The sequence below is a fragment of the Mirounga angustirostris genome, unplaced genomic scaffold (genome assembly GCF_029215605.1).
Source record: "Mirounga angustirostris isolate CCGP_5_RB_7025 unplaced genomic scaffold, mMirAng1.0.hap1 SCAF_11, whole genome shotgun sequence".
In the NCBI taxonomy this organism is placed as follows: domain Eukaryota; kingdom Metazoa; phylum Chordata; class Mammalia; order Carnivora; family Phocidae; genus Mirounga; species Mirounga angustirostris.
Genome location: NW_026991719.1, coordinates 35,393,058 through 35,681,415, shown reverse-complemented (window position 1 = coordinate 35,681,415; position 288,358 = coordinate 35,393,058). Strand labels below are relative to the sequence as shown.

The 288,358-nt window shown below is 40.5% G+C and overlaps 3 protein-coding genes and 1 long non-coding RNA gene across 8 annotated transcripts; 2 read left to right on the top strand and 2 right to left on the bottom strand.

Moving 5' to 3' along the window:
- Positions 1 to 74,935: 74,935 nt before the first annotated feature.
- Positions 74,936 to 182,378, bottom strand: LOC123845697 (uncharacterized). 2 transcript variants are annotated; one of them, XR_010406085.1, is made up of 5 exons: positions 182,247 to 182,378; positions 180,035 to 180,138; positions 176,809 to 176,982; positions 134,178 to 134,311; positions 74,936 to 75,216 (listed from the first exon to the last, which is right to left on the bottom strand). It is a non-coding gene; the product is annotated as an uncharacterized LOC123845697 (long non-coding RNA). The 2 variants fall into 2 exon arrangements; XR_010406086.1 differs by lacking the exon at positions 74,936 to 75,216 and adding an exon at positions 109,531 to 110,149.
- A 132-nt stretch (positions 182,379 to 182,510) lies between these two features.
- On the top strand, positions 182,511 to 254,309 carry MED14 (mediator complex subunit 14). Of its 2 annotated transcripts, XM_045876370.3 has the most exons (31): positions 182,511 to 183,077; positions 187,807 to 187,833; positions 190,139 to 190,244; positions 196,072 to 196,245; positions 196,881 to 197,010; positions 197,449 to 197,577; positions 197,897 to 198,004; positions 198,555 to 198,687; positions 199,657 to 199,807; positions 200,312 to 200,423; positions 212,279 to 212,404; positions 214,530 to 214,608; positions 218,637 to 218,796; positions 222,540 to 222,734; positions 223,103 to 223,237; positions 225,907 to 225,983; positions 231,345 to 231,505; positions 231,596 to 231,742; positions 232,402 to 232,493; positions 233,443 to 233,595; positions 233,912 to 234,181; positions 237,526 to 237,666; positions 239,216 to 239,327; positions 241,879 to 242,010; positions 244,058 to 244,240; positions 245,179 to 245,414; positions 247,387 to 247,566; positions 248,080 to 248,187; positions 250,270 to 250,395; positions 250,937 to 251,129; positions 253,705 to 254,309. In XM_045876370.3, the coding sequence occupies exons 1-31, from the start codon at positions 182,863 to 182,865 to the stop codon at positions 253,776 to 253,778; spliced, it is 4,365 nt and encodes a 1,454-aa protein (XP_045732326.1). In that variant the 5' UTR covers positions 182,511 to 182,862; the 3' UTR covers positions 253,779 to 254,309. The 2 variants fall into 2 exon arrangements, with proteins under 2 accessions (XP_045732326.1, XP_045732332.1); XM_045876376.3 differs by lacking the exon at positions 241,879 to 242,010.
- A 3,675-nt stretch (positions 254,310 to 257,984) lies between these two features.
- CUNHXorf38 (chromosome unknown CXorf38 homolog) lies at positions 257,985 to 279,392 on the top strand. Of its 3 annotated transcripts, none has more exons than XM_045876385.3 (7): positions 257,986 to 258,268; positions 258,421 to 258,555; positions 264,809 to 264,928; positions 266,524 to 266,673; positions 266,967 to 267,146; positions 277,354 to 277,516; positions 279,067 to 279,392. In XM_045876385.3, exons 1-6 carry the CDS (start codon positions 258,053 to 258,055, stop codon positions 277,513 to 277,515), a joined length of 963 nt encoding a protein of 320 aa, XP_045732341.2. In that variant the 5' UTR covers positions 257,986 to 258,052; the 3' UTR covers position 277,516; positions 279,067 to 279,392. The 3 variants fall into 3 exon arrangements, with proteins under 3 accessions (XP_045732347.2, XP_045732341.2, XP_064430006.1); XM_064573936.1 differs by lacking the exon at positions 257,986 to 258,268 and adding an exon at positions 259,927 to 260,069 and having other exon boundaries at positions 258,426 to 258,555; XM_045876391.3 differs by lacking the exon at positions 264,809 to 264,928 and having other exon boundaries at positions 257,985 to 258,268.
- Positions 279,393 to 283,768: 4,376 nt separating this feature from the next.
- MPC1L (mitochondrial pyruvate carrier 1 like) lies at positions 283,769 to 284,391 on the bottom strand. Its single transcript, XM_045873273.2, has one exon. The coding sequence runs from the start codon at positions 284,389 to 284,391 to the stop codon at positions 283,954 to 283,956; it is 438 nt and encodes a 145-aa protein (XP_045729229.2). The 3' UTR covers positions 283,769 to 283,953.
- Between the last annotated feature and the right edge of the window lie 3,967 nt (positions 284,392 to 288,358).

Below are 288,358 nucleotides of genomic sequence, written 5' to 3'. Positions count from 1 at the left end.
TATACTAAGTAGTACAGTATATGAACCACCATGTTCCTATCACCTGGTTTCAACAATTAGGGACAGATGGCCAATCTTGTTTCATCTATATTCCCAGCTACTTCTGTCACCCCACCATGAGATTATCTCAAAGCAAATCCAAGACATTATATCTTTTCATCTGTAAATATTTAAGTATGTATCTCTAAAAGATAAAAACTCTTCTTTTTCAAATATAAACATCATCACCACTAAAATATTGACAATATTAAATATTGACAAAATAAAAATATTGATAACTTTTTAAAAAAAGATTTTATTTATTTATTTATTTGAGAGAGAGAGAGAAACAGCATGAGAAGGGAGAGGGCCAGAGGGAGAAGCAGGCTCCCTGCTGAGCCGGGAGCCCGATGTGGGACTCGATCCCAGGATTCCGGGATCATGACCTGAGCCAAAGGCAGTCGCTTAACCAACTGAGCCACCCAGGCACCCGATGATAACTTCTTAATATCATTTATATCCAGTGTTCAAGATCTTCCACATTATCTCATAGTTATTTTTTTTTTTTACAGTTGGTTTCTTCAAACTAGGAACCAGATAAGGTTCCTCATTACATGGAGTTAATAGGTCTCTTAAGTTGTTTTGATAGATAACCCCCGTCTTATATTCTTGCTATTTGTTTGCCCAAAAAAATGGACACATGTGTCCTGGAAAATTTCCCAGTCAGTATTTGGCTGATTGCATCCATCTCTCTAGTGTCATTTCATATATTCCTTTAAATCCTGTATTTCCTATAAGCTGGTAGTTAGATTTAGAGGCTTGATCAAATTCAGGTTTGATTTTATTGGCAAGAATACTTTGTAAGTGGTACTGTGTGCTTCCTATTGCACTACATCAGGAGGCCTGTAATGTCTGGCTGGCTCATTTTTAGTGATGCTAAGATTAATCGTTGGATTCAGATCTTGTTAGTCCCTGTTTTAAAGTTCCCGTCAAAGTTTCACTTAATGGAAAACATTGCCTTGATCCATTATTTCATTAGGGTTTGCAAATTGGTGAGATTCTAATTCTGTCCTTTCTTCTACCTTAATTAGCTGGGATTTTTCTATAATAAAGAACTTTCTCTTATCAACTATTTGGATACCCTGAGGTACAGTTCATATAGGAAGGGCAGAATAAGTGCTTAGTTCCTTACCTTTTTTTGCCAACATTGTCTACAGATGACCAAATAGCTTTTTAAAAACATCATTATAAGCCTGTGAATTTTAGCAGATTTGATGTATTTTAATCCATTACCTTCATTATTAATTTTTAAATTTCTCACTTTTAACAGTGTCATGGAGATATAATTTACATCCCATATAATTCACCCATTTAAAGTGCACAATAGAATGGCTTTCAGTATATTCACAGAGTTGTGCAACTGTTACCGTAATATAACTTTAGAACATTTTTATCATGCCAAAAAGAGATCCTAAACTCATTAGCAGTCACTCTCCATTCCCCCTAAGACTCCCACAACCCTAGATAGCCACTGGTCTACTTTCTGTCTCTACTGATTTGCTTATTCTGGACATTTCATATAAATGTACTTGCACAACATGTGGCCCTTGTCTGGCTTCTTTCCTTTAGTATAATGTTTTCAAGGTTCACCCAGGTTGCAGCATGTGTCAGTACTTTTTATCACCAAATAATATTCCATTGTATGGATAAACCATATTTTGTTCATCCATTCATCAGTTGATGGACCTTTGGGTTTGTAGTGGGTTGAATGGTGGCCTCCAAAAAGATACGTCCATCTCTTAACCCCTAAAACCTGTGAATGTGACCTTATTTGGAAAAAGGTTCTGTGCAGATGTAATTAAGTTAAGGATCTCAAGAGGAGATCATCCCGGTGGGCCCTAAATCCGGTGACAAGTGTCGTTATAAAGAAACACACAGAGGAGCGAAAAAGAGAATGACCTGTAAAGATTGAGGCAGAGATTGGAGCTTTGCAGCTACAACAAGCCAAGGAACAGAAGCCGGAAGAGGCAAGGAAGGATTCTGCCCTAGAAATTGCGGAGGGAGTATAGTCCTACCTGCACTTTGATTTCAGACTTCTGGCCTCCAAGAGTGTGAGAGAATACATTTCTGTTGTTGGTGGTTTTTTTTTTTTTTTAAGATTTTATTTATTTATTCACAAGAGACAGAGAGAGAGGCAGAGGGAGAAGCAGGCTCCCCGCTGAGCAGGGAGCCCGATGCGGGGCTCGATCCCAGGACCCTGGGATCATGACCTGAGCCGAAGGCAGACACTTAACCATCTGAGCCACTCAGGCGCCCTTTTTTTAAAGATTTTATTTATTTGAGAGAGAGAGAGAGAGTGAAAGAGAGAGAGAGAGCATGAACAGGGAGAGGGGCAGAGGGAGAAGCAGACTCCCCGCTGAGTGGGGAGCCCAATGTGGGGCTCAATGCTGGGACTCCAGGCTCACGACCTGAGCCAAAGGCAGAAGCTTAACCGACTGAGCCACCCAGGCACCCCTACATTTCTGTTGTTTTAAGCCACCCAGCTTATGGTAATTTGTTAGTGCAGGCCTAGGAAGCTAATACAGGGTTGTTTCCATTTTTTGGCTATTATGAATAATGTTGCAAAGAACATTCCTGTACAAGTTTTGTGTGGACATATGTTTGCATTTCTCTTGTGTATATACCTAGGGGTGGAATGGCTGGGTCATATGGTAACTACGTACTTAACATTTTGAGGAACTACTAAACAGTTTTCCAAATCAACTGCATAGGATTTCAATTTCTCCACATCCTCACCAATACTTATTATTATGTGTCTTTTTTATTATAGCCATCCTAGTGGGTGGAGAGTGTTTTTGATTTGCATTTTCCTAATGACTAATGATACTGTGCATCTTTTCACATTCTTCCCCCTTCCCCAGTTTTACTGAGATATCTTTTCACATTTTTATTGGCATGCGAACATCTTTTAAGAAATGTCTATTCAGATCCTTTGTCCATTTTTAAATTGACTTGTCTTTTATTATAGAGTGATGAGTGTGGGTGTGTGTATTCTGGATAGAAGTCCCTTTTTAAATATATAATTTTCAAGATTTTCTCCCATCCTTTAGTTGTCTTCTCACTTTCTTGATAGTATTGTTTGCAGCATGAAAGATTTTAATTTTGATGTAGTTAAATTTATTTATTTATTTTTCCTTTTGTTACTGTGCTTTTCGTGTTGTATCTAAAAATCCATTGCCTAACCCAAGGTCCTGAAGATTTACTTCTATAATTTCTTCTAAAAGTTTAGGATCCAAAATCCAAATCTTTAGATTCAACTTTCACATTTAGGTTTTTAATCCATTTTGAATTAATTCCTCGGTATGGTGTGAGGTAAGGCTCCAACTTCATTCTTTTGCACATGGATATCTAGCTCCAGCACCATTTGTTGAGAAGATTCTTCATTCCCCATTAAATAGTCTTGGCACCCTTGTTAAAAATCATTTGACTGTAAAGGAATGAGTTTATTTCTGGACTGTCAAGTCAATTGCATTGATCTATATGTCTATCTTTATGCCAGTACCACATGGTCTTGATTATGATAATTTTGTAGTAAGCTGTAAAATAAAGTGTGAGTCTTCCAACTTTGTTCTTCTTTTTTAAGATTGTTTTGGCTATTGTGGGTCTCTTGCATTTCCATATTAATTCTAGGATTAGCTTGTCAATTATTGCAAAAAAGCAAGCTGGGATTTTGATATTGCATTGGATTTATAGATGACTTTGTGGGGTATTACTATCTGACCCATAAACATGTGATAAGTTTCTATTTATTTATTTATTTATTTTAAAGCTTTTATTTATTTATTTGACAGAGAGAGACACAGTGAGAGAGGGAGCACAGCAGTGGGAGTGAGAGAGGGAGAAGCAGGCTTCCTGCGGAGCGTGGCGCCCAATGTGGGGCTCGATCCCAGGACCCTGGGATCATGACCTGAGCCGAAGGCAGACGCTTAACGACTGAGCCACCTAGGCGCCCCTAAGTTTCCATTTATTTAGTTCTTTAATTTTTTTCCACAATGTTTTGTGATTTTCAGTGTATAAGTTTTACACTTCTTTTGTTAAATTTATCCCTAAGTATTTTATTTTTTGATGTTACTGTAAATGTAATTATTTTTTATTTTAATTTCAGAGTGTTTATTGCTAGTGTATAGAACCAATTGATTTTTGTGTATTGATCTTGTGTGTCCTGCAATCTTGCTGAACTTGTTTATTGGTTCTAATAGTTTTTTAGTGGATTTTGAGGATTTTCTATTTACAAGATCATGTCATCTGCAAATAGAGATAATTTTACTTTTTCCTTTCCCATATGAATGACTCTTTTACTTCTTTTTCTTTCCTAATTGTTCTGGCTAGAACCTCCAGTACAATTCTGAATAGAAGTAGTGAGTGCAGACATCTTTGTCTTATTCTTGATCTTAGGATCATTATTCATTTGTATGGTAAGACTATGTTTAGCTTTGTACGAAAATCCCAAATGGTCTTCCAAAGTGGCTGTATCATTTTTGGATTCTCACCAGCAATGAATGAGAATTTCTGTTGTTTCACATCCTTACCAGCAATTTGAATTGTCAGATTTGAGGATTTTAGGATTCTAATGGGTGTTTGTCGGTATCACATTGTTAATCCAATATTTGGTAGAACATACTGTTTTTCTTGCTCTGACATTTTATGCTGCCTTCCCCTTGGGAACTTACATTTGGGCTTTCTGGTATCATCTATGTAATAATAAGCTCCTTACCTTCTCCTGATTTCTTTCTTCCTTTTAAAAAATTTTAATTAATTGATTAGTTTTTATTATTTTATTTTAATTTTATTTTTAAAATATATTTATTTGTGTGTTTATTTGCCTTCTCCAGATTTCTTGGTGGAAAAGAGCTAGCTGCAGCCTTAAATACAGCTTTAAGTGCATTGCTGATAAGGATGCTACAGTGGCAGGGTGGGGTGGGGGAAGAAAGGATGGTACAGCATTTCTCTCTAATAAAATGGGGCCTCTCAAGCTGATACTTCCTCACTCACAGCCCTCAAACAGCACAGTCTTGAAGGTGCACTTCTAAGTTCTTGCTGGCAATTGGCTGGTCTGAGCTATGATGCCCAGAGAACTAAACTGCTCAAGGAACTGAAATATGGTTTGCTCAAAACAACTCATGAACACTTTTCTATCCATTTCTGCCAGGAATCCAAAATGCTGTCTTGGCGCAATCTCATAGTACGATTCAGTTGCCACCCACCCACATGTAGCTGGGCAAATTCTTGGCCTTGAGGGGGCCTCTGAAGGCTCACCAGTTCTCTCCTCATCTTTCTCTCTGATCAGCTGGCCACATCCACATGGCAGTCCTGGGTGACATACTACTACAGTTCACTCTGGATACCCCACTTAAATATATATTTATTACAAAATAAAACACAGAAAAGCACACAAACATGTAGAATAGTGACTTATTATAAGGTCACATCTTCATAACTACCGTCCAGGTGAAGAAGTAGTATTTTGCCAGCTGCTCCAGAAGTCCCTCCATGTCTACAATCCTGATCTTATTAATAATCATTTCCTCATACTTCTTTATGGCTTCATTATGCAAGTGTGCACCCTCAGACACTCCAGTTGAGGCTTGCTCTTTAAAAATTATTGGTTCATCTTTTAAATCTCTTTTAATTTACAGGTTCCCTCTACATCCTTCACTCTTTTCCTTATAATTTGCCTGTTGAAGAACATGGACAATTTGACCTACAGCTTGAATTTTGCTGATGGCACACTCATGGTACATTTCAACATGTATTCTGTTCTCAGCTTTTCTTGAAAATAGCTAGATCCAGAGGTCTGACCAGACTTAGGCCAGATTTCTTTTGCAAGATTATAAGCAGTGCTGAGTTCTTTCATCAGCAGAGACATAGTGTCTGGTTGTGTCTCTTTTTGCAATATTAGCAGCTGTTGGTTCTTACTGCCTAAATCAATTAATTCATTGAGCCTTGCAAATGGTGATAATCTAATTCCATCATTTTATTTCCATTTATTAGTTGCAGTAATTTGATAAAGAGATGCTTCCCTGGTGTACTATTTGGTTATTTGGTGGTACAGTTTCTACAGGAAAAGAAGGATGTATGTTTGATTCTTTCCCTTTATTTACCAGTTTTCAGATGATGACTTGGTTCCTGACATCTTTCAAGGTGGCTAGTTTTTAAATGCCCAAAGAATTTAAGAACGTCAACACACTTTATGGGTTTTAATCCATTACATTTTTTTTATTGTGGTAACATATACATAAAATTTACCATTTCAACCATTTTGAAGTGCACAGTTCTGTGGCATTAAGTATCCCTTGTATTTTATACTTATTGAAGTTCAAATAGTCTCATGTGTTCCACTAAAAAAAACAACACAAAACAGGGCGCCTGGGTGGCTCAGACGGTTAAACGTCTGCCTTTGGCTCAGGTCATGATCTCGAGGTCCTGGGATCGAGCCCTGCATCGGGCTCCCTGCTGAGCAGGGGGCCTGCTTCTCCCTCTCCCTCTGCCTGCTGCTCCCCCTGCTTGTGCGCTCTCTCTCTCTCTCTCTCTCTGTGTTAAATAAATAAATAAAATCTTAAAAACACACACACACACACACACAAAACAAACCTTTGAATATTTCTTAGTCCAGAGCCTTTTGAATGAAATTAGGAGAACCATATTCTCACATTTGCCTTCCTCTTACATCCCTACTTTCCAATCACCATAAGGCAAACATGAGCCAAAGTGAGAAGTGAAACACCCCACCTCACGGATGCTGTCTGTGCAATGTCACAAGTTATGACTCACGTTTAGCCCAGAGAAAGTCACCAGAGTCAGTGGAAGGAGACAGGCTCTATGAAGTGTGCTGTGGCTGAAGTTTTAAAATCAATATAGTTTAAACATGGATGATGTTGAGATCTGAGCTGAATTTCTTCTACTCTGCATGTAGCTTTATTAAGATTCATCACTGGATTTTTTAATGTATGGAAATATTTGAGTTTCAAATATTTGAACATTTTTTTTACATTGAAAAATATGTGCATGTAGAGATTTCCCTTTTGAACTTTAACCCAGACTTCAGCAGCTGAGCAGACAGCTGCAGAAACCTTGCATAATAACAGTTGAATGGACAAGTTGTCCTAACCTTTATCCATTTCTCTTGTTTTGAGCCAGTTGATTCCCTATTTTTATTTTGCCCATCTTCTTTTTGGGCTTACCCACTCAGTTGGACAAATAGTTGGGAATCTAGCCAGTAAGTGTATAGGGAAACGTGAGAAGTTTTTTTCTAAAGTCTATAGGTAAAATTTTCATGAAGAAATCAAAGTTCATGTATAAATGAATTTCAGAAAGGTGGAAACGATATCCCTAAGAGTCCATGGATAACTGTGTTGGACATAAACCTTGCATCGGCCACCATCTCAAAATACTTTAAAAATTACTATACCCCCTTCCCCAATGTTGTGGTACCACTGTCTTAACAAATACTGGAGGGAAAAAGTTTACTTGGAGTAACAATGACAGAAGATTGATGACCATGTCAAGTATAATAGTATTTTCAAGTCTATTTATTAAAAATAAAGAGTAAATAAAAATGATTAATTTATTCATTTGACAAATATTTCTGAAGTGCCAATTAAGTAGAAGCCCTGTGCCTAGCACTGGGAACACAGCTATGAAAGGTCCTCACGTATCCAATGGTTAAGAGGGAGAAGCGACTGGGGCACCTGGGTGGCTCAGTCAGTTAGGCATCCGGCTCTTGATTTTGGCTCAGGTCATGATCTCAGGGTTGTAAGATCAAGCCCCCCGTTGGGCTCCTTGCTGGGTGTGGAGCCTGCTTGGGATTCTCCCTCTACCTCTGCCCCGCCCCACCTCTCCCTCCCCTTCTCTAAAAAAAAATAATAATAAAAGAAAGAGGGAGAAGTGACTGCTGTCAAGAACTGTGAAGAGTCTGAGATGGGTAAAGCAAATGTGGTATATATACAACAGAATGCTAGCTGGCAATAAAAAAGAAGGAAATCCTGCCATTTGTGATAACATGAATGGACCCTGAAGGCATTATGCTAAGTGAACTAAGTCAGTAGAGAAAGATAAATATTGTATGATCTCATTTATATGTAGAATCTAAAACAACAACAGGAACAAAAAATCAAACTCATAGAAAATGAGATCAGATTTGTGGTTACCAGAGGTGGAGGGTTGAGGGTGGGGGAATTGGATGATGGTGGTCAAAAGGTACAAACTTTCAGTTATAAAAGGAATAAATACTGGGGATATAATATACAATATGATGCTTATCATTAATGCTACTCTATGGTATATTGGAAAGTTGCTAAGAAAGTAGATCCTAAAAGTTCTCATGACAAGGAAAAAAAAATTTTTTTTTTTGTAACCATATGACTAACTAAACTTATTGTGGTAATCATTTTGCAATATATGTATGTCAAGTCATTATGCAATACACTTTAAACTTATACAGTGCTATATGTCAATTATATCTCAATAAAATTGAAAAAAATTGAAAAAAGAGAACTGAAGAGTTTGAGATTTTACCTTGTTAACTTGCCACAGTTTCCTGGATGCTGGCAAGAGACATGTGACTTCTGGGTCAAAGACAAAGGATTTTGTTATTCATGGCACAGCAAGCCACATTAGCATGAGTGTATTTGCACTGGTTCCCTTTGCCCCCTCTGAGTCTGATGAGGGTGATGTGGATAAACTCAGGTGGATGCCTGCACGTACAGTGGATGGCATTACAGGACAAAAACTCTAGGTTAGGGAACTTGAATCTCTTATAAGAGATGGTAAGCATTCTTGCCCTTTGCTCTGGCGGGAATACCATCTCTATCTTCTAAGCCTGCTAGCTATACAAACATCTATGAAAACATCTATGGGACAAGCCAAGGCCAGTCTAGATCAGCCAATAGGCAACCACTCCCAGGCGTGTGAATGAGCCTTGCCAAGACTAGCAGGATTGCATAGCTGGCCTCCAGCTGACTGGAGCAATAAGCACTGTTATATATCACTGACGTTCTGTGGTTCTTTGTTACACAGTATTATTGTAGCAATAAACAGCTGATACCATCACCAGTGTCTTCTTAACCCCCAAATCTAATTTATCTTTCCCACTGTAACCAGAGCTCTCCTGAAATACAGATCTTATCAGGGCATACTCCTGCTGAAAAGCCTTCAACAGACTGCAACCTAGACATGGAATCCAAAGTTTTTGCTGGTCTGGTTCCCATTTTCATTTTTTACTTCACCCTTCACCTCTCTTCCCTCCCATCCTCTTTCTTGCTTCTGGCATTCCACTCACATAGACCACACAAATTTCTCTGCACTTAAAGAAATAAAAACATTCTTCAGAATATTTTTTAAGATTATAAGAGTTACTCATTTTAGTAAATCTGGGAAGGACAGAAAAGTACAAAGAGCATCACTCAGGGCAACCTTTCCCCTGGGTCTTTCTGCATATATGGTATATGCTAATATCAGACCTTTTTTTTTTAAAAAAAGATTTTATTTATTTATTTGACAGAGAGAGAGAGAAAGAGCACAAGCAGGGGGAGTGGCAGGCAGAGGGAGAAGCAGGCTTCCCACAAAGCAAGGAGCCCGATGCAGGACTCGATCCCAGGACCCCGGGATCATGACCTGACCTGGAGGCAGACACTTAACCGACTGAGCCACCCAGACGCCCCATATCAGACCCTTTTAAAATTATTATTATCACTAGGTGTGAAGGTATTTCCTATTTAGAAAATCTGGAGAAATAAAAAACCATCACCACCAGTAATAGTATTAAAAGACAAATGAGGGCGCCTGGGTGGCTCAGTTGGTTAAGCGACTGCCTTCGGCTCAGGTCATGATCCTGGAGTCCCTGGATCGAGTCCCGCATCGGGCTCCCTGCTCGGCAGGGAGTCTGCTTCTCCCTCTGACCCTCCTCCCTCTCATGCTCTCTGTCTCTCATTCTCTCTGTCTCAAATAAATAAATAAAAAATCTTAAAAAAAAAAAAAAGACAAATGAGCACTTAAGAAAAGTAATCACAGTATTTATGATAGACAATGGGTTAATATCTTTATCACATAAAGAGTTCATACAAATCAACTAAAAAGTGTATATGCATTAATAAGAAAGGCAAAAACGAGAAGTGGCCAAAACCCAAACCAGACCAAATCAAAAACATGTTCAACTTTAAAAGGTGCAAGTGTGGTGCCTGGATGGCTCAGTCGGCTAAGTGTCTGCCTTTGGCTCAGGTCATGATCCCAGGATCCTGAGACCCAGCCCTGTGTCGGGCTCCCTGCTCAGCAGGGAGTCTGCTTCTCCCTCCCTAATTGCCTCTTCCCCCGCTGCTCATGCTCATGCTCTGTCTCTGTTTCTCTCTCTCTCAAATAAATAAATAAAATATTAAAAAAATTAAAAGGTGCAAGTTAAAAGAACAATGACCCACAATTTTTGGCTTGTAAGATTAGCCAAGTTCAAAAAATAATAAATCTGAGTGTTAGCAACTATATGACTCTTGTATTTTGCTGGTGTACATGTAAATTTTTATAATCTTTCTAGAGGGCAACATAGCACTGTTTGTCAAAAGACCTATAAAATTCTGACTCTGATCCTACAATTCTACTTCTAGGAATTTATCTTAAAGAAATAATCAGACATGTATGTGTAGAATTATGTTCACTGCAAGGCAGTGTAATAGAAAGCAAGTAGAAATAATATGGCACTGGCATAAAAACAGACACATAGACCAATGGGATAAAGTCAAGAGTCCAGAAATAAACCATAGCATATACAGACAACTAACTTTTGAGAAGGGTACCAAGAATACACAATGGGGGAAAGATTAGTCTCTTCAAAAACGGTGTGAGGAAAACTGGATATCCACATGAAAAAGAATGAAATTGGAGGGGGGCACCTGAGTGGCTCAGTTGGTTAAAGGTCTGCCTTCGGCTCAGGTCATGATCCCAGGGTCCTGGGATCCAGCCCCATATTGGGCTCCCTGCTCAGTGGGGAGCCTGCTTCTCCCTCTCCTGCTCCCCCTGCTTGTGCTCTCTCTCTCTCCCTGTCAAATAGATAAATAAAATCTTTTTTTTTAAAAAAAGAATGTAATTGGACTCTATCTTACACCGTACACAATAATCAATTCAAAATGGATTAAAAACTTAAACATAAGACTTGAACCTTAAAACTTCTAGAAGAAAATATAGAAAAAATAGCTCTTTGATATTGGCCTTGGCAATAACTTTTTGGGTATGACATCAAAAGTTCAGACAACAAAAGCAAAAATCTACAAGTGGGACAACATCAAACTGAAAAGCTTCTTCACAGAAAAGGAAACATTCAACAAAATGAAAAGGCAACCTACAGATGGGGAGAAAATATTTGTAAACCATATATCTGATGATGGGTTGATATCCAAAAAAATATAAGGGACTCATACAACTCAACAGCAAAAAAACTCCAACAACCTGATTAAAATGGGCAAAGGACCTATATAGACATTTCCCCAAAGAAGACATACATGGCCAATGTACATGAAAAGGTGCTCACCATTACTAATTATCAGAGAAATGCAAATCAAGAACACACTGAGCTATAACATCACACCTATTAGAATGGCAATTATCAAAAAGACAAGAGATTACAAGTGTTGGTGTGGATGTGGAGAGAAAGGAACCCTCGTGCACTGTTGGTGGGAATGTAAGTTGGTAGAGCCACTATGTAAAACAGTATGGAAGTTCCTCAAAAAATTAAAAATAGAGCTGTCATATGATCCAGTGATCCCACTATTGGGTATATATATCTAAAGGAAATGAAATCAGCGTCTCATAGAGATATCTGTACTCCCATGTTCAATGCAGCATTATTGCGAATAGCCAAGATATGGAAACAGCCTAAGTGTCCATTGATGGATGTAGAGGATAAAGAAGAGTAGTATGTATGTACACACACACACACACGCATGCACACACAATGGAATATCATTCAGCCTTTCAAAAGGAGATCTTGCTACTTGTGACAACAAGGAGAAACCTGGAAAACATGCTAAGTGAAATAAGCCAGACACAGAAAGAAAAATACTGCATGATCTCACTTACGTGTGGAATCTCAAAAAGTTGAATTCATGGAAGCAGAGAGTAGAATGGTAATTACCAGGGGTGGGACTTGAGGGAAATGAGGAGATGTTGGCCAGGGTACAAAGTTGCAGTTATGTAGGGTCTAATGTACAGCATGATGACTATAATACTGTATTATATACTGGAAATTTGTTAAGAGAGTAGATTTCAGGTGCTCTCACCACACTTGCACACGCATACCCCCCCATGGAAATTATCTGAGGAGATGGATATGTTCATTAACTTGGCTGCAGTAATCATTTCACTATGTATATATATAAAAACTTGTACATTTTTTTTTTTTAAGATTTTATTTATTTGACAGAGAGAGACACAGCGAGAGAGGGAACACAAGCAGGGGCAGAGGGAGAGGGAGAAGAAGGCTTCCAGCGGAGCAGGGAGCCTGATGCGGGGCTCGATCCCAGGACCCTGGGATCATGACCTGAGTCAAAGGCAGGCGCTTAACGACTGAGCCACCCAGGCGCCCCGTTGCACATCTTAAATAGCAGTGGGAGGGATGTCAATGTCACACTGAAAGAAGAACATGTGGATGGGATACATATATTAATGCAGCCTTACCGGGAAAATATAATCTGTCGCACTTCCCAAATTTCTACAGGAACTCTCTTGGATCTATATTTGTAAAAGATCAAATTCTCAGAGGACTTCCTTCTTTTTCTTTTTACCCTCCACCATCACCTCCCTCACTCCCCCCCTCCCTCTTGTCCTTCCTTTCAGTTATAAACAGCACAACTATCAGTGAGTTATTATTTCATGGTGTGAAATCTTGCCCAGCAGGATCATTTTGGTGGTCTGCCTGGTGGTCCCTAAATAATTTTATTTTTGCTATATTTACACTTTATTTTCCACATTGCTGCAAGAAGGCTGGCTTTTCAGTTTTTCGTTATGTCTTATCCAATTATTTTCCCAAAAGATTTTATACCATTAAAAACATTAGAATCAGGACCATGTTTTTATTGAACAGGTACTTTAACATGCTCACTATGTACCAGGCACTGTTTCAAGCAGGACCTTTACAAATAGTAACTTGCTTAACCTTCATAACATTATTCTCAATCTGTCGAGAGGAAACTGAAACACAGAGAAGTAACTCGCCCAAGGTCACGAAGCTATCACATGGCAGAGCCAGGTATCAATCCAGGGCATCTGCCGCTGGAGCCTATATTCTTAACTACCATGTTATGCTGCCTCTCTATCATTGCTCTCCTCCACTGACCCTTTATTTACTTGAGCAATAAGGGATATATAGCCTCCGGTAAAAACAGGAACTCTCAGATGTACAAAATATTGCGAAGCTAGGGAAACAGGCCTGGATGTCTGGGCTGGGCCTGGGTGGGAGGGGTTGGTACGAGCCCCAATCCTGCCCCTGCCCCTCTCAGAGCAGGCTCACAGGGAGCTGTACCTCCCACCCCTCCCCATACCGCCCTCCCGCTAGCCTTACCACTGCTAAACAGCTCTCTGCCCCAGAGTGACTGACTGGGAGGAGGAACAGTCCTTTGCTACATCTACTGTGGTGAAATATACAAGAAGTTCAAAGCATTTTGTTGGTATTTTGTAATGTCTTTCTCACAGAACTTTTGTAATGGGGTATTGTTGCCTCCTTATTGCAGCTGGAGGGAGACAAGGAGATTTCAAGTGACTTCCCCACATCACATGGTCAAAGGACTTCTGAAAAGTGAACAAACTTCTGCAGACATCAGGCCTCTGACTTTTACCGCTGCGGAGTAATCTCCTCTGAACAGCCTCTCCCTACGATATCGGGTTTCCTCAGCTGAGTACATAGGCCGCTGCTGGCAAGTCTAATCACCTGGGATATCTTAATAACCGAAGTTACATTTGATGGAAAAACTCATAAAGAAGCTGTGGGTGATGGAGGGCAGCTTGTCAGAAGCCTGGCTCCAAATATGCGTGATGCCACATATTTGGAATTCTGCAATGAGAATGCAGAAATATTTCAATAAAAGTATCAGAGGTTTAGCTGATTCTTTTAATATAGTGTTTTCAAAGGAGAAACCAGTGTTTTCAAAGAAGAAACAAGTTCTCCATCAGCTGAGAAGCACCGTGTATTCAAAACAGTAAATGAAGTAGTTGTTATTGGTATAAACAAAGGCATAAAATGGATCCTCAGGCATACTTTCAGGAAGCCAGGGGCAAAGTGGAGAAAGGAGAGAACTAGGAGAGAGAAGGTTTAGAAAAGGATGCCGTTTTGTCTTGGACATTTGCCAGGGAAAGTTGGGTAATGAAGGATTAAAAACAGAACAAAACAAAAAGGAAACAAGCATAAGGAAAATCCTGCAAGGAATGAACTGTTGGCTCTTCGATCAATAGAACTGAACTGATCCAAATCTTGTTGTGGGTGGAAGTGGGGGAGTTGGGGGTATGGGGACAGCAGGCTGGGGTCAAACAAAGGGTACAAAACAACAGCAAATAAATGAGGGCAGAGGAAAAGATGAATAAGGAGCAAGAATAGAAAGAGGAAAGGAAGCACATTTAACCGGAAATCAACCAAAATAGACATGTACAGTGTCATTTGAAGGGAAAGGGAGAGAAGGGGCCATTAACACTATTCGAGCAGCGGAATTTGAGGAGATGATTTTAAATACGAAACAACAGAGGCCTTTCAAATGACCTGCAAATTCTATCTCTGTGAGTTGTAGAGGACAGACGCTCTGGATGTTGTCATAGGAACGATTGGCTTCTATGATTTTCCATCCCAGAAGTTAGCCGCCTTTCAAGGCCAGTGAGCAGGATCCTGATTGCCATTTTTTAAGTGCTCCAAAGGCTTAGGGTGGTGGTCAGTGGGGCAGGGAGTAGAAGAGATGTGCAAGACCATGAAGAAGGTGTTGGGATGGATGGGTGGGTTGGTTGGCAAGAACACCTGACCACCTGGCTGCAAATGTTTGCCTTGCTGGGTCTCAAAGAACTTCATCCCCTACTGCTAGGGCTGCTTGATGTCCATCTGTTGGTGCAGCCTTCCCCAAACTCGGGGACAAATCCTGGCCTTAGGCTGGACTGTCTCAGGAACCTTACTTAGCCCCACATGTGGGGACTCAGAAGGCGAGGGCAAGGGCAAAGGCAAAGGCATCCTGGCTATTTGTCATCTTGACCTTGGGCTTTTTGTCTCCCTAACTGGAAGCTATAGTTCTGTTGACCCTCTCCTGGTCTTGGATTTGTCCTCTGTATTTAAGGCCCCACCTTGGACACCTTGTTGGTTCCTAAAACCCTCTAAGGCTGGGGACCCTGACTTAGTCTTGGTAGGCCCCCTCACAGAATCCAGAGTTGTGCCCGAGCCCCTTCTCAGTGATTGGCACCAACTACTGGAGACAGATGATTGTCCTCTTGGCTCTCTAAGAATCACCTATGCCTAGATTCCCATCACATGTTCTGAGCACCTTTAGGGACATTTTGTTCCCCCAAGTGTGTCCTTTGTAATGCTGTGCAGATCACATGGTCAGCTGTGCTTTGCCGTAGCTGTCAGATGCCATGGCTGTCTGCTACATTGGATTGCTCTTATCCTAGAAGCTGGGTCTATACCCCAAGTCCCTATAGCTGAGTCTGTCCCACGAGCATCTGTGCCATTCCAGGGAGTGAGGGGACAGTTTGAGCTATCAGGCTGGGGCCTGCCCCGTCTCAATGCAGCCAACCTGGACATTCCCAGGCTTCTTGGACCTTTAAAAAAAATACTATATTTAATCTATTTATATAGCTTGTTTCAGTATCCTTAAAAATATTTTACTAATAGGGTTGTCTACTTAGCTACACTAGAGCCAAAAAGAGACTAGGAAAAACACATTTAGAATTCAGAGACGTGGCAAACACCGTCAGTGCTCCACTCACAGCCCCTTGGCACTCACTTCCGAGCCAACAGTAAGGCTTCCTACAGCAAGCACCTGTGACTCAGCCTGTGTACTTTCTCTCAGCTGTGGGCAGGGCAAGCAGGAAATGCCAGCAAGTCAATGCCCCTGAGAGCAGCTCTCAGCCAAAGATGGGTTAGAGTTTAGGATAAACACCCCAGCGTCCTTTTTTTATTGTGAGGCGGTAACTTGACAACCTCAAAGTGTGTTCTGTGCTGTCTCCCAGAGTTCCCCAGTGGGATGGAGCCTCAGTTGTCCATAACTGTAACCTGGTCAAGAGCTCACATTTTTTGGCTTCCTTCTCTTCCCCATTTCACTTTCCTACTCTACTACAGATGCTTCCCAAGATCACCTTTCCCTTGCCCCCACATTTGTGCTCAAATCCTTGTCTTGGGGTCTGCTTCTGGGGGAGTCCAAATTAAGACAAGAGGTCTCATATTCAAGGCTAAGGATTTAATTGTATTCCTGAGAGGGCACACGTGTTTTGAACCCTAATGTAATATTATACTTCCTATAATACATTATGAGAGGCCCCTATGAACAGCACTTCCTAACAAGGTCACATGGGCTCTGCTGACCTTTGAGACGTTAATAGGTGTTATAAGATTTGGGGGTCAAATATGCTTAGGTTGAACAAAATTAAGCACGTTTCTTCACTTCAGTACTCCTATAATTTTTAGGAAATTAATGGGCCTTTATAAGTTTCCAGAAGTGTAGGCTACAGGCTTCCCAAATTCAGTTGATCTTAGAATTCCTTTTCCTCAAGAAGTTCTTTTAACACCTTGCAGGAGGCTGGCATCTCAGAAAACACAGTTTAGGAAAGGTCTTTTTGCCCAAGCTATAGAATTGAAACATAATATTGAGAAGTACATGAGGCAAGTTTTCTGGTGGTGAGAATGCTGCATTTTAGGGTACTTGGATTTTCTTTCATGTCTCAGCCAACTAGAGGGACAGCCATCTATGGGCTGAGCTCAGATGTTAATATTTCTTCTACACAGAAAACCAGCTATTTACTTTGTATGATCTGAACATTCAATGAGAAGAGAGGCAGAGAAAGTTATTCCTCAAACTGTGGTCCTCTTTCCCCTCCTAGCCAGGATGGTATCAGTGGAGGCCTACTGGGGAGTCTCAACTCCCATCCCTACTACAAGTAACAAAGGGCTCCTCCTCACCACTTCCCCAGCATCAACATTAACTGAGTGGAGAATGTGGATGTCTAGGCCTACCTGGCAGTAATGAGGTGACATACTCCATTCTCTGACCAGAGTGGTGCCAGAGGAGGCCTGTTAAAACACACAGTTTAAATAAAATCCCAAGTCTCATAAAATAGGTTTCGGGGCACCTGGGTGGCTCAGCTGTTAAGCGTCTGCCTTCGGCCAAGGTCATGATCCCAGGATCCTGGGATCGAGCCCCGCATTGGGCTCGCTGCTCTGCGGGAAGCCTGCTTCTCCCTCTCCCACTCCCCCTGCTTGGGTTCCTGCTCTCGCTAACTCTCTCCCTGTCAAATAAATAAATAAAATCTTTAAAAAAATAAAAATAAAATAAAATAGGTTTCAATAGGGGCACCCGGGTGGCTCAGTCGGTTAAGTGTCATGATCCCAAGGTCCTGGGATGGAGTTCCCATTGGGCTCCCTACTCAGTGGAGAGCCTGCTTCTCCCTCTCCTTCTGCTGCTTCCCCTGCTTGTGCTCTCTCTCTCTCTTTCTGTGTCAAATAAATAAATTAAAAAAAAATTAAAAAATAGATTTCAATAGAAAGTCACTCATCATACCAAGAACCATGAAGATCTCAACTTGAAAAAGACAACAGATGCCACCGAAATGACAAAGATATTAGAATTACCTGGCATGAATTTTAAAGCAGCCATGATAAAAATGCTTCAATTAGTAATTATTAACATGCTTGAAACAAATGAAAGAGTAGAGTCTCATTGAAGAAATGGAAAGTCTTAGCAAAGAATTAAAGATATAAAGAATAACCAAATGGAATTTTTAGAGCCAAAAAATTACAAACTGAAGTAAAAACTACATTGAGTGGGCTCACAGCAGAATGGAGAGGGCAAAGGAAAAAATCATGACCTTGAAGATATAAAATAGAAATTACACAGTTGAACAAGAGAGGGAAAGAAAGTGAACAAAAAAGAATAGAGCCTCAGGGATACACAGGAGTATAACAAAATATCTAACTCTTGTCATCAGAGTCCCAAAAGGAGGGGGGGAAAGTATTCAGCGAAAGAATGGTGAAAATTTTCTCAAATTAGGTGGAAGACCTATAGATTCAAAAGCTGAATGAATCTCAAACAGGATAAATCTCAAGAAATCCACACCAAGACATGCCATAGTCAAACTTCTGAAAACTAAAGACAAAGAAAAATTCTTGAAAGCAGCTAGAGAGAAATGACACATTATCTATAGGGGAAAAACTAAACTATGGATTTTTTATCAGAAACCATGGAGGCTTGGGGTGCCTGGGTGGCTCAGTCAGTTGGGCATCTGCCTTCAGCTTGGGTCATGATCTCAGGGTTCTGGGATCAAGCCCCACATCGGGGTCTCTGCTTAGTGGGGAGCCTGCTTCTCCCTCTCTCTCTGCTGCTCCCCCTGCTTGTGCTCTCTCACTCACGTTCTCTCCCTCTCAAATAAATGAATAAAATCTTTTAAAAAAAAGGGAAGAAATTAAAACAAAAAAACCATGGAGGCCAGAAAATAGCAGAACAGCATTTTTAAATACTGAAGGAAAAGAACTGTCACCCCTGAATTCTATATGCACTGAAAATATACTTCAGGAATTAAGGGGAAAAACAAGACATTCTCAGGTGAAGGAAAACCAAGAGAATTTGTTGCCAGCAGACCTACCCTAAAGAATGGCTAAAGGAATTTCCCTAAACACAAAGTGAGTGATAAAGAAGGAATTTTGGAACATCAGGAAGAAAGAAAGAACAAAGGAAAGAGCAAAAATATGAGTAAACACAACAGACTTTCCTTCTCCTTTTGAGTTTCATACATTATGTTTGATAGTTGAAGCAAGAATTATACCATTGTCTTAAATGGTTCTAAATGTATGTAAAGGAGGGTCTGCCTGGGTGGCTCAGTCGGTTAAGCATCCAACTTTGGCTCAGGTCATCATCTCAGGGTCCTGGGATAGAGCCCTGCATTGGGCTCCCTGCTCAGTGGGGAGTCTGCTTGTCCCTCCCCTGCTGCCCCCTGCCCCTGCTCATGCTCTCTCTCTCTCAAATAAATAAATAAAATATTTTTAAAAATGTATGTAAAGGAAATATTTAAGACAATTATAAATTGGGGAGGGTAAAGAGACACAAAAGGTAAGGTTTCTATACTTCACTGAAATGGGTAAAATGATGACACTGGTGGACTGTGATAATATATATATGTTTACATATATATTAGTATTACCTAGAAGAACCAATAAGAAAATTATACAAGGAAATATATTCAAAAACACTACTGAGAAATCAAAATAAAATTCTAAAAATATTCTAGTAACCCAGAGGAAGGCAGGACAAAGAAAACAGAGAAATGAAAAGCAGAAAATAAACAGAAAACAAAAAAATAAAATAAAAAGACAGATTTAAGCTTTTTCATATCAATAGTTTAAATGGCCTAAATATACCACTTATAAGACAGAGAGTGGCAGAATGGATAAAAAAGACAAAACTCAATTATATGTCATCTATAAAAAATACACTTCAAATATGATATGGGTAGGTTGGAAGTAAAAGAAAAAAATGCAAAAGCTATATAATTCAAATATAAATCAAAAGAAAGCAGGAATAGCTATATTGATATCAGATAAAGTAGACTGTAGAGCAAAGAAAGTTACCAGGTAAAAGGGTCAATACACCAAGAAGACATAGCATTCCTAAAGGTGTATGTGCAGATGTATTTGATGTGAATCAAAAATTGATAGAACTAAAAGGAGAAATAGACAAGTCCACAATTATAGTTGGAGATTTCAACACTCTTTTCTCAACAATTAATGAGCAACCAGACAGAAGATCAGCAAGGATACAGAAAAATGTAATACTACCATAAATAACAGGATCTAATCATCATTTATAGAACACACCCTCATAAAATAAGAATACACATGAGCAAATGGAACATATACCAAGATAGAACATGTCCTGGGCCATAAAATGAACCTCAACAAATTTAAAAGAATTGACATCCTATAGTGTGTTCTCTGATCACAGTGTAATCAAACTAGAAATCAATACTTGAAACATAACAGGAAATTCTTCAAATATTCAGACACAAAACAAAACACTTCCAAATAATCCATGTGTCAAAGAGGAGGCCTCAAGTGAAATTTTATTTTATTTAAAAAAGATTTTATTGGGGCGCCTGGGTGGCTCGGTCGTTAGGCGTCTGCCTTCGGCTCAGTTCATGATCCCGGGGTCCTGGGATCAAGCCCTGCGTAGGGCTCCCTGCTCAGCGGGAAGCCTGCTTCTCCCTCTCCCACTCTCCCTGCTTGTGTTCCCTCTCTCACTATGTCTCTCTCTGTCAAATAAATAAATAAAATCTTAAAAAAATAATAAAAAAGACTTTATTTATTTTAGAGAGAGATACAGAGAGAGAGAGAGAGAACGGGGGTGGGGCAGAGGGAGAAGGAGAGAGAGAGAGAGAGAGAATCTCCAGCAGACTCCCTGCTGAGCGTGGAGCCTGACACGGGGCTCGATCCCACAACCTGTGAGATCAGGACCTGAGCCGAAACTAAGAGTTGGACGCTTAACTGACTGAGCCACCCAGGTGCCCCTCAAGTGAAATTTTAAAAAACACCTTGAACTAAATGAAAACAGAAACAAAAATATACTGTCAAAATCTGTGGGACATGTGATGTGATGAGCACTGGGTGTTATGTGCAGCTAATGAATCACTGAACACTACATCAAAAACTAATAATGTACTATACAGTGGCTAACTGAACATAATAAAAAAAAAATCTGTGGGACACAACTAAACCGGCACCGAGAGGGAAATCTCAAAGGTAGAGGTGCTATATGCATACATTAGAAAAGAGGAAAAGTCTTAAATCAATAATCTAAGCTCCCAGCTGAAGAAACTGGAAAAAAAGAGCAAAGTACACCCAGAGCAAATAGAACAAAGGAAATAATAAAGATAAGGACAAAAATTAAAGAAGCTGAAAACAGAAAGAAGAAAGAGAGAAAATCAGTGAACCAAAAAGCTCATTCTTTGAAAAGACCAATAAAACCCGTGGTGATGGTTACACAAATCTACGCATGTAACAACATGACAAAACTACAAAAGCACACTGTACCAATGTCAATTTCCTGAGTTTTGGTATTGTGCTACAATTATGACAGATGTAATCATCGGGGAAAACTGGGTAAAGGGCTCATGGGACCTCTCTGTTCTATCTTTACAACTTCCTGTGAATCTATAATTATCTTAAAATAAAAAGTTAAAGAAATTGGAAAACATCTGTACAACTAAAAAATTATTTATTTTATAGTCTTATATAAATTCCTCACTGGAAAACTACAGGGTGCTAAGATAGCTTATAACAAATGGAGCATATTCCTTCCTCTTTTCTTTTTTTTTTTTTAAAGATTTTATTTATTTATTTAATTGACAGGGAGAGAGAGAGAGACAGCATGAGAGGGAACACAAGCAGGGGGAGTGGGAGAGGGAGAAGCAGGCTTCCCGCCAAGCAGGGAGCCCGATGCAGGGCTTGATCCCAGGACCCTGGGATCATGACTTGAGCTGAAGGCAGACACTTAACGACTGAGCCACCCAGGCGCCCCTCCTTCCTCTTTTCTTAATATTATACAGTTCTTTGCCTCCCAAAGCCTGGTCACCTTCCTCTTAATGTTGTCTAATTCGTCAGCCTCCTTCTTAAATACTCATGTCCGGAAGGTAACACCTGCTTCAGATGGGATATCACCTCCCGTGTTCTAAACACACTTTCATTAGTGTGGCCATGGTCTTTTCTGGTTTTGTAAGTAGCAATAGCACACATTCTTGTATCATTTTTGGTCTGGTAGTCATGCAAAACTTTCAGAGTCTTGCACATGAATGGAAAAATATTTTCATCATTAGCATTTATGTAATGCATTTATATAAATGGAAGATTTTTCGTTGATCCTTGTAGGATTTCATCTTATTGGATTCAATCCACCAATGTCCCAGCCATCAAAATAGTTTTCAAATGCTATTTCATTGCCTATCATTAGGGCTCTCTTCACACTGTGAGTCAGCTGCAGAAGTCAGTTATCTGTGTACCACTCTATGGCTTCATCTCGGTCACTGCTACTGAAAATGTTGAGTAGGACAAGGTGCAATGGCCAGGGAGGTATGCCATGCTGATATTCAAGAAGGAACTTCTCATTTACCGCATGGAATGCAGTTAACTGGTAGCCTTCACTGTTCACGCCTTCAGGCTCTGCTTCAGCCTTCCTTTTTTGTGTGTGGTAAAAAAATTAAAATGTAACAGATTTACCCTCTTAACAAATATTTAAGTATAAAGTACAGCATTGTTAACTGTAAGTACATGTTGTACAGCAGATATCTAGAACTTTTTCATCTTACGTGACTGAAACTTTATACCCACTGAACAGCAACCCCCCACTTATACCTCCCCTCAGCCCTTGGCAACCACTATTCTACTTCCTGCTACAATGAACTTGACCACTTTAGATATCTCATGTAAGTAGAATCATGCAGTATTTGTCCTTCTGTGACTGCCTTATTTCCGTAGCATAACATCCTCAAGGTTCATCCATGCTGTAGCATGTGACAGTATTTCCTTCATTTTTGTGGTTGAATAATATTCCATTGTGTGTACATACCATTTTTTCTTTATCCATTCATCTGTTGAAGGGCTTTTAGGTTGTTTCCACCTCTTGGCTATTGTGAATAATGCTACAATGAACATGGGAGTGCAGATATTTCTTTGAGATCCTGATTTCAATTTTTATTTATTTATTTATTTTAAAGATTTTATTTATTTATTTGATAGAGAGAGACACAGCAAGAGAGGGAACACAAGAGGGGGGTGGGAGAGGGAGAAGCAGGCTCCCCATGGAGCAGGGAGCCCGACGTGGGGCTTGATCCCAGGACCCTGGGATCATGACCTGAGCCGAAGGCAGACTCTTAACCGATTGAGCCACCCAGGTGCCCCCTGATTTCAATTTTTTAAAATAAATACCGGGCACCTGGGTGGCTCAGATGGTTAAGCGTCTGCCTTTGGCTCAGGTCATGATCCCGGAGTCCTGGGATCGAGTCCCGCATCGGGCTCCCCGCTCTGCGGGAAGTCTGCTTCTCCCTCTGCCTCTCTCTCTCTCATGAATGAATAAATAAAATCTTTAAAAAAAAATAAAAAATAAATAAAATAAATACCAAGAAGTGGAATTGCTGGATCATATATGTAATTCTACTTTTAATTTTTTCAGGAACCGCCATACTGCTTTCCATAGTGGCTACTCCGTTTTAAATTCCCACCAACAGTGTGCACAAGGGTTCCAATTACTCCACATCCTCACCAACTCATTATTATTATTATTATTATTATTATTTTATAATGGCCATACTGATAGGTGTGAGGTGATATCTCACTGTGGTTTTGATTTACATTTCTCTAATGATTAGTGGTGTTGAACATCTTGTCATATATGTGTTAGCCATTTGTTAGTCTTCTCTAGAGAAATGTCTATTTGAGACCTCCACCTATTTTAAATTCGGATTATTTGGTTTCTTGCTATTGAGTCATATGATTCACTTATATATTTTAGATATTAACTCCTTATCAGAGATATGGTTTGCAAATACTTCTTCTCATTCTGTAGGCTGACTTTTCATTCTGTTCATTGTTTCCTTTGCTGTGCAGAGATTCTTAGTTTGAATACGTCCCACTTGTCTATTTTTGCTTTTGTGGCCTGTACTTTTTTTTCTTAAAGATTTTATTTATTTATTTGACAGAGAGAGAGCAAAAGCAGGCGAAGTGACAGGCAGAGGGAGAGGGAGAAGCAGGCTCCCCGAGGAGCAGGGAGCCCAATGTGGGGCTTGACCCCAGGACCCTGGGATCATGACCCGAGCTGAAGGCAGCCGCTCAACAAACTGAGCCACTCAGGTGCTTCTGTACTTTTTTTAAAAAAAGATTTTATTTATTTATTAGAGAGAGAGAGAGCATGAGCAGGGGGAGGGGCGATGGGAGAGGGAGAAGCAGACTCCGCACTGAGCACAGAGCCAGATGTGGGGCTCAATCCCATAATCCTGAGATCATGACCTCAGCCAAAGGCAGACGCTTAACCAACTGGGCCACTCAGGTGCCCCGTGCCTGTACTTTTGATATCATTTCCAAGAAATCATTTCTAAGATCAATGTCATGAAGATTTCCCCTTATGTTTTCTTCTAGGCATTGCAGTTTCAGGTCTTATGTTCAAGTCTTTAATTCATTTTGAGTTGATTATTATACATGATGTAAGGTAAGGGTCCAGTTTCATTCTTTGCATGTGGATATCCAGTTTTCCTAGCACCCTTTATTGAAGAGACTATCATTTCCTCATTGTATATTCTTTGCTCCCTTATCAAATATAAGTTGACCATATATGAGAAAATTTATTTCTGGGCTCTTGCTTATGTTCCATTGATCTATGTGTCTGTTTTAAATGACAGTATCATACAGTTTTATTTACTGTATGTAAATACAGTAATATATTTTGTATATATTTCTTTGTAATATATTTTGAAATTAGGAAGTGTGAGGCCTCCAGATTGATTCTTACTTCTTGAGATTGCTTTGGCTATTTGGGGTCCTTTGTGGTTCCATATGAATTTTAGGTATGTTTTACTAGTGTTTCTGTAAAAATGCCATTGGAATTTTGATAGGAATTGCACTGGCTCTGTAAGTGGGTTTGGATAGTATGGCCATTTTTTTTTTTTTTAAAGATTTTATTTATTTATTTGACAGAGAGAGACACAGTGAGAGAGGGAACACAAGCAGGGGGAGTGGGAGAGGGAGAAGCAGGCTCCCCGCAGAGCAGGGAGCCCGATGCGGGACTCGATCCCAGGACCCTGGGATCATGACCTGAGCTGAAGGCAGTCGCTTAACCAACTGAGCCACCCAGGCGCCCAGTATGGCCATTTTAACAATACTAATTCTTCCAATCTATTAACTCACAATATCTTTTTTTTTAAAGATTTTATTTATTTATTTGACAGAGACACAGCGAGAGAGGGAACACAAGCAGGGGGAGTGGGAGAGGGAGAAGCAGGCTTCCTCCGGAGCAGGGAGCCCGATGTGGGGCTCGATCCCAGGACCCTGGGACCACGACCCGAGCTGAAGGCAGATGCTCAATGACTGAGCCACCCAGGCGCCCCTCTTTTTTTTATTAACTCAAAATATCTTTCCATTTTTATGTGTCTTCTTCAATTTCTTTCATCAATGTTTTGTAGTTTTCAGTTTTGTCATCTTTCATCTTGGTTAAATCTATTCCCATGTAGTTTATTCTTTTTGATGCTGTTGTAAATGGGATATTTTTCTTAATATCTTCTGCAGATAGTTTGTTCTAACTGTATAGACATGCAACTGATTTTTTTCTGTTTATTTTGTATCCTGCAACTTCAACAAACTCATTTATTAGTTCTAAGAGGTGTGTGTGTGTGTGTGTAATCTTTAGGGTTTTCTACATATGAAATTGCGTCATCTGTGAACAGAAGTAATTTTACTCTGGTGAAGACTCCCAGTATTCTATTGAATAGAGGTGGTGAGAGTGGGCATCCTTGCTTTGTTCTCAATCTTAGAGGAAAAACTTTCCATTTTCCATATTGAGTATGATGTTAGTTGTGTGCCTGTCATACATGGCCTTTATTATATTGAGGTACATCACTTCTCTACCTAATTAGTTGAGTTTTATCAAGAAAGGATGTTGAATTTTGTTAAATGCTTTTTTCTGCTTCTATTGAGATGATCACATGATTTTTATCCTTCATCATGTTAATGTGGTAGATCTTATTAATTGATTTTTGCATGCTGAATCATCCTTGCATCCCAGGGATAAATCCCACTTGATCATGGTGTATGGTCTTTTAAATGTACTGTTAAATTTTGTTTGCTAGCATTTTGTTGAGGATTTTTGCATGTATGTTCATGAGGGATATTGGCCTTAATTTTCTTATATTGTACTGTTCTTATTTGGCTTTGGTATAGGGTAATGCTGGCCTCATAAAGTAAGTTTGGAAGTGTTCCCTCTAGAATTTTTTGGAAGAGTTTGAGAAGGATTGGCATTAATTATTTAAATATTTGGTAGAATTTGCCAGTGATGCCATGTGGTCCTGGGCTTTTCTTTGTTAGGAGGTTTTTGTTTATTGATTCAGTCTTCTTATTCATTATTGGTCTGTTCAGATTTTCTTTCTTCATGACCCAGTGTTGTTAGGTTGTATGTTCCAGGAATTTATCCATGTTTTCTAGGTTATCCACTTTGTTGGAACATAATTATTTATAGAAGTCTCTTGCAATCCTTTTTATTTCTGTAACATCAGTTGTAATGTCTTTTTAAAAAAGATTTATTTAGGGGCACCTGGGTGGCTCAGCTGGTTAAGTGACTGCCTTCGGCTCAGGTCATGATCCCAGGGTCCTGGGATAGAGCCCCGCATTGGGCTCCCTGCTCAGCGGGAAGCCTGCTTCTCCCTCTCCCACTCCCCCTGCTTGTGTTACCTCTCTTGCTGTCTCTCTCTGTCAATTAAATAAATAAAATAAAATAAAAGTTTTATTTATTTGAGAAAGAGATGGGGAGAGAGAGAGAGAGCATGAGTAGAGCGAGGGGCAGAGGGAGAGAGAATCTTCAAGCAGACTCCTGCTGAGCACGGAGCCAGACACTGGACTCCATCTCACCATCCTGAGATCACCACCTGAGCCAAAACCAAGAGTTGGATGCTTAACCGACTGAGCCACCCAGGCACCCCATAATCCATTTACATTTAAAGTGATTATTGATAGGGAAGGACTTACTACTGCCATTTTTATCATTGTTTACTATTTTTCTTATAGTTCTTTTGTCCTTTTGTTTTCTTGCTGTCTTTCCTTGTGTTTCATAGATTTTTTGGGGGGGTTGTGACATGCTTTGATTCCTTTCTTATTTTCTTTTGTATCTTCTATAGGTATTTTCTTTCTGGTTACCAAGGGACTTACATAAAACACCTTATAGTGACGGCCATCTATTTTAAGCTGGTAAGTTCAATCACATAAAAACTCTACACTTCAGGGGTGCCTGGGGGGGCTCAGTTGGTTAAGCGTCTGCCTTTGGCTCAGGTCATGATCCCAGGGTCCTGGGATGGAGCCCCACGTCGGGCTCCCTGCTCAGCGGGAGCCTGCTTCTCTCTCTCCCTCTGTTGCTCCCCCTGTTTGTGCTCTCTGTCAAATAAATAAATAAAAAACAAAACAAAACTCTACACTTCTACTTCTCCCCCCTCCACTTAATGTTATTGATGTCTGAAATTACATCTTTTATATTGTGTATCCAATGACATTTTTATGATTATAGTTATTATACTTTTGTCTTTTAAGTTTTATACCAGAATTAAAATGATTTATGTACCATAGTTACAGTATTTTAGTATTCTGTACTTGTTTATATATTTATACTCTTATACTAGTGAGCTTTATACTTTTATGTATTTTTGTGTGCTGTTTAGTGTGTTTTCATTTCAACCTGAAAGACTCTCTTTAGCATTTCTTTTAAGGCTGGTCTAGTACTGATGACCTCCCACAGCTTTAGTTTACCTGCGAAAGTCTTTCTCTCTCCATTTTTGATGGACAATTTTGATGGATATAGTATTCATGGCTGGCAGTTTTTTGTAGCACTTCAAATATATCCCTTCTGGCCTGCAAGGTTCCTGCTGAAAAAAATCTGCTTATGGTCTTATGAGGGTTTCCTTGGATATGATGAGTTCACTTTTATTTTGCTGCTTTCCAAATTCTCTCTTTGACTTTTGACAATTTGATTATAACATGCCCATTAGGGTTCTTGAATGTGGATGCCATTTCCTTCCCCAAATTTGGGAAGTTTTCAGCCATCATTTCTTTAAATAAACTTTCTGTTCCTTTCTCTCTCTTCTTCCCTTCAGTTATTGCATTCTTCATCTCCAAAATTCTGTTTGGTTCTTTTTTATATTTTCTATCTCTTTGTTGTACTCATTTTGTTCAGGCATAATTTTCCTGAGTTCATTGTGCATCTTTATGATGATTATTTTGCATTCTTTGTCAGGTAATTCATGTACCCCCATTTCTTTAGTGCTGATTTATGGAGATTTATTTTGTCCCTTTGATTGAGCCATTTCCCCCTGTTTATTGATGTCCTTGTAACTTTGTGTTGATATCTGTTGATATTTGAAAAAACAGCCACCTCTCCCAGTTTTTACAGACTGGCTTTGTACAGGGAAAGACCTTCACCAATCAGCCTGGCTAGAGATCCTGGGGCCTGTCAAACATTTTCTGTGGATGTGTCTTCTCTAGACTTGTGCATGTAGATTTCTTAAAAAAAAAAAATAAATTATTTAATTATTTATCTGAGAAATAGAGAAAGAGAGAGCATGCACACACAAGCAGGGGGAGGAGCAGAGCGAAAGGGACAAGCAGACTCCCCGTTGAGCAGGGAGCCTGAGACAGGGCTCGATCCCAGGACCCCAAGATCATGACCTGAGCCGAAGTCAGATGCTTAACCAACTGAGCCACACAGGTGCTCCATGCATGTAGATCTCTAATTAAAGGGATTTACTTGTTTCTTTCATTCAAAATCTCATAATCTCTTGCTTACTCTGGTGTCTGCTGTACTGTGAGTCCTCTGAAACAGCAGCATGCTGCCTAGCTTTTTATTTTCCAGGGGCCCTCCAGGCATCTAGAGTTATGTCAGGTCCTGTCAGTGCCCCAAGTTGTGCTAGACAGAAATCAATCCTTTGGGCAGCTCCCCAATAAGCCAGAATGTTGGATGCATACTCCACCCTTCTCTTTCTCTCCCGAGGAAGAAGGTGCCAACTTGTATCAGTGTCTTTCTCCTGTACCATGGGTCCTCTGGGGCAACAGCAGGCTGCACTGATCTTTTTTGTTCTCAGCAGTTCTCAGGCATCTAGAGTATGCTAGGTCCCATCCGTGCTCCGAGACAGAAACCAGTCCCTTGGACACCCCCCTGAAAAACTGGAATGTTGGACACATGCTCCACTATTCACTTTTCCCTTGAGGGAGAGGCCACCAAGCTGTATCAGCCTCTGTCTGTTGTACTGCAGGTTCCCAGGAGTAGCAGCATGTTGCCCAGCTCTTTTTTGTTCTCAGCGGGCCCCCAGGTATTTCAAGTATGCTAGGTCTTGTCAGCGCTCAGAGGCAGGCAAGACAGAAGCCAGTCCCTCAGGTAGTCCCCTTGAAAAGTCAGAACATTGAATGTATAATTTAGCCTTCTCTTTCGCTACCCAGGGAGATACCAGGAGCTGGGAGTTTTCTCACAATCATGTGGCACTGTGCTAGGGGAGGGACTAAGGGAAGAGGGTCACAGAATTTCCTAGGACCTTTGATGTAGCTGATTTCATGCTTGCCTGGGGGTTACAGGAGCCTTTTAAGTGGTTTCTGGATTTCTCATAAAGGGAATTCATTCCTGTATTGTTTTTGGTGTCTCTGTGGGAGGAAGAATTGTCTGGGCATCCTATTCTGCCATTTTGCTTACATCACTCTGCCTCAGCTTTCCAACCGAGGCCATTGTCTTTCTGGGTAGCTCCCAGAGAACTGAGTATGGTCGTGTTACTAGGCTCTGATCATGACTGTGCCACGTGGAACTCCTGTAATGGGCAATCTTTGCTTTGGAGCTCCCTGTTGTATTGGGTAAGACTGTCAGATCTGTACTGCAGTCTGAAGCTGGCCCTGCCCAACCTGCATTCTCCCCCTTTTATCTTTCACAGGCATTACCTACTAGTAGACCTCTTCACTCCTAACTCTGTCCAAGTATCTGCTTCCCGCAAGACTCAACTAATAAACAGGTCTGATCTCAAAGTCCTGTGGTTCTGCCTCACAGTCTTCATTCTTGGCTGATATTGATCACTTAATGAACACCCTCTGGGGAAAGTTGTTCAAGTGGTCTCTTCAATTTGTCCTCCACCAACACCGATTTGCTTGTGGCAAAGACTGGCTGGCTGTTCACCAAACCCCTTAATTTGTTCTCCTGGGAACATTACTAGACTACATTTCCCAGCCTCCCTTGCAGTTAGGTGGATATCAAAGAAAATACATTTCTTTTCCTCTCTTGATACTTGCAGCGATCAAGTATATTGGAAAGAGCATAGGATGGGCTTTGAGATGTATGATCAGTGTTTTCTTTCTCTTGGTTCTCTCATCTAGAAGGGATTACATTTCAACTAATTTTTTAAAATGGACTCTGAGAGACTAAGTAGAAAAATAGGCCCTTGGATTGCAAAGAAAGACAATATCATGTTAGAACTCCTGAACTGGATGAAGAGGGATTAGAGTTATTGTTCATCACCATCCGGAAGTAATATTAGAGTGTTCATTACCACAGGGCTCCATTAACAGAAGTACCTGAGCTTGTAAGGCCCATGATAGGCTCACCCCAGAGAAACTCAAGTCCCCGTAGTACCTGCCCACGAGTACTGCACCAGTTATTGTTCTGCAGTGACATTTTAGGCATTGGTTGTGAAAATTGAAAATACTATTTACCCTCTCCAGAAATGACTTGTGTCAAGTTTTAAATGGCTTAATTAGTAATGCTATTCCAGAGGCACTGATACTGTAGAAGAACACTATTTATGGCATGTCTAATGATCTTCCATCTGCCCCCAGATGCATGACATTTACCATGTAACCACTATAGCATCTCCTTGTGCTAGCATAAGCAATATTTTATAGTATCATCTCTATAGTAATGGCTGACAACATGACAGAGTTTAATAAACAATCTAAACTTTACCTGGAATGGCACCAGCATTCTTGTCTTTGTTTTGCTATTATCACTGCTGTTAGCTCAATTTAAAATTTCATTTTCTTCATGAGCCACTTTAAAAGAAGCTACCCATTGGCAAATGTTTCGCCACTTTGAATTTTTTTTATTATTTTCCTTTTTAAATTGTTATACAGTAAAATAAACATTTTTCTTTGGTATACTCTTCTATGAATTTTAAATCATATATAGACTTGTGTAACTACCACAACAATCAGGATATTGAATAGTTCCATCAAACTCAAAACTCCCTCATGCTGTCCCATTATAGTCACCCTCTCAGCCCAAACACCATTGATTTGTTTTTGTCTCTATAATTTTATATTTTTGAGAATGTCATATAAATGAAATCATACCGTATGTACTTTTGGGGACTGACTTCTTTCACTCAGCATAATGCCTTTGAGATTCTAAGTTGTTCTATGTAATAATAGTTCATTCCTTTTTATTGCTAAGTAGAATTTCATTATTATGGATATATCACATAGAGTTTGTTAATCCATTCACCAATGGAAGGATATTTTGATTGCTTCCAGTTTGGGGCAAAAGGAATAGAGGAAATTATAAAAGTTAATGTCTAAGTTTTTCTGTGAGCTTAAGTTTTCATTTCTCTAGGGCAGAGTTTGGCAAACATTTTCTGTAAAGTGCCAGATAGTAAATATCTCAGGTTTTGTGGGTCACGTATAGTCTTTGTAACATATTCTTAAAGAAAAAAAAACAAAACAAAAAAACTGACAAACAACTCTTTAAAATGATAAAAAGCATTCTTAGCCTGCAGCCATACAAAATCAGATCCTTGGCCTGATTTGACCTGCTTGCTTTAGTTTGGTGACCCCTGCTCTAGGGCAAATACTTAGAACTGGGATTGTCGGGATATATGGTAAATGTATGTTTAACTTTATAAGAAACTGCTGCACTGTTTTCCAGAGTGGCTGTAGTATTTTGCATTCCTACTCTGTGTATAAAAGTTCCAATTGTTCTACGTCTTGGCAGCACCTGGTCCTGTCTGTATTTGTTTTGTTTTGTCTTTTACTATTCTAATATATGTTGGTAGTATCTCACTGGGACTCTGCTTTGCATTTCTCCAATAGCTAATAATGTTGAGTACCTTTTCATGTGGTTACTTGACATCTATATATCTTCTCTGGTGAAAGTCTGTTTATGCCTTTTGCCTGTTTTCTAACTGATTGTTTTGCTACTGTTAAGTTTTGAGAGTTCTTTATATATTCTAAATACAAATCCTTTGTCAGATTTGTGGTTTGCAAATACTTCCTCCCAGGCTATAGCTTGTCTTTTCATCCTCTTACCAGGGTCTTTCTCAGAGAAAAAGTTTTAATTTTGATGAGGTCCAATTTATCAATTTTTTTTTTCTTTTATTGATCGTGCTTTTGGTGTCAAGACAACGAATTCTCTGCCTAGCCCTACGTCCCAAAGATTTTCTCCTACTTTTTCCTTAATGTTTTATAGTTATGTTTTGCATTTAAGTCCTTGTTCCATTTTGAGTTAGTTTTTGTGTAAGATGTGAGGTTTAGATTGAGATTCTCTTTTTCTCCTGGAGGATGTACAATTGCTTCAGCACCATGTTGAAAAGGTAACTTTCCCTCTATTGGATTGCTTTTGCATCTTTGTTGGAAATCAGCATACATATTTCTGTGAATTATATTTCTGGATTCTCTATTTTGTTCCACTGATTTATGTGCTTATTAATCTATGTGTCTATCCCCCTGCAAAATACCACATGGCTTTGATTACTGTAGCTATATAGTAAGTCTTAAAATCAGGTAGTGTGGTTCCTCCAATTTATTCTTTTTCTTTTAAGACTTTATTTATTTATTTATTTTTAAAGATTTTATTTATTCACTTGAGACATACAGAGAGAGCGAGAGAGAGAGAGAGAGAGAGCATGAGCAGGGAGAGGGGCAGAGGGAGAGGGAGAAGCAGGCTCCCTGCTGAGCAGGGAGCCTGATGTGGGGCTCGATCCCAGAACCCTGGGATCATGACCTGAGCCGAAGGCAGACGCCCAACCATCTGAGCCACCTAGGCACCCCTATTTATTTATTTTAGAGAGGGAGTATGCGAACAGGGGGAGGAGCAGAGGGAGAGGGACAAACAGACTCTGTGCTGAGTGCAGAGCCTGACATAGGACTCAATCTCACAACCCTCAGATCATGACCTGAGCTGGAATCAAGAGTTGGGACACTTAACTGACTGAGCCACCCAGGCACCCCTATTCTTCTTTTTCAAAACTGTCTTAGCTATTCTAGTTTATTTTTCCATATGTGTTATTTTTTTTTTTTTAAGATTTTATTTATTTATTTGAGAGAGAGAAAGCAAGCAAGCACAAGCAAGTGGAGGGGCAGAAGGAGAGGGAGAAGCGGACTCCCTGCAGGGAGTCTGATGTGGGGCTAGATCCCAGGACCCTGGGATCATGACCTGAGCCGAAGGCAGAGGCTTAACCGACTGAGCCACCCAGGTGCCCCTCCATATAATTTTTAGAATCAGCTTTTTTATATCTAAAAACTGGAATTTTGATTGAAATTATGTTGTATTTATAGGTCAATTTGGGGGAATTGGCATCCTTTCTAAATTTCAGCATGTCTCTCCCATTGTTTATGTCTTTGATTTCTTCCATCAACTTTTTGTAGTTTTTAGTATGCAGCTTCTGTATGTGATTTGTTAGATTTATACCTAGATATTTCATTTTTTGGAGTTATGTAAATGGTATTTAAAAGACATCTTGGTTTCCAAATCACTGGTATATAGAAACAGTATTGGCAAATTGTTAATATGCCAAAATATTGTGTGTTGACCTTGTATTCTACAATCTTGCTAAACTCTTAGTAGTTTCAGAAAAAAATTTTGTGGATTCTTTGGGATTTTGTCTATATACAACCATGTTGCTTGTGAAAAAGCACAGTTTTATTTCTTCCTTTTCAGTATGTATACCTTTCATTTCTTTTTTCTACCTTATTGTACTGGCTAGGATTTCCAGTATGAGATTGAATAGGAGTGATGAGAGTGTATTTCCTTGCCTTCTTCCCTGTCTTAGAAAGAAAGTGTTCAATCTTTCATTACCAATGATATTTGCTCTAGGTTTTTTTGTTGTTGTTGTTGTTGCCTTTTATTAGGTTAAGAAAGTTTCTTTTTATTCTTAGTTTTCTGAGAGCTCTTCCTTTTTTTCATGAATGGATCTTGACTTGTCAAATACTTTTTTGCATCATTTGATATGATCATGTGGTTTTTCTTCAATAGCCTGTTGATATGGATTACACGGATTTGTGCATACTGAATGAGCCTTGCATTCCTGGGATAAACTTCCCTTGGCTACAGGTTATTAATTTTATATATTCCTAGATTTGATTTCTTAATGTTTTCTTGATGGCCATAGGGATATTAATATGTTTTCTTTTCTTGTAACATTCTGATCTGGTGATGGTATCACAGTAATGCTGCCTTCATAAAATATATTTGTAAGTGTTCTATTTTCTGAAAGAGATTGTATAGAAGTGGTGTTATTTATTGTTTAAATGTTTGGTATGATTTGCCAGTAAAACTATCTGGACCTGGAGCTTTCCTTCTGGAAAGGTATTTAACCATGCATTTGATTTAAGTTATTGGACTATTCAGATCATCTGTTTTATCTTGAGTGATTTTTGGCAGTTTTTGTTTTTTTGAGGAATTGGTCTATTTAATTAAAGTTGTGAAATTTTTGTCCATAAAACTATTCATAATATTCCTTTTTTATCCTTTTAATGTCTACAAGTTTTGTAGTGATCATCTCTCTTTCATTCTTGATATTGATAATTTGTTTCTTCTATTTCCTTGTCAGTCTTGGCAGATCAATTTTATTGATCTATTCAAAGGACCAGCTTTTTCTTTCATTGATTTCGTTCTGTTGTTTTTTTGCTTTCAATTTCATTGATTTCTGCTCTTATCTTTATTATTTCCTTCCTTCTGCTTGCTTTGTGTTTGTTTTACTCTTTTTTTCTGTTTTTTGTTTTGTTTTCTTTTAGGGTGGAAGATTAGATTATTGATTTCAGTTCTTTCTTTTCTAATATCAACATCTGATACTACAAATATCCATCTAAGTATTCTTCAGTTGTATCTCACTAATTTTGAAATGTTATAGTTCCATTTTTGTTCAGTTCAAAATAATGTCTAATTTCATTTGAGATCCATGAATTATTTAGGAATGTGTTATTTAATTTCCAACTGGAGACACAGAACATACTTTATGATTTTAAGTCTTTCCAGTGTATTGAGGTTTGTTTTAACCCTGGATGTGGTCTATCTGGATGAATGTTCCATGTGCACTTGAACATATTCTGCTCTTGTTTGGGAGGGGATTGTTACATAAATATCAATTAGATATAGTTGATTGATAGTGTTGTTCAATGTTGTATCTTCACTGATTTTCTAGTAGTTCTATTGATTTCTGAGAGCAGAGTGTTGAAATCTCCAAATATAATTGTGAAATTTTCCCTTTTTTGTTCTCTCAGCTTTTGCTTAATGTATTTTCAAACTTTGTCTTTTTATTGGTGTGTGTAGACCATTCACAATTAGCATAGTTATTAATATGCTTGAATTTACATTTACTATTTTATTATTTATTATCCATTTGTTCATTCTGCTTTTTGTTATTCTGTTTCTATTTCCTGTCTTCTTTTGCATTATTTGAACATTTTTCATTTCATTTTAATTTAAATTTATCTATTATGTTTTTTAACTCTTTGTATAGTTTTGCTTGTCTTTTTTTGTTAAGTGGTTGCTCTTGGAATTACAATAGACATACTTAACTCCTTGCCCTCTACTTTGAATTAATACTTTACCACTTCATGGTGCCTGGGTGGCTCATTTGGTTAAGCATCTGCCTTCAGCTCAGGTCATGATCCCAGGGTCCTGGAATCAAGCCCCAGCATTGGACTCCCTGCTCAGTTGGGAGCCTGGTGCTCCCTCTCCCTTTGCCTCTCCCCCTCACTCATGTGCTCTCTCTCAAATAAATAAATAAAATCTTAAAAAAAAGTATTTTACCACTTCAAGTAGAATGTAGAAATCTTACCATCACATAGGTCCCTTTACCCTCCTCCTTTTATGTTATACTTGTCTTATATACTACAGCTACATACATTGAAAACCCCATTAAACAATTGTATAGTTCTTGCTTTGAATCATTAAACATATTTTAAAGACTTTGAGAGAAGAAGATTGGTCTATTTTATTTACCTAGATATTTACCATTTCTATTGCTCTTCCTTCAGTCCTGATGGTCCACATTTCCTTCTGTTATTATTCCCCCTCTATCTGAAGAACTTCCTTTAGCAATTGCTTTAGAACAGTTATGCTGGCAATGACTTCTGTTAGTTTGCCTGAGCATGTCATTGTTTCAGCTTGATTCCTGAGGGATATTTTCACTGGATATAGAATTCTTTTTATTTTTTAAGTTTTATTTATTTAAGTAATCTCTACACCCCACGTGGGGCTCCAACTCACAACCCCAAGATCAAGAGTCACATGCTCCTCTGACTGAGCCAGCCAGGTGCCCCTGGATATAAAATTTTGGGTTGACTTTTTTTTTTAAGGGTTTTATTTATTTATTTGAGAGAGCGAGAGAGAGCACACAAGCAGGGGGGTGGGGAAGGGTACAGGGGAAGGGAGAACCAGACTCCCCACTGAGCAGGGAGCCTGACACAGGACTCAATCCCAGGACCCTGAGATCATGACCTGAGCCAAAGGCAGACACTTAACCGACTGAGCCACCCAGGTGGCCCTGTGTTGACTTTTTTTTTTTAAACAAAAGCTTCATGCCACTTTCTTCTTATCTCCATGGTTTCTGATAAGAAATCTGCAGTCATTCAAATAGTTGTAATATACTGTTTCACTCTGTCTGCTTTCAAGATTTTTTGTTTTTAGTTTTCAGCCATTTGATTATGATGTATGTTGGTATGGGTTTTTTGTTTGCTTGTTTGATTGCTTATTTATCTTGCTTCAGATTCATCAAGCCTTTTGAATCTGGAGGTTTAGGTATTTCACCAAATTGGAGAAGTCTTCAGTCACTATTTCTTCTATTATTGTTTTTCAGTACCACACTTTTTCTCCTTTCCTTTTGGAGCTCAGATGACATGAATGCTAGCCCTTTTATTATTGTTCCACATTTCTTGAGGCTCTGTTCATTTTTTTCAATTTTTGTTTTCTTGGTTGTTCAGATTGAGCACATTTGATATACATTTAAATTTAATTTGATATACATTTAAGTTTAATAACATTTTCCTGTCATCATTGTTTTACTATTGAACTCATGCTGTGAGGTGTTTTTTTTTTTTTTTTTTTTAACCTAGGTTATCTTCTACCTTGAGGGGCTCTACACTCTGAAACAAGATAATGTTTTGTTGTTCAACCTTGTGTTTTCTGCCTCCCACAACATGGCAGTCTAGGAAAATCAATCAATCATCACTGAAATATTAGTAATAATAAAAAGGAACCAGTATAGGAACTGTACAAAAATATCCTCAAGAATAAAGGAGCAAGACCAAGAGAAGGCCAAATGGCAAACATCAGAAATAATTTGCCAAGGAAAAAAATGAAAATCATGACCAAATATTTATATAGGAATACAAAAAACTTAATAAAAGCACAATATGTGAATAAGGAATTTAAACACAGATAAAATAGCTCAAGAAAAAATAAGATAAAAGAAATAAGAAATGGCTAGCAGAGTTCAGAAAAGAAATGGAGAAGACATATAAAGGAGAAATGAAGGTCATGTTATAAACATCAAAAAAAAAAAAGAGAGAGATTTCTTAAAAAAAAAAAAAAGCCATGGGCATGAAAGGAAGGCTTGAGAAAAGTGAACCAAATGAATGAGAATATAACAAGTAGTTTTCAGAAGTTTAAAAGGATTAGGGGGGCACCTGGGTGGCTCAGTTGATTAAGAGTCCCAACTCTTGATTTTGGCTCAGGTCATGATCTTACCGTCGTGAGATCAAGCCATGCATCCAGCTCCACACTGAGGGTGGAGCCTGCTTAAGATTCTTTCTCTCCCTCTGTTCCTCCCCCTTGCTTGTGAGTGTTCTCTCTCTCTCTCTGAAAAAAGAAAAAAAAATGTTTAAAAAGGATTAAAGAGAAAATGACATATATAAAGAACAAAGATCTACCACATGTATGATTGGTATTTCTGAATAAGAGAATAGATTAAATGGAATAGCAACGTCAACAAAAATGTTCAAATATATGATTCAAGAGTGCTTTCAGAAATAAGACTTGAATTTTAGTTTGAAAAACAAACCTATCCCAGGTAAAATTGATATAGAATAACTACCTTCAACACATATCCCAATGAAGCTAATGGATTTCAGAAATAAAGAAGGAATCCCATGAGAATCCTTGCAAATAAAACAAGTTAGTTGTGAATGGGAAAAAAATCATTTGGCTTCCAGCCTCTCTATAATAGTATCCAACACTAGAAGATGGAAGGGTAATGCCTACTAAGTCTTCAAAGAAGTGTGGTGAGCAGACTGTCATCCAAGTATAATGGCACAAACAGATGGCTTTATAGTTCTCAAGAGCCTTTCTTGAAGATAGAATTGTCTGATAAATTTCTACCAACAGATATAATAACACAAATGACTAGGAGTGATCAATGGGTCCATTAAAGGCTAAAGCGACTAGAGAAAGAGAATAGCATATAAATGTTATATATACTGTGATGATATAAATAGAAGTCATAATATAGCCAACCAAATTCTGGATATCCTAGAAGTGAAAAAACATGGAGGTAGTATAAGTATGCTAATTTCCTCATCTTTTGAGAATTATTTAAAGCCAATAATACAGACATAAATATTTTTCTTTGATGTTATTAGTTCACTTTAAGAAACTTATGTGTAGAGATCAATAACATTTATTTATTTTTAACATTTAGTTTTTAAATAATTTTAGATTTCCAGAAGACTTGCAGAGATAGTACAGAATATTCCTGTATACTCTTCACCCAGTTTCTCTAATGTTAACATCTTATATAACCATTGCTATGGTACAAATGTTTGTGTCCCCTCAAAATTCATATGTTGAGATCCTAATCCCCAAAGGTGGTGGTATTTGGAGGTGGGGCCTTTGGGAGGTGCTTTAGTCATGACGGTGGAGCTCTCATGAATGGGATTAATGTCATATAAAAGAGGTTTCAGAGAGATCCCTAGCCCCCTCTGCCATGAGGACACAATGAGAAGACACCAGCTATGGTTGGAAGAGGGCCCTCACTTGACCATGCTGGCACCTTGATCTTGGATTTCCAGCTTCCAGAACGGCGAGAGATAAATTTCTGTTGCTTATAAGCTACTCAGGCTGTGGTATTTTGTTAGAGGAGCCTGAATAGGCTAAGATGACTTCAGGACATTTATCAAAAGTAAGAAATGAACATTGGTACAATACTTTTTTTAAAGACTTATTTATTGGGGGGGGCAGATGGAGAGAATCCTCAAGCAGACTCCCCACTGAGCATGGAGCCCTACATAGGGTTCGATCCCATGACCCTGAGATCATGACTTGAGCTAAAACCAAGAGTTGGACGCTCAACTGATGGAGCCACCCAGGCACCCCCAGTATAATACTTTCAACTAAACACCAAACATTATTTGGAGTTCCCTTTTTCTCTTTTAAGATCTGATTCAGGATACCACATTGCATTTAGTCATGTCTCGTTAGTCTGCCATCTGTGACATTTTCTTGGTTTTTCTTTGTCCTTAAGGAACATTTACTTTTAAAAGCATTTTACTTTTTTAAAGTAATCTTTACGTTTCTGTGTCCTTTTGACACAACCCCAGTAGTCATTGATAGTTTCTTTGCTTATTTTGTACACTTCCTACCTCTAAGTGGAATCAGCCATTTCTCTAAAAAGCCCTGCTTCCTTTAGGTGAAAATGGTATTTAAAGGCCACCACGTTGGTACTAGTGTGTGAATGCTACTGAGTCACCATTGTAGCTAAGCCTTTGTCAGTATACAAAGCTAAGATATTCAATTTTTTTTGAAAAAACCCTAAATCATGGGTTTATATTGATATTTCCAATTTGAATTTATGATTAAAGTTTATTTGATTTCATACTAGCATCTCTTTTATCTTTTGTGGAAAATCTTTATTTCTAACAACATAAACATAATTGTTAATTAGGCTTATACTGTGTGTGTATGAAAGTAGCAATACTAATATCACTAAGACTACTGAAAGCAGTTTAAGATTTTTTTTTAAAAGATTTTATTTATTTATTTGTCAGAGAGAGAGAGTGCACAAGCAGGGGGAGAGTCAGAGGGAGAGGGAGAAGCAGACTCTCCACTGAGCAGGGAGCCCAACTTGGGGCTCGATCCCAGGACCCTGAGATCATGACCTGAGCCGAAGGCGGACTCTTAACCGACTGAGCCACCCAGGCATCCCAGTTTAAGATTTTTTTTAAGAGTGCTTTGTCCTAAGGGTATATTCCACTAGGTCTGTATCACCAAAACACTGTATTTTAAAGCAATTTGAAGAAATTATTTTTCACCGTGAGAGAATGCCACCATCTGATGCATCAGTGCTTCTAACTGGTATAACCCAAATCACATCCAAAACCCTGGCTGCAAAGGAACCTTTTATCTTTCTAGACTGTACACACTGAAATGTGTGTTGAACAAGTCAGTCTGACACATCTACCTTTATAAGATTATAAGTAGGGGTTCAAAGTTGTCTGCTAAAAGGTTAGTGGGGTAGAGGATCAGGAAGTGTAGTGATAATTCAGAATTCCTGCTTGGGGGAGGTGAGGGCAAATGGTCTCAAAGACAAATAGATTTCTGATCAGTGCTCAGGACCCATCTGAAGAAAGAGTCTGAATTCCTAATGGCATTGTCTGCACCATTGCATCTGGCAGCCTAGGTAAGAGGAGAGAAGAGTGGGCTTTGCAATGGTGGGAGTATAAAAGCATGCGGGACCTACAGTGCTGGCTACAGAGGAATTGATGTGATATACCACAAAGCTGTAGTCAAGGAAAGAGAGAAAGTTAACACAGACAGAAAAATAATGATAAGCATATGCAATAAGCCAGACACTGTCCTACGCACTTCACATATGTTAACTTAATCCTTATAACATGTTAAGGCAGGTATTATTATCATCCCCATTTTACAGATAAGGAAACTGAGATCCTGAGACGTTACTTTGACCAAGGTACACATACAGTAAGTGGCTGAATCAGAATTTAAACCCCGAAGTCTGGCTCCAGAGAAGGAAGCAATGAGACATTATTTATACCCATAATCTGGCAAAAATTACAAAAGCTGTAATACCTATAGCTGGAGGGGATATAGATTAAAAAGTACTCTTGCACATTGCTGGTGGACATTGAAGTATTACAGCGATTCCAGAAAGTAATCTGGTAACAACTGTTAATATTAACAAATTTCATTTCCCCAGCAACTCTGCTCCTGGGAATCTGTTCAGTAGGAATGAAAGTATTAGTAAGTAAGAATATGTGTAAAAGGATGTTTTATTGCAGCATTGCTCATAGTTGCAAAAAAAAAAAACTGGATGCCAAGTAAAAGCCTGCCAATAGGAGAATGGTTGAATAAATGATAGTTATGTCCACGCCACAAAAGTTATGCAGCCATTAAAAAGGATGCATTAGGGCTATACCAGGGGGTATGGTGAGTTCCATGAAGTATTATGAATCGAAAACAAAACAAAACAAAAACAAAAACCAAGGTGCAAAATTGCTAACACAAGAACAGGAATAAATGTGAATATCATCATTTTGTAATCTCTAATAAATTAGTGGATGTAAGCATCAATCATCATGGCTACTACCATCAAAAGAATTGTCAATGAGACTTTTTGTGTTTCCCGAAGGAAGAATACATCATCATCTGTCTATGAAGTAGTAATAAAAATTGGACCTGAATCTGATTAAGCCTCTAGAGCCAACTATAAGCTTATAGGAAATACAGAGGAGAGGGCATGTTAAATTAGACTCTGGGAAAACAAACACCAAAATCCCAGCTGTGGGATATGCTACAGGACAAATGTGTTGTGTTCTTCAGTAAATAAATTGCAAGAAAAAGAAAAATGACGGAGGGGGAAGCTATGGATTTAAAAGAGACTCAAAAGACATCACCCAGTTGCAAAGATTAGCCCTTATTTAGATCTTGATTCAAGCAAACAAATTGTTTTTTAAAAAGCCATGTATGATATTTATTGGACAACTGGAAGTCTGACACTGATTGGATATTAAGGAATTATTTATTATTTTTGCTAATGGTTTTGTAATTTAAGAGAATCCTTATCTCTTAGAGATGCATATGAATTATTGACAGATGAAATGATATGATGTCTGGCATTTGCTGAAAAATAATAAGAGGGCAGAGTGAGTGGGAATACAGATAAAATGAGATTGGCTCTATGTTGATAATTGTTGAAATTGGGTGATGGGTACATGGTGTTCATTATACTATTATTCTCTCTACTTTTTTTTATGTTTAAATTTTTTCCATGATGATTTTTCTAAAATCTTATGGTAGGGGTGCTAGACATATTCCATTTGTCCCTCCAGATCCCCTCTCTGCCTTCCCCCCCATGCTCTGTCTGGGAAGCTGACCTCTATGGATAGAATCAATGGGTTCCCATGCCCTCTGCTGGGTTTGTAAAATGGGATACCTGTAGGAGATGGAAGGAGGGAAGGAGACTGAAGTTGGTTTTTTAATTTCCCAGGGTCCCTCCCTGATGAGTCACAGTGAGCTGACCACCTCCTTTAATCAACCACAAGTCTCAGCTCCTGCCAGAGTGCTCTCCACCCATCCCTCTTTGCTGCTGATCCCTCTTCTTGCCCCCGGGTATTGCCCTATCCCTAGGTTTCTCTAGACCCTGCCCATGCTTTTATAAATAATCTCTTATTAAAATCTTCTCAAATTACCCAATTTGAGCATGCCATCTGTTTCTTGATGGGCTCCTGTCTGATACCAGAAGATAATCAGCAGCAACAGGTAGAATCAGGGTAAGAAGCCCAGAGTAGTGGGGAGGAGGCAGTAAAGGGGACTGAAGTGAGAGGAGAAGTAGCTGAGGACAGAAGTGATAGCCAAACTACACAACAACCTGTAAACCACAGATCTGTAGGACAGGACTGGTTGGGTTATTTGAACTCAAGTTTTCCCAGATGGTTAGGACCTGGCGGTTAGCAGGACCCTCAGATTCTCTTGTCCCAGGGGAATCTCAGCTGCCAGCAGGGACCCTGGTGCAGCTGGAAAGCCTTAGTGGCCTCTGGGAAAACAGCCCTTAAATTTTCCCCAGAGAGCTGGGGCAGGAAAGATAAGTGGTGGCTCCAGTAAAGGATAGTGCTCAGGCTACAAAATCTAAACCTGGGTGTGTCCCATACTGACAGCCTGGTCCCACACAGCAAAGAAAACTGAGCCAGTGGGAAGTGGGTTGGGTAATGCTCCAAAATCATGTGGTTCCCTAACTCTATTGAGCCGAAGCCTCTCTTAAAATGTTTTAATTTTAAAATACATGCATTTAACATTATATATAGCTGATAGTTCAAAATGGCTCAGAAATAAAAGCTATAACCAGATACATAATGAAAGGTCTCCCTCTAATGCCTGCCCCAGCTGCCCAGTCCCCTTCTTCCCCAATTAAACAGCCACTGTAACCTGCCAGAGATTTTTTTTTTAAAAGATTTTATTTATTTATTTGAGAGAGAGAGAATGAGAGACAGAGAGCATGAGAGGGAGGAGGGTCAGAGGGAGAAGCAGACTCCCTGCCGAGCAGGGAGCCCGATGCGGGACTCGATCTAGGGACTCCAGGATCATGACTTGAGCCGAAGGCTGTCGCTTAACCAACTGAGCCACCCAGGCGCCCCAGAGATTTTTTTTTTAATGTATGTGAATATACACTCTCACTCTTCTTTTAACATGATGTATGCTCTCTTCTGCTTTTTCTCTTAAAAACATCTTAGAGGGGCGCGTGCGTGGCTTAGTCGGTTGGGCGTCCAACTCCTGATTTTGGCTCAGGTCATGATCTCAGGGTCATGAGATTGAGCCCTGAGTTGGGCTCAGCGGGGAGTCTTTTTGAGATTCTCTCTCTCCCTCTGACCCTCCTCCCCCAAGTCCCCCAACATCTTAGAGATCTTTCCATACTGATACATACAGAGCTTCCTGATTCTTTTGTTCCAGCTATGTGGTATTCCACTGTACAGTAATGTACTTCATTATCCCTAGTGATAGAAATTTAGGTAGTTTCCCATCTTTTGTTATTACTAACAATACACATGTTGTATGAATGAATGAGTGAATAGGTGAATGTCTAAATGGACAACTTTGTACATGGATCATTTCCCATATCTGCTAATGTTTGTGAGGTAAATTCCTAGAAGTGAAATTACTGGGTCAAAGATCATATGCCCTTGTAGTATTTTTAAAGATTTTTATTTATTTATTTGAGAGAGAGTGAGTGAGAGAGAGAGAGAGAGAGAGAGAGAGAGAAGATGAGCAGGGGGGAGTAACAGAGGGAGAAGCATACTTCCTGCTGAGCAGGAAGCCTGACACAGGGCTGGATTCCAGGACTCCATGATAATGACCTGAGCTGAAGGTAGACGCTTAACCGACTGAGCCACAGAGGCGCCCCTGCTCTTGTAATTTTGATAAACACCGCCAAATTGACTTTCAGGAAGGTTGTACCAATTTACACAGGAAAGTTGTGCCAAGGCCCCTTGAAGACAGCTGTGGCAGGGGTGGGATGTCCTCTATGGTTGCCTCAATTGAAGTTAGTGCCCTGTGGGATCCCTCTACCCAGCTGGGCACTGTCACCAAACCTCTTTGATCCTGACATTCCTAAATCCAGGCCAGACCTTCTATATTAGTTTTCTATGGCTGCATAGCAAATTACCACAAACTTAGTGAATTAAAACAACATGAATTTATTATTCACAGTTTTGTGGGTGAGGAATCCTGGCACAGGTTAACTGGGTCCTCTGCTCAGGGTCTCACTGGGCTGAAATCAAGGTGTCAGCCAGATGGGGCTATGAACTAATGTGAGGCTCAGAGTCTCTTCCAAACTCATTTAGGTTGCTAGCTAGCTATCATTTTAAGTAATCTCTACACCGGGGTGCCTGGGTGGCTCAGTTGGTTAAGCGACTGCCTTCGGCTCAGGTCATGATCCTGGAGTCCCTGGATCGAGTCCCGCATCGGGCTCCCTGCTCAGCGGGGGGTCTGCTTCTCCCTCTGACCCTCTTCCCTCTTGTGCTGTCTCTTATTCTCTCTCTCAAATAAATAAATAAAATCTTAAAAAAAAAAAAAAGTAATCTCTACACCGAACATGGGCCTCGAACTCATGATCCAGAGATCAAGAGTCACATGCTCCACTGACTAAGCCAGCCAGGCATATCCAGAATTGATTTTCTTAAAGTTGTGGATGAAGAACCCCATTTTCTTGCTGGCTGTTGGTAGAGCGATCTCTCTCAACATTGACAGACTGCTCTCAGGGCTTAGCCATGTGGCTTTCTCATAATATGGCAGCTACATCTGCAAAGTCAGCAGGAGAGTCTCCCTCTAGTCTGCTATGGCAGGATCTGGTATGATATAACTTAATCAATGGAATGATTATCCCACCATATTCACAGATCTTGCCCACATTCAAGGGGAGGGGATTAATCAAAGTGTGTATACTAGGGAGTGAGAATCTTAGGGGCCATCTTAGAATTTTGCTACCACACCTGCATTTGTGCTCAGCGGTTGGCATCAACCTGAATTCTGGCTCCTGCGGACCTGGCTGCTGTCCCCAGTTCAGGGCTCCATGTAACCCCCTCTCCATCCTTGTGTCCATCAGGGCCTGGCCCCCTGCTTAGTTCATGCCTCAGTTTCCTGGTTGCTGGCTGCATATCCATATTCTTCTAAAAACAAAATTGTCCTACCAGGTGGTTCTCAGCTACTTACCTCCAGCACTAGTTGTCCCTGCCTCAGCCAACCCATGAAGGCTGGTTAGCTCTTCCAGGGTAGGATTCAGAACCCACAGACAACACAGGCCAATCACTAAGCCAATGACCACCAAACATGCCAGTCACCTCCTCACCTCTCTTCCCTCTCTTCTTCCTCTAAATATTCAATCTTGAAGGGGGTCCACACTGATCCATTCATGCCACTATCTTCATGGTCATTTATTTAAAGTGTATTTCTCCTGGATCTTTTAGTTCTCACACAGTCGTCTTTAGAATCTGAATGATTAAATTATTAGTACAATTCCTTCTTGTCTTAAGACATTATTTCCTAAATTTCTTAGATGTACCAAAAAGAGATATTAGTTCCACAAGTCTCTCTTCAAGAGTCTCTCCTGTCCATCCTCACTTCTCCAGCTCCTACTTTTCTACCAACCTTCCCATTGGAGCACCATAACAGGAGTTACATAGCATGACCAGAAAAAAAACCCTTTGATTTGACATAATTTGTTTTTTAGTTTCTGCAACCCTATTTGTAGTGCTAGAGGTACTTTTCCCCCCAAAGAAATATTTTATGAGTCATCAGGAGACCATTATCCTGTAACCACATCTGAGACCTGGGTATTTTCTCTCTAAGAAAATTTAGATATTTTGAAAATTTACCGATATAGAGCTGAGATGTTTTCAGCTGCAAATTCCTCTATGGTGCAGATTAAAACTTTATCTTTTTACATGAAAATCACTATAGTTAAATTACATAAACACACGGAGTACCAACTAAGAGATTTAAGTCCTTTCTGTCTGGGGCTAAGAATAACAGATAGACACAGATTCTTATCTTGCCTTTATTGATGACTGCAAATTTTACAAAGAGTAATTTATAAGTTACCTTCTTCATAATTTCATAATATATGAAGAATTATCCTTCAATCATCCATATGTAACTACAGACATACTCTGTTTTATTGTGCTTCACAAATACTGAGGTTTTGTGGGTTTTGTTGTTGTTGTTGTTGGTTTTGTTTGTTTGTTTGTTTGTTTTACAAATTGAAGGTCTGTGGCAACCCTGGATCAAGAAAATCTGTTGGCATAATTTTTCCAATGGCATTTGTTCACTTTGTGTCTCTGGGTCACATTTTGTCAATTCTCAAAATATTTCAAACTTTTTCATTATTATAACATTTGTTATGGTGATCTGTGGTCAGTGATCTTTGATGTTACTATTGTAATTGTTTTAGGGCACCATAAACCACAACCATATAGGTTGGCGAACTTAATTGATAAATGTGTGTGTTCTGACTACTCCACTGACTGGCCATTCTCCCACCTCTCTAACTCTCTTAGGGCCTCCTTATTTCCTAAGATACAACAATAATAAAATTAGGGTCTCTACAAGGGTCTCTAAGTATTCAAGTAAGAGACCTACATCTCTCACTTTATTTTTTTTTTAAGATTTTATTTATTTATTTGACAGAGAGAGGGGGAGAGAGCACAAGCAGGGGGAGAAGAAGCAGACTCCCCGCTGAGCAGGGAGCCTGATGCGGGGCTCGATCCCAGGACCCCGGGATCATTACCTGAGCCAAAGGCAGATGCTCAACTGACTGAGCCACCCAGGCGCCCCTACACATCTCTCACTTTAAATCAAAGGCTAGGGGTGCCTGGCTAGCTCAGTCAGTAGAGCATGCAACTCTTGATCTCAGAATCAAGAGTTCAAGCCCCACGTTGTGCATAGAGCTTACTTAGAAAAGAAATATTTTAAAAAATCATTAAAAAGAATAAATCAATCAGGGGCACCTGGGTGGCTCAGCCGGTTAAGTATCTGCCTTCAGCTCAGGTCATGATCCCAGGGTCCTGGGATCGAACCCCGCATTGGGATCCCTGCTCAGTGGGGAGCCTGCTTCTCCCTCTCCTCCCAGCTCCTGCTCTCTCTCGATATCTCTGTCTCTCTCTCTCAAATAAAGAAATAAAATCTTAAAAAAAAAAAGAATAAATCAATCAAAGGCTAGAAATGGTTAAGCTTAGGGAGGAAGGTATGTCGAAAGGTGAGAGAGGCCAAAAGCTAGGTCTCTTGTGGCAAAGAAGATAGCCATGTTGTGAGTGCAAAGCAGAAGTTCTTGAACCAAATTGTAAGTGCTCTTCCAGTGAACATACGAATGATAAAGCAAAACAACTTCATTGCTGATAAGGAGTAAGTTTTAGTGGTCTGGAAAGAAGATCAAACCAACCACAACATTCCCTTAAGCCGAAGCCTAATCCAGAGCAAGGCCCCAAGTCTCTGCAATTCTCTCAAGGCTGAGAGAGGTGAGGAAACTGCAGAAGAAAAGTTTGAGGGTAGGAGAGGTTGGTTCATGAGGCTTAGGGAAAGAAGCCAACTTCTTTACATCAAAGTGCAAGGTGAAGCAGCAAGTGCTGATGTGCAGCTGGTGACTTTAAGTTGAAGCCAATGCTCATGTACCATTCTGAAAATCGTAGGGTCATTAAGATTTATGCTACATCTACTCTGCCTATGCTCTATAAATGGAACAACAAAGCCTGGATGACAGCACATCTGTTTACACCATGGTTTATAAATATTCCAAACCCACTGTTGAGACCACTGCTCAGAAAAAAAGATTCTTTTCAAAATATTACTGCTTGTTGACAATGCATCTGGTCACCCAAAAGTCAGATGGAGACAGACAACAAAATTAATGTTGTTTTCATGTCTGCTAACACAGCATCCATATGGCAACCCATGGATCAAGGAGTCATTTCAACTTTCAAGTCTTATCATTTATGAAATGCATTTCATAAGACCATAGCTGTCAGTGATAGTGATTCCTCTGATGAGTCTGGGAAAAGTAATTGCAAAACTTCTGGAAAGGATTCACCATTCTAGATGCCATTAACAACATTTGTGATTCATGGGAAGAGGTCAAATATCAACACTAACAGGGGTCTGGAAGAAGTTGATTCCAACCCCCATGGATGATTTTGAGGGGTTCATGACTTCCAGTGGAGAAAGTAACTGCAGATGTGGTGGAAACAGCAAGAGAACCAGAATGAGAAGTGGGGCCTGAAGATGGGGTTGCATTTTTGCAATTCACAATAAAACTTTAATGAATGAGGTGTTGCTTCTTATGGATGAGCAAAAAAAGTCGTTTGTTGAAATGGAATCTACTCCTGGTGAAGATGCTGTGAAGATAGTTGAAATGACAACAAAGGGTTTAGGATAGTACATAAACTTAGTTGATAAAGCAGTGGCAGGGTTTGAGAGGACTGACTCCAATTTTGAAAGAAGCTCTACTGTGGGTAAAATACTATCAAACAACATCACAGGTTACAGAGAAATCGTTCATAAAAGGAAGAGTCGATTGATGAGGCACACTTCACTGTTCTCTTATTTTGAGAAATTGTCACAGCGCCCCAACCTTCAGCAACCACCACCCTGCTCAGTCAGCAGCCATCACCATTGAAGCAAGACCCTCCACCAGCAAAAAGATCATGACTGGCTGAAGGCTCAGATGATGGTATAGCATTTTTTAGCCATAAAGTATTTTTTAATTGACATATGTACATTGTTTTTTTAGACAATGCTATTATTGCATACTTAATAGACTACAGTATAGTGTAAGCAAAACTTTTATATGCACTGGGAAACCAAAAACTTCATTTGACTCACTTTATTGTGATATTGTGAATTATCGCAGTGGTCTGAAACCAAACCCGCAATATCTCCGAGGTATGTCTGTATTAATACATCTCTATATTAGGTGCCAGGATTGACTTTAACAAAGGTGGCAAAAGGTGCATCTATCTCCCTCTTCTACTGACTTGCCACCATGCCTGAAATCATACTATTAGATGTTTTTTCTCTTAGTCCTAAAGGCTTTCTGCTCTTTAGGGGTCCCTTTGCCTCATTTAAAAAAATAAAACATTTTATTTTGAGATATAAATGTAATCATGCAGTATGTAGCCTTTTGAGATTAGCTTTATTCACTCACACCATCCTCTGGCGATCCATCCAAGCTGTTGTGTGTATCGACAGCATATTCCTTTTTATTGCTGAGTAATATTTCATGGTATGGATATACTACAGTTTAACCATTCACCTTCTGAAGGACATCTGGATTGTTACAGTTTGGGGCTGTTATGAATAAAGCTGCTATAAAAATTAACATACAGGTTTTTGTATGAACATAAGTTTTCATTTCTTTCATATAAATGCCCAGAAGTACAAGTGTTAGGTCATATGGTAGGTGTATATTTAGTTTTTTAGGAAACTGCCAAATTGTTTTCTACGGTGGCTATATCATTTTACACACCCTCCCCCAAGCAAGATATGAGTGATCTAGTTTCTCTGCATCTTCACCAGCATTTGATGTCACTATTTTTAAATTTCATCTATTCTGATGAGTTTGCACTTCCCTAAAGGTTAACATCTTTTTGTGTGCATATTTGCCATCTGTATATCCTCATCAGTAAAATGTCTCTTCATGTTTGTGATCCATTTCCTAAGTGGATTATTGCTTTGTTTTGTTTCTTAAGTATTAAGTTTTGAGAGTTCTTTACATATCCCTGAGGTTCTGTTTGTTTGTTTATTCAGTCTACTTTCTGTTGTTCAGATTGGGTTAATTTCTATTGCTCTACCTTCCAGTTCACGGATTCTTTCTTCTGTCTCTTCTAGTCTGCAGGTGAGCCCATCCATTGAGTTTTTAAATTTTCATTATTTTACTTTTCAGTCTGAAATTTCCATTTGGTTTTTCTTTATGTCTTCTATTTCTTTATGGAGAACTTTTAATTTTTTCATTTGTGTAAAGTATATTTGTAATTGCTCATTATTTTTATGATGGCTACTTTAAAATCTTTGTCAGATAATTTTAACATGTGTTTCACCTCAGTGTTGGCATCTTTTCTCATTTAACTTGAGATCTTCCTCATTCCTAGTATCACAAGTGATTTTTTAAAAAATTTTTTTGATTTTTGATTTTTAAAAGATTTTATTTATTTATTTGAGAGAGAGAGAGAGAGCGAGAGAGGGAACACAAGCAGGGGGAGTGGGAGAGGGAGAAGCAGGCCTCACGCCGAGCAGGGAGCCCGATGTGGGGCTCGATCCCAGGACCCTGGGACCATGACCTGAGCCGAAGGCAGACACTTAATGACTGAGCCACCCAGGTGCCCCCACAAGTGATTTTTTATTGAAACCTGGGCATTTTGGGTATTATGTTATGACTCTGTATCTTATTTAAACCTTCTGTTTTAGCTGTTTTTTTTTAAATACAACTCCAACAGAAGAAGAGGGGATTTCTCCCCTTCCCTAATCACTACCAGGTCAGCAAAGAAGTCCACTCAGTCTCTGTTGGACTGGGAGGGGAGGGGGAGGAAAGGGGACTCCTAATTACTGCTGGGTGGGGTGGGAGTTTAGGTTCCCCACTAAGTCTCCACTGGCACCCCAGGGAGATGGTGGCCTCAGTATCATTGAGCAATGGTGAAAGTCCTGACTCTCCACTAGGCTTCTTCTGATACTACTTCAGCAGAACAGTCACAGGGTGGAAGTAGAGGTTCTTCATATGGCTTCCTCATTACCACCCAGCAAGGAAGAAAGAACTGGCTCCACATGTAGCTTTCTCTGATGCCATCCTAATGGGTAGGCTGAGGTACTTCATTATAGCCTGGCAAGGGTGGAATTCTGGGTTCCCCACTTAGCCTTTGCTAGTATGAGTGGGAGTGGGACCCCAGCTTTTTCTGTGGGTTTAGCTGAAGTAGAGCAGTTACTGTTGAAAGGTTTTCTCTTCCTATGCTGCTCTTTCCTGATCTTTTGGCTTAGAAAGAGCAGGTTTTGTTGGCTTTTTTTTTTTTTTTCTGCACTAGTTTGCATTTCTGGGTGTCACCTTCTATAGCTACAAATCTAGGATATATGAGTTGAAAAGAAAATCCAGAGAATTCACTACCATGTCGTTCCTTGAGTACTGAGGTCCTTAGGTCTTCCTTCTCTCCACTTTGAGTCTTACGTTTGATTCATACATAATGTCCAGGGTTTTTAGTTGTACTTATGGGGGAATTAAAGAAAAGTATGTCTATTCCATCTTCTTGGAAATAGAAGTCCTCAAGTTTTTATAACTTGTTATTAAAGTATAACATATATACAGAAAAGAGTACATATCTTAAGCATACGTGCCAATGAATTTTCACTAACAATACTCCCCTGTAAACAGAACTCAGGTCAAGAAACAGAACACAACCAACACCCCTTAGAAGCCTCTTCAGTGCCCCCTGTGATCACTAGCCTCACTGGCAAAGTTAACCACTATCCTAACTTCTGACAGTATAGATTGCTACAGCTTGTTTTTGTACTTTATATAATGGGTTCCTTTAAAAAAAAATGGAAACACCCCTGAGAGATTTAATGCCTTCTGACTGACCAACATCTTATAATGGATTAGTTTGTCATATAATTTTCCTTATGTTTAAGAATAATAAATTTATTGAAAATAATATTACAATATACTTTAAAGTTTATAATAGCCTTTCTCATACTTTATATCATTTGTTCCTTACATGTTCTTATAAGGGAGATTATATTATCATCCTCATTTAATGTGAGAAAATTGAAGCTCAGAGAAGTGAAATCATTTGTCAAATGTCACCCACACAATGGGCAGGAAGATTTAATAGCTTCAGGAGAAAGAGACCTTTGCTGCCCAATCCATGTATCAATATTAGAGAAGGTTCTGATTGGCTCTGCTTTTGGCCATGTGACCACCAAATGCCTGTCAAGGGGGAAGCAGGGCACTATGATTGACCTGCCCACCAGGGTCATGTGGAATCAAGGATAAGATCTTCAAAGTGACGCAAAGGAAGAAATGGGAAACCATGCTGGACAGACAGAATTTCAGTTACCATAGTCCCAGTGGGGACAAGACCAATTCTACCTATTTCTTGATTTTTATGGAAATGATAAAATAATCAAAATCTCTCTCTGTATCCATATTTTTATGACTCATTTTAACAGTTCAGAATCACATTCTGTAAAACTGGGAATGGACTATAGAAAACAGTTTATCTCATTATATAGATGAGGAAAAGGAGACTAAAAAGAAAATACCTTGTCCAATTTTGCTTTGTGTTTTTTCCTCCATTTTATTTTAAGAATAATTTTATAAGCTTAACAATTTTGTGATGAACAAATTATGCAAAATGCAAGATGAATAAGTTCTACAAATCTACTGTACAACATAGTACCTACAATTAAATTTGTTAAGAGGATAGACCTCATGTTAAGTGTTCTTAACAACAACAACAACAAAAAAACCCCAAGAACCCAAAAACACCACAAAAAACACAAGGAACTTTTTTTTTTTTTTTTTTTTTTGAGAGAGAGAGAGTGCATGAGCGGCGGTGGGGGTGCAGATGGAGAGGGAGAGAGAGAATTTCAAGCAGGCTCCACCCTGGGCCAATGTGGGACCTGATCTCACAAGCCTGAGATCATGACCTAAGCCAAAATCAAGAGTCAGAGGCAACCTCTTCGGGTCCCCACCCTCCTTGGGAGGTTTGTACTATCACTTAGCTATCACTCAATAAACCTGGCTTTGCTGCCCACCAAACCAAACCAAACCAAACAAAAAAAATTCAAGAGTCAGATGCTTAATCAACTGAGCCTCCCAGGCACCCCAGAACGTAGGGAAATTTTTGAAGGTGATGGATATGTTTAGTATTTTGATTGTGGTGATGGTATCGTAGGTGTATGCATATGTCCAAACCCATCAAGATGTATACATTAAATGTATGAAATTTTTGCATATCAATTATAACTCAATAAAGCTAAAAAAGGGAAAATTATTCTATAACCCTAATACAATAAATATTTTCATGTATATTCCGGTCTTTATCAAGACAGACATATAGGGGCACCTGGGTGGCTCAGTTGGTTAAGCAACTGCCTTCGGCTCAGGTCATGATCCTGGAGTCCCGGGATCGAGTCCCACATCGGGCTCCCTGCTCAGCGTGGGGTCTGCTTCTCCCTCTGACCCTCTTCCCTCTCGTGCTCTCTGTCTCTCATTCTCTCTCTCAAATAAATAAATAAAATCTTTAAAAAAAAAAAAGACAGACATATAGAGAGGGACGGCTGGGTGGCTCAGTCAGTTAAGCGTCTGCCTTTGGTTCAGGTCATGATCCCAGGGTCCTGGGATGGAGTCCCCATCGGGCTCCTTGCTTGGGGGGGAGCCTGCTTCTTCCTCTGCCTGGAGCTCTCCCTGCTTGTGCTCCTTTTCTCTCTCTCTCTCTGACAAATAAATAAATAAAATCTTTTTAAAAATTAAAAAAAAAGAGAGACACAGAGAGAGAGAGTTGTGATCATGGTGTACATTGGCTTTCAAAAAATGATAAAAGGCTGCATATACATAATCTTCTAACAACTGTTAGAATATTTCTGTGCTGCAAAGTGTGTAGGTACCTGGCCTAAACCTGCCACCTGGTAAGAGATGGAAAGCCCCCTACATAGTGGTGGGAGCTCTTGTTTATCCTCTGCTTCTCTTAAGCTGGATCAGCACCTCTTCCTGGCCCAGAATTTTGGCCTTGAGCAAAGTTGTGGAATGGGAGAGGAGGTCTCTGGAGCCCTCCGTTTCTCCCTATGAGGGCATATTCTTCCTCCAGTGCTGTTCCAGATCCTCATCCACTCAGCCCCTTCCTGGTCTGAGTGTTGGCATCTAATTTCTGCTCAAGAATTCACTGATTGTTTTGATCTTAAATCAGAAAATCATTCAAAGTGCAACCTCTTAGGGACATCATCATTAGAGAAGGGGAGGCTTCTAAGACAGAAAAGTATCCCTGAACTGAAGAAAGAGAAGAAACCTGTTTTGAGAGATCCCCCTACTAAAAGACAGGCCCTGCCCAAAATACTGGGGCTGAAAAGACAAGAAGACACAGTCATTGTCTCTGAAGTGTTCAACTTCCTGGCTTCATTCCAGGTGTCTGTTAAGTAACCTCTAGTGATCTGCAGCCTGCCCCACCTATGCTTGGAACAATAAGGAGTCCTTGGACTCTCCCTCAATAGGCCCTGTCAGACAAGCCATCTGTATCATTCCAGGTCCTGGCAGGAAACAGATGGCACCCTCAGATTGGGTAAATTGAGACGAGTTTAATAGACTATTTACAAAGGCATATCAGGGTGTAGGGAAACCACAGGACAGAAGGAGCAGAAGGAGGGAGCAGTTACTGGAACCTCACGGGAGAATTCTGTGAAGAGGGCCTCTTGACAGGAGTGATGGCTTTTGGCTCAGGGATGAAACCAGCCAGCCCTCAGGGACCCAGAAAGAAGGCATTTGAGGTAAACAAATACCCTGATCTCTCTCCTCCCAGCCTCCCATCTCTTAGTGGTGGCCAAAGGCAACTGGAAGACAGAGGACATAGGAGCCCATTGATGGGGTCCATTGAGGTCTGCTTGCAGGGGCACAGTGGGTGGAAAAGGGTTGAGTGGATCTGGAAGGGCAAAAGGAAGCCATCTGACACACCGAATTTGGAAATACTCTGCTGCAGTTTTGCCCAGGGTGGTTTCCACCAGCACTCCTGACGGTAGGGGTGAAAGTTAGGGGATTGTGGTGGTCTCCTTCCCTGAGTAGTTCTAGCAGGAGTGGGGGTCAGCCTAAATGGTCCTCTTCTGCCTGGGACTCTTGAGTTTTCTCTCTGTTTATCCTCCAGCGTCCACACAAGGCCCAGTAAGGTGGTAACCTCCAGGCCCCAGCCTCTAGGCAGGGGACTGGCTTCCTGCACCCATCCTGCCAGCCCTGTTTCTTGTCCCCTGCCATGCCCAGAACAACTAGCTGCCTTTACAAGTGGGCTGCCAGACACCCCCCCCCAATGGCCAGTTTGCGGGGTCACATCCCCACCTGGTTCCTTCAGGTTCCCCTTGGCTGCCAGAAGTCAGAATGCACTTCCTTCGTGTCTGTGAGGATTTCATTTAGCCTGTCAGCCTCCCTGATGTCCCCACTTGAGCTCCCTCCACACCCCATACCCGTCTGGCCTCAGCTCTCTTTCCTCTAGCCAGCTCAATTCTTCTTTATTTGTAGCCTGCAATATGGGATCTGTGGAGGCAGAATGCTTTTCCTCTCTATGAAATTTAACGAATTTGCAATTTAATAAGCCAGGGCATTAATTTATAATGAGAAATCTAAGAAGACTGGATTCTTGGTTCATTTACAGGAAGTTTCCACACAAGTAACAAATGAGAAGAGTTAAGGGGAGATTGGGGGGCTGGGGTGTGTGAGAATGAGAGACTTTCTATATCCATTTTCTTTCTATATATCCATTTTTATGCTCTGTGTCCATTTTTACTGTTTGAAGGGGGTTTTAAGATTTTTATTTATTGATTTATTTGAGAGAGAGAGGGGTGGAGAGGTGCAGAGGGAGGGTGACAAGCAGACTCCATGCTGACCGTGGAACTGGCATGGGGCTTGATCCCAGGACCCTGAAATCACGACCTGAGCCGAAACCAAGAGTCAGATGCTCAACCGACTGAGCCACCCAGGGGCCCCTTGAAGGGGTTTTTAAAAAACCAAGTTCATGGATTACTTTTACAATTTTATAACGCTATTTCAAAAAGAATTGAGGCTAATTATCACCAGTGACTTTGAGTGATAGGGATAATAGAAGCACAGTACACATTGCAGACACAGAACACAGAAATGACAACCAGAGCTAGGGCAAGGCCATCCAAGAGGGACTTTTAGATTTCCACTCAAGGTAGGCCTCACTCCAGGGGGAGTGGAACCATGTACATTTCCTTAGTTACGTCAGGAATTTGTGCAGAGACCTGAGTTAGCCAGCATGGTGTGTTTGATTTATCTCCATGATGGCCCTGCATCCTGCAGACATAGGTGCTTGGGGACGTTGTCGAGTGGGCGTGCACCTAACTGGCTTGCAGGGTGCCTTTACCACTTGCTGAGATCCCACTGACACACTGGAGCTTCCACAGGTTTTATTTAATAAGCGATGTTGTGGACTGACAGGAAGAGGACATGTTATTTAAATTTTGGGGTCATTTAAATATTTGTTAAGAACCAGCCCATTCCTAATTAGGACTCTGAAGCAGGGAGTTTGTTTCTGCTGCTCTTCACTGTCCTTTATTACCCCTCTACCTGGGAGATCCATCCTGAGGACAGCGGGGGACAATTATGAGCAACCGGTAGGTCTATGCTGAGGGCCTCTGGGGAGACTTGCTTCTTCCTCCCCTCCTCCGCTCCATCCTCCTAATCATTTGCTGAAGCATTGGGTACTGGCCTCCCAAGGGGAACCTGAACACAACTAGCTTTGTGAGCTGAGGGAGATGTTAAGATGTGTAAGTGATTTAACTGTTAATGAGGGGTATCTGTAAGATTTGTGTGAAGAACAATAGCTCAACAACTCTGTGATCACTGCTAATAATAATAAAACTTCGAAAAACGAGACCAGTAATACCCCACTGGTGTCTTGCCCTAATGGATATTAAAACTCAGTATAAAGAAAATCTTTAAAAAATATATATAACTCAGTATAAAGCTAGTTTAATCAAAAGAGTAGGGAATTGGTACAAGAATAGACAAATAGATCAGTGGAATGGAATAGAGAAGAAAGAAATAGATTTTAGGGGAACTCAATGCAGGGTACAATAAAGGTGGCATTTCAATTCAGTGATGACTTATTTAATAAGTGGTAGTACAATTAATTGTTTATTACATGGAAAATATGAAGTTAGACCCCTATTTCTTTAGTTACAGATGGATTAAAGATGCAAAGGTAAAATAAATAAACATTCTAGAAGTAAATTTAGGAGAATATTTATATGATATTCAGGTAGAGAGACCTTCTTAAATAATACAAGAAACTCAGAAGGCATAAAGGAAATGAAACAAATTTGATAATAGAGACAATTAAAATTTTCCAGGGATAGAAGACACCATAAAAAGTCAGAGGATAAAGGCTGTGAGAAAATCATTGCAACAAAATTGCAGATAAAGGATTAATATCCATAATATTCAGTTAAACTAGATGAAATTGCTGATAATCAACTGTTTATGGCCAAAAAAAATGACAATTTCAGATTTCAACCCAACACATAGGGCTTCTAGAATATATACATTTTAGGGCTTCTATATGCTGATGAGAAAAAGACAAGTAACCCAACAGAAAAAAAAGTGAAGATTATAAATTATAAAGAGGAAATTCATAGAAAAGAAAATGTAAATAGCAAATATATAAATATCTAAGTAAATATATATGTTTATATATGAAAGTGAAAATTAAAATAGGCAAGGAAAGTGGCTACTACCAAAGAAATAGAAAAGAACAGGTGTTGGGGCACCTGGAAGGCTCAGTTGGTTAAGCATCCAACTCTTGATTTTGGCTCAGGGTTGTGGGATCCAGTCCTACATCGGGCTCTGCACTCAGTGCAGATTCTGCTTGTCCCTCCCCCTCCCCCTGCTTCTCCCCCTGTGCGTGCACGCTCTCTCTCATAAGTAAATAAGATATTAAAAAAGAGAGAGAGAAAAGAACAGGTGTTGGCAAGGATATGGAGAAACTGGAACCCTCATGCACTGTTGGTGGGAATGTAAATTGGCGCAGTCCCTCTAGAGGACAGTATGGTGGTTCCTCAAAAAATTAAAGATAGAATTACATATGATCAGCAATTCCACTTGTGGGGATTTACCCCAAATAATTGAAAGCAGGGTCTCAAAGAGATATTTGCACACCTATGTTCATAGCATCATTATTCAAAATAGCTGAAAGATGGAAACAACCTAAGTGCCCGTTGACAGATGAACAGATAAAATGTGGTAGATACATGCAATGTAATATTATTTAGCCTTAAAAAGGAGGGAAATTCTGACTCATTCTATAATATGGGTGAATCTTGAAGACATTATGCCAAGTGAAATAAGCCGGTCAGCCCCAAAAAAGTCAAATACTACATGATTCCACCTACCTAATGTATCTAGAGTAGTCAAATTCATAGAGCCAGAAAATAGAATGGTTGCCAGGGGCTGGTGAGAGGGAGTAATGGTGAGTAAATGTTTAATGGGTACAGAGTTTCAGTTTTGCAGGTGAAAATAGTTCTGGAGTTCGACTGCACAATAATGTACTGAACACTGCTAAACTATATAATTAAAAATGCTTCAGATGGGGGGTTCCTGGGTGGTTCAGATGGTTAAGCATCTGCCTTCAGCTCAGGTCATGATCTCTGGGTCCTGGGATCGAGCCCCACGTCAGGCTCCCTGCTCAGCGGGGAGTCTGCTTCTGCCTCTCCCCCAGCTCATGCTTGCTTGCTTTCTTTCTCTCTCTCAAGTGAGTAAATAAAATCTTCAAAAATATGCTTCAGATGGTAAATTTTATGTTATATATATTATTGTCACATGTTATATATATGTTGTTACAATATGTGTATTTTATCACAGTTAGAAATTTTAAACACACACAATAACAGGATGCCATTTTTCACGAATCAGGCGGAATGTAGAACTAATTTTGACAATGACGTATGGAAATGTGTACTTGGTTTAATTCCTGGCTAGAGGGAGAATTGCTATAGCATATTTAAAAAGTAATTTAGTAGGATCTATTAAAATCAAAGATGCACATACTCTATGACACAGCTACCCGACTTGTGGGACTATAGCCTCCAGAAATAAATGTACCAATATGTAAGTATAGATGAATAAAGATGTTTTTTGCATTGGTCATAACTGGAAACAATCCCCTCAGAGGACAAATGGTTGGGTATTATGCAACTTTTTAAAACAATAAGATTGGGGTTCCTGGGTGGCTCAGTCGGTTAATTGTAAGACTCTTGATTTTGGCTCAGGTCATGATCTCAGGGTCATGAGCACAGAGTCACATCAGGCTCTGTGCTCAGCATGGAGTCTGCTTGTCTTTCTCCCTCTGCTCCTCCCCCCACTCACTCTCTATCTCTAACATAAATAAATAAAATCTTAAAAATAAAATAATAAGATCTACAAGGATTGACTTGAGATAAATATGAGATTTTTAAAATTAATAATATTGTGGTATATTGTTGTAAGATAATAAGCAAGTTGCACAGAAGAGCATATTGTATGATTCCACTTGGCTGAAAAGCAAATTAAAAAATCCCTATAATCTGTTTATATGCTATGATGGTTAATTTTATGGGTCAATTTGGCTGGGCTATGGTACCCTGCTGTTCAGTCAAACTTGTCTAGATCTTACTGTGAAGATATTTTTTAGATGTGATTAATACTTAAATCAGTAGACACTGAGTAGATTATCCTCCATAATGTGGGTGGGTCTCATTCAATCAGTTGAAGGCCTTAAGAGAAAAGACTGACATCCTCTGAAGAAGGAGGAATTCTCCTCAAAACTGCAACATAGAAACCCTGCCTGAGTTTCCCCATTGCCTGGCCTCCCTGTGGAATTGGGACTCAAGACTGCAACATCAACTCTTACCTGAATTTCTTTTTTTTTTTTTTTAAGATTTTATTTATTTGACAGAGAGAGACACAGAGAGAGAGGGAACACAAGCAGGGGGAGTGGGAGAGGGAGAAGCAGGCTTCCCGAGGAGCAGGGAGCCCGATGCGGGGCTCGATCCCAGGACCCTGGGACCATGACCTGGGCTGAAGGCAGACCCTTAATGACCGAGCCACCCAGGCGCCCAACTCTTACCTGAATTTCTATCCCAGCAGCAGATTTCAAACTTGCCAGCCCCCACAATTGGGTGAGCCAATTTCTTAAAATAAACCACCTCTGTGTGTGTGTATAAATATCTGATATATATGCATTCATGCAGATATAGATATATCCTATTGGTTCTATTTCTCTCAAGAACCCTAATACCTATGCATTTGTGTACTTTTGTACGAGCATAAAGAATGGTGTGGAAGAATATAAACCAAACTTAACACTGGTGACCTCAGGGTGTGGGATTAGAGTGGGGAAGGAAGGATTTTTCGTAAATGTCCTTTGCTTTGTTTAACTGGTTACAAGGTGCTTGGAGCATCTTTGCAAATAAACCAAAGCAAAAGAGAGAGGAAAAATCCTCACAAGCCATGCTGATTATGTTGCTACATCATGGAAGGCAATATTATATTGGGTTAGGGGTCCGAAATTCTCATTTACTGGTAAAAAAAAATGTATTTAAGCACCTACTGTGTGTCAAGGACTGAACAAGACTGGAAATACAAATGTCAACAAACCATGACCTCCTTGGAGAGCTCTGGAATTTGCAAGAACTGGTACAATCAAAATGTCTGCATTTGTGGCCCCTTTTCTGTGATTAAGTGAATTAAATCTTCTTCTAACTGGTCTCTGAAACCGTAATCTGGCATCGTGGGTGGTCCTGAGAGGCCAGCTGGGAACTGTGCCAATGTACATACAGAAATGACTAGAACCATAGTGGTAGAAACTATGTTTTGAAGGAAGTTAGTTGAGTTTCTCCTAGTTAAGTGAGCACAGTTTTATCACTCAGATAGAGGGACTGAGGTTGGGGCGTCAGATGAGTTTTCTATTTAAGGATCTCTTTTGAATTCATTTCCTAATGTGGACACTGCAGAGGGAGATTAGAAAAGTGTCCAAAGCCAGCCATCAAGTGAATCCCAAGTGTGGGACTAGACTAGAATGCAGCCCCGTGATGCCCGGCTGTAAAGGTTTGTTGGTGCATGTTAGGTCTGGGTTAGTAAGATCAGCCCTTGGGAGGCTGTGATTATTTCCTGCTGCATGGTTATACTTTAGAATCATTGGAGGCCTTTTAAAAAGAAAATTCCCAGTCCCCTTCCCTGGAGATTCTGACTGAGTATGTCCTTTCTCCCTACCTCCCTCTTGAGAATTCACCTCTCAGCTCTCTGACTGCGGAAGTATAACTGACCATGGGCCCTGGCTGCAGCCTCTGAAATCCGTCAGCAGATTGGTGCTGAGGCCACGCTTCTCGCAGGCTGCCCCCCACCAGTGACTGAAAGTAGCAGGGGACACTAAGGCAGGCCTGTTCCTGGGCAACGTGGGAACTCCTTTGACAGGAACTTTGGCTCAGGGACTCCCCTTTGGCCTTGTTAAACCTTCCTTAGACTGAAGTGCAGTCTAAGATGCTTCTACCTGAACTTCCTTCCCTCTTCTCCTTCCTCCCTCCCAGGTCAGGCCTGCTAGGCTTCCCAGTCTTTTCTCTCTCCTGCTTGAATTTTCTTTTTTTTTTTCCTTCCAAATTTTTATTTAAATTCTAGTTAGCGAACATACAGTACAATATTGGCTTCAGGAGTAGAATTCAGTGGTTCTGCCTGCATTTTCTCTTGCAGGTGTTTTCTTTAATAAATTTCTTGTATGTTTTAGCCCATCTTTGTGCCTGTTTCTCTGTAGGTCGAAACTATGACAGGCCTTCTCTTTCTTCCTCCCTCCCTCTCTTGCTTCCTTCTTTCTGTACTCTGGGCCAGCCACACTGGAGGTGCATAGGTTAATACTCTATGGTCCCAAGTCTCAAGGTTCACACAGTCTATTAAAAGAGACAGGCCCAAATAAATAATTATGACATGGTTGAGATAAAGGCAATGATAGGGGACATGCATAAGGCATTAGCAGGGTCCAAAGAAGTGGTATCTAACCCAACATGGAGCTAAAATGGAGAAAACCATTGCATAAGAGTTGGCAGGAGAAAGGAGCAGAACAGAGGGATGGGTTGTTGTGCTGCAGGGGTGGATGTTTTTAGGCAAAGAGTGTCAGGAGAAGAGGCCAAAGAAGTGAGCAGGGGCTGGATGCTGGAGGACTTTGGATGCTACCCTGAGGTCTGACCCTTATCCTGGGGCCAGTGTTTCCTGAATGTTAGTCTGGTTGAGGCTACATGAGAATCACCTGGCACCTGATAAAGATACCACCCAGGTAGAGTGCCCAGCCAGAGAAGAATATGTCTTTTTTCCTTTCCTTTTGCATCCGAAGTTGTCCCTTCAAACTCTAGAGAGGGCTAGAAAATCCCCTAGAGGAGGGTTTTTTTTTTGCCTATTTTCGGAAGAATTCTTCAACTAGTCTCCCTTCAATACTGTATAGTGCTACTAGGCCCCACTGCTCTGGGAAAAGTTTTTGTTGTCATTTGTTTTGTTTTGTTTTTTGATGGTTACAGAGGTTTTTATTTTTCAGGCCAGGCAAAACAAGAAAGGCCCTGTTCACAGACTTTCCTGGGACAACTGAGCTGTGGGCCTTCCATTGTGCCTCTAAGGCGGCTGGAACACTTGGGACCATCTTCTTTTCAAATGATTGCAACAAAAGGGCTCATATAAGCATCCAGGGTGGCAGAAGAGTTAGAGGGCTCAGTCCCCCCCACTTCCCTACCTCGCATGTAGACATTTTAAGGAAAGAGCTTCTCTCTAATGTGCCTGGCCTTCCAGATCCTCCTCACTCCAGAACCCAGATCTCTGCTATCCTGATCTTGTGATGCCTGACCCTAGAACAGGTCCCATCCTACCACACTGGGGGTGCGAATGGGACTAAGCACCTGGTGGGATGGGCTGGACAAGGACCATGACAGAGCTTTGACTCAAGGGCCCTGGCCTAAGATGAAGAATGGGGAGTCTCCGGTGGTAAAGCCACCCACAGAAGTGGTGGGGAGCTGTATCAGCAGGGGATGGAGTTCGGATGAGCCAGAGGGAGCCTGAGGATCTGTGTGATTGTGGAAGAGCTCTCAGGTAGGCAGTTGGGTGGAGGAGTCTAGGACCCAGAGGAGTGGCCTGGTCTGGATATGTGCATTAGGGAGAAAAGTGACCACTGAGTGATATAGTAAAAGATGGCCCAGGAAAAGGATGTGGAGTAAGAAGAGAGGGGGAACACCAGCATTTAAAGTGCAGGCAGAGAGGGGCGCCTGGGTGGCTCAGTCGTTAAGTGTCTGCCTTCGGCTCAGGTCATGATCCTGGGGTCCTGGGATCCAGTCCTGCGTTGGGCTCCTTGCTCAGTGGGGAGCCTGCTTCTCCTTCTGCCTGCCGATCCCCCTGCTTGTGTGCTCTCTCTTTCTAACAAATAAATAAAATCTTCAAAAAAAATTTTTAAAAAGTGCAGGCAGAGATACAGAGACTTGTTTCACACCTAAAAACACATAGAGACTGAAAGTGAAGGGACAGAAAAAGATAAAATGGAAGCAAGAAGAAGCTCAGGTAGCAATACTTCATCAGACAAAATAGATTTTAAACCAAAGACGGCAATAAGAGACAAATAAGGGTATTACATAATGAAAAAGGGATCATCCAACAGGAGGATATAACAATTGTAAGTACCTATGCACCCAACATAGAAGCACCTAAGTATATAAAGCAAATATTAACAGACACAAAGGGAAAAACTGACAGTAATACAACAGTAGTAGAGGACTTTAAACCCCACCTACACCAGTGGATAGGTCATCCAGACAGAAAATCAATAAGGAAACAGTGGCTTTCAATGACACTTTAGACCAGATGGACATATAACAAGCCCTTGTTTTGTGGATTGACCATGCTGCCCTCCCAATACCTTGCACTACACAGAGAAGTGGAAACCAGTTGTCCCAGGGGCTAAGGAACGGCAACAGGAGCAAAGAGAGAAGAGTGTTGCCCTTCTGCTTCAGGTCTGGTTCCCAGAATCAGACCCTGAGACACTGATTTTCGTATAAGAATTTATTAAGGAAGTGCTCCCAGGAGAAACTGGTAAAGGAGTGGGAGATGCCAAAGAGATAAAGGGAAGAAGCCAGCCTCAGCCTAAACATACAGGGGAGTCTGGAATGTACAGTGGGTTCTCATTCTCTCTATGAAGTCTGAGTTAGTAATACTGCTGAATCCTTGCTCCTAGGGGAAATACATGTTTTAGGGTTCCTGTGAGTCTCTGGTCACATTCTGGCAACTGATCAATGCACAACCTTGTTTTTATGTGTTTAAAGACCTTATTTAATGTATGCCATCAATTCACTAACACTGAACTCAGAGCACTGTAGTTCATGCCTGAACAAATCTTCTCTAACACACGTATTTTCTCCATGAGGCACATCACAGCCTACTTGTGCTTGGGAACAGTAGACAGCGTTTCAGCACTATGTTTAGGGGTCATTTTAAACAGTGAAATCACCAATAAAAGCACAAAAGTGAGAAAAATATGGCACTAAATAGACTGTGAAAAGGACACTTGTTTACACCATGAGAGTTGAAACAAGAGGCAGGGTGTTGCCTCATTCTGTGTGTATCCACCAATGACTGTGAAACCACCACACACATGCATTTTGGGGTTACAAATAAATTTCAGTGCATAGGAAAATTTGTAAATAATGAAGATCGACTAAATACTGCTCCGAGTTTAAACCCCTGACCATCATTCATCTAGCACTGGCGAGGCCTATGGGGGAGTGGGTGGAGTAGGCAGGAGGAAAGCCCCAGGCCCTTCTGGTTCTCTGCACCCGCACCTGGGCAAAGTGGCTCCAGTAGCAAAGACTGCAGATGGGCTCACAGATAGGCTAAGAGGTCCAAGGGCATCTGGAAGAGCAGACAGTCTCCACAGCATGCTCTGTGGTTCAATTCACAGGAACATCACGGATGGGCAGAGGAAGAGGACATCTGTGCGGCTGAGGGCTCTACACCAGGTCTGGGATAGCAAGTGACCCTGCTAGTGCCATGACTAGCACATTGCTTGTTTCCTTGGCTATAACCTCTGTTATGACAGAAGGGACCCTGTTTTGTTCCCGTTGGCCTTGCCAGGGCATTGCCAGTACCTGATACTCAATGAAATATTTGAGGAAGGAAAAAAGAGAGCAAATGTCACCAATCATTGGACCATCCAAATGGCGATGTATTCATCCTTGTGGCTGACCTTTGGACGTGGGTAGGGCTAGAAGCCCTGCCCGCAAACTTCACCTGGCCTAAGGTAAAGGGATCATTTCAAGGGTTGTAAAGAGGCTAATGACTCTGTAAGGAACCCCATTTCTTATGCACTGGTCACCCCTCTTGTGATCAGGGGACTCTGAACAAAAAATTGTTCTTCTTTTAAACATGGATTTACAACTTTGTCTTTTAAGAGTGATTGTTTGTATATGAATGACTTGATCCAGTAGTGTTATACATTGAATTGTGTCCCCCCTCAAATTCATATGTTGAAGTCCTAACCCTTAGTATCTCAAAATGAACCTTATTTGGAAATAGTCTTTAAAGAAGTAATTACATTAAAATGAGTTCATTAAGATGGGCTCAAATCCAATATGACTGGTGTCTTTATAAAAAATAAAAGGAAATTTAGACATAGACATAGATATGTACAGAAGGAAGATGACGGGAAGAGACACAGGACAAGATGGCCATGTACAAGTCAAGGAGAGAGGCCAGAAAGACATCCTTCTGTCTTGGTCCTCAGAAGGAACCAATTCTGCCAACACCTTGATCTCAAACTTATAGCCTCTGAGAACTATGAGAAAATAAATTTCTGTTGTTTAAGCCAAAATAAAAATAAAGTGCAGGCAGAGAAAGAGAAGTCCTTGGGCAACAAGAAAGAATGGTTTGTGACATATTAAAAGAAAAAAAAAAAGAAAGTAAATGTTACCAAAACACCTGAACTAACATTGAATCCTTACTCTGTGGCAGGCATTATTCTAAATTCTTTTTTTTTTTTTTTTTTAAAGATTTTATTTATCTATTCATGAGAGACAGAGAGAGAGAGAGAGGCAGAGGGAGAAGCAGGCTCCCAAGGAGCAGAGAGCCTGATGCGGGGCTCGATCCCAGGACCCTGGGATCATGACCTGAGCCGAAGGCAGACGCTTAGCCATCTGAGCCACCCAGGCGCCCTATTCTAAATTCTTTATATGCAACAATTCATTTACCATGGACATCCTCTGTGGTAACCTGTACCGATGCTCTCGGTGCTCAACCCCTACGCACTCAGGCCCTCCCAGTTCAGTGTGTTCCAATTGCCTGCATCGGCCAAGGGTTTGGCCCACAGTAGAGCAGCCTGGAAGTGCCAAGGATTTTGACAGTCCCATGAGCAGCCCTCAACCAAAGACTATGGCATGTTCGTGCGTAAACACCCCAGCTCCCCCACTCCCAATGTAGGAAGTCTCTGAGGGTCATACTCTACACCTTTACCCAGAGTTCCACAGTGGGATTAGGTCCCAATGGTCCACAGTTGTCTCTTGCTGGAAAAAACAACCCCTCCAAATGCCTACCCAAAATTATGAGCTTGAAAAGAGCTCAACTTTGCTTTTTCTAAATCCTCTGTACTTAAAATTAGATACATCTGTTACCTGATTTTAGAGGGATCCTAACTCCTTCTATTCACAAATCTGAGCTCACTAGAAAATAAGATTTTATAAATCATGTTTTAAGAGACTATAATAAGTACAAAAATATATTAAAACGGCCTCTCCACACACAGTCTCTCAACTTACTAAGTTGCTTTTCTAAACACTGGAGAGTAGAAATCCTACCAATATGTTCTATGTTTTGTGTTGATTATGCTAATCAAAGTTTAATGAAATCTTTGTTATGTTGCAATTTTTTAAATGTGTCAGAAATACCACAAATCAACAAAAACAATGTTAAATAAAAGGTCTTATACTGAATTTTTAAAACTATGACACTATAGTAGGATAAGAATAGGGGAGGAAATAAATGAAATGACTAGTTGAACATTTGTTGGTAGTCCCTGATAATTTCCATCAGTGGCCATTAATTTGTTTAAAAGAGCTTTTGTGACTCACAGTTACGATAAAATTTCATAAGTCTTCCATTTTGTACAAAGGAGCCTGGTTCAGTCAATGTTTTCAATTACCAGCCACACTGTGGGCTCTATTAAACAAATACTCTTGAGAATATATAAACAAAAACATAAGTTAAATATTTGCTTGGGGACTCCACTTGCTGGGTGGCTTAGTCAGTTAACTGTCTGAGTCTTGACCTAACCTCAGGTCTTGATCTCAGTGTTGTGAGTTCAAGTCCCGCATTGGGCTCCATGCTGGGTGTGGAGCCTACTTTAAAAACATGTACAGTCCGGGCGCCTGGGTGGCTCAGTTGGTTAAGCGACTGCCTTTGGCTCAGGTCATGGTCCTGGAGTCCCGGGATCGAGTCCCGCATCGGGCTCCCTGCTCGGCGGGGAGTCTGCTTCTCCCTCTGACCCTCCTCCCTCTCATGCTCTCTGTCTCTCACTCTCTCTCTCTCTCAAATAAATAAATAAAATCTTTAAAAAACAAACAAACAAACAAAAAAACATGTACAGTCCAAGATATTTGGGACAACTTACTATTTAACTGATAAATGTTGCTAATAAAGCTGCTCCTACTATCCTGTATGAAAATGCATATGCTTAAAAATTTATGAAAGAAGCTATATTTACCCCAGAAGATGGACTCTACATATTGAGGTCTATAAAAGCCTTTCTCATGGAGAAAAGTTCTTGCCATTGTGTTTGAATCATTCTTATGACATACAAACAACAACATCACTTAATTTATTTGAGGCCTGTTTGATACTATAACTTTGGGCTTTTATTTTCCTTTCATTCAGTTAAACACACTTTAATGTTTAAATTTCTACTTTTGGGGGCACATGGGTGGTTCAGTCATTAAGCATCTGCCTTCAGCTCAGGTCATGGTCCCAGGGTCCTGGGATCGAGCCCCGCATCGGGCTCCCTGCTCCGCGGGAGGCCTGCTTCTCCCTCTCCCACTCCCCCTGCTTGTGTTCCCTCTCTCGCTGTGTCTCTCTCTGTCAAATAAATAAATAAAATCTTAAAACAAAAAAAATTCTACTTTTGTAGATAGTCCCTGGTAAACTCATTTCATATGGTTTTAAAGGCCCTTTTATTTATTTATTATTATTTTTTATAACTTAGAGATTTATCTATTTATTTTGTAGAGAGAGAGAGCATGAATGTGAGCACAATGGGAAGGGGCAGAGGAAGAGGGAGAGAGAATTTCAAGCCAGAGGAGGAGCCAGATGCAGGGGTTGATCTCATGACCCTGAGATCATGACCTGAGCCAAAAATCAAGAGTCAGATGCTCAACCTACTGAGCCACCCAGGCACCCCTTAAAGGCCCCTTTTATATGATTTGGCTTATAGATACCATATTTTCATAAAAATGATTAGGTAATATAGCACAGAAACTATAATAACCACAATTACAAAAGCAACAACAAAGGCTAACATTGTTCGATGCTTACTGTGTGCCAGATATTCTTTATACATGCTATCTCATTTTTGCCTTGTAACAACTTCATGAGGTAAGTATTATTGTTATCCCTATTTTAGAGAACAGAAAATAGACAGAGCTGAAGAACTTGCCCAAGGTCAAACCACTGGGAGTGCTAGCTTGTCGTCAGTCACAGCTGAGCCAGCACAAATCAGCTGCCTGAAGTTACTACTGAACAAATATGTGAGATCAAACCTAGGTTTGTGTCTATACTTGTCAAGAGATGTTCTTAACAACCTTTGTTTTACTTTCCAAATGGTCTTACTTGTGCTGCCTTTGAAGCCAACTTCATGTCAAAGGGATTAATCACACTAAGAACTAAGTCTAGAGGCAGGGGTCATTTAGTGTTGCCAAATTCTGAGGATGCTAGAGGTTGGCTGAGGGGATTTGGGGAAGGATCTGACTACATAATAATTTTTCAGCTTCTTTTAAAAAAATTTTAACTGAAGTATAGTTGGCATACAATATTATATTAGTTTCAGGTGTACAACATGGCAGTTTGACAATTATATACATTACAATAAGTTTACTTATCATCTGTTACCATACAAAGTTGTTACAATATTATTGATTATATTCCCTATGCTGTACTTTTCATGTCCATGATTTATTTTATAACTAGAAGTTTGTACCTTTTAGTCCCCTGCACCTATTTTACCACCCCCCCATCTCCTTCCCCCCTGACAACCACCTGTTTGTTCTCTGTATTTGAGTCTGTTTCTGGGTTTTTTGTTTGTTTGTTTGTGTGCCTGTTTGTTTTGTTTTTTAGATTCCTGTATAAGTGAAATCATATGGTATTTGTCTTTCTCTGTCTGACTTACTTCGTTAGCATATTATGGACCCTCTAGGTCCATCCATGTTGTTGCAAATGGCAAGATCTCATCCTTTTTCATGGCTGAGTAATATTTGTGTGTGTGTGCCACATCTTCTTAATCCATTCATCTATCGATGGACACTTAGGTTGCTTCCATATCTTGGCTATTGCAAATAGTGCTGCAATAAACATATAAGCATGTATCTTTTCAAATTATTGTTTTCATTTTCTTTGGATAAATACCCAGAAGTGGAATTGCTGGATCATAAGGCAGCTCTATTTTAAATTTTATTTTTTTTAAAGATTTTATTTATTTATTTGACAGAGAGAGACACAGCAAGAGAGGGAACACAGCAGGGGGAGTGGGAGAGGGAGAAGCAGGCTTTCCGTGGAGCAGGGAGCCTGACGCGGGGCTCGATCCCAGGACCCTGGGATCATGACCTGAGCCGAAGGCAGAGGCTTAATGACTAAGCCACCCAGGCGCCCCTATTTTTAATTTTTTGAGGAACCTCTATATGGTTTTCCACAGTGGCTGCACTAATTTACATCCCCACCAACAGTGCACATAATAATTTACTGACTACAGTCTTGCCTGATTCTTCTAGTCCTATCTTCTCCTACAGCCCTGAACTACCTCTGTAATAAGCTGAATAATGTTCCCCAAAGATATCAGGTCCTAATCCCTGGAACTTGTGAATGTTACCTTATTTTGAAAAAGGGTCTTTACAGATGTGATTAAGTTAAGGATCTTGAGATAAAGGGATTATCCTAAATTATCCAGGTGGGCCCTAAATGCAATCACATGTATCCTTATAAAAAGGAGGGCAGAGGACGATTATACACACACAGAAGGTAACGTGAAGACAGAGGCAGAAATTGCAGTGATGTGGCCACAAGCCAAGGAAGGAATGCCAGCAGCCACAGATGCTGGAAGAGACAAGGAATGGGTTTTCCCCTAGGACCTCTGGAGGGAGCATGGCCCTGCCCACATCTTGATTTTGGCCCAGTGATACCGATTTCAGACTTCTGGTCTCCAAAACTGTGAGAGAATAAATGTGTGTTGTTTTAAGCCATCAAGTTTGTGGTCATTTTTTTAAAAAAGATTTTATTTATTTATTTGAGAGAGAGCAAGAGTGAGAGCACAAGCAGGGGGAGAAGCAGAGGGAGAGGGAGAAGCAGGCTCCCCACTGAGCAGGGAGCCCAATGCGGGGCTCGATCCCAGAACCCCAGGATCATGATCCAAGCTGGAGGTAGATGCCCAACCCACTGAGCCACCCAGGCGCCCCCGTGGTCTTTTTTTAAAAGATTTATCTGAGACAGAGAGAGAGAGAGAGTGAGTGAGTGGGGTGAGGAGCAGAGGGAGAGGGACAAGCAGACTCTGTGCTGAGCACGGAGCCTGACTCAGGACTCATTCTCACAACCCTGGATCATGACCTGAGCTGAAATCAAGAGTCGGACACTCAAGCGACTGAGTCACCCAGGCGCCCCAGTTTGTGGTCATTTGTTACAACAGCCCCAAGAAACTAATATAACCAATAATCCTCACTGAGACCTTATGTTCCAGCTTTGAAGAAGACACTGAAGTCCTGTTTTAGTGTGTGGTTTTATCAGGCAAATGAGCATCTGAACTGCGATCCCGGATTTTCCTCGGTGACCGACATCAGCACGGAGCATCACTGGCATTGTGTGTGTCAAAAGGCACTTGGGGGCGCCTGGGTGGCTCAGTTGGTTAAGCGACTGCCTTCGGCTCAGGTCATGATCCTGGAGTCTCCGGATCGTGTCCCGCATCGGATCGAGTCCCGCATCGGATCGAGTCCCGCATCGGGCTCCCTGCTCGGCAGGGAGTCTGCTTCTCCCTCTGACCCTCCCCCGTCTCATATGCTCTCTCTCTCTTTCTCTCTCTCATAAATAAATAAAATCTTTTTTAAAAAATAAAAATAAATAAATATTAAAAAAAAAAGAGGCACTTGGTAAGTAAGCCACGTGTTCCTTTTTAGCTCTTGCCTGCCGCTGTTGCTGCTGCCTTGGGCTACCCCACCTGCACAACCATCCCATGACCTTGGAAAATCAAGAAAAGAGTCACTGTGCCCTACTGGATGAGAAATGCCTTATTTCAAATGTCATGGAGGCAGTGTGTAGAGGTCAACAATGTGGAACTGGAACCCTGTGTATGTTCTGTCTTAGGCTCATTGAACAAATGAACATTTTTTCCATGCCTTTTGGCTGCCTGGCACCTCTGCACAGCCTCGCTATGTTAGGATGATTTTGCACATTTTGTCTCCCAAGGCAGAAGGCAAAAACTTGCTTTCTTGCAGCTACGGTGTGGGTCTGCAATGATGCTCCTGGGAGAGAGTCTGCCTTGGAAGAGAGTGAAAGCAGAGGGATGGCACAGAATCCATTCTAGTGAGGGTGGCAGAGCCTGGAGAAGAGACTTCCACCCTTCAGCATAGCAGAGGCAGAGATCCTAGTGGCAGCATCCTATGCCCGGCATCGGTCATGTAAGTGGCAGTGCTCATGCCCAGCAGTGGGAACAGTCCAATAGCCCGGTTCAGGCATACAAACCTGATTCTCTCACCATCCTATAGATTCCGTGAGCCCTGTTACTATCCCTCAATAGATTCCTTTTTGTTTAACCAATCAGGACGGATGTTGTTGGCGACAAAGAGCCTGCCTGATGCGTCTGCCTCGTGGTTGGGTATTACCATCTTGCTGTGCGGTTGCTTCGGGCAGAGGACAGGCCTGTGAGACTGTGGGACTTGGTTTTCCCGATACCTACTTCTTGCAACCCAGCCTTCTGTAGTGTTATCAGGAGATAAGTGGTAGCTTCAGGCAGACGGGCATTTGGGATTTTGAGATACTGAGCAGATCAGCTCTTAAGGTTTGTGGGTTTCAGCAACGAGCAAAAAAGGGCAAGTCAGCCCTTGTGTTCATTTGCTGTGGCCCATCAGAATGCACTGTGGAAAATGAGAGCCTCACCCTATTCCACAGCCCCCTCAAAGGTGGCAGGACTTCTCCCAACATGTTATAGAAGGGCACCAGGGACACGGATCTCTTCAGCTGAACTGATTTCTCAGTATACACCATTTATGTCCTTCTTAGATGCTGCCTGAAGTCATGCTCTAGTTGTTTCATGGGTACCTAATAAGACTGAAAACTCCTCAAGAGTGGAACCCGATTTCTTCCTTCTTCTGGCTCTTTGTGGTGCCTGGCTCAGAGGCGAACACACGGGCCTCACGTGGAAGGTGCCACTGGCCCTAAGCAAGGTGGAGAAGCAGCCTTGACTTCACTCCTCTCAGTTCATTAGCACCCGCTGAAGAAAGAGGAAGTGATGGCGTTGGTGAGCGCAAGTTTCCTGCTGCTTTTGTATTCTCCGGTGGAGTGGTGAGGCTTTCCTGAGACCAGAGCTCTGGGGGGCAATCCCCCAGACTCTCTTTCACCCTCACACTGCCACAGAGAGCTGACTGTACCATTGGCTTCAAAATCTGTTGTGCAAGGGGCCAACTTTTTAACTGATGATCCATTCGCAACTAGTTGTTACAATCAAAAATATACTTAAAGCATTTACCAGGGTTTGTTCTCATGATCAACAATTTTGCACTTTTCATTTGTGTTTAGAATTCTGAAGAGCTCAAACAGATGGATTCATGGGAATTACTGGGTTTTCAGGGCCACCTGTTAGTCGCCAGTTCCTCACCTTCCTCTCACGACAGAGAGTCATTTCATTCCGTCATTTATAGAATAAATATAGTTGGAATTCCATAATTATATAGAGCTTCAACTATGTATGATACAATGGTATCTTCGTGCAGATTTGAAAATAGTACACTGTTTCAATTTATTTCACCCAGCTGGACCTCATTTTCCACCTCTCTAACAAAAGGAAAGTTAAATGCTTATTCCTATGAGAAGGTATTTTTGGTTTTACATTCTAGGAATCGTGTTAGCTTAAGCCCTGAATCGCCTGGCTTGTAGTGTAAGTGTCAGTTCGTTGCAAAGAGGTCTGGGTGTCCATCCCATTTCCTCCTGTATTGGAAGTAATTTTTATTCTTCTTGCTAGCCCTATTGTGGTGTTCTACCCCCCACCCCCCGCCCCATCCTGAACAATTCTATTTCTTTGTAGGGAGTGGCTTCCATGATAAAGCAATATATCATCCCACCAGAGAGGGTCTGGATTTATTTCTTTATTAGCTGGTGAGCCAAGAACATTATAATGCACAGGGTGAATATAATAAGAGCTGCGTGTGGGACTGTTAACCTGGCAGGGCCTCACACAAATGCAGTGAATTATTATTCCCGTCAGCCATGTGAAATGTAACTGCATCTACAGATAGTAACATGACCCTTTAACTCCATTTGGTTAAGATATTTACTTCTCTGCCCTGTCTTTAGCCGCCATTCGATCTTTCAGAATAGTGACTTTCAAGCTTTTTTGAGCTCAATCCACAACAATACATTTTATATCACACAGAAATATAAAACTGAACCATTTAACAAAATCATATTTACTCTCCCTACTTGTGATAAATGCTGATAATTTCTACTCTGTTCTAACTAATAAAAGAATTGACTGATATTCACTAAATTGATCAAGACTCTAGTGAGTCTCAAACCATGGTCTTTAAAAAACAGTTTTAGAATCTATCCCTCAGATAGCCAAATAACAAGTTAGGAGGATCTTCATTTCCTCAACTCCATTTTGCTATTTCTTCTGGGATTTACTTCCATATTTCTAAACAACATGAATATATTCCTATTTCATTTTTTCTTTTGCTTTTACGTATCATCTATTTTCTTCTCATGGAAAATGAGGACTTAGCTCCGTTTCAATGCACCTTCTTCAAATATTCACAAATTTCCTCTCCTCACCTCCCAATATATCATGAGTTTTTGATTAAGTCAACATTCATTGTTCATATTATCATGATTGTATATATGGGCCAGGGTCCCAGCAAGAAATAGATGGCACACTCAAATTGGGTAGTTTGAGAAGAATTTAATAAGGGACCATCTGTAAAAAGCAGGGACAGGGTATAGGAAAACCACTGGAGATAGGGCTGCTAGAACTGTGGGGGCTCTATTACCACTCCTAGGCTCCAAAGAACCTGGAGACCTAAAAGTGTATAGTGAGAGCCACCTGACAGTAGCTGCACCATTGTCAGGGCATGAGGCCAGCCTGAGATGACCATGATAGGAAGACAGAGAGAGAACCACATACCTTCAACTCAATCTCCTTCCTCCCTTTGATCTCCTGCTGAAGCTTCCCAGGGGAAGAACTCACCTGGAAGCCAGAGGGCATAGGAGCCTGTTGATGGAGTCCATAGAAGTGTGCCTCCTAGGCACAGAGCAGGTGAAGGGTGGATGAATCTGGAAGGCAAATTATATAACTAGTATTCACAGCCGAGCACATTTATTTATTTTAAAGATTTATTTATTTATTTGAGAGAGACAGAGAGAGAGAGAGCATGCGCAGGGGGAAGGGCAGAGGGAGAGGAAGAGGGAAAGAAGCAGACTCCCCGCAGAGCGCAGAGCCCAAGGGGGGGCTCGATCTCACCACCCCGAGATCATGACTTGAGCTGAAATCAAGAATCTGACACTTAACTGACTACAACACCTAGGCGTCCCTCAGCAGAGCACATTTAGTGTCCTCTATTTCCTTGAATAACTTATATTTTCTTGGAGTTAATAATTGGCTTTTTTTCTTAAAATTTTTTTTTTGGGTGTTTCTTATTTTTTTTGTTTTCTGAGAGAGAGAGCGCGTGCATGTGCACATGCATGCGTGTGCATGCGTCATCGGGTCAGGGGAGGCACAGAGGGAGAGAGAGAGAGAAAATCTTAAGCAGGCTCCATGCCCAGTGTGGAGCCCGAAAGGGGGCTCCATCTCACAACCCTGAGATCAGGACCTGAGCCGAAATCAAGAGTCAGACACTTAGCTAACTGAGCCACCCAGGCACCCTTCTCATGTTTTAAACCTATTTTTAATTTTTATCAAACTTATCCAAACTCCTAGATAGTCAATCAGTTCTACAGAGCTAATAAGGAAAAAAAAAAAAAAAGTCTTCTGCACCCCATCACCTCCATTTTCCACTCCCCAAAGGCAACCATTTGCTTCCCTCTTAGCTGTTTCTCTTGGTATTTCCTTTCACATCATTAAATAACATGTTCATAGTGATTACATTTGCTTTGTGCAGTGTAGGCATTGTCTACTGATGTCTCAGCTTGAAAAATGAAGATCTGTTGCTCTTACACTGATTTCCCCTCCTTGGTTACCACATATAACCACACTTTCCATTCCCCAAGCCTCCCAATAGAGATGTATCATAATTTGGCTAAACCAATATTCATTCTTTATATTATTATGATTATGTAAATGCAATTCCTGGCTAAGCTATGTAGTACTCCATGATTACTTTTCTTTGCTTGCTCAACTTTTTCATTTTCCTGGAATTACTAGCTGTCTGCTTTTCTCACTTGTGTCATTTCCTAGCCACTTACAATGAATTCATCCCCCAAATCTTCCCTCATTATCTAAATCTCCTGTCAGTATGTTCAAATTCATCAAGTATTTCATCAATTTTGTCTTCCTGAAGAACTCTTTCCTGGATATATCTGATCCGCTCCACTCTATATTGGTCGCTTTCTACTCCTGGAGCTCAGCTGCTGTCTTGTAGTATCCTTGATCCTCCTGTCACCTCTCTCTTGTTACATCCTGTTTCCTGGTTCCCATAGGTTTCTCTTTCTTGGTTCTACCCATTGTTTTCATGGAGGAGTTCCAGGAGCTTCTGAGAACGAGGTGCATGGGAGGTAAATTTTTTGAGATTTTGCAGGGCACTTCGGTGGCTCAGTCAGTTAAGTGTCTGCCTTTGGCTCAGGTCATGATCCTGGGGTCCTGGGATCAAGCCCTGTGTCAGGCTCCCTGCTTAGTGGGGAATCTGCTTCTCCCTCTCCATCTGCCCCCCACTCGTGCTCTCTCCCTCAAATAAATAAAAATCTAAAAAAAATTTTTTTGAGACTTTGCATATCTGGAAATGCCTTTAATCTATCCTCACATTAATTGATTGTTTTGCAGGTACAGAATTTTAGGTCAGAATTCATTTTCTTTGGCATTTTGAAGGCATTGCTCACTTCATTGTCTTCTAGGTTCCAAGTGTTGCTGTTGAGAAGTTCAGACCCATTCTGACACGTGATCCTATGTAACGAATTATTTTTCCCCTGAAATAATAAGGAAAATTTATTATCTCACATAACAAGAAGTCCAAAAGGAGAGAAGTTTCCAGATTGGTTAGCTCATCAATGGCCTAGGGTCTTTCCAGCTTTATGTTCTTCCAATCTCAGCTTGTAGGCCTTCCTAGGCCGTCTCCTCTCATGGTCATAAGATGGCTACCATAGGTCCAGGCATCACATCCAAACACTACAATATGCAGTAGCAGAGGGGAGCCAACTCTTTTTTTTGTGTCCTTTTTAAAGTGAAAAAATGTTTCCCCGAAATTCCTCACTGACTTCCCTTCTCATATCTTTGGCTAGAGCTGGCTTGGAAGACTGCCTTTAATTCAATCACTGACAAAGGGGAATAAGATCATCTTGATTGGCTTGGACCATCATGCTGGAGATATGATCCCTTTTCATGAGGAATAGATAATCTGAACAAAGTTAGGATTCTGTTAGCAGGTGGATGGCTGCTGGCTAGGCAACCAAGTTATAGCATGGAGTCTGGCACATAATACGCATTTAACATATGTTAAGCTATTGTTGTTATTAACTCTCTCTTTTTTTTTTAGAGAGGGAGAGAGAGGAGGGGAGAGAGAGAGGGAGAGAGAGAATCTTAAGCAGGCTCTACACCCAGCATGGAGCCAATGCGGGGCTTGATCTCACAACCCTGAGATCATGATCTGAGCTGAAATCAAGAGTTGGATGCTTAACCAACTAAGCCACCCAAATGCCCTGTTATTAACTCTTAATAGCTGTGTAAACTTATCCAAGTCACATACCTCCTAGACCTCCAATTTCCCCATCTATAAAATGGGGATAGGATTATGTGATTTGTTGGATGTTTATAAAATTAAGAGAGATTACATGTGTTAAGTCTTTGTGTTTAATAAATGATAGCTATTTATTTTAGTTGGATATGATTCCTGCCAGAGTACTTGGGCAGCACAATGAGGTATCCAACAAAGATTCCAGAGGTTGGCCCCAACCTGGTGTAACAAATTTTTTTTTTCTTGCAGCTTATAGGACCTTATCTTTGTCCCTTGTGTTCTAAAACCTCATGGCTATGTGCCTTGTTATAGCTGTGTTTTTTGCTCAGCCTTTGTGTTGGACACACAGTGAACCCTTTTGGTCTGGAAACTGATACCCTTCAAGTCAGAGAAACTTTCTTGAATTATTTCTTTGATGATTTCTGCCCTTCCATTTTCCATGTGTTCTTACTCTGGAACTCATTCATATGTTGACCTTCTTGAGACGCAGTGCTTTTATTATCTTTTAGCTCCTATTTTCCATCTCTTTGTCTTTTTGCTCCACATGCTAGGAGATTTCCTCAACTTTAGCTTCTAGTCCTCCTAATGAGTTTTTCATTTCTGCTATCTTATTTTTAATTTCCAAGGATTTTTTCCTATTCTCTAAATGTTTCCTTTTCATTGACTTCCTTTTTATTTGGTTGCAATATCTTATTTTTCAGAAAATATTAAATATCAAAGATGATATCTCTCAGCATAGTCTCTATTTTTCCAGGTTCTTTTTTTCCTCAATCTTTGGCCTCTGTCTTGTGCCTTAGAGAGTTTCTTGAGATGTCTGGAAGTCCCAGGCTATCCTGCTCACATTTAAGATTATAACCTAAAAGCCTGGTTGGAAGAGAGGGTTACTGATTATAAATTTCACTATAATCTAGCTAGGCCCTTATATTGATACCAGGATATTTAGTTCTTTTGTCTTGGGCTGTCATATTCTCAGAGAAGCTTCCAATCCCATCTGGAAAATATATATCTAACTTTCAGTGAAGGTCATTTGGGAGAAGAGGGCTGAGGTCCTGGTGTTCAGTGAGTAAGCCTTTGCTTAATCCCTATTTTCAATACAGGATCCCACCGTCAACAGTGCTTAATGTCCCCCAGACCGGAGACCCTCTACCCTCCAGAGAATACACCTCAGTATTCAGCTAGAGTAGCGGGAAGCAGCAGTTGTCCTGCTGAGGATGGAGATCTGGGTTTAAACTTCCTTCTACTACCAACACTGCCTGTTACTATGTCATTGTCTCTCAGCTCTAAACCCAACCTTTCTGCGCTGAGCTTTGCAACACTGATGTTGAGATTCTTCAAACCACAGTGATTCTGCCAGCTATTCCTTGTTAGACTCTGCCCACTTTAGTCAATAGAGGGAACCCGGAAGGCTGGGGAAAGAAGGATCAAGCTACTTCCTATTGTCTTCCTACTGCTGTGAGCAGCCCCCCAGCAACGCTTCTTTGCTCCAGCAAGGGTTCCTTCCTGCAGCAACAGTTTAAGTCAGTTTGCAGTTTTTCTGACACTCACAGAACCAGCCTCATCATGGCCCCCCACTCCCTGGCCCCCGCACCAGAGACACCAGCACTGGCTGAGCAGCAATCGCTCCTCGGGGATTTGGGTCCCAGCCTCATGGGCTCCTCCTTCAAGCTTGTAGGTTCTAATAATTCCATCCACCCCCTGCCCGACCCCCCAGCAGCCTGCTTCCTATAGTTACTGCCTCCGTGATACCTTAGAGTTCAACTTTATGCCTAGTTAACAATTCTTTATATTAAATTCTATCTGTTCAAATAACGGGTGGGGTTTTTCTGTCTCCTGACCAGATCCTGACTGTTACACATACTTGCAATGAAACCTCTTGTTTCCCAGCCCCACTTATACCCCACTTTCAGAGGTATGGGTCACCTCCAAATCCTGAGCCATTCTGGAGTTTCACATCAGAAATTATCTTGCTTCTTGGTCTCCCTAACCCCCTTGAGAAATTTAGGAGTCAGCCTCTTCTGGTCTGCTGGATCAGTAATGACTTGTCCATCTGCTTTCTTGCTTCTGAGATTTTGTTGTTTTCTCTCCCAATCTCTTTGTCCCTGTAGGGTTTTGCTTTCTTGAATATTTTGTTTATTGTTATAATGGAATTTGGGAAAGGAAACTCATTATTTTTTAAAAAAAATAAGAACAAGAGGCTAATTTTTAAAAGGATGACAACAAACTGAGAAAAAATGTTGCCACAGGTCAGGATGGTCGTCTCTACTGCGGGGGACGAGAGTGGAGCGGGATCCAGGAGGAGGTAGATTTGATCATATTCAAATCCTATATATGAATTTCAACCATTTTGTGCATGATAAATTTCACAAATTCTGAAAAAAGGCCAACTTTGGTGTACAACTATATCAGTTAGCATGTATTCAACTGCATAGAATAGAAACTTGACCACAAAAGTTTAACTAAACAGGAGTATATTTTTCTTCCACAATGAAGAAGTTTAGGGGAAGGCAGTCCAGGATTAGTATCATGATTCCATAGTGTCATGGCCAACCAGGCTCCTCCTAGCTTTGGGCACAATCATGCTTGGCTTTTGTCTTTATGCTTCTTAGATGGCTTCTTTACCTCTGATTATCACATCCATATTCCAGGAAGAATGGCAAAGGACAAAGGGCAAAAAGCCAAAGAGACAAGTGAGCTGAGTTGGCCCCCCTTTTAAAAAGTTTTCCTTGTGCACCTGAAACTAACATAATGTTATACGTCAATTTTTAAAAATAAAGTTTTTTAAAAAGTGGAACCAGAATATGTTTAAATCATGATTAAAATCTATTTATGGTAAAATTAGAAGTAAGAACTAGGGGCGCCTGGCTGGCTCCATCGGTAGAGCATGCGACTCTTGATCTTGGGGTTGTGAGTTCAAGCCCCCCGTTGTGTGTAGAGATTACTTAAAAATAAAATCTTCAGGGACACCTGGCTGGTTTAGTCGGTAGAGCATGTGACTCTTAATCTTGGGGTCATGAGTTCAAGCCCCACGTTGGGTGTAGAGAATACTTAAAAATAAAATCTTAAACAAGCAACTAAAATCAAGGGAAAAGTATATGAAAAAAATGAGACTATGTTGTGCTTAATTAAATAAGTTCACATTTATGGATACCTAAAATGGCATACCAGTCCCTTGGCACTATTTCCAAAATGTTCTTGCTCTCAGGTTATTTACTGTGAAGTGTCCACATTATAAAATGAAATGTGTGTAATTGTTTCACAAAGTATGCTGGGCCCCATGTGCCTTGGCTCTGTGCTGTAAATACAGAGCAAAGGCACTGTGTTCACCAATATTAAGTCACCTGTGGGGAAAATGTGATCTTACCTATTTATTGTCAGATTTAAAAGTTATGTCATAAACACTTGCAAAATTTACATATATGTCTGCGTTCATGTATGCCCATGAAAACTGGGTAACTGAGTTCCAAACAGTCCAATTTTCTTATAAACCCAGATCTCTGTAGTGCATACTCTCTCTATGAGCGTTACTGGGAAGCAAATATAAGATACATATATATTTTGGTGCTCTTTTGAAGTGTTAAAAAAAAAAAAATTCCTGAACAATCCAAGCAGCAACCCAAGCTACTTCTCATTGTCTCAGACTTTGTCACAGGATTCCCCAAAGAAGTCTGGAAAGGTGATGTTTTTACCTGGGGACATCATCCCCTTGAACAAAACCAGAGCTGCGTGAGGAAGGAGGATTTGTGAAGGGAATTCTTTGTAGGCTACTGCCAAGCTGAGTAGCTCCTCCTCTGCCCAGGGGGAGGGAAAATGGATACTTCACAGGCAACTGACAGTATCTGCCACAGTTGCCATAAAGATTAAAATAGACAATACTGGGCGCCTGGGTGGCTCAGATGGTTAAGCGTCTGCCTTCAGCTCAGGTCATGGTCCCAGGGTCCTGGGATCGAGCCCCACATCGGGCTTCTGGCTCAGCGAGGAGCCTGCTTCTCCCTCTCCCTCTGCCTCTCTCCCTGCTCGTGCTTTCTCTCTCTCTCTCTGTATCTCTGTGTCTCAAATGAATAAATAAAATCCTAGCTCCTAGCACAATGTCTGGTACATTGGGATCATCCAATAAGTCTCAACCTCTTAAGAAACTATCTCCAGTTATCTAGCCCATTAAAGAGACAAAAATGGAAAGAACCAAATAATGTCAGTAATGCTAAACATAAAAAACATTGTTGCTTGTTCTTTAATACTTAGGGTTTGTTTTTTTTTTTTCTTTTCCTAGTTTAAGGCTGCACATTGGAAAAGTGTAACTTCTCCTGTAGGGGAAGTCTAATCCATAAACTGTATAGTCAACTTGGTATGAGGGGAAACGTATTGTGCGTAGCCTAGCTTTGCTGTAGTCTACTTATGGTTTTCTTTTAGCTCGATCTCCAATCTGGCGAAATGAATTCTCTCCACTCTTTCATCCTTTTTTTTTTTTTGGCCACCTATTTACTCTATTTCTAGTACTTCATTTGTCTCTTCCTGCGCTAGAACCCTGTGTTCTCTCCCCTATGATTGGTATCTGTTTCACTACGTCATCTAATAAGTCAGTATTAATAATGTTATAAAGAACAACATGGTACTAAAATGTTACTGGTTTGGGTTAGAATGCTTTTGGTTGCAAGGAGAGAATGCCTGGCTAAAAGTGGCTTTAAAATAATGGCCTTTATTGGGGCGCCTGGGTGGCTCACTTGGTTGCCTTCAGCTCTGGTTGTGATCCCAGGGTCCTGAGATCTAGCCCCACATCAGGCTCCCTGCTCAGTGGGGAGCCTGCTTCTCCTTCTCCTGCTCCCCCTGCATGTGCTCTCTCTCTCTCTCTGTCAAATAAATACATAAAATCTTAAAAAAAATAAAATAATTACATTTATTAATTCATATAGTATGTCTGGGGATAGGTGGTTCCAGAGTTGTCTAATTTACTGGCAGAACATTATCAAGGATTTGGTATTTTGTTTTGTTTTGTTTTTTTCTTACTGTTTCCTGTGTTTAGGATGCTGGGGTTTTTTAAAAAAGCTTTTATTTTAATTCCAGTTAACATACAGTGTTATATTAGTTTCAGGTGTGCAATATAAAGATTTAACACTTCCATACATCACCCGGTACTCATCACAGCAAGTGCCCTCCTTAATCCCCATTGCCTATTTCACCCTTTCCCACCCACCTCCCCTCTGGTAACCATCAGTTTGTTCTCTATAGTTAAGAGTCTGTTTCCTGGCTTCATTCTCTCTCTTTTTTTTCCTTTGCTCATTTGTTTTGTTTCTTAAATTCCACATATGAGTGAAATCATATGGTATTTGTCTTTCTCTGACGGACTTATTTTGCTTAGCACAATACTCTCTAGTTCCATCCATGTTGTTGCAAAATCAAGATTTCATTTTTTTTTATGGCTGAATAGTATCCCATTGTATATATATACACCACATTGTCTTTATGGGATGCCGGGTTTTACTTTCATGTTTGTGCCTCATGATCATAAGGTGGCTGCAGCAGCTTCAGGTATCATATCCTCACAAAATAGCACTGGGAGGGGGAACAAAAAAAGGCGACTGGGGGAGGGGAATGTTTCCTGTCTTGTGTTCCTTTCCAAGAGTGAGCAAAACCTTCCCGAATTCCCCCCAGCAGATATCCCCTCAGATTTCACTGGCCAAATTTGGATCAGATGTTCATGCCTAAGCCCATCACAAGACAAAAGGAATGAAGTCACCCTACCTGTCTGGGAGTGGGAGGGAATACTTTCCCTGAGCACATGGTCATGAAGGAGATTCTAGAAGGAAAAATGGGTTTGGGTAGGTAACCAACAGTGTCAGCTATATTTGGTAATTCTGAACTATTGCAGAATAAATCTGGAATCAGAGCACCTGGCCTGGGGTTCCAGTGTCCTCTTGTAGTACCTGTGTAACTTCAGGCAGGGCAGGTCACCTCACCAAATTAAGGAAACAGATCTGAATTCTCTTTATAAACTCCAAGCACTATGTGAATGTGGTAAGTCATTGTTATGGATGGATTTCTTACATAACAAGATATTAAAATGGGATCATCCTGATGCTATTTTGTACCAACAGAAGAGATATAATGCTCCAAAATCAGTGTGGACAGGTGCACAGAGGCAGACTTTACAAGAAACTCTAAGACTCTCAAATGCCCTCAACAATTTTGATTATAAAGGCATCAAGAGAGGGGAGAGGGAAGGAGGATTTGTGAAGAGGATTTGTTGGAGAAGTCTCTTGTCATTCTATGAGTATCCTCCCCCCTGCCCCTGGGATGGGGGGAAGGGGAGAGATGCCCTCTAACCTCCAGCCTCATGAGAGAGGGCATTAAGGGGACCCCTAACAAGAGGTTGCTGTATGTTCCCTGTAGTTGGGGAAGCAGAACTGGAGCATGAGTTAAGACAGCCTGTGGCAGCGGGAGAGAGGGGTTATGCTGGAATTAGCCAGCACTCCCACGTGTGGGAGCCAGGGGCGGGGGGTGGGGAGGAGAGGCTGTCTGGAGCCTTTTTTTGTTAACCTTTTTTGAAATATATGATAATGTATTAAAATGTGCCAAAATAGCAGGTTTACAGATTGATGAATTTTCATTAACTGAACATCCCCATGAAACCAGAACATTAATTACCAGCATCTTATAATGTCCCTGTGTGCCCTTTCAGTCACCACTACCTCCCAGAGATAACTGCTATCTTAACCTCTGATAGCATAGATTAGTTTTGCCTCTTTTTGTTCTTTTTTTTTTTTTTTTTCAGAGAGGGGGTAGGGGTAGAGGGAGAGAGAGAATCTTAAGCAGGCTCCATGCCCAGCACAGAGCCCGACATAGGGCTCGATCCCACCACCCTGAGATCATGACCTGAGCCAAAACCAAGAATCGGATGCTTAACCAACTGAGCCACCCAGGTGCCCCCTCTTTTTGTTCTTTATATGAATGGAATCATACAGTATGGACACTTTAGTGTCTGGTTTCATTTGCTCAAGATCATATTTATGAGATTCATCATATTGTTGTATTGTTGTATGTAGTTGTAGTTTATTCTCACTGTTGTATAGCATCCCATTGTGTAAATATTCCACACTTTACTTATCCATTCTACAGCTGATAAGCATTTTAGTAGTTTCCAATTTGGAGCTATTATGAATAGCTACGGACACTCCAGCACACGTCCTTTAGTAAACATATGTACCCATTTCTCTTGTGGATATACCTAGGAGTGGAGTTTCAGGGTCAAAGGGGTGGTATTTGCCAAATCTGGAGCAGTTTGAAGTCTTGCCCAAGAAGATTTCTTGGATAGAGTGTGGATTCAACAATGAGGGTCTGCATAGAGCACCCCTGCCCCCAGCTTCTCACCTCAGTCCCAGAACCAGGGGCTAAAAGGGGATGCCAGTTGGAAAAACAGTGTATGGTGCCCATCATAAGGGCTGCAGTCAGAGGGACCCAGAAAAGGAGCCTCCCATGAGCCCCATGGAGGAAGCTGTGTGCCCCAAAACACAGCCCAGCCTCCAGAAACTTTCAAATCTAGCACAGCATTGGTCCTGTCTCAACATGGGTGTTGTAAAGGGCTGGTGTAGAAGAGGCTAGCATTGGGCTCCAGTTTCTGGACACCCGGTTTTCATCTGAACAATTCCATTATGTAGCTCTGTAACCTCAGGAAGGTCATTTTCCCTCTCCAGGCCTCACTTTTCTCATCTTTCTGATGTGTGGCTCCATTCTGCTCTGAATTTTCAATAATTGCTTATGTTCTAAGCACCTTGAGAACAGGGACCACATCTCTTTCTTCCGTATTCCTAGACAGCATCCAAGGCTAGAGCTCTACACACTTAGGTCATTGGACAACAAATGTATTGCAATTTCATTTTCTAATGAAAAAATCTGCTTTTATGAGTCCAGTGATGCATATAACAAGGATTAAATTGGTGCATTAAAATTAACAACATGGTGTGTGTACCTGTCCAAATACAGATGTTACATTGCGTACTGACTTTATGGAAAAATCTATTTCCATTCTTTTCACACAACCAATCTTCTCTAAAAGAACAGAGCAAAGACTGTCTATGCATTGTAAATTTATTGACTATTTTATCCAAGGACATTGGGTAATTAGTAGATTCCAGCACAGACCCAACGAATTCTTCTCTTCATCTGGGAACATGTTTTATCACTTGCTACTGTCTTATTTCTAATGCTTAGCATTTAAAGGTTATATTAAAAAAAAAAAAAAAGCCTCCAGACATTATGTAGTCACTGTCTGGAACAGCATTATATTTCAACAGGATATTATCACTCAGGCAAGGAGGAATCATTTTTCCATTGTGCAGTATTATTCAAGCAATTAGAATTCACATTGTGTGGCAAACTGTCAGGTCTCCTCACTGGAGTCTGTTAACATACTGTTCATATTTAACAGACAGAAAAAGGCTTTTTCAGTAGAAGCATGGGCAGTCGGCAGCTGGGCAGGTGAGCCATGATGTAATTTTGTTTCCCAGGAAATTCTTTTGGAGTTCTCCTGAAGATCCCTGTCTTACTTCACCAATCAGCAACCTTCCTTCCTTGGATTTATCCCCTTTAGCCACGGAAAACTTAGCTTTGCCCCTTAGGGCTTTAGAGGGAACTGACAACTTAAAAATTGGTGTCGTTCCAAAAGTTTGTTGGAAAATCTGTTGTTGAATTCAGAACAGATTTTCCTCAGTTCGTTAGGAATGACTTTGGTTCCCAAGCAGGCCCCTCGGGGCCATGTCACCCCTAACAAAGTGGGACTCTGGTATCAATGATGATCAGGAAGCCAGTTGTTGGGTAGAGTGTTATTTCCCAGTGAAAATGCACTCTAATTTCCAACTTGGGAGAACAGGAACACAGCTTGCCTTCTCTACTCCCTACTCCACTCTGCAGTCAGAAGTGGGGGTTCCTACAGCTTGGGGGATTGGAGTGCACCAGGCAGGAAAAGGAGTTGGAATATGGCCAGAAGGCTGTGAGCAGAGGCAGAGGCTTCCCAGCAGTGACAGAAAGAAGAAGGGAAAAGGAGCGGGGGTGGGCCCGGCAGTGATGCAGCAGCGGAGATGGGAGTATTTATAGTTTCAGCAGCAATTGACAGGGAGGTCCCTGGACACAAGGGTGAATTTGCTCATGGGATACTGGTAACTTGGGTGGTCATAACTGAGAGATGGTCCCAATCAATGCACAAGTCTGTGGTTTGACTTTATACTCAAGCCTCCTAAAACCTAATCTTTCTTTCTGCCTTTAAAAAATCATCATGGAATATCTCAGAAACACAAAAGGTATACAGGCGAATCTAACAAACACCCAGCTTAATGTATAAAACATTTCAGATATAGTTGGAGCCCTCTTGTGTACCCCTTCTCACTTTCATTCTCTCCACCCTTGAGACAACCACAAATTGGATGTTATCATTTCTGTGTGTATTTTTATATTTTTATTACATATATATCACACATATACATACATATCATAAATCCTATGTAAGTTATATCCTATTATAAATCATTAGGGATATATATTTAAACTAAATGATTTATAATTTTTTAAAAAGATTTTATTTATTTATTCTCTTTGAGAGAGAGAAAGTGGGAGAAGGGGCAGAGAGAGAGAGAATCTCAGGCAGACTCCATGTTGAGTGTGGAGCCTGACACGGGGCTCAACCTCATGACCCTGAGATCATGACCTGAGCAGAAATCAAAAGTCCAACGCAACCAACTGAGCCACCCAGGCATCCCTGATTTATAATATTTTCGCATATTTTAACATTTTATAAATAGTAGCAGACCTCTATGTATCCTTCTGCAATTTGCTATTTCTTTCCAACATTATGGTTTTTTTTAAAGATTTTATTTATTTGAGAGAGAGAACGAGTCGGGGGGGAGGAGCAGAGGGAGAGGGAGAAGCAGTCTCCCCACTGAGCAGGGAGCCTGACAAAGGGCTCTATCCCAGGACTCTGGGATCATGACCTGAGCCAAAGGCAGACGCTAAACTGATTGAGCCACCCAGGCGCCCCATCCTTCCAACATTATGTTTTAAAAATGAGTCCATGTTGATAGTGTGGCTCTGGGTCATCTAATTTAACTCTTGCATAGTATTCCATTTTATGAACAGACACACCTTTTCTACCAGCCAAATGCAGAACCCAGGAATGCACTCATTCCTCTTTCCTGCCTCACATACCATATCAGAATCTTAGTTCACAACCAAAGCAACACCCCTTTCTAAAGGCCAAATCGTCCAGGTCCCTCATCCAAGTCTTCCTTCCCTGGCCTCGGGGGAAGCTTTGTTGGAAATGGCAGGCTGCCTGGTGAGTATGGATTCAGAACATCTTCTGACCTTGAGAGAAGGAGTTTGCCTTTGCCATGGGATAAGTACTTGAAGAACTGCCTCTACTTCTGGTGGCAGAATGACTCATGTACTTGGAATTCCCTACCTCTTTCCCCTGGATGAAATCCAAGCCATGCTGTCAAAATATAATTAGTTCACTCTTTAAAAGGGAAAAGGAATCCTCAGAATTAAAAATAACAGAATCATACAATGCAAGAACTAGAAGAGTAACTTATCCCTCCCTCCTTCTCCAAGACCTCAGTATGGGTCAAGAGATATTTAGGCATTAGCCAAGCCAACCATCTAAGGAGGTTTCAAGACAGCAGTTATTTGAGGCCTTTCTAAATGGGGCAGGGTGGGTGAACACTTCACAAGAAGAAGCAGAGAGCCAGAATGGATGAGCATCACTCTTGGTCATTAATCAGTGGCATTTAGAGTCATCTCCCAGCTCAGCTCAAGTCAGGGAACCTCCTGGCAAAAGGCTCTAATCCAGGATTTTTGGCACTTGTGTTAAGCATTCCTTGAGAATGGTCTGGCCAGTCAAGTGCTGGCATAGCCACATTGTTCTTAGCAGTATCTCTGAAGTAGGAAAAGGGCTTCTTCAAATTCTTTTTTTTTTTTTTTTTAAGGTTAATCCTTTTATTTATTTATTTTTAAATCAGAGAGAGAGTGAGTACAAGCAGGGGGAGTGGCAGGCAGAGGGAGAAGCAGGCTCCCCGCTGAGCAAGGAGTCTGATGTGGGGCTCGATCCCAGGACCTTAGGATCATGACCTGAGCTGAAGGCAGCCACTTAACTGGCTGAGCCACCCAGGCATCCCACTTCCTCAAATTCTAACCAATGGCTTTGACTGTGTGGAGGCTGCTAATTCACCCCAGCTGGCTGCTTTCCCTATCACTCCTCTATCCTACTGGCAGAACCTGGAAAGGAAGCCCAGAAGGTTAAAGCTGACATGAACACTAGAGATGTTCCAGCTCAACACCTGATTTACCAAGTTACTAATTTAATAAATAGGTGCCAAGTGTCTAGGGTGTGCCAGACTCTGTGGTGATGCAGTGATGATCAAAACCAGATGTAGATTCTGCCCTCTTGGTCACATTATAGGGGGTAGGGGCAGCGGGGGTGACCAATATTAATCAAGCAATCAATGAATGTAAAATACGCCGTGCTGTGAGCCAGGCTTAGGGAGCTGAGAGGGCTTCCTTAAAGAGGTGATGCTTGGGGGCGCCTGGGTGGCTCAGTCGTTAAGCGTCTGCCTTCGGCTCAGGTCATGATCCCAGGGTCCTGGGATCGAGTCCCACATTGGGCTCCCTGCTCGGCGGGAAGCCTGCTTCTTCCTCTCCCACTCTCCCTGCTTGTGTTCCTGGTCTCGCTCTCTCTCTCTCTGTCAAATAAATAAATAAAATCTTAAAAAAAAAAAAAAAGAGGTGATGCTTGGGCTGAGATGTGAAGCATGAGTAAGTGTTAATAAGGCAAAGACAGGAGAAAGAGCTTTGCAGGGAGAGGGTAGCAGCAAGGGGTAAGATGGTGCATAGCAAATAAAGAAGGCCATATGGCCTTTTATAGCAAGTAAAGAGAGCAGAGAAGGGGAGATAAAGCAGGGAAGCAGGGGCCACACCACATGGCACCTTGAGGCCCATGTTAAATTTTCTGGCATTTATCCTAAAAGCAATGGGAAGCCACTGGGGGGCTCAAATGGGGCACAGACATAATTGAAATAGAATTTTCAAAAAGATCATTTTGACTGCTATATGGAAAACCAACTGGAGAGGGGCCAATTGGGAAATTATTTTAGGTTAGAAATATTGGTGGCTTGGGCTAGGGTAGTGCTGGTAAAGGGAAGGGGACAGATTGGAGAGATATTTAGGAAGTTAAATCAACATGATGTGGTGATGATTTAAATACAGGGATGACAGGGAGGTGGGTGTCAAGGAGAGTTCACTGGTTTCTTCAGTGGGTGGTGCTGCTGAATGAGAGGGAGACCACTGAAAGAGGACCAGAGTTGTGATAGACGAATGAGTGTTGACCTTCAGGTGCCTTTGTGATATCCAAGAAGAGCTATCCAGCAGACCACTGACTATATATGGGTCCAGGACTGAGAGGAGATGTATGAACTGGAGATTTATATATCCTTGAGTCATCTGCAAAAAGGCAGTGATTCAGTCAGGGCTCCAAACGGAAACAGATGGCACAATCAAATCAGGAGAATTCAGTGAGAATTAATAACAGGACTGTGTTAGGTTTCTGCTGTATAACAAACAGCACCATAACCTCAGTGGCTTAATAGAGCAAACGTTTTATTTCTAGCTCACAGGTCTGTGGACTGATTATAGTTCAGCCAATTCAGGCTAGGCTCAGCTGGGCCAGGCTGACTCCAGACTTCAAGTCCTATTCATGTCTGCTCCACAAGCCTGGACTCCTCAGGGAATGGTGCCATATCAAAGACTCAGAGCTGGCCTCTGCTGTTGGTTGGTCAGGCATCCAGTAGTGGACTTGGTGAGAGAAGTTTGTCATGGATGCTATGACTCTGAGTTCACAGGATCACTGAGGGAGCACCAGGGTAGCTGGAGGAAGAGGCTGACTGACAACCAGGGAGAGGTTGTCTGGTCCACCTAATTACTGAGAACCTCCTCTGCAATAGATGCCCCCTGGTGGGCATTTACATGGGCACAATAACTTTCATATTTTGGGCTTAGTTCCAGAGGTCCACCCACATGGACGCCCTCAAGATGTCCTGTCACCAATTTTTCAATCTTGTTCTTTCCAAATCCCTGATCAGTTGGATAACCCAACTGTCATTGCCCATGAGGCAGTGTGAATCCAGTCCTCTGGCTGTCTCGGTCCCCAAAAAAGTAAACAACCAAATGTTCTGCCTCTTGAAAGGATTTTTCCTTCAGCAACATTTTCAGGGCTACTTCTGAATGGGGCTATAGTGCAATAGTCATCCACTTTTGGCTGGTGCCTGCATACCATGTAAACCCATTAGGGAAGCAGGTCCAAGCTTTTTCCTTCTCTGATAACGGGTCATTGGGAATGGAGGCCATGAGGCCACAGGTATAACTGAATGTGAGGCAGAGTAGCAGTAAGAATAGGTACCCTAAGAGTCTGAGCCACCTAGTTGGGTAGTTTTCTCTTGCTTTCCTGACATGCTTGGGCCTGGTTTCATATATTTAAATTCTGTTTTATAAGGGAAAATCGCCATGCATGTCCAAGTTTATGGTTTGGTAGATCAGGTAACACTCAGATCATAATGGGCATTTTAAAAAAAACATTAAGTGTACATGTAAAGTTTTATTGACTGCTATTACATGACCTACAAAAATAGACATGCAGCTTTTTTTGCTCTGTTAATATCATATATCAAAGTAACAAATTCCTGCACACTGAACCACCCTTGCATTCTCAGTATAAACCCCATTTGGTGGCAGTAATTTATTCTTTTAATAGGATGCTGAATTTTGCTTGCCAATATTTTATTTCAAATTTTTACATTGATATTCATGGATGAGATTGGTCTACAGTTGTGTTTTCTGTGTTATTTTTCCTAGGTTTGATTTCAATGTTATCTTGGCTTAAGAGAATTGTATTTCCTTCTTTGTCTATGGTTTGGAACTCTAAAAGCATTAGAATGATCTGTTCCTTAGAGATTTGCTAGCATTCACTTCTGAAACCATCTGGACCTGCTGTTTTGTGAAACTTTACCATCACTACCAGTTCTGCCGAGTCTCTTTGAGTCAGCCCATCCGACTGGTCAGGAAAGTTTTCTTTAACAGACCAAACTACTGGCAGACAGGCCCTTTAGTTCAGTGATTCTCAATGTGTGGCCTAGAATCACCTGGGACACCAGTTAAAAGGCCTTTGACCTTTTGAATTAGAATTTCCCCGGGGAGGGCCTGAGTCTGCATTTTGAATGAGCTCTCTGGGTAATTCTGTATGTTCCACTTTGAATTCCCCACATTAGCAGGAAGCTTCCAGTTTCTCCATGTTAAGCTAAAGACCCTTCTGTCTCCAGGGCTCCCTGCCCCCCTTTCTGGATAGGTGCCTGTGAGCCAGGCACACCAGAGCACTTGTTTTCCTTCCCTTGCCCTCCATCTATTGCTGGCCTTAGCAATTCCCTTTCCTTTTCCAGGAGCATCTTCTGAGGTCTCGTTCACCCCTGATTTATTAATGGTGTCTATTTGGTCGGAAAAGCTTCCTAACTGTGGCCAGAACTTCACTGGCTTGCGGGTCAGGGTTGGGTAGAGTGACTAACCATCTTGATTTGCCCACGACTTTCTTGTTTTAGCACTGAATAGCCCATGGCCCCGGATGTCCCTGAGACCCAGGCAAATGAGGTCAGTGGGTCACCCTATATCCTGCGTCAGAACTGGCATTATGATAGAGCCGGCAACCTTTCATCACATGTAGCTGTCCACAGATTATTTCTGGGAACTCTGGCTGGATGAGTTAGAAAGAACAGCCTTCCCACCATCACCACCACCACCCTGAACTACACTAACTCCTGAAATTCTGGACCCCACTTTAGACTTAAATAAGATTCAGGTGCGCCTAGGTGGCTCAGTCGGTTAAGTGTCTGCCTTCGGCTCAGGTCATGATTCCTGAGTCCTAGGATCGAGTCCTGAGTTGGGCTCCCTGCTCAGTGGAGAGCCTGCTTCTCCCTCTGCCCCTCACCCCGCTTGTGCTCTCTCTCTAATAAATAAATAAAATCTTTAAAAAAAAAATGACATTCAAAGACACATTAAAGTTTGAGAAGCACCACTCCAGAGCACTTGTTCTTAAATCTGGCTGCACCGGGGAATCACCTGGGGGAGTTTTTTTAAAAACTGCCCCCCGCCACCCCAGTGATTCTGATTTACTTGGTCTGGGTGTGGCCTGGGTGTCTGGATTTTTTTCCAGCTTTATTGAAATTTGATAATAACATTGTATAAGTTTAAGGTGTACAATGTTATGATTTGATGTGTATATATTGTGAAATGATTACCATGTTAAGGTTAGTTAACATATCTATCACCTCATAAGGTTTAAGATCTACTACTCTCTTAGCAAATTTCAAGTACACAATTCAGTATTGTTAACTATAGTCACCACGCTGTACCCCAGTACTTATTCATTTATAACTAAAAATGTGTACCCTTTGACCAACATCTCCCCATTTCCCCCACACCCAAGTCCCTGGTTACCACAAATCTACTCTGTTTCTATGAGTATGACTTCTTTAGATTCCACATATAAGTGAGATCATGTAGAATTTATCTTTTTCCTATCTGGCTTATTTCACTTAGCATAATACCCTCAAGTTTCATCCATGTCATTGCAAATAGCAGGATTCCTTTCTTATTTTTAGGGCTGAATAATATTCCCTTGAATGTATGGTATCTGGATTTTTTTTTTTTAATAATTTTTTTTTAAGCCAGTTTTTTTTTTTTTAAGATTTTATTTATTTGAGAGAGAGAATGAGTGAGAGAGAGCGCACACATGAGAGAGGGGAGGGTCCGAGGGAGAAGCAGACTCCCTGCTCAGCAGGGAGCCCGATGCGGGACTCGATCCCAGGACTCCAGGATCATGACCTGAGCCGAAGGCAGTCGCTTAACCAACTGAGCCACCCAGGTGTCCCGGTATCTGGATTTTTTAAAGCTCCCCAACTGATTCTAATATGCGGCCAAGGTTGAGAACCACTGCTCTAGATAAGCTAATAGAGTATGTTCAGCCCAGACACTAGGGTAGGCTTAGATGACTGTCTGAATTTAACAGTCTTACATCATATTGATTTTCTCTCCCTCCATTGGCCCTCTTAACATTCTAAGATGATAAAGGCTAACACTGCACTTGGCCCACCCTTCTTCCCTTCTTATCTAATATTCCTGATTTTATACTATACTATACTATATTATTACTATACTACACTACTACAGTTTATCAGCCACAGACAGCCCCTTCTTGATGTTTCTTTATAATTACAACAGTGATCATGGCCTGTCCAACTCCCATTAACTCCATTAATCTCTCCCCAGCCTGCTCTTCTGTCCTTCTACTGCATCTATAATCAGTACCATGTAGTTCAACCCTTTATATATGTGGCTTTTATTGTTCTCTAATTATTTGGTCTTTATTTTATTAATCAATGCTCTTTGGGGACAACTGACAGAAATCTAACTCAGTCTGGCTTAAATGAAAAGCCAGTACATTGGCTCATGTAAGAGACAAGTGCAGGCATACTGACTTCATTCAGGTATGGATGGATGCAGGTACTCAGATGATGTCATCAGAAAGATACCTTCTCTCCTTCCCTTAACTCTGATTTCTTCTCTTTAGGCTTCATTTTCAGGCAGGGTCTCTTCATATGGGAGTTAAAATGGCCATTCTAAGGGGCAGTATGTTGAGGGCTTTTAATTCTCATAACACTTGGAAATCCCCATCAGATCATTTTGTTTCACATTACGCCTGGGACTCTTGTCAGCCTACTCAGACACATTTTACAGAAATTCAGCCCCATGAAGAGCAAATACATACCACAGAACACAAACAGGCCCTGGGAACAAAAAAGATACAACTAAAGACCTCACTCTGATCTTTTATTAATTCCAGATACCAGGCCAAGATAGACTGTTGTAAGTCCAAAAGCATTTCACTCACTTATTAGACATTTATTCACCACCTATATATCAAGTACAGTGCTGGGAACGTGGATAAATAAGACTTGATTCTTGTATTGATGGTCTCAGAGGGTAGCAGACAAGACAGACACACTACCAACCATAATGCAAAATGGCAAAAGCTACTCTGCAGGTGTGAGCTGGGTGGGTATTTGTGGAACACAGAAAACTCTGGAAGCATGTGGTGCCAATTTCTCTGGGGTCCAGGTTCCTCAGGTACAATATTAAAGAAGGATTGTGTTGAATGTTTTCTAAATTCGCTCTCAGCTTGAATTTCCTGCTCTTTATTCTCTCTCTCTGAAGTCCTCATTCCATTATAACATGAGCATTTAGCTTAGTGGGGATGTGGGTGGACTCCAGCTAAATACATTTGCAAACCACCTTAGGGGTTCTTTTCCTAATGGTAAATGTAGTTTCCAGGGCCACTATTGAAAATTATTTATGTATACTCCAGAGGAAAATCACTTAGAACGACAGAAGCAAAGGGTCGTGACTTGAAGGGAGAATGGAGAGTGGGTGTGTTCAATGAAGATGCCAAAAGATCTACAGACATTGGTCAACCTAAGGGAAAAGGACAAAGAACTAATGGACCAGAATATCTTTTGAATAGCCCAAATAAAAAATTTAGGGTGCAAATAGATGCTAAGACAAAGAAAGGGCAATTGTCTTTTTTGGCCTTCAGGTGGAAACCCAAATGTGGACTAGAAGTTTTGTGCCAAGCCTCAGCTATTGTTAGACATCAAAATTCGAAGTACTTCTTTTTCTTAATTCTTTGTATGTTATCTTTTCTGTTTTTCCTATTAGCTGCTAGAAAACTGTCAGCCCTTTAGAGAGGATGTCTGTGCATAATAATGGCTACCAATTATGGAGTGCTTAACATACGCTATTGTGATTTTCATCCTTCTTACATTTTTCATAATTCAGTCATTTAATCCTCATCCTATGAGTGGTAGGTGGGTACTGTCATTATCCCCATTCTACAGGCGTGACATGAAGATCTCAGAGAAGTGGAGATAACTTGCCCAAGGTCACAGAGCTAATAAGAGAGCGGCACAGAGGCAAGACTCAAATACAGAGATTTCTGACTCCAGAGCTCATCTGATGACAGATAGATAGATAGATAGATAGATAATATTGACACAGAAGAAAGTCCCTACTTTTAGCTCAGGGTGTTAAATAGAATCACAGACTTATTTAGGATGGATTTAGGGAGGTGATCAAGTTGGTTGCAAATTGAAATCTGGAATTCTCACGTGGCTGCCCTGGCTCCCAGGACACAGAGTCACCATGGAGAAGCCCAGGAGTTAGCCTTTCAGCCCCCACTTCTCAGAGGAATTTCTAGGTCTCCTAAGGCAACCAACAGTACATGAATCACTCATTCAAAAGGGGCAATTTTAAAAATTGAGTTACATGTTGAAATGATAATGTTTTAGATATACTGGATCAAATCAAATATGTTATTAGAATTTCTTTCACCTGTTTCTTTTCTCTCTCTTTTTTTTAAGATTTTGTTTATTTGACAGAGAGAGACACAGTGAGAGAGGGAACACAAGCAGGGGGAGTGGGAGAGGGAGAAGCAGGTCTCCTGCTAAGCAGGGAGCCCGATGCGGGGCTCAATCCCAGGACCCTGGGATCATGGCCTGAGCTGAAGGCAGACGTTTAACTGACTGAGCCACCCAGGCACCCCTCACCTGTTTCTTAAAAAAATGTGGCTGCTAGAAAATGAAAAATTAGATACGTGGCTTGCATTACATTTTATGGACAGAGCTGACCTAGACAGTCAGTTCTGAAGGGACTAAAAGTAGAGAGAAGAGATTGGGCAGGAGCTCCGTGTGAGTGCTTTCTCCTCCCTCTCCTTCCCTGCCCCCTTCAATTTCCTCAAAGAGAAAAAGGCAGTTTGGTTTTGGGTGTTTCATAGTACCCAATGATAGGATACAGTGGTTGGTGCTAGAATGTTCTCTGTCCCTTGTTTCTGCCTCTTGCTTTTTCTTTGCATCTGCTCCATTTTCTTTCTCATAGCAAACCCACCATCCCTGTTTCCCAGTACACATGGCAGAAAAGGGCCAACATCACGGGTCCCCAAGCTTAGATTTCTTTGGTTAAATAGAGCAGCCAAAGTGAGTTTAAGTCTTGAGGTCAAAATTCCCAGAAAAAGATTGTGATGCGCCCAGCTTGCAACTAGTTCCTTTCCTGGACTAATTCACTATGCCCAAGGTGCCATGGGCATATTGTACTAAGTCAGCAGTTCTGAGGGTAAGAACCTCAGTACCAGAGCGGGAGAGACAGGGATGATTCCCAGAAAATCAGGGAAGGGGGGAATAGGAGCACACGAACTAGTTGGCATTCACTCAACAGAACTTCTGAAACCAGGCAGTGCTGGCACCTATGCCCACATATAAATGCTGGCCATGACAGCCAACACAGGTGGTCCAAAAAACCCAGAACAAGTAGTCCAACACAGGAGGCAGGCATTGTGTTTGTTAAAGAATGAATTGTGTCATTCCCCCTAATAGTTCATATGTTGATGCCCTAACTCATAATTTGGCTGTATTTGGAGATAGGGCCTTTAGGGAGATAATTAAGTTTAAATGAGGTCATAAGGATAGGAACCTAATCCAATAGGACTGGTGTCCTTATGAGAAGGGGAAGTGACATCAGAGAGCTCTTTCTCCCCGCTCTCACAGATGAAAGGCCATGTGAAAATACAGCCAAGAAGGAGGTCAACTACCAGGCAGAAAGAAAGGTCTCACCAGAAGCCAACCCTGGCAGCACGTTGATCCTGAACTTCTAGACTCCAGAACTGTGAACTTCTAGACTCCAGAACTGTGAGATAATTAATTTCTGTTGTCTAAGCCACCTAGTCGGTGGTATTTTGTTATGGCAGCCCGAGCACACTAATATAGTGCTCTTACTAAATTCTAACCTACTGCTTGTCTTCCACTAAGCTCCAGTGTGATTTCTCTGAAATTAGTAAAAGGCTTTTGTGAAGTGCACTTTTAGAAAAGAACACAGGAAAAGATCTTTGGGATCTAGGGCTAGGCAAAGGATTCTTAAGACTTGACATTAAAAGCATGAACTGTAAAAGGGAATACTGATTAATTGAAGCGCATCAAAATTAAAAACTTTTGCTTTGTGAGAATCTACGTGACAAAGATGAAAACACAAGCCACAGCCTGGGAGAATATATTTGCAAACCTTTTATTTGATAAAAGACTACCATCTAGAATGTATCTAAAAAACAAACAACAACAACAACAACAACAACAAAAACCCTCTCAAAACCTAACAGGAGGAAAACAAACAATCCAAATAATTCACTTCACTGAAGAGGATATACAGATGGTAGTTAGGTACATGAAAAGATGTTGAACATTAAAAAAAAAAAACACCTTAAAAAAGAGACAAATAAAAATAAAAAAAGATGTTGAACATCATTAGCCATTAGGGAAATACAAATTGAGACCACAGTGAGCTATTATTCCACACATACCTACAATACATATCTTTAATTTGGCTACAAATTAAAAACTGACACCACCAAATGCTGAAGAGGATGCAGAGAAACTAGATCACTCATATATTGCTGGTGGGAGTGTAAAATTGTATAGGCACTCTGGAAAATAGTTTATCTGTTTCTTCTCTTTCTTTCTTTTTATTTTTAGAGGTGGGGAGGGGCAGAGGGAGAAGGGAGAGAGAATCTTAAGCAGGTTCCCCACCCGCAGCGCGGAGCCCAACGTGGGCTTGATCTCATGAACCTGAGATCGTGACCTGAGCCGATGCTTAATCGAGTCAGACGCTTAACCGACTGAGCCACCCAGGTGCCCCACATTATCAGTTTCTTAAAAAATTAAACATGCAACTACCATGAAACTCAGCCAATTATACTCCTGGGCATTTATCCCAGGGAAATGAAAATGTATGTCCACACAAAACCTGTACATGAACGTTCATAGCAGCTTTATTTGTAATAGCCTAAAACTAGAATCATCCTGGTTGTTCTTTGACAGACGAATGGTTAAACAGACTGTGGTCTTCCATGGTATGGAATTACATACCATGTAATATTTCCCCAAAGGAATGAACTATTGATAAATGCAACAATCTGGATGAATTTCCAGGGAATTACTGCTGAATGAAAAAAGCCAATCCCAAAAGGTTTTATACTGTATGATTCCATTTATATAACATTTTTTAAATGACAGAGTTTTAGAAATGTAGAACACATTAATGGTGGCAAGGGGTCAGGAACAGATGTGGGGGGAGGTGAATGTGATTATAAAAGGACATTGGAGGGATCCTTGTGGTGATGGGACTATTCAGTATTTTGACTATGGTGGTGGATAGGTGAACCTACACAGGTGATAATATGGTAGAGAACTTAACACACACACATACACAAGTGCAAGTAAAACTAGGAAATCAGAACAGTATCAGTGGATTGTATCAATATCAATACCTTAATGGTGATTTTATAATCCAGTTTTCCAAAATATTACCATTGGTGGAAACTGGGCAAAGTGTACATGGTATCTCTGTGTGTTATTTTTTACAACTGCATCCACAATTATCTCAATCAAAACTTCAAGTAAAGGGGCGCCTGGGTGGCTCAGCTGGTTAAGCGACTGCCTTTGGCTCAGGTCATGATCCTGGAGTCCCAGGATCGAGTCCCGCATCGGGCTCCCTCCTCAGCAGGGAGTCTGCTTCTCCCTCTGATCCTTCCCCCTCTCATGCTCTCTCTCTCTGTCTCATTCTCTCTCTCAAATAAATAAATAAAATCTTTAAAAAAAAAAAACCTTCAAGTAAAAATATGTATTATTGGGATGCCTGGGTGGCTCAGTTGACTGAGCGTCTGACTCTTGATTTCCGCTCCGGTCATGATTTTAGGGTCATAAGATTGAGCCCCGTGTTGGGCTCCCTGCTCAGCGCAGAGTCTGCTTGAGATTTTCTCTCTCCCTCTCTCTTTGCCTCTCCCCCTATTAGCACACACACACTCTCCCTCTCTAAATAAATAAAATCTTTAAAAAATATATGTATTACTTACAATGGGATAAGGCAAAGGGTTTGAAAACTACTACAGTGCTCTGTAAGGAACTTAAAGTTTCATTCTCCAGACAAAATTTTCATTATTTCTTCCTCTGAGCTTCCAATATAGTGCTTACCACATTGTTTTATAATTATCTATAGACAGTCTCCCCGACCACACTGAGCTAAAGTAGGGGCCATGATTTATTCTTTGTAACCTTACTGCCAGCTTCATTTAAGCTTCAATGTGCTTTGGATGAATTAAATTATTCAGCTCTATATATACCATGGAGATTTGCATTTAATAAATCTTTAATAAATTTTGTTGACTTGAACTAAGTTATAGTGTACTGCATGAGATTTTTTTTTTCTTTGTTTCTTAGCAGGGATGGGGAGGGCTCCTGATCCAAGGAGCATTCTTCTCACCAGGACAAAGGTAATGACAGGGAGGGCATTTCCATGGCATGTTTTTCCTCCATTCTAAGATACCATAAGTCACTAGTTGACCATCAATTTAATAAGAGACTTTCAGGGTCGGGGGAAGAATTAGGTAGTATGTTTAATTTCAGAAATCTTAAAACCTGAGTCACTATGCCCTTTTGACTCAAAGAATGATTATAACAAAAGAGAAGTGCCCTTATAGTCTGAAAAGCTGCCTTTTTGTCCTGGGAGATGCTGGTTGGCATCCTGAATTGCATACTGTACAGAAAGAAAGAAAGAAAGAAAGAAAGAAAGAAAGAAAGAAAGAAAGAAAGAAAGAAAGAAAAGGGAAGGAAGGGGGAAAGAAAGAAAAAGAAAGAAAGAAAGAAAGGAGACAGAGAGAGAGAAAGAAAGGAAGGGAGGGGGAGAAAGAGAGAGAGAAAGAAAGGGAAAGAAAAGAAAAAAAAAGAAATTTTCCCAAGTGTAGGAGGTAACTATTGGATAAATGGCCATGTCTGAAATGAGTGAGTTATACCATATGAACATGAAAAATCTGGAGTGTTTTCTTAGTTAATATTACCCACTAAAACCAAAGGGTGGAAGATTATGCGTTCCTGCTGGCTGATGCTGCTGACAGCATGCTGTCTGGACAGAATCCGAGGAACTGCTGGCAGAAGCATATTTTCTCTTTAACTCTTTAACTGCTAGTGTTTTCACCCAACTTGTCTTTCCAAATTCAAGCCTCTTCAGGGACTTTCGTTCAAGACTTCAGGATCATTCTTGTTGCTAGTTATGACCAAAATAAAATCACTTCCTTCTATGGATGATTTGGTAGTTTCTTCCCCAAATAGTTTCTAACCCCTTCAAAAAAAGTTCACCCCATTGGCTAGCCACAGATGCTTGGAATTCCTCTTTGGCGAAAGGAATTTTCCTCTTCAGCCTTCACTTTTAAATGCAAATAATCTCAGAGTGGGAATACAATTTGCTGTAATGCAAACCAGTTTGTCAGAGATTACCAATGAATTCCTGCTCACACAAATATAATACAAAATGAAAAATGTATGAATAAAGGACTGGATTAGGGACCATGGGCTCTAGAGCCTAGTGACAAAGAATAATTTCCTTTGGATGCTCATTTTCTGACATTTGTTGAGCAAAGGTAAAGTGCAAAAAATTTTAACTTCAATAATTTAAAGTTCAATTCAGCACCTACTGTGTTTCAGATACTGAACTCTGATAAAAAGAAATAGTTCCTACCCTTGAAGACATCAGGATAAAGTGCAGGGAACTAAATATGTGAAGGGCAATTATAATATAAATGCTAAGTGCTGAAGGGTAGCAGAATATGCCACTCTGAAATATTCCACTGTGGCATAAGGATCATTTTGAGTTGAAGGCAATTGAGAAGAAACAGATACAAGAAAAGCCCAACTGCTATTTGCCTACAAGCAGGATATAAATTTGTAAAGCTGTTCCCTCTTCCCTCTCTACCAAGAAGAATAAAAGTTAATCACTAGAAACAAGTCTAGACCCCTATCAGCCCAGAGAAAGGGCCAAAGGAATCCATACACCAAACTTTACTAACTAGCTATTATCTTCCATTAGTTCCCCCCATTTAATTGCCTTCCTACAATCTGCCCCCCTAGAAACCCAAAGTCTTTTTCCTTTGTCTTATTTCTCTAAAAATTCATTGTTCTTGTGTGAAGATGCTATATAAGCCCAAGTTCTAACCACCCCTTTGAGTTATTCATCTCTGTCTGAGTGCTCCCATGTTTATGTGTGATGCACATGCTAATAAACTTCTGCTTGTTTTTCCCTTGTTAATCTGTTTTTTGTGAGTCTCACTTATAGGACTCAGCCAATGAACCCAAGATGGGTAGAGGGAAAAAAGACAAGTGGAACAAGGTGAACCTTGACCTCTAGCTGATATCATACACAAAAATTAACTTGAGATGGCTCAAAGACTTTAACATAAGAGCTAAAACTATAAAACTTCTAGAAAAAGAATTGGAGAAAATCTTCTCAGTTTTAAGATAATTAAAGATTTCTTAAATAGGAAATAAAAAAACACCAACCATAACAGAAAAACATTTGGTAAAATGGACTTTATCAACATGTCTGCTCTTCAAAGGATGGTGTTAAGAAAATAAAAAGCCAAGCCACAGACTGAGAGAAAATATTCACAATACAACTATCTAACAAAGGACTTGAATGTTGAATATATGTAAAAAATTCATACAACCCAACAGTAAAACTAACAATCCAAGTAATAAATCAGCAAAAGATTCGAAAAGACTTCACCTAAAAAGAGATACAAAATAGATCTAAAACTAGTAAGAAGATTAAATCAGTAATCAAAAATCTCCTAACAAAGAAAAGTCCTGGACCTGATGGTTTTGCTGGTGAATTCTACCAAACATTTAGAGAAGAACTCTAAAGTTGAAGAGGAGAGAACACTTCCTAACTCATTCTATGAGGCCAGCATTACTCTGATACCAAAGTCAGACAAAGCACTACAAGAAAACTAAAGACCAACATCCCTTATGAACACTGATACAAAAATCCTCAACAAAATACTAGCAAACCCAATTCAGCAGTATATATCGCTTCTTGGCCTTTTGGCTAAGATCAAGTCTAATTCAGCAGTATATTAAGAAGATTATACACCACGACCAAATGGCATTTATTCCTGGAATACAAAGATGGTTCAACATATAAAGATTGATCAATATAATATACCACATTAACACAATGAAGAGAAGCCCACATGATCATCTCAATTGATGCAGAAAAAGCATTTGACAAAATCAACAACCTTTCATGATAAAAACACTCAGCAAAGAAGGAATAGAAGGCAACTACCTCAACAGAATAAGAGCCATAGATGAAAACACCCATAGCAAACATCAAACTTAATGGTGAAAGAGTGAAAGCTTTTCCTCAAAGACCAGGAACAAGGCAAGGATGTCTGCTTTCACCACTTCTAGTCACCATAGTACTGGGAGTTCTAGCCACAGCAATTAGGCAAAAAAGAAAAGAAATAAAAGGCATCCATATAAAAAGGAAGAAGAAAATTGTTTGCTTCCAGATGATATGATCATATGTAGAAAACCCCAAATATTCCACAAAAAGACTGTCAGAACTAATAAGTGAATTCAGTAAAGTAGCAGGATACAGAGTTAACATGCAAAAATCAGTTGCATTTCTATACACTAACAAGTACCAAAGAGGAAATTATAAAACAATTGTAAAACAACATCCATGATGATAGCATCAAAAAGGTTAAAATACTTGGGAATTAACTTAACCAAGGAGGTGAAAGACTTGTACAATGAAAACTATAAAACATTGCTGAAAGAAATTAAGTAACAAATAAATGGAAACACATTCCATGTTCATGGATTGGGAGACTTAAAATCATTAAGATGTTACCACTACTCAAACCAATCTACAGATTCGATGCAATCCCTATCCAAATACCAATGATAAGCCGGCGTTGGTGGTATAGTGGTGAGCATAGCTGCCTTCCAAATACCAATGATATTTTTTTCAGAAATAGGAAAACTCATCCTAAAATTTATATGGAATCTCAAGGGACCCCAAGTAGCCAAAACAATCTTAGAAAAGAAGAACAAAGCTGGAGGCATCACACTTCTTGATTTCAAAATATATTAGAAAGCTACAGTAATCAAAATAGTACCTTTCACGATAAAAACTCTCAACAAAGTAGGTATAGAAGGAATATACCTCAACATAATGAAGGCTATATAGGACAAGCTGACAGCTAACATCATACTCAATAATGAAAAGTTCAAGGCTTTTTTTCTTAAGACCAGGAACTAAAAATCTAAACTAAGAATCTTCTGCACAGCAAAAGAAATAATCAACTAAATAGAAAGGAAACCTATGGAATGGGAGAAAATATGTGCAAAACCACACATCTGATAAGTTAATATCCAAAATACATAAGGAACTCCTAAAACTCAATAGCAAAAACCAAATAACCCAATTTGAAAACAGACAAAGGACATAAAGAGATATTTTTCTAAAGAAAACTTACAAATGGCCAACAGGTACATGAAAAGGTGCTCAACATCATTAATCATTATGGAAATGCAAATCAAAACCACACTGAGCTATCATCTCACACCTGTTAGGATGGTGTTGAGATAAAAAGTGTTGATAATGGTGTGGAGAAAAGGGAACATTGTATATTGCTAGTAGGAATATAAACTGGTACAGCCACTATGGAAAACAGTATGGATTTTCCTTAAAAAATTAAAAATAGAATTACCATATGATCTAGCAATCCCACTGTGGGTATATATCCAAAGGAAATGAAATCAGTATCTTGAAAAGATATCTGCATTCCCATGTTCATTGCAGAATTATTCACAATAGCCAAGACACGGAAACAAATTAAGTGTTCACTGACAGATGAATGGATACAGAAAATATGATGCACACACACACACACTCAAATATAATTCAGCCATAAAATGGAAGGAATTCTTGCCATTTGTTACAACATGGATGAACCTGGAGGACATTATGTTAAGTGAATTAAGCTAGACACAGAAAGACAAATGCTGTATGATCTTACTTAGATGTGGAATCTAAGAAAGTCAGTCTTACAGAAACAGAGTAGGATAGTGCTTGCCAGGGGCCTAGGGTTGAAAAAATGGGGAGATGTGGGTCAAAGGGTGCAAACTTTCAGTTACAGGATGAATAAATTCTGAGGATCTAATATAGAGTATGGTGATTATAGCTAATAATACTGTTTTGCATACTTGAAATTTGTTAAGTAGATCTTAAAAGCATTCTCATACAGGCCTCCAGTTATGGAATGAATAAGTCACGAGAATAAAAAGCAAAGCGTAAGGAATACAGTTAATGATATTGTAATAGTGATGTAATGGGACAGATGGTTGCTATACTTTTGAACATAGCATAATGTACAAACTCATCAAATCATTAAATTGTACATCTGAAACTAATGTAACTAAAAAAAAATGTGTTCTCACCACACATAAAAAAGGTAACAATGTGAGGTGATGCATGTTTATTAGTTTGATTACAGTAATCAATTCACAATATATGTATATATATATATCATCACATTATACACCTTAAATATATATAATTTTTATTTGTCAATTATACCTCAATAAAGCTGGGGAAAAATATACAAATGGCCAATAAACACATGAAAAGATGTTCATTATTAGTCACTAGGGAAATGCAAATCAAAACCACAATGCAATATCTGAATACAACAGCCCTCTAAGGCAGTAAAAAAAGACTAAAAGGAGTTGAAAGCTTATAGCAGATTATTGCCAACTGATTTCAATTGCTGCTCCCATAGCCCTGGCTGTTCCAGACATTGTGACTGCAACTGAATCCATCACACAGGCTGATGACACTTGGTACGTTATCGTAGACATTACCAATACCCTTTGTGCCATCTTACTGACACTTGAGGAACAAGATCAGCTTGCATTCATGTAGCAAGGCCTCCCATATATTTTTATAGTATTCCCCTAGGAATACCTAAGCTCCCCTGCCATTTGCCACCAGTTGGTGAGTCAGGATTTGGCATGAGTTCCTCTACCTCAATGACCTTGACGGTGATGCTATTACACCATGCGGGTAGCCAGGAAGAGGATCTGATAAACCCAGACAAAATTTAGGGGCCTGTTCAACAAGCAAAATCTCTTGGAACTATGTGGGTGCATTAATAACATTCAATCCCTCTGGTGGTCATGGGAAAACTGCTGGCTCTTTGGCCTTACAAACCAAACAGAAAGCCCAGCACCTTATTGGACTCTTCGGGTATAGGAGTATGTGGTTCACCTAGGCATGCTACTTGGTCTTTTATATTAGCTAACCTGCTCATCAGCATCCTTTGAGTGGGGCTTATACAAACAGATCACGTTTGAAGCTGCCCTGCAAGCTATGGCATGCTCTCTGTCTTTAGGGTCCCATCAACTTAATGATCATGATTTTGCTGATTGAAGTCTGGCAAAGAGAGGCAGCCTCCACCCAGAAATGCCCTTCGGGGTTTTGGACTAGTCGCCTCCCTGACATGGCTACTAGAAACAGCCCTTTTGAAAAGCAGCTATTAGCTTGCTACTGGGCTCTTGTCAAAACTAAACATCTGACCCATAGAAGCCTTGCGACTCTCCAGCCCAATATCCCCATTTTGGGGTGGGCTGACTCAAACCTGATGACTAACAAGGTGAAATGAGCCCATTAAGCTTCAGTTGTCAAAAGGAAATGGTATATTCAAGAAAGCAGCTGGCCTGGCACAAGCAGCATCTCAACTTTACATGAAAAAGTGACAGTTATCATTTGGGGGATAATTTATCCCCTACTCCGTTGCCTGAAGCCGAGTCACTGGCTCAATGGGACCCTTGATTCACAGAAATTCCTCTAATGCCTAGGCCTGGTTCACTGGTGGCTCAAACTAAACCCAATGGTGTCACTGGGTTGCTGCAGCTAATCAACCTCATCACCAGCTATGCAGAACCAAAAATGAACGTGGCTCCACTTAGTGGGCAGAACTCCAGGCCATTCTCATAGCTCTGACCGATGCTCCCTTTGATTAACCTTGTCAGATTTTTACTGACTTATTGGCTACTGCCAATAGCCTAGTTGCCTGGTCTGCCACTTGGAAAACTATAGATTAAGGACACCCCTCTTGGGGCCCAGGTACAGTAGAAACAAATCATGACTTCTGATCAAACCAGCTGGGTTATTCACGTGGATGCCAACGGAAAGGCCAATTCTCTGATGAGACCAATGTAAATCAAGCTGCTAATCAAGCCTGCACTGCCCAGATTATCATCATTGCTGCTTAGGTCAGACATGGCAAAACATCCACTCTCACAGACTGGGCACAAAATAAAGGAGCTTATGTTTCTGATCTGCAGAGGCTACCATTGCATACCAGACTTGTGACAACTGCCAAAAGCTGACCCCTTTGTCTCACTATGAGGGACCCCATATTACATGGGATGCTAACTCCACCTGCTCCTGAATGATTAACTGCACTGGGCCTTTGACCCTTTCTCGGGCCTATCAGTGGGGCTTCACTGCCGTTGATACTTTTTCAGGCTACTCCTCTGCTGTTCCAGTCTGATCAGCTGAATTCAAACCAATTACTGTGGCCCTTGAAGCTAATCTAGGTTATGTGATCAGCTTCCCAGACCATTTGCAGGCTGACAATAATGCCCCTTTTGTGGCAAAAGCCACACACAATGGGCTGATTGTCAAGGTATTCAATGGTTCTTCCATGTGCCCTACCATCCACATGCATCGGTATTGTGGGGTTTGCCCAGCTTCCTCAAAAATTGACTTGAAAAGATTTCTATTTCCCTCACCTCCTCCCGGTCTATATATCTTAGTAAGGCAGTTTGGTCATTGAATACAGTTGTTCCCAAAAAGGGATCTTCCCTTCTCAGCTACTTCCTGGGTAATGATCAAAACAAAAGTGGTGGGGCTCATAGAGACCTATTTTGAAAATTCAGGATTCCATCCTGCCCAATTCTCGGCATGATGCTTTTTTCTTTTCCTAATGGCAACCCCAAGCCAGCCTGGTTGGTACACTCTCTAGGTGGCAGGCCCAGGGGATTAAAACTTAATTCTGGTTCGGCCATCTGGATTCTCTTGTTAGACTTCCATGGTCTAGATCGTTAAGGTAATGACCACTTGGTTGAGTACATTGCTCACGGAATCTCCCCATCATGACCCATATGGGCTAAAGTGGGGGATATAACGGGGTCTCTGTAAGTTTTCTAAAAACATCCTTGTCCTTCTTGCACCTGACTCTTATGGACAAAAGGTATGGGTATGAATAATAGATGATTGGAAAAAAGTGAAGTTACAGCTGCTGGAATGGGCCAAAACAATTTTGTGGGGGTGGAGGGGAGCAACATCACCAGCAGAAGAGGGAGGGACGTTAATGACCTTTTCTCTTTTAGAACCGCCCCTGGAGCCTTGGGTGTATGAGGGAAAATGCCCCACTGTAGCTTTCCACAACTGTTTTACTTGTGTACTTTATAATTTAACTGACTGTTGGGTCTGCTGTCCTTGCCAGATAGCTCTGATGACAATTTGATCACCATTGTCCTTAATCTTACTGAGAAGTCTATCAGCAACAATGGGGGAGGACCCAAGCTGCTAAACTTTCGTACCAAACACCTGTCAGCACCTCCAGATGTTTTCCCCAAGCTCATTCCCATAGCCTTGACTCATTCTACAGGGTGGACAAATGTCATTTGGCTGGTGGTGTGGACAAATAGAACAGACTGGATAACTGCCCTCAGATTGGCTTTCCAAAACTGAGGACTAAACTCAATTATTCAAACAGAATTGGGAACTTAAGGTGTACCAGCTGTCTGGGAGGCCACATTGGAGACACTGTTAATCTGCGTTCCCCAACTGATTCAGGTACCACTTGGGGGCTCCAACAATTGTCAAGCTTAGATTGACAAGTATCCTCGTGATGTCCCTTTGTTGGCGGATAGAATAATGGCCCATCCTTTCACTGAGGGAGCTCTTTATCTCTCATCCCCACCATGCTTCTTGTTTGCTGAGAACAATAAAAGCTTCCATCAGCACAAAACATCAGCACACGCTTACCACTTTGGTTTTGTCTTTCTCTTTGCTCCTCCCTTCCCTCCCAGATTTACCTACTTTACCTCAACTATGCATTTTAGGGGATATTTGTTACATTTTACCCAGAATTCCCATGTGTTTGTAGTTTTTAAAATAACTAGGATAACTGGCATGCCATACATGAGACAGAAATGCCCTCTCTGGTTTACTTTATTCCTCTATTCTATATAGCTCTTTTCTACCTCTTAGCTTTTGCCAATTCACAGTTTCTGCTTCTTTGCGACCTGAGTTTGATCTGTCCTGAATGGTCCCAGCACTAATTCATGGCCTTTCTTTACACATATGCTCAATTTCAGCTTCCTTTGCCATCTACTTCACATCTTCTAAAAAAGAGGTAATATGATAGAGCCAGTTTGGCTTTTTGAGTCAGGCTACAGCAGAGTTTCCCGACCTGTCTATGGACTGGCTGCTCACTGGACAGGTGCCCATCCTGGCCCAGTCAGCTGTGACCATGAGCAATGGTAGAGAAGAGGGGTGCACTGGGTCACATGGAACAAATATGGGGCAGCTCTCTCAATAGGAACTGAAGATAGGGTAAGTTCCCTTAGAAGGAACTATGGGTGGGGAAGGCATTTGATATATCTAGAGGTTTTAGAGTGATTAACACATCAACCTGTTTGGAATCCGTATACTCTCTTTTTAGAGAGGAAGGGAACAAGAATATAATAGGTCGCTGAGTGACTAGAAGGTGAAGAAGCAGAAATCAAGTAGGAACTACCCCAGGAGTCTTTAAACTTTGTTGCTTGTGAATCCCTTAAAAGAAAAGAAAGCAAAACAAAACAAAAACTACTTACCTTTTCACACAGTTGGAAGTTATTTAATATTTTTCATAATAAATTTAAACAGTTGTAAGTTACACGTATTAGCTATGGTTAAAGGCTACAGTGCTGTAACAAACAGATAGTCAATATTTAGTAGCTTAAAGAACAGAGGAGTTTATTTCTTTCTTTTATTCTGGTTCCAGGATTCAGGCTGAGTAGGATGTTCTGCTATCTTTGACACATGGCTTCTAAAGTAATTCTAGTTACTATTCCAGCCAACAAAGAGAAAGAGCAGGATCCTAGGTGCAAGGATTTCTTTTAAGCAAGAGAAGCTGAAGTTATATCAGTTCTGCTCATATTCCATTGGTGAAATCTTTGTTACATGGCCATCACTTTGCTGCAGAGAAGACTGGGATATGTGGTCCCAGGCCAGGCAGCCATATCACAGCAAAGGCTCTATTGTTATGGAAGAAGAGAGAAAGGAATTTAATGAGTGTGGTTCCTCAGGTCTATAGATCTAGAAACAAAAAGACAAGTTATCTGCTCCCTCCCTACCCAAAATCCAGTGGTAATGTGGGAACAGAATAACCATAGTGAAACTCCTATTTGGAAAAAGGAAGAATTAGAAACACTAATAGTCATCAATCCATAGTGACTATAAAGCCCACAACAGGAAAATAATGAAAGAAAAATGAAAGAAAATAAAGACTTATAAAGCAGAGACTCCCACCTCTGACAGTAGATTAAATTTCTTGACTAACCTATCTATCTGCCCTAATTCTGATGATGGGGAGAATTCCTATGACCACTATCCTCTAGAGGACCTGGCTTTGCTCCCTGGGAGTTTCTTCTTTGTCCATTATACCCCATGATCACATGTGAAGAAGAAGTTGGGGAAATACTCTTCTTGGGAGTTGTATAATTTTCACAACCTCATTCTTGCTATTCCAAGTTTCTCCAAACATTGGTACCCTCTGTGTCACCTAGAGGGTTGGTAATGATACATTATTTAACACTCCACTATTGTCTCTCAGATTTCCCAAACCATTGGCACCCATTTTGCAAATGTTGATGCTGGCACTTCTTGATCCTACCAGAAGAATTTGAACCTTTATTAATACCAATTTATGCTATGCTGTCCTGTGTCTTTTGCAAATACAACAATTTTTCATTTCAATGGCAAATAATGGCATAATATTTTTGAAAACATTTAAAATGGCAACTGAATTTAACATGTAGTATCAACAGTGTGATAACTCAACTGAAGTGATGGCAATGTGAATTACTGTGGCCAAATTCCTGCATATTTTGAGAATTACAAATACATAAGGACAGATGCTTGACAAACAGGGATGGTAAGTCACTCCTAATTTCTAGAATGTTAAAATGTAAAAAAAGCATGTCTTAGAATTGATGAATCAAAGAGATATCTGTACCCCCATGTTCATAGCAGCATCATTTACAATAGCCATGAGATGGAAACCACCTACGTAAGTGTCCATCAATAGATGAATGGATAAAGAAGATTTGGCATACACACATATACACACATGATGGAATACTATTCAGCCATAAAAAGGGAAATCCTGTCATTCTGACAACATGGATGGATCTTGAGGGCATTATGCTAATAGGTCATAGAAAGATAAATACTGCATGATTTCACTTATATGTGGAATCTAAGAAACAAAACAAGACAAAAACAAAAAATCAAACTCATAGAAAAAGAGATCAGATTTGTGGTTACCAGGGCAGGGGGTAGGGGGTGGCAGAATTGAAGATAGTCAAAAGGTACAAACTTCTAGTTACAAGATAAATAAGTAGTTGGGATGTAATGTACGGCATGATGGCTATAGTTACCACTGCCGTACGGTATATTTGAAAATTGCTTAGAGAAGAAATCCTAAAAGTTCCCATCATAAGGAAAAACCTTCCTTTTTCTTTTTTTTTTTTTAATCTATATGAGATGATGGATGTTAACTAAACTTACTGTGGTAATAATTTCACAACATGTATATCAAGTCATTATGCTGTACACCTTAAACTTATGTGGTGCAATATGTCACTTATATATCAAAAAAATGAAAGAAAATAAAAGAATTGATGAAATATGAAAGTGGCTGTCTATTTAGTTTGCTTCCAATCACTTTAATGTGCCAGTATCTACAACCAAAGTAATTTCCTGGACATAATTCTTAGGCCTGCTTTACTCTGATTGTCTTCATGTTCTCATCTCTTAATGTCAGCTAACTTGTTGCCATCAGAAACAATAAATTTGATGCGAAGATGGGTGATTACCATAATCTGATTCTTCCTTCCATAATGGATCCATTGTTTGTCTTAATGTTTGACATAAAGGTTTTAATGAGTCTTTAAGTAAACTTTGAGAAAGAGACTTATTTCTTGGGTCCAGAAGCAGTGGGATTTTCCAACCTTGTGAGGCTTTTAAGGCTTTTAATATAAAGATTCTCTCCATTCTCTTCCACCTCTGCTTGCAAACTGGCTATTTCTTATCTGAACTCATCTTTTCCTAAGGTGGTAAGAAGAAACCATTACACATTAGCATTCTGGCTCTTGCCCTAGATCTACTGGCTTGGTAGGCATGTGGTCTGCCTTCCAAGTTAACATAGGTAACAAATGTACCAGTTGTCTAGGGGACCCTAGCCTTCTAACTAGCACTATTTATTTCTTCATCATTTGCTATCTAGGCATTAGGCAAATGCTGAAAAATTCAGGTTTTTGTCATAGTAGTGCTCCACTTTCATAGTACCGATTCCTGTATTAGTTAAGGAAGTCCTAGCTGCTGTAACAAAGAAGTCCCTTAAAATTCAGAGGCTTAAAAAACAAAGAAGTTTATTTCTTTCATGTCACATTCTGAGTTGAGGGTTTTAAGGTCTCTGTATAATCAGACAGGGGCCCAGGCTGATGACAGATCTGCCATCTTCTATATGAGACTTCCAAGGTCACTGTAAGTCATTTCCATTCCTGCCAGTGGGACAGAAGAAGGAAGGGTCATTCAGGGCCAGGAATTATCTTTTAAGCAATAGACTTATACTCATTACTTCTGCTCAAATTCCACTGATGAGAGCTCAGTCCTATCTTGTCACATCTAGTTTCAAGGTAGATTAGGAAATTTAGTCCCTTGTTGGGTATCCATATCTCAGAAGCAATTTCCACCACAGGATATAATTTCCAATATATTATTAAAATTGACATTTAAAAATAATATGTACATCACTTTTTCAATGTATCCAATGGACTCTAAATTCTTTAGTTCTTTAATATCCAGTATTGCACATCTTTTAAAAAACTTGAACAAGTTCTTTAACAGCTGGATATATTGCAGTTTCTTTCTCTCCTAGAAGTCATAATTCCATTTCACTCCCCCCCAACAAAAATTATGCAAATGTAATGTACTTTTAAGTTTGAAAAATCTTTTATTAATCATCCTATCATACTTCCCTGAAACCAAAATATATGTGTATACATATACTTCAATAAAACTAGAATAACATAAACTAGAATATATAAATAATAATAATATATAATAATATAATATATATAATATTATATATAACATAATATAATATATATAATATTATATATAACATATATAATATTATATAATACATAGAATGTTTTTATTTTCTATGAAAAAATATAAAATTTTATTAGGAGATATTATCTCAATCTCAAGGAACATTAAAGAAAATAGAATGTTTTGATTTTCTATGGAAAAAATTATAAAATTTTATTAGGAGATATAAAGATCTGAATGAATTGAGAAATACACTGTGCTCAATGGATTAGAAGACTAATATTATAAAGATGTCATTTCTCACCTGAATGATCTATAGATTTGATGCAAACCCAATCAAAACCTCAAGATATATTTTTGTGGAACCTGAGAATCTGATCCCAAAATTTATGAAAATGCAAATAGACAAGAATATCTAAATTACTCCTGAATAACAAGGCAATGGGTATTGCCTTACCAGATAAAAAGTCAATATAAAGATACAGTAATTAAGGCAGGATGGTATTATACCACAAAGAGACTAGTGGAACAGCGTAGAAAGCCTACAAATAGGTCTACACAATCATGCACACGATATACAGCAGAGATGGTATTCCAGATTCGTAAGAAAGGGTGCACTTTTCAATAAATGGTCTGAGACAATTGGATACCTGCATATAAAAAGAAAAATAAATGGAACTCCTATCTTACACCACACACAAAAATTAATATCAGATAGACTAAAGACACTGCCAAACAAATTCATGCATCCTTTTTCTCTCCTGACAAGCCAGAATGGGACATTTCTGGTTGCGAGATGGGGCGGCAGAAGGGACAGAAAGGGAAATCCACCTCTGCTTGCAATGCCAGGGTAACCATACCCGGTTGTTTTCCCTGCCCCAGCCTTAGCAAGAAAGAATTGGTTCCACAAAGCCATGTTCATACATGCAGTGTCAAGGGAAGCACTAGCCAGTATCTGAAGATAGCTAGATGGGGTAATTCTGGTCAATAAATCTGTGTAGGATCAGATCTGGCTTTTCCACAGCTCAAATTCACTCAATAAATGCCAACCTTCTCAGTTTCATAGATGGTAGAAAGGGAGCAAAGTAGACAACCACTATGGTTCCTAAGTGGTCTGAACTCTCAATAGGTTGGGGTTGCTGTATCTGCTTGGTTCCCATCTGTCATTTTTCTTTCTGCCTCTTAATTGAAGTGATGAACTTCTGAGGAAAGAGATAATGACTCACCACAGAGTTGTAGGCTCTCATGTAAGGGAGGCACCACTGACTGTTGTTTGGATGAGGATGAGGGAATTCTGCCCCTGAACATGGCTCTGCTATTCCAAGGGAGTCACAGGGCTGACAACTGCCAGACACTTCCTTTCTCAGACCCAAAGGTGGGACCGCTGCAAAGTTCTGGTCCGGGACTTCACTTCTCTCTTGCAGACTTCTCCCACTGCAGAGGGTGCACTGAAATCAGCACTAGCCCAATCATCTATCCCAGATGTTGTCTGTTGAACTTCAGCTCCACACTCACCTTCCCTGTTACCACTGGGGCTAACAGCGTACAAACCACATTTCCCAGATTCCTTTGCCGGTGCGTTCTAGTTAGGTTCTAACAACAGGAGCCAGTCAAGTCAGATTAGAAGGCAGTAAGAAGGTAGGAGAAATTCTGTTCATGGAGTAGCTGTGGCAGCAGTGGTTCAGGTAATGTCAATAGTAAGTATGGGCTTATGAGTTCCAGTCCTCAGGTGGTAGGAGCTTCCTGATTCTGGCCAATGCCCTCTCTCCCTAGAATAGTAGCAGTTTCCTTGTCTCTGAATCACACCAACCCTTTTAACTCCTTTAACACTTCTAACCCCTTTGTAACCCATCCCCTGCATTAAAGCCCTTTCTGCTGGAAATATCTACAGTACTTTATATGTTCCTGACCAGAAACTAAGTAATACACTAGCCTTGGGACACTCTTTTAACCTCTCTAAAACCTCATTTGAAAAATGTGAATTTGGGGTGTCTGGGTGGCTCAGTCGGTTAAGCATCCAACTCTTGATTTCAGCTCGGGTCATGATCTCAGGGTTGTGAGGTGGAGCCCCATGTTGGGCTCTGTGCTGTGCATGAAGCCTGCTTAAGATTCTCTTTCTCTCTCCCTCTGCCCCTCCCCCACCTCTCTCTCTCTGAAAGAAAGAAGAAAGAAAGAAAGAAAGAAAGAAAGAAAGAAAGAAAGAAAGAAAGAAAGAAAGAAAGAAAGAAAGAAAGAAAAAAATGTGAATTCAACTAAATGAATGTTAATTGAGCACTTATTAAGTTTAGAGCAGAGTACTGCCTGGGATATAAAGATGCATAAGATTTGACCTCTGACAGTCTAGAAGACATGATTAGAAATGTCCACAGATAACTAATGCAAGTCAGAGAAAGATAAATGTCAAAAGAGGAGGACATATTTTTTAAGATTTTATTTATTTATTTTAGAGATAGTGAGAGAGCGAGAGAGTGAGAGAGAGAGAGAGCGCTAGGAGATGAGCAGAGGGAGAGGGATAAGCAGACTCCATGCTGAGTGCAGAGCCCAACAAAGGGCTCGATTTCACGACCCTGAGATCATGACCTGAGCCAAAATCCAGACTTGACCACTTAACCGACTAAGCCACCCAGGTGCCCCAGATAAAGACATATTTTTGAAACCATCAGGTTTTTTCTGAACAATTACAGGATACATTAACAATAGTAATGATAGCAAGGTGCTAAGTGCCCTAAATAATTATCTCATAGATATGAAAAGGCATTGGAAAATGGAATATATATGTGTGTGTGTGTGTATATATATATATTCATTCATTCATTCATTCATTCATTTTGCCCAGAGGGAGCCTGGAGAAAAGGACAGTGGAGTGAATGACATTCTGATAGAGCTCAGCAAGGTTGGAAAGACACTGAGCTCAGGAGTGTGTACCACAGTGCTCATTTTAGACACATGGAATAAAGCCCCGGGGGGATCTTTTCACTTCTTAGGAACCTGAGGTCCCTCCTACCCCATGTTGCTCCCTGGCCTTGAGGGTAGTGCTAACCGATCACAGCTCTATAACCTACATTGAACTGTCTATTCTCTGAAGTAGCTGGCTAGGAACTGTCGGAAATGGGGGCAGGCCTCTCATTAGAATGTTCTGGGATAAAGGAAGAATGGAGTCTCTGTTCTTTGTTCATGCTGTGACTCATCTATCTGAAACAAGTGAATTTCGTTTTCATTTAGGGAGAGGAGGAAGAGGAAAATGGATAAAATGTAAATGTAGGAAGATTATTGGTCCCTTGTGGATGTTACCAAAAAAATCAAAGTGACTTAGTATAGAGCTGCATCAGAGGAAATGGTAAGAGGCTCCTGGGATGTTAATAAGCTCTTCTTCCCAAGACCTGGGGGGCTGCACTCAGAGCAGGATGCTGACCTTCCCACGCAACCTGGGGATCATCCAGGAAATCTCAGTCTTAATGAAGTGGGCATTTTCCCTCCATCCCATAGCTTCCTCCATTTACCATCTGATATCTGAAGTCTCCCCAGATAGGGTGTTTATATCTTTAGTTTTAGGACATCCATCCCAGTTCCAATGTTAACATGACTGCTCCCAGCCATTTCCTCCCTAATATGAATGGAGAGTTTACAAAAGCAGACTGCATTGGAAATAAAAGAAGAGATCAAGACACATGAAAATGTGGACCCATCTTCTGCTGGGGAAGATGGAGACAGAACCACCTTGGGGAATGACTGGAGAAGAGGAGGTTGCCAACTAAAGCCAACTCTACATTCTGGTCAGGACTGGCTCTGGCAACTGGGTGTGGTGGAACAATCAATGGGCCAGAAATGCCACCAAGAGGGGAGCAGCCCCAGTCCGGAAGAGATGCTGCATGTACGATATCTACCTGGGTCATTCTCCACCATCCTGTGAGTCATAGGGGCTGCCTGCTGGGCCACGAATGACACATCCCTTTCCCTCTAACCCAGGAATCTCCAACTGTTAGCTTACAAATAGGGTAAAACCTCAGAACCTTCACAGTTCTTGACATTTATATCATATAATATGGGGTGCCTGGCTGGCTCAGTCGGTAGAGCATGCGGCTCTTGATCTCAGGGTTGTTGAGTTTGAGCCTCACATTGGGTGTAGAGATTACTTAAACAAATAAAAACTTATATCATATTATATATGTAATAATCTCTATACATATATATCTTTTCTGGAATTTCTCCAATAAGTATTTATTATTTTTAATATGTTAAATGAACAAATGGCTCTTTACAGTTCTCAACAATGACACACCCTTTATTGGCTTCCTTTCCCTTCCTGCCTCATTTCCCCATTACCCCACTGGTGTTTACTAGGTTCACTTCCCAGATAAACAACTGGCACTCAAATTCTTGATTTGGAAGTATTCTTAGACAACGCAACCTAAGACAATCAATATGTCCCATTGATATTTGTTCAGGCACTCTCCACTCTCCCCACGCTAGTCTGGAAGACAGACTGATGCAAGTTTCTACTACATTTACTAGAGGAAAGGGGTGCAGAAAGGGGAGGTAGAGGAAGGGAAAGTCTGAGGCTTTTATGTGTTTCCTTGCAGGGAAAGGAGTCCTCCGCATAAGCCTCACCACTGCCCACCTTACCACTTTTGGCTGCCCTTTCCCTTTCTTCCCACTGATTTAATTCCCAAATAACATATTCATTTAATGACTGTGAAATGGTTTAGACCCCATGGATAATGGAGTGTAATGATTGATGTGGGATATGGTACATTTTTCTGAACAATGAATTACAGTAATAAACATTCATCAAATGCTGAATAGCAAACACTGCAAAATATTTAATTTAGAAAAGCATTCTGGTAATAGGTGCAAATAAATAAAAGGCAGGGTCAAATTAAAATGCAAAACAGCAACTAGACCAAAAAAAAACTATAAAGGATGGAAAAACCAGTGGAGGCCTCAAAGACAGAGACCATGGGATTTGATTCAAAATGTTTTTCTCTCATATGCATAATAAAAGATGTTATTCATATTCAAGTATTCTGCAAAATGTAATGAGGAAAGCAGATCAAATTTTAAATAACGATGCTTTTAAAAGGCAGTTGGCCAAAAAAGGCAGTTGGACCTCTTTAAAAATACAAATTAAAATCAACTTCTATTTTGGCATGACCTTTTAGATTTTAAAGATCTTTTCCCTCCTACCTGGCAAGTCTCTTTCTTCCTCTACCCTCTGTCTCTTCAAACCCTACACAGCTTTCAAAAAACCAGCTTAAGTACACCCTCCTCCAGAGACCCCTCAGCATCTATTATCTTTACTACTTATTTTGGCACCCAATGATAAAAGCTACTATTTAGTGAACATTTATTATGTGCCAAGTCCTGAACTAAATCTTCTGGGGCAATTACCTCACTAAACACAACAATCCTTAATGTAGCTACTGCCATTATACCCACTTACATAAAAGGGAATGGAGGTACTGAAAAGCTGAGTAAGTTGTCCAAGATCGCAAAGTGAGTTGCAGAGTTAAGAGTGAAACCTGGGTCTTTTCATTCAAAGACCCACTATACCATATTGTCCCTGCCCCACATCTTAGAGCCTTTGAATGAGTCTGTGATTGGCTCATTCGGTGCCCCTCTCCTTGGATTATAAACTTCTCAGGACAGATATTCTTGAATGCTTGCCTGTGATGCCACTATGATTATGTGTCACATTCCACATTCACAGATTCTGTATTTTAGATAAATAATGTGACTTATTTTTTTCTCTACTTATCAATTTACGAGTCAACATACGAGGTATGTTAGGAATGATCAATAAAATAGGACTTGATGGATATTTCTTGATTTTTAAAATTTTTAAAAAAGATTTTATTTATTTATTTATTTGACAGAGAGAGAGAGACAGCAAGAGAGGGAACACAAGCAGGGGGGAAGCTGGAGAGGGAGAAGCAGGCTCCTCGCTGAATAGGGAACCCGACTTGGGGCTCGATCCCAGGACCCTGGAATCCATGACCTGAGCCAAAGGCAAATGTTTAATGACTGAGCCACTCAGGCTCCTGGGATATTTCTTTATGATGATAAAATATATATACATAATCCCAAAGGCCAGCATCTTACTGAATAAGGAAATAATAGAGGCTTTCATGTTAAAGTGAGGAGTAAGACAAAGAGGCCCACTCTCTCCCCTACTTTCAAACATTGTTTTGGAGGTATTAGCCAATTCACAGTTGGACAGGAAAAATCAAGTAGAGGCATAATAATGGGAAAGGAAGAGGAAAACTTATCTTTTTTTGCAGCTGATATTTTTATCTATCTGAAAAACCTGAAAGTGTCAGTGAAAAAACTACCACAAACAAGAAGAAAATGCATTTAAATAGCAGGATATTAAATTAACATGCAGAAACCAAAAGCCTTCATATATACATATGATCAATAACCAGCTAGAAGAAAAAATGGAAGAGAAGACACCATTTACAAGAGCAAAATAAAAGAAAATAAAGTGCCTAGGCATATGCATAATGAGAAAAGTGAAAAATATTTATGAAGAAACTATGAAACATTCCTAATAGATCTGAGTAAGTAGAAAGACATTCCATGTTCTTTCATAAGAAAATTTAACAGGATAAAGATATTCTTTGTAAGCTAATCTATAAACTTAACACAATCTCAATAGAATTTCATCAGTCTTTTTTCCTGGAGCCAGAAATGTTGATTATAAAGTTTGCTTCAAAGAATAAATAAGCCAGAATAGATATCCCTTAAAAGATAAAAGCAACAGGGAGAGCTAGCTCTAACAAATATGAAAACCTATCATAAAGCTTTCATAATTAAAACAGTATGATATCAGGGCGCCTGGGTGGCTCAGCCAGTTAAGCCTCCGACTCTTGATCTTGGCTCAGGTCATGATCTCAGGGTGGAGATCTCTCTTTCCCTCTCCTTCTGTCCCTCCCCCTGCTTGTGCACAGCGCTCTCTCTCTCTTTCTCAAAAAAAAAAAAAAAAAAAAAAAAAGACTTTAAAATAGTATGATATCAGCACATGAATTGGCCAAAAGAACAGAATACAAAAAAGCCAGAAATAGACCCACATGCACATGAAGATAGAGTATATGATAAAGGCTATCTCAATCATGGGAAAAGAAATACTTTTTAATAAATGGCATTGGAACAACTGGATAGCCATATGGTAAAAGATAAAATTCAATTTATTCCTTACACTGAGTAAATTCCAGATAGATCAGAATTCTCAATGTAAAAAAATGAAACTACAAGCAATAAGAGAAAATATGGGTGAAGTCCCTTAAAGCCTGGGAGTGGTAAAACTTTCCTATCACTTCAAATTACAGAAGCAATAAAAAAAAAAGATAAATTTGGTCAAATAAAAATTAAAAAGTTTTGCATGGTAGAAAACATCATAAGAAAAGTGAAAAGACAAGCAAAAAACTGGAAAAAATATTTGCAACTTATAATCACGGGGTAAACATCTTTAATATATAATGAGCTTCTTAAAATTGAGAAGAAAAGAGCAACAATTCAACAGAAAAAATGGTAAGAGAGATACACAGATAACTTGGAGAAAAAGAAATTAAAAAGGCCCTCAAAGATATGAAAAGATGTTCAACCTCACTCATAGTAAGAGAAATGTAAATTAAAACTATACAGAGAGGGCGCCTGGGTGGCTCAGTCGTTAAGCATCTGCCTTCGGCTCGGGTCATGATCCCAGGGTCCTGGGATCGAGTCCCACATCGGGCTCCCTGCTCGGCGGGAAGCCTGCTTCTCCCTCTCCCACTCCCCCTGCTTGTGTTCCTACTCTCGCTCTCTCTCTGTCAAATAAATAAATAAAATCTTAAAAAAAAAAAACAAAACTATACAGAGATAGCACTTCTCACCTACAAGACTGGCAAAAATCCTGAAGTTTGACAACATGCTGTTGGCTGGCTGATCTCCCTAAGCAATGGTCCTTTTCAAGGGCTTGGCATTGCTCTTTGCTGGTGGAAGGTTGGGCATTCAGCAGTGGCAGCAGCTAGATCAGCCATGGTGAAAGGGAATCCATGTTGTTGGGCCCAAGTAGAGCCTCCATTGCTGCCACCATGACCACGCAGTTCATGGGTGCTAGAATGGATGAGGAAGCTGGTGACATCCACGGGACAGATTATCTTAGGCACCTGTAGTGGATGCTGTGTGGTGGGCATTCATGTGAGACACAAAAATCCACACACTCTGTGCCCTCTCCCATAGGTTAACCCAAATACCTCTCACCCAAACCAATGTGTTTATCCTTACTAACCTGCTGTTTATAATTCTCTCATTCCGGGTTCTCAGTTATAGACAACAGTTTCATTCTAGCTAGTTTACCCAGAAAGCAGTCAACTACAACTCAGCCAGAAATAATGCAGTCAGGACAATGTAGCCAATAAAATATACAATCATCCCATGGAAAAATTCTGCCTGAGACACCACAACATTGGAATTGGTGTTAAGTGAGCCAACTTACAGTATCTGCCTGACCAATACAACCACTATTTCTTTTTCAGTCTCTTTAAAGAACATAATTAACTATATAAAATCTCCCTAAAGTTTCTAAATTCAAGTATCATAATTATCAACTACCCATAAAACATCTTAATACCTTCAAAACCATATCCAGTGTCTTTAATGTGATATCCTGGCACTTGACAAGCACTTAATAAATACTTGTTGAATGACTGAATACAAGGCTTTCAAGGAAAAAAAAAATTTTTTTTTTCCTGAAAACCTGCCTAGAAATTTCTTCACTGAAACATAGATGATAGGTGACCCAGGTAGGACTAATTCCTAGTGAGCGCCTATAACTCCACACCTAGTTTCTGGGGGAGAGAATGGCACTATTCACAGGGTAAACTTAAATTTACACTACCTTTTAAAGAACTTTTAAACAAAATCATTCCCAAATTTCAGTATTTTTGACATACTTCCAGGTCTTGATGTCTCAGGGTAAGGGAGAAACCCTGGTCTAGGCAGAATCTGTGAGTTCTCGCCTTCAGAGATCTAAGTCTCTGCTACATTGTAGACAATCAAGTTTCCTTGTGGTTGCCTTCATTTGGATTCCTCCCAAAATGGGGCCTGAGACCAAGATTTGAAGACAAGTAGTTGAGACATGAGCCCAGGAAGCAATGTGAGAGACTGAGGACGTGACACAAGGAGAGGAGGAAAGCCGATAAAGGGTGTATTGGTGAGCAGGTATCACTTTGGGCATCTGGGGCTCAATCCAGCTGGAGCCCCCGAGACACTGAGTACAGCTTACCTCAGAACTGCCCTGCTGAGGGGCCAGAAAGCCAGAGTATGTATTTATTCTCATCCCCCATTAGCTGAAGACCCAAGGACTGCTCCTAGGGTTGTTAATTTGCAGACATTTTCAGCATGCTTCCTCCTCCAGAAAGCACAGAGATGCAGGAAGCCATTAGCAAGCATACGGAATGTCCACAGGGACCTCCAGGGTGGAAAAAGGGGATAAGTGTAGAGCTTGCTAACATCTGCTATAGTAGTCAAGCTAAAAGGTTAACCAGATGGTGGGAGGTGGGGAAACTAAGAAAAGTACATTGGAAAAGCACCTCTTTGGGCTTGAGCTATACTCTGGGACACAAGGCCCTGGGATTTTCTTTCTTGTCTGACTTCAACCCTTGTGGCAAAAGGAAGCATCTGTCAAGAGGCAGGGAGTTTCAAGGCTCCTGCCCTCTCAGGGATTAGCTACTCATCCAAGAAGAAACCACCATTTGGGACAGAGGAAGGGGAGGTAAGTAGCCCAAGACAGCTTTTTTTTTTTTTTTTGATGTAGTGTTCCATGATTCATTATTTGCATATAACACCCAGTGCTCCATGCAGAATGTGCCCTCTTTAATACCCATCACCAGGCTAACCCTTCCTCCCACCCCCCCTCCCCTCTAGAACCCTCAGTTTGTTTTTCAGAGTCCATTGTCTCTCATGGTTCATCCAAGACAGCTTTTACTTTGAACAAAATGTTGAAGACAAACTTGTAGAAAGGATTTTTGACTCCACTTAGGGATTTGGAGTTAGTTAATAAGGGTAAAGCTTGACACTGGTGACAAAATTGCCAATATGCAACCTAGATGTTTAATCTTTCAACATCTTACTTTATTTAGAAAAAACCTTGAAGCATAAGAATCAACTGCTAATAGCCATCATGGCTAGGGCATGGGGTGTATACTGTATGTATTTAACACATTTAGTAGATGTATATATAATAGGCCTATTTGATCTATTTTATAATTCATATATAATATAGTATTCTACATTATACATAATACATATTTTAGGGGATGTATATGTATTTAATACACATCTACTTAAGTAGTTTAGCATAAATGTTATTTATAGTGAATATAAAGTGTATTAGGATAGGCTGGTTATAAGGAGTGAAGTAAAAAACAACCCCCAATCCAATATCCTAATACAACAAAAGTCTGTTTCTCATAGTCTCCCAGGAATCTAAGTAGTCAGAGCTTCCACATCTTGTATCCATATTGTCTGCAACATGCATCCTCCCCAACACCCCTAGTAGAAGAAGAGAGACAGGAGAATCATACTGGACTTCTCACCACCTCAGCCCAGGGGTTACTCCTCCCCTCACAGCTCATTGGCCAGAACTAGTCACCTGACTGCCTCTCTGCAAGGGGGCTGAGAATGTAGGGAGAAAGTGGCATATTTGGTGAACATTAATAGTTGACAAAGCCTGCTTTTTTATTACCTAGCTAGATGGTTGGCTGGATGGACAGACATACGAAAATTCAGTGCAGCATTCAGTGCCATTATACCTAATCTGCCAAACTAATTTCCTCAGAGGTGATTAATAATTGGAGACTGAATCTACAAAACGAGAGGGGCAACAGTAATATCACTTAGAGCAGGGCTCCATGCAGAGTGAATATGAAGCTAGCATATAACTAGAATCTACCTAAGTAGGCAAAGCATTGTTTTGCCAGTTGAGTTCCTTAGGAAGCAAGTTCTGAGATTTATTGTGTAGGCTATTTATTAAGAAGTGCCCTTGGGACTAACACCTGTAGAAGCAAGCAGACACAGGCAGGGAGAAGATGAGCTGTAACAGGCTGCTGATGGCCTCACTGAACCCAAGGAAAGCTCCACAGCTAAAATAGTCCTTCAGAAATGTCTCCCTATGAACTGAGATGGCTAGGTCTTCATATCTCTGCATCTATTAGTCATTGGATGTGGGCTGCCCTGGGAAGGGTGTGACCTTAGTAGATATATTTAAAATGCAGACACATATACACGCTCTCCTGGCAGCTGGGGCAACATGTCCTTCACTGAAGAGGGATCTCAACAGCACATCAAAGTGACCTGCACACATTACACAATCTATCTGGTTATTACTTCTCTCTCAATAAGCCTAAGCATTATGTGACTTCTAGACTGTTTACTATTACTTGAATTGCTTTTCTTAAGCTGATAATTAAGAGTGTCCTACAACCCAATGTTTAAGGGCTAACACCATTTTTTTAATGTGTTAAAAAGATGAAGTTTAAAATATTTTGCCAAATAAAAATCCATGTATAACAGCTCTTGCAGTCGCATGTTCTAAGAGAGCCTAACCAGAGACTGGGCGTTGAGAGGCCCCCATCCCGGCACTGATTTCCATCAGCTGATTTACTGAGTCAACGCAGAGCCATGGGAAAAGACTGTGAATGATGTCAGTGATTAGGTTCAGACACAGACCCAGACATCTGAGGGAAAAGTGCCAGAAATAAACATGAAGAAGTGACTGTGTGTTCCCTTTGAAGGTTTCTACCCTAAAGGAAGAAAAAGGTTGGCATACCTAGAGAGGGTAGTTGCTAGAGGTATAGTGTGACGGCTGTCACTGTGGGGCCTCCACACCCAGGAACACTGGCTGCTTTATTGTGGGGGAAAAGGCTGTTCAGATATAAAGCTAAAAGTGCTGGCCACCTCAGGGGCCGAGGGATCTCGGGTATCGGCTTCCTCGAAAAGCCCCTAACACAGAGATCACTGTACGTTCCTTTCAGTAATGCCATATCTTTGCAAAGCTGTAGTTTCGGTTCTGTGAACTGAGAAAATTTGGAAAGGTCAAGCAGTCCTTGGCCCCCAGCTGGTGTTGCTAATTCATGCAAGGAAGCGGACAAATGGTGGAGGTCAGAGGAGAGTATGTGAGGTCCACAACTGACCTTTTTCAGGGAATTTCTGGGACAGTCTTTCTAGGATCCAGTGAGACAGAGGGGGTAACTATGTGAGGTGGCTTGATAATTATAGCTTGATTATAGCAGTTATTTCACAATGTCTACATATATCAAAACATCAAGACACATCAGTGTACAAAACCCACAAAACGACCTGAAGACTGGCAGAACAGACTCTCCACAGTTAAATGTAGACAAGAAGCCATACTGAGGAGGGTGGCAAGAGTGAAGACATGTTGGGGAGCTAAAAAGACCCATGGAACTATCCACTGCAGGGAGGGAGGCCACAGTTGCAGGAGGGACAAGAAACAGACTCACACACCAGGGAGCCTTCACGGGCAAGATGAATCCCCACAACACTCGGCTTTGAAAACTAGAGGGGCCGAATTTTGCAAGTTCTTACAATCAGCAGGGCTTAAAATCTGGAACTTTAAAAATCAGCTGGCTTGTTGAAGAAACAGAAGGGTGAGAGAAAACTGAGTCGGTACCTTTAAAGAGACAGTACTACAAACAGCCCCATGGAGATACAGCATAGAAGCAGCAGTTTGAAAAATGCCTGGGGTGTACATGGGGAGAGACTGGTTTACTCAGCTCAAAGTGAGTGCTGGAGGGGCAGGGATTGTTGGGAGACTTCTCCAGGAACAAAGGAGCTGGTAGATGGCATTTCCGTCCCCTGCCCCCAAGCCTAGATATGAAGACACCTACTGGAACCAATGCTACATAACTTGCCACCTAACTCGATAACACCGCTGTCCTGCCTGCTGTGTTCTCCTGTGGACATGTCCCCACCAGCCAGGCCTCAGCTCCAGGTCCCCTCCCATAGCAGACCTATGCAAACCTTGCTAACACCATGCATTCCGCCCCTGCTTGCTTCTGTGAATCTGCCCCCTCCAACCCAGCCTGCCTGGGTCCCCAGCAGCTGCAGGTTCCCTTCCACCCATGTGGACCTTACTGGCACTGTGCACCCCACCCCTGCATTCTCCTGCAGTTCAGGGCTACCGTATCTCTGGCAAATGCCTGGTCTGACTCAACTTAAGCCCAAGGGGGCCCCAGACTGGCCCACTAACAGCACAGGGACCAAACCCTGCCCAGAACAAGCAGAGAGAGACATTGCCGATGACTAGACTGAAGGCAAAAGCAGCTCAGCCACAAAAGCAGGGCATATGCAACACACATAAGAAACACCCCCAGAGTGGCAGGTTCTGGTGAACAGGGGACATTGCACTGCAGGGTACTACAGGACCTCTTCTTCATAAGGCCAGGAGGTGTAGCTGACTTTCCTAACACAAAGAAACAGACACAGAGAGTTAGACAAAGCAAGGAGACAGAAGAATATGTCTCAAATGAAAGAATAGGACAAAATCACAGCAAGAGAGCCAACCAAAATGGAGATAAGTAATATGCCTGACAGAATATTTAAAGTATTGGTCATAAAGATACTCACTGGACTTGAGAAAAGACTGCAGGACCTCAGTGAGACCCTCAACAAAGAGACAGAAAACATAAAAAAGAACCTATCGGAGAGGGAAAAAATAGTAGACTAGAGGAAGCAGAAGAATGGATCAGCGAACTGAAGGAAAGAATACTGGATAGCAATCAAGTTGAACAGGGGAAAGAAAAAAGATACAAAATGAAAATAGACTTAGGGAACTCAATGACACCATCAAGTGTAATAATATTCACATTATAGGGGATCCCAGAAGGAGAAGAGAGAGAAAAGGGGGCAGAAAATTTATTGGAAGAAATAATAGCTGAAAACTTTCCAAAGTTGGCGAAGGAAACAGAAATCAGGCCAAGGAGGCACAGAGAGCCCCCAACAAAATCAACCCAAAGAGGGTGCACACCAAGACACATAGTAATTAAGATGGCACAAAGTAGTGATAAAGAAAGAATTTTAAAAGCATCAAAACAGCTACGTACAAGGAAAACTCTATAAGGCTATCAGCAGATTTTTCAGCAGAAACTCTGCAAGCCAAAAGAGAGTGGCATGATATATTCAAAGTGCTGAAAGAAAAAAACCTGCAGCCAAGATTACTCTATTCAGCAAGGTTATCATTCAGAATAGACGGAGAGATAAAGAGTTTCCTAGACAAACAAAAGTTAAAGGAATTCATGACCAATAAACCAGCCTTACAAGAAATGTTAAAGAGGGGGGCGTCTGGGTGGCTCAGTCGTTAAGCATCTGCCTTTGGCTCAGGTCATGATCCCAGGGTCCTGGGATTGAGCCCCACATCGGGCTCCCTGCTCTGCGAGAAGCCTGCATCTCCCTCTCCCATTCTCCCTGCTTGTGTTCCTGCTCTCCCTCTCTCTGTCTGTCAAATAAATAAATAAAATCTTTATTAAAATAAAAAAAGAAATGTTAAAGAGGACTCTGAGTGGAAAGGAAAGACTGTAAGTGGGACTAAGAAAAGTAGGAAACACAAAAGCAGTAAAATTAAGTATATCTATAAAAACCAGTCAAGGGATTCACAAAAAAAAAAAAAAAAAAAAAGACATGAAGTATGACATCATGTATCTAAAATGTGGGGGGAAGTGGAGTAAAGAATGGGATCAAAGTTAAGCGACCATCAACTTAATACAGACTGCTATATGTATAAGATGCTATATACAAACCTAATGGTAACCATAAATCAAAAACCAGTAATAGACATGCACAAAATAAAGAGAAACGAATCCAAATATATCACTAAAGAAAATCAGAAAACCATGAGAGAAGCAAACTACAGAAGAAAGGAACAGAGAAGAACTATAAAAAAAAACATAAAACAAGTAACAGAATGGCAATGTGTACATACCTATCAATAATTACTTTGAATGTAAATGGACTAAAGCCCGAATCAAAAGATATAGGGTGACAGAATAGATAAAAAAGCAAGACCCATCTATATGCTGCCTATAAGAGACTCATTTCACACCTAAAGACACATGCAGATTGAAAGTGAAGGGATGGAAAAGCATTTATCATGGAAATGGAAGCGAAAAGAAAGCTGGGGTAACAAAACTTATATCAGAGAAAATAGACTTTAAAACAAAGACTGTTTTACAGAAAGCAACAAAGAAAGACACTATATTATCATAAAGGGAACAATCCAACAAGAAGATACAATTGTAAATATTTATGCATCCAACATGGAAGCACCCAAATACATAAAGCAGCTAAACACAAGCATAAAGGAAGTAATCCATAGTAATACAATAATGGTAGGGGACCTTAGCACCCCACTAAAAATTAATGGATAGATCATCCAAACAGAAAATCAACAAGAAAAGAGTGGCTTTGAATAACACATCGGACCAGTACAGTCTAACAGATATATTCAGAATATTCCATCCAAAAACAGAATACACATTCTTTTCAAGTGCACATGGAACATTCTCCAGATTAGATCACATATTAGGCCACAAAACACGTCTCAACAAATTCAAAAAGATCAAAATCCTACCATGCATCTCCTCTGACCACAATGTTATGAAACTAAAAATCAACCACAAGAAAAAAATCTGGAAAGAACACAAATACATGGAGGTTAAATAACATGCTACTAAACGATGAATGGGTCCACCAAGAAATCAAAGAGGAAATTAAAAAATACATGGAGACCAATGAAAATGAAAACACAATGGTCCAAAATCCTCGGGATGTAGCAAAAGCTGTTCTAAGATGGAAGTTTATAACAATACAGGCCTACCTCAAGAAGCAAGAAAAATCTCAAATAAACAACCTAAAGGAGCTAGAAGAAGAACAAACAAAACCCCAAACCAGTAGAGGGAAGGAAATAATAAACATCAGAGCAGAAATAAATGAAATAGAAACTAAAAAAACAATAGAACAGATCAATGAAACCAGAAGGTGGTTCTTTGAGAAGATCAATAAAATTGACAAACCTTTAGCCAGACTCATCAAAAGAGAGAGAGAGAGAGAGAAAGAGTACTGAAATAAACAAAATTGGAAATGAAAGAGGAGAAATAACAACCGACAGCACAGAAATACAAAGGATTGTAAGAGAATATTATGAAAAATTATATGCCAACAAATTGGACAACCTAGAAGTGGATAAATTCCTAGAAACATATAACTTCCCAAAACCAAATCAATAAGAAATAGAAAATTTGAACAGACCAATTACCAGCAATGAAATTGAATCAGTAATCAAAAAACTCCCGACAAACAAAAGTCCAGGACCAGATGGCTTCATAGGGGAACTCTACCAAACATTTAAAGAGTTAGTACCCATTCTTCTCAAACTTTTCCAAAAAATTTAAGAGGAAGGAAAGCTTCCAAATTCATACTATGAGGCCAGCAATACCCTGATACCAAAATCAGATAAAGACACCACAAAAAAAAGAGAACTATAGGCCAATATCTCTAATGAACATAAGTGCAAAAATCCTCAAGAAAATATAAGCAAACAGAATCCAACAGTACATCAGAAAAATCATTCACCACAATCAAGTGGGATTTATTCCTGGGATGCAAGAGTAGTTCAATATTCATAAATCAATCAACGTGATAAATCACATCTACAAAGAAAGGATAAAGACCATATTATCGGGTGCCTGGGTGGCTCAGTCGGTTAAGCGTCTGCCTTCAGCTCAGGTCATGATCCCAGAGTCCTAGGATAGAGTCCCACATTGGGCTCTCTGCTCAGTGGGGAGTCTGCTTCTCCCTCTCCCTGTGCCCCTCCCCTCTGATCATGCTCTCTCTCTCACACACGCTCTCTCTCTCAAAATAAATAAATAAAATATTTTTTAAAAAGACCATATTATCATTTCAGTAGATGCAGAAAAAGCATTTGACAAAGTACAACATTCATTCATCATAAAAACCCTCAACAAAGTAGGGTTTAGAAGGAACATACCTCAACATGATAAAGGGCATATATGAAAAACCCATAGCTAACATCATACTCAATGGTGAAACACTGAGAGCTTTCCCCCTAAGATCAGGAAAAAGACAAGGATGTTCACTCTCCCTCCTCTTATTCAACATACTACTGGAAGCCCTAGCCACAGCAATCAGATGAGAAAAAGAAATAAAAGGCATCCAAATTGGTAAGGAAGAAGTAAAACTTTCACTATTTGCAGATGACATGATACTATATATGTCGAAACCCCTAAAGATTCTATCAAAAAACAATTGGAACTAATAAATGAATTCAGTAAGGTTGCAGGATACAAAATCAATGTATAGAAATCTGTTGTATTTCTATACACTAATAATGAAGCAGCAGAAAGAGAAGTTAAGAAAACAATCCCATTTGCAATTTCACCAAAAACAATAAAATACCTAGGATTAAACTTAACCAAGGAAGTGAAAGACCTATACTCTGAAAACTATAAAATATTGATGAAAGAAATTGAAGATGACACAAACAAACAAATGGAAAGATATTCCATTCTCATGGATTGGAAGAATATTATAAAAATGTCCAAAGCAATCTAGAGATTAAATGTAACCCCTATCAAAATATCAACAGCATTTTTCACAGAACTAGAAGGAATAATCCTAAAATTTGTATGGAACCACAAAAGACCCAGAATAGCCAAAGCAATGTTGAAAAAGAACAAAACTGGAGGTATTACAATCCCAGATTTCAAAATATACTAAAAAGCTGTAGTAAACAAAACAGTATGGTACTGGCACAAAAATAGACACAGAGCAATAGAACACAATAGACAGCCGAGAAATAAACCCATGATTATATGGTCAATTAATCTTTGACAAAGGAGGTAAGAATATGCAATGGGAAAAAGTCCCTTCAACAAATGGTGCTGGGAAAACTGGACAGCTACATGTAAAAAAATGAAACTAGAGTACTTTCTTACATCACACACAAAAATAAACTTAAAATGGATTAAGGACCTAAATGTGAGACCTAAAACCATAAAAATCCTAGAAGAGAGCACAGATAGTAATTTCTCTGACAAATACATAGAGGTTAAATAACATGCTACTAAACAATGAATGGGCCATTGCAACATTTCTTTAGGTATGTCTCCTGAGGCAAGGGAAATGAAAACAAAAATAAACTATTGGGACTATATAAAAATAAAAAGTTTCTGCACAGCAAAGGAAACAATCAACAAAACAAAAAGACAACCTGCTGAATTGGAGAAGATATTTGCAAATGATATATCTGATAAAGGGTTAGTATCCAAAATATATGAAGAACTTACATAACTCAACACCAGAATAACAAATAATCCAATTTAAAAATGGGTAGAAGATATGAACAGACATTTCTCCAAAGAAGACACAGCTATGACCAACAGACACATGAAAAGATGCTCAACATCACTAATCATTAGGGAAATGCAAATCAAAACCACAATGAGATAACACCTCATACCTGTCAGTTGGCTAAAATCCCAAACACCAGAAACGACAAGTGTTTTGGTGAGGATGTGGAGAAAAAGGAACCCTCATGTACTGTTTATGGGAATGCAAACTAGGGCAATCACTGTGGAAAACAGTATGGGGGTTCCTCAAAAAATTAAAAATAGAACTACCCTATGATCCAGTAATTCCACTCCTGGGTATTTTCCCAAAGAATATGAAAACACCAATTCAAAATGATATATGCACCCCTATGTGTACAGCAGCATTATTTACAATAGCCAAATTATGGAAGCAATCCAAGTGTTTATTGATAGATGAATGGATAAAGAAGTGTGTGTGTGTGTGTGTGTAATGGAATATTACTTAGCCATAAAAAAGAATGAAATCTTGCCATTTGCAACAACATGGATGGATCTAGAGAGTATAATGGTAAGTGAAATAAGTCAGTCAGAGAAAGACAAATACCATACAATTTCACTCAGAAGTGAAATTTAAAAACAAAATGAAGAAAAAGAAGAGAAAAACCAAAAAACAGACTCTTAACTATACAGAACAAACTGATAGTTACCAGAGGGGAGGTGGGTGGGGGGATGGGTAAAATAGGTGATGGGGATTAAGAGTACACTTGTCATGATGAGCACCAAGTAATGTATAGAATTGTTGAATCACTATATTGTACACCTGAAACTAATATAACACTCCATGTTAACTATACCGGAATTAAAAAAAAAAATCAAGTCATACACCTTAAATATACACAATTTTTATTCATCAATTTTATCTCAATAAAGATGGAAAAAAGTTTTCCTGTATAATATGAATAGAACCCCTCCTTTGGAATTTTACAAATTATTTTATTAAAAAATCAAATTGTTTTTGAAATTGTTTCTGGAATGTTCAACTGACATTTCTTTGAAAAGAGCACTATATTAAGACTGGGCCATGGTACAGCTCAGCTTTATGTATGTTATACATACAACCATTATTTATTTAAAAATAATTGATAAAATCCCCTCCTTTGCTCAGTTCTAGGGGAAGTGGGAAGTACCATATAGTTGTTAATAGTCTGTATACACAGATACCATAAGAATTAAGGAATCCTTTTATAGCTTTATGTCAGGACTCATCCAGATGATAGATTTAACTACCAGAAATCCAGTGATTTCCTCTAATAAAGTACTCTGTGGTTCCTTCCTCTTTCTTAATTCATCTTTTTCCTCTTCTTCTCAAATAAAATCTAAAAATAGTTTTAAGTGCAAATGAAGTTGAGATCCTAGGCAGAAAATTATATTATAAATATAAACTTGGGGTTTAAAATTTATGTTAAACGATGCCAATCACATTCTAGATTAGATGTGGAAAGTATATATTAGTGTGCTGATGAAAGCATATTCAATATGCCTTTTTGGTATTTCTGTGAGTGTCAATTGTGACATTACCAGATGTCATGCACTTAGATCATCTTATACAAATGAAAACCATTACTGGAATTATTACCTACCTGCTAAAATTCTTGTATTTTTCACATTCTTGTCTAATTCATCTTTACACAGTTGTCTGAAATGACTGTTTTCAATGGTATTTCTTTTCTGTTTAAAATATCTGTGGATAACACCTCAATCACAATGAGCATATCTAGTGCCTGGATTATACCCCACTAAGAAGAACCAGAGCTCCTTGAAAAAGTGGATGATTTTAGTCTGGAGTAGAGAAAGTATAAGGTGGTCTTGAAATATCTTGTGCCAGAAAATACAGAAGTGCTCAAAAACTGATGGGGTCATGTAAAAGGAAGGCAGAAGCCAGCTTGAAAGGGCTCCCACTTGATAAATATGGAACAATTTGAGTATCAAAATGAATAAGGAACTGGAATTGATTATAACACCTTGAACAACAAAAAAAATTCAAACTGACACTATTCAGTAAAAAAACAATTAAGGGCACGGTGCCTGGGTGGCTCAGTCAGTTAAGTGTCTGCCTTTGGCTCAGGTCATGATCTCGGGGTCCTGGGATTGACCTGGGTCAGGCTCCCTGCTCAGTGGGGAGTCTGCTTCTCCCTCTCCTTCTGCCCCTCCCCCTGCTCATGCCCTCTCTCTTTCTCTGTCGCACTCTCTCTCACATAAATAAATAAATAAATAAATAAATAAATAAATAAAATCTTTTTAAAAAATTAAGGGTGAGGAAGAAATGATGGAAAAGGTGTTTACAGAATAATGTCAATTCATAAATGTGGGATTGTTGCAATTAGAAAACCAATATTTTGCAATCACCATTGTAATACCTGATTCAGGCAACAATCATCAAGAGATGTAAAATCAGTAAGTGAAAGGTTGGTAGGGAAGAATATATCATCCAGTCTCAAAGGACCCATAGTTATAATTACAACGAGAAAAGGAAAAAAAGAGAATAAATGAGAAAAAAAGGTACCTTTATAAATGTAGAAGTCTGGTGGAAATCACTTGAATCAAATGTTCAAACTTAATGTCACCAAAATGGAAAAAATGACATCGTGTTTTCTATGATGTAACACACTGAGGACACAAATCACCCATGAAGTATTCCTGTAAAAAAAAAAAAGGATTCTGATCATAAGGTAGTAATTGTGCAAACTAAATTCAGGAACATTATGCAAAATAGTTGACCTGGACACTTCAAAAAATGTCAATGTAATAAAAGAAAAGTGCAGAAATTATCTTTAAAGAAAGTAAAGGGACATGACAACTAAATGCAATGTGCAAACTTTAATTGGATCTTGGATTTTTTTTTAAAAAAAGTATAAAAGACAATGTGGTTATTAGTCCAACTGAAGAAATATTAGTATGGAATGCATATTAGATAACAGTAACATATCAACGTTCAATTTCCTGAGTGTGGTAATTTTCTTGAGTGTGACAAATGTATTATAGTTATTTTTCGTAAGAAAAATATGCTTTAAGTATGTATGGGGAAAATGTCAAGAAGTTTGAAACTTACATTTAAATCTCTTGGATCTTTCACAAAAAAGTGTGTGTGTACACACATGTGGGCATAAGTGCTTACACAGAAACACATTTAAATAGAAAACAAATTTGCAAAATGTTAATAACTAGTGAATCTAGGTAAAGGGTATGTGGGTGTCCATTATACTAGTTTTATAACTTTTCTGTAGCATTAACAGTTTTCAAAATAAAAAAAGTTAGGAAATGAAAATAACATGGAAAAAAAATTAAATTAAAAAAATACGTTGAGCCAAAGATAAAATGCAAGAGACAAAGTTGGGATGAGCAAAGTTAGAAGTAGAGTAAGGATAAAAAGTTTAAATCTATGACCTCTCATGGCTCTATTCTTATGAGTCCACCCTGCTGCCTCAGAATATTCTATCATATGCTACATATCCTTCACATTAGGAACCAAACACCTATGGAATAATGTTAGAATCATAAGCTCTTGACCTTGTGTCAGAAGAAAAAGGTGTATGAGAAATTCAAACATTCTATAGCTTCAATGCTTCATGTCATCTTTCCTACAGACAGGGTTGCCAGGCCCTTCTTGTTTGAAGGACTGACTAAATTTTATTCTCCTTGGCTGTAGGTTTATCATAGTGATAAGACCATTAGTTCCCAGAGGCTGGAAGAAGAGCTAGATGCTAGAAATTCCAGTCACTTGTATTTTTTTAAGACTTTATTTATTTATTTGGGAGTGAGCACGAGCAGGGGGAGAGCAGAGGGAGAGGGAGGAGACTCCCTGCTGAGCAGGGAGCCTGACGTGGGGCTCCATCCCAAGACCCTGGGATCATGACCTGAGCAGAAGGGAGACCCTTAACTGACTGAGCCACCCAGGCGCCCGCCAGCAATTCCAGTCACTTTGAAATGCATTTTTAAAAGTAAGAGAAAAATGTTTATCTAGTTTGTAAGGCTTCTGCCCTATAATATTTATGTGAACCTTTTCTGGTCATATTCTCTGACTCCTCTCTCTTCCCTCATGGTTTTCCCGTCCTAGTGACCTCACTGAAAGCTACTGTTGATTCTTTATGTGTGTTGCCTATGAAAATGCGTGCGTATTCACTCCTTCCTCATTCTTTTACTCATTATTTATTCATCCATCACAATTACTTATTTATGTAGGTCACTTTATCTTATATATTTTTTAATTTATTTTTAGCTCACTTTATTTTAAATGATAGTTTTACAAATGTTTAAGCAGATGAGCATTTATACTCTAAAGGGCAGGAGAGATGAACAAGAGACACAAAATGTACCAGAGACAGCTGGATTGGAAAAGAAAGATTAACACAGGCCTGGACTCTCTTCTTGTATCTCCATCATCATCTACCTTTTTTTTTCATTTTAGGAACTGTCCTGATTTCCTGTTTTCAATGGCCCTTTACTATTTTAAATACCCTTGTGATTGTTTTGGACTCTACTACCTAGAAAACGAAGCAAGGTTTGTTTGCTGTTTCCAAGCAGTAACCACAACGGCTATAAAACATGGTTAGCCTGACCAAATTGGAGACAGGGGTCTAAGAATAATAGATCCAGACTAAGCCAGGCCTCTGAATGGCCATCCAGTTTTTACTGAGCATCTACTATTTATCAGGCACTATTTTTGGAAGTGGAGGCAAAGACTGACTGAGACACAATCCTAACTTAGTGGTTCAAAGTATTCCATGTCAGGTTCACTCTAGTCTCATCTGAAGGATACTGGGCAGAAGATGGTGCCCACCACATGGATATGAGTGCATCATTTCTGAATTTTATTCAGATGCTAATAACAAACATTCAATAAAGGGTGGTTTAAATAGATTGGGAGGTTATTTGTCTTTTTTGCAGGCAGGGGTAAGTAATTGAGTGGTGGCTTGACAAGTCCATGAACTCATCCAAGTCCCAAGATTCTTCTATCTTGCTGCTTTGCCCTTTTTAGCACACAACTTCTACCCTAAAGTTTGCCTCATGGTTGCAAGGTAGCCACTGCAAGTTTGGCCATTGTGTCTGCATTCCAGGCTGTGGTAAAGAGGAAGACAGAAAAGGGGCTGAAGGCTACTTTCCAGGTGAGTCAAACCCCTTTTAAAAGAGCTTTCTCAAAATCTCACCCAAAACTTTTGCCTCTACCTCATTAGCCAAAACTTAGTCATTTGGCCACCCATATCTATAAAGAAAGATCTCAACAACAAATAATCAAGAGTACTGTCAGTACTTACTCATTTGTAAGTACAAGTGTAGATACTTATTATATTGGCTTGTCTTTTCAATTGGGCCCTGGTACTTTCTAAGTTAATTTTTCTTGTTTTTTTTCATCACCCAATTATCTAAAACGACCATCCTTCACTTAAAATACATAGTTGTTAAAATTCTGACTAAGGAAGAGGGATAGTCAAATGATGTCCTGAATAAAAGAGTTGAATTAATGGTAGGGCAAAGGAAGGGGACTCTCACATAAGAGGCCCCTAATTCTGTCCCTGCTCACTTCTGCTGCCACCACTCAAGGGTATAAAGATATCTTCTCTTTATGCTGTTAGGAACACAACCTTTTGTAGGCTTAACCTTTAGCACTTGCTTGAAGTACTGAATAATGATAATAGGAGTTGGAAAGCCTTAAAAGCAGGGCTGAGGCTTCCCTGAGACAAATAAGAAATTCCACCTGTGGACAACAGCTTGACCTGTGCCCATGGAGTTCCACCCTGTTTGTGATCTTACCTTCCTAACTGAATGCCCTAGGGCACAAAGATATTACAGCATATTTATCATCAGAAACAATGCAAGGAAGACAACAATGGAACGTCTTTAAAGTAGTAAAAGAGGGGCACCTGAGTGGCTCAGTCGTTAAGCATCTGCCTTCGGCTCAGGTCATGATCCCAGGGTCCTGGGATCGAGCCCCGCATTGGGCTCCTGCTCAGCAGGAAGCCTGCTTCTCCCTCTCCCACTCCCCCTGCTTGTGTTCCCTCTCTGGCTGTGTCTCTCTCTGTCAAATAAATAAATAAAAATCTTTAAAAAAAAATGAAAATAAAGTACTGAAAGAAAAAGTCAACATAAGATTCTATACATAGGAAAAAAAGGATTTCAAAAACAAAGATAAAACAAGACTTTTTCAGACTTAACAAAAGGCGAAAGAATTCATCGCCAGCAGACCATCATTATAAGAAATATTAAAGGGAATTCTTTAGGCCAAAGGAAAATGCTACTAAAAGGAAATATGGATCTATGCAAAGGAAGGAAGAGCACTGGAAATAGTAACTACATGGGTAAATGTCTAATATTTTTCTTATTCTTTAAATATATTGAAAAGACATTTGACTATATAAACAGAAATAATTAACAATGTAGTATAGGGTTTATAATATATGTAAAAGCAAAATGCAGGACAACAATAACACGAAGTCCAGGAGGGGAGAAATGTAAATATACTATTGTAGGTGTCTTAAACTATGCATGAGGTAGTATAACAGTACTAGAAAGTTGACTGTGTCAAATTAAAAATGTATACCTAAACCCAAAAGCAACCACCAAAACAACACAACAAAGAGTTATAACAATACGGGGAAAAGGAGATAAAATTAAATAATAAAAAACACTCAATTTGTTCCCACTTTGGTCAGTGGTAGCTCTTTCAGGTTGGTTGTCACTTTGACATGCCCTCATCTTTTTGGGTTTTTTTGAGCACTTTCTTATTTTCTGATACTACAAGATGCTCTCCTCCTTGGTCCTAAAATCAGCTGTTCCTCTAACAATCCCTGGTTCCTTTTATTGGCGACTGTATTTAGAAACCAAAATCTGGGTCCTGACTGTGCTTGTTGCTTTTGGGTGTCATTGTTTCTAGGCCCTCTCAATGGATAGAGCTAAGTAATATATGTATGGATACTAACCCACATGTACACACATATCTATAATTCTTTTTTTCTATCTATCTATATTAAGCTAAATGTAAGTTCATACTTTATGTCTCTGACTCTAATCCGGTATCACAGGGTTTATCCTTGCTTTCTTTTCTTGTTTACCTGTAACTTTCCTCTCACAGTGAGCACCTTGAACATACCATCCACCATCCATTTACTTGTTTAACACCACTGTAATGTAAAGTGATGTGAAAAATTATATCCATACGAAATCCTGTACACAAATGTTTATAGCAGCTTTATACATTTTGGCTAACAACTGGAAGCAAGGAAGATGTCTTTTATCAGGGGAAAGAATAAACAAACTCTGGTGCATCCATATAATGAAATCCTATGCAGCAGTAAAAAGAAATGAGCTGCTGATTCATTCATCAACATGGATGAATCTTAAGTGCATTCTACTTAGTGAAAGAAGGCAGAAAACAAAAGCTACATATTGGATACATTGTATGATTCCATTCATATGACACCTGGAAAGGGCAAAACTATAGGAACAAAACAATTAGTGGTTGCCAGGGGTTAAGAAGACCCACGTGGTTGACTATAAAGGGGATGCACAAGAGAACTTTTAGGGTGAATAAATTGTTTTGTATGGTGTTGGAGTGATGGATATATTACTACCTGTGAACTGTATAGAATCCATAGAACTATATATTATAAAGAGTGGATTCTAATGTATGCAATTTTTTTAAAAAGCTGACCTATCTAACTTGGGAAAATGATATTTTGACTGAAAACTATAAGGCTATAGACAAAAGGAACTGTACATAGTCATTGTATTTCTAGGTGGTAAATTTGTTTCTCATAAGGGTATGAGTTTAATAGTGTACTTCAAATAGGGGCACCTGGGTGGCTCAGTCAGTTAAGCATCTGACTCTTGATTTTGGCTCAGGTCATGATCTCAGGGTCATGAGATTGAGCCCCACATCGGGCTCTATGGTGGGCATGGAGACTGCTTAAGATTTTCTCTCCCTCTGCCCCTCCCCATGGCCCCACCCCACTGTCTCTCTCTCTCTAAAGATAATAATAAATAAAATAAAAATGTACTTTAAATATAAAGACACAACTAATTAAAAGGATGGAAAAAGATTATCAAGCTAACACTAGGCAAAAAAAAAAAAAAGCTTGAGCAGCTATATTAATATCAAAGTAGATTTCAGAGCACAAAATTTTGTATTACTAGGAATATGAAAGATCATCTTAAACTGATAAAGAAGTCAATTCAACAGGAGGACATAATCCAAAATGCTTATAGATCTAATCACAGAGCTTCAAAATATATGAGGCAAAATCTGAAAGAACTGTAGGAAGAAATAGACAAATCCACAATTAGAGTTGATTTCAATACCCCTCTCTAAATAACTGAAGAGCAAGCAGAAAGAAAATCAGTACAGCTATAGAAGACTTGAACAACACAGCCAACCAATTGATCTAAGTGACATTTATAGAACACGCCATGCAACAACAGCAGAATACACATTCTTCTCAATTGAGTATGGAACATTTACCAAGAGCGACCATATTATGAGCCACAAAATGAGTCTCAATAAGTTTAAAAGGATATATGTCATATAGAAACTGTTCTCTAGACTGTACTAAGAAAAATACATGTTTTTTTAATTTATAAAATGTACTTATAAATTTTGGATCTAAAGAATTCTAGTGTAACAGACAGTTCACAATTGGTTACTACTTAGTAGTTTTCACTGGAGACTAAGGTTTCAAAGAGTTGAAATTCTAACCATAATTAAGACTGAAAAAAAAAGGCTTAGGTCAAAATCTGAATATTAAAAGGTTATAGAAGGTTTATGAAGGGAAGTCTTTGGAAAGGAATTTTATGTGTGGTCAGGACTAAGGTTAAAATGCATGGATTCTAAAAGTATACTGGTATAATATTAAAATTTGATTTTCTCTCTGTTAAAAAGACAAAGTTTTTTTGGATTGTTGGTCTGCTCTTGATAAGGAAATGTAAACAAGTTTTTTTTTTTCTCTTTTGTCTGCCCAGAAAACCAAAACTTATATTTTGTCTTTATCAGGTCTTTGATTATTTAAAGTTAAAACTTTTCAATATTAACAGAGCTAAATTTTACTAACAACTATACAACCCTACATATTTGCCTTTAGAATCTCTTATTGGCACCTTAGTTAAGTTTTATAAGGATCCATAATCCTATTTAGGCATGTGTTTTACAACTTTCTGAGGGTTTTTAACAAACTTCCCCAAGATTTGAATTATAAATAAAGTATTTTGACCAATAAAAAAAAAGAAACTTTTCTAAGGACAATGGAATTAAACTAAAAATCAACAACAGGCTCAGTTGGTTAAGCGACTGCCTTCGGCTCAGGTCATGATCCTGGAGTCCCGGGATCGAGTCCCGCATCGGGCTCCCTGCTCGGCGGGGGGTCTGCTTCTCCCTCTGCCCTCTTCCCTCTCGTGCTCTCTGTCTCTCATTCTCTCTCTCTCTCAAATAAATAAATAAAATCTTTAATAAAAAAAAAGAAAGTGTTACTATCTAAAAAAAAAAAATCCATAAATATTTGAAAACTAACACATATAAATAACAAAATCAAAAGAATAAAATGAAAGACAAAAAGGAAATCAAAGAAAAAAGCAAAAGGGAAATTAGAAAGTATTTTGAATGGAATGAATATGAAAACAGAACATATCAAAATTGTGGGATGTCACTAAAGCAGTATGTAGGAGAAATTCTTTTTTTTTTTTTTGAAGATTTTATTTATTTATTTGAGAGAGAGAGAGTGAGAGACAGAGAGCATGAGAGGGAGGGGGGTCAGAGGGAGAAGCAGACTCCCCGCCGAGCAGGGAGCCCGATGCGGGACTCGATCCCGGGACTCCAGGATCATGACCTGAGCCGAAGGCAGTCGCTTAACCAACTGAGCCACCCAGACGCCCTGTAGGAGAAATTCTATAGCACTAAACACTTACATTGGAAAAGAACACCTCAAATCAATTACCTCAGCTTCCACTTTAAGAAACTAGAAAAGGAAGAGCAAATTAAGTTCACACTAAGCAGAAGAAAGGAAATAATAAAGATTAGAGCAGAAATCAGTGAAATAGATAACAGAAAAATGACAGAGAAAATAAAACCCAAAGCTGCTACTTTGAGAACAATAAAATTGATTAACCTTTAACTAAACTGATCCAGAAAACAAAAAACAAAAAACCACAAATGACCAATATCAAAATAGAAAACTTGAGTTGTCCTACATTAAATAAATGGAATCTTTAGTTAAAAGCTTTCCTACAAAGAAAATACCTGACCTACATGTCTTCACTGGTGAATTCTATGAAATATTTAAGGAAGAAATAACACCAATATTCTTTGTAACTCTGAAAAGGAGGGAATAATTCCCAAGTTATTCTTTTTAAAAAGATTTTATTTATTTATTTGAGATAGAGCGTGCACACGAGAGAGAACGTGAGCAGGGGGAGGGGCAGAGGGAGAGGGAGAAGCAGGCTTCCCGCTGAGCAGGGAGCGGTTGGGGGCTCGATCCCAGGACCCTGAGATCATGACCTGAGCCAAAGGCAGATGCTTAACCAACTGAGCCACCCAGGTGCCCCCAACTTATTCTTTAAGGCTGCCATTGCCTTGATACTAAAACCTGGCAAGGACATTACAAGAAAAAATTTAAAGGTCAGTATTCCTCATGAACATCAATGCAAAATCTAAACAAACTTTTACCAAGCTGAATCCAACAATATATTAAAAAATATTAAAAACTTATCATTACATGTTAACAACAAAAGATGTGAAAACTCTGTATACTAAAAACTACAAACTACTGCTAAAAGAAATTAAACAAGACTGAAATCAATGGACAGACATACTATATTCATGGGTCATAAGACTTAATATGTCAATTCTCACCAAATTGATCTATATAGATATATGCAATCACCAATACCAGCAGGCTTTTGGTAGAAACTGACAAGATGATTCTAAATTTCATACAGAAGTGCAAAGGACCTAGAATAGTCAAAATCACTTTGAAAAAGAGGAATAATTTAGAAGATTAAAACTAACTTCAAAAACTTAGTATAAAGCTATAGTAATCAAGACAGTGTGGGATTGATGTCATGATAGATAATTAGAGCAATGGAATGAATTAAATCTATATATATATGAACAACTGATTTTTGACAAAGGTGCAAAGACAATTCAGTGGAGTAAGCATAGTCTTTTCAACAAATTGTGCTGGAATAACTGGCTATCTATATGCAAAAGAAAATGTATTTGGGATCATACCTTACACCATAAACAAAGATGGATTCAAAATAGATCAATGACCTAAATGTAAAAATTATATAACTTCTAGAACAAAGCACAAGAGAAAAACTGTGGCCTTGAGTTACAAAAAGATTTCCTTGAAACAGCACCAAAAGCCTTATCCATGAAAAAAAAATGATAAATGGAATTTATCAAAATTTAAAACCTCTCCTTTTCAAAAGATAATGTTAAGAGAATGAAAAAAATAAGCCATATATAGAGAAAAATATATCTGATATACATGTATCATATATCTGATAAAGGGCTTGTACTGAGATTAGATAAAGAACTCTCAAAGCTCAATAAGATAATAACAAAGACCCCAATAAAGTGAACAAAAGATTTTTATAGATACTTTACCAAAGAAGATATACAGATGGAAAATAAACACATGAAAAAATGGTCAAAATCACTAGTTATCTGGGAAATGCAAATTAAAACCACAAAGGAAATACCACCTCCCACTTTTTTAAATGGCTAAAATTAAGAAGACTCACCATACCAGAAGTTGGTAAGAATGTGAAGGAACTGTAACTTGCATGACTGCTGATTGGAATGTAAAATGCACAATCACTTTGGAAAACAACTTAGAAGTTCAAAGTTGAACACACATACATCTACCATATGACCCAGCTATTCCACTTTTTTTTTTTTTTTTAAGATTTTATTTATTTGACAGAGAGAGATAGCGAGAGCAGGAACACAAGCGGGAAGAGTGGGAGAGGGAGAAGCAGGCTTCCCGGCGAGCAGGGAGCCCAATGCGGGGCTCGATCCCAGGACCTTGGGATCATGACCTGAGCCGAAGGCAGACGCTCAACAACTGAGGCACCCAGGGGCCCCACCTATTCCACTTCTAGGTATTTATCCAGGAGAAATAAGAGCATATGTCCATACATTGACTTGTACATGAATTTCCATAACAGCTTTATGTAATAGCCCAAAACTAGAAACCCACTCAAATATCCTTCAATAGGTGAATGAATAAGTTAATTTTGATACATCTATACAATGGAATACTACTCACCATTAAAATGGAATAAACTGTTGATATACACAACACTATGGATGAATCTAAAAATAATTATTCTGAGTGAAATAACAGAGACAAAAAGAATATACAGTAGTATAATTTCCTTTATATGTAATTTTTAAAAATAAAAACTAATCTATAGTGACAGAAAACAGATCAATGGTTGCCTGGTGGGTGATGGTGGTTGGTGAGGAACAAGAGGAAGGGGGATGAGAAGACTTCTGGGTATGATGAATATGTTCATTATGTTGATTGTGGTGATAGTTTAATAGGTATATATACATCAAAAGCTATTAAATTGTATACTGAAGACATATGCAGTTTCTCATATATCAATTATACCTCAATAAAGGTGTTAGATACAGGATTTTTCAATGACTGTTCAATATTCATTGCATAGTTATACTCAGCTATGTTCTCTTTGATTATCTCCAAACTTTTGTTATTATCTTTGTTCACAAATCTTTGAATGCATTTTAAGTTACTTTCTTAGGATAATAAATTCCTCAAAGTGGAATTACTGGGTAAAAGATTCTCAGGGGTTTTTTAAAAAACTTTTTTTTAAAAAGATCTATTTATTTATTTGAGAGAGAGAGAGAAAGCGAGAGAGAGAGCGCAAGCTGGGGAAGAGGGTGAGGGAGAGAGTGAGAGAATCTCAAGCCGACTCTCCACTGAGCATGGAGCCTGACTTGGGGCTCGATCCCACAACCCTGAGATCATGACCTGAGCTGAAATCAAGAGTTGGATGCTCAACTATCTGAGCCGCCCAGGTGCCCCCAAAATTTTTGATAAACATTGACAAATTGCTTTCCATAAAGGGTATATCAATTTATACTCTTACCATCACTGTATGAATTACAGAATTGGGTCATTTTAAAGAAATTTATGTTCAAAACTCATTGAACACTTCATAAATGTCCTCTTGATTTCTGAGCAACCTTTACTAATACTATTGTCCTGCTCTAAAATTATCTGAAACTACTTACCACTTTCTCAATTATCCTTAATTTTTGCTTGTTGCTATACTGTCATTGCTTCATTTCACATTGTTCCTTCTTTAAAAAATGTTTATGACAGGTTTATTAAAATATAATTCACATGCCATGCAATTCATTCATTTGAAGGATACAATTCAATGATTTTTAGTAAAATTAACAAAGTTCTGCAACTGTCACCAGAATCAATTTTAGAACATCTTTATTACCTCAAAAAGAAACCCTGTGCTCATTAACAGTCACTCATTTCCTTTTGAACCCACTAGCCCTAGGTGACCACTAATGTATTTTCTGTCTCTATGAATTTGCCTATTCTGGACATTCCATATAAATGGAATGAATATAGTATGTGGTCTTCTGTGACTGGCTTCTTTCACTTAGTATAATGTTTTCAGGGTTCATTCATATTGTAGCTTGTATCAGTATTTCATTTCTTTTTTTATTGCCAATTAACATTCATTGTACAATATACCACATTTGGCAATTCATTGGACAAAGAAGAGACTATTCAACAAATGGTATTAAAACAATTGAACATCTATTTGCAAAAAAAAAAAAAAAAAAAAGAACCTGGATCTATGCCTCATACCTTATCCACAAATTAATTCAAAATGGATCCCATATCTAAATGTAAAACATAGGAGCACCTGGGTGGCTCAGTTGGTTATACATCTGTCTTCAACTCAGGTTATGACCCCAGGGTCCTGGGATCAAGCCCCGCGTCAGGCTCCCTGCTCAGCTGGGGAGTCTGCTTCTCTCTCTTCCTCTGCCCCTGCTCCTGTGCTCTCTCTCTCAAATAAATAAATAAATAAAATCTTAAAAAAAAAAATGTAAAACATAAAACTAAACCGTATAGAAAGAAAAATAGGAGAAAATCATCACTGTCAGTGGTTAGGCAAAGACTTTTTAAAAAAGATTTTATTTATTTATTTGAGAGAGAGAGTGAACACAAGTGGGAGGAGGAGCAGAGGGAGAGGGAGAAGCAGACTCCCCACTGAGCAGGGAGCCCAACACAGGGCTGGATCTCAGGACCCTGAGATCATGACCTGAGCCAAAGGCAGATGCTTAACCAACTGAGCCACCCAGGTGCCCCTAGGCAAAGACTTCTTAGACATGACAGCAAAAATATGATCCATTAAAAAAAAGAAAGGACTTGTACCCAGTATATATACAGAACTCTTAGAACTACATAATAAGAAAATCAACAGCCAGCAAAAACCTTAAAATACAACCCAGCAATCATACTCCTGGGCATTTATCCCAGAGATATGAACATTTATGTCCACACAAATGATCATAGCAACGTTATTTGCAATAGCCAAAAACTTGAAACAACCAAAGCGTCCCTCAATAGTTGAACAGTTACACATACTGTGCTACATTTATACCACAGAGTAATTACTCAGCAATAAAAATCAATACATTATTGATGTATGCAACAACGTGGATAGATCTGAAAGGTAGGCTGAGAGAAAAAAGCCCATCTCAAACTGTTACATACCATGTGATTCCACCTATACAGCATTCTCAATGTGCCAAAAGTATAGAGATGGAAAACAAATTGTTGGTCACCAGGGGTTAGAGTTGGCTGCAGGGAGGTGCATGGCCATGAGGATAAAGGGAGCGCAAGGGAGGTATTTGTGTCAATGGAACAGTTCTGCGTCTTGCCAACTGTGGTGGTTACACAAATCTACACACACGACAATATGGCATAGAACTATACACACACATTATACCAATGTCAATTCCTGGTTTGGCATCATACTATAGTTATGCTAGATGTAATCATTGAGGAAAGCCAGTGAAGGGGACACATGACATCTCTATAGTATCTTTGCAACTTCCTGTGAACGTAAAGTTATTTCACAATAAAAGAGGTTTTTTAATGGCAAAAGACCTGAACAAACATTTCACCAAAGAAAATAAACAGATGGCAAATAAACATGTGAAAAGATGTTCAACATCATTAGCCATTAGGGAAATGCACATTAAAATCACAAGGAGGGGCACCTGGGTGGCTCATTCCGTTAAGCGCCGACTCTTGATTTTGGCTCAGGTCATGATCTCAGGGTCATGGGATCGAGCCCTGTGTTGGGCTCCACACTGGGCATGGAGCCTGCTTAAGATTCTTTCTCTCTCCCTCTGTCCCTTCCCTTGCTCATGCTCTCTCTCTCTCTCTGAGAAAAAAAATTTTTTTTAAAGATTTTATTTATTTGAGAGCGAGAAAGAGAGCACTAGTGGGGTGGGGGGGTAGGAGTAGAGGGAGAGAGAGAGAGAGAGAAGCAGACTCCCTGCTAAGCAGAAAGCCCAATGTGGGGCTCAATCCCAGGACCCTGAGATCATGACCTGAGTTGAAGGCAGATGCTTAACCGACTGAGCCACCCAGGTGCCCCAAGAAAAAAAAATTTTGCAATAAAACCACAAGGAAACATCACTACATATCCATTAGAATGGCAACAACAAAAAATACTGACAAAAATCAAGTGCTGGCAAGGATGCAGAGCAACTAGAACTCTTGAGAATACACTATTGGTTGGAATGCAAACTGATACAGCCACTGTGAAAAACTCTTTGGCAGGTTACTTTTTATGAAGTTAAACATATGTTTGCCATATGACCCAGCAATCTTACTATCAGGTATTTACCCTAAAGAAATGAAAATTTACATTCACCCAAAAATCTGTACATGAATGTTCATAGCACCTCTATTTATAAATGCCAAAAAACTAGAAACAACAGAAATGTCCCTCAATAGGTGATTGAATAAACAAGTCGTGGTATGTCCATACAATGGAATTCCACTCAGCAATAAAATGGAAAGAACTATTGCTAAATGCAACAATATGGATGAATTTCAAAGGCATTGTACTCCAAAGTCTCAAAAGGCTGCATACTGTATGATGCCATTTGTATGACATTTTCCAAAAGACAAACTATAGTGACAAGAAAGATAAGTAGTTTCCAAGGGGTAGGGGTGGGGCATGGATGTGGCTGTAGAGCAGAAGGTCAGCAACTATTTTCTTCCTTTTTTTAAAAACATTTTTTTAAAGATTTTATTCATTTATTTGACAGAGAGAGAGAGACAGCTAGAGGGGGAACATAAGCAAGGGCAGAGGGAGAGGGAGGAGGAGGCTCCCCATTGAGCAGGGAGCCCGACACGGGGCTCCATCCCAGGACCATGGGATCATGACCCGAGCCAAAGGCAGACCCATAACAACTGAGCCACCCAGGTGCCCCTCAGCAAATATTTTCTGCAGAGAGTCAGATGGTAAATATTTTAGGCTTTGTGGCCTGCATATGGTCTGTGTTGCATATTCTTCTTTGTTTGTTGCTTCTGTTCTTTTTATAACACTTGAAAATATAAAAACTATTCTTAGCTTCTGGGTCCTAAGAAAACAGGGCATGGGACAGATTTGACTCGGGCGCAGTTTGCTGACCCCTACTACAATGAGATAGCACAAGGGAGTCCACGATGTGGTGTGTGATGTAATTGATCTGCATCCTAACTGTAGTGGTGGTTACACAAATCTATAGATGTGTTAGAACTCATAGAAGTGTATGCACATAAAAATGTCAGTAATATCGTACGCTAATTAAGAAAAAAAGACCCCAGTACCCAATCAGGTCTGCTCATCTGTCACGAGAGATCAAAGATGGCCTTTTCTCTAAGATACAGAGATCAAGAAATCTTTTTAAAGATGGTTTCTACTTACTCTATTTATAAAATTGTTTACTGTAGTAATTCCCTCAGTTAAAATGGCACCCTTGTTTGAATATGATACTGAATTCAATTGTAATTTATTAGGTTATGATGATGACAACTGTTTCTTTGAGGACAGGAAAGGCACGTGTTGATTATTCTCTACTACAGAGAAATAAATGTATTTAGCACTTATAACAATGTCCAGTTTATTAGCTGAGCCATGAACATTGAAGCTCAAAGCAGTATGTGAGTTTTAGCCTGCAAACAGCAATTCAAGCTGAATTGTTCTCTAATAAGTTGCCTTTGTAAGCGCCAGAAATGGTAACTTGTGTTATGGAGAATATGCCCTTTCTTAACTTTTCTAAACTGGAGACGAGAATCTGAGATTTACTTGGATGCTCCAGAAAAGAGGGTCACTGTACCATAGCAGCACTTTTCCACAGGCCTTGCTTACTGCCAGAAAGAAGACTCAGCATATTGTATTTAAAAAAATCCAGAGAACTGACTTCTGCGGTCTGGCCAAATGAATAAATTTTTAATGCTTCCCTAAAAATAGTCCTTAAGAAAATAAAAATATTTCATCTTTAGTAGTGATTCTCTTGGTGGTAGGTTATGTACCTCAGGGTCAGTGATATTTTTGGAAATTATACGACCTAATCCAACAATTGCTGGCCTGGTGATCCCTTTGAAAAATAGTATAAAATCTTTCATCTAGGCAGTCCTTCAAAGTATATTTATCAAGTATATACTCTGGAAAACAGTATGAGGTTTCCTCAAAAAGTTAAGAATAGGGTGCCTGGGTGGCTCAGTCAGTTAAGCGGCTGACTTCAGCTCAGGTCATGATCCCAGGGTCCTGGGATTGAGTCCCACATCAGGCTCCCTGCTCAGCAGGAAGCCTGCTTCTCCCTCTCCCTCTCCCTCTGCCTCTCCCCCTGCTCATGCTCTCTCTCTCTCTCTGTATCTGTGTCTCAAATGAATTAAAAAAAAAAAAAAGTTAAAAATAGAACTACCCTATGACCCAGCAATGGCACTACTAGGTATTTATTCAAAGGATACAAACACAGTGATCCGAAGGTGCACATGCACCCTCATGTTTACAGCAGCAATGTCCACAATAGCCAAACTATGGAAAGAGCCCAGACGTCCATTAATAGATGAATGGTAAAGAAGATGTGATATATATATGAAATGGAATATTACTCAGCCATCAGAAAGAATGAAATCTTGCCACTTGCAATGACATGGATGGAACTAGAGGGTATTATGCTAAGTGAAATAAGTCAGTCAGAGAAAGACAAATACCATATGATTTCACTCATATGTGGAACTTAAGAAACAAAACAGATGAACATAGGGGAAGGGAAGGAAAAATAAAATGAGATGAAAACAGAGAGGGAGGCAAACCATAAGAGACTCTTAACTCTAAGAAACAAACAGGGTTGCTGGAGGGGAGGTGGGTAGGGGGATGGGGTAACTGGGTGATGGGTGTTAAGGAGGGCACTTGTGATGAGCACTGGGTATTATATTCAACTGATGAATCACTGAATTGTACCCCTGAAATTAATAATATACTATATGTTAACTAAATTGAATTTAAATAAAAAATTAAAAAAAATTGCTACCCCTTAATAGTCACATCCCCTTCTTCCCCTCTCATGCCACAAACTCTAACCTCTGGCAACCACTAACTTGTTCTCCATCTCTATAATTTTGTCACCAGAGAATGTTATATGAGGGGTGTCTGGGAGGCTCAGTCAGCTCAGGTCATGATCCCAGTGTACTGGGATTGAGCCCCGCATCGGGCTCCCTGCTCAGTGGGGAGCCTGCTTCTCCCTCTCTCACTCCCCCTGCTTGTGTGCTCTCTCTCAAATAAATAAATAAACAAACAAATAAATAAATAAATAAATAAAATCTTTTAAAAAAAGAAAAAAGAGAATGTTATGTGAATAGAATCATACAATATGTGACCTCTTAAAAATGGCTTTTGTAAAAAAAAAAGGGGGGGGTTTTGTTCACTCAGTGTAGTGCCCTTGGAATTCATCCAAGCTGTTGCAAGCACCAATAGTTACTTCTTTTTATTGCTGAGTTGTATTCCGTGGCACAGATGTACCAGTTGTTTAACCATTCACCTGTGAAAGACATCTGGGCTGTTTCCAATTTTAGGTTACTATAAATAAACTGCTAGAACAATCATGTATAGGTTTTGATGTGGACATAATTTTTATTCCTCTGGGATGAATGTCTTAGAGTGTGACTGCTGGGCCATATGGTAAGTGTATGTTTAGTTTTTAAAGGAAATGCCAAATTGTTTTCCGGAGTAGCTATACCATTTGACATTCCATCAGCAATGTATAAGAGATTCAGTTTCTCCACATCTGCGCCAGCACTTGGTGTTGTCATTATTTTTTCCCAGTTTGAGATATAATTGACATGCAACAGTATATAAGTTTAAAGTGTGCAACAGAATGATCTGATATATGTATGTACAGGTTTCCTCTGCTATCCAAAAGTAGGGTGTTCCTATGAAGCTTCATAAGCTGAAAGGGCATAAAGCAAAGCAATTGCCATTAATTTTTCTGGAAAAAGTTTTGAGTGTTCTCAGCTCCACCAAAATCACCCCTCTTAGGCTTGTCTGATACCTTAGGACACATCTTGCTAATGAGATGCACAAAATACATCAAGATAAAGCACAAATGCTCATAGATGCTGTTGAAAGTTCTGGTGGCTAGATGCTGAGATGCCCAATGTAGTTCTGAGGGAAGAAGCTTGGCGGGGCTGCTCTCACTGCTCTTGGGGTACACGCTGCCTCTTTTTTTTTTTAAAGATTTATTTTATTTTATTGAGAGAGAGAGAAAGAGAGAGCATGAGCGGGAAGGGCAGAGGGGGAGGGAGAGAGAAACTCAAGCTGACTCTGCTCTGAGTGTGGAGCCCAACATGGGGCTCGATCCCATGACCCTGACTGAGATCAGGACCCGAGAGGAATCCAAGAGTCAGAAGCTCAACCGACTCTGCCACCCAGGTGCCCCAAGGTGCCCACCACCTCTTTAATGGCTCTCTGCAAAACAAACACCAAATGCTATTTTCGCTTTTCACCTTTTGTCGTAAAAGCAAAAATCTTCAGGTATCTTTTGACTAGCAAAAATAGGTAATGATGTAGGTTTTTTGTAGAAGTGAAGTGGTATAATGTGAATGTTTGAAATGCGTGGGATACCAGTGTTGCTGAATAATTACCACAATAAGTTTAGTTAACATGCATCACTTATTCATTTGGTCATACCACGGAAGTCAGTTCTGTGTATACTGTATGATCTGTCTTACGTGTAGAGCCTAAAAAAGCAAACTCATGGAAACAGAGGTCAGATTTGTGGTTGCCAGAAGCGGGGATTAGGTGATGAGAGAATTGGGTGATGGTGGTCAAAAGGTACAAACTTACCATTTATGAGATAAATAAGCTCTGGGGATATAATATACAACATGGTGACTATCGTTAATAATACGGTATTGCATATTTGAAAATTGCTAAGACAGTATGGGGTGCCTGGGTGGCACGGTTGAGTACAACTCTTGGTTTTGGCTCAGGTCCTGATCTCAGGATTGTGAGATCGACCCTGCTGGGGACTCTCTCTTCCTCTGTCCCTCCCCACCCCCCCCACCCCCGTGCTTGTGCGCGCGTGCTCTCTCTCCCTCTCATGAATGAATGGATGAATGAATGAATGAATAAATAAATAAGAAAGTTGCTAAGAGAGTAGATCCTAAAAGTTCTCATAAGGTAAAGAAAATTTTTGTAACTATATGAGGTGACCTCAACTCATTTTTCTCTGCTCCAGCCACATTGGCCTTCTTATAATTCACTCAACACATCAGACAAGCTCCCATCTCAAAGTTTTGGCATTTCTTCTTCCCTCTACCTAGAATGCTCTTTCCCCAGATAGTCTCACTTCCTTTGGATATTACTTAATGTCACCTTCTTATTCATCTCCACACCACCACCACCATCACTCTTGCCCAAGACATCCTATCCCCCTTCCTGGCTTTATTTTCTTCTCCATAGCACTTAGCACTATTGATACAGTTCTTTTTATATCTATATTCTATAAGTTTACTTATTTACCCTGTCTTTATCTGTTTTTCCCACCACAATATAATCTTATGAAGGTATGATTTTTTATCTGTTTTGTTTTCTCTTCAGTGTCAGTGTCTAGAACCAACTCTGGCACACCGTAGGTGCTCAACAAGTATTTTAAGTGAATTATGTTGTCGCCTCTAATTGAGGGTGTTTCAACAAAGAACTGTTGGTTGACTATTATGCTTTAAGGAGTATAGTGCTGGTTGCTGGGCAAATATTTTCTACAACGTATTTCTTCCATATCCTTCAATCATATTTTCACTGTATCAATAGGTATAACTCTAAATAATAAAAGATAATTTTGTCTGTCAGATCCCCATTCAATGCATATATAGGAACTGTGAATATAGGCTCCTCCTTCTTCTTCAGACTGCAGATCTTAATGAGCCAGGATTTTGTTCGTTTTTTTCTTAGGTATGTATTATTCTCTCTTCTAGCAATTTCTTTGTGATCTCTTTCCCTTCTTATGTCATTCATCTTCTTCCCCCACTCCTTGCCCTAAAAAATTTAGGAGACTGGTTGATATCCAGGAAAACCTTTCGTCTTTTACCTTGATCTTTTTTTCAGTATTATCTCAATTTCGAACAGGCTTAATTAAAAAAAAAAAAACATTTCTTAGATACATGTATTATTAGACATACAGTTTTATCATCAAGCTGTGCTTACTATAAAGCTCTCTCCATTGACAACGTGTACAAATTGCATTGGTAGGATGAAGAAGGAAGCAGGAGAGGCTTCTGGAACTAGCATCTGTGTTCTTCAAATATCAGAATTACTTGATGATGTTTAATGAGGCACTTGCCCATTAATTTTAACTTGGCTTTTCAAATTCTTTGGACATCATCACTCTGCAATGTATTTTTAATTTTCCAGAGTAAAACCTTTAATTATTCTTCTCATAATTTTAAAGTATAACCAATCATTATGGCATTTAATGGGAATATACTAGGTAGTCAGAAAAATATTTGAAACTAGATTGATTTAAAAATAGAGACTTGCTTTCAAATGTATGCACGTTAAAAATATTTTGAAAGTATGTGTTTTCTGCTATGGCTCCTAAATAAAATATAATGACTAGAGAGGTACATCCCCTACTTTTTACTATGAAGGCTCGATATTCAAGATAAATGCCTTTTGTTAATCTTTCCTTTTTTGATTATTTGTAATTCTTTTTTTTTTTTTTTAAAGATTTTATTTATTTGGCAGAGAGAGACACAGCGAGAGAGGGAACACAAGCAGGGGTTGTGGGAGAGGGAGAAGCAGGCTTCCCACGGAGCAGGGAGCCCTATGTGGGGCTCCATCCCAGGACCCCGGGATCATGACCTGAGCCGAAGGCAGACGCTTAACGACTGAGCCACCCAGGTGCCCCTGATTATTTGTAATTCTTAAGAAGTTACTCTCAGCTAATGAACTGGAATTACATTTCCACACTTGGGCATACTAGGAATTGTTTAAGGTTTAAAATGCATGATTTTAAGCATCTGGATAATTTAAAAGTATAAAGTTATTTGTGGAGAAATTTAAAATGTTACACAATGGCTGAAATAAAATTCTTGGGATAAGAATAGTGTGTGTGGAGGTGGGTTTGAAAAATCCAAAGTCCAACATTTTACTTTTTAAAAATGGCAATTCCCTGTTTTAGTAACTGAGAATTCTAATCACAGAGCATGCCAGATTTAAAAATATTTATTTTAAAACTTGAATCTATATTTGTCTCTTTATAAAATACCTTATGGTGCAAAGGCACAGTTATTTGGTTTAAAAGTATTTACCTAGATAGAGCCTCTAGATTACTTTTCCTGCTTTCAAATTTGTTGGACTTCAACCTACTGAGTAATCACTTGTACTTAGGTCATGAGTATTTGTTTATTTTACTTGTCTACTGATGGCACATGGGAGTAAAATCCATTTTCAAGGTCTCCCTCCTTGAACAGAGAAAATACTATAATAATAAGCCTCATTATCCCACCATGATAAAAAAAAAAAACAACCTCTAAAGTCTTTGTTTGAAGGATTCAAATAACATCTGTTGCAATACCAAAGCACCAGTTCATTAACCACCTTTCTTCTCTACTCATTTTACCTGCATAAAATATAACTCCAGGCTCCCTAAGGTAACTTAATTTTCATTGAATTTTTTTTTTAAAGAAATTAGTAAGTTGAAGCAGTAGAGGTGAAGGCTGTCATTTTTTAAAATTGTTTACTTCTTGTCCATTCCCAATTATTTCTGCCACCTGGTGCACAGAAGATGTGGTCCAACAAAAGGGATTATCTCACACACACACACACACACACACACATCTGTCATAGTCCTGGTCCCAGGAGTTCACATATTTCACTTTCGTTCTTTGGTTTGCCATTTTCATGTTCAAGTTATTTAGTTGCTAGCTTTCTTTTTAAATAGGAATTATTTGTGCAACAAAACAAGATGATAAATTATCCCACCCAGAAAACAAAATATGAGCAAGTGGGGACAAACTAGTGACAACTACAATACCTACAGTATTATCTTATATGCAGAAGGAAGCACAGGGAAGCAACAGGGCCTCTCACTGACTTGAAAACAAAAAAAAATAATGAACAGGTACTCACTGAATGCTCATAGAGCCAACATGAGGACAGGAGCTAAAACTGTAAAGGGTTTAATATTCCAATGGCAGGTGAGTACCATGGGTCTGCAGTAAGGTCTAAGAGGGCTAAAACAGTCTGGCTAACACATATGGACTCTTAGAACTAATCAGCTAAAACATCCTTTAAGGATAAATATCCACACTGAGGAGATCTGCTGGTGAATCTAAATTGAACAGGATAGCGAGAATAGAGACAAAGGAAAGAACAGGTCAGGAAAAAAAAAATAATAGGGGAACAGAGTCTAGAAATCCCAGAAATTAAGCCACCATAGTTTTTGACACTTCACAAAAACAACAGGAGAGAGCCCTAGTCATAAATTTACAAAATCCCTATCTCCCTTCTAAAAGTTCAGGAAAATTAATCCACTTGAAAATGAACAGCAAGGGCACCTGGGTGGCTTAGTCAGTTAAGCGTCTGCCTTCGGCTCAGGTCATGATCCCAGGGTCCTTGGGATCGAGTCCCTCATCGGGCTCCCTGCTCAGTGGGGGGTCTGCTTCTCCCTCTCCCTCTGCCTGCCGCTCTGCCTACTTGTGCTCTCTCCATCTCTCTGTCAAATAAATAAATAAAATCTTAAAAAAAAAAAGAAAATGAACAGCAAAATAAAATAAAGAACAGAAGCCCCCTAATCATCTTGATAGATACAGAAGAAAGCATTTGACATTCAGAATACAAACTTTCAAGAAACCTAGAATAGAGGGGGAAATCCTCAACCTGATAAAGACATGTACAAAAACCCTGCAATTAACATGATACTTACTGATAAAAGACTGGATGTTACCTCTTAAGATTGGAAACAAAGCAAGGATGCCCACTCTTGGCACTTCACTGTTGCCACTTCAACACTGTACTGAAGGTTCTGGCCAGTGCAATCAGGCAAGAAAAATAAAAGCCATCCAGATTGTAAAGGAAGAAGAACAACTGTCTTTATTGCAAATGACATGATCCTGTATGTGTCAGAGACACAGATGGTGTATTACAGCATCCAGAGGAAGGAGTTGTAAGGAATTTACAAACAAAAAACTATCAGATCTAATAAATAAGTTCAGAAAAATCCCAGGATGCAAAATAAGTTTATGAAAATCAATTATATTACTATTTACAAGCAATAAACAATTCAAAATGAAATTAAGAAAATAATTCCATTCATGATACCATTAAAAAGAATAAAAATACTTAGGAATAAATTTAACAAAATAAGTACAAGTATACTGAAAATTTAAAAACACTGATGAGGGAAATTAAAGATTTAAATAAATGGAGAGACATCCTGTAACATCCCCAAATTGGTCTATAGACAAACACAATCCCTACCAAATTTCAACAATTTTTTTGTGTGTTTGTGGAAATTGATAAACTGGCTGTTGGGAGACAATTCTCCATGGATATTCCACAGTTCTGCAGAGTGTAGGTCTTCTGAGCAAAGAACATGTTTGAACAGCAAAGACCTTGGAAGCCAGAGATTGAGAGATATATCTCCCTAAAGACATTTGCTTACATTCCAAGATAATAAATCCAGAGACCTTTCCCTCCCCTCCCCAGAGAAGATTTCCTTACATTCCAGAGTAAAGATGAGGTTATTCTCTCTCCCAAAAGAGAGGAATGGGTAGATGTGTCAGCAAACCTTATGTGAGCTTAGAGTCTCATAATTTTGGGGGTCCATTCCTGTAGCGAAACCCACTGCATATGCAGGTAAACATCTGAGCCTCATTTGTATTGCCCTGTGGAGAGCTGCTGCACGGAGAACTGACGCAAGATGCTACTCTGGATGCTGTAATATACCATCTGTGTCCCTGACACACGGATCTGATGTCTTCTGTCAGCATATGCATGTGAAACTGTGACAAACTTAGTTGGAAAGTAGGGCAAAATCTCAGACCCTTCACAGTTTTTGACTTAACACTGATCCTAAAATTAAATGGACCTAGAATACACCCCCCTCCAAATTTTAAAAATGAAAAACAAAGTTGGAGGACTTTCACTTCCCAATTTCAAAACTTATTATAAACTGTAGTTATCAATATAGTATGATGCTGGCACAAAGACAGACCTATAGATCAAAGGAAAAGATCTGAGAATCTAGAAATAAACTTTTACATTTATGGTCAATTGATTTTTGACAAAGGTGCCAAGGAAAGGATAGCCTTTTCTATAAATGGTGCTGGGAAAATTGGATTTCCATGTGCACACTACACTCCTACATTAACTCAAAATGAATCAGAGAACAAAGTGTAAAAGCTAACATTATAAAACCTATAATAGAAAACAGGTGAAAGTCTTAAGCACCTTAGTTAGGAAAAGATTTCTTAGATATGACCCCAAAAGTATGACTCATAAAAGAACAAATTAATAAATCCAGTGTCACCAAGATTCAAAACTTTTGTACTTCTAAGTTCAAAACAACACTAAGAAACACCAGTAAACACCCTAAGAAAATGCGAAGAAAAGCCATAGACTGGGAGAAGATATTTGCAAATCACATATCCACATCACATTGCAAGTCACATAAAGGACTTGTATATCCAGAATATACAAAGAACTTACAACTCATTGATAAGAAAACAAACCAATTTTATAAATGGATGAAAAACTGGACTTGTTCTCTACGCCTAACTAGTACAGCCTGCTTATAATGATTAAGTGGGATCCAGAGTTTCACAATATAATACCCAAAATATCCATGATACAGTCAAAGATGACTCATTATATGAAAACCCAGGACAATTGCATCAGATGCCAACACAGATGACTCAGATATTGGAATTATCTGACAAGGATTTTAAGGCATCAATCCTAAAAATGCTTCAATGAGCAATTATGAACACTCTTGACACAAATGAAATAGAAATTCTCAGCAAAAAAAAAGTTTAAAAAGAACCAAAAAAATTATAGAACTGGAAAGTCTAATTACTGAAATAAAAAAAATTCATTGGATAGGTTCAACAGTATACTGGAGAAGACAGAGGAAAGAATCAGAGAACTCAAAGACAAATCAATAGAAATTACACAATCTGAAAAATAGGGAGCTCTTACATTTAGGTCTTACTTTTTTTCTGGTACTGTTTAAGGAATTTTTATTAAAGTAACAATTTTATGATCCAATTTACGTTTCCTTTCTCAGTTATCAATTCTGTTATTTAAAACAGAAGAGACATTCTGAGCTATTCCACAGTAAAGAATTACAAATTTAAAGAAAGGAATGCTTTAAATTTTTGTACTTTGCTGAACCACTGGTGAGAAGGCAGTCTTTGATATATTTTGAATTAATTTCTGTATATGGATTGAGGTATCAATCCAAATTCATTCTTTTGCATGTGCATATCCAGTTTTCCCAGCATCATTTGTTGAAATGGCCAGTTGATTTTTGACAAAGGTCCAAAAGTAATTCAATGAAGGTAGGACAGCTTTTTCAACAAATTGTGCGGGAACAACTAGGCATCCATACATAGGGAAAAAGAAGAAAAAGTAAGCCTTGACCTAAACATCATACCATAGAAAAGTTATACTCTTTTAATACAAAAGTTAATTCTAAGTGAATTATGAATTTAAATGTAAAATGTAGAACTGTCAAACTTTTAGTAGAAAACAGGAGAACATCTTCGGGACTCAGAATTAGGTGAAGAGTTCTTTAAAATGACACTAAAAATACTATTCGTAAAAGAAACCATAATAGATTAGACTTCAGAATTAAAAACTTTTATGCTATGAAATACTTTACTAAGAGGATGAAAAGACAAGCTACAGTGTGGTCAAAATATTTGCAAAGCACATTTTCAGCAAAAGCTTTCTTTGTAGAATAAGTAAAGAACTCTCACAACTTAACAGAAAAGAATCCAGTTGTAAAATGAGCAAAAGACAAACAAACATTTCACCCAGGAAGAGATGTGGATGGTGAATAAGTACCTGAAAAGATGTTTAACTTCATTTGTCATTAGAGAAATACAAATCTAAACCACAAGGAGCGATCACTACAAACTTATTAGAACAGCAAAAAGAAAATATATTGATGATACCAAATACCGGTGAGGATGCAGAGAAGCTGGATCTCTCATGCACTAGTGGTGAGAATGTAACCTGGTGTGGCCATTCTAGAAAATATTTTGGCAGTGTATCAGTTTCCTAGAGTTGCCATAACAAATTACCACACACTTGTCAGCTTAAACAACAGAAATTTATTCTCTCATGGGTTTGAAGGCCAGAACTCCAAATCAAGGTGTTGGCAGAGCCATGCTCTCTCTGAAGACCATAGAGAAAGAAGAATCCTTCCTTGCCTCTCCCTAGCTTCTGGAGGCTCCCCGCGATTCTTAATGTTCCTTGGCTTATAGATGCATGACTTCAATCTCTGCCTCCATTGTCACGTGATCTTCTTCCTTCTGTGTATCTCTCTCTATAAATCTCCCCCTCCTTTCTCTCTTTTTTTTTTTTTTTGGAAAGATTTTATTTATTTATTTTAGAGGGAGAGGAAAAGAGATTGCGTGTGTGAGCAAGTGGGAGGGGCAGAGGGAGAGGGAGAGAGAATCTCAAGCAGACGCCACAGTGAGCAGGGAGGGTGATGTGGGCACAGTCGGTTAAGTGTCCGACTCTTGGTTTCCGCTCAGGTCATGATCTCCGGGTCGTGAGATGGAACTCCACATCAGGCTCTGTGCTCAGCGCGGGGTCTGCTTGAATTTCTCTCTCTCCCTCTCCCTTTGCCCCACACCCAAATCTCTCTCTCTCAAATAAGTAAATAAATCTTTTAAAAACCCCTAAGAATTATTAATGAGTTAGAGGTGATTACTAAAAGGATAAAAGAGAACTCTGAAGAACACAGGAATAGCATTGCAGAGAGCAGCCATTATCTCTAGAGTTGAGGGAGTAGATCCGAGGACTTGAAAGAACACTGCCCCTTCCACCACCCTCAGGGTGGGACTCAGACCTTGGCACAGAGGGTGGGTTGCAGCCCACTGGATGGTGGAGAAGTCCTCTGAGGTATAGCAGGTCAAAGCTGGCCCACACCTGGCAGGCCCAGACTGGCAAACAGGGAGCTGCTCACCGGTGCTGGAGACCTGGGGCTAGTAAGCTAGGGCTGGCAAGCAGGGAGTTGCCTGTTGGGGTGCCGGGGAAATCCACTGGGCAGGGGGGTGCCATGGGTCTCCTGTACACTGCTAGCAAGGGTGCCGCCTGCTTGGATTCTGGTGTAAATTACCGAGTGGTAGGCACCGCTTGGTCTCTTGCACACCACGGGCAGTTGCATGATAGATTCAGGAAAAGAAAACGCCCCAGACCAGAAAGATAAGCTCCTGCCTCTGCTATGCTCTACACTGTTCCTCCAGCACCCTCACCCGACAAAGCCTAACATTATACTATCCAGCTGAGGAAAATGTTTACAAGGTCCGGTATCACAAAACAGGGCAAAGAAGGGTAGATTTAAAGCTTAAGAGCAATAAACTGATAATTGGTACATCAAGTTCTTCAGGAGGTATCACTGGACTGGGACTAATTTTTTACATTAGTTGTATAGTTTGGGATTACCAAACCATGTGGGTAGTATAAATTTGGACTTCAAACCCAGAAGAGGTACATTCTTGGAATTTTGATTTTTCAGGGAGACTCCCTCCCTTCAAAACTTCCCATATAGCATTGCCTACTCGTAAAGGAGGCCTTAATCCTATGTGGCAGGGAATTATATAGCCATAATAATATTTATGCAAAGATACTTATATGTTTTAGTACTGAAAGTATTATGTTACAGATTAATTCAGATATCTGAAACCTATCTAGAACCCCTCACTGCTAACAATGCCAAATTCATTACATGGAACAAAAATCCATGGACAGAATACTAGAACATCTGAAAGAAATACAAGCACAAAACCAAGAACAACCATGAAAGAAAGCCAACTTCCCAAATGGAAGAAATAGCTAACATAGCAAACTAAAGAAGACTTTAAAATTAAGTATAATATCCCAGAGATATTTTAGACAAAAGTACATGAGAGAAAAGATATAACTAGAGCTTTTAGAAATGAAATAAATAACCATTGAAATAAAAAATTCAAGGGAGGGGCTAAAAAGAATAACAAACACACCTAGGAATGATATTAAAAATATTTACTGACTAGTATGACACAATTATCAAAAAATCAGAATATCCGCCTTAGAATAGTATGCCCTAACAATGTAAACCAGCTTAATTTCAGCCTTAAACACAGATGAAGATTGAGCCAGACAATTTTTTCAGAATACAATGCACAGGGGCAAAAAAATGAAAAGACATATCAAGAGACATGGAAAATAGATTCAGAAGTTTAAATACTCAGGGTGCCTGGGTGGCTCAGTCAGTTGGGTGTCTGCCTTCAGCTCTGGTCGTAATCCCAGCATCCTGGGATCGAGCCCTGCCATCAGGCTCTCTGCTCAGTGGGGATCCTGCTTCTCCCTCTCCCTCTGACTACTTGTGCTCTTTCTCCCTGTCAAATAAATAAATAAAATCTTTTAAAAAAAGTTTAAATATTCACATGATTGTGATTCATGGTAAAACAGAGATAGTGAGGGGCACTTGGGTGGCTCAGTCAGTTAAGCATCTGACTCCTGATCTCAGCTCAGGTCTTGATCTCAGGGTTGTCGAGTTCAAGTCTCATGTTGGGCTCCATGCTTGGTGTGGAGCCTACTTAAAAAAACAAACAAATAAAACCCCCCAAAACCCACAGAGATAGTGAAAGGAAAGGAATACAGAAATAATGAACAAGATATTATCAGAGTTCAAGATGTCAGTCTTTTGGCCACTAAATACACAAACACACATATGGATTTTTTATAAAATCCCCCACCTATATACATTATGGTGAAAACTGAGGTCTTATAATTTAAAGAAAATCCTAAAAGCATTCAGAGAAAAATTAACTGGTTACCTATACAGAAACCTATACAGAAATGAGAATAAAATTGGCAACCATGGATGCTATAAGACAGTATCTTGAAAGTTCTGAGGGAAAACATTTTGATCCTAGAATTTTATACCAAGCCTCAGTAGCATTCAACCTTGAGAGCTAAATGAAACATTTCTGTTTAGCGCCTCTAAATTGTTTTTTCAGACCCTGACAATAGCAAAATTCCTCAGTGTCTAGACATGCAAACTATTTTTGAAAGAATTATTTGAAAATGTACTTTGTCAACATAAAAATGAGTCAAAAATTAAGAAAAAAGAAAACAAATCTATGTCAATATTGCTGAATACTGCAAAAAAAAAAAAAAATCAACAGTCCAACTAAATTCCCAGGTGATTTCTATGTGTGAGGAGCACAGGTAGCACAGGAAACTGCATGTTAGGGTTCTTGTTTTGTTGGGGTAGGGTTAGAGAAAAAGGTATAGGTATTTATTGATGGTTCATGTTTATAAAAAATACATTTAAATAATGTAACAGGAATGAAACAAACAGAACTACTCAGTGAGTTATTTGTAGCACTACATTTACATTATGTTCTCTTAGGTAGGTCCATCTGAAAACGGTCCCTCTATTCTTAGCATCTTTAATCTCAATTTGATAATGGGCTATTGGAAAATTAAGTAATAGCTAATATATATTGGGCAATTACTTTGTGCCAACACTGTTTTAAGTACTTTATATGTATTATCACATTTAAGCCTAATAAAAATAACTCTCTAAGATGGAGAAAGGGTCATTATTACTATTTTATTGGTAAGAAAATTGTGGTACAAGGTAGATATATAACTTGCTCAAATAAGCCAAGATTTGAACCCGGGCCATCTGGTTTCGAATCTCCTTATGTACTACTTTGCTGCCATACTGGCAGAGTCTTCAGCTTTACTTATTTATTTAATAACTTTGTAAGCACCTCTGAATTCCAAGGCAGTGAATGAGTAAAGGAGGGGAGCCTAGTTAGAGGTGAATAAGACTCTGTTCTTACTTTAATTTACCCTCTTGCAGTTAGTGGGTAAATAGAGAAAGCAGTATGGCATGGTTTTAAAAGAATGGATTTGGAACTGGGGTTGAATCTTCACACTAGCACTTACAACGATGAGATTACTTCATTTTCCTAAGCTCCAGTTTCAACAACCATGGAATGAGAATAACAATAGTACCTACCTCACTGAGTGGTGGTGAAGATTGAGAAGATGGTCTATGTAAAGAACTCAAGCCATTGTTATTTTAGGCAATAAGAACGTGTCTTTGGAGCCCACAAATTTCGAGCTGGGGAGATTAGGAAACACTTCATGGGAGAAATAATATTTGAGCTAGGTTTTGAAGAACAAGTAAGATGTTTAATATGTAGAAATGGGAAGAGGTCTATTCAGGCTGAGCTAACATTGCGAGCAAATGCATGGAAGCAGGAAGTTAAATTGGGTCAGATCATACAGTACACTAAAGGAAATATTAGTAAATAAAGCTTGAACAGTGGCTTTGATTTGTATTTTGGGAAAATAAATGAAATGAGATTATGAACTCCAGGCAGACAGAACTTCTTTGATTTCCTCCTTAATTTTGCTACCCCGTGTCCCATGGAATAGAACTGAAGAGCATAGAAGTTACATGTGTATCACATGTGTTGATGGGGTAACCCCATGTCTGTATCCATCTGCTTTTGCCCCCTCCTTGTGTCCATTCTAGAGGCTACAAAAAGCCTTGGTTTCCCAGTCTCCCTTGCAGCCAAGAGTGGCCATGCTTCACAGCCTGACTAATGAACGACAAGCAGAAATCTATTGGAGGGCTCCTGGGAGAGTCTGGCTTTATTTATTTATTTATTTTTAAGATTTATTTATTTATTTGACAGGGAGAAAGAGCACGCAGGGGGAGAAGCAGAGAGAGAATCCCCAAGCAGACTCCCCGATGAGTGCAGAGCCCAAGGTGGGGCTTGATCCCAGGACCCTGAGATCATGACCTGAGCTGAAATCAAGAATGGGCCACATAACTGACTGAGCCACCCACGCACCCCCAGAGTTTTGCTTTATAATGAAAAGGAGGACAAATATCCTGGGACCATCTCTTTTTCTCTACTTCATGCCATGTCTGGAGTTGCAGCAACCATCTTCTGATCATGAACTTATGGAGCAGAGAATCCTGATATAGTTAAGACATTAAACCAGTTCCTGGGGCACCTGAGTGGCTCAGCTGGTTAAGCATCCAACTCTTGGTTTCAGCTCAGGTCATGATCTCATGATCTCAGGGTTGTGGGATCAGGCCCCATGTCCAGCTCTGCACTCAATGTGGAGTCTGCTTATCCCTCTCCCTCTGCTCCCTCCCCCACACTCTGTCTCTCTAAAATAATAAATAAATAAAATCTTAAAAAAAATTCCCCAGCAGCTGCAAATCTCCAGACACCTTGTTATGTGAGAAAAATGAACTCCCATCCATTGCTGGCCACATTGTTCTTGCACCCAGAATCATTCCTAGCTGATACAATGGAAGATATTCTGGCTTTAAGAATTTTAAAAACAAAGTAGAACTAGTTTTTACTCAGGCAGAGTTTTATTTATTCTGTTTTTCTCCGGTCAATGCCCACAGTCCTAATGATTTTGAAACCTAATCTAGTATTTGGCTGAGGTCAGACCAGATCTGGGAAAGTCTGTAAATGGGCTGTGACAACTACATACCAGAGACAGATGGGTTTACTGTTCAGTGGCATTATTCATCAATACAGGTTTCTGCATGGGCCCTTAAATCTATTTATTATTTGTTCTATCTGCAAAAGTGTCCTGTTGTCAAAGAGAAAATACTCTGGCATTAAATAATGACCTACAGTATCAGAATAATTGAACACAACATACATAAAGTGGAAATAATTGACCAGTATGGAAATTCAGCATGACAGAACTGTTACTTTGCTGCAATGTAGTCTAACTTTTCTGCAGTGAAGAAATTGTCATGCAATGATTCCAGGGGATGATAAAAGCTTAACCCAGTATCAGATTTCAAGGTATAGATTTATCCACATATATTTTCATATCTTGGTGGCCTTCAAAATCAGATCGCTTGGGTTCAATATCGTCTATACATACAAAATATATACTAAATATACAACACATACATTTCTGGTTGTTTGAGTCAGCAAAAAGATAAACCTGAAAAATTAAGAAAACACATATAAATGAAATTACTGAAGAATCAACAATCTCATAATATTTGGCAATCTTATTTTGTGCCTTTGGTTTAGTGAATGTTGCTATACCACTACCTATCTCTCGATAGTAACTAATTCAACAATCTTTTGATAACATTAGAGGAACTAATTTTGGCATCCTTTGTAAGTATCAAATAAAAACCAAAGTTATAATTCACATTTTCTTGAGGAGCATCATTTTCTCTCTAAACTTTGCTTTTAGCTTAGAGTTTCCTTCCCTTTTGGCTCATTCTCTCTTGTTCAAAAATCTCTAAAAATAATGGGCTACAGTTTTTTGAAGTAAAAATGAATCCTTTTATGAAAAAGATTTATGTATTTGAGAGAGAGAGAGAGAGAGAGAGAGAGAGAGCGTGCAAGTGGGGGTGAGGGGCAGGGGGAGAGAGAGAAAGAATCCTCAAGCAGACTCCCCAGCGAGTGCAAAGCCTGAGGTGGGACTCGATTCCAGGACCCTGAGATCATGACCTGAGCTGAAATCAAGAGTCAGACACTTAACCACCTGAGCCACCCAGGTGCCTAGTGAAAGTGAATTCTATACAAATATTTCCATTGGTTTATGGGAGAGGTAGTCACCACCGGTCTCAAGCATCCTTATATTGCCTTGCTAAGTGTTCCACACTAAGGCCTTACCATCCCGATACTGACTAGTTTCTATAGTCACATATACAGTAAGGTTAGTCAGGGTGACCAAAAGATGACTACGATGTGATGGTTTGCTCCCTGGAATGGGGAACAGACTTGTTTGATGCTTGCTACAAAACATGCCGAGTTCTCGATGAGTTCCTCAGCCGTGGCACAATCCACTATGCATGTAGCCTCTCATGTCACATCAGGAGACTTGGGGACACAGGAACTCACTGCTATGCTGATGCTCCTACTGTTTGCTGTGCTGGAATAAAATGTCTCATTGTGATTTACTGAATCTTGTTGCCTACTTTTTTGACATCTGTGGAAGTAGGAGTTTTACTCTGTTAGCCCCCATCAGACTACCAAAAACAAACCTATAGTGTAACAAAATCAGGTTAATCAACCCACTGCAATGAGGGAGATCACATCAGAGGAACCATGAGACATTTTATCAAATGAAGGATAAGATAGAGGCATTATAGGATTGGGGGGGGTGGAGTTTAGGTGAAATTTAAATGAAGCCATAGGCTCAAAGCAAGGCTATGTGTAAAGGGACCAAAATCAGCTCTAAGCTGCAATGTAAACCCCTGGATTCCTTGGAATCTACCAAGTTAGGATATATGTACAATGTTGAATCCAGAACCCCTCCCTGAAGCTTTGCACCTACGGTAATAATTGCAGCTGTTTCTCTAGATCAAAGTGACTTAAATTCTCCAGGCAAGAACGGGATGTTGTATTTTTAAAGATATATTTTGAAAAAGCCAAGTTTCTGATAGTCTATGATTTTAGAGAATAAAGTTTCTCAGTGAGTATGGCAGCAGTAGTCACCCAAAGAAGGTGGTTATTATGACATTTTATACCTATAGCATGTCCTTGGGAGAAATATTACTTCCTGTTAACTGTGCAATCATAATTTTTAAATGGAAAATTCAGTTATATATATTTTTAAACCACAGTAATAATTAACAGTGGCTGTTTTTAGGAATTTAAACTTAAAAAAATAAAAAACTTTTTTCAAAATTATTTAAGAGTTTGATATAAGTACAAAAAGTAAAAAGAATATTTTGAGTTTAACAAAATATGTTCTACGATTTTTAAATAAGTCATAACAGAAACCCTCTGTTATCTCAGCAGAGAATTAGTTGGTGGTTTTACCAAAAAAAAAAAAAAAAAAACTAATTTTTTCTATTCTTGGTCAATGGACATTTGGGTTGTTTTCATCTTTCAGCTATTGGGAATAGTGCTGCTGTGAACATCTGTGTACAAGTAATTATATACCCACTTTCAATTCTTTTTGGATATTTACCTAAGAGTGGAATTGCTGGGTCATATGGCAATAGTTAGCTTAGCTTTTTTGAAGACCAACCAAACTGTTTTCCACAGGAGCTGTGCCAATTTACATTGCCACCATCGACGCCCTGTGGGGCCCCAATACTCCACATCCTCACCAACACTTGCTATTTTCTGTTTTGTTTTGCTTTTTAAAGATTTTATTTATTTGACAGAGAGAGACACAGCGAGAGAGGGAACACAAGCAGGGGGAGTGGGAGAGGGAGAAGCAGACTTCCCGCTGAGCAGAGAGCCGGATGAGGGACTCGATCCCAGGACCCTGGGATCATGACCTGAGCTGAAGGCAGATGCTTAACGACTGAGCCACCCAGGCGCCCCTAAAAATTTATTTTTTTTAGAGATAGAGTGCAAGCTTGAGTGGGGGAGGGGCAGAGGGCGAGGGCAAGAGAGACTCTTAAGCAAGCTCCATGCTCAGCACAGAGCCTGACATGGGGCTCAATCTCACAATCCCGAGATTATGACCTGAGCTGAATCAAGAGTCAGACGCTTAAAAAAAAAAAAAAAGAGTCAGACGCTTAACTGACTGAGCCACCCAGGTAGGTGCCCCTGTATTTTCACTTTCCTGATAATGTCTTTTGATGTGGGAAAGTTTCTAATTCTGATGCAGTCCACTGTATCTCCTTTTTCTTTCATTGTTTATGCTTTTGGTATCATAATTTAAGAGTCCGTTGCCAAATCTAGGGTAATGAAATTTTTATCCCTATGTTTTCTTCTAAGGGTTTTATAGTTTTAGCTTTTACATTTAGGTCTTTGATCCATTTTTGAGTTAATTTCTATACACAGTATAAGGTAAGGCTCCAATTGCATTCTTTTGCATGTGGATATCCAGTTGTCTGGCACCATTTGTCGAAGAGACAATTCCTTCCTCATTGAACGGCCTTGGCACTCTTGTCAAAAACCAGTCAGCCACAGATACACAGGTTTATTTCTGAATTCTCAGCTCTAATCCATTGATCTACACTGTTGCTTGCTTGTTCAGTGACTTTTCTAAACTATTTTTGTAAAGTCTGTATTCTTTGTCACATGTGGCTACCTAAGCCTCTGTTCTGTTAGCTTTGTGATCAGTTAGTGTTTTGACAGTTTCCTTAAATACCAAAAGAGAAGAAAGAGGAAGAAAAGGGAAGGAGGAAGAAGAGAAGGAGAACAAGGAAAAGGGGAAGAAGGAAGGAAAAAGAAAAAAATAAACTACTCTCCCAGTTTTCATGGATTGGCTCAATATGGGAGCACTTCTCCAATGCTTAGCCAGGCTCATTTGCAACCCTGCCTTAGCCTTCACATCCTGCTTTCGTGGAGACTGTAGTCCAGCTGGAGGCAAAAGCTTAGGGTCTTTGAGGTTCTTCTGAGCTTGTATCAGGTCCTGGGCATACATGTGGCCTTCTTGATTCCCAAGTATATGTGGGAGCTTCTAGAAGTCTGTATTTCCCCATGTATCTTCTTTCCTGATCTCTTCCTTACTAGGCTTTATGGTCTATTTGTCATCCTGACTGTTGTTCCTTGCCCCCAGGCTGCTACAGCCAATCCGTAGGCCTCTAAATGCTTTGGGCAAAAGCTGTTCAGGAAGCTGCCAGTGGTCCAGGAATGCTCCAAGTTGCCAGAAACAAAGATAAACGTTGTGCAGGTCCTTTAGAGAGCCACCAGACAAGTCTAAACCCACAACCACAATTATTTGAGAATAAGGTCCATATTCCTCTCTTAGGCACTAGCAACCTGCACCCAGAGTATGAGCTGCTGTCCTCATGGGTGCTGCCAATCTAGGGCATGGGAGACCATAAGTGGGCAATTTAAAATGCACTGTGCTCTCTTTCCATAACTCAGCAGCTGTTGTCTTCACCAAGCCTTCCTCTGGTTGTTTTAATTGTTTGACTAGATTCTAGAGTTTTGCAAAAGTTGATTCTGATAGTTTTTGTCAGCTCATTAGTTGCTTCTGCGGAAGGATGCAGCCCTGGAGTTCTCTAATTCTGCAATGTTCAGTGACATCACTCCTTAATATACCTTCATATGAATGTGTTTGAATGTAAATATATAGCAATGTAAATAGACAATAAAATTAAAGGCTTTAATTTTAAGAAATAGTGTTAACGTATTAAAATGTATTTTTTTAAGATTTTATTTATTTAATTATTTATTTAGAGCAAGTGGGAGGAGGGGCAGAGGGAGAGGGAGAGAGAATTTCAAGCAGACTCCGAGCTGAGCACGGAGCCCAACACGGGGCGCAATCTCACGTCCCTGAGATCATGACCTGAGCTGAAATCAAGAGTTGGACACTTAACCAACTGAGCCACCCAGGTGCCCCTTAAAATATGTATTACATTGAAATCACTATTTTAATAAACTAGCAATTTCCTTAAGTAACAAACAAATCATATCTATTTTCCTGCATGCATATTCATATTTTATGTAATTATTATATTGTATATAGTATAATTATTTTTATTATCTCCTTTAATCTACACAGTCAACTTTTGTTTTCTCCAGACCCAGAGAAAACTAATAGACAGGAAATCAAGAACCTCTAGCTAATTTTCCCTGCATACACTTTTTAGATTATATTAATAAATTTTAATGGAGAAAAATAAGGACATGATCTAAAGCACTGGAATGTTCCATTAACTCACAACAGTTTTATAACTTACAAGAATGAGAGTAAATTGAAACTACATTTAGTGACCAAAGTTTTATATATTTTGTACTTAGAAATTGTCCAAGTATCCAATGATTATTTGTCAATGAATTCAATCTAACGTTTAAAACCTAACCAGATATTAACTAAAGATATGGATAAAAGATGTCTGTTAAACTGTAATCTGGTGAAACACCATTTTTTATTTTGTAATCCTTAATATTTTGTGCAATGAAAATGTATTTGTTCCATAAGACCAATATAGGAAATTTAGGAAGTTTAAATAATGAGAAGTTTGGCCTTAGTTGCATAAACTAGAACACTGACTTGCATTAATTTTACAGACTAAAACCAAGAGAAGACATTCTTCTTACCTGTAATTATAGTAAAAAAGGCCACGATTTACTTTTCGTGTTTTTTAAAGTGAAAGAAACACAGTTTATTTTCTTTTTTTTCCTTCCTCATAGACATTTATAACTATCTGTATTAGATATTCCTAGAATATGCACCTAATGACAAAATAATTTTTATTATTATCTTTAAAATTTCCCAAGTGAGGCAGAGAAAAACTGTAAAAGGAAAGGAGGAGCCAGTTTCAGAATGAAGTTAGCACTGTAAAAGCTAAACACCCATTTTGACATACGGTTATATACACCTTCCCACAAGAGTCATTAGAGGTGTTTTAACCAGTAACTTGGGGCCTTGATAATTTTATCAAGTCATACCGCTGAATAGTCAGTACTTGCTAATACACAGTGTATGGAAAAATAACGTGATTTCTCTTTTTCAGACAGGATAGTCTCCTCGTGAGTTTTTTTCCTTTTGTTCTAAAGCACCTCTCAGATGAACAATCTTATTTATGTCAAAGTTACCTAAGGTGGGCACTACAATTCCAAATTATCCTCAGGGAAGTTATGCCAGAAGTTAGTATGTTTATTAGCAAACAACTCCCTGAGAAATTACCTGACGCTCAGTTAAACATAAAAATATCACTCACAAATGACTTGGGCCCTTAACTCTAATAATGTTAAGTCACCTCAACTGCTCACTGGAAAAATCAGCAGCTTCCTGGAGGGCAGAATATTTACAAAGATCTCTCCCAAGGCCAATTTCTCACAAGTTCTCAGACAACATACAAGATGATAGACAGGAAGAACACAGAGGATAGTATTAAAAGACATATTTCAGGGGTGCCTGGGTGGTTCAGCTGGTTAAGCATTCTGCCTTTGGCTCGGGTTGTGATCCCAGGGTCCTGGGATCAAGCCCCACGTGGGGCTCCCTGCTCATCGGGGAGTCTGCTTCTTCCTCTCCTTCTGCCTCTCCCCCAACCCCCTGCTTGTGCTCTCTCTCTCTCAAATAAATAAATCTTTAAAAAAAAAAAAAAAAGACATATTTCATCAGAGGACACCAAAGTCTGATCGGAACTCTAAAATCCCAGGATGGGATAACAAATCTGATACCAAAGGGCCAAAGAGATCATCAGAGTCCAGATTCAGTGCAAAACCCATACTATCGCGATAGAAATGCCTCAAGTAGGGGAGATACAAGGGGCTGCAGACGTGCACATTTTACCGAGTGAAGGGCCCTGGTCCAGAGCAGTGAGGGTCCTGACCCTACCTTGGTAGAAACCCCAAATTATCCTAGCCTACTCAGCCTAAGATCACCCAGGGACAAACCTGTAGTCCAACAAAAATCAGTTTTTGTTGAGCCATTGTGGTGAGGACACCTGGGACCACTTTGGCTAATGAGTGGAGAGCTGTTGAAGACCTGGCCGGTATGTCTGAGCCTGAGTGCTGTCGGTGCTCCAGACTGACTACAAAATGGACAGAATGAAAGCCCCCATGATGAGCCCTTCACTTCAGAGAATGGCTGAAAGGATGTGGTCTGCCCCACCCCCACGTTGGGTGGAAGACCCCACTATCTTTGCTTTTAGTACTTGGAGGCCCTCAGTGGTAGGCGGTGATGACACTGAGCCAAAAAATGCCTGGGATAAAGATGGGCAGCCCAAACAAGGCAAAGACTCTGCAGTGCAAGACAAAACTAGGAAGGGAATATCAAACTCCCTTCAAAGGGACCCATAAGGCAATGTGGATATGGCTGTTCAAGCAGGGGCTACCCACAGAGGAGATCGATAGGGTGAGGACCAAAGAAATTTGGTCCGGATATTGAGCCATGGGAGGAGGGGCAGCAGACAGTGAGCTGTCCACCCAGCTGGAATGGGGAGTGCCTCTATGAAACCAGACTCCTCCACAGAAATCATTCTCTCTACTGGAAGAACTAAGAAGCCAAGTGGCTGCCTTACAACAAATTCCTCCTTCGGCACTTTTACTGCTTGACTGTCAACTCTGTATTCTGATTTAACTGCCTTTAAGGAGAAAGGGGACTGAGGATGGGGGTTGAGGTTTCTCCACTCCCAGGGCAGACCAGAGGCCTTAATCTCTAATGAGGGCACAGTGAGGTGAAGGGAGGGCAAGGAAGCAGGATAAAAATTTTTATGACTCACTCAATTACCAGTGCTCGTTCACAGCCATGCATTCACCTGGCCAAAATTGGAAATGAATATGAGGAAGGGAATTAACTGTAACCATCTGAGTCTAGGTTTTTGGACCCTTGTTGTACACCTTTGGCAAAGGGAGCCTGCTTCTGCTCGGAGGCATCCCAGGGGGTTCTGGACTTGCTGCCACCCTGACACCTACCCACGACATTCCATTTGCAAAACAGCTACTGGTCTGCTATTGGGCAGGCACTTGGAGAGACTGAGCATCTCACCCAGTACCTCCGGGTTACACTGCACCTAGATATTCTCATCTTAGGTTGGCTCTACTCAATGCTAACAGAGTCAGAAAGGCACAGTAGTCTTTTCTTATTTAATGAAAATGGCACGCCTAGTCCCATAGGTGTGTCCTCCTCACCTGAAGATATTGTGGCCACAACTTTAGGGGCCATGGTAGCCCCCCACTCCTAGATCACTCATAGGGGCAGCCTCCAGCTACGTAGCCACTAGCAGAGTGTCCTTGAGGATGCTTGGGCTTGGCTTACTGATGGCTCAGCCAAACTAAAAGCTGACGGTGTGTCCTGGGCGGCAGCAGCTGTCCAGCCCCAAACATGTGGTAAGGACTGGTTCAGTACAATGGGCCAAACTGAAAGCCATCACTCTTGCCCTAGGCAGTACTGCTGAGGACCACCCACGTTATATTTTTCCTGACTCTTGGGCTGTGGCTTAATGCCCTAGCTCTCAGGTCAGGCACCCGGATGACGACTGACTGGTACAGCAAAGACAACCCTCTGTGGGGCTGTGAACTTGAAAAAGCCATTGCTACAGCCCAACAGGACATCTATGTAGCCCATGTGGACACTTGTAGAAAGGGTCCACACCCAGGAGAGACTGAATGCAGCCATATGGCTTATCAGGCTTCCAAGGGAACATCCTTTGGAACAGCTGAGTAGAGAAGGTCAGTACTGAAAGGGTGGGAGCAACGGGAGACTGGGTACTCCATATTTATGATTCCACCCGGACAATCTCTAGTCCCTCCTCTTTTTTCTCCTCTGGTCCTAGTGCCTGGGAAGCCTGGCTGGTTTCATCTTAAGGTGGCAGTCAGACCACAGGGGGAAGGTGACTACAGTCTTTGCTTCTGCTACAACTTGGTTTCAGTTGTTGGGGGTGGAAGAGCACTGACCATGAGGAGAACAATCAGTTGGTGACATTCATGAGCCCTAGAGTGTCCCTCCAGTGGCCTGCTTGATGACAGGGGACATCACGGTCCCACCAAGTTCTACCATGGTGCCCATCTGAAATGGAAGAAGGTCTGGGTGGAGGTGGGAGTTAGCTGAGTGAAGAGAGACGTAGTGGCTACTGACTTAGACCAAATGAACTAGGTGGCCATGGAAAGGGAACAATAACCCTGATACCTGATGATGGGATACCTTCATCCCTACAAGGTGTGTGTGTGTGTGTGTTCGGGGGGAAGGAGTGGGAACATGGAATGCTTTCTCTGTCCCCTTCACCCAGCACTGCAGCATCACAAAACAGTCACATGGTTCATGTGAGTCAAGCAGCAGCTGTAAGTGACACTATGACCCTGCTGCTGGGTTTGTCATCTCATCCCTGCGCTATGAACTCATCTGGGCTTGGCCACATTGGAACTATTCTGCTGTGCGGGACACCCTCAGGATGGCAGGGCTATTCAGCTCTGCCTGGTACCCTAACAAAAAAGCAGGACTGCTCAGCTGGGCCTGACATCTCAGCTCTCTCCTCACGCATTCACCAGTGCAATCTTGTTTCATTCTGACTGCTAAGAGTTAAGGCACTGAAGTGGGCCCCAGGGTTTCTCAGTTATGATGCAGCTCACTGAGCACAGGGTCTCCATCTGGGCCCATCACATCATGCCACAGGACTTGGGGGCATAAGAACCAGAGCTATCATGGTGGTGCCCCTGCTGTCTGCTGCACTGAGGCTCACTCTGATCATATGGTCTACTTTTAGCACCAATGGATGGCAGGTTTACTCCTAACAATCCAGAGGGCGGGGTTCTTCCCTAACAAAGATAGAAGAAGGCAAGATAAGATTTTTATCTCTCTCTTTTTAAAAAAGATTTTATTTATTTATTTGACAGAGAGAGACACAGCAAGAGAGGGAACACAAGCAGAGGCAGAGGGAGAAGGAGAAGCAGGCTTCCTGTGGAGCAGAGAGCCCGATGCGGGGCTCGATCTCAGGACCCTGGGATCATGACCTGAGCCAAAGGTAGACGCTTAACGACTGAGCCACCCAGGCGCCCCAGATTTTTATCTCTTAATGAAGAATATAACTATATTCTAAATGGGTTCCTTCTTCCTTCTATTTCTTTTTCCTTTGTTCACCCATTAGAAATCAGTTATTTAAAAGATAATGAATTTTACGAAGAGGTATCTGTACCCCCATGTTCACTGTGGCATTATTCACAATAGCCAAGACATGGAAACAACCTAAGTGTCTACTGATGAATGAATGGATTAAAAAAATGTGGTATCTATTTATCTATCTAAACACACACACGCACATACACACACACAGGAATATTATTCAGCCATAAAAAAGAAGGAAACCCTGCCATTTGGATAAAACTTTGATGGCAATAGGCTAAGTAAAGTAAGTCAGACATAGAAAGACAAAGATCATACTGTATGGTCACACTTACACGTGGGAATCCAAAAAAGCCAAACTCATAGAAACAAAGAGTAGATTGGTGGTTGCCAGGGGCTGGGGTGGGGGACATGGGGAGATGTTAGTCAAATGTTATAAACCTCCAGTTATAAAATGAGTAAGTTCTGGGGATCTAGTATACAGCATGGTGACCATAGTTAACATGTGTTGTATATTTGAAAGTTGCTAAGAGAGTAGATCTTAAATGTTCTCACCACAAAATTTTTTTAAAAAGTAACTGTAAGGTGAAAAAAAAGACATTGAATTTTAGCACAGCTAGAAATTTTTAAGATTATACATTTGGATAAGTTTTTGTTTGTTTGTTTGTTTTTAGAGCTCCTTGCAAACATTCTTATTTCAAGGCCTGAAACCAAAGTTGTTAAAATATTTGACACTTTCATGTCTTTTATAAGCAGGTATAATTTTAGGTTTCCTGGTAGTTTTTTTAATGTTAAACACTCTATAAATTACACAAATGTTTTAAAAATCTGAAAGATGGGGTGCCTGGGTAGTTCAGTCAGTTAAGCGTCTGACTTAGGATGAGGTCATGGTCTCAGGGTCCAGGGATCAAGCCCCATATCTGGCTCCCCGCTCAGCAGGGAGTCTGCTTGTCTCTCTCCCTCTGCTCCTCCTCCCGCTTACGCTCTCTCTGTCTCTCTCTCAAATAAATAAAGTTTTTTAAAAATCCAAAAGATTAAATATATACTCAATTTATCACATATATTACATATTATATTTATTACATATATATTAAATATACATATATATTTTTAAAGATCTTATTTATTTGAGAGAGAGAGAGAGAGAGAGAGAGAGAGAGGGAGCACAAGCAGGGGGAGCTGCAGAGGGAGAAGGAGAAGCAGACTGCCTGCTGAGCAGGGAGCCTGATGAGGGACTCAATCCCAGGACCCCAGGATCATGACATGAGCCGAAGGCAGAACTTAACCGACTGAGCCACCCAGGTGCCCCTTAAATATATATTTAATTTATCATATATTATATATATATATTTTTTAAAAGCTGTTGATTAGGAAAGAAAAAAATCTGGACCTTTAGTTGACTACCCATTTTCAATTATTCAAAACTTTTTACTATGCATATTCTCACACCTACAGAAGAGAAGGAATAGAGGATAAGGAACTTCCATGTATCCATCATCAACTTTAATAATTCTCAACATGTTGCCAATCGTATTTCATCTACCTCTGCCCACTTTTTTCCCCAGAGTGTTTTCATAGAAATCCTAGACACTTCATTTCACATGTAAATATATGTAAATCAATCTTAATACCAAATAAAGGAATGCAATATAAATAGAACTACAATGTACAGATGAAGGAATATACCTGTGCCATTCATTCATGAAAGCCAGATAGCTAGGCACACTATGCTAGGTGCTGGGGCTATCAGAGAGAGCTACATGAGTATAGGAAAAGACAGTAAGTTCAGAGGTTATTAGGTGAAAAAACAAATGCAAGAATTATTACTCCTAAGTGATGATGATGGTAATAGTTAATATTTATAGATCACTTACTGTTTGCAAATGTTAACTCATTAATTCTTCACAATCATCCTCTGAGATAAATACTATTATTACAGATGAGGAAATTGAGACCCAAGAATTGAAATAACTTGCTGGAGAGCATTCAGATGGTAAGTGGTCAAGCTAGGATTTTAACCTAAGTGGTCTGATTTCAGAGGCTGTGTTCTAAGGAAAAAAAAAAAAAGAGAGACACAGAGAGAAGACTACTTTAATCTTCTGGTAAAAACAATGCTATTTATTCACCAAACCATTTCATTTTCTACCTAGGCACACAAGAAGACTGTATTTCCCAGCTCCCTAGCCTTTATTTTAAAAAGAATTTATTGGGGTGCCTGGGTGGCTCAGTCGTTAAGCGTCTGCCTTCGGCTCAGGTCAGGATCCCAGGGTCCTGGGATCGAGCCCCATGTTGGACTCCCTGCTCAGCAGGAAGCCTGCTTCTCCCTCTCCCACTCCCCCTGCTTGTGTTCCCTTTCTCGCTGTGTCTCTGTCAAATAAATAAATAAAATCTTATAATAAATAAAAAATAAAAAGAATTTATTATTGGGGTGCCTGGGTGGCTCAGTTGGTTGAGTGTTTGACTGTTGGTTTCAGTTCAGGTCATGGTCTCGGGGTCCTGAGATCAAGCCCTGCATCTGTCTCTGCACTCAGTGCAGAGTCTGCTTGTCCCTCTCCCTCTGCTCGTCTCCCCACTCTCTAAAATAAATAATAAAATCTTAAAAAAAAGAATTTATTATTGAAGTATAGTTGATATACCATGTTATATTAATTTCAGGGGCACAACATAGTGATTTAACAATTTTATACATTAAGCTGTGCTCCCGGGCGCCTGGGTGGCTCAGTTGGTTAAGCCACTGCCTTCAGCTCAGGTCATGATCCTGGAGTCCCGGGATCGAGTCCCGCATCGGGCTCCCTGCTCGGCAAGGAGCCTGCTTCTCCCTCTAACCCTCCCCCCTCTCATGTACTCTCTCTCTCTCATTCTCACTCTCTCAAATAAATAAATAAATCAAAAAAAAAAAAAAAAAATAAGCTGTGCTCCCCACGGTAAGTGTAGTCAACATCTGTCTCCATATAACATTATTATATTATTATTGACTACATTCCCTATGCTGTACTTTTCATCTCTGCAATTTATAACTGGAAATTTGTACCTCTTAATCCCCTTCACCTATTTCACCCATCCCTCACTCCCTGGCCCTCACTGCAGCATTATTTATAATAACCAAGTTATGGAAGTAACCTAAGTGTTCATTGATAGATGAATGGATAAATAAGATGTGGTATATATACAATGGAATATCACCTAGGCATAAAAAAGAATAAGGTTTTGCCATTTAAAACAACATGGATGGATCCAGCTCCTAGCCTTTAAAAGGGCCATGTGACTAATTCTGGCTAATGGAATTTGGGTGGACATAAAAAAATCTCCCGGTTAGAGTGATGGCTTCCCAAGGTAGGAGCCTGAATCTCTGGGTTATTACTTAGAGCTTAGGGTAGTATGGGCCTCTCCATCAGGTACATCTTTCCTGAACTTTGTGAGCATGAGAAATAAACTCTTACTGTGTTAAGTCACTGAGATTTGGGGGTTTGTTATGGCAACCTGTGTAAATTATACTAATAGAAACACTTTAATTTAAACTGTAACAAATTATGAAATCTTTAAACATACTGAAAAGTACAGAATATATTAACAATCATCTCTCCCTACCCAGATTTAATAGATATTAATATTGTCACATTACCTTCAGGTATTTCTTCCGTAAACCCATTAAATATAACAAATAGCTAATAACCAATAATGCACCACTCATCCCTCATCCCTGCCTGTAACTACCATCCTGAAAGTGCTGTCCTCCTCATTTACATTTTTTACTTTGACTACAATATATGAAATTATAGAGTGTTACTTTGTGTGCTTCAAAAATGGACAGAAGAAACAAAACAAATGAGCGAAGGAAGAAAAGAGAGAAAGAGAGAGACAAAGCAAGAAACAGACTCTCAAGTATAGAGAACAAACTGATGGTCACCAGAGGAGAGGTGGTTGGGGGGGAGGGATGGATAAAATAAGTGACGGGGAGGAAGGAGTGCACTTGTCACAATGAGCTCATATAAAATGTATAAAATTGTTGAATCACTATACTGTACGCCTGAAAATAATATAATAGTGTATGTTAACTATACTGGAATTTAAATTAAATTTAAAAAAATTAAAAAACAGGGGCGCCCGGGTGGCTCAGTCGTTAAGCATCTGCCTTCGGCTCAGGTCAGGATCCCACGGTCGTGGGATCAAGTCCCGCATCGGGCTCCCTGCTCGGCCGGAAGCCTGCTTCTCCCTCTCCCACTCCCCCTGCTTGTGTTCCTGCTCTTGCTGTCTGTCTCTCTCAAATAAATGAATAAAATCTTAAAAAAAAAAACCCTAAAATTAAAAAATAAAAATGGACAGAAATGGTATCAAAAAAGATTGGTGTTTTCATTCAGTTTTGTTTTTGAGATGTATCCACACTGGTACATGTAGGTCTAATTCCTTCATTTGAACAGCTACATAGAAATACAGTAATTTGGGGCACCTGGGTGGCTCAGCAGGTTAAGCGGCCAACTCCTGATTTCAGATCTCAGGGTCCTGGCACTGAGTTCCGCGTTGGCTCCACACACAGCGGGGAGTCTGCTTGAGGATTCTCTCTCTTCCTCTTCCTCTGCCCCTTCCCCTGCTCAAGGGCGTGCTCATGAGTGCACGTGCTCTCCCTCTCTAAAATCAACAAATCTTAAAAAAAAAAAAAGAAATACAGTAATTTACTTAGCCATTCTTCTACTGAGACAGTTAAGATCATTCACATGGTTTGGCTTCTACAATAGAGCAATGAAATTCCTTGTACATTCCTAATATCATATATTCAGGGGAGGCCTCCCTGAGGATTTTCTCATTTATGCTGATACTAGAAGGATGAGAAGCTAGCCATGTGAAGAGCTGGGAAACAAGTGCTTCCCATATTTGGAACAGTGGACAAGCCCTAACACCGTAGAAAACAGCACATATTAGACCCAGTGAGGTTACAGGTATAGTAAGTGAAGGAAAGAGTGGCAGGAGATAGTGGTGGAGAAGCAGGCAAGGGTTACTCTGTTAATGGCTTTAGAGACCACAGTAAGAAGTTTGGGTTTTCTTTTACAGGCAAAACAATTAAAGTTTTCTCATTTTTTTCTAGGGTGGTCAGACCATACTCACAGTATTGTGAGTTCCTTTCCTCAACTTTACCATGAACGGAGCATCTCTTGAATGAATGCAGTTACTGCTTTTGCTCTCTGTTTTGGAGGAACTGGCTGCAGTATCTCATAAAAAGAAAGAAAAAATTACTTTTTAATTTCTTTCCCATTCATTTGTGTCTGAGGGGCAGCTGTATGCTTCAAAATGAAACTATATTTATCACAATTTCATTTTTCCATCAAGAGGGCTTAAAAGGAAATGTTCTCTTATTTCTCCATATTTTGCAATCAATTTCTTTTATTAAAATCAGATTGACTTCATGAAAGATGTCAAGTGTTTGGGTCAATTGAAGAGCCGAGGAAATATCATGCTGCTAGTTCTGAAACTATGTGAAGTGCGACAGAATCTGGTGATGACCAAATAGGGGAACAATTGAAAAATGTGAAAGAATTATGTATATACACTACAGTGCCAAACATTGTACTGTAGGCTTTAAAATTATACATTACACGATTCCCAAAAGTGATTCAGATGAGTCATTCCTTTAGTAACTCAGTCAAACATGCTAATATTTTTTCTCCTTCCCCGTTCATTTCTTCACTAGCACTTCCTGTATTTGTCTAGCGGCTACACTATCAGGTTGGGAGGTGGGCTATCACCTCTTTGAGGAGCTTCCATTTATATTACCTCCCTTATTGCCAACAATTCAAGCATAGCACCTCTCACAGTTCTATTCCTTGATCGTTGCCCTGTTTTCCTTTGGAATATCTTTTTAACAAGTACTTTTCAATTTTTAAAGGTATCTATTGAAACAGAGAAATTTCAATAGAATCTAATTTGATGGATGTGGGTGAAGTCTTCTCTATTCTAAAACCACCCCATCCAATTAATTTTTCTCTTTTATTTGCAAGTTGGTTGTACTGTCTCTAGGTAGAACCTTATTGCCAAATAGAATGTATACCAAAATACATGCTGTGTAACTGTTTAATATATGCAATAAGGCAGAGTTAAAATCCTATCAACATCACACAGAATCAGAATCTGAGTTAGAAAAGACCTTAAAGACCATCTTGTAGGACCACCTATCTTTCCTGTGTATGTGACCACCGGCTTTTTTTTAACTCAAGTCAATAGTTTTCAGAAAGGTGTGTGTGGGGGGGAACTTCAATAAAACAAATCAAAACAACTGCAAAAGAAATGGTACCATTCTAGCTAACATAAAAATGTTTGTTCCCTGAGGTAACTTGCATAGGGAGGAATAAGTCTGTGCCCTCCAGCAACTGCACCTGTAAGGGGTGTAAGTAGTCCTAAGGCATTTTGATGAGTACCATGATGATACTGCGTGTAAATATGCTTGAAGGCCACAAAAGAGGGAGCAAGCGACTATACTCCAAAGGTTACAGGTGAATGGCCTTCAAGAATGACTGAGAATCACACAAGTGGACAATAAGAGTATTTTAACCTTAAAGAACAAGGGCATCTCCTACACCTAAGAGTTACAGATATGAAATCTGCAAAAGGATGTTTCATAAAAGGGTCGCAGCAATTGACGCTTTTTAACAGTGGATTTCTACCTTAGCTGCACATAAGGAAGATTTTAAAAACCTCGAACCCAGACCTCACATCAGACCACTTAAAGCCGAATCTATGAGCGTGGCATAAGTATTTTTTAAAGCCCCGCCCCCCGACGCCCCGCGATTCCAACGCGCAGACTGGGTTGAGAATCACCAATTTAAAGCAGGAAGCAAAATACTAGACGTGGATTTTGAAGGGGAAAACTGGAGGTAGGACATAGAAAAAGAACTGAAAACCCTGGGAGGGCAGGGCGTCTACAACAAGAGCAGGGACAAGAACCGAGTGAGAGCCAGCGGTAGAGGATTTAAGGGCTGTTTCTGTGGTAGAACTCCCGGGATTTGGGGGTCGGTAACGAGAGCGGCATATGTCCAACTCCATTAAAGTGAAGTTATTCTGCCAGCAGCCTTGCTCCTACCCCCCATCGTATTTTCTCACATCTTTTCCCACAGTTAAGAAAAAAAAAAAAAACAATGACGGAAACGTCTATCCCACGAAAGGCGCATGAGCAGACTGTGGGAGGAGCAAAGATCTGAGAAGCCACAAGAGCGGCCACAGCCGCTACAATTTCTTCGCGATTCCAGAACCACAACTCACGAACATCTTGGGAGGGAGCCTCCCCAGCAGCGTTTGAGCCCCACTGGGGAGCGCTGATAAATACCTCAGTGTAAATTGGAGCCTTTTAAGCACCGGAGGGCGGCGACGGCAAGGGCGGGGCAACTACTGACGTTCGCGGTGACGTAGCCGGCTCCGCCCCCACACCCGCTTCCGGCGACGCGCGGCCCCCGCTTCCGCTTTCCAGGCCCGCGCGCCGGCCCCGCCTCACTCCCACGCGCCCCCAAGCGTCACGGCGCCGGACTGCCGGAGAAAAAGCACAGGTTGCTGTCGGAAGTCCCCCTGCAGGTTCCCCTTCCGTTCTGCCTAACGACTTCCGCTTTGGGCCGTCAACATGGACGCTGCGGCTGCTTGCCGAAGCGGACTCTGATCGGTGGCGGAGGCGCAGCTTCTCTGCGGAGGCCGCCCCGCTTCCCCGCCCTCCCCGCCTCCCCCCCTCCCCCCGCCTCCCCCCCGCCCCTCGCTCCAGTCGCTGGGGCCGGCGGGCTCGTCGCTACATGGGGGCGGGCCTCCGCGGCCGGCGCACGGCTTCCTGTTCGGAGGCGGCCTGGCGGTAGGCGGCGGCGACTCTGCCCGCGCCCACTTAGGCGCGGTGACCGAGCGCCTGGGAGGCTCGAGGGCTTCATCTTGTGCCGCTGCGCCAAGCCCGGCCCTGCGCCGCCATGGCCCCAGTGCAGCTGGAGAACCACCAGCTGGTCCCGCCTGGAGGCGGTGGCGGGGCCCCCGGTGGTCCCGCGTCAGCCCCGGCGCCGCCTCCTCCCGGAGCCGCCGTGGCGGCGGCCGCTGCAGCCGCCGCCAGTCCGGGCTACCGGCTGAGTACCCTCATCGAATTTCTTCTGCACCGGGCCTACTCCGAGCTCATGGTGTTGACGGACCTGTAAGTGCCGCGAAACCCATGCCTGCTCCCGAGCACCCCCCCCCCCCCCCGCATCGCTTCCCGCCCAACCGGCTTAGAGAGGCTCGCACCTCCCCACGGGGCTGCTGTTTTTTCCTTTCCTCTGGGCTACTTAGTCTAGAATTTCTGAACTCTTGGGGCTCAGTGGAGGTGGAGGAAAAGCTTTGCATTTGGGGTCTTTCTGGAGAGGAGCAACGGAGACTTGTTAATTATGTATGTTAGACTCACTGAAAATCCCATTTTTGGGGTTTTTGCTCGAGTTGCCAGTAGAACCCTATTGATTCCTTGGTTGGAAGCTTTTTAGCCGAAAGCCCCAGGTTAGGGTTTAGGAATACATAATATTCGAATTCCCAAAGACAGGAAATCTGTTTTACAGCGTCTTGAGGGTACATTTTAAATTTAGGTTTTAATTGCTTCTGACAGTTGGAACTCAGGAGATCTATTGTGTATAAAATAATCCAAAATTTTGGATTCCAAGGTTTGTTTGTTTGTTTTTTCCTGAAATGTTTGAGAGTGTTTGAAGTCTTAACGCATTTAGTGTAAGTAAAAGATTTATTGTAACTGGTCTTCTGTTATTGTCTCTTGGAGTATGTAAGGAGTTTATAAATCAAGTTACCAATGAAATGCTTTGGGACATGATTAGGTTGTTAATCCCTTCAAAATAGGATCAGAATACACTAATTCTCAGTGTGTGAAGAAAAGACACTATAAAATTTGGGGGTATGGGGCGCCTGGGTGGCTCAGTTGGTTAAGCGACTGCCTTCGGCTCAGGTCATGATCCTGGAGTCCCGGGATCGAGTCCCGCATCGGGCTCCCTGCTCGGCGGGGAGTTTGCTTCTCCCTCTGACCCTCCCCCCTCTCATGTACTCACTCTCATTCTCTCTCTCTCAAATAAATAAAGTCTTTAAAAAAAAAATTGGGTATATATACCTTAATTACTGTTATACATTTTAAATCCAGGTTCAGAAAAAGTAAGAATTTTAAGTCTTTACTTAATTTAGTTTTTATCTTTTATGTTGTTACACTGCAGATCAGTGTTTTCATTTGTATGCATTAATATGTAGATATTAGGCTGTAAAGTGGCATAGTAATTTGTTACCAGAGACTTAAAATATTTGTTTGCAGATGACTGAGTTAGAATAGGTTCCACTTATTCCTGTAAAACATCATTCTCACTCAATTTTGACATATGGTACTTTATTGAATGGAACAGAAAAAAGTCTTCCCTGTCTAATGAGAAACTTAAATAGCTGTCATGATTAGGTGTTATTAAAGTAATATACTTCTCTGAACCAATTATTTTTGGATTTCATGAAAATTTAAGAGTGTCTATGAAAAAATTTCATATATATGTGAAGATCACCTACCCAGTGTATAGCTATGGAAAAATGCTGAAAACTGCTATCAGTGATTGTATAATTTGTTCTTTCATAGAGGATTTCTAGAAATTTTTTGAATTATATTGTGTTCTTCCTATTTTACAACTTAGTTACAAAGAAATGTCTATTTTATTGCAGTAGAATAAGTGTATAGTTTTAATCCTGCACCCTTTTTATGATGATGATTCCCATACTTCTGTCTCCAGCAGAGACCCCTCCACTGAACTCCAGACTCTATATCCAGATGCCTACATTTAAATACCTAATGGGCATTTCAGTCAATTCCACTTGATATATTCCCCCCCCCCCAAACCTCTTCTGTCTCACTAAAGAGTATCTCCATTCTTCCTGTTGTGGCTTAGGCCAAAAATTTGGAGTAATTCCTCTTTCTTCCAACCCCATACCCAGTACATCAGCAAGTCTTGTCATCTCTGACTTCAGAGTCTGACCAGTTTTCAACATTTCCATCAAGTGTGAATCCTTCTCCCATGTTGACTGCAGTAGTCTGCCAGTTGATATCTCTAACTGCTACCCTTGCCCCTTTACAGTTTTTGTCATCCATAAAATAGCCAGGACGATCCTTTTAAAACTTCTCTGCCCACAACTCTGCTGCGGTTCTCCATCTCACTTATGGTTAAAAGGTTTTATAGTCACCTGTATTTGGAATGACCGTAAAACTTATGGTCCAGATCAGGACACTTTTGAGCATGAAAGGTGGTGTTCTTAATAATAATGCTGGGCGCACCTGGGTGGCACAGTAAGTTAAGCATCTGACTGTTGGTTTTAACTCAGGTCGTGATCTCAGGGTCATGAGATCGAGCTCCATCCTCAGTGAGGAGTCTGCTTGAGATTCTTTCTCTCCCTCTGCCCCTCCTGCCCGTGCTCTCTCTCTTTCTAAAATAAATAAATCTTAAAAAAATAATGTCGGAGCAACAGGCACGAACCAGGACTATCTTGGGCAAACCAGGACATGTGTGCGGTCTGTGCCTTCTCCCCCTTCCCTCTTTATCCTCATTTCCTAATACTCTCCTCTTTGCTTATTCTGTTTCAGCCACACTACCCTTCTTGATGTTTTTTGATAGTGCCAGGCACACTCCCACCTTAGGGCCTTTGCTTTCCCCCCAGAAATCTGTGTGGTTTGCTTTCCTATTTCCTTTAGGTCTTTGTTCAGATAGAACTTACCAGAAAGACTTTCTCTGACCACGCATGAAAAGCACTCTGCCCCTGCTGTCTATTTTTTACTCACTGCTTTGTTTTTTTCTTATCGCTACTGGGTACCATTAATTTATTGTCTACTTCCTCCCCACTGGAAGCTCCCTGAGGATGGGAATTTTTGTTTGCTATGCTCCCTGGGCTAGTTAGGCACATAGTTGGGGATTAACTAAGTATTATATTGACTTAGTACATTAACAAATGAATTTTTAGAATTGCCATTGTAGACCATGGAGTATTTAATGGGAAAATACATTCCTGCTCTTGATACTTGGGTATATAAAATAACTCTTTTCTCTTTTGATTTGTGCTAGCCAAATTAGTTTAGGAACTTACCTTGGAGTTCCTAAATCATATATTTTTCCTTGTTCCAGGTGGGAACTGTCAGAATCAATTTATTGATGTAAAACTAGTGTTCTAGGTTTACTTTATAAGAGTCTTATTTCTGCCATATTTGATGTTCGCTTGTGAACTATTGAAAGTAAAAAGGACCGCCTTGGCAATTTCAGTGGTTTGTTTTTGGCCACAGATTTCTGTGTTTTTTTTCCCCCCCTTCTGCTTGTCTACCCCCACCTCCTCCCCAACATGCATGCTCTCATCTAAGAGTTTATACTCTGCCTTGACTTAGGGAATTAGGTTCTACCCTTTTTTTTTTTTTAAACCTGTTTTAATTAAAATAAGAAAATGCTAGGGTCTCAGTCATGTAAACTTGTCTTACTACACTTCAGTGTAAATAAGTGTCTGCTACTTCCAAAAATTTGCATTTTAGGACTTTTGCCCCAAATGGTGAATTTGTTATCCATAAAGGAATTTTAAATAGATTAGGAGGAATTGGGAGGAAAGGGATGTAGACAACAAAGCCTAATCTTTGTCCCGGAAATGATACCGTCTCTGACATGAGATGATCCTTTCAGGATCTCTGGGGCACGTGGGAAGAGCTGGAACAATGTTTCCTGTTCTCTCAACCCCCAGAGGCTCTCCTCTTTTGTTTCTCTCTGGCTCTTATGCACACACCTGCATTCAAGGTTCTCATTCTCTCCCTCCCTTGAGGACGAGGGTTGTGGCTTCTCAAAGGGAGTGTTCTCGGGAGCTTTCACATGTAGAGGAACTTGCCAGTAGTTGTTTTTCCTTGCAGTCTTCTAAGGCCTTAATTTCTGCTTGTACCTAGTTTCCTTTATCACCTGGATCATAACTTCAACTTCTGTCACACTGTCTACTCTCAGAATTATTGTTAACTACAGGCCAGAACTCATTTTGATAGTTTCCCCTCTTTGTACCTCGAACTCTGGTTTTATTTTTTCTGCACCTGTGGCCTGTGGGTGGGAGAAGAGAATCTAAGCAGCTCAGTGTGTGTTCTTCAAGAAGGAATTAGATGTAGAGGAGGCTTTAGAGTTGCTCAGGCCTTTGAATCTTGAGCCATGGGACAGAGATTTCCAGAATGTGGTGATTCAGGAGGCAGATCAGGACCTTTGTAAGCATCAGTGAATGTGAGAGTGTTAAATGGTATAATTTAACAGGGAAAATAGTGACATTGGTTGCTGGCTGTTGTACTGGAGTACTAGCAAAAAAGAAATCAAAATCTTACTGGAGCTTAAAAGTAATCATTTACATCTAACCACCATGCAACATCATAATTACCATAAAACCCTTGGCTGACACTGGTCCTTTTGTGTGCTTAGCTTCCAGTTTTGCCCATTCTGACAAAACATGGAGAGATTATTTCTTGGAAGCAAGGTTCCATTGGATAGAAGGAGGCTAGCAGCTAGTATTCTGCATCCGTGTCTATTTTGGTTTTAAAAGAATATCTTTTCTAACTCTGTGATATAGTAGTGTGTTTAATGTAAGACTTGAACTTTTTAAATGTTTGAGGTTCATGCAATACCTTTTGGACCATCTTGAATGGGGGAGGAATGTTCCTTTGTTAGTTTTTTCCCTTATAGCCATATTGCTAGAAACTTGTAAAAAGGAGTAGGTAGCTACATACGCCTGTAGTGGCTATTTATCTAGTTTTTCTGAAACACTAAGGTGTGTAATAGAATTGAAATAAAGACTGTTATCATAGTTTGATGAAGGTATGTGTATATTTAGTCAATTTCTTTTGTTTTTCTTTTTTCTCTTAGACTGCCAAGGAAATCTGATGTGGAAAGGTGAGTATGAAAAAAAACTTAAATCTATGTCTGTGTTGGTATATCTATGAGAGTGTATGTGAGAAAGAGTGTGAGTGTGTGTGGATGTGTATGAAGGGTAGGGCTGTGGATTGGAAACCTAGGTCCAGAGAACCTAGGGTGATGTTTTACACCATTTGTTTAGGGAACCCTGGGAAATGTGATTTCCTCATCCTTGACAGTTCTTGGTGTAGACCAGCTCTGGACCTTGTGTTCTAGAAACCTTTGTTGTTAAGTCCCTGAGGGGGAGAGGAAGATGTAGAAGGTATAGAACTTAATAGAAGCTGAGGAACAGACTGACTTAAGTTGGCTGCTGATTTACTGTTTGCTATGAAGATGCTATTAGATGTCTTTAGAGAACTGACATTTGCATACTGCTATTGCTGTTTCACAGTTGAATTTTGATTGAGTTGGAGTTTGGGGCTTAAGACATAACTAAACACCACTGTGCCCATAGGCCAAAGGAACAAGATAAATTAAGGTTTCAAAGTAATCCTGTAATGGAGGTTTAAGTTGTGGCCACAGTATGTAGGCTACTTGACTGTGTCTCTGGCACTCTTATGCTCCTTGGTTAATTTTTTTTTCCCTAAATACCAAGTCACTAGGGAAGATTTATTAGTGACTCTACTCCCCACCCCCACCCACCACCAGCTATCTTTCTGAGGGAATTGGATCAAAAAGGTAGAGATGGGGGAGACCGTTGAAGCATACTTTTGTTATGGTTTGGCTGGTCAGTTTTAAAGGAAGGAAATGTAAATCCGGATTTCTTCTGTCCACTCTGGGGTGGGAAGGGAAACTGGGCCTTGAAAAACTGACTCATGCTGCTGATCACTTGAGATTGCATGGTGTCAAAAAAGTCATGTTACAATAGTTTACAAAGGTGGGTGTTTGCTTTCCAGTACAGGAGATCATTTGGGGAACCAAGTTAATAATAGACAGATATGTTTGCTCTAGGAGAAGAGCAGAGGGCTCACGTGCTCTGTAAGTCATTGCTGAGTTGGAGTTTGAGTACTGGGGCTCCCAGCACTGAGATGGTGCCAGGTCTTAATGTACATTTCCTATTTCTGCTGTGCTCCAGTCTTGCCTGTGATGCTCTGCTTGTTATCTCTCTTAAGATCCTTAACAGACACTGGCAAGGAGTCTTAATTTTATCTGTGCCCTTGCTTCTTCTCTTTGTATTACCAATAATCATATTGCTGGCTGAATCTTAAGGAAGCCTTTTCAGGTTTTTTTGTGGGCTACACACACATGCTCTCGCTAGGAGTTAGACTCTGTAGTCCTCAGTCAGGATTATACTTCAACAAAAGCTTTTATTTTGGTGCATTGCCTCATGGTGTTGCTATTGGTGAGATACAGAGATGTGGGTTGGATCTGTAGTCCATTGAACAGCTGTACTGAGATTAATATAGGTCAGAGTCCACTTGGAGGGAGGTTGATGTCCTGCTGGGTCCTGTCATCAGTCCCAGCCTGTCGAATATATTTTTCAGTATCTTAAAGTAAACTACGAAAGTGATTTTCAATTTTATAGCTGTCAGGAAATTGAGAGGTCTAGCTAACATACTGACAAAGCTTTTAAGGCTTTATGAGATGATAAAAATACTGATGAGTATTGAGAGAATAAGCATCGTAGTGGATATAGCATAAAAATAGATACAGACAGACCATCTAGCTTTTATTTTTAGTGCTCAGTTTAACTTTGTTTAGATGATTTAATATCTAAGTTTGTCACTGAAATTAGTTTGGTAAAGTGTTGCATAGTTCTTTGATTATTCAGGTGTTTAAATCACGCTCTTGCAAGATGGGAAATGGGCCCTTGCTTTTGTAGAAGTGAGACACTTTCAAGCTTTGGTAAAGATCTGTTTCAGTTCCTTTCTCGTAACAAAAAGGTTGCAAATTCATAACTCATAGTCTTAATTATGAAATTCCTGACTCTTAATTTGTTCCTCTCTGTGACCTAGTTAACTTTTACGTTGTACTTTTATGTCTGTGAATTGGGTATAGTTCAGTAAACAACTTTTATTGTCACACAAAATTAATTTTTAAAATGTGATGGTGGTTTATTGCTAAAACATTTTTTTTGGATTTATTACTCGGAAGTAGAAAATAAAAAAATGCATGCAGTATACAAAACGTGACAATAATTCATATTTAGGTAAGTACCTTAGGCGGTTCATTTTATTGTAATGGTTATAAACAAAGATTGATTCATATTTTAGCCCAGATGAAATAAATTGTGAAATACTCTTTTCAAATATGTTCGTTCATTAATAATTGTTTTATCTTATAGGAAAATAGAAATAGTGCAGTTTGCTAGCCGGACACGTCAACTCTTTGTTCGACTATTAGCTTTAGTAAAATGGGCTAATAATGCTGGCAAGGTGGAAAAATGTGCGGTGAGTTAAACTTTTGATTTTATTTTATATAAAATAACTTTTTGGAATGTCAATTTATAATAGACATAGCTTCTAATTTTAGCTTTAATTTATATCTGTTGATTTGTTTTGAGAGACAGTACTTAAGTGAGTAATCCTATTTCTGTACGAAAATGTGTAAGGGCATCTGGCTGGCTCAGTTGGTTAAGCATCTGCCTTTGGCTCAGGTCATGATCCTGGGGTCCTGGAATCAAGCCCCACATCGGGGCTCCCTGCTCAGCGGGGAGCCTGCTTCTCCTTCTGCCTCCCCCCCGCCCCCCGCTGGTGCTTTTTCTCGCTGTCTTTCTCTCTCGAATAAATAAGTGAAATCTTAAAGAAAATGTGTAATATATTTCTGTAGAAACTTAGTATTTGATCACCCAAGCAGGAAAAGAGACTAGGTCGTATCTGGAGACATCGTTACTCTAGAAGACATTAAATATGAGACTTAAACTACAGGGGGGAAATAGCTTTACATTTGTACACTTCCTTAGAGTGTGCAAAGTACTTCCTTGAATTTTGCCTATTGATTATTGAAAACCCTCTTGAGTATGGCAGAGTTGGTATTTTCTTCTTGTTTTACAGATGAGGGAATAAGGTTCTTAGGAGCTAAATGGCTTCTTCAAGGCCACAGAGCTGATAACAGCATTTATCTGTTTGTTATGCATCTACTGATTCTCCAAACCCTTTAGTGAGCACAGGGCATAGGATATGGCAGATGAGATTTAAGAAAGGCACAGCCCCTGCCCTCAAGAAGCTCATAGGCTTTGTCTGTTAAATCACTCTTGAATTCAGAGGAGTGACATGTAGTGAAGTGTACCACAGATGCTAAAATCAGCCTCCCCTGCCCCCCAACCAAAAGAAAAGAAACCCAAGTTATGAGCCCATAACTTGGGGAGGATGGTGCCGTGTTAACAGACGAGGCACATGATTACTCCCTTCTGTTTTACTTCGGTCACTTCCTGTGAGGAGAAAGGAAAGAGAGTAGACTACCCTTTCATATTGGAAAGGGTAGAGTAATCATTCATAAAGTGAATAAAGTCCTAAAACAATGAGAGCATTTATTCACTTTGAGGTCAGCTCTACAAAGCCAAGTAACCTTCTAGCCACTGTCAGTTATATTTGGAAAGTAGGTAGATTCTCTAAGCTTAACACTGATGCTCATATTTTTTTTTCATTCAGTTATGTAATAACATTAAAAATTTTTTATCAGTTTTTATCAGCAAAGGCAGAAAAACAGCATTACATTGGTTCAGTTTTATTTGAGTCCTTTTCAAATTCTCTTAAAGTTTACAAATTAAAATGAGCAGCCACCTGGTCATTATAGAGGTATGTAATAAATTTCTTTTTAGCACCCTGACAAGCTAAGTTGAAACTATTTTTATAGTACTTTTATATTTGCAAGTCTATCAGGGTTTGCCTCTTCCATAAAATCCCACATCAGAAAGGAATCTAGGACACAGTTGTGTTTCTGCACGTGATTTCCTGACCTCTCCCCTCCATTGTAGCCACTGCATTCACTGTCCTCGGTTCTACTAGGTTCCTCATCATTAGGCACAGAGCCTAGGTGAAAGTTGCTAAAGTGAAAGGAGAAAAGGGGTTGTGAAGAAGTTGAGAATTGTAAATGCTAGAATAATAATTTTTTTTAAGTTAAAAATAAAACCCAATTTTCACTGAAGTCGATACTCAATTCCAGCTCTACCAACTAAGCTAGTGACAATGCTGGAAGAATTCTACCAAGATAAATTCCAGCCACATATCTTTTGTCCACAGGAGTAAGCTGTCATCCTTCTGAAATACAGCCTCGATCACAGATTTATTTAGAGGGAGAATATTTTGTACCCCATATATTGTTTTTCTCATGGGGGAAAATGTTCTTTGATTCATCTGTTGTCTGTTGGTATGATAGGGAAATTAAAGTTTGTATTCAGAAGGTCTTTTTTTTGTCCACTGAAAAGCATCATTTGAAGGATAGTTGTGATTATAAATATTAATAAACAGACTTATACCAAGCTTATTTATCAGAAAGTTTTATAATTCATTTTTCTGGAAATTTGGGAACACCAAATGTAGTAAATCTATTTTGGTTGAAATGAAGAAGCATGGTATAATATTTTTGAAAAGCCTAGGGTATTTTCTTAATAATTACTTAACTTGGGGTAATCTTTTCTTAAAAATGTTCAAACTTGCAATGAAAAGTTAGGTGTCACTGAAGTATATCAAATCCCAAGTGTTCAGTCTTTCAAACCTGGTGTTAAATCCCTAATCATATCATGGGTATTTCAGTTATCTGTTTAATACTACTGAGTTGTGCTTCAGTAACATAATGTCAAGGAAAATCCAAAACTCTTGGTTTTGAAATTGAGCCGTATTGTAATTCATCTTTCATTAATTCATAGTTCAGCATTCTTTTATTAGTTTTTTGAATTGGCTGTTCAAATAAATCACATTCTAAATAAAGTCTCATACTGAACTTAATGTAAAGTTTTGGTATTTTTGTTTTGTGAATGTAGATACCACAGATGTGTTTATGTCAGGTATTAAGTCCATCAACTGGAGAATTAGAAGATTATTCATGTTTTGATTCTTCTGTTCTCAACCTAGTGATTATTTACCTAGTCTCATTTGAGATTCTTAATAGATAATGATCTTTAGCCATACCAGACATATTAAGTGTGTAACAGTGTATAATATATAAATACAGTTTATAACTCTAATGGTAAAACAGTCTCGATCAGGTTTTATTTAAGAAAAAGAAAATCTCTCTCATTCCTGGAGCTTTTTAAAAAACAGCTTTATTGAGATATAATTCATATACCATACAATTCACCCATTTAAAGTATACATTTCAGTGGTTTTTAGTATATTCAGATATGTGCAACCATCAGTCAATTTTAGAACATTGTCATCATCTCAAAAAGAAAATTTGTAGCCTTCTGCTGTCACCTCCAAGTGGCCCCCCGCCAGCCCTAAGGAAGCATTAATCTGTTGTCAATAGATTTGCCTACTCTGAACATTTCATATAAATGGAATTATAATATGGGGTCTTTTGTAACTGGCTTATTTCACTTAGCATAACGTTTTCAAGGTTCATTCATGTTGTAGCATGTAGTAGTTAGTACTTCGTTTCTTTTTATAGTTGAATTGTATGGATCTACTATATTTTGTTTATCATCAGTTTGTGGACATTTAGGTTGCTTCTAGTTTTTGGCTGTTATGAATGTCGCTGTAAATATTCATGTGCAAGTTTCTGTATGGACATTTCTCTTGCATATGTGCCTAGGAATTGAATGGTTGGGTCATATGGTGACTATGTTTAATCACTTGAGGAACTGCCAGACTGTCTCCCAAAATGGCTGTACCATTTTACATTCCCACCATCAATATTTGAGGGTTCCAGTTTTTCCATGCCGATACTTGTTATTGTCTGACATTTTGATTCTAGCCATCGTATTAGGTGTGAAGCTGGTATCTCGTTGTGGTTTTGATTTGCATTTCTCTGTGGACCAGTGATGTCGAATATGTTTTCATGTGCTTTTGGCCATTTATGTATTTTTCTTAGAGAAATGTCTATGAAGTGCTCAGTTAAATTTGAAAGGAGAATATTAACCATATTAACAGCTGGCATGTGAGTGCTTAAAAAAAAAAAAGGAATGCGATGATCATTAGGGACCTGTATAGTTTTACTAAAAACTAAGTTACTCAAAACTAAAATTTGATGTTTATTCATTAGATTTCTAAGTCAAAGGAGTATAACTGAAGCTAGTGTATTTTGAATTGAGCCAGAGTAGTGTCAAGAATGTTTCATTAATTACCCACGTTTAAGGTGGAGCAATGTGGGCCGGATGAACTGTAGTACCCCACTAGGGTTGATGCAGGTCTTCCCAGGAGGTCTTTGGTATTCTTTGGCCTTGGCTTTGGTCTGATAAGCATTTTTACAGTGACCTGGATTGGAGACTTCGGATGATCTAAATCTGAGTAAAAACCAGCTCAGAAGTAAGGGCACAGTTGGTTGAGCATCTGACTCTTGGTTTTGGCTCCGGTAGTGATCTTGGGGTCATAGGATGGAGCCTGCATCAGGCTCCACGCTCGGTGCAGGGTCTGCTTGAGATTCTCTCTCTCTCTCTCTTTCCCTCTGTCCCTCCTGCTCGTGCTCTCTCTTTCTCTCTCTCTCTCTCTCTCTCAAATATTTTAAGATTTATTTAAATCTTAAAAAAAAAGGTTAAGAGAAGTAGGATCCAAGTGGTTTTAATGTGTTAGAATCAGACAGATTACAGTTCTGCTTTAGTTTCAGGATGGAGAAAGGACCTTGCTTGATAGAGATTCACGTACAAAATATCAAGGCCTTTTAGTGGACTCCCAGCTTGCTGTGTGTTAGCACTGTCATTGCTGCTAATAAGTTAATGTTGTTGTCATTGATAGAAATCCATTTTAGTAGTCATGCAAGGTAGCACTTCTGGGCAGTCTAAGAGAAGAAACATTTTTTGGTTCCAGTTTCTCTGATTGTTGGCTTTCTTTGGGCAGGTGTCTTAACCTAAGTCTCAATTTTCTCATATCTAAGGTGATAGTCATTATCTGGTTTTGTCTATTTCCTAGAGTTGTGAAGATCAGATAATAAAAATGAGTATGGAAATACTGAGAAAATGTAGGACATTGTGTACCGGTATTAATTGTGGGTGTGATGTGGTATTAATTCTGGATACCATGTTTTAAGTTGACCACTGATAAATTGGAGTATTTCCAAAGCAGCAGAACGAGGGTGGTGAGTCAGAAATTTGGAGATACAGACTAAATGAAGTGACTTGGGATGTTTAGCTTGGAGATAGGATGGGCTTCCCCTATTTGAAGGACATGAGAGACATTACTGCTCCAGAATAGAAGATAAAAGTTTCAAGGAAGTAGTTTTCAGCTCCGTGATGAACTCTGCTAGTTCAGGTACCCTTATGAAATGCATTCAATAGAGAACTGATGGAAAGGATTTCTGTTTGGGGTATGAAGTTGGCCTAGATTTCATATAACAGGCAACATTTAGGGAGTATTTTATGTGTTCTGGGCAGTGTTCTGAAGGTTTTGTAATGTACTAACTCTTTTTTTAAAAAAAGATTTATTTATTTGAGAGAGAGAGGGAGCACTCAAGTAGGGAGAGGAGCAGAGGGAGAGAATCTCAAGCAGATTCCCTGCTGAGCACAGAGTCCAATGCAGGGCTCCATCCCATGACCCAGGAGATCATGACCTAAGCCGAAACCAAGAGTTGGACGCTTTAACTGACTAAGCCACCTAGGCAACCCTGTATGCATTAGCTCTTAATCCTCAGAACAACCTTGCGAGGTTGGAAATCATTATCTCCATTTCACAGTTGAAAAAACTGAGGCCCAGAGAGGTTAAGTGACTTGCCTAAGGTTATTGGGACAGTAAGTTGCAGAGTTAAAATTGAGACTAAGGCAGTCTGGGTCTAGGAGTCCATGCTTTTAACTACTTTGTTACCAGCCAACTCCAGAAGTCTGAGAGTAAAAAGCATTTTATTCTATTTATTTTTCCTAACTTCTGATAATGTACTTGTAATGTTAAGGATGGAGAAACAAATTGGAAGACCTTTTACTTAAAGTGATAGAAAGTTATTGTTTTTAATGCCAGATACAAATGTATTAAATATATCTTCACATTACTGGGAAATTTCTTGAGGAAATGTTTCAAAATGTGGAAAACTATTAATTCCCTCAAAGTTTACTTTGGAATGAATAAATGATATTTGAAGTGCAAAGCAGCTTGTTATCAATGAAGCTTAATATATTTACCCTTTGCTTTAAAGATGATTTCAAGCTTTTTAGATCAGCAAGCCATCCTGTTTGTGGATACTGCTGATCGCCTGGCCTCGTTAGCTAGAGACGCCCTAGTCCATGCACGCCTGCCTAGTTTTGCCATCCCGTATGCCATTGATGTACTGACTACTGGGTCTTACCCACGACTGCCCACCTGCATTAGGGTAAGTGCATTGCTCACCATTCCCCTTCTTAAAAAAGTTGAAGGGTTTGGCAATGAAGTGTACTGTGTTACCAACAAAACAACTATTCTCTATTTTTAAAACAATTATTTCATGTAATTCACTTGTTTCTCTATAACTAAAATTGTGGTTTTTTGAAATAAATTGAGGGCCAGAATGTGAATAACTATCAAAATGGATGAATCTATGTGTGTGTGAGGTTAAACATGTGCACATTAACTTATATCTATTTCAGATGTGAAAATACTACATGCTAGTTGCTTTTTGGAAGGTTGTTTTTTTTAAGTACTGTTGTGGTAGTTGTTTACTGACTTGGTGCTATTGTATTTTATACTTTTAAGAAGTGGTGCAAGTCATCTAGTGACATGAACTTGGTCTCATAAATAGAGCATGAAGAAGATCGTGTTGTATTACTGACTTAGCTGGGTGACTGGTGGAATCATTGGCATTCTAAAGCATGATAGTAATGGTCATGTCACTATTATTGGATGTAGACTGCAGAAATGAGTGTTGAGATTCTCTTGGGCAAAGTACAAAAATATTATGCTAAGACCGGCACAGGTAAAGATTGTGTCTCTTTGTAACATTATTTTAAAATCACTTAATTTTTTTTGTAGGATAAAATTATTCCTCCAGACCCAATTACCAAGATTGAGAAACAAGCCACACTTCACCAGCTCAATCAGATTCTTAGACATCGGCTTGTGACCACAGATCTTCCTCCTCAGTTAGCAAATCTTACAGTTGGTATGTACCTGAAGTTTATTTAGTTTTTTTTAAAGAATTGACTTGTTAGAATTTTTTTTAAACAGTGTTTAGGGTTTCGTTCGAAGAAGTACTATTTTGAGGTTTTGGCTTGCAATTCAGGTGGTGTTCAAATATGTGACTTGTCAACCCGATCATTTTTCTCTTTAGTACCTGGGGATAAAATGCTGGTATGTGAAGCTGGGAGCAGGGAGGAGAGAAGAGGCGCCAGAGTTACACCTCAAGAGAAAATTGTTAGTTGATGTTAGAAGTGTTAACTGCCTTTGGCTATTGCTTATGCAGGAACTACTGAATTCTTTGGACACGTAGGAAAGAACTTCCAAGCTATTTAAAATTTCTTGTAAGTTAGACTGAACGTTCTAGGTTAGCAGGAAGCTGCTTGTTTTCTAGCAAGTAGTAATGTTTTTCTTCTTCTCAAAGCAAATGGCCGGGTGAAGTTTCGAGTTGAGGGAGAATTTGAAGCCACCTTGACCGTGATGGGAGATGATCCAGATGTTCCATGGCGTCTTCTCAAGCTAGAAATTCTAGTTGAGGATAAGGAAACAGGAGGTAAATCAGAAACAGTAATTCAGATGCTTGGTGTTTTTATATTACTGAAAAAACATTCTTGCAGAATGATAAATTTTAGCAGTTTATCCTGTCGTTTGAAGCAGCTGTTAGGATGATCATGCCTACCTACCTACCTCTCCGTAGAGGCTTTAGTGTTTCTCAAGTATAATGTTCTCTGGTTTCGATAGATAACTTCAGTTCTTTTTTCTTTCTTCTTTTTTTTTTAATTGAGTGTTAGTATACTCTTCCTTAGTTGGTACTATAATATGATCTGTACACTTTTCTGATTAACCACCTTCTTTTCTCCTGCCAATGGAAGATGGGCGAGCCTTGGTTCATAGTATGCAAATCAACTTTATCCATCAGCTGGTGCAGTCTAGACTCTTTGCTGATGAAAAACCTCTTCAGGACATGTATAACTGCCTACGTATCCTTTTGAAATTTGAGACATATATTTGTAAGGAATTTGTGTGTCTCTCTCTCCCCCACATTTCCATTTGCCTCCCCCATCCTGAACTGTAGCAGACTCAACTCCTTCCTCCCCCTTCCTTTTTGGGGGTAGAAACAGGGCTGGGGAACAGGTCAGTGTGAAGAATAATTATACATTTGTAATAAACCAAATTTTAAATTTTACTGTTCACTTTGCAGGTAAAAACAAAAATGAATTAGAAATAGTACAACCTGGAGGAAAACACCAGTGCTATTTGGTCTACTCATATTCTCTAAACTGATGAATTAGCGGGCAACCTGGACCTTACAGTTTGTTTATGTTGGTTCAAAATTAAACATAAAAGTTCTTTCTAAAATTATGCCACAAATTGTAACACTTTTTAGTATATGTCATCGGAGAAATATAATTCCAGAAATTTCTTTCATAGCCAGCTTTTGGGGAAATAAAGCTTTCGTTAAATGAAGTTTGCTTGTACTTCATTGGCTGTTGTAGTGATTTATTAAGTTTGCTTAACGAGACCCATCAGATTCTTTCTGCTTATCGCTTCAGTTAGAAGTGCTACATTCCCAAACTCTAATGTTAATCCGAGAGCGGTGGGGAGACCTTGTGCAGGTGGAAAGGTACCATGCTGGAAAGTGCCTCTCCCTCTCAGTTTGGAAGTAAGTGAAGTTGATTCTGGTGAGTTCATGCTATGACTGTTAATACTGTCTTTTTCTTCCTTTTTTTCTCTCATGCATCTGATTTACTATATACCAATAGCTGTGTACCTCTTAGCAACATGATTTTATATAGTAAGGTTCCTGGTATCGTATAAACCACATAGGGCATCTGTAACTGACCCCTTTCTTAGAACGTGGCATGTTTTAAATACGTAGACTTTTATTTGTATTAAGATTTGCTTTCTTAAAAAGTTAGATTACTCTGGGCTCACACCAGATTGCTGAAAGACCATTAAAATTGTTGGGTATGTTTTAAAACATGCTTGCTTATCACTGTTTTACATTTTGAATTGTGCCCTTTAAAATCTTTTTTTGGGGAGGGTTTTGGGGAAAATCAGTATCAGGCTGTTTACAGTCCTTGATTCCCTGGAACTTGGCTTGATTCCCATTTTCTGTGAAGGAATCAGAGATTAGTAGACACCTCTTAGAACACAGGTTGTTTTGTTTTGGGATTTTTGTTTGTTTGTGTGCATGTGTTTTGTTTTTAAATTCTGTGTCTTTTTTTTTTTTTTTTTTAAGGACATAAATCAAATACTGTGTTGGATTATAGAATAGTCTGTGGGCCTGTCATGTTCTAGGCTCTGGCTAAGGTACACAATAGATTGTTTCTGTTTTATTCCAAAAATTAACAGGCTGTGTTGGGAAAAATTTTTATTAATATTTCTTTTTTTCTTGGGGTGCCTGGGTGGCACAGTCAGTTGAGTGTCCACCTCTTGGTTTCGGCTAGGTCGTGATCTCAGGGTCATGAGTTCAAGCCCCGTGTTGGGCTCTGCGCTCAGTGTAGAGTCTGCTTAGGATTCACTCTCCCTCTTCCCTCTGTTCTCCTGCCTGTGCTCGCTCGCTCGCTCTCTCGCTCTCTCTCAAATAAATAAATGTTTTTTAAAAAGAAAATATTTTTTTTCTCTTTAGTCAACAGGTTCTTGGGAGAAAAACAGGGACGGCATCTGTTCACAAAGTTACAATTAAAATCGATGAAAATGATGTCTCTAAGCCTTTACAGATTTTTCATGATCCTCCTCTGCCAGCTTCTGATTCCAAATTAGTAGAAAGGGCCATGAAGGTAAAAGATCTCAATGTATTTTAATACTGTTTTGATTAAATGAATATATATAACTTAATATTTATACTTAAAACTTTTAACACAAATTCTTTAAAATACCCAGTTGTTCCTAAAACCTTTTATGAAACTTGTTTTAGGCAAATGTTATGCTTTTGCATTTTTTTAATAACTAATGTTATATATAATTTTTAAAATGTTCCTTCAAATTTTTTAACTTAGGTCAGATCACCATTTTATTCTGAAGTTCTGCCATTTAATCACTGATAACCAATACATATACTGTCTTGATACGTACTTGCCAAAATGTTAGCTGTGGTCTTTAAGCTACCAGTACCATATACTGCTGTATATTTCTTTTTAACTTTAAGCTTGCTTGCTTTTACTGGTTAAAAAATCAGTGTGATTCTAAAAGGAACTGTCTTGAAACACAATAATCTGCTGTCAGACTTTTAAAGTAAATATGTTTAAATTGCACATACGATCCTGTTCTTTTTGTTTATGCAGATTGATCACTTATCAATAGAAAAGCTCCTGATTGACAGTGTCCATGCACGAGCTCATCAGAAACTCCAGGAACTGAAGGCCATTCTGCGAGGCTTCAATGCCAATGAAAACTGTAGGTTCTTTTAAACTAGCGTTTCTGCCTTTCTTTTGTTTGTGTTAGTATCCACTTTTATGAAGCATCTTTCTTAATCTGACTTTTTTTCCTGGTTTTGTTGTGGACGTTGGGCATTTCTGCATTTTAACTTGTGATCTACCAAGCTTGTCCTAATTTTTCTCTTATTCTTACTTTTTTAGCTTGGCCTTATTTTTGAAATGTATGCATATTGAACCTCCTTAAAGCCTTTTTCCTATTGAAATGGAAGTTATTTTAACATCTTACTATGAATCTTATTTTTTTTAGGTCTTCTAAGAATAAGGCAGCTTTGCAGATACTTATTTATAAAATACGTGTCTGAGGGAAGCAGAATTTATCCCTGGTCTTTTTAAAGATTTTTTTTTTTTGAATTGTTAATACATTAGTGGGATTCAGATAAGAAATATAGATATACACACATAGTGCAAAATCTTCTAAGTTTGCTTACTTAGTAAGTATGTTTAGAGCTTTGGGGGACAATCATTTAGAAAGCCAGTGCTTTCATTCTAGAAATAGTTTCACAGTATCATGAACATACTCACTCTCCCTACCCCACTCGTTTTTGGTTGTGATGACCTCATGCCCACAGTGAACAGCCTTTAATTAAGTGAGCTGATGTAGGGGAAGTGCCATAAATATTATGATGTCTTTAATAGTTCTGGTAGCAAAGGGACTGCCTTTCATTGCCACAGAGCCCAGCTCAGTCCATTATACTTTAAAAAGCAGCTTCTTCGGTACCACTTTGACGAATTAGGTAAAAATACTGCCTGAAGGAAAGACAGTCAGGAAGATACATTTGTATTTAGAATACAACAGTCATTCGAAGAAAGTGAAAGAAAAGAGGTGTACAAGAGGGTCTGAAAACAAACTGAAGACTGAGGGGAAGGGCAGCTTAACTTAACAAAACTGCAAGTGTTGGCCTTAAATCTTGTTTGCGGGGACATGCCCACTAGCCCCATCGGGGCTTAACAGATTTATCGGGTTTTGATAATTTTAATTTAATTATAAGATGCAGTGTAAGTCCTCATCCCCCACCCACCTCCATTTTAATCCCTCAAGCAAGGATGTTCAATACAGACCTAAAATTTCTGATTGGAAAGTATACAAAACTTTCATTGGGGTTAGAAAGCACACGTAACCCCCCCTCCCCCCGTTTTCTTCCTTTTTGTAATAGTTTTGAGATAAAATTCACATACGGTGCACTCATTCGGTGGTTTTTAATATACTGAAGAGTTGTACAACTAGCTCCACAATCTAATTTTAGAACATTTTAATCATCCCCCAAAGAAACTCTGTATCCATTAGCAGTCACTCCCCCATTCATCCCTCCCTTCAGCCCCTGGCAACCACTAATCTACTTTGTCTCTTTAGAATTGCCTGTCCTGGACATTTCAGATAAATGAAATCATATAATGTGTGGTCTTCTGGATATTGTTGTTAGCATAACGTTTTTAAGGTTTGTGCATGTTAAAGCATGCTTCAGTACTTCATTTTTATTGTCCAATAATCCATTGTACAGATACACCACATTTTGCTTCTCCATTCATCATTGATGGGGTTGCATCTGATGTAGTTTCTGGATATTGGTGTGTTTGGTGGGGTCCAGAGCCAGTGGCCAAGAAGGAATTCTTGAGACGTCTTTGGTGCAAAATGGTGGTTTTATTAAAGCACGGGGACGGGACCCATGGGCAGAAGGAGCTGCTGCCCTGGGATTGTGAGAAGCAACTGATGATATACTTTGGGGTGGGGGGAAGTAAAGATAAGGGAAGTTTCAAAAGGATTTTCATATGCTAAAAGAAGACTGGGGAAACCTGAGGCCTTGCTATTGTCAAACCAAGGTTGTTTTTCCCTCTAGCAAGGCATTAACATTAAGACAGTTGGGATCTTTTACTCTGCCTGCCTCAAGTATTTGTCAGTGGGCTGCAGGTTATAAGGACAGCTGATTTTATCTACATTTCCTTCTGCCTTTGTTTCTCACATCATTCCCCCCTGAACAGTTTGACCCTTACATCTTTAAGGTTGCTGAGGGTGGAAGGTCTCATCTTCCTTAACTTCCTTCTGCTAATAGGGGTGTAGAGATGTCCCTACTTGTGGGTCAACATTGGTCAGTTGGGGAATATATATATCGGAGTTACAAAGGCCAAGGCAGCCAGTCCAAGGTAGACAACATATATGAACCTCCTTGAGTAGAAAGGATCATCCTGTCAGCTAGAAGTTACGGTAGTGAAGGAGTCTTGGCACCAGGCAGGAAGACACCGAAAGAGACAACAAAAGAAGGTTAATATTATAATGAGAATGAGAACTCCGAGTAAAAGGACCTCTGATAGTTAACTAAAATTTTCCTCCAGTCCTTTATTGTCATTTGAAAAGAAATTTGAGGTTTTCACAGGTTCACAGGAATAAAAAGGCATGCTAGAGTTTGCTCATTGGTTTCCTGTGAAGGAAATACAGGTTTTATTCTAGATATGTGAGTCCATGAAGAGTGCCCCTCTAATTTTACTGCAGTGGGAGTGCATAATATGACCCGGTAGGGGCCCTTCCATTTTGGAGTTAAATCCCCAGCTGTATTAGACTTCCAGTCCTTTAAATAAACCCTGCCTCCAGGGTTTATATGGGGTAGGTTGCTAGTGACTGTCAGGTGAGGTTTAGGGAGGACATGGTTTGCATATTCATTTAGAGGTTTATGAATATAACCCAGCCTCAAGAGAATAATGTAACAAAGCATTATAGTCTCCATCTATTGATAGGTTTACAGTGAGAAAAGGTTTTTCATATAGTAACTCAAAAGGACTTAACCCTATTGGTTGTTTTGGGGCAATCCTCATTCGGAGAAGCCCTGCTGGTAAAAGAGTAATCCAATTTTCTTGAGTCTCAATGCTTAAAATCTAGTATCTACAAAAATGTGTTATTGAAATATTTTCATTTTTAATCAGAGATAGCCATATCAGGACTATTTTGTTTGTAAAACAAGTCCAGTTTTAACAGACTTGGCCTAATGATTTACATAAGCTCAACAAGAATAGTGAGTGATCATAGAGATCTTTTACAGTTTGCTTTGCTGGAACTTTTTAAAAGGAATCTCTACGTTTAACTTTTAGTAGACTCCCGAGGCCAGAAGCCAAGCCAAGTGCTTGCCAGACATGCCTGCAATACCTGTAGATTTGGGCAAATTCCTCTTTTTGAGATCCTCAAAGTATCCAGAGGTTCCTGCACCTGCCAGGACGTGATACTCTTTACTCACCTGGTAAGGCTGCTGGGAACTCTGTAAGCAAGCTATCAGGCCAGCAGTTCCAAGGGGCTCTATTGGCTCCATGATTCATAAAGTCAATCTTAGTTTCTTAAAGCTGTCTGGTCATATCTGAGTCGATGCCAGTCTCTCTCAAATATGACATCCCAGTCAAAGCCTTGGTAAAATAACCACTGTTTCCAGTGGTGTCCTGTTACAAGGAGAACACATTCTTACTGAACTTAGGCAAGTGACTGTAATTGCCATGGAAGAGAGAATACTTTTCGGAGACCTTTTGAATTTCAGAGGGTTCAGATAAGTAAAAGGCTTCCGTTTGTTCAGAGGAATATTTATCTTATTTTTCTGTATCATAGATATCTTAAGAGAAAGTTTCCTTAGTCTGGAAGTACAAATATTAAAGAACCTGCAAAGCTTTAAACAAGAGTCAAACTATAATCATCCTCAGTTTAGTTAGTTCTGGAAATTCTTAACCATTTCAATTTTATGATCTTAAAGATATAAAAAACCTGTATTTATCAAAAGCCCTTTTTATGATTCTCCTTGAAGATGAAATACGTTTTGCAAGAGAATAAGAACAATAACTATAAATGAAAAAAGACTCAAAAGTGGACATGGTTAAAGATCTGATAAGAGGTTACAACCATAGCTGGCAAGGAAATTTGGTTATTTCTGTTCAGTAATCAGAATATTAAGTAATGGCCTCATACCAGAACATATTAAAACTTTAGAACTGCATATCGTCTCTAGAATGGTTATAGCATTTACCCAAATGTAACCTAAGGCTTATTATTTGTTTAACGTGCTTCCAGAATAACATACTAATAAGAAGGCCTAATGAGTGAAAGAGACTTTATTTCCAATTTAAATCTTGGGAAGTTTGTTAAAAAAAAAAACCTCAAAGTGGGGTGCCAGGGTGGCTCAATTTTGCTTCCATTTTGGAGTTGAATGGAGTTGGCAAAACTTAACTCCTTTAAGATTGAGAAGTTTTAACTAAGTGATCAAAGACCTGATAAAGACAACACATAGAAACAGGTTTTCTGGGCAGGCAAAAGAGAATAAAACCTTTGTTTACATTTTCTTATCAACAGCACACCAATTAATTCAAGAAAACTTTGTCTTTTTAACAGAGAGAAAAGCAAGTTTCAATCTTATGCCCATGTACTTTTAAAATCCCTTCATTTTAGGGGTGCCTGGGTGGCTCAGTTGGTTAAGTGTCTGCCTTTGGCTCAGGTCATAATCTCAGTGTCCTGGGATGAGCCCAGTATCAGGGCTCCTGCCCAGTGGGGAGTCTGCGTCTCTCTCTTTTTCCTCTGCCCCTCCCCCCTGCTTGCGCTGGCTCTCTCTCTCTCTCAAATAAATAAATAAAATTTTTAAAAAAAATCCCTTCATTTTAATCTTAGTCTGTCTTGACCACATGTAAAATTCCTTTCCAGAGATTTTCCTACAACAGACCTACAACTTTTTCATTCAGAGTTGCTTCCCTTATTTCCATCAGTCTTAATTATATTTAGCAAAATTTTAACTCTTAGAAACCTTAGTCTCCAGTGAAAGCTAAGTAGTAACAAATTGTGAACTGGTATACCAAAACTCTTTAGACAGCAAATTTATGAATCAGTTAAGCACAGAGCATGTTTACTGACAGACCCAAATATCCTTAGTTTCTCTGCAATAAGAAGTCAAAAGCACAAACTGACATCCAGTAATCAGTGCTTTAGCACTTTATCCTATTTGGAAAAGATCTAGATGGCTAATGAATTCAGTCCCACTTATCTAAGCAAAACTTTGAAGTTTCAGGTTATCAAAGACTTGGAAAGCTATCTTAACAATTACCCATGAAAGCTTGAGACAATTAACCATCATTTTAAGTCATCTTTTTGCTAACAAATTGTAACAGAGATAACACGAGCTTATTTGACCTTCAGTAAATCTTGATAGAATAAAAGTTTCACCTTTAATGCTGATAACTTTAAAGACAGGTCTACCTTAAACCAACAAACTTAAGTTAGTTTAAATAACTGAATTATATTCCACCTGGATTCTCTTTTCAAAAGTCAGTTTGTTCTCCATTGTCAATATATCAGGAGGGAGTTTACTTGTCTGATTACGACCAAACACATTCTGCAAGAGGCCCTTAGGTTTGGGACACTGGTGGGGAAATCTTAAGTGGGTGGTGTTAAGTCCAGGGGATGCTCTTCTTCACTCCTTGATAGTGAGGGAAGGAGGAGGAGGCACGAAGGATGGTCTAAAAGCCAGTTATGCAGGCCGCACTCAAGGTGATGCAGAAACAGGAGGAGAGGGAGGCAGAAGAGGCAAGGGGCTGCCAAAAGGCAGAAAAAAGGGTTCCCAACTCTAGAGCTCATCAGCTCCAACAGAGGAGCAGATGCTGTTTTCCCACCAGCAAAAGGAAATAGGCAACCCATGGTAGGCCAGAGAAGACAGGGAATTTCCCTGAAACAAAGGTAGTCTTAGCAGCTCCTTGGGAATATTCCTTAAAGTCCCCATCCCAAGGTAGACTAACCAGAGCAAATTGGTTCCAATTATATCCATTAACCTGGGAAATGAGGGAGAAGCCCTCATGTAGTGCTAGAGTAGCCTGGGTCTATTAGGAGGAATAGTGAGAGAGTCCCTTTGCTGGGAATGGCCTGTGTTTCCTCCAGTAACCTGGGTTTATTGGGAAGAGGCCTATGTAGATAATTATCATTCATATATCAGGAGGGAGTTTACTGGTCTGATTACGACCAAACACGTTCTGCAAGAGACCCTTAGGTTTGGGTCCTGATTTAGAGCCCTGAAGGCCTGGATGGGTTTAGGGTACCTCCATCTATTTGCTGTTCCTTGCAGAAGAGAGCTAACTGATAGATCCTACTGAGGCCATGCAGTACCTTTCTTAAATTTTGTAATCCGAATGGTTTCCAGTGGATTAAAAGGCATTCCAAGGGAGAGTCCTTGGGGACTGAAGAGAAATGGTCCATTACCAAAAAACCCCCATACCCCCGACTCCCAGGTGGGGTCCCACGCGCAGGATACGTCAGAGGTTCCTGATGTCAAAGCAACACAGGACCTCTCGAACAAAATTGCTATGATCACTGTCTGCCCTAAAGGCCCTGTAGGAGGGAGGCCTGCCTTCCTTCCCCCCCGCTTCCCCATTGCATTCTAGACTACAATGGGTGCCAGCATATGGACCCAGTTTACCTTATTTTGAAGGCCCTATCATGCCTTGGTTTGCCTTGCTGAAGGACCCACTGTGAAGGCCACACTGCGCCTTGGCTTACCTTGCCCTGAAGGCCACACCGTGCCTTGGCTTGGCTTGGCACAAAGGTCACACTGCGCCTTGGCTTGCCCTGAAGGCCCCACCATGAAGGTCACACCGCACCTAGGCTTGCCTCGCCATGAAGGCCACAAAGAACCCGCCCTTTTTAACCCATGGAAAATACTAGAAAAGTGTTACAAGAGGTAAGTACCCAATTTTGTAACTTAAGTAGTTAGAGGACATTGACAGAAAACAGTAAAGATAGAAATCCATGATGATTTAAGCGACATTCCAACACATGTAGTCTTTACAGCCAACTTCCCTAGGAAACCGGTCCCAGGTTGGGTTTTAATTCAATTGAGTACTGGTTTCAGCCGGATCCCAGTGGAGGTCTTGAGGCCAGAAATGGCAAGACCAGGGATGTGGAAAGGGATCACATTCAACGAGTAAGGAGGAAACCTCACGTGGGAGTCTTAAGATTGGTAGCCATGCTAGTCACTTAGGTGGCTGTCCTGTGTCCAAGAAAGACAACTTTTTATGAGGACAGGAATAAAGAGAGGGCATCAAGTTTCTGGGTCTCGTTACCATTCCGGCCATTGTACTAACTTCCAGCCAAAAGGCAGGCTTTCTCCTCCCTGTAGAGTAGCCATGGGCTAGAGGATTGGAGCTTGGGCAGTCGACATGAAAGGGTTCCAATAAGACTGTACTCCTTGAAGAGCCACTGAAATGAGAGTAAAGGGAGAGCAAAGTACTCCCCAAGTGTGCACCGAAGCTCGGAGTCCAGATGCCAAGACTTTTGAACCCCACGTTGGGCACCAAATGGCATAGTTTTTGGATGTTGGTGTGTTTGGTGGGGTCCAGAGCCAATGGCCAAGAAAGAGTTCTTCAGACATCTTCGGTGCAAAATGGTGGTTTTATTAAAGCACGGGGATAGGACCCGTGGGCAGAAGGAGAGGCTGCCCTGGGATTGTGAGAAGCAACAGATGATATACTTTGGGGTGAGGGGAAGTAAAGATAAGGGAAGTTTCAAAAGGATTTTCATATGCTAAAAGAATTCTGGGGAAACCTGAGGCCTTGCTATTGTCAAACCAAGGTTGTTTTTCCCTCTAGCAAGGCATTAACATTAAGACAGTTGGGAGCTTCCTGGAGGAGCATTATACTCTGCCTGCCTCAAGTATTTGTCAATGGGCTGCATGTTATAAGGACATTTAATTTTATCTACATTTCCTTCTGCCTTTATTTTCCACATCACTTCCACTCTTTTTTCCTATGATGAATAACACTGCTTTGAACATTCTTGTACAGGTGTTGGTGTGGACCTGTTTTCATTTCTCTTGGCCATGTACCTAGTAGTGGAAGGGCTGGGTCTTTTGGTAACTGTGTTTTACCTTTTTACATGTTTAACACCACCTTATAATCTCATCACCAGCAGTGTTGTGAGGTTTCCAGTTTCTTTGCATACTTACCAATACCAGTTACTGTCTTTTGGTTTCTAGCTGTCCTGGTGGGTGTGAACTGATGTATCTGCTGTGATTTTGATTTGCATTAGTCTAATGATTCTTGAACATCTTTTCATCTGTCTTTAGTTTCATAGTTTTAGCTCTTATATTAGGTTACTTTCTGAGTTAATCTTTGTATGTGGTGTGAAGTAGGGGGTCCAGCTGTTTTCTTTTGTTTGGGGATATGCAATTGTTCCAGTAACATTTGCTGAAAAAAAAAAAACAATTTTCCCATTTAATTGTCTTGGCACCCTTGTAAAGAAGACTTAAGGATTTTTGCAATCTTAATTTTTTTTAACTTCTAACTTTTCAAAATAGTAAAATTCTAAAATTTGTTGGGATTGCGGAAAATCAGAGTTTGTGTTCTTTTGATAGGCTCTGGTTTATTTTAGTATCCTCCACAAACAAGGTTTATTAGTAGTAGTAAGTAAAAAAACTGCGATTGCCCAGGGGATATTTAAATTACTTTGAAAAATAGACTAACCAAGTATTTACATAAGAATAGTTTTGTCTTGTTAATATAAGTTGCAAAGATTTTTCTTCAGCGCCATTTTGTAGAGATCTCACTGGTTGGGCAGCCAGAAGGTTGAGTAGCGCTGAGTAGAGCTGTGTGCTTTTGAACAAGTAACACTCTTTGGGCCCCATTCTCTTCTGTAACTCAAGGATGTTAGTCCAGGCTCTTCCTAGATCTCTGCCTTTAGTGGGAGTATGCTCCAGCAGTGGTTTTCATGTTCTGCATGTCTGTGGAGTCCTGGTGTGAGAGAGAGGTGCTTTGGAGACTGTACTGTGTTTCGGAGGAAGGAGAGGTAGGTAGGTGCTTGCGTGTGGGGTTGGGCCCCTCAGACCTGCGTTGATCAGAACGGTTCTGGAAATGAGGACTGCTATAGGAAAGGGCCTGCGGACCCACCATTTTACAACATATGCTTTAACTTGTTTTTAAACTCGTGTTCGTGCATTTGTATTCTTCATGCTGTCTTACTTGATCCCTTTTGTGATGGGAAAACATGCTTTAGTCACATCCTTTACTGGGACCAAGGACTGTTCTTGGAATCCTTTAGTGCAATCACCCTTAATCACCTGGCTTTTCTTCCCACTCCTCACTGTCATAAGCCCAAGAAATGAGTAGCTTGGACAAGGGAGCATTTCAAGGGAGGGCTGGGGGAATGGACAGACAGCAGGTTTTGGACAGTCTAGATGGCAGTGTGTGGTTTCATGGGGGTGGGAATGTCTCGAAGCAGAGTAGGCAGAACTTTGGAGAGAAGGTCAAAAAAGGCAGTGCAGGGCGCACGTAAGGTCACGTGTCAGGTAGCCCCGTTTGCAGCATTCCTGTCTCTTGAAAGCCAGGGTAGGCTCCCTCCTGTTGCGATGTGGCAGCGCCAGAATCAGGGTCTCGGGGGCAGTTCAGAAGCGGGCTTAGTTGCCTCTCTTTCATCTTCACACTTTATATTACTGTGTATCGGTCCGTTCCTCATCTGGTCCTCAATACATAGACAGGGAGAAACAAAAGAGATTGATACATACATTCCTGCTGCAGGAAGTAGTAGTGTACCATCCTGTAGGCTTGCACAGCCTTTAATTCTTCTATATTTTATTGGTAAGTTTCGCCTTGTTTGGATACCTTCAAACCAGTTGCCTTTAAATGCTTAGGACCTTATGGATTTTATTTTCCGTAAAGAAAAATATGGACATTGGCAGTTAGGAGGGATACACATCAAAGTATTTTTTATCTTTTGGACTGTGCTTTCTATATTCTCTGCCCTGTCTTTTCAGGAGTACTCAATTTTGATAATTAGATTGAAATTATAATTGTTACCCCAATTGTCAGAATGAGCTTTACATCATTTCTCCACTTTAAAAATGTTTTTGCTAGAGAAAGACAATGATCATATGATCTCACTCATGTGGAATTTAAGAAACAAAACAGGATCAGAGGGGAAGGGAGGGAAAAATAAAACGACAAAATCAGAGAGGGAGACAAACTGTAAGAGACTGTTAATCATAGGAAACAAACTGAGGGTTGCTGGGGGGGAGGGGGGTTGGGGGACATTAAGGAGGGCACGTGATATGATGAGCACCGGGTATTATATAAGACTGATGAATCACTGAACTCTGCCTCTGAAACTAAGAATACACTCTATGTTAATTAATTGAATTTAAAAGAAAAAAACAAAAATAAAAATGGTTTTGCTTTAAAGAATACATTTCTAATCCATTAGGACTTATAACAGTACAGATATGTGTTAAAAATCGGCAATCTTGCTTCAACTCTATAAGCACTGTTTATTATATTAACAGTAAATTCAGCAAAACATAATCTGAACTAATTTCTCACACTGCTCTGAATTATAAAATACTGTAAAAGAAATTTCTATACCTTTTTGTTCTTTTGTGTTTTAGGTGATAGTTCTGCTGGCTCTGTGTTGTTAAACATTTCTTTACAAATACGTGGTAGATCTACTTGAAAGAAATTTGTTTTCATCTGATTAAATATGTCTCCTGCCATTTTTTGGCTTTATTAACTTGTTTGATAATTTCTTTGTATGGATCGCACCAACGGTAACTTCACCCATTTTAATTATAGTGCAAATTCCTAATAAGAGGTTTTGGTTTGTTTCTTTGATTCATAGAGGATTATAGATAATGTACGTTGTTGAGCACTTTGCTTTTTTTTTTTTTTTAAGATTTTATTTATTTATTTGAGAGAGAGAATGAGAGCGAGCACATGAGAGGGGGGAGGGTCAGAGGGAGAAGCAGACTCCCTGCCGAGCAGGGAGCCCGATGTGGGACTCGATCCAGGGACTCCAGGATCATGACCTGAGCCGAAGGCAGTCGCTTAACCAACTGAGCCACCCAGGCGCCCAGCACTTTGCTTTTTAAAGCACCTTCACAAACTTGTCATTTCTTCCTCCTAAGGACCCATGGCATAGACAGGAAGATGTTATTGTTCTTGTTTAACAGAGTAGCACAGACAAGTCACCTGGTGAAAGGCTAGGCCTACATTACCACTCTGCTCACTGCCTGCCTTTTCTTCTGTGCTGTAGCGTTAGAGGAGCGTGGTAACTAGAAGAGTATATTCCTTTTATAACTCCTCAATCTGAGAGGCAGGGGCTGTGCTTTGCTCCTTTACTGGGTTTTGTTACGCCAGTTTGTGGGATTAAGGGAAGAGTTAATTGGGCCTGGTGGAAATACTATGAAGCTCTAGAACAAGTACATTGGCAACTTTGGAAATTGGTGTTTAACAGTTGCTTGTGTTCTTATTTCATCTGTGACTTGAAAATGAGGTTGCATAAATAACCGGAAAAAATTTTTTCTTATATAGCAATAATGTGTAATGGTTTTCAGGTTTTTGTTTTTGTTTTTTTTAACACACAGGCCCTAATTGCCAGAAAACCTCTGTTTTTGAAGAACAGCATTGAAAATATTGAGGCCTAGATGAAATTTATTCTATTTACCAATTTTCTTCCCACGTATCAAAAAGAAAATCCTTAAAAACTAACTACTTAGTAATTACTGAATGGAAGTAAAACTAGAACTCAGCTCACTGATGAAGTTCATGTTTTCACTAGCTCTTTTAACCTTTTTTAAGGAATCTGGGGATTTTTTTTTGCTGTAGTATTTCGAGAGGGGTCTGTTTGTTCCAAGTCACCTCGGGGGAATACATTCTTCCTTTTGAGCTACTAATTGACATAATAGTCCTATTCCAATTTTGCAAAATCCTGTTTTTCCTTTAACATTGAGGATTGTTTGATAGTTCATTTGTTTCTACTCACTGAGAAATATTTTTTTTTCTATAAAATATTCAGATAGAAATATAATTTTTTCCTTCTTAACCTTTCAGCTTCCATAGAGACTGCACTTCCAGCTCTTGTTGTTCCCATCCTGGAGCCCTGCGGTAACTCAGAGTGTCTGCACATTTTTGTAGACTTGCATTCTGGAATGTTTCAGTTGATGCTTTATGGACTTGGTACGTGACTCAATGATAGTCACTCAGCGTAAAGAAGAATGCTTTCACAAAAGCAAACTAAAATTTTTCTGCCATTACCTCTGGTATTGGAGGGGGTGGTTTAGCAGTACAGAAAGTCTATGTGGAAGGGATAACTCTGGCTGATGTCTATTCCAATTTTAGTATATGTGCTGCCGAAGCGAGCACTGGCTGATGTCTATTCCTTGAGGCCAATTTTAAGTCTCCTTTGGATTTTCTTGTATCAAAAATTAAACCTCCCAACATGAAGTGCATTCATGTTGTTTCTCTTTTTGTAAAAGTAATAACGTTGATGGCTGATGTTTTTTAGATTAGCGATATTACCACTCATAGTTGGGTGACATGGAAACAACTACAGAGGATTCTGATGTCACTCATGGCTGAAGAACAAATTTATGACAGTGTAAACATCTAAATGTTAACTTAGGATACAGAATCCTGGAGAAGAGGGTTTTTGGGTTTTTTTGTTGTTGTTGTTCCTAGCCTAAACACAGTAGACATTAACATTGGATTTCTAACATGATCTGTTACCAAGTTGGTGGTCTGAAATGATGAACCACTTGGCACTTAGTGTTTTTGTATTGCTAATGGAACAGTGTTCTTGCACATATTAGCACATTTACCGCTTGAAATTAATATTAAGCTAGATCAATGAAAATAAAAGGTTTTCTGGTTATACTGTATAAAGATAAATTTGTCTATGAATTGTTCATAGAACGCTGGTCTCGTTACTTTGAATCACGTTGCATTTATGTTGGCTAAATGATAAGTGGCACACTTAGGAATTACCTTTTAACTATGGTTCCAAAGCACAAGGCAATTGTTCTTCAAAAAATTTTTTTATTTAACTGTTTTCTTGACTTTTTACATAATACATACTCGTAAAGAAGGAAGATGAACGTGTAAAATGAGAGAAACAAAAAATAGTTACCTGTTGGCAGTCATTCTTGTTTTAGAGGATATATGCTTGGCTCAGTTCAGGCTACCATAACAAAGAACCACAGAGAGGTTTGCCGAAACAGTAGAATTTCATTTTGTCACAGTTTTGGAGTTTGGAAGTCTAAGATCAGGTTGCCAGCATGGTTGGGTTCTGGTGAGGGCTTTGTTCCTGGCTTGGAGATGTAGGCCTTCTCTCTGTCATCACGTGGCAGAAAGGCAAGCTCTCCAGTGTCTCTTCTTTTAAGACACCAATCACATCATGACCTCAGTCCTATACCCTCATGACCTCGTCTAAACCTAATTATCTCCCAAAGGCCCCACCTCTGAATACCATCACATAGGAGTTTAGGGCTTCAACATACGAATTTCCATAGCAATGGTATTCTGATTTTCTCCATACTTTTTTCTTTAGTTGAAATCATTTTATATTTTGCTTTTTGTGCAACATGCTATTATAACATTTTTTGGTGTCATTGAAAATTCTAAGTGACATTTAGCAAGCTGAACTTAAGCCAACAGCTCTTGCTTATGCCAGAAATTATTTGTGTTTAATAAATAAACGTTTTATTTTTTAAAGATTTTATTTATTTATTTGACAGAGAGAGAGAAACAGCAGGAGAGGGAACTCAAGCAAGGGGAGTGTGAGAGGGAGAAGCAGGCTTCCTGCTGAGCAGGAAGCCCGATGTGGGGCTCCATCCCAGGACCCTGGGATCACGACCTGAGCCGAAGGCAGACGTTTAACGACAGAGCCACTCAGGCGCCCCAATAAATAAACATTTTAATGGAGTTTTATAGTTTTTGCACTTCTAAGGTTCTAAGTTTAGTGATACTAGGAATTTGAAATACATGTAAGTGAAAAAAATTAACTACACCAAGAGTTTTGGGAATTAAAATGTAGGCAAAGAATTAATTCCTGTATTTGTTACTTGTTCATCCTGCTAGTGTACATTTGCTATTAATTAGTTGTCCTGTAACTCTCTTTAAATGTTAAAGAGGGTAAACAAATTGGGTTAATTGATGCCTGACGATACGTTTAGTTTGGTTTTTCTCTGACTCAAAAATAACATTACTTTCTGCCTAAAACAATAATTTTCGTGTAAGTTTTGGGCTACCTAAATATTTTATGCCTCATGTAAGCAGTGAATTAATGAAGTGCTATATTCTATAGACCAGGCCACGCTGGATGACATGGAGAAGTCTGTGAACGATGATATGAAACGAATTATCCCTTGGATTCAACAACTGAAGTAAGCTTATTTATTTAGCTCAAGACTAAAAATGGAAAGTTACTTTGGTATGATATATTTTCTTCTCCATCATTACTCTTGATCAGTCACTGTCCTTAATGTTTATGACATGAAACTTGAGCACCTTTTGGTACTTGGAATCGAAATTCTCTTGGAATAGGGCCGAGATGGCAGTGTTTTGTACCCAGTTCCCTTTCAGAGCAAATACAGGTTTGAAGGTCATGGCACTCTACTTTTCATTCCTTGCCACATTTCCTCCTGTAAAAGCACTGTATAAATCACAGTGAATTTTATTGAATCTAGTGTTCTCTGCAGTAGAGTCTTATTACCCCGGATAATCTTCATGGTATGAATCTACCAGCTGACACTTCCAGAATAGTTGTTTCTGCTTCTCTAACACTGTCATTCAATACTGTCTCAAAATCCTTTGAGTGCTTCATACTGTTAAACTAAAGAACACTGGAAATGGAACTAAAGAGTCCATTATGGCAACTCTAACAAACTCTTTTTTAAAATTAATAAAACAGAATTCCAAGGGATAAAAATAAATTTCAGAGATCAAAACCCAAACTGGCAAATGGAGAAGGGGGGAGGGGGCTAGACTGTTCAGAGAGCTCTGTTGATTTTGTGATCTAGCCTTACCCCTTCTCGCTGCCAGTTTGAGTTGTATAAATATTTGAAGACTTCACTATAATCAGGTAATGTTTTCATTAACAAGATAAGATTTTTAATGCCAGTAGATAGTGTTTTATGAGCCTCCTTTTGAACAGCTGCTTAGTGTAATTGTATATGAAAAATGATAATCATTATTCTGGGTAACACATTCCAAAATTTTTAGTGATTTAGCATATTTTTGTGCATTTGGCTAAACGAATAAGGTTTAAATACTTAAATGCTTAATAACTCACATCTTGCATGACTCAAGATTATCTGGCAGTCCAGCTAGCAGAAATATAACATAAAACCAGAAAGCTAAGTCCCCAAAGCCTTAAACTTATCAAATGTGTCTCTGTACTTAAACACATAATTTCTGAGAAAGGTCCCCTGGTTATCACTTACAATAGTGCTTCTCAAATGATCTTTGGTGAATGACCAGTTGATTGCTAATCTATCATGGGACATTAATGTTTTTGAAATGACTTTATTGAAGTATTTCTGTACCAGAGAATTCACCTATTTTAAGGACTTGTAAATTTACTGAGTTTTGCATCCATAATCACAATCCAGTTTTAAGACATTTGGAACATTCTCATCACCTCAAAAAGGTGTTCATTTACAGTTAACCCCCATTCCCAGCCTGAGCCCCAGGCAACTATGAATCTACTTTCTGTTCTTACAGATTTTTTTTTTGGACATTTCATATAAGTAGGATCATAAAGTATGTGGTCATTTGTGACTTGCTTCTTTTCACTTAGCTTACTGTTTTGAGGTTCATCCATTTTGTAGCAGGTATCAAAGCTTAATTCCTTTTTATGGCTGGATAATATTCCACTATATGGCTTTGTACCACATTTTGTTGATCCATTCATAAATTGACGGATACTTGGGTTGTTTCACCTTTTTTTTTTTTTTTTTAGATTTATTTATTTATTTTAGAGAGAAGGGCGCACACAAGCAGGGGGAGGGGCAGAGGGAGAGAGAATTTCAAGCAGACTCCCCGCTGAGCAGGAGCCTGATGTGGGGCTCGATCTCATGATCCTGAGATCATGATCTGAGCCTAAATCAAGAGTCGGCCACTTAAACCGATTGAGCCGCCCAGGCGCCCCTGGGTTGTTTCGCTTTTTGGCTATTATGAATAATGCTGTTCTAAATATTCACGTGTAAGTCTATGTGTAGACATGCATTTTCATTCCACTAGGAATGGAATTGCTGAGTCACAGTAAATTTATGTTTAACTTTTTAAAGAAACTGCCAAACTAGTTTCCAGAGTAGCTGTGCCTTTTTAAAATCGCATCAGCAGTATTTGAGGGTTTCCGTTTCCCTGCATTCTTGCCAACACTTGTTACTGTTTTTTACTATAACCATCCTAGTGAGTGTAATGAGGTATTGCATTGTTGTTTTCATTTATATTTTTCTAATGACTGAAGATGTTGAGCATCTGTTCATGTGATTTCTTATAACGTGCAACGAAAACAAATTCTAAAAAAAGAAATGAAAAAACGTGTAAAATAAAAGCCCCAGTTTTTAATTGTAAGAACCAACAGAAAATTACATCTCAGTAAACATAGAACAGTATAAAAATAAAAAAAATCTATACACATTTTTCATTGGAAGTGTACATAGACAGTTAATACAGAAAATTCACTCTTACGTTCAGATTTTTCCATGAAATCAAAACAAAAAGAGTAAAATGACAATTCTGTGTGCACATTGAAGAGAGTATCTTGTATTTAAAATTTATATAAATACACATTTGTATATATTTAGAATTTATATTGTATTGATACTATCTTGTATTTAGAATTTTTAATGTGACAAATGGGCTTGTTTCTTGCTTGTTGGAACTAGTCTAGATTGGGTTGATGATGATGCTAATCACAGGAAATAACGTATATCTTAACTGTTTCTATTTTTCTTCAAAAACATACATAATGGAGATCCCAGTCTCACAAAGTCTCACATGTTGATGGGAATGGAAGTAGAGATTTGAAAGCAGTTTTGGCAAGTTCAGAACATTCATTTTTAACTTTTATCTAAAACATAGCAAGTATTGTTGCATCTTCAAAATTTATCTTCATTTCTTCATTTATAGCCAGTTCTAGCAGTTGATCCTGTGAAGTTGCAGATAAATTTAAGTTGTTTTCAGTGAAAAAAAAAAAAACTGCTTTCTAGACTTTATACATTTTTGGGTAATAGTTGACAAACTACCCTTAAAGTGTTGTATGTTATGACCTGGTTTTACTGCACGTGACTAGTACAGAGTTTGTACCACATGCAGCTCACTACATAAATTGCAGCAGCGCCTGAGCTGGTCTGTGCCCTGTTGAGCCAGGCCAGCCTGCTGATCGTGAGCTTAGATGTTGTAATTGTTACGTCGCTGTGGAAAGTTTCTAAATTTGTATTCTTATACTCTGTAGTTATTTCACTGTGAACCAGTGAGAGTTTATGGACCAGTCATTTTATGACATGGTTTTGCTGCATGTGACTAGTACAGTACTTTTTCCATATATTTTACACACATATACACAGTGTCTAGCCTCAATGATAGCTAATCAAATAAAAGAAGTGAGAGGAATACTATAAAAAGCATCAAACTAAAATCTGGTGGCTTAACCGAGAGAGAGGAGGGAAAAAAGGTAATTAATACTTATAGGCACCTGCCTGATATAACCATCACTTTACACATACACAGTATAAAAACTGGGACTATATATCTCTAGTGATACTAGAAAAATTAGGTACATTTATACCTGTTTATTGTTTTATTTTCTTTTATAAACATTTCAGGCATTTTATAAAAGATGTTGAGGTTAGTTATTGCTGTCTTTTTTTTTTTTTTTTTTTTTTTTTTAAACTTATTTGAGAGAGAGAGAGTGAGAGACAGAGAGCATGAGAGGGGGGAGGGTCAGAGAGAGAAGCAGACTCCCCGCCGAGCAGGGAGCCTGATGCGGGACTCGATCCAGGGACTCCAGGATCATGACCTGAGCCGAAGGCAGTCGCTCAACCAACTGAGCCACCCAGGCGCCCAGTTATTGCTGTCTTAATAAACCATAGGAAATCCGTCATTTTCTTTAATACACTGCTACAGTGTCCCAGCTTTAATACTAGTTAATTCTACCTTATGACTAAATAAAATCATTCACATTGTAGTTTCAGCTCTTTAAAGTAGAACTAGAACTAACAGACCAATGCAAAACTTGGAGAAATGATTCATCATTATGGTTATGTGTCTTTTTACTAGTTCAGTTAAACTTCAGATTGTTATTTTTTAGTGGTGAATCTTCAGTAATCAGTTTACAAATTAGTTGCACACAGTTAATCAGAAGAACTTATGATTTTGTGATGTGAATTATCTCCTTTCAATTAAGGTTTTGGCTTGGACAGCAGCGTTGCAAGCAATCTATAAAACATCTGCCTACAATAAGCAGTGAAACATTGCAGCTGTCCAATTACTCAACCCATCCTATTGGAAAGCTTTCTAAGAATAAGCTGTTCATTAAACTTACCCGTCTTCCTCAGTATTACATTGTAAGTATGCAAAGGGGGGATTTGGATGATCAAGTTCAGTAATTCTATTAGTATTTCACATGATTTATTGCTTAATTTAATTGCAAACATTTTATTGGATATTTGACTTTAGTGATTCTCAACCTAGGAGGTAGGGATGGGGGAGAGAGGAAAATCATGTCTATGAAATGATACAATGATCAGGCAGGGTTGGGGAATATAAGGTATGTCTCCATCCCTCACCCTCAGATCTTTCCTGTAGTGAGGCCTAGTTTCTCTTCGGGATGAAGCATCTCCTCTCTATGGGAGGGAAAACATTGAAAGCAACTACTGTGAAGGTGTGTGGAGATGTTTTGGTATCAGATAAACTTGCTTGCTTTTAATCAAATGTTAACTTGCATAATGCATCCTTTTAAATACAGCTGGCTGAAGTAGCTTTATATTCTCATCCTTAACTGATTGAAGGCATATATATAGATTTTTATTAATTGCATTTTTATTGATTGCATGTACCTTTCAGTGCACAGTAAGATCCTTTCTTATTCTTTTTTCACTCTAGATTTCTTGGTGTTTTGTAGTTAGTTTCTTTGAGATCTTTGAATTGGTTAAAAGTTGTAAGAATTTGAAATATGAATTCACCCTAAATATATTTCCCTGCTTGTAGAAATTTCTGTATATACCACATAGATATTTTTGGCTAAGAATCTTGAGATATTTGAAAAACTTAATTCAAGCTTGTTGGTTGAAGGTAATAGGAGTGAATTTTTTTAAGATTTTGAGTTGTATTTTTAAAAGATACTATCTTAAAAAAAAATGTACCCTGTCTAGCCTGACATATCTGAGGTTAGCGTTATTTGTATAGAGCAATAGGTTTGTCATTGATGTGAACTTCACTTTTTTCCTGAATTTTAAAACCCCAGCTGTTGAACTAGATTTGGTACATGACAAAGGATTGTTGTCTCCGTCCTTGGTGAGCTGCCTAGTCTACATATAGAATGATACTCAGAATACATGTATAATAATCAAACCTATTGAACACACAAAGATCCTTATACTCAGCCACAGACAAAATGGTTTTATTATTTCTGACCTTATTTAGTATCAACAGAAACCAGACGTTAGTTTCAACGACTAATGGTTTATTATAAAGCAATAATTTGTTTCACGTGGCTTAGATCAAAACTGAATCTATGTTACTCTTCATCCTTCTTATTTCTCACTTAGGGGTGACACATTCATAGAAGTGGGAAAAACTGGGGACATTAAGAACAGAGGAAAGGATTGCTGCCTTTAAATGTCTGCCATTTTACTTTTGTCAGCTTTATTAAGATACAATTTACATATGGGAAAAGTTTAGACTGTGTCTGAGTTGTAATAAATGCATACACTATTGTAATCCGCCTCTCAGCAGAACACAGAACAGATCCATCACCCCCAAAATGCTCTCATGCTGCTCCTCTATAATTGGACCCTCCCCCCACTCTCAGTTGGTAACCACTGACCTGTTTTATGTCTATATAGGTTTTCCCATCAGTCTAGTTTCTTTCACTCAGCATAATGCCTTTGATTTTCATCCATATTGTGATGTGTATTATAGTTCATTCTTGTAATTGGAGTAGTAGTCATGGTATGGATGTACTATGGTTTGTTTAACCAGTCTCTGGTGGAAGGACATCTGGGTTATTTCCAATTTGGTGCAATTATGAATAAAGCTGCTGTAAGCATTTGCATATAGGTTTTTTTGTTTTTGTTTTTTAGTGAACTTAGGCTTTCACTTCTTTGGGATAAGTAACCAGGAGTAGGATTGTTGGGTTAGGTTATAATGTCAGTGTATGTTTAGCTTTTGCCAAACTGTTTTCCAAAGTGGCTGGGCCATTTTGCATTACTGATGGCAATACAAGAGAGTGCTAGATGTTCTGCATTTTTGTCAGCACTTGGTATTATAATTTTTTTTTTTTTAAAGATTTTATTTATTTATTTGACAGAGAGCGCTAGCGAGAGAGGGAACACAAGCAGGGGGAGTGGAAGAGGGAGAAGCAGGCCTCCCGTGGAGCAGGGAGCCCGATGCGGGGCTCGATCCCAGGACCCTGGGATCATGACCTGAGCCGAAGGCAGACGCTTAATGACTGAGCCACCCAGGCGCCCCATTGGTATTATAATTTTTAAAGTTTAGCCATTCTGGGGGTACCTGGCTGGGACTCTTGATCTCGGGGTTGTAAGTTCGAGCCCCACATTGGGTGTAGAGATTACTTGAAAAATAAAAAATAAAAATCTTTTAAAAATAAGTAAATTTTAGCCATTCTGATAGATGTATAATGGTATTTTTTTGTAGTCTTAATTTATGCTGCCCTAATGACTGATGATATTGAATATCTTTTCATGTATTTTTTTTTTTTGTCATCTCTGTATTTTCTCTGGTGAAGCATCCATTTTCCTTTTAATTCTTCCATTTCCTCGTGCATCAGTGTGATACTAGGTGTTAGCCTAAGAGTTTCCTGAAGAGAGTGTGTGGGGAGGGGGTGGGATAAGGGAGAGAAAGGAGGCAGGAAGAGAGACAGGAAAGCATATGTTGGTCAGAGCAATGGTCCAATGGCATTTATTTCTCCCCTTAAAGTATTTAGGGGACTTTTCTTAAATTTTAGGTAGAACTTGAAAACAGTAAACTGGTATAGTGGGTAAAAGCAAGGTCTCTGGAGCCAAACCGGAATCAAAGCATGAGTCCATCGCTTCTCAGCTCTTGAGACCTTGGGCAAGTAACCTAAGTATTTTGTGCCTCAGTTTCTTCATCAGAAAAATGAAGGCAGTAATCCTTTCTTTACAGAGTTAGTAGGAGGTCTGAATGCGTTAACATCTGTCAGATACTTGGGATAGTATGTGGCATCTAGTACTCTATATCAGTGTTGGCTGTTGGTGGTGGTGGTGTCATCCTCACGATGACCATATCTATCAGGGTTTATTTATTTTTTTATTTTTTTAAAGATTTTATTTATTTATTTGAGACAGAGAGAATGAGAGACAGAGAGCATGAGAGGGAGGAGGGTCAGAGGGAGAAGCAGACTCCCTGCCGAGCAGGGAGCCCGATGCGGGACTCGATCCCGGGACTCCAGGATCATGACCTGAGCCGAAGGCAGTCGCTTAACCAACTGAGCCACCCAGGCGCCCCTATCAGGGTTTATTTTTATATGCTTCCAATTGTGAGAGTTATTTGTCATTTTTCTCGGCTCTAACAGTGGAATTCTTAGGAGGTTTTATTTTTTTTTAAGATTTTATTTTTGAGTAATCTCTATACCCAGTGTGGGACTTGAACTCAACAACCACAAGATCGAGTTGCATGCACCACCAACTGAGCCAGCCAGGCACCCTTAGGATGTTTTAATGGTTAAGGGAAACAAGGCAATTTGAAATAGGTAGATACCATTCTAGAAAATCTAGCAGTTCTGCTTTACTTAAGCATACAGTGTTTTAAGCTAAGATATGAATATCCAGAACACTTAATGCTATAATAGTCTAAATGTCCCATTTTCTGTAGTTTATGGTGGTTTTTGCTTTTATTCATTAGTCTGATCTATTTTTTAGAGAACAAAGGATATATTTAACAGGAATGCTTTTTTTGTTGAGAATCATGATTGATTTGTCCTCATTTAAAGAAGAAAGACCATCTACATTAGATTTACATTTCTGAGCCCTACTTGCTATAAGGTGGAAAATATGCAACACTCATTAATTATTTCTCTGAGTCTCATTTCTGACTTGGGCCTTCTTAGGTTGTGGAGATGTTGGAGGTTCCCAATAAACCCACGCAGCTGTCGTACAAGTACTACTTCATGTCTGTGAACGCTGCAGAACGTGAGGACACCCCTCTCGTGGCTCTCCTGCTGCAGCAGTTCAAGGAAAACATCCAGGACTTGGTTTTTCGCACCAAACCTGGCAAACAGCCTAGGACCAGTCCCAAGCGCAAGGTAGGATCACATATAGAAGTGAGCACAGGATTGGTGTGTGTTAACTCTCTTGTGTTCTTTAACCATTTTTAACATGGGAAAGAATGAGTTCTGGTTTGTAAGAGACTGGGGGACAATCAGGTTTAAGTAACAGTTTTCTACATTTTCTTGAAAATGCCTCTCTTAATTAATAATTAATTATACACCATTTCCACAAGAGAGTTTGCTAAATACACAATATTTACGTAAATTTCCAGTATTGAGGTTGAAATATTTGCTCAATAAATACTTGTTGAATGCATAACATTTGTTTTTGTTAACCTTGAGCTATAGTAGTTTAACTGCCTTAACTAATTGCATCACCTGTACTTTTTTTACCCCAATTCTAGTTGTCTGATGATCCATGTCCAGTAGAACCCAAGAAAACAAAACGATCAGGAGAAATGTGTGCCTTCAATAAAGTTCTAGCTCACTTTGTTGCTATGTGTGATACAAATATGCCATTCGTAGGACTTCGGTTGGAGGTAATTTTTTGAAACAGTTTTGAGTACTCTATATAAAAGTAATTTTCGGGGCGCCTGGGTGGCTCAGTTGGTTAAGCGACTGCCTTAGGCTCAGGTCATGATCCTGGAGTCCCTGGATCGAGTCCCGCATCAGGCTCCTTGCTCGGCAGGGAGCCTGCTTCTGCCTCTGACCCTCCCCCCTCTCATGTGCTCTCTCTCTCTCATTCTCTCTGTCTCAAATAAATAAATAAAAAAAAAAAAATCTTAAAAAAAAAAAGTAATTTTTAAAATGCCTTGCTAAAGCTACATGGATTCCATTAGGAGAACCGGAATAGCTGTGATCTTGTTCATTTTGGGAGGGATGGGGTTGAAATCATAGCATCTCATGGTGTACTTGTAAAACATGACTTACATTATTTCATTTTTCTGATTCCAAATTGTGAGCGTTCTTCCCTTTATGGAAATGGAAAGTAAATTCTTCCTAATTTAAAAAAAGGACAATTTTTGAGTATTAACGTCTTACTTGCATACCTCTTAGTAGGAACATTATCTCTTAGAGGTGGTTAGTTGATTTTTTTTAATGTTTATGAATAAAACAATTGAGGATACAAAAAAAAAAAGAGAAGAGGCCTGGGAATGTAGAAGTGGATTATTTCAGTGAAACTGATGGTGATAGTCTTGGGAAGACTTGTTGAACACTTTCATGCTTTAGAGCAGGAGTCGCCAAACTTTTTCTGTAAAGGGCCAGATAGTAAGTATTTTAGGTATTGTGGGTCATATGGTCTCTTATTATAGCTACTCAGATCTGCTTTTGTAGTGTGACTCAGCCATAGTTGATGTTTAAACAGATGAGTGCGGCTATGTTTCAGTAACACTTCATTTACAGAAACAGTCATTGGGCTGCATTTGGGCCATGGGCTGTTGTATGCTGACCCCTGCTTTGTAGGGTTTCAAGGTCTGGAGCCAGAGGGTGAGGTGTAAAACTATGAAGAAGGGAATAGCCCAGAGAAACCGAGGCCCAGAAATAGGCATCTAAAATAGATACTCATGACTGATGTCCTAGCTCCTAGAACTGTGAGCTTGATGAATGTCTTCTTGCCTGGGTACTGGCCATATAGCTCCAAAACTGTACAGACAGTGTCCATGCTTCCTGTCTACTTGACTGTGTTCTTGGGCTTTTTTTATTGTGCCCTGTGGATTGATGACATGCATGTCATTCATTTACTACCTTTGTAGTGGGAAGGGAGGCTACCTGGTACCTGGGGGCAATGTGATGTGTCTCTCCCTGCCTGCCCTCCACCCTCACCACCTGCAAAACTTGCAAAAACTTGTCTCTGTAGTGCTCATGTAGCCTAACACCTGTAGACCTAGTCCTCTCTGTCCCTCTTCCCTGGGCTCCTATACCTGTTGCACACATAGGACATGTAAGAACATTGTATAGTAGTACTCTGTTGAAAGACCCTCAAGCTCTTAAACAGCCTACTTTTTCTTATCTCAGTGAAAAAGCCCTGTTGAAGACAAAAGCAAACACATTTTCTGCCTAAAGTACTTTATACTGAGATGTGAATAACTCAATCTAATCTTACCAGGGATGTTTATATCTCTGATCCATAGGACAGAGACGGTGTTTTTGAGTCCTCCTACACTTGGCCTCCTTTTGAATCTGAACTCCTATGGCCTATTTATAGGGTTAGCAGCTATTTTTCTTAAACCTCTGCCCTTCCCAGGCCGAAAGAACAGGGCTCAGTCAAATACTTAGGGCTACTTTAAATCCTTTCTGGAACAAGGTGGGTGTAAATAAATAGCTTGCCATAGAAGACCTGTGAATATGTGCCAAAGACCAGCTTCTCTCCGGTAGATCATCAGATGACTTTTTGGCATACCTACATAACCTGCAGTTCCACTTACGGGGTCTCACGCATTCATCTTCTTAACTCACTTTCTGAATCCTCCAGTTGGGAAAGCTATCTCATTGGGTAAATGCATAAATTGGAAGTCTTCCTGGGTTTCACAACAGGAAGTAGTTTAATTGTTAAAAATAAAAATGTATTCCAGAGGGGTGGCTGGGTGGCTCAGTCAGTTAAGTGTCTGCCTTCAGCTGGGATCGAGCCACACGTCAGGCTCCCCTCTCAGCGGGGAGCCTGCTTCTCCCTCTCTCCCCTTCTCTCTCGCTCGCTCTCTTTCTCTCAAATAAATAAATAAATAAGATCTTTAAAAAAAAGTATTCCAGAAAAGTTATATGCTAAAAACTATTGTCTGTGATTAAAAGTAGGATGTGACTATGACTCAGACTTTGTTTTGAACAGACATAATTAAGAAAAACATAAGAAAACCAGTCTTATTTTACACTTGCATCAGTTGGAACCACCAGGATTGATTCTGGATGACTTTTGGCTCACTGCCGGAGTAGATTAGTCTCCAGAATTCTGAAGATTTGCCACTCGGGGTGTGTTGTGTTTTTTTTTTTTTTTTTAAAAACTAGAAGCTCTGGGTCATCTTTGGGTTTCACAGGATTTAATATAGTTGCCCAGGAAATCAGATGATGGAACTCAGTGCGCATGTCTAACATGTTGTTACTTTGGAAGAGAGTGGCCCTGAAACAGGTGCCACGAGAATAGACACTAGTACTTACAAAAGGTAGTTTCCTTTGTAAAGTTGGTGGTCTGATCTTCCTCCTTTTCTCTTACCAGTTGTCCAATCTGGAGATTCCCCATCAAGGAGTGCAAATGGAAGGTGATGGCTTCAGCCATGCAATTCGCTTACTGAAGTAAGTCCCTGTCCTCTGTCTCCCTCGGTGCCGCACGTTAGAACCACACTGCTAGAGCTACTCCTCTCCCGTGACACAGCATAAAGCAGAGTTCAGCACCTGTGGATGTCAGATTTCTGCACAGAATTACTGTGGTCTGGGGGAGGCTTCCTTTTCACCTGCTGAGTGGAGATCCAGCACCACTTGGTATCTTAGGATGTCTTTCCTCTGCATTTCTTTTCATTCATTTAATGGATGTTTACTCCGTGTGCCTGTTTATCAGGTTGCATTCTGCTAGGGCCCTTCAGGATGCTGTGGGTTCATATAACAGGAGGATCTGAGCTAGTTCTAAAGCCAGAAAGGGTAGCCCTGAGGAAGTACCAGTGGTATTTGGACTGAAGGAGAGCTGAGAATTAGCCAGAGGAAAGGGAGATTGCAGGGGTGGGGCGGGGAGTGCTGACCAGAAGGGATAGCTGCTAAGGTGGAGGCAGTTTCTCTCTTCTCTCTCTTTCTCTTGCTTGGGGCAAGAGAAAGAAAGCTCTGTACCCGGGAACTGAAAGGAGGTCAGAGTGGCAGGAGTTGAGAGAGACGAGGCTGGACCTGAGCTGTAAGTGGGAAGGGATCAGATCCTGGAGGGCTTTGTAAGTGTCCTTAAGGAATGTAGACTTGATCCTAATGGCAGTAAGAAGCCATCAGACGATTTGAAGCAGAAACTGACATCATTAGCTAGGTGTTTTTGAGAGCTCATCCTGAAAGCCATATTGAGAATCAATTGGAGGGGGGGGACCAAGACTGATTGGTGAAACCAGTTGCTGAAATGGTTCACACCAGAGTTGGTAGCTTAGACCTGGGAAGGTCCCACAAGGACTTAGGGGATGGAATACTCAAGGGTTGGTGAGGAGATTGATGTTGAGGGTAAGAAAGAGGAGAAGATGGCACAGGTGCCTGTAGGTTTTATCTTGGGCACGTGATGGGTGATAGTGGTGTTTTCTGAGATAAGGGACACCGAAGATGTGAGTTTGAAGGGGCTTCGCTACGTTTGAGGTGTCTACGCATCCCTTTGGCCAGGCAGGGCTAGATCGCATGCTCTGGCAACAGGGCTGGGCAGGAGAAGTAAATGAGTCATCACCAAGGTGATAGTAATTGAGCTGGGATATTAAATAGATACAGAGGGAGATGGGCAGAGGGCTTGGCTCTAAATGGATCGAGGACCAGGGGCCAAAGGATGCTTAGAAGGAAAGCCAATATGGTGCGTGTGCTATGGAAGGCGACCAGGATGGACTTGGCAAAACTAGCGTGCCATTTACGAGAGCAACCTTTCTGGTGCAGAAAACAGATTTTAGGGGGCGGGGTAGGGTGGGCATTTGTATTGTTTCTTAGATGTTGCTTAATAAAACAAATCACAGAAGCAGTTTTTATTTATCGAATTCCTCTGACTACCAAGACATGGCAGCTCTGCCAGCGGAGCTTTAATTTTTGCTACTTGGGAATCAGGTAGTTTCTGTGGAAGATGGGAAGAGCTAGCCCATAGCACGCACTCTACCCGTGTGTCAAGGTGCTCACTTGAGACAGTTGAAGAACTAGGATAGCTTCCCTTGCTGGCTATCTGAACACCATCTCTACAAAAAGTTCTCGGGAGAGAGAGCTGGCCTTATAATGGAAATCAGTAGCAAAATGTGATACTTTTAATGGCTTTTGGTTTTGAATTACTTCTGCCTAAAGTATAGGGGCTTGGGGGTGTTTTTTTTTTTTTTTTTTTTTTTAATCTTTTCACTCTCTTGGCAACTGCAGATAAATAGATAATGTTAACATTTGTGTTCTGTTCTCTTAGTTATATTTTTCATGTTTTGCAGGAGTCTTAAAATATCTTGTTCTCAGCATTTTTATGAAGAAATTTCAGTCCCCTTGAATTCGAGAGAACCCATAATATAGTCCTACCTAAGAAGGAAGCATTTCCTATTTTTTAAGCTTCATTTAATAATTTTTAAAAAGTCTTTATTATATCCTGGCTATTATTTTCTTTATTTAAAACTTAAAAGGAAAAAATATAGAGAAATGGATAAATTAAAGATAATGAGTTTGTCTAGTATCTGCTGTCCATTATGAGGATTATGGGGATAGGGTATAGAAATGAAGAATGAAACCGTAAACAATAAATGTCTAAACACGATTTTACTAAGTTAAAATCTAGCATAGGTCTAATTAGTATATAATTGCTCTAATGCATTTAATCTTTAGAAAGTCTTAAGCCTTTATTCGTAGATATATTAATGGGAGTATGAGTTGATACATCAAAGCTTTAAAATTGAGCACATTTTTCTCCTCTTTGTTAAAAATATGTTCTGTTCTTATTCAACTTCTCTTTTTGAGACTCCGTTGAACAGGCCTCCTTGAAGTATCTGTGAAAGTATCATGGTAAACACCTTAGATTGCTATGGTTCATGGGCCTGTTGCCCTGTGTAGATTCCAAAGAGTCTTCATCCGACAACACAAATGACTCCGCTTAACCCAGGTCTCGAGAGCAGCATGCTCACAGTTGCCTCCATTTGAGCTCTTGAGCAAACTTCCCACCTTCTCCCGAACTAACATTACACTACTGGGCAGTGGTGCTGGTTTGCTAGCCACACCCACAAGGTTTATTCATCTTGTCCATTGTGTTTCTTTGCCTCTTGTAGCCTATGCAAATAATGCATAGGCACAGTTCATTTTTGCAAGGTGTGCGACACAGCTTCTGTCAGTTGTGTGACTCAGTCCTTCTGCATTTGCACGTGCAACCTTTATAAAACCCTCTTCACTTTCCTTGTGGGCCTAATTGCACTTATTTTACTTACAAGCACGTTCAGTGATCTCCCCCCTCGTGCACCGCAGGGCCATAATGTGGTTACTGACGTTCGTAAAACCCCTCAGAATGAAACTGACATAGAGTATACGATGGCGGCCCGCGGCCAAAAACGAGCGGTGCTAACACACATCTGCCCTGGAAGACCAGAGCCCAGTTCCTCCATTCTTCCCATACTCAGAATTACAGGAGAAACATCAGTCAGGAATAGCTGTTTAGATCAAAAACCTTTTTTGGACTGCTAGAAATTTTCAGATAAGGTTAAGCCATTGTCCAGGAAACATCTTCCTCAGTTCTTCATTTTTTGGTGACTCTAATAGTATTTTGCCCTATCTTGAGTTTGTAACAGTTTTGTTTCAAAAGTTTCCTTTTGGGGAACTGTCTATTTTCCTCCTCACCTGGGGGAGCATTAAAGTTATAATTGTCTTTTATTCTGTTAAATTTGTAAACCTTAAAAGCAAGTAAATAGTTTACAGGTTCCTTGAAGCTGAGCCAATTACTTGTGTATCGCAGATGAAGAAGGTGACATAGAATGCACTGTTAGGGTCGTGCTGTCCCTCAGAGCATAAATTGAAAGGAGTCTTACTCTTTACTTGAAGACATGCTGGCTTCTCTGGGTTCATTTTCTAACCAGATGGATTTCACGAAACACCTATTTATGTGAGAGGAAGATAATGTATGCATTTATATTTTCTAAACCAAGATTTAAAAATCGATCTGAATTGGCTGCTTTATAACTCCTATGGGTTGGGGTTATGTTTTCAGGGATAAGGATAAGCAAAAGTCTTCGGTATACCTACGGAATTGACAAGCATATATGCAATGTATGTGATTTTTGTAATTTACCACAAATAATATTGGACAAAATCTTTCTGGTTGTGAGTGATAAAAATTATGTAGTATGAAAGATTAACTTTAAAAAAAAAAAAGATTTTATTTATTTGATAGAGAGCGAGCACAGGAGCAGGGGGAGGGGCAGAGGGGAAACAGACTCCTGGCTGAGCAGGGAGCCCTACTCTGGGCTCATCCCAGGACCCCGGGATCATGACCTGAACTGAAGGCAGATGCTTAACTGACTGAGCCACCCAGGTGCCCCAAAGATTAACTTTTGAAATGTTGAAACAAAACAAAACAAAACACGCTATACATTTAAGAGGAGCTGTGGTGGAATTTTTAATTAATTGACAAAATTTTAGTACTATGTTGATTTTCTTTTTATGCAACCTATGTAGCTGTTTTCTCCCCTACAAATTTTTTTTTATCATCTGCAATCTCTCTCTCTCTTTTGCCCTCTTAAATTGTTTATTCTAGGCAAGTGGTTCTTAACCCCAGGGCGATTTTGCCCTCCAGGGGGACATTGGGCAATGTTTGGAGGTTTTTTTGGTGATCATTAACTGAGAAGAGGGGGTGGGAGATACTGCTGGCATCTGGTAAGGAGAGGCCAAGGCTACACAACAAAGAATTACCCAGCCTCAAATGTCAGTATTGCTGATGTTGAGAAACCCTATTCTAGGTGTTTCTGAATAAGAGGCCTGAATCAAGATTCCATATTTCCAATTTTTGTAGACTTAGATGTAGATAATCATTATACCAAGTCTGAGAATTAACCCACCATCCCTAGGAGTTAAAGGACAATGTGTAATTAAAAAATAATATTGTCTCATTATTTCATCTGTTACTGAAAAAAACAGTGAAAATATACTACTTCATAATGTTTTATGACAAGACAGTCCATAAAGGTGCAAGAGGAAAATGGATAGGTAGGTACTTTCCGACACCAAAGCTAATACATTCCTCTCCTATATGTGACATATTTAAGTGAAAATATGTTAAATGAGTTAATACATGCAAAGCTTTATCACATGAGTGTTACCTCTACTGGAGAGGGAGAGAGAGATAACAAATCTGGCATTTTATCTTGGCATCAGTGAGACTTGGTTTTACCACAAAGGGAACTAACATACACGAATACGTATTATATCAGCTGCCATGAACACTTTACGTACGGTGTGCCATGTTTCAAAATCAGTGACCCATAAGGTAATTATCTCCATTGTGTAGTTGGGAAACTGAAATTCAGAGAGGTTAATGTGGCTGGGTCAGAATTAGAATGCAGGTCCCTGATCCAAAGCCTGTGTTCTTTCCACTGTATCATTCTGTTCTCAGGGGTGGTTTTACACCTTAGCTTTTCCTTGAGGATGTTCTAGGTAGATTTCATAGAAAGCCAGTATCTTTGATTTTCACTCTGAAGAATCATAGTGTTTCTAATGATAGGAATAAGGATGAAGACAGACACACTTCGTTAAAACACTAGAACACTTCGTTAAAGCAAGAGGTCCTAATCTGTGTTGATGTGAGTAGAAGTGGGTTCAGTGCTGTGAATTGCCATGAATTGCTATGAATCGCTTCTTTTGCAGAAAGCACCTAGTAGTGGAGCTTGAACTGAAGCACTAACGTGATACCCCGAACGTTGTTGTGTAGATTGGACTCTTGTCTTTCTGTGATGCAAAGTACACTTCATATGCTCTGTCTTTCATTGCCAGAATTCCTCCCTGTAAGGGTGTGAATGAGGAAACCCAGAAGGCTCTGGACCGCTCTCTTCTCGATTGCACTTTCCGATTGCAAGGTAGAAATAACCGCACGTGGGTGGCGGAGTTAGTGTTTGCGAATTGTCCACTTAATGGCACTTCTACTAGGGAGCAAGGTGAGCTGCTTCACACATTTTGTCTTTGCGTGTTTTGGGGGTTTTCTTTTTAGTATTGATAGCTATTAATCCTCTTTTTTAATCCTGTAGGGCCATCGCGGCATGTTTATCTGACATATGAAAACCTGTTGTCTGAACCTGTTGGTGGTAGAAAAGTGGTTGAAATGTTCCTTAATGACTGGAATAGCATTGCACGATTATATGAGTGTGTGTTGGAATTTGCACGTTCTCTACCAGGTACATGTGATAATCTTCCTTTTGGGGGGTACCCCCCCTTTTCTTAACTGAAAAAGTAAAACATCGTAAAAAAATTTTTTTTTCAAAAGAATATCTAATGAAAAATAAGTTTCCCTTCTACCTCAGACTTTTGCCCAGAGACAACCACTGTTAAGTTTCTTATGTATCCGGAAATTTTTTACTCCCGAGCTCTACCATATTATAGTAACAGGGAGTATTTATTGAGAGTCTACTATGCACCATACAGTGTAACAGTTCGCTCTTGTTAACCCATTTAATCCTCACAGTCACCCTGTGAACTAGTTGAGTTATTCCTCATTTCACAAGTGAAGAAAACAAGTCGCAGAGACTGCGGAACTTGCTGAAGGTCGCACAGCTAGTAAAGGGTAGAGCTGGAATTGGAACCGCCCCACTGCTGTGCTGTACCACTTCAGTGCTCTGCCTGTGCCCTGGACCCCTTCTGTAGAAATGGGCATGGAAGCCCACTGTCTATGCCATCGCTTTCCTTTTTTTATTTTTAATTGTTTTAACAAAATGATGTATCTAGAGATCTTTCCAGCTAGGCATGTGATACTGCCCAGATGCCCTCTTCTCCAAATATGTGTTTTAAAGTTTTGCATGTATCATCTTCATCTCCTTTTTGCTTCCTTTCTCTTTAGACATACCTGCTCATCTAAATATTTTCTCAGAAGTCCGTGTTTATAATTACCGAAAACTTATTTTGTGTTATGGAACCACCAAGGGAAGCTCAGTAAGTCTATGAACTAATTAAAACTGAAATTCCTCTCATAAATCCTTTAAAAATGAAGAATTCAGAAGTTATGCAAACTGCCTTGAACTAATTGAGGACTCAAGTAAAAATTAGGGTTAAAATGGTAAATTTTAAATACTTTGATGATATATAGTAGACTAGTATACTAGAATGCTTAACTCTTTAAAATTGAAAGCGAAAATTATGCCCTCTTTGATGGGATATATAATCTTGATGAGTTTTGGACCAGGTAATGTACTTTTGGTGTTTGTATTTTTTTTCTTTACAGATTTAAAATCTGGTTAGCAACATGATTACTATAATGAAGATTATGAATGGTTTTGAACAATACTGTACGTTTATGCTTTTGGTCATGTGATTATTAATGTTGTTTGATCCTGTCCCAGTCTTGAAGGCATTCCCCGTAATCTCTGTTTCCTCATTTTCTTCCCACTCCATATGTAAAGTCCTAGAAATTTAGTATAAAAATTCAGCGAGCTGGCTTCTTTCTGGACTCTTCCACGTCAAGTAATATCAGAAATTGAGTGTTTAAAATCTATAAACTGAAAGCATCTGTGTTAGAAGTGGCTTCCTTTCCCTTTATGACAGTGCTCATGTAGAGGGTGACTTTTCTTCAGTCCTAGATAAAAATGAAAAATAAGAAACACCAATGATCATTTTCAAATAAAGTTTAATCCAGATTTTTTCTTTAGCACCTTCTCTTTCTGTTTTATTTGGTGGAAGTGGACTAATACACACCTACTTCGCAAATGTACCGGTCCATAGGAACGGCACTTCTGGAGTTTTAAAGAGTCCAGTCTTCTGATTGGCTTTCCAAAAAGACCTCATGTTGATCTTTGGCATTTTGCCTTACTGGTTAAACATTGTTTTTTCTTCTACTTGAATCTTACTTTCTCAGTTTCTGAAACATGTAATCTCTTTGATTTAGATTAGCATCCAGTGGAATTCCATACATCAAAAATTTCACATTTCTTTGGGCACTGTTGGCCCAAACTCAGGTTGCAGTAACTGTCACAATACCATTCTCCATCAGCTTCAGGAAATGTTCAACAAAACACCAAATGTGGTTCAGTTATTACAGGTAATTAAGTTTATTTTCTGTGTAAAAATAAGACTCCGTCAGTGTTAGTGGCTCATGTAAAACTAAAAATCATGTGGGCTTAACTTGTCTTCAGTGACAAGGGTGCATGTTTTGTCTTATGTCTCGCACTCTTCTTGGAGAATTTTTTTGATTCAAAGTGGATGCAGTGATGTAGTTTGCATTCTCTTCAAGGGAAAGGTACATGGAATATGCCAGGAAGACCTTGGCTCATTTATGACTGTTAGACATGGAAGATTCTGAGACTTCAGCATTTGTACGGAAACTGGCTGGCTCTCACTGTGTGTGTTCCTTTTAGGTACTCTTTGATACTCAGGCTCCGTTAAATGCCATCAACAAACTCCCCACTGTGCCGATGTTGGGCTTGACCCAGAGAACCAACACTGCTTACCAGTGCTTCTCCATCCTGCCACAGTCGTCCACCCACATCAGACTGGCCTTTCGGAACATGTACTGCATCGACATTTACTGCCGGAGCCGAGGCGTGGTGGCGATCCGGGATGGTGCCTATAGTCTTTTTGATAATAGCAAGTTAGTGGAAGGTTTTTATCCTGCACCTGGACTAAAGGTAACCGACTTTAGTATTCTAGCATAAATAAACATAAATGTCTCTAAAACAATTCCTTTAAAAGGGGGAAGTAATGGGGAAAAGCAACAAATTCCTGTTTAATAAGCAGCTGTGTTAGTTTATCACCTCTGCAGCGTCCTTCCAAAGGAAAAGGAATTTCTTACAAAGCACTGTGCCTACATGTATGAGATGATAAAATCTCCTTTCCTTGTAATGCATATGGTGAATGATACCAAAGAGAGTCCTGTTTGCTAGTTGGAACTTTAAGGAACTTCAACAATGTCTTTCTCATCGATTATTGAGAAACTTTGATTCATCAGTTCAACCATGAAGTTTTTTTAAAATGTAGGGTCCTGGGCCACAATCCCTGCAGATTCTTGTATAATAGCTCAACTGTATGTGCTTATAGTTTAGAGTCAAATAGTTCCAAAGGCTTGTTTTGAAAATTAGTTGCTTGCAACCCAGTCTTGCCCTTTTCCTGCTCTGTTTTCAACTCTTAAGTGGTGATTCTCTTGGTATTTACATCCTTATCTCTAAATAACATGCTTACATTGCTGTTTATGGACTTCTTAGTTGAGGGCATTATCTGATCCTCACAATGGAAGATGAGGGTTGAATTCTGTTTTAATTCCTGTATGCCTCTTCATCCTCCCAGGCTGCTCCCAGTATACCTTTTTTCTTTCCTTCTATCCTTGCAGTATGGTTAGGCAGCAATTTTGATCAGATGATTTTTCGGTATTCTCAATATTATAAATATGTAAACACTATACACCAAGCTTACTGTAATTACTTTTCCTTTCTTGTTCAACATTTTATTTTTCTGGGAGTTATTAATTTACTTTTTTTGCTTACCTTTTTGTATACTTAACCACTAACTCAACCTTAAAGTCTCTCTCTCCCCTGTATATAAACTCTCCCCTCTGTGCGTTCACATATCAGAAACCTCATTGGTTTCATCTTGAAGAAATCTCTTCTACAACCATCTGACCTCCAATCTGGAATGGCAGTGCCCCATGCCCTTTACACAGTGTTGATTTAGGAATCTGTAGAAGGATGGGGAAGAGGGAGAGTCCTTGGCTTCCCTCTCGTGTGGCATGCCCTGTGGCGTGGACTGCAGGTCTTTTTCTTGGTTTACTCCATTGTTTTGGTAGAATACCTCTACGTAGTTTCCTGGGAGAAGGTATGTGGGAGATTATTTTGAGACTTTGTGCGCCTAAAAACATCTTTAGTTTACCCTCATCTAATTGAGAGAATGGCTAGGTGTAGAATTCAAGATTACAGTCATTTTCTGTAAGAATTTTGAAGACATTGCTCCATTGTCTTCTAACGTCTATTGTGACTGTTGAGTTGTTCAGTCTCGTTCTAGTTCTTGAACCTTATGTAACTAAGTAGGTTCTTTCACGCTGGAAACTTACATCCTTTGGCTCTGGGAATTTCCTTGTATTATTTCTTGATTCTTCTTTGTTTTCTCTGTTAGCTCTTTCTGGTTACCACTACTATTCTGAGGCTTGGTATCCTGGACTTAATCCTCTGATTTTCTTATCTTTTCTGTTTTTATCTCTTTGTTTCTGGGAGATTTCCTCATTTTTTTCCTTTCAGTCTTTGTATTTTTGATAATTTTTTTGCCATCTTTAAAAAAATTTCCAGGAGCTCTCTTTTGTTTCTAAGTGTTCATTTTATGACATCTTTGTTGTATATGGCTATCTTATCTTCTCTTACCCCTTTTCTTCCTACATAATCTCCATTTCATGCACCTTGCTTTTTTTGGTTTTGATCTCTTTCATGTTAGTGATTTTTAACTCTCAGCTCTTACTAGAAGGTGGGACTTACTGACTGTGGTCTTCATTGCAGGGTGATCTGCTTGGGCCATTTCTTAGGGTAACTCCCAGTGTCAGTAGATTTAGGTCTTTCTGTTGGGCTGGTATGAGTACCAAGAGAGGAGTATTCAAGTCTCTGCATAGATGGTGTGCATCTGGCCCCCAATTTTTGGCAAATCAAATAAGAGAAGGAAACTACTATTTTCAGCATTCAGTATGTAAACTTTAATCTTCTTCTTCTTCTTTTTTTTTTTTTTTTAAAGTAATCTCTACACCCAACGTGGGGCTCGAGCTCACAACCCCGAGATCAAGAGTCGCATGCTCTTCTGACTGAACCAGCCAGGTGCCCCATAATCTTCATTTTTAATATGGCATTCCTCTCGATCGATGCTAGAGTCCCCCTAGTCAAAGACCCTCCACCAGAGTGGTAGAAGTCAACCTCACTCAGTGAGAGTGACAGAGGCTCTGGGAGGCTTTCAGTGTCTCTTAAAGAGACTTTCGACCAGTCCTATTTTTAATCCCACTTTCATCCCCACTTCCAGAGGTGTCTAGTGCTGCCAGTTCCTACATGTCTTGAGGATCTGGACGGAAATAGCTTTGCTTCTTGGCTTTCCCCAGTGCTAGCTTTAGGATACAACTTCCTCACATTGGATAGTTCACTTACCACTCAGCCATCTGCTCCGCAGCCTCCAGAATTCATTGCTATTTTTTTCTTCTCCCATTCTTTCTGTATTTGTAACTTATTGCTTTAAGAAAATTTTTTTAGGAGTTTCAGTGGGGTATTGGGGAAAGATAAAATGTGTGTTGTGAATCCATCATCTTTTATTAGAAATCAGGCAATGTGCTTTTAAAAGCTTTCTAGCGATCCTGGTAAGCTTTTGATCTATGTTTTTGAGGATGGGGAAGGTGGGGAGTATTAAAAGGAAGAGAATGCTTGAGACACAAACTCTGGTAGCCTTGCTTAACTTTTGATGACTTATCCCATAAAATGAGATTGTCCCACTCTTGGTGGTTCAAGATTTCAGTCACGTAAGATAAAAAGAGGAAAGATGGCTTAGTTTCTGCATTCAGTTTTCCTCTGTCGTATTTTCTAGCTTACAAAATGACGACTCTCACCCAATAGGAAATTTCCCAAGTCACTGGAATTACTTAGATGGCCAACATACAACTTTTCTTTTGTTTCCTGCATTTCTGGTTCAGAAGTTAGTAAGGAAATACTTTGACCTGGTGTGAGGAGTTACCAGGGTGTACTTCTCTCTTCAACTTTGTACTTGCACAATACTTCTTAATGGACAGGATTTTTAACTTAGATTTTGTTTCTGTTGTTGCAGTTAACCAGTTTCCTCAGTTTCCCCCCTTCAAAATTATCAATATATCTTCCAGGTTGTCCTCATAATAGTGTATACCAAACTTCTATTTTAGAGATGGGTGTAGTATATTTGTTTCTCTTAAAATAGTCTAAATGATTAAAAATATCTTAGTAAAGTTAAGTAAAATAATCTGAATTCTACCTGTTTATATCCATAGACATTCCTGAATATGTTTGTTGACAGCAATCAGGATGCTCGGAGAAGGTCTGTAAACGAGGACGATAATCCCCCTTCTCCCATAGGAGGAGATATGATGGATTCTTTAATCTCACAGCTCCAGCCACCACCCCAGCAACAGGTGATGTCTAGCTGAAATTCCAAATGGTATCGCATTCGCGTCACTTAATGGGTTCTTCAGGTGTCTGAGCGTCTTTATTGAAAGGCAAGGAGGTCCTTGGTGGGCCCAAGGTGTCCCGAGAAGTCCATATGAAAAAATAGTGACAGAGGGAGAGAAGGCGGCTTCTAGTGATGGCAAGTGAACAGTACCAGAAGTAACATTAACCTCAGACTCGTGCATTTAAAATGATGTGAGGTGATTAGCCATGCGATCATGAAAGAGTATGATATCCAAACGGCTGTTAAGCACAGAAAGGGTGTTCAACGTCATTTGACATCACAGAAATACAACTTAAAACCACAGTGAGATAATACTCAAAACTCACAAAAACGGCTTTAAGAAGAAAATTGATCATTCTTGGCAACATTTGGTATTAGCAGCAACTGAAACTCATTTACTACTGGAGGGTGCATAAAATGGTATAACAACCGTGCAGTGGTGTTTAGCAGTATTCCAGAGCACTAAATCTGAACATTAGGCATAACTGTGATTTAATAATTCTACTCTTAGGTATATGTACAACAGAAATGCATCCAAAAAACACAAGAATGTTCACAGGAACGTTATTTATGTAAAAAGTGTAAACTAACCCAAGTATCAAGCAACAGAATGAGTGAATAAACTGGGTCTATTCAGTATACAATAGAATACTTTATAGAAATGAAAAAACAAACTACTACATGGTGAATCTCGCTGACGTAATGTTGAACAAAAGCCAGACACTCAGAAGTACATTCAGTATTTATATGAAATGTGAAAACTGGCAAAATCAAGCTTGAGTGACAGAGGTCAGAATAGTGCTTACCTTTGGGGAAGTGATAAAGCCTTGGAAGGTGGCTGAGGGAGGCCTATGGGGCACTGGTGGTGTTCTTCAGGGTCTCGATCTCTGTGGCGGTGACATTTGTGAAAATTCATCAGACTGGACATTTTCTAAGATTTGTGTCCTTATACTGTATGTGATTTGTACCTCAAATGAAAAACTAGGAAGGATTTCATTGTCCTAGGTTTTTCATTGCTGGAGATGAAGGTAAAGGTGAAGAGAGGTCAGGTTAAACAACCGTATTTCATTGCCTTTAAAAACTCCACCAAGTGTAAGATGCACTACTTTTTATGCATTGCCAGTTAAACTGTGCCATACCAGGAATCAAAAGATACACCTGACTTCAGAAATACTAAAGGGGTGGGGAGAGACTCTTAGAATCCGGGAAATGGGAGAGAAACGATACAGATAAATCAGTGATATGGTAGATAAAATAAGCAAAAAACATCTTGAGGGATAAAAGCAATGGTATTACAAGGTCAGGAGTGAGTTCTTGCTGTTTTTTAAACATTTTGAAAGTCGGGGAGTTTTTAAGAACTTGTGTTACTGATGTGTATTTTGCACATTTTCACATCTTGTGTTTCCTCTTGGTAACCAGTGAACTGTGTAAAGGTTAACTCTTCAGCCGTATGTACTATATACTATACGCACATGGCCCGTTTGACCAACATGTACTTTTTTTCTTTTCAGCCATTTCCCAAACAGCCGGGATCGTCAGGTGCTTATCCCCTTACTTCACCCCCTACGTCTTACCACAGCACAGTTAATCAGTCTCCCTCTATGATGCACACACAGTCTCCAGGTAAGATATTACTTACTCTTTTGTTGTGTTCAACTCTGACATCCAGAACATACACGGACACACCCAAGCACCACACATGTAGCCTAGACCTTCAGAGACCACTCCCTTATCTGTGGCTAGGTATCTGCCATTCGTTCCTTATGGCAGGGTTGTGAAAGGTGCGTTCGTGACTCGGGAACATGTTGAAAGGTTTGAATTAAGTGGAGGTTTTGTCACCCAGAGCCAGGCTCGTGGCACAGCTCCAAGGAGAGCTGATCACAACACGATCCTGCCCATCACCTGTTTTTGTAGTTTTGGGGGAACCCAGCCACACCCGTTCATGCAGTGTCAGGGGCTGCTCTCCTGCTAGGACGACCCCTTACAGAACAAGTTTGCTAAGCCCTGGTATATATGAAAGGTGCTGTGCCCCGCAGAGTGGGCCAGTGCAGAGCCTGCTTATCCAAACAAAATGACTCTGTTGGCAGCCCCATGGAGTGCACTATAAAATTGCTTGAGGATACCTAATTTTTACTTTGAACTGAACAATTTGCTGGTATCGCTTGAGTTCTTGCCCTGGGCCAGATGCTCCATGGTGCTGGGGATACAGCAGCAAGCCACATACCAGTCCTGCCCTCTAGCATATCGTCTAGCAAGGAAGACGGGTATCAGATTTCTTGGGTAGATGACCCCTTACCTGCTCAGCAGAGATGGTGGAACCACAGATGAAGATTTGGAAGTCATTGTCATATCACTGAAGGTCATTGAAGGCTGAGCTGGGTGGGTGAGCTCTGCCCTTGCGGAGTACCGGCAGCTGCTTCCCGGTGTAGGAACCTGAGAAGGAGCTGCTTAGGGAGCAAGGAGCAAAACGGGAGATATGGGCAGAGAACGCAAGGGGCATGTGTTTCTAGGATATGAGTGAGGTTTTATGTAGAAGGAAGTAGAAATAATTATTTTGAAATGATTATAGTAGCAGACAGGTATATAGTGCTTGCTGTGTGCCAAGCCGTGTTCTGAGCACTTTATCCATTTAATCCCCACAGCAAACCCACAGCTGAATATCTAAACATGACACTTAAAGGTTAATCGAGTTGATGAACATACTGCACGTAAGGCACTGCATTAGGTATAGAATGTAGAAAATATGAAATTCTCTTAGTAGTAGAGAAATTGAAACATGTGAAAACTGAGGATAATAATGGTAATGTAGCAAGTGTCTCTGTGTCGCATTTATTCATAGTTTTGGGAGCATGGTTCCCTCTTTCCTGATCCTCAATTGAAACTAGTCCTGTGGCTAAATCCCATCTTTAAGCTCACTGCTCTCAGTTTTTTAATATCTGCCATCTAGACCTCTCCCCTGAACTCAAGTCCTGTGTTTTCCAGCTGTCTGGTCAGCATGCCCTTGTTAGATGGGTAGACAATGGCTGAGCCTCAACTCCTAACACCTGCCCGCCCACCCCCGCCCCCTGCCCCCCAAACTCCGGAAACGGCAGCCCCTTCCTGCCTGCCGCTTGGCCAGAGCTGTTGGAGTCATGCTGGACTCCTTTCTCTCACACCCACTTCAGTCAGTCCCAGATACTGTTCCCTCTGTACTGAGAATTTATCCAGACTCTAACCCTCCTCAGCCTCCACCCTCACCCAAGCCATTAACCATCTCTCACTTGGATTATTACTGTTGCCTCTAACTGGTTTCCCTGCCCTTGCCCTATAGTCTGTTTTTTACACAATGGTTAGGGTGATCCTTTCAGAACAGAAGCTAGTTTATGACTCCTTCACTCCAAACTTGGCAGTGGTTTCCCATCTCATTCAGGGCAAACCCTAAGTCCTTAGAGTGGCCTACGAGTCCCCGTGTGATCTGGGACCCCCACCACCACCTCTCTGTCCTCATCTCCTCCCACTTCCCCGTGGCTCCCACTGATCCAGCCACACTGGCCCCCTCCCTGTTGTTTTTGCTGCTGCCTTTGGGGCCTTTGCATTAGCTCTTCTTTTGGCCTGGAATCTCTTACCCCCTGGGTATCTTCACGCCTTACCCTTCACTTACCCACATGCCCCCTTCTTAGAGCGGTCTTCTGGGGTTGCTTTATAGAAAGAACAGCACCCACCTCTGCCATTACATGATATTGCCCCCTTTCCTTGCCCTGGTTTTCTCCATACCACTTATCACTACCTGACATACATTTGTTGTCTTTCTCATTCTACTAGAATAGAAACTCCACAAGGGCAGGAATTTTTGTCTGTCAACTGCTGCATCCCCAGTGCCTACAGCAATGCTTGGCATGAAATTAACATTCATGCCCACTTGCTGAAAGAGTGAATGAGCGAACACAAAAGTACACTGGATTTTTTTTTTTTTTTTTTTTAAACTCAGGTCAATATAAGAGCTAGAATTTGGGCCCCATGGAATTGATCTCTCTCTCTTTTTCAGTAACAAAATCATTTCAGATTTTCTCTGTGCTATTTAAGGGAGCTTTACTACTTATTTCTTTAATCCATAGAGAGAGTCTTAACTTGAGGTCCTTGGCCAGGACATGCTATGTGTCCTGCAAGATCATCTGTAATTATTTTCCTTTATTAGGAAATCTGCATGCTGCCAGCTCCCCCAGTGGGGCTCTGAGGGCCCCTTCACCAGCGTCATTTGTTCCAACTCCTCCCCCATCCTCGCATGGAATCTCAATAGGACCAGGGGCCAGTTTTGCTAGTCCACATGGTGAGTCCATACGTGGAAACCGCGATAGCATAAGAATTTGATGTGGAAGTAGTTTTTTGGTAAATAAATTCTTTTCGTATTGCAAAATTAGCACTTTGTTCATTGGGGAAATCGCCAAAGAAAATGAATTTGTCCTCATCCCACCACGCAGAGATCTACCAGTTAGTCCGTCTGCTTTGGACTCTCTCCCCCTCCCCTCGCTTCTGCCTTGCTCTTGCCGTCACGCACCCCCTGCTCACCTGCCTGCTCGCCTCTCTGTTGCTCTCCACCTGTCTGCTTGTCTCTCCTCTCAAACACCTCCCCCCACAATTGGGACTATACCATATGTAGTTTTGAGACTTGAATTTTTTAACTCAAAAATTTTATTTTGAATTGGTTCAACTAAAGAATAAAAGAAGTAGCCAGGGGAGTGTTTCGAAGCCACCAACCACCCAATTCCTCTTCCCAGAGGCATTCAGTCTTGTTAATTTCTTATGTGTCCTTGCAGAGATGTTGTCTGCATACACAAGCAGATGCCTGTAAGTGTTCTCACCCCTTTTACACATACTTCAGTGCCTTACTTTTTTCATCTATTTTTCCTGAATGCCGTGCCAAATCACAACATAAAGGACTTCCTCAGTTTTTACAGCTGTGTAGCGTCTGTGGTTTTGTCTACTATTAATATTTGTAGGGACATTTCTATCAGTAAAAACTCTACATCGTTATACTAAATGGCTTCATAGTATTCCCTTGTCTTGACATAACATAATTTAACTGCCCTCCTATTATATGTTTAGAATGTTTCCATTTTTTTTGTTTTAACAACTGAAAATGGTATCATCTCTGCTCACATGATTATTCCTTTAGGTAAGTTCCTAGACATGGAATTGCTGTCTCAAAGGGTTTGAGAAATTCTAAAGCTTTCGAAACATACTGCAAATTGCTCACCTGAAAGGCTGTACCAATTTCCTCTAGCTTCAAACAAGAATGCCTATTTTCCTGCATCATTGCCAACGCAGGGTATTACGACTTTTAGAAATCTTGGTCATTTTGATAGGTGAAAAATGGTATCTTTTTGTTGAATGTGCATTTCTTTGATTATTAATGAAGTTAAACCTTTTTTCTCTCATCGGTCTTTGGTATTTCTTATTTTATGCCTGCCTATATGTTCTTGTGTTTTTTCTTACCAATTTATAAGACTTCTAAGTTAGGATCATTTACTCTCTGATATATAGTAAAAGTATTTTCTCAGTATCCTTTGGTTACAGAGGGGTATAAATAATACATTAAAAGTAACTGCAGAATGACCTTTAAATATCAAATTGTTCAGGAAGTTGCTTTTTTTTTTTTTTTTTTTAAGATTTTATTTATTTGTTTGACAGAGACACAGTGAGAGAAGGAACACAAGCAGGGGGAGTGGGAGAGGGAGAAGCAGGCTTCCCGCAGAGCAGGGAGCCCAACGCGGGGCTCGATCCCAGGACCCTGGGATCACGACTTCAGCTGAAGGCAGACAATTTGACGACTGAGCCCCCCAGGCGCCCCTGGAAGTTGCTGCTGTCAAAACTTGATTCTTGGCTCATTTCTCAGTCATTGTAGCATTTACTAAAGAAAGAAGAGGGAAAATTTCCCTCTCCTCAGCCTTGAATAGAATGAAAAACATAATTTGTCAGGGTTACTTGAAAAATATAAGATTTCTGCCCTGAAGTGAGCTTTGAGATTTTTTTGCTTAACATTTTTAAAGACGTTTGCAAATGGGTTTTGAAAATAGTAGGTGGTTGCATAGTGTAAAGTAGATTGTTACACATTGCATATGTTGAAGCTTGTGTGAAGGTAAATTTTATCCTTTCTCATTCTGTATTTTTCTAATTTTGTATCACATTAAAAAGTACATACACTATACAGAATAGACCTTCAGATGTGCCATATGAAGAAGCATCATACTTCAGTGAAATAGCGAAAAGAAAAATAAAATGAGCACCTTGTAAAGTGTCAAGCATTTCAGCACCGTCAAGTACCTTTCAGTTATTAAAATACAGGTTTTGAAAACCATCTGTTCACTTGTTTACAGGAACCCTGGACCCTAGTTCTCCATACACTATGGTGTCACCAAGTGGACGAGCCGGGAACTGGCCAGGGTCTCCTCAAGTGTCCGGCCCCTCACCAGCAACACGCATGCCTGGAATGTCACCAGCCAATCCATCACTACATTCTCCAGTTCCAGATGCTTCTCATTCCCCTCGAGCTGGAACAAGTGAGCGTCATCACCATTTTTGTGTTGGTTTTAGTCTAACCTCCAGATGACCTATTTTTTTTCCATCCTCACATTTGACGTTGTGACCTACTTGTTAAATGGGGATACTTAATAACTTAAACTTTAATCCATTTAGTAAATTGGTTAACGACAGTTAATTTGCACAGTTAAAGCAAAATATAAGAAAGGGAAATGTCTCCTCCAGAAGTCTAGTGAGGTGAGCCCCAGTACCTTTGTTATGTCTACTAACTTAGCTGCAAAACTAGACCTTGAGGGACACCTAAAGTTAACTGACAAGGTTGTACAAATTAACACAGAACAGAATTGTGCACATATGTTAGTTAGCTTTGCCAGGTAACGTTTAATGACTTAGAACAGCAATCTTATTATTAGCTCACCATTCTATAGGATGGCGATTTGGGCTAAGCCAAGCTGGGTGATTTTTCTAGACTCTGCTTTGCTCACTCATGTGTCTGTGGTCAGCTCCTGTGTGGGCTGGGGCCTGGCTGGTCTAAAATGGCCGCAGCCGGTGTGGCTTCTTCTGCTCCATGTGGTCTCAGACTTGATCACAGGCTTGATCACCTGGTGGCTGGATGGGGTTTCAAGAACGTGAGTGAAATCCTAAGTTTGCAGCCGGTACCACGTCCCTTCCACTGCATTCTTTAAGTCACAGGGCCAGCCCAGATCCCAGGAAGAGAAGTAGACTCATCCCTCTAAGGGCTTGCTACGAAGTCACTTTGTAAGGAACCTAGCTACAGGGAGAAGAAGAACCCTGGCCATTTTGCTAAAAGGAAGCTAACATATGATTGTTAAGCCACAAGGAGTAATGAAAACAGTATGGATTGCTTTAGAATATCAAAGATTTATAATAAAAGCAAAACAGAACAGTGGGACCGTATTCATTTGTGACTGAAATGACATGTTTTCCTTCCCAAAAGGTTCCCAAACTTTGCCAACAAACATGCCTCCACCTCGTAAACTACCTCAGCGCTCCTGGGCAGCCTCCATACCTACCATCCTCACTCACAGTGCCTTGAACATTTTACTGCTGCCCTCTCCAACACCAGGCCTTGTGCCTGGCCTGGCAGGTAGTTATCTTTGTTCTCCGCTTGAGAGATTCCTTGGATCGGTCATCATGAGACGGCACCTTCAAAGAATTATTCAACAAGAAACGGTATGGGTACCTAGTGAACTCCTCAGTGGTAGTTGTTGAAGGCAGGTGCTGATAAGTTGCCCCACAGAACAGCATCTGAACTAAAATGATGTTCCCTCACTTCCTTTAACCAGCTCGCTGGAACTGTGCTTTCCACCCTGCTCTAGCATTAAAAACGGACTCCACTGTTTTCTTTTCCATTCTTAGGTTAACATGTTCCTGCGTTTTATAGTTTGCTGTGCTAATGGGCCCAGAGATAGGTCCCACAGGGTCCCCACAGTGCCATGGGACAAATGCTCCCAGGATCTGCCTTTGCAGAGAGTAGCATACAAGCAACTATGGGCCTTCTGGAATCCCCTTGCAGGCAGGCTGACTTTGAACTGGATTCTCCATTGAAATAAAATTATTTTGATCACAAGGTTGAAAACTCCTTTTTAAATTCATGAACAACTGAACTGATTTAGAAAAAGTCAGAAAAAGACGTGTCCTGTAGTGATACCCTCAGGAGATAGTTCAGAGTTGATAGCCCCAGCTCCAGAGTCTGACTCTCTGGGTTTGTACCCAGGCCATGCCACCAGCTAGTACAAGCTTAGGCAAATCCCTTTACCTTTTTGATAATGGTAGATAATAGTATTTACCTAACTCATAACAATTGTGGGAATTCGAGATACTTCATAGAAGGCCCTTAGCATAATGTCTTGGTATTATTCAGTATCTGTTAGTTATTTATAACTCTTGATATATGTATGTGTTAATGAGGTAGAATGGTGAATGTTTGAAATATCTACTCCACGGATGGCACCAAGCTATTTTGCAACCTTTATATTCAGATTTGAAAATAATAGAGGTTTTAACATAAGTTGAATAAATTAGCATTTTATAAAATGATTATTATGAGACCTGTGATCTACCCTCCCTCTGCCACTTACAAGCCACGTAAGCTTTCAGCTCTTTGAACCTCATTTTGCTCCTCTGCATAATCAGTATGTTACGATAGAGCAGGGGTCAATAACTACTGGCCCTGTAGTGGGGGTGGGGAAGGCAAGTCCTACGCACCACCTGTTTGTAAATAAAGTTTTACTGGAACATAGTCACACCCATTAATTTATGGATTGTCGACAGCTTTCAACTACAATGGCATCATTGAGTAGTTGCAACAGAGACCATGTAGCCTAAAATATTTATTCTCCATTACTTTACAGAAAAATTTACCAACCCCTGGGCCAGTGTAAGGTCCCAATCCAGATCCAACATTTTGTAATGGTACTCTTTATTCTTTTCTTCTACTGTGCCATTTTTTTAAAAACTTCTTGTGGAAAATTTTTAATCATATATAAAAGTTGAGAGTATAACAGTATAAGAGAGTATAATGAACTTCTGTGTTCTCATCACCTACCTTCCAACAGTGAACCCCTGTCAATCATGTTTATTCTATAGCTCCTTCCCCAGGTGGTTTGACAGCAAATCCCAGACATCGTTTCATCCATGAAGACAATTTCTTTATCATCAGATAGCTAGTTGGTGTCCAGATTTCCCATGTTGTCACGGTTTTTACAGTCTAAAGCAGAACCCAGACAAGTCTTTAAGTCCCTTTTATTATTGAAGCAACTATATCCGTTGTCTTGTCGAGTTTCTCACAGTCTGGATTTTGCTGATTGCGTCCCTTTGGAATTATTTAACATGTTCTTGTGACCCTCACATTTCTATAATATTGGTCCACCCTGCAGATGTAACTACCGAATTCCAGCTCAAGTCTGTTGTTATTTTACGAGAATATTCCATAGGTTGTGTTCTGTTCTTCCATTGAGAGGCACATAATGTATAGTTCCTTCTTTGGGATGTTAGCAGTCCATGGTGCTCAGTGCCTAGATATTTTTGTTTGGGAACGGGTATCACCTTTTAGTTGTTTTCCCTCTGAAACAGTTCTCTGAGCAACGTTTTCATTTCCTCTTTGTCTTACGTACTAACTTGATGCATCCTTCATGTTTTGCAGCTGCAGCTGATAAATTCCAACGAACCTGGAGTGATCATGTTTAAAACTGATGCCCTGAAATGCAGAGTAGCCCTTAGTCCCAAAACCAACCAAACACTTCAGCTAAAAGTGACACCTGAAAATGCAGGACAGTGGAAACCCGATGAACTTCAAGTTTTGGAGAAATTCTTTGAAACAAGAGTATGTGTTTCTTAATGCATAGTCTTAATACGGGCATACCTTGTTTTATTGCTTCGCAGATACTGTATTTTTTAACAAACTGAAGGTTTGTGGCAACCGTGCATGGAGCGAGTCTGTCAGGGCCGTTTTCCCACCAGCATTTTCTCACTTCATGTCTCCTTGGTCACATTTTGGTACTTCCCACAGTATTTCAAACTTTTTCGTTATTATGGTGCTCGATGATTGTGACTCACTGAAAGCTCAGGTGGTGGTTAGCATTTTTTAGCAATAAAGTATTTTTTAAGATAGGTACATTTTTTTAGACATAATACCATTGCACACTTACTGGACTACAGTATGGTGTAAATAAACATAACTTTTATATGTACTGGGGAACCAGAAAACTTCATGCGATACTTGCTTTATTGCGGTGGTCTGGAACTGAACTCCCATCGCCAAGGTATGCCTGTACAGTCAACAAAAGAGAAGAGTCAAAGTAGAATGCAGAGTAACTTGCTTTATTCATCCCTGTAGGTTGCAGGACCGCCGTTTAAAGCCAATACTTTAATAGCCTTCACCAAGCTGTTAGGAGCTCCTACACACATCCTCAGGGACTGTGTGCATATTATGAAGCTAGAGCTGGTAAGTTACAGTGAAATGCATACTTCTGTATATAGCAAGGTCTCTGAAGAGGTTGGAGTTGGTGGGAGCAGTATTTATTGGTTTTCACCTATTTATGTACTTCCGTTTTTCTCTTACACTCTTCTTATTTTTTAAGATTTTATTTATCTTTGAATAGGTAACACAGTCCTCCTGTATCTTTTGACCTGAGATCAAGATGTGATATTGGGGAAATTTCCCATCTATCCTTGTCCAGGTGTCTAGTCTCCCTCCCCACAAGCAACCCGAGTTACCAGTGGCTTACCTCTTATAAAAGCAAATACATTTAATTCACTCTTCCTGCTCCTGGATACTGAAATGATGTTCCCATGGCTTCTTTTAATACTGTTATGGCTTCGTTTTTTAAATTACTTATTTATTTAAATTTTTGATCCGTTTAAAATATACCTTGGTGTCAAATGTGAGGTGTGGATCTAGCTTTTTCAGATGCCCCCCAATTGACCTAATGTCATTTATCAAAAAAAATCTGTCCTCCCTGGGGAGGTGAATTCCTCCCCTTTCCTGTGAAAGCATACAGTATGGAATCCAGGTTGTGGCTGATTATACTTTTCCAAGCCTACGGGACTTGGGTTCAAATGTTTCTAGTATTGCTTTGGGTAATTCCAAATACCTCATTCCTTTTTCCAGTCGGTGTTTTACTGCTAATACCGGGGACAGCAGTGTTCCTTTGCTAATAGTCTCAACATTTGGCTTCTGCTCTGGTAGCCTATAGGAAACAGTATTTATAGCAAAAAGATACCCATTTGAGTTTTTGAAGGAGTAAGTATTCATGTGGCTAAAAAAAAGCACCAGTTGGGGGCGGCGCCTGGGTGGCTCAGTCAGTTAAATGGCTGGCTCTTGATTTTGGCTCAGGTCAGACCATCTCAGGGTCCTGGGATCGAGCCCCGCGTTGGGCTCTGCACTCAACAGGGAGTCTGCTTCGGGATTCTCTCTCTCCCTCTGCCCTTCACCCTGCTCGTGTGCGCGCTCTCTTTCTCTAAACTAAATAAATACATCTTTTAAAAACAAAACAAAAGGGGCCCCTGGGTGGCTCTGATGGTTAAGCGTCTGCCTTTGGCTCGGGTCATGATCTCAGGGCCCTGGGATCGAGCCCCGCATCGGACTCCCTGCTTGGTGGGGAGCCTGCTTCTCCCTCTCCCTCTACTGTTCCCCCTGCTTGTGTTCTCTTGCTCTCTTTGTCAAATAAATAAATAAAATCTTTAAAAAAAACAAAACAGAACACCAGTGAATACAGTTTGAAATTATTAACATAGTTTGACAAGTATGTTTTAGGGAAGGAGCTGGGAATGAGGCTGGGAAGTCTAGGTTGGCACTAGTTACTGTGCTTTAAAGTTAAAGGGCCTTGAATGCCAGGTCTTGGTCCTGGCGGGGTAAGGGAAGGGAACAGCATGTGTCACTGCACATCACTAAACATTTGTGAGCTCGATTAGAACTGTGCTCGAGGACATTCTCCTGGCAGTGGTAGATGGAGGAACTGGGAGAGGCAGCCACTGGAAGAGACCGTTAGGGGCCACAAGAGAAGTCCTGAATCCTGGAGCTTGGTGGCATCCGTGAAAATAGAGAGGTGGGAACAGAGGTCAGAGACAGCAGGGAAGCAGAATCCATAGGCCTTGGGAATTAATGGAGCAGGAGGGAAGGAAAGGGGAACATGTCACATAGGTCTGGAGTGGATTTTTCATGTAGGAACGTCACGTATGCCCTTTCTTTGAGATAATGCAGGCTGTCATCTTTATGTTCTGTTAATAATGGATTGTATAGGGATGCCTGGGTGGCTCAGTTGGTTAAGCAGCTGCCTTCGGCTCACGTCATGATCCCAGAGTCCTGGGATCGAGTCCCACCTTGGGCTCCCCGCCCAGCAGGGAGCCTGCTTCTCCCTCTGCCTGCCAGTCCTCCTGCTTGTGCCCTCTTTGTCTGTCTCTGACAAATAAATAAAATCTTAAAAAAAATAATGGATTGTATAAAATAAGATTCTGACCTTTGAGACTCCTCTACTAAAATGTAATTTTAAATGTTTATATGACTTTATCATGATTTCACGAACAGTTTCCTGACCAGGCAACACAGCTAAAATGGAATGTCCAGTTTTGCCTGACGATCCCTCCCAGCGCACCGCCGATTGCACCCCCAGGGACGCCTGCTGTGGTGCTGAAATCCAAAATGCTATTTTTTGTAAGTACCACCCAGCATGTGTGTGTGGGGGGGGGGGTGCGCGCATGCGTGCACAAAACCCCTAAGGAAAAAGCATGCAAGGATAATAGAACAACTTTGGATTACTACAGAGTAAGTAGCACCTAGCATATATATGTGTGTGGTGTGGTGTGGTGTGGTGTGGTGTGGTGTGTGTGTGCGCGCGCGCACAAAGCCCCTGAGGAAAAAGCATGCAAGGATAATAGAAAAACTTTTGGATTACTACAGAGTTAACCGTCACTGCCAAACACAGGCTCAGATTCCTTAATGGTCAGTTTAGACGTGATGTACTGCCGGTTCCTTTAGTAATAACAAATATATTGAATTAGATAATTGTGTGGCACGGTTGCATCGTTAACCATAATACTCAATTTTTTGTCACTTTTCTTGTCATCTCTAGTTTTCTTATGCCCGAGGTATCTTAATCTGATGGAGTAAATAATAGTACCTTTGATAAATGTAGGCAAATGTTTTATTTTCTTATTACGTTTTTATTCTCTTTGTATGTGTTGTGTGTCTTCAGCTTCAACTAACTCAGAAAACATCGGTCCCTCCCCAAGAACCTGTTAGTATTATAGTTCCAATCATTTATGACATGGCTTCAGGTACAACCCAACAGGCAGACATTCCCAGACAGCAGAACTCTTCTGTTGCTGCTCCCATGATGGTCAGCAACATTCTGAAGAGGTTTGCAGAGATGAACCCGCCACGACAAGGTACATGACCAGTAGATAATATTTTATTGCCTATATGTTACAAAAGTTCTTTTGACAGATTCCTCCTCCTTCCCTCTGCTCCCTCCTTACCCCACTCTCCCCCCCTCCCCCAATCCTAGTAACAGAGCGCTGATTGCTGTGGCCCTGTTAATGTCTGCCTGTCGCTTTCTTCCTTTCTCACTGGTTTCTTCATTTTTGTCCATGTCTCTGCTGCCTGGACCTCATTTTTGTTAGTGATTTACTATTGGGACTGACCCAGTTGCTAATGCCAGAAGCTTGTATTTCTAGCACACATTGCCACAGAGCCGTAGGTTAGGATGATAGACTTTTTCATGGCTGTGAATTCCTGCCCTACCATCGATACCTGCCACTCTGTACATCACCAGTTGAAATGCATGTCGGTTTCTCATATTTCATGGTTCAATCATGAATAGAATATTATCATTCAAAGTTCTGTATCTTCTAAATGTTTTGTGAAGAATAAAAGCTGATACAAATGGCATCACTGCTTTTTGGGCTTCTTATATAAGTGTCAGGCGGGTGCAAGTGAACCTTTTCACCAAGTGCACAATGAAGCTCTCAAACAACATTTTCGAGGAACCCTGAATGTTTCTGGCAGGTAAACCAGGTCCCTTCCATACTGTGGTAGCCTACACGGAACACACAACTCCTGGCAGTTTTGAATGTTTCGTCACAAAACCTAAAGCTCAGCAAAGAGAACTTTTCTTCCATTTTGCTTGTTGCTAATCTTAAGGAAATTAAATTTAAATTTAAATTTGCTTATTTCTACTATTAAGGAAGTCCTCTGTAGCTTTCTGCTTAGAGTAGTAGGATAACAGAATTACATTTTTAAATGAGGGAAAGTTGTTCTCTGAAACATTTTTTAGGTACCACAGTGTAAAATTTTACTAGAAACAGGAATCATGGGAGAAATTATATATTTCGCTGTTTATTTCTCCATATTGTATATAACATAGGCAAGTTTTCACTCACATAGAGTTTACAAGGAATGCACCGGGCAGTAGAGAAGGGTACGCTTCTTTTGTTGTAAGACTTCTTCCACTTCTTACAGTTTTCTGCTTTCATCCTTTGACTTATCTCTTCTTTCAGCTAAAAATAGGTCCTTCAGAATCGGAAGTTTAAAGCTAAAATAATTTTCAAAGTAGCAGTCCAGTAGAACTTTGATGATAAGACCATTCCTTCACAAGTAGATGATTATCATTATTATGTCTTGTGGAATTTACAATTTAAGGAAAGAATGTTTTGATCCTCTTGGGATCAAACACGTTTTTCTATCTGTCAATAATCAAAATGTGTTTTTGAAAAGGAAAAAGAAGGATATAACTTTTCCTTTTATTTGAGAAATTGTTGGGATGTTTTGGGAGTGTTTTTCTTTTTCTTTCCTTTTTTTAGTCTTTTTTTTTTTTTTATGTCTACCTTAGACTGGGCAAACCTGGGGTTTCATTTTTTTTCTGTACCGGTTGGAGGGAAGCTTGCACAGGGTCACTGCACATCCTGCCCTTGGCCAGAAGGCCATTCTTCCCTCGAGGTCTCCCGTTCTCTCACTCGCGGCCACCGTAGCGTTAGGCCACATACCAGGAAAGGGACCCAGCTTTTGATTTATATTATTTACAGCTGTTTGGGTTTATTATATTTAAGTCTATGTAATGTTCACAAGAAGTACGAGGCAGGGTCTCTGGGTTCTTTGAGCAAGGGGGAAATTGAAAGGATGAGTCATTAGCCCCCACCTGCAAACAAGTCTTGTTTTTGGATTGTCGGTGTGCCATACTTCACCGCCCCCCCCCCCACCCCCTGAACCCATCACTTCCTCCCCTCCCAGTGAAGTGCTTTTAAGAAAAGTCACTCTCTTTTTATTAGTTGATACTCATGTTGAACTCCAGAGGTTGATCATTTCCTTTACATTTGAGAAAACTCCAATATATGTCATAGAAGTGCACTGCCCAGTATAACTGTCACTAACCTCCTGTGGCTATTTAAATTCAAGCTAGTTAAAATTAACTTTTTTGTATAGTTCTTCAGGCACACTAGCTACATGACAGGTACTCAGGAGCCACAGTGCACATACAGAATATTTCCATCAGCACAGAAAGTTCTATTGGACAGTGCGATCATAGACATTTTTATCTGGCTTTTAAAGCAACATTAGAAGGACATCGTTGATGTTGTAACGGATGCATAAATCTAAACTAGATCTTTTCATTAGATTCAAAATACATAAACTGTCAGTAGTCTTGAAACCCAACTTTAAAGGCTTATTCACTGCTCCAGTGTTTTCAGTGGAGAAACTCAAGGCATATCTCCTTAAATTCAAACCTAACTGGGACTTACCCAGAATTTTCCCATGAGAAGAAAAGCAAACAAAACCCGAACCAAGTATTTGATACTTAACACCAAAGCTTAATCCCCAATAACCTGTGCAGTTAAAGTTTAGTCTTTTATTTTGACCCTTGAAGTTCTTGCTGATTTTAGATTTAATTATCCCTACCCCCACCAGTGTGTTGACAGCATCTTTCCTGTATTGCGAATAGCTAATGACCATTTTTCTCTGTTGCAGGTGAATGCACAATATTTGCAGCTGTTCGTGATTTAATGGCTAATCTTACACTGCCCCCTGGTGGGCGTCCATAGACACTATTGTTTTTAAACCAGGAAGGCTGACAAATGAGACAAAACAGCAAAAAAAAAAAAAAAAAAATCTGAATTTAGCCTTCAGTTTAAAAAAGGACTTTTTTGACTTTAAGAGCTAATATTCTAAACTGGCAAAAATTTTCAGGGTGCACTTCTTTCATCAAAAAGACCATCAGTCTTTTTTGTATAGTGAACTTGTATAGTGTGTTTAAACGGGACACATTTCAAACTAGATAAAACATCGGTGTCCGCTTGCCAGTAATAGATTTAATATTGTTTTATACTATAAAGTTATGGAAATGCCAAACTTGTTTATTTAATTGTTTTCTTATGTTTTGGGTGTAATAGTCCTTTTTTTGGTTTTTGTTTTGTTTTTTAAGGCAGGTCTGTCATTTTTGAATACTGTAAAACTGTGATAAACTTTATATTGAAGCTGTATTTTAATATGCCCGCTTTGAATCCTTACATGAAAATGTTCTGGGAGTTGTTATAAACACATCCCAAAGAAGCAATATTTAATAAAACTAGGTTTAAAAAAACAAAAAACAAAAAACAGTGACACTCACTTGTGTGTATATCAGCTCTCTAGACTTCTCCTGGCCTCCCTTCATCTTTCACCTGGTGGGGCCAATAATTAATTTCTAATGATACATGTCTGAAATTTGACCAAAAACATCATCTTTGTTTCAAGTTTAATTTATTTTCTTCGAACATTCCTAACTTGACTGGTGGTGAATGTTTAGCACCGTAGTTGTCTTTTAGTGTAGGATTTGGGTAAAAAAGAAGGTGAACCCGTCTTTGAGAAGAGACAATGAGTAGTTCATATTGATCAAGGATCCCAAATACTGCAATCATTCTCATCTGTTGAAGATACAGAAACTTTTCTGTTAGGCAAATTTAGTTTACAGGATACTTCTGCATACAGCATGAATTAGGAAACCTAGAACTTGAGTGTTCCACCCTTGCATGAAATTTCTGTGACATTTCTTTATCTTGCTTAACTTCTCCCCCCTTGCCTTCCCCACCACACTTGGGGTTCTAAACAATCCCACCTTAATTCATTGTCAACAAAACGGTAAAATGTTTTGCTTGGAAGAAACCTGGTTACAGTGCCCTCACTTTGAAGAATCCAAGATCCAGTGCCCGTCCAGGGTCAAGTGGAGCTTCTGGTACTGACACATCTCAGCAGAGTTTCTTTTTGGAGCACCGTGTTGTCTCTCCCAGTGAGTCAGGGACTTTTTTAAGCTTCAGAGAATGTGATCAGAAGCAAAGGTCTTCTGGTGACCTAATGTTATTTGGGAAGGTTTTTTATATGATAATACTGTACTGAGTTATCTGGTCACTGGAATATTGGCTCTCCAGTAAACTGTAGACGCTCTAAGTCCACTTTAAGGTGATTTGAGCTTCTGTTAACTATCAACTACCAAATTCTAATTTCAGGCATCTCACTGCAGCTATGTCCTATCTGTTCTCAACTTCGCTTGATTCTCCATTCACTTCTGGTCAGAGTCGAGGCCTTCTTTGCCTTTCTTCGGTGTCTTATTTCTACTGTTATCCCCTGCTTCTCGCCCAGCTCTACCGCTGTTCAGGAGCAGGTGACTGGACTTTATCCTTCCTTTAACTTACCTTTATCCTTCGATTTTCAGTTCTCCTTACAATGGGAATCACATCAGTTTGGCAATCTAACATGTCTTTATATCAAGGGTCAGCCCTTTTCTGTCGGGAGCTGAGTCCTTTCTTTCATGTAGAAATCTACATGTATATACAAGAAATGTATTTTTATCTGCAGGATAATACTGTCTCATTTTATGAAAAGAGTAAACTTTTCGGGTATTCTCCTTTTTAAGTGTGGTTTTGAAACGTTAATTGTATTTTTTAAAACACGATGCATTCAGTGGATACTTTTTTCCTGATTATAACTCATCTCTGAATGCCTCATGCAAATCAAAATAGGATTCAGTGAGCAGAATTTGCTTTCGATGCTTAAGAATAAACCCATGAATATGAATTTTGATATGTTTGGTACTTGGAATTGGTATCTACTTTATTAAAGCTTGAAAACACTAGCGTTCAAATCTTAGGTTTCAGCATAAACCATGTCTTTTGCCTCTTTTGTTACCCAGGTTCAATCAAAGGGACGGGATGCCCATAGTGATTTTTTTTCTGATAGGTGGTTGGGGTCTTTTAAGGTGTTTTCAATGTGATTTTAGTAATCTCGGTAATAAAATTTATACTAGTTTCAGAGAACTACCAACTCTCTCTAGTTAATTTGCACGGAGATGTTTTGGATAGTAGTCTGGTTTAGCATTAGTTAGATCTCGAAAGAAGAAATGGTCCTGATTTGCCAACTTCTTTTTTTCGTTTGCTGAAATGCCATTTCAGAATGTATAGAAGTACTTTCAGAATTAGGAAGAAAGTGAAATATTCAACAGAACATATCAAGTTATTAATAGCAGGGGCTGAACCTTATGTTTGAAAGTTAACTCTGAGCTAGTGCAAGCAGAAACTAAAATATACATGATTTGAATTTAAATACCACTAATAACTGTGTTGCAGTTAATACAGTAACTCATTCAACCACAGGATACTACTAACCGTTAGTCATTTGGACCATTATTAATTCGGTAACTTCAAAAAGTAAAATTTTGCTACTCAATTCAGAATCCAATTTCTACATTAAAAAAGTTCCTTTCTTTCATGATTTTTCCCACAAAGAACTACCCATTATATTTTACTTTAATATTTATTATCCAGGTTCTTGGTATAAAATCAATATACAGAAAATTGTAAGAGAGCTTATCAGAAACTTAAAGGACAGAAAGGAAAACTGTTACTATATATTTTGTTATTTCTTGGGGAAGTTCCTTTTTCATTTGGTTTGATGGGAGTGGACAGTATGTCTAAGGAAATGATTTGAAATTTACTTAGGGTGGATTTAGTATTGAGGTTATTAAGAAAAAGGCAGCAGAGGTTAGCCAGCATGCTGCTGCACAACCCCAGGAGACTTCCAAGTAGCCAGTGATTTGTTCAAATACCTTGCCCAGGAATATGAGATTGGTGGAAGGGCACGTTTAGATCAATGTAAAAATAATAGCTAATATTTACTGAGAGCTTACTATTGCTAGGCACTGTCCTAAGTATTTCAATGTGTATTTAATCCTCACAACTCAGTGGGGTAGGTATTGTTATACTCCTTTTACAGATGAGTAAACTGAGGCCCAGAGAAATGAAGTAATTTGCTGATATCAAAATTAAGTTTGCTTAAGATCAAACAGTTAAAAGGGGGCATTTTAAATTCAGAGCTAGAGCTCCTACATACTTGTGCCACTTTGCTCTTAACCACGAAGTCAGGGGAAAGTTTTGTTTAGACTCTTCCCCCAGAGCCCTTTGACTACACACAATTTTAACACTCTTCCAAGCTCAAGAAGCTCACTAAAACGCAACTAAAACTGAGAGGACTTCTTGTCGTACAGAGCTGACAGTCCATTGCCTTCTGATCCTCATGGCACTTAACTTGGAAGTTAACTAAGACTGCCTTATGTAAGAAGCACTAATTATAACCAAGAGTATTAAATAATGATCTAAGCTGGATTCTTCAGGACCATAGTGGAAGAAGCCCTTATCCCGCTCTGGGCGGCGCAGCCCTCCACAGAATCCAGGGGATGCGTCGTCCTGTTCGCTTTTGCTAGATGGCCCAATGGCGGATGTTTTTGAGTTTTGTGTCGCCTTGGCACTGCAGACGCATGGTAGATGCGTGCTGCAGGTAGCCAGCGGTCACACTGCACTAATACCCTTACTTGCTACAGCCAATCTGTTGGGCTTAGGGACAAAATAAACTTTATAGAATTGTATAATGCAAGGAACATAACGTAATTCAAAAAGTGTGCGTTGAGCATCTTCTGTGTTTTTACAATAAAAGAGCACAGACAGCAGGAGAGGGAGTCGAATCGGGGACTTGCAGGGTCTCAGTTTGGGGGAACAGACAAGAGGGCGTTAAGAGTTTCAGGTACAAGCTCTCTGGGCAAGCACGGGATAAAGGAATTACACATCTGCTGTCACCTAACACGGGTGGGGAAGGCGTACCCTTGAAGCCAGAAGGCTCCGCCCCGGGATCCAGGGCGCAGCGCGGAGAGCTCTGGCCCCGCCCTTCGCCCTGCACGTAGGGGCGGGCTCCGGGCGGGGCCGGCGGCAGCGCCCAGACGTCCGCGTCTGCGCACTGCCGCTCGCCCCGCCTCTCGCCCGTGTTCCCGTACCCTCCCGGGCCCGAGCGGGACATGGTGCTGTCAGAACTGGCCGCGCGCCTCAACTGCGCGGAGTACAAGAACTGGGTGAAGGCGGGCCACTGCCTGCTGCTGCTGCGCGGCTGCCTGCAGGGCTTCGTCGCCCGCGAGGTGCTCGCCTTCCACCGCGGCTTGCTCGCCGCCGCCCCCAGCCTGGGCCCCCGCGCCGCCTGCCGCAGCGGCTCTCGGTGTAACCCGCACGCCCGCCAGGTGAGCCCCTGGCCCCCGCGTCTCCCGTCCCGGTCCCCGAGCGTAGGGTCCCGAGCCCTTCCTGGGGCGGGGCGGACCGCAACGCTCCGGGCTCACTTGCCCAAGACGCCGCCCCTCCCTCCCGGGCCCCTTCTCACCCCCGCCCCCTGTAGTTTCAGCCTCAGTGTCAGGTTTGCGCAGAGTGGAAACGGGAGATTTTGAAACACCACACCAACAGGAATGGAGACGTCCACTGGGGAAACTGCCGGCCGGGCCGCTGGCCCGTCGACGCCTGGGAGGTGGCCAAGGTAAGCACCTGCTCAGGAGGGTAGGAGGTGACCCACCAGGCAGCCGGTCACCTGGAGCCCAGAGCCCCATAAACAGATGCAAATATAGAAAGAGAGGAATGGGTGTTTGATCTAGGGTCTAGTGTCCAGGCGCTTCAGAGCTGCTGTCTGGATCCGATCTAGCTTAGCGAAGTAGAAGCTTGCTTCTTTCTTCTAACAAGGCATTTAAGTTTGCTACCCCTGCTTGGACAGCTGTAGCAAAGATTTCAACAAGAGACGCTGACCCAAGATGTAGAGCGAGCATCATGAGCACAGGCCCAGAGGGAGAAACACATAAGGGTTGAGTGTAGGCTCCCTGAGTAGCTCATTTTGGCTGTAGGGTGCTATCAGGATGGCAGAGGAAGCCAAGGGAAGTTAGGGCTAAAACAGAAAGGACTTTAAGTGGCCAGGTAAGGAATAAAACTTTGGGGAGGTCGGGTGGAGTGGGCAGCCAGATAGAAGGCTTTTAGATCTTGCCACTCTGACTTGCCAGCTGGGCCAGTTGGGGATTTTTTTTTTTTTTTTAATGTTTTCCAGAAGCCCAGTAAGGGGTAGGGCAAGGCAAAGTCACCTCCTAACACACATTAACTTTTGTAGTCTGTCTACATGCTGATTAGCAACAGGCACAGGGTTGGTGCCTTGGAAGCAGGGATCAGAGTCCCAGCTCTGCTGCTGTTGTGTGACCTTAGGCCAGCCTCTGTTCCCTAAACCTCAAAAATGAGGAAGTTGGACTTGAGCAGTGGCCACAGACTCGTGGCTATCGTGGGCCCATAAACCCACCGCATCTACACCCTCATCCCAATTTTTTTTGTTTTTGTTGTTGTTGCCACCATAGAATTGCCAACTCTTACTTTTACCTACAAAAGAAAGAAACTTAAAATTCTGCCCTTTACTGTGACTGTCCCTCACCTGTTTGGTCTTCGTTGCTGCTTTCATACCCTTAGAATCCTCTCGAAGCCCATGTCCCCTGCCCATGCCCCTTTTTGCTGCTGTCACCCACAGACCTTCTAGTCCAACCCCGGTGTTTATGTTTTCCAACCACATCCTCCTTTTTTTCCTCCTTTCTCTGAACTTGCACGGCCCAACGGCAGCCCTGATGACACCATCACCTACTTGTGCTCAGGGGAAGAATCTCACAAGGGAACTGACTGGTTTCACTTTTAGTTCTTGATTCTGTGCCCCAGTGGTCTGGCCGCGGCTCTGTAGAGGGCTCCTGCTCCTGGGGACAGCTGTTGCTGTCTTTCCCTTGCCAAGCTCCGATTCCTCCACCCTCATTCCCAGCTGCTGACTCCGTGCATTTTCCCTGCAGTTGATGCATGCCCCCACATACATGCTTCCTCATCTTTTTACCAGACCTGCGAACCTACCTCCATGTGCATCATCTTCTTCCTTCTGCCACAGAAGAGGAAGGGTGTCTCTCTTCTTACCACCTTGGCCCTCCACTTGTAGGTTGGACCGTATCGCCTCCCACCTGCCCACAGACTTTCAGCCCTCAGGTATCCACTCTGTCTCCCTCGCAGTTTATTCCCATCACCATACAGATAGCTTTAATATCGCCTCGGTTTATTCAGTTTTTTTTTAATTTTTTATTTTTATTTATTTTTTATTTATTTATTTTTAAATTATGTAGAGAACTACTTTTAAAGATTTTATCTATTCACCTGAGAGAGAGAATGAGACAGAGAGAGAGAGCACGAGATGGGGGAGGGTCAGAGGGAGAAGCAGACTCCCCGCTGAGCAGGGAGCCCGATGCGGGACTCGATCCAGGGACTCGATCCAGGGACTCCAGGATCATGACCTGAGCCGAAGGCAGCCGCCCAACCAACTGAGCCACCCAGGCGCCCCTCAGTTTTTTTTTTTTTTAAAAGACAAGATTAAACACAGGGTTACTATATGACCTAGCAGTTCCACTTCTAGGTTTGTAGCCAATGAAATGAAAATACACATCCACACAAGAACCTGTGCTGCATGAGTGTTCATAGCAGCACTATTCATGACAGCCAAAAGGTGCAAACAACATAAATGTCCATCAGCCGATGAATGGATGAGCAAAATGTGGCCTGTCCATACAATGAGATGTCATTTAGCCATGAGAAGGAATGAACTGGGGAGCCTGGATGGCTCAGTCAGTTGGGCGTCTGACTCTTGATTTCGGCTCAGGTGGTGATCTCAGGGTGCTGGGATCGAGCCCTGCATCCGGCTCTGAGCCCAGCAGGGAGTCTGCCTGGGATTCTCTCTCCCTCTCCCTCTGCCCCCCCTCTAAAATAAATAAAAATCTTAAAAAAAAAAAAAAAAAAAAAGGGCACCTGGGTGGCTCAGTCGGTGAAGCGGCTGCCTTTGTCTCAGGTCATGATCTCAGGTCCTGGGATCAAGCCCCCATATCAGGCTCCTTGCTCAGCAGGAGTCTGCTTCTCCCTCTGCCCCTCCCCCTGCTCATGTTCTCTCTCTCTCTCTCTCTCTCAAATAAATAAAATCTTTAAAAAAAAAGGGGGGGGGCGCCTGGGTGGCTCAGTCAGTTAAGCGTCTGCCTTCGGCTCAGGTCATGATCCCAGGGTCCTGGGATCGAGTCCCACATGGGGCTCCCTGCTCAGCGGGGAGTCTGCTTCTCCCTCTGCCTCTGCCCCTCCCCCTGCTCATACACACACGCTCTCTCTCTCAAATAAATAAAATCTTAAAAAAAAAACTATGCTTCAAAGGGGTGAATTATATGGTATGTAGATTATATCTCAAGCCGTTTTAAAAAAAAAACCCTTGAATAAATATTTGGAAAATAAAATTTAAACAGAAAGAAAAGCTTCCCTTGAGCCATTCCCTCTAGTTCTCTCCCCATTTCTGTATCTGCCTCCCATACCCATACCCAGTGGAGCTTCTCAGAAAGGGTTTTATGCCTGCCCTCTCTTCCTCAGCTGCCGGTGACTCTTCAACCCATTCCAGCCTGGCTTCTGCCCCTGCCAGCCCACCGCGTCTGTCGTGTCGGGCATGCGTGACCTTCAGTTCTCCAGCCTCCTCTTCCTTCCTCTCAGGCATTTGGCATGACTGGCCCCTCTTCTTGAAACACCCGTGGCTTTGTGACGTCATTATCCCCGCACGGGCTCCTCCTCTTCAGCCTCCTTCCCGTCCTCGGCCGGCCTTTCTCAGGCCTCTTCTGTCCCCCTCTTCTGCTCTGGCCACACTGCCCCGGCCCATGGAATTGACCATTAAATACTACACTCATGCTGATGGCTCCCCAATTTGTCCCTCCAGCCCTGCCCTCTCTTCTAAGCTCCAGGTGCCCCTCTCCAGCTGCGTGCTCCACCCCTTTCCTTATTCCCGCCTGGGCACTTTTGAGTTTATTTCTCAAGCAGGATTCGTCATCTCTACTCCCCAAACCCACGGCTATGCCCCAGCAGCCACGACCTACAACCACCCTCGCTTCATCTCTCCCGCTCACCGCCCCCTTGTTTACACCTGCAAACCAGTTTTGGATTCCTTCTCTCTGCCTCCTGCCTGGCCTCTGGCGACAGCCTCCCGCCCGGCCACCTCTGCCGCTGCTCTGGTTGCCTCCGGTCGCTTCTGGTCGGTTCTCCACACAGCAGGATGTGTGGTCTTCAAGGGGGAATTAGATTTAGTTTTAAATTAGCTTCCCTTGCGTAAAACCCTTGGCTGGCTTCCTGATGTCCTTTTTTAAAAATTTTTTTTCTTAAGATTTTATTTATTTATTTGACAGAGACACAGAGAGAGAGAGAGGGAACACAAGCAGGGGGAGTGGGAGAGGGAGAAGCAGGTTTCCCAAAGAGCAGGGAGCCCGATGCGGGGCTTGATCCCAGGACCACCTGAGCCGAAGGCAGACACTTAACAACCGAGCCACCCAAGTGCCCCCTGATGTCCTTAGAATAAACTCCAAACTCCTTTCCAGGGCCAGTAAGGCCCAGCGTGATCTGGCCCCTGTTTGTTTCTGCAGTCTCATCTCCTCCTACTCACTGAAGAGGCAGGAGAGGGTAATGGGACGCAGTAACATATGTTTCCCACTGCTGTGCATTTGACATCTGGAACACAGTGGCACATGATACCATTTTAAGAAACTCCTTTCGGTGGCAAGGAGGCAGCAGAGCCTCCCTGTCGGCTTCTAGTTCGGAAGAAAGGGAATAATTGCGAGAATGAAATGTGAGTGTGGAAAAAACAGGTCTATATTGGTGAGAAAAGGCCAGGTGCAGGACATACCTTGTCATGGAAAAGAAAAACTATGCCTGGTTTTGTGGCACCTAAGACCCCTCTAACTTTGGGATCATCCTCCCAGCAGGAGCTGAAGTAAATTTTTTTTCCTTCAGTTTCGTTGCATTAGTTTGGCTGTGATACAGGAGTTAACTTGTGTGTTAACATCATAGCATCCATGGGCGCCTGGGTGGCTCAGTTGGTTGGGCCTCCGATTCTTGATTTGGGCTCAGGTCATGATCTCGGGGTCGTTTGATTGAACCCCGCGTTGGGCTCCGTGCTCAGTGCTGAGTCTGCTTGGGATTCTCTCTCTCCCTCTCCTTCTGCCCCTCCCCCTGCTGGTGTGCTCTCTCTAAATAAATAAGTAAATAAAATTTTTTTAAAAATCATAGCATGTATCATAGACTTTCAGAGGCTCAGCATGTCAGTGGCTGTTAAGACATGGAAAGAGTGATGGTACTGGCTACTGTACCTTCTGATATGGGCCATTCATGCATACAAAGTTCTTTTTTTTTTTAAGATTTTATTTATTTGAGAGAAAGTGCACGAGAGAGCACGAGGGGGTGGGGCAGAGGGAGAGGGAGAAGCAGACGCCCCGCTGAGCAGGGAGCCCAATACGGGATTCGATCTGAGGACCCTGAGATCATGACCTGAGCCAAAGGGACCTGAGCCCAACCGACTGAGCCCCCCAGGTGCCCCTACAAAGTTCTTCTTAATTATGAGAGGCTCCAGCGGAGGATTCCACTGCTGTGAGGAACGTAGCCCTGACTCTCCTTGGGGTGTGTGAGCCCTGACCATAACCCTTTTTGGAATACCATTACAAGCAGCACTGTAGGGAGCATTGCAGTTGCTTGCCTGCTGAGATGTGTTTCTTTTCAAGGGAACAGGTCTCTTTAGAATTCTTATTGCAAGCAATCTTCATATGTCATCTTTTCTAGTCCCTTGGCAGGAATGTACTGGTGAGCTTCCGAGCTTGGTAAAGTTTTTGCATTCAGGTGTAAATTTGGGACTATTTCAGGAAAGAAACACACCCAAGCCTTGTGGTGACACCATTTTGGGGGTCCCTGCCTTAAAATCCTACAAAAGGCAAGATCATGCTAGAACAAGGCCCTTCTGATATATTGAGCATCTCAAACCCTAGGACTCATCTGTAACTCCTGGGAAGGTCATGCTCACCTTGCACCATCAACATAATAATTGCCAACATTTACGGCCTATTGGTTTACCATGTGCCAGGCACCTTGCAAGTGCATCCCCTGCATTAACTCATTTAATTCTCACGATGTCCTTCGAGGTGGATGAGGACACTTATCCCCTACTTACCGATGAGGAATTTGAGGGTAAGTAACTTGCCCAGGGTCACACAGTTGGCAAGTGGCAGACCTGGGATTTGAACCCAGCTGTGTCACACTGCAAAGCCCAGGCTCTTAACTTTATGCTACCACACGAACTTGCTCGAGTCATCTTTATTTTTTTTAAAAAGATTTTATTTATTTATTTGAGAACGCACAAGCAGGGGGAGCAGCAGAGGCAGAGGGAGAAGCAGGCTCCCCGTGGAGCAGGGAGCCCGACGCGGGGCTCCATCCCGGGACCCTGGGATCATGACCTGAGCCGAAGGCAGACGCTTAACGACTGAGCCACCCAGGCACCCCTTGCTTAAGTCATCTTTAAAGTGCCCATTTGGCAGTAACTATTATTTTTAAATTTCAAATCTTCTCCACAACTCAGCCACTGAAACTTCAGTGCTTCCTACCCGTGCAGCCTGCTTCTACACCATTAGGAAAGGACAGGAAATCAGTTCTGTTGAGTGTTTAAGTATTTCCGATAGCAGAGGGGACAGGCAGAGCAGCCCTTCGGTTACCACCCTTGGCCAAGGCTTAGCTCTGACACCAGTTCCGGAACTTACATTTTGGACTCACAAGGCTCGACCTCGAAACCTCAGAGAATTTCAGTCATCATTTGGGAAGCGGGCAAATGACACCTGCCCCTCTAGCTCCTAGGGTTGGAGGAGACTCAGGTGTCCCTTGTGCGTCCCCTATCGTAGGCCTTCATGCCCCGAGGACTGGCAGACAAAACCAGCCCCGAGGAATGTGATGCCGTTGCTCTTTTAAGTCTCATCAGTTCCTGCGATCACTTCACGGTTGATCGAAAGAAAGTCACAGAGGTAAGAGCCGGCGGATTTAAAACCATACAGTGAGGGTCAGTCGGGTCGGTACTGTGAAGACCAGCTGAGAGACGCACCCTGTGGTGCCAAAGCAGCCGTGCACACATAGCACACAGGCTGGCCCCAAAACAGTGGTGTGCAAGGAACGTTAAGCTTTGGTTCAGGGTTGGCGTCACTAAGTGGGCTAGCGGGGCTCACGGCACACGCGCCTTCTATATGTCCGAGAAGCCCCATGCAAATGCAGGCAGGAGATTGACCCCTTAGTTCTCCCTCACTGAGGTTTCCCAGCACCTTGATCTTATACTGTTTGCTACTAAAATAGATAAATCACAAATTTCTCTTCCCTGGTATGCCATAAACAGAAGCAAAGTAATCTTCTATATTAAAAAAAAAATAAATAGAAAAGCAGTGCATCACTCTGTCCATCATATGCCAGCATCTGAATCTTGCCTTTCTGCATCTCTTTGGCTAGACAATTGCAAGACCAAGGTACACAGAACTGAAGGAAGTATAAACACTAATGGACAATGTCAGAATAGATCACGATGCTTGTCAGATTTCCTCTGGGGGATTTAGACTTTCTCTGTTTCACCAGAGAACAGCTCTTGCACATTTATTACTCTGAGAGTCATCAAAAAGAGTATATAACATATCTGGATTATATATAACATGCAGAGAAAATGCATGTGTATTTTACTGGCATACCAGCAGCTGAAAGGACTGAGAATCTTGCTTGGTATCAGCAGAGGCAAAAACTGTCACAGTACCAAGTTGACCCCTTTGTATCTTTTAACCAAGAATGTTGAAGACTTTGTGAATTATATATTAATATATGAGACATGGGGCACCTGGGTGGCTCAGTCGGTTAAATGTCCGACTCTTGATTTCAGCTCAGGTCTTTGTCTTGGGGTCGTGAGTTCAAGCCCCATGATATATATTTAACCCCTTGACCCAGCTTCCTGGAGCTCCAACAATATTTAAAAGATTTTCGTATTGTCTGCTTCAGCCTTTGGGTGTACCCAGAGCCAGAAACCAATACTCTTGCTCTTTAGCAGGTGGTTTTAAGTTAAGAGATTTGAGGGATTGTGTAAGAGTTAACCAGCCAGTCACAAGATTTCAAGAGCTAACAGTAGTTGTAGGCTTGATTGTATTTCTTATTCCAGTGACTCCCAAGTAGCAAGCGGTTGAACATCCCCTCAAGCCCTGGTAGCATCTATAGGCCACGCTTGTGGATTTTGTAATTAACAAAGCCTTTCTGCAGTTTTTCTTTTCTTTTTTTTATTCCATTTGACATATGTCATGTGGCATAGCTCTTTTTTTTAAAGATTTTATTTATTTGAGAGGAAGAGAGAGAGAGAACGAGCACAAGCAGGGGGAGCGGCAGGGAGAGGGAGAAGCAGACCCTCCCCTACTGAGCAGGGAGCCCGGTGTGGGGCTCAATCCCAGGACCCCGGGATCATGACCTGAGCCCAAGCAGACACTTAACCAACTGAGCCACCCAGGCGCCTCTGTAATTTTTCTTCAGAACTACAAAATCTCTTGTTTACCCCATCGTTTGACTTTGAAACCTTCTATCCTTTTTGGCCTTTCGGTAGGTGATTAAGTGTCGTAACGAAATCATGCATTCTTCAGAGATGAAAGTGTCTTCTCTGTGGCTTCGAGATTTTCAGATGAAGATCCAAAATTTCCTGAATGAATTCAAGAATATTCCAGAGATTGTGGCAACATACACCAGAATAGAACAGGTAAAAATCAGATTTAACAGTTCTGGCATAAAGAATTAAGGGGGAAAAGACAACTGCAGCCACTCATTAAAAGTTGAAGTTTGTTAGATTTAAATGAAATTTTAGAATGTAAGCAGAGGGGAAAATGTTGATATGAAATCCATAATTGTGCTGGGCTTGAGAAGCTTTTCTGTGGCCACAGGATGTTGCTAAAGTGGATCCAGTCAAAGATGTTTAGTTACAAGTTCTTTGAGCAACCCAGTGGAGCATCTTTTCCATTCCATCATTCACACATCTGTTCGGTAATCCAACAGCTGCTGACATCTGACTGGGCTGTTCACATCCCCGCCGAAGATCAGCGAGATGGGTGTGAATATGAAACAGGAGTTTACCTGAGTGAGAGCCAAGTCAACGAAATAGAAATGGAATTACTAAAGGAAAAACTTCAAGAGATCTATCTTCAAGCACAAGAACAAGACGTGTTGCCTGAAGAGGTAAAAAAAAAAAAAAAGAAAGAAAAGAAAAGGTATCATATGCTTTGTGTGAGTAAACAAAACAAAGGTGTCAGGGAGGAAGAGTCGCTCATTTTAACAGACAGCCAGCTATGTTTCTGATTGAGAAGTCAAATCGTTTCTAGAAATGAGTATGCTTTTGGCACAGACTAATATTACCTCTCCACAAATATTTTCACTCAATCAGCAAACAGTTGAGTGCCTGATGTGTGCACAGAGTGGACCAACACGGTAAGGGCTACAGCAGGATTCCGAACAAAGGCTCAGGAGGTTCTCGGCAGGTCAGGGGGGATTGCAAAAAAAAGACTTTGCCGAGAAGATGCCGTTGAGCCAGGACTAGCAGAATCACACAAGCGTGTGGCAAACTGGCAAGAACAGAAGGCTGTTGTTGGCCGAAGGAGCAGCACTTGCAGAGGTATGAAAGAATAGCGGGGCCGGAGCAGTGACAAGGCAAGTGTAGGAGGGAGGGTCCCGTGAGCTTGGAGCCATATTTTGAAAGGTTTGCTCTGCTGCTCCAAGGGGCTTGGGCTTTGTTCCCAAAAAGCAGTGGGGAGCCAACAGGTGTTTTTAAGCAAGAAAGAGTAAATCAAATTGATCCGATGTGGCTTTTAGAAAGTTAACTCATGGTAGTTGGAGGCTGGAAACTAGCAGGAGACTAGCAAGAGGCTGTCACAGCCGTGTGAGAATGGAAAAAGGACAGAAACTAGAGGTGCAGCGGAGGGGCCGGATTCTGCAGGCATTACTTGGGCAGAGCTGATGGCTCTTAGCGGCTGCTTAGATTACTTGGAGTACGGCATGGGGCTGGAAGAACATGGGGAAGGAGGGGTTAAAGGATCAACAAGGTTTCCAGCTTAGGACACAGGCAGGCTGATGATGGTCTTAAGTCCTGCTAGGGAATACAGGACAAATGAATCCCCTTTGTTACATGCAAGGTATAAAAAAAGCAAACAGTAGTAGAATTGTATTCTAGTAAAGTTCATTCATGATTTTATTTATTTGGGTCCTTTCTCTTTTCTTTTTGATAAGTCTGGCCAGGGGTTTATCAATCTTGTTAATTCTTTCAAAGGACCAGCTCCTAGTGTCGTTGATCTGTTCTACTGTTCTTTTGGTTTCTATTTCATTGATTTCTGCTCTGATCTTTATTATTTCTCTTCTCCTGCTGGGTTTAGGCTTTATTTGCTGTTCTTTCTCCAGCTCCTTTAGGTGTAGGGTTAGGTTGTGTATTTGAGACCTTTCTTGTTTCTTGAAAAAGGCTTGTATTGCTATATACTTCCCTCTTAGAACCGCCTTTGCTGCATCCCAAAGATTTTGAACAGTTATGTTTTCATTTTCATTTGTTTCCATGAATCTTTTAAATTCTTCTTTAATTTCCTGGTTGACCCATTCATTCTTTAGTAGGATGCTCTTTAGCCTCCATGTATTTGAGTTCTTTCCAACTTTCCTCTTGTGATTGAGTTCCAGTTTCAAAGCATTGTGGTCCAAAAATATGCAAGGAATGATCCCAATCTTTTGGTACCAGTTGAGACCTGATTTGTGTCCCAGGATGTGATCTATTCTGGAGAATGTTCCATGTGCACTAGAGAACATGTGTATTCTGTTGCTTTGGGATGGAATGTTCTGAATATATTTCTGAAGTCTATCTGGCCCAGTCTGTCATTTAAAGCCCTTATTTCCTTGTTGATCTTTAGCTTACATGATCTGTCCATTTCAGTGAGGGGGGTATTAAAGTCCTCTACTATTACTGTTGATGTGTTTCTTTGACTTTGTTATTAATTGGCTTGTATAATTGGCTGCTCCCATGTTAGGGGCATAAATATTTACAATTGTTAGATCTTCTTGTTAGATAGACCCTTTAAGTACGATATAGTGTCCTTCCTCATCTCTTATTACAGTCTTTGGTTTAAAATCTAATTTGTCTGATATAAGGATTGCCACCCAGCTTTCTTTTGATGTCCATTAGCATGGTAAATGGTTTTCCACCCCCTCACTTTCAATCTGGGGGTGTCTTTGGGTCTAAAATGAGTCTCTTGCAGACAGCATATCGATGGGTCTTACTTTTTTATCCAATCTGATACCCTGTGTCTTTTGATTGGGGCATTTAACCCATTTACATTCGGGGTAACTACTGAAAGATATGAATTTAGTGCCATTGTATTGCCTGTAAAGTCACTGTTTCTGGATATTGTCTCTGTTCCTTTCTGGTCTTTGTTACTTTTAGGCTCTCTCTTTGCTTAGAGGACCCCTTTCAATATTTCTTGTAGGGCTGGTTTGGTGTTCACAAATTCTTTTAGTTTTTGTTTGTTCTGGAAGCTTTTTGTCTCTCCTTCTATTTTCAATGACAGCCTAGCTGGATATAGTATTCTTGGCTCATATTTTTCTCGTTTAGTACCCTGAATATATCATGCCAGTCCTTTTTGGCCTGCCAGGTCTCAATGGATAGGTCTGCTGCCAATCTAATGTTTCTGCTGTTATAAGTTACAGACCTCTTGTCCCATGCTGCTTTCTGAATTTTCTCTTTGTCTCTGAGATTTGTAAGTTTTACTATTAGATGTCGGGGTGTTGACCTACTTTTATTGATTTTGATGGGGGTTCTCTGTGCCTCCTGGATTTTAATGCCTGTTTCCTTCCCCAAAGTAGGGAAATTCTCTGCAATAATTTCCTCCAATATACCTTCTGCCCCCCTCTCTCTTTCTTCTTCTTCTGGGATCCCAATTATTCTAATACTGTTTCGTCTTATGGTATCACTTATGTCTCGAATTCTGCCCTTGTGATCCAGTAGTTGTTCATCTCTCTTTCTCCCATCTTCTTTATTCTACATCATTTTGTCTTCTATATCACTAATTCTCTCTTCTGCCTCATTTATCCTAGCAGTTAGAGCCTCCATTTTTGATTGCCCCTCATTAATAGCCTTCATGATTTCGACTTGGTTAGATTTTATTTCTCCAGAAAGGGATTCTCTTGTGTCTTCTATGCTTTTTTCAAGCCCAGCTAGTATCTTTATAATCGTCATTCTGAACTCTAGTTCTGACATCTTACTAATGTCCGTATTGATTAGGTCCCTGGCAGTTGGTACTGCCTCTTGTTATTTTTTTTGAGGTGAGTTTTTCCATTTTGTCCAGAGAAGAATAGATGAATGAGAGAATAAGATGCTAAAAGGGTAACGACAACTCCAGAAAAATATACACTAAACAAATCATAAGAGACCCAAAACCAGGGGGAAAAGAAAAGAAAAAAAAGAATATGATCAAACAGGTGAATAGAACAGGGGCACACACTAGATTTGGGGTGTATTTTGGTCTGTTAGAAGAAACTGCCTCTCAAAATTTTAAAGAAAAAAGTACACACAAAAATAAGGGTAAATATGAAGGAATGGAATATGACTGTAAAAATGAAAATTAAAAAAGATTTTAAAAAAGGAATTGATAAGTTGCTTAAAAAATTTTTTTTAAAAATTAAAAAGTTAAAAAAAAAAGAGAGAATGTGATCAGGCTGGTGAATAGAACAGAGCCATACACTAGATTTAGGGTATATTTTGGTCTGTTAGAAGGAACTGCATCCCAAAATTTTAAAGAAACAAAAACTTATATATATACAAAACTAAGGGTAAATACGATGAAGGGATGTAATATAACTGTAAAAATGAAAATTAAAAAAGATTTTAAAAAGAAATTCATAAGATGTTGGTTGAAAAGGAAAGAAGAAATATTCAACTAAAAAAATAGAAAAAGAAAAAAATAAAATTTTAAAAATTAACTTTGAAAGACTAAAGCATCATGGGAAAAAAGCCCCCCTAGCGCTGGGGTTTTGTAGTTCTCATTGATCGGTAAACTTGGTCTTGGCTGGCTGTTCCTGCTGATCTTCTGGGGAAGGGGCCTGTTGCCGTGGTTCCCAAATGTCTTTGCCGGAGGCGGAATTGCCCGGCCCTTGCTGGTCCGGGCTAAGTAATCTGCTCGGGTTTGCTCTCCAGAGCTTTTGTTCCCTGCAAGCTTTCTGCAGGGCTTTGGAGGATGAGAGTGAAAATGGCGGCCTCCCAATCTCCACCCTGGAGGAGCCGAGAACTCGGGGCCCTGCTCCTCAGTGAGCCCCAGAGAAAAGCAGTCAGTCACTCCCGGCTCCCCGGTCTCCGGCCGCACTCCGTGCTCACCCGGCCTGTGACCGCACGTTTCTATCTCTGGCACACGACCCCGTGTGGAGTCTCCAAACCCAGCAGATCCCTGTGGTGCGCTCCTGCGCCGCTCCTCCCAGGGGAGGAAGGTGAGTCTCCCTGGATCTGCCACTTGTTGGGTCCCTGCTGGAGGAGCAGTGGCCCGACTGTGCCCCAGATCACGGTTTATGACAACCCCGAGCTGAGAGCCTGCGCCTGGGCTCCGTCTCTGCAGCTGGCTTCCCTGCTCCAATACCTGGGAGCTTTTCTGCACTCAGGCACCCCCGGTCTTTCTGTGACCCCGAGCGTCCTGAGACCACACTGTCCCGCAAGGGTTCCACCCCTGCTTAGCCACTGGAGCGACATCCCTCAGCAGAGCCGACTTCTTAAAGTTCCGATTTTGTGCTCCGCGGCTCTATCACTTGCTGGTAGCGGCTGATGGAAGCCCCCTCCCCCGCCATCTATCCTCCCGAATATCACCTCGGATTCACTTCTCTGCACGTCCTACCTTCCAGAAAGTGGTCACTTTTCTGTTCAGAGAGTTGTGCTATCCTTTTCTTCGATCTCCTGTTGAGTTCATAGGTGTTCAGAATGGTTTGATTTGATTTGATAGAATGGTTTGATCCCTATCTAGCTGAATTCCTGGGACCAGACGAAATTTAGGTCTCCTACTCCTCCGACATCTTGGACCAACCCCTTCTCTAGTAAAGTTCAGACATATTCCAGTACTTGCTGGATTAGAGTTCTAGATCACCAGGAAATCTTGGACGAATCATTTTACCTCTCCATTCTACCTTGTCTCCAAGGAAAGTAGTTTTGCTGGTTACCTCTTTAAACAGTGTTTATTTAATACAACATGTGTGTTTCATTCATTAAGCCATGCTCCTCACTGCTCCATAGGCCTCTGTTAATCATTTTGACCTTGACCTAGCTGCTTCATTCAACTTGGTGAGCTCCTTTAGCAGGACTGAGAACCACTGGTTTTTGGATGCTCCCACCCCAGCACACCATAGGCGTTTACAGTGATGAAAAAGATGGTTGTGTCTTCTATTCTTTAAATCCGTGTGTTTTATCTGACTTTATTTTAAAATACCATTAGAACCAGCCCCAGTTTTGTTTCTGCTACTTCCATCAGAAGCCGTGTGGAGCGGGCGCCTGGGTGGCTCAGTCGGTTAAGCGTCTGCTTTCGGCTCGGGTCATGATCCCAGGGTCCTGGGATTGAGCCCCGCATTGGGCTCCCTGCTTGGTGGGGAGTCTGCTTCTCCCTCTCCCTCTACACCTCCCCCCTGCTTGTGCTCTTTCGCTGTCTCTCTCACATACTCTCTCAAATAAATAAATAAAATCTTTTTTTTTTTTAAAGATTTTATTTATTTATTTGACAGAGAGAGAGATAGCGAGAGCAGGAACAGAAGCAGGGGGAGTGGGAGAGGGAGAAGCAGGCTTCCCGTGGAGCAGGGAGCCCGATGTGGGACTCGATCCCAGGACCCTGGGACCATGACCTGAGCCGAAGGCAGACGCTTAACGACTGAGCCACCCAGGCGCCCTAAATAAATAAAATCTTTAAAAAAAAAAGGCCACGTGGAACAGGAGAAGACACAACCAGGTCAGGCTTAAGGCCCCAGAGGTGTCAGTAGCTCTGTCTTCTCTCTTGAGGGAGCTGTAGTTCTTTTTTCTGTTTGTGTAACAAACAACAAAATGCATCCATAGCAGCGTACTCAAGCCAGGAGTCTATGTAAGTTAGAAGCTGTCAGGGAACCTGGCAGGGACCAGATCCCCCAGCTTTCCATGCGAGGCAGCAACTGCAAGGACAGGCGCTGACAGACTCCAGGCCACATGGCTGGCGAGTGAGGGCTGGCCCCGGGGGTCTCGCTGCTCTGGTCCTGTTCCTTTTTGCATGCAGCCCTGCAGCTCCTGTCTCACCAAGGAGCTAGCTGCCGTAAATTTTGAACCCTCATCTGTTTCACAGACAGGAAATTGGGGTGAGTGGGCTTGTCCTCTGGGTCCCCAGAGTCTCTAGATAGAACTGATAAATTCTCATTTTTCATGCTTTCTGTTCAGTGGCATCTCTCTTGATGTTTCAATTGATCAAAATGTAAGTTAGGATTGATTAGCATATTATCGCGAAGAAGTTGAAGGTTGGCTTTCCACAACGTGTGGAACTGCTCTCTTTTGAAAGTTCAGTACCATATACGGGCTTCCATGTTCTTTAGCGTTAGTCTCCAAAGTCAGAGGATTTAATAAAGCAAATTTCTTCTAAAGTGCCATCAACTATAAGACACCATGAATCCAGTTACTTCTAAGAAAGAAACAAACAAACACCACTGCCGATTTATTGTAAGACACTATCAACGGTAAGGTGCCTTCTCATCTGAGATGCTAAAAGATGAAGAACCAGGCATCCAGGAATTTAGAAACACCATGCTTATAGTAGGTGTTTGTGAAAACAGCATGGCTAACATTGGAAAGCCACGTTGAGAAGAAATGGTTCGTGGTGGTAATTTAGGGTGCCAGTTTCCGGCAGCGCATCACGGAGCATGGGGGTGCCAGGGACCACATAGCAAACAGAGCTCATCACCTCCGTCCTGTTCTGTTCAGGTGATGAGCCTCAGTGATATCTCGCATTATGAAAAGGGGTTCCCATTAAAATACACTCTGCCTGTAGAACTGTGATTGTGAAATGCATTCTGCTCCAGAGCCACGTAGGAGCAGCAGCTGCTCAAGCCCTCTGAGACATGTGTGGACTCTGTCTACCACAGGCCCATCCGCAGCAGCCTCCGGCCACTGCCCAAGACCCCTCCATGTCGCCCTCCCAGCCCTCAGTGCTCTGTTAGGATCCAGTGGATTTAACCATTCAGCTAAAGCACGGCAAGTGCAGTAAGGGGCTGAAAAACATGTAAGGAATTTGTGCATTCTTTAAAATCTACTGATTTCTTAAACCCTGGTGAGGGAACTGTCTCACCCCTGGGAACCTTGAGCAGCAGGGGCAGGGACAGAACGTACCTGCAGCAGTCGGGGAAAGGGTTCAGCGTAGTAAGTAAACGACACTCGTTAGCATTAGAAGAAGTGCTATGTGGAGCACGGTGTGGGGGATCAGGAGTTAGCAGAGGGGGGCCCGAGTAGCAGGTTGCGTTCTGGTGGTCAGGGGGGCCTCGTGGAGGATTAGCCAGGCGCATATATCTGGAGGAAGGGCCTTCAGGCAGGGAGCACAGCAGGTTGAGCAGGGCAGCTGGTGTGGGGGTAGAGAAAGAAAAGTGGGTGAGGACGATAGAGAAAGGAAGGTGGAGGAAGCAAGTCCTTGTGGCCCGTGAGCCACTGGAAGGGTGGAGGCTCTTCCTCCTGACATGGCAGCCGTAGGATGGGAGCGGGGAGACCCAGGAGGACACTGCTGCCCGTACCAGGTTCAGACCAGGGTGGAAGTGGAGACATAGGGTGGTGAGAAGGGGCACAGAGACACATGCAAGACAAGCCCAAGAGTTTGGGAGAATGGAGGTGCTAAGCCTCTTTTGCCTGGAGCAGTGCATGGCTCGTAATAGACTAGCTCTGGATAAATATTTGTGGAATGAACATAGAAAGCAAGGGATATACCGGACACAATGCTAAGCCCTTGGAGTAGATTATTTCTAGTCCTCATGAGAATCCTAGGTGGTGTTGGTATCACCATCTTTCATTTGCATACGTGCAAGGAAGCTCAGAGAGATCGGGTGTCTGGCCCAGAGTTACACAGCTGGTTAAGTGGTAAAGCTGGGCTTCAAAATCCAAGTCTGTCTGACTACATTCCATAAGTTTTCTAGTACTTTCAGTTTTTCCACCTCTATTTCCTCTTCTCCCTTTACCTATAAATGTGCATAAGTCTTCCCCGTTCTTAATTTAAAAAATTTGTTTTGACTGTGTCAAACTGGATTTTTACTTTGTTCCCATGTGTTCATTTTGAATTTTGTACCTGTACGCTTACTACTATTAAACATATGAATATTTTATAAATATTTAATAGTAATAAGTGTATACATATATGTAATAGTAATAAATGTGCAGGTACAAATGCCAAGTGAAAGGGCTTCATGTTATTTTATTTTTTTAAAGATTTTATTTATTTATTTGAAAGAGAGAGCGAGCATGAGCGGTGGGGAGGGGCAGAGGGAGAGGGAAGGAGAGAATCTCAAGCAAGACTCCCCACTGAGAGCAGAGCCCATCAAGGGGCTCAGTCCCACAACCCTGAGCTCATGATCTGAACCAAAATCAAGAGTCGGCTGCCCAACTGAATGAGCCACCCAGGTGCCCCTTGTTTTTATATATACATATATATGTATGTAAATATGTGTGTACATACACATATAGAGATAGAGATAGATATATAGCCCTTTCCTACAAATGTAGGAGGTTTTTAAAGATTTTTTTTTTTTTTTTTTTAATTCATGAGAGACAGAGTGAGAGAGAAAGGCAGAGGGAGAAGCAGGCTCCCAAGGAGTAGGGAGCCTGATGCGGGACTCGATCCCAGGACCCTGAGATCATGACCTGAGCCAAAGGCAGACGCTTAACCATCTGAGCCACCCAGGCACCCAAATGTAGGAGGTTTTAAAGCAAAAAAGAATTTTTAAAATTGTTTCCATTTTTATTGAGATATAATTGACATTGCACAAGTTTAGGGTGTACAGCATGATGAGTCGACCTACATATATTGTGAAATGATCACCACAGTAAGTTTAATTAACATCCATCAGCTCATCTAGGTACAAAAAAAAAAAAATCTTTTAAGAGATGCGACCACTTGGGATTTACTGTCTTAACAACTGTGTATCACAAGCAGTGTTAGCTATAGTCATCCTGTTGTACGTTCCATACCTAGTACTTACTTATCTTATAACTAAAGTTTGTACCTTTTGACCACCTTCTTCCCATTCCTCCTCTGCCTACCCTCTGCCTCTGGTAACCACAAGTCTGATCTCTTCTTCTATGACTTTGTTTTGGGGGGCTTTTTTTTTTTTAAGATTCCACATATAAATGAGATCATACAGTATTTGTCTTTCTCTGACTTCTTTCACTTAGCATAATGCCCTCAAGGTCCACACACATTATCACAAATGGCGGAATTTCCTTCTTGTAGATGGCTGAATATCCCATTGTATATATATACCACGCCTATTACCCATTCATCTATCAGTGGTTGCTTAGGTTGTCTCCATGTCTTGGCTATTATAAATAATGCTGCTTATGAACACAGGGGTGCAGATAATCTCTTTGACATGGTGCTTTCATTTCCTTTAGATATGTTCCCAGACGTGGAACTGCTGGATCATAGGGTAGCTCTATTTTTAATTTTTTGAGGAACCTCCATCCTGTTCTCCATACTGGCTGCACTAATTTACATCCCCACCAACAGTTCACAGGGGTTCCGTTTCCTCCACATCCTCTCCAACGTTCATTATCTCTTGTCTTTTTGATGACGGCCATTCTAACAGGCATGTGGTGAGATCTCATTATGGTTTTGATTTGTGTTTCCCTAATGATGAGCGATGTCAAGCACCTTTTCATGTATCTGTTGGCCAGTCATACATCTTCTTTGGAAAAATGTCTATTCAGGTCCTTTGTCCATTTTTAATTGGATTATTTGGAGGTTTTTGGCTATTGAGTTGTACGAGTTCTTTATCTCTTTTGGATATTAGCCCTTAAAAGCAAAAAAATTTTGGGATGCCTGGGTGGCTCAGTCAGTTGAGCGTCTGCCTCCGGCTCAGGTCATGATCTCAGGGTCCTGGGATCGAGTCCTGTGTCGGGCTTCTTGCTCAGTGGCAAGCCTGCTTCTCCCTCTGCCTGCTACTCCCCGTACTTGTGTTCACTCTCTCTCTCTATCAAATAAATAAATAAAATCTTTAAAAAAAAAAAATAAGCAAAAAAATTGGAGGAGACAAACACCCCCTTGTGTGGTCCCCAAACCATCTATTGGCGGACACATGAGCAGGAGCCAGTCTCGGACCTAGTAAGTTTTCCATCTGAATTACAAGCCTGCTATAAAATGATCTAAGCTGTACATTGTATGGTTTCCTCTTGCAGATCTTAAATCAACTGCAAGTGGTGAAAGAATTTCTGAGAAGCAACAAGGATCTTAGAAATGGTCTTACAGAAGATCTGCAGAAGCTAGACAGCCTCCATCTACAGCAGCAAAAACCAGATTCCGAGGAACCTGGGGCCCAGAAACCTGAAGGGAAGGCCTGAGGTAAGTTTCCGCATATGAAGATAAGTAAGGACTGAATAACCTCATCACCTTGATGCTTGTTCTCTTATATAAGGCCATGATGAACACACAATTTAGTCTAACCTGAAGTTTCCCTGTGTCCTTATTATTTGAAAGAAAGGACACTGAGCTTTGTGCTCTAATTGATGGTTCTCACATCTGTGAAATAATTCAACATAATCTCCCTGTCAGCTTTGTTTAGTCCAATATACCTGAAGTCACTGGTCTAGTCTTAAGTAAATCAACTTTCTAACTTAATCAAAGGCCTGTCAACCCTAAAACGATGCCACTGATGCCTAGCTCTTAGCAACTTGTTCATTTCCATAAGAAAAACTTGTTAAAATGACTGTCTCTGATGTTTCACGGTTTTCCCTTCAAATAAAGAAAATTAAGTGTTTTAGGTTGCCCTTTGACAAAAATCAGGCGTGTTATGTGAAGGTCAGTACGACTTCAAACTCAGCTCTTCTTTTCTATGCAAAAGGAAACACCAGAGTACCCCGCCCAAACAAAAAGGAATTTTTGTTGTCTTTCCTGGACTTCCTTTGACTCTTTGGGAATATATATATTTTTTAATATTCATAAGCTTGGTGTCATGTTATCTGTAACCACCCAAAAAATGTTAGATATTGCTATGTCAAAACTTGCTATCATCCAGGGGTTTTTTTGTTTTATTTGTTTGTTTTGATTTTGGGGTCTTGAGGTTTGGGGTTTTTGTTTTTGTTTTGTTTTGCTATTCAGAAGGTGAGATTCTTTTCTGGTCCTAAACTTAAAGGTGCCTCACACAGTAAGGTCTGTGTTTGGCCCGGCCTGTGTGAAGGGTCACACAGAGTTCTCTGCCCCCCGGCACCCAAGCCCTCTCCCCACACCCATTCCTGAAAGTCTCATTTACAAGGATGCCCAAGGGGTGGGCTGTGATATAAATGTTGAGATATAAATCCTTCCTTTTTGGAAGAAGGCAAGAAAACAAATCCCCTGAAAGGCCATTTCCTAGCCTTTTCCAGTTAGTACAGAACTGTTGCTCCCTGTTTCTGGTAGGCCGGGGCAGGAGGGCGAGGAGGTGAGCCCAGGCTGGTCAGGGGGCACCGGAGAACACAGTGACTTGACTGACCAAAGCAGGCAGAGGGCCCAAGCCAGCATCACAGACGGGGACGTCGGGGAAAGCTCCGCAGTTGCTGGCTTGTGTGTGGTACTCCTGGGAAGAGTCACTTCCCGTGGCCATCGCAGCTCTTTTTGGTCAGTTCTATATATTCCGAGTGCCGAGCACAGGGCCCAGCCCTTGTGTGCTCTGTGGCTATTTGTTGACAGAAGGATACACCGACAATTTATTCTTACACATGAATGTGTGTCATACTGTTAAACTAAGCCTGGTCCTTTGTTAATGAGATTTAAGGATGAAATGTCACCATTCTACGGAAATTCAGAGGCATCAGTCTCTTTGCACAGATTGACAAATTCATTTGTGACTGCCTCTATTGCTTTACCCCAAGAGTCTTCCACTTCTGACTTTGTCCTGTTTGTTTCCTCAACTGCAGAACCCCTGTCCAGTCGTTTGCAGTGGTCCAGGGGATCAGCCTCACCCTCCCCTCCATCTGCTCCTTTTCAAAGCCAGCAGCACTTAACTGGGCCAGGTCACCTCTGGACCTTCGGGGACAGAAGTGCCACCTGCCCCGCTCCCTGGAGGAAGTGCTTCCACTCCAAGCCCAAAGGAAGCCATCCTTCGCTTGTCCAGCTGCCCATCAAGGATGTGGTCTGTAGACACTGGGCAGGGGGTGGGGGTATATTTGGTATGTTTTTACATTAAAATGCACGTATGTAATGCTGTAAACCCCGGATGAATGCAAATGTGCCTGTAACTGACTATTTGGTCTTGAATCGTACATTTTCTTTGTCCGTTCACTTCACGCCGTTCCTTCAGAAGACTTCCATAGTAAAGTAAGAATCTTCATTCATCTCACAACTATGCCCAAACTAAGAAATTTGCCGAGACGTTTCCCAGCTTCTAGATGTAAGGTATGTCTAGAAGGTGGGATCCAATTAAATCTTGATTCACTAACCAAGTTAAGACCTGATTTCTAGCTTTAGGAACTTGCGGTTATGAACACTTTCGTTTCATCCCCCCTGTATCCAGTTAGCTTCTCCTTCTCTCCCCAACATTTATCAAGTGTCCGCCACAGCCGGGCGCTGAAATGGATGCAGATGTGAGGATTTATAAGATGTGGACAATGGTATACATGCCATCATCTCTGGATTATTGTCTGCTCTGATAAATGAAAGATACTGTGCAGAAAACATTATATGGCAACAATTTAATTACCTTGAAATCGAAGAAAGGGAAGACATGTCCAGAGAGGGCTTTAAAGCAAATGGAGCGTGTACAGGGATGTCAGCCTGTGGGCCTCTCCTCTGCGGATCTGTGCACGTGGCGCAGGATGTGCACACAAGGGTGCTCATAGCAGCGCTGGCCGCCGGGCATCAAGAGACGACTGGGTAAATCCCAGCGCATCCATGCCACAGAGCATTATGCAGCTGTAAAGAAGAATGTCATAATGCTGCAATGCAGTAGTATGGAAATGCTCTCTAATACACACGAAACGTAAAAGCAGAATGTTTAACAACGCATGGCATGCTGTAAAACTATTTGTCTTTTTCAGTAAAAAGTCTGGAAAGTTGTGTGCCTTTCCCAGGCTCCTTTGCTGGGTTACCTCTGGGAGAGGAATTGGGGTCAAGGGGGTTGGTTAGCAGAAATCTGGCTTTTCTGTTTTGGGCCTCATCCCATATGAAATTTGTGCAACAAACACGTGCTCCTGGTATTTTGAAAGTTCTTAACTACAGTTTGTTCATTTCAAGACAAGAGACATGAACAATACAAATTCAAACCATAAGACTTAACGTGTCACATTTCCTGGAATAGGTTGTAGCCTCCCATTTTTGTAGGTGTCAGCTCCACCTCCAGGGGCACTTGGGAGGCGTCAGGGTCCAGAGAAGCCCAGGAAGTGGTCTCCTTTCCACACAGGGCTGTTTTGTCTCCGAGGGCCTGGTTTTCATTCAGCAATATGATTTACTCTCTCCGCCTCTCCCTGCGACACAATATGTGGAAAGAATAAGAGGAGAAAAAGTTTCAGCATTAGGGTTGCAAAGGTAAGGCAGTTCTTTGCATTTTAGCCTGTGCTTTGCCAGGGAACTCAGAGGACCTAAGGAGAAGGACGTTACTTATTAAACTCAGTATAAAACACGAATTCTGGGGCGCCTGGGTGGCTTAGTCATTGGGTGTCTGCCTTCGGCTCAGGTCGTGATCCCAGGGTCCTGGGATCGAGCCCCGCGTCGGGCTCCCTGCTCCGTAGGAAGCCTGCTTCTCCCTCTCCCACTCCCCCTGCTTGTGTTCCCTCTCTTGCTGTCTCTCTGTCAAATAAAATCTTAAAATAAATAAATAAATAAATAAAAATAAAAAATAAAACACGAATTCTGGGTAATAACAAAAGTGTGTCAGTAACAAAAACTTCTGGAAAAATAGCTCTGCCAATTCAAAATGTTATTGGCTTCATAAAGTAGCAGAAGAGATCTGTGGACAGGTTAAACTGCCAAGGCCAGAAAGGATTGTGTTTGAGAGTTTGGGGAGATTATGAAGTGATTGTTACCCTAATGACTTGAAAGGCTCATTTTTATTAAAGTATTAATCACTTATATGGCTTTAAACATGGATATCCTAGGCAACAAAGGGTTAGACCTCTTAGGTGGGCATACTACAAATTAGATCCTGTAAGTGGAGCATTGCCTGAGAGTTGGAGGCATTGGAATCTTTTGGATTTTTTTTCTAATCATTTTGCCCTCTAAATTATAAATGTAGAGTGATAGGGAATTATCAGTAGGGATTATTACCTACTTTTCCCTTACCAGGTTAATTAGAAACCTACCTGCCTTTGATTGAAATATACTCAAATTACAAAATACATGTTGTAAGACAGATCTAAAAATATATTATTTCTATTCACATAGTAGTGAAGGGAAAAATTCAAGTTTTAATAAAAACCTTGATAAAAGGTTATGGCTCATTTCAAAACTTTAAGAACTGGTTTTTATTATTACATTATAGCCTGAACTATCTAAAATATGAAAATACTATCTTCCAGAGACTTCTTTCCCTCTTCTCAAACCCATGCTTCATGATATATGCATGTTAGTTATGACCACAAAACTGTAAACTGAGCATTTTGTGACGTCTTTGGGGAAGGTGGGTGATGACTTGACATGCTTTATTATTTTCTACTGAGTTTCAGAAAGGCATGAGAATTTTTATTTCAGAACCATATGTGGTAGCCAGCCTCCAAGATGGCCCCCCAAAGATCCCTGCCTCCCGGTATTCCCATCCTTGTATTTTCCTCCCACAATGTATTGGGGTTGGTTCATGTGGCCAATAGGACACAGCTGAGTGATGGTATGTCACTTCCCAGATGATGCTATAGAAGACTATGGCTTCCATCTTGGGCTTTCTCTCTCTTGGAACACTTGGAGGGAAGCCCTGTCGTGAGCAGCCCTGTGGCTCCCGTGCCAAGGGACTGCAACCTGCAAACAACTGTGTGAGTGAGCTTACCGCAGGCAAGTCCAGAGACTGCAGCCCCAGCGGACAGCTGAAACCCTGAGCCAGAAGCACCCCGCTAAGCCACTCCCAGATTCCTGACCCTCAAATTGTGTGAGATAGTATTTGTTGTTTTACACTAAGTTTTGGGGTGACTTACTCCATGGGAATAGATAACTAATACACAGTAGTTTTCCAGAGTTTTTCTCCCCCATATGCAGAATGTAAAATGCAGAAACTGCCTACAAAGAGGACTACTGCTTAGATGCCATAGAAGATAAGGGGAGGGGCGCCTGGGTGGCTCAGTCGGTAAGCATCTGCTTTTGGCTCAGGTCACGATCCCAGGACCCTGGGATCGAGCCCCACATCAGGCTCCCTGCTGGGCAGGAAGCCTGCTTCTCCCTCTCCCACTCCCCGTGTTTGTGTTCCTGCTCTCGCTATTTCTCTCTGTGTCAAATAAATAAAATCTTAAAAAAAAAAAAGATAAAGGGGAATCTTCCAGAGTTCCACTAACATTGTGCCTGTCTTATCCGAGACCTGATGTCTTCAGAACCTTTCAGAGAGTTGTGTTCAATTTCTTTGCATTTGAAATCTTTTTTTTTTTTTAAAGATTTGTTTTAGAGATAGAGTGAGTGAGCATGGGGAGGGGCAAAGGGAGAGGAAGAGAGAAACTTTAGCAGACTCCTTGCTGAGCTTGGAGCCCAGTGAGGGACTGACTCTATCTCAAGACCCTGAGATCACAACCTGAGCCCAAACTAAGAGTCAGATGCTTAACCAACTGTGCCACCCAGGGGCCCGTCTTTGCATTCAAAATCTTTAACAAAAGCAGGGTTTAAGCACTCTTCACCCAATAAACCACTCTAGAACTTCCTGCATCCTTCAGAGGCAGGAAATCTGGGGTCAAATCCTAGAGGGCAGCCTCTGCTGCAGAGACAATGGCCTTACACCCACAGCCCCACCCTTCTCTTTCCCCACCTCATGCAACCGGGTTTAAGACAAGTCCTTAGCACCCATAGGATTTCTAGGGGGACACTGTGGGCTAATAATGTTGACCACTGACCCTTACCCCCAACCCTAGCTAGCGTTCAACACAGGGCAATAGGCTTACCAGTTTTACCAACTGCCATTTCCCAAATTTTTAGGCATGAAGAAAAGAGGAAAGGATTGTGATTTTGTCGTTTTTATTTTCTGTTTACCTAGAATCCAGGCTTGATAGCAACTAACCTCAGAGTTATTTATCCTGTTTCCATGGTAGATTCTATAATTGCTGTCCAATCACCGAGAGATTCTAGGTTCTCTTAATAAGTACTTTTTAAAAGCCTAAACTGGTTTTTCACTGAATTCATTTAAACCCACTTCGAAGTATTTCCCTCAGTAGCAATAACCCCCGACTTACTTCTGCTATAAAGAGATTAATGCCCGTACCAAGTTTTAAAAATCATTTATGCTACCAAGCAGCGTTATTTGGCCTGGACACCCGAAACAAGGAACAAAACACCATCCCCGGAGCACGTTTCATTCGGTTTTCCTCCCCCTGTAAAAAACTAACCCTCCAGGTGAGGGTCCCATGAAGAGGAAGACCAGCCAATCTACCCTCACCCAAAGAACATTTTATTTCCAGATCACGAAATAAACAACACTCAACACTTTCCGTTCTGTGCTATTTTCTACTTTTTATTAACCAAACTGCAGGTTTCAGTCGGACTCGCACTGTTTTATTAGAGTCAAAACCAAACTTCCCTGGTGTCTTCTTCAGGGAGAACAGTTCAGTGCTTGCAAGCTGCAAAGATTCGATCGGGCCCTCCCAGCCACGTTTCGGGGACCTCGGGTTGGTGCAGGCGGCTGCCTAGCAGGAGTCGTCATCCTCAAAGCCGCAAACAGCCACAGGATCGCTGGTGGGACCGGTGGTGGCGGCCTCGGTGGCGGCCTCGGTGGCGGCGGTATCAGCAGCCAGCTCGGCGTCCCCGCCGTAGTGGTGAATCAGGTAGCGGCTCAGCTGCACACTCTGCGCCACCACGTTGGTGCTGTGGCACGCCAACAGCAGCAAGTTTCGAGGCTGTACGCGATAGGCGAAACGCATGAAGGCCATCGAGTAGAAGATGAGCGCTGTTGTCATACGGCCACTGATGATGTCAGGCGGTTCGTTCATGTCCTTAAAGGCAGCCACCGGTAGGCCGCAGTTGGCCACAGGACCCCAGAAGTGCGTGCTGGTCAGGTATTCCCGGAACTCCTTGGTCTTCATGTAGTCCCTCGCCCTCCGCCACAGTGCCGCCACCATCGCCATGATGGCCGAGCCGTGAGAGCACCAACGAAATAACAGCCAGCCCATGATGACGTAGAACGCAGAGCCTACCCCGCGCAGCATGGGCCTGTGACCTCGCGCCTTCGCGTGGCTGCCAGAAACTGCTCTACACTGCACGTGTGGATGTCGTGCGTGCCTGTGGGCGTGGGAGGTATAGCCACGCCCCCGCGCCTTTGCGTGACTGCCGTAAAGTGTGTCGGACAGGCACGTGCTGCTGTCAAGGACGCCTTTGGGGGCAAGAGGCGTGGCTTCACCCTCACGCCTGAGCAGGATAGCCGTAAAGTGTGCAGAGCATGAATGCTCTCCTGTGTGCGCGCATGTCTATTTCTCTAGCAAGGGTGAGACCACAGCCTTGTCCTTCGCTCGCCATTGGGCTGTGACCACCGTAAAACTCTCAGGGCTCCACGCGCCACCCAGGGAGGTGAGTGTCCAGCTGTGTGCTTCTCAACTATCCAAAGGGAAAATTTGCCTGTTCTGCCCAGTCTGTGGGCAGTGTTGACTAGATGTTGATACAAAATCCTTCAACCGGGTACAGAGTTTTAGTCCTTACACAATTTGCCTGAGTGTTGCAGATATAGTGACATTTCACCCGTAAACATTTCCACATCTGGCTCTCAACAAGGACATTCTCCTACTTAACCACAGTACAATAATCCACTCAGATACTTAACATTATGTACAGTGCTATTTAATATGCAGTGCATACTTAAATTTTACGGTTTTGTGGCTGTTTTTTTTTTTCTTTTTTGTTGGAGAGGGGAGATCCAGTCAAGATTCACATTTAGTTACCTCTTTTAGATTAATCTCCCTTAATCTAGAGGAGTTCCCAGCGTTTTTTCTTCCATGACATTGACATTTTTGAAGAGTACAAATCAGTGGTTTTTCAGAATATCCTTAATTTGGATTTATATGTTTTCTCATAATTAGACTAAACATTTTGGGTCAAGAATACTACACATGTGATGGTGTGTCCTTAGTGCGTTACAGTGGAAGGCACATGATGTCACTTTGTTCCATCATTGGTGATATTAAGTTTGATTATTTGCTTAAGGATTTATCTGCCAGATTTCTCCCCTCTGTAATCAACAAATAATGCAAGGGGAGCCTCTTTGAGAGTGTATGGAAGTTCTACTCCAACAGTCTTTTACCTAATAGTTAATATCCATTGATGAAAATTCTTAATGACAAAACTGATGATTATTTTCTAAGTGTTTTCTATTTTTCTAATTGAAAATAATAACTATTGAAAAGTAGTTTTCATACATTGAGATACTAATACTTCAGTGATTTATAAACAAGACCATGGTATCTTTAAAAATTAATACATTCATTATCTTTATTTACATCCCAAATATTTCACAGATGTAGCTTAAAATATATAGTATAATCATTGCTCAGAAGGAAAACAGCATGATTTTTAGATAACTTTTTTAAAATGCTGGGCTTCCAAATATGGATGAGTGGTATACCAGTGTAAATTAGTTCAGTATAAGTTTGGATTAATAAATCAGCAACCATGAATTGAAAGACATTTTAGGCCTACACTGTCAGATGCTCGATGCTCCAGTGTCCTAAAAGAAAGGTCAGTTACCACTCCTGTCCGCAAAAAAACTTTCAGTACTTGTAGATCATCTCACTTGGGTTGTTACTTCATTTTGATTACCTATCGCTGTGTAATAAATTACCCTACAACTTAGTGGCTTACAACAACAGTCCCTTATTTTATTCACAAATTTGCAGCTTGGGTAGGACTCAGTAGCTCTCCTTATCACCAGCTGAGGCAGCTCAGTTTAGGACTGGAAGATCCGCTTTCAAAATGGCTCACTAACATGGCTAGCAAGTTAATACTCGGTGTTGGTTAGGAGCTGAGCTGGGACTGTTGGCCGGGAGGCCTCAGTTCCTTTCCACAAACTGCTTATACTTCCTCACAGTATGGATGCCGAGCTCCAAAAATAAGCATAACAGGAAAATCAAATAGAAGCTATGTGGTAGGCAGAATTTTACCCCCAGTGATCCTTGCCCGGGCATATCTCCCCTTGAGTTGGGTGGAACCTATGAATATGATTAGATTTCACTCCCATGATTATATGACAAAAGGGATTTTGCAGGTGTAAGTAAGGTCCCAAATCAGTTGACCTTAAGATAGGGAGATTTTGCACGTGAGCCTGATCTAATCACTTGAACCATTTTAATCTGGGTCCATTCTAGAAGCCAGAGACAGAGGATGTCAGAGATTTGAAGTGTGAGAGGGATTTGATGTGAGGGAGATTATCTACAGCTGGCTTTGAAGGTGGAGGTGGCCACGTTAGCAAGGAATTTGGGTAACCTTTAGGAGCTGAGCGCAGCCCCCGCTGACAGCAAGGAGAGGCAGACCTCAAGTCCTGCAACCACAAAAAACTGAATTCTGCCAACAACGCTGGGAGCTTGGAAGTGGATTTTCCCCTATACTGTCTGAGAACTCAGTCCAGCCAACCCCTTTAGTTCATCCTTGTGAGACCTTGAGCAGAGAACCCAGCCATGCTGTGCCTGGAATTCTGACCTATGGACTGAGCTAATTAGTGGGTATAAGCCACTAAGTTTGTGGGTAATCTGTTGTGCTGCAATACGAAACCAGTATTAGCTAGACTGACTTCTGTGATCTGGCCTCAGAAGTCACATAACATGGCTTTCTCCAGTCACACGCCCACCCAAATTCAGTGAGAGAGGACATAGACCCACCTCTCAAAGGCAGGAGTATCAGAGTCCCTCTTTAAGAAGAGCATGTGGGATGGGAAATATTGTGGCCACCTTTGGAAAACACAGTTTACCTTATTACTTAACTTGAAATCACATAATTCTAGACCATTGGAGTTGAAAGGATCTCACGGATTATCTGTAAAATGGGGATAGTGGCCCCTACCTCACAGCAGTATTGTGAGATTTCAGTGTGTTAATCCTTGTTCAGTGCTTAGTATGGGGCCTGGTATAAAAGTGCTCCGTACATTTCTATCATCATTATTGTCATCCACTCCAACCCCCTCATTTTACAAATAAGGCATGAAGCCTTAGGACATCGTGTCTTTTGCCATGGTGACACAGTGAATTTGCAGTAGACCGGGATTAAGGTTTCCTATTTCTCCCATCAGTCCTCTGCACAAATCACTTTATTTTTTTAAATTTAAATTTAATTTATTTGACAGAGCGCACGAGCACAAGCAGGGGGAGTGGCAGGCAGAGGGAGAGGGAGAAGCAGGCTCCCCGCTGAGCAGAGAGCCTGATGTAGGGCTCAATCCCAGGACCCCGGGATCATGACCTGAGCAGAAGGCAGATGCTTAACTGAGCCACCCAGGCATCCCATGCACAAATCACTTTAACATCTGATGTGTTTCTGTCTTTCCAACTATGTTGGAAAGACCAGGGAAAATATCACCGAAGAAACTTGTTCCTTTTCCCCATGAGCCTTTTTCAAATGGGCTGACTGGACATGGTCCAAGTTGAACATGACAAGGTCTGCCTTTCAGTGGGGCATTTTACAGCTAGAGAAATGGAGGTACAGACAATGTGTGACTTTCCTGGTCGGTTCCAGGCTGGTAGATGCAGGCTGAATACAGTCTTTGTATAAGGTTTGTGCCTCGTAGATATTTGTTGGTCATTAGAGTTGAAATGAACAGCCCCATTGGAGGGTAAGGCATTGTCATGGAGCTTGGCTAGCACTTGAAGAGAAACTGGAGGAAGTATACAGAGCTAGGAATGAGCAAAGCTATAGAGAATCCTACCTGACTGAGGCAAAGATGGTGACAAAAGAGTTTTAGGATTAGAGAACATAAGTAATGTTACTGAACCCAAGCTCGGCCGCCTACTGCTTGAAAGGCCAGTACTCAAGAGACGAGTGTTGATTGGAAAGGGATATGAACTTTATTCAGGTGGCCGGCCACCTGGGGAGAAGGCAGACTCTTGTCCAAAAGCCAAC

What these genes read in the sequence shown, in the direction of transcription:
- CUNHXorf38 (XM_045876385.3), top strand. Translation starts at nt 258,053, where the DNA reads ATGGTGCTGTCAGAACTGGCCGCGCGCCTCAACTGCGCGGAGTACAAG. An exon ending in ACGCCTGGGAGGTGGCCAAG is followed by an intron (nt 258,556 to 264,808) that starts GTAAGCACCTGC and finishes CCCCTATCGTAG; the next exon opens with GCCTTCATGCCCCGAGGACT. An exon ending in CATACACCAGAATAGAACAG is followed by an intron (nt 266,674 to 266,966) that starts GTAAAAATCAGA and finishes GTAATCCAACAG; the next exon opens with CTGCTGACATCTGACTGGGC.
- MPC1L (XM_045873273.2), bottom strand. Translation starts at nt 284,391, where the DNA reads ATGGCGATGGTGGCGGCACTGTGGCGGAGGGCGAGGGACTACATGAAG.
- MED14 (XM_045876370.3), top strand. Translation starts at nt 182,863, where the DNA reads ATGGCCCCAGTGCAGCTGGAGAACCACCAGCTGGTCCCGCCTGGAGGC. An exon ending in GGACCAGTCCCAAGCGCAAG is followed by an intron (nt 222,735 to 223,102) that starts GTAGGATCACAT and finishes CCCCAATTCTAG; the next exon opens with TTGTCTGATGATCCATGTCC. An exon ending in AATCCAAAATGCTATTTTTT is followed by an intron (nt 250,396 to 250,936) that starts GTAAGTACCACC and finishes GTGTGTCTTCAG; the next exon opens with CTTCAACTAACTCAGAAAAC.